At 42.2% G+C, this 250767-nt stretch overlaps 10 protein-coding genes across 27 annotated transcripts; 5 read left to right on the top strand and 5 right to left on the bottom strand.

Moving 5' to 3' along the window:
- Nucleotides 1–81441: 81441 nt before the first annotated feature.
- On the top strand, nucleotides 81442–102126 carry C1QTNF4 (C1q and TNF related 4). 2 transcript variants are annotated; one of them, XM_040067402.2, is made up of 3 exons: nucleotides 81487–81546; nucleotides 95002–95061; nucleotides 100609–102126. In XM_040067402.2, the coding sequence occupies exon 3, from the start codon at nucleotides 100614–100616 to the stop codon at nucleotides 101715–101717; it is 1104 nt and encodes a 367-aa protein (XP_039923336.1). In that variant the 5' UTR covers nucleotides 81487–81546; nucleotides 95002–95061; nucleotides 100609–100613; the 3' UTR covers nucleotides 101718–102126. The 2 variants fall into 2 exon arrangements, with proteins under 2 accessions (XP_039923335.1, XP_039923336.1); XM_040067401.1 differs by lacking the exon at nucleotides 95002–95061 and having other exon boundaries at nucleotides 81442–81546.
- Nucleotides 102127–103819: 1693 nt separating this feature from the next.
- On the bottom strand, nucleotides 103820–107762 carry FAM180B (family with sequence similarity 180 member B). Its single transcript, XM_040066633.2, has 3 exons — nucleotides 107628–107762; nucleotides 105678–105745; nucleotides 103820–105211 (listed from the first exon to the last, which is right to left on the bottom strand). The coding sequence occupies exons 1-3, from the start codon at nucleotides 107692–107694 to the stop codon at nucleotides 104768–104770; spliced, it is 579 nt and encodes a 192-aa protein (XP_039922567.1). The 5' UTR covers nucleotides 107695–107762; the 3' UTR covers nucleotides 103820–104767.
- On the top strand, nucleotides 105477–125150 carry KBTBD4 (kelch repeat and BTB domain containing 4). Of its 3 annotated transcripts, XM_040066630.2 has the most exons (5): nucleotides 105477–105599; nucleotides 110266–110355; nucleotides 119714–120334; nucleotides 122819–122925; nucleotides 123505–125150. In XM_040066630.2, the coding sequence occupies exons 3-5, from the start codon at nucleotides 119743–119745 to the stop codon at nucleotides 124363–124365; spliced, it is 1560 nt and encodes a 519-aa protein (XP_039922564.1). In that variant the 5' UTR covers nucleotides 105477–105599; nucleotides 110266–110355; nucleotides 119714–119742; the 3' UTR covers nucleotides 124366–125150. The 3 variants fall into 3 exon arrangements, with proteins under 3 accessions (XP_039922564.1, XP_039922563.1, XP_039922562.1); XM_040066629.1 differs by lacking the exons at nucleotides 105477–105599; nucleotides 110266–110355 and adding an exon at nucleotides 117165–117256; XM_040066628.1 differs by lacking the exons at nucleotides 105477–105599; nucleotides 110266–110355 and adding an exon at nucleotides 117203–117318.
- NDUFS3 (NADH:ubiquinone oxidoreductase core subunit S3) lies at nucleotides 112852–117143 on the bottom strand. Its single transcript, XM_040066632.2, has 7 exons — nucleotides 117054–117143; nucleotides 116890–116952; nucleotides 116038–116135; nucleotides 115619–115768; nucleotides 114689–114814; nucleotides 114290–114409; nucleotides 112852–113099 (listed from the first exon to the last, which is right to left on the bottom strand). Exons 1-7 carry the CDS (start codon nucleotides 117097–117099, stop codon nucleotides 112932–112934), a joined length of 771 nt encoding a protein of 256 aa, XP_039922566.1. The 5' UTR covers nucleotides 117100–117143; the 3' UTR covers nucleotides 112852–112931.
- Nucleotides 124642–127497, bottom strand: PTPMT1 (protein tyrosine phosphatase mitochondrial 1). The gene is made up of 4 exons (XM_040066634.2): nucleotides 127299–127497; nucleotides 127143–127223; nucleotides 126435–126626; nucleotides 124642–125559 (listed from the first exon to the last, which is right to left on the bottom strand). Exons 1-4 carry the CDS (start codon nucleotides 127467–127469, stop codon nucleotides 125428–125430), a joined length of 576 nt encoding a protein of 191 aa, XP_039922568.1. The 5' UTR covers nucleotides 127470–127497; the 3' UTR covers nucleotides 124642–125427.
- Nucleotides 127498–127718: 221 nt separating this feature from the next.
- CELF1 (CUGBP Elav-like family member 1) lies at nucleotides 127719–189623 on the top strand. Of its 13 annotated transcripts, none has more exons than XM_040066674.2 (15): nucleotides 127719–127789; nucleotides 143840–143880; nucleotides 161247–161434; nucleotides 162199–162281; nucleotides 162677–162725; nucleotides 165834–165965; nucleotides 166174–166253; nucleotides 166631–166792; nucleotides 168129–168198; nucleotides 171148–171276; nucleotides 177602–177712; nucleotides 177894–178079; nucleotides 178940–179083; nucleotides 180722–180890; nucleotides 186609–189623. In XM_040066674.2, the coding sequence occupies exons 3-14, from the start codon at nucleotides 161257–161259 to the stop codon at nucleotides 180847–180849; spliced, it is 1452 nt and encodes a 483-aa protein (XP_039922608.1). In that variant the 5' UTR covers nucleotides 127719–127789; nucleotides 143840–143880; nucleotides 161247–161256; the 3' UTR covers nucleotides 180850–180890; nucleotides 186609–189623. The 13 variants fall into 13 exon arrangements, with proteins under 13 accessions (XP_039922608.1, XP_039922607.1, XP_039922604.1 ...); XM_040066673.2 differs by having other exon boundaries at nucleotides 177599–177712; XM_040066670.2 differs by having other exon boundaries at nucleotides 168117–168198.
- Nucleotides 189624–193904: 4281 nt separating this feature from the next.
- Nucleotides 193905–203388, top strand: RAPSN (receptor associated protein of the synapse). Of its 2 annotated transcripts, none has more exons than XM_040066662.1 (8): nucleotides 193905–194408; nucleotides 196932–197270; nucleotides 198338–198496; nucleotides 198828–198926; nucleotides 199024–199146; nucleotides 201637–201690; nucleotides 202266–202465; nucleotides 203248–203388. In XM_040066662.1, the coding sequence occupies exons 1-8, from the start codon at nucleotides 194193–194195 to the stop codon at nucleotides 203318–203320; spliced, it is 1263 nt and encodes a 420-aa protein (XP_039922596.1). In that variant the 5' UTR covers nucleotides 193905–194192; the 3' UTR covers nucleotides 203321–203388. The 2 variants fall into 2 exon arrangements, with proteins under 2 accessions (XP_039922596.1, XP_039922597.1); XM_040066663.1 differs by lacking the exon at nucleotides 193905–194408 and adding an exon at nucleotides 194578–194716.
- Nucleotides 203389–203758: 370 nt separating this feature from the next.
- On the top strand, nucleotides 203759–210573 carry PSMC3 (proteasome 26S subunit, ATPase 3). Its single transcript, XM_040066661.2, has 12 exons — nucleotides 203759–203864; nucleotides 203942–204022; nucleotides 206716–206841; nucleotides 207559–207663; nucleotides 207757–207819; nucleotides 208287–208424; nucleotides 208566–208709; nucleotides 208933–209081; nucleotides 209588–209684; nucleotides 209838–209983; nucleotides 210151–210232; nucleotides 210354–210573. Exons 1-12 carry the CDS (start codon nucleotides 203838–203840, stop codon nucleotides 210462–210464), a joined length of 1269 nt encoding a protein of 422 aa, XP_039922595.1. The 5' UTR covers nucleotides 203759–203837; the 3' UTR covers nucleotides 210465–210573.
- Nucleotides 210574–212681: 2108 nt separating this feature from the next.
- Nucleotides 212682–224042, bottom strand: LOC120753883 (transmembrane protein 178B-like). Its single transcript, XM_040066659.2, has 4 exons — nucleotides 223653–224042; nucleotides 216781–216894; nucleotides 215481–215618; nucleotides 212682–214347 (listed from the first exon to the last, which is right to left on the bottom strand). The coding sequence occupies exons 1-4, from the start codon at nucleotides 224032–224034 to the stop codon at nucleotides 214103–214105; spliced, it is 879 nt and encodes a 292-aa protein (XP_039922593.1). The 5' UTR covers nucleotides 224035–224042; the 3' UTR covers nucleotides 212682–214102.
- A 2309-nt stretch (nucleotides 224043–226351) lies between these two features.
- On the bottom strand, nucleotides 226352–246748 carry SLC39A13 (solute carrier family 39 member 13). 2 transcript variants are annotated; one of them, XM_040067377.1, is made up of 11 exons: nucleotides 246677–246709; nucleotides 242081–242179; nucleotides 240593–240892; nucleotides 240038–240151; nucleotides 238302–238420; nucleotides 236943–237086; nucleotides 231686–231775; nucleotides 231105–231155; nucleotides 230736–230868; nucleotides 230503–230602; nucleotides 226352–229031 (listed from the first exon to the last, which is right to left on the bottom strand). In XM_040067377.1, the coding sequence occupies exons 3-11, from the start codon at nucleotides 240858–240860 to the stop codon at nucleotides 228956–228958; spliced, it is 1095 nt and encodes a 364-aa protein (XP_039923311.1). In that variant the 5' UTR covers nucleotides 240861–240892; nucleotides 242081–242179; nucleotides 246677–246709; the 3' UTR covers nucleotides 226352–228955. The 2 variants fall into 2 exon arrangements, with proteins under 2 accessions (XP_039923311.1, XP_039923310.1); XM_040067376.2 differs by lacking the exon at nucleotides 242081–242179 and having other exon boundaries at nucleotides 246677–246748.
- Nucleotides 246749–250767: the final 4019 nt, after the last annotated feature.

Genomic DNA, 250767 nt, shown 5'->3' with positions numbered 1-250767 from the left:
TGGACACTTTTTATTTATTTCAGTATAACTGTGCCTTGAAAATACTTCACTTATAAAGACATCCAGTTGTCCAGGTGACACCAGAGCTAAACCACACACTTATCTGAATCCTCCCATATGCTGCTTGGAGCTGGGAATTGGCTTTATTTCATACCAACTATTCTATATTACCTGCTGCAGACCACTGTAAAATGGTAATACTCAAGGATCACTAAAACTAAAATCAGAACAGGAGAGTGTTACAGGTATTTTTTCTCTTTGCTTACTATAAAGAATAATACAGTTTCTAGCATAATTTATCCAAGCTTTGTTTTGTCATGTGAAGTAGGAAGAAGACATGGGTAGGAACAGCTCAAGAACCAGTATATTCAAGAAACAAATGTAGAAATTACATTTGAAAAAAAATGCAACTAGAGTGGAATGGTGTTATGCCTTTGTCCTTCTTACATAAAGAATGTATATACTGAGGAGGATGAGTTGGGAAAAAAGAACCTCAAAAATCTAAATCAGTTCATTTTTCCTCCTTGTAGAAGTTGACATGCTATAGGTACCCAGACACTGCACCAGTCAGGAAACTGCGGAAATGCAACTGTAACATAAGAATTACAGAAAACATGTCACAAGGGTTAAAGAAAATTCAAGACACAATAAGAATGAGATTATAGAAACTGCCAATGTTGCATAAAACTTAAAAAATTCTAAGACTATTACCCATCATTTAATATGAAACCAAATTTCTTAAATTCTAAAAAATATTTTAAAGGATCCGTTTCTGTTGTAGCCCTCAGAATTTTTCCTGCTTTTCCCACTGGTTGGAAATCAGGTCTCATACTTGTTAGGTCTCAAGTTCACATAGAAAAGAATTTCAAATACCTGAAACCCTACCCCCTGCCAAGTTAGTAATGTTGTAAGAAAAGTTTTAAAACATTTTTACTAAGACATTGTTACTAAAACATTTTATTATATCTGTGTCCATTAAAGGATATCAAGAAAATCTGTATTTATTTCTGCTTTTCCAGGAAATGCTAGCAGGTACAGCCAGTCATTCTAAGTGCAGTACAAAGCAATGGTTCCTCCTCTGTGGAAAAAAAAGAAACCAAAACAAACTGAACAAAAAATCTGAATTACTGAGATACATTGCTGTTAAAAGATGTCAGATAGTGCTTCAGCATAACATACAGAAGTACTTGCAGCTGCAGAGCAACTCAAGAAACTTTTCTGTCCCATTAACCAAAACACTTTCAGTTTCCAGCTTGAAGCAGGTGAAACCATAACAAACATTGCCCAAGGACTGTTTAAGTGTACCCAAAGCATTTGAATAAAGTGTTTATATGAATCAGGGCAAATTTATTCTTTCTTGACACTTCCACATTTATAATTCTTCTCTTTGAATTCTAGCAGGACTTGATGTGGCATAGCAGTTTGTTTCTGTCTATTTACTGGTTTTATTGCAAGGAAAGGCCTAAAGGTCAAAAGGAACAAAGGGCAAACACAATTAAAATGTGCTGGGTGGGTTGTGTAATCAAAAAATCATATTGTGGGTGTTCATTAAACATCAAAGATGCCTATGGTTATATGGAAAATACATCTGCACAGTGGGAATACATCTGCACATTCTCTTCTGGGGGAATGTAGCAGGGACAGCTTCACTAGCAGCAGCAGTCGGTACATCTCAGCAAAACAAGCATTATATTGGAAAGACAGTAATGTAAATGCAAAAGCAAAAGGATCTTCTCCCTTTGTACATTCTTTCTTTAAACTGAGCCTCAAGTAGTACAGCTGTGTAAACACAATCATTTGTCCCTGCAGATGAGTAAGTAAAATACAGATTATGTAAAACTTGTGATTTGGATTATCCAAAACTATGCACACTAAAAGCTACTTCAGGATTAGAATCCAACAATGTAACTTGCATTACAAGCTGGATGAGCTGCAATGTAGACACTAACACCTGAAGCTGGCTCAGCACTTCCCACTTTAAGATCTCATTTCACTTGCTGACAGCAAAAATACTTGATTTCATAAACTCAGCCGCTTGGACCAGCATTTTTAAAGCTCCGTCCCTTTTTTCTCAAGTGCCTTAAGTTTTAGAGTGAGAGTTTCAAATTTCTCAGGATTATGCTGGTAAAAAAATGTGCCTTTAGCTTTTCCCTTAAAAATCTATTTGTATTTAGCCAGATTACTCCTATAAGGAACAAGGGAGAGGCCATGGCTTTAAACATCAGATTTTTCACACACACAGAACTCAAGTTTTGCAACTAGATTTTCTTATCAAATTTTCTGAATATCCTAATGGATATGGCCTGCTCTTTTAGTGGGACCTAATCTGAAACTGAGTTTCTGGTCTAGCTGTATAAGGAGACAAAAAGGAAATCCTCCCTCTCATGTTTCACATCATCTCCATGCATTTCTTGTGCCCAAAGGAGCTAGGATATCCTCACAGACACATAAACTCATCACTTTTTCTACTGTAAAATACTAGAAGAGGCAGCATTTCTAGAGCTGAGTAGTAATTACTAACTTCTATACATGTCAATGTGGTATTGCTAAGATGCTAATTGCCACAATATTTCAGGGTTTCCTTGCTCAGATTCATTTTATAAGAACTGAATGCAAGGTATTCAAAAGAGTGCTGGTGTCTACACTATTTTCATAGTACTTTACAGCAGCATTAATTCTCTCTTCTGGACTTCTTTCCATCTATGGAGAAAATGCACTTGTTCATCACCAACACATTTCCTATCTTTACTCAGCTCCTATTTTTGCCACAAGAGGGAAGGGGAAAGTGCTGATTTTTTTTTTTTTTTTTTAATTCTTGACTGTGCAAAAATATTTCTTCAGAGCAGTTTGTGGTTTGTATGCATCCAGAAGGGAATAAATAAATAAAGCTACTAGGTTGCCAGTGTTTTTGTACAACAGGTCAAGCTCTCATGTTTTAAGATCTTAACCCTGGAATTTGCGTTCTTGCTAACTTGCAGTAATTTATTCCAGATTGATGATTTATCTCGGTCCATTGGACTGGACATTAAAATTCCTACTTGCTAATTTGCTTCCTCTTTCAGATCAAGTTCCCAACCCCAACAGATTTGTGTAAATAAATGTATCATTTCTTGTAAGATTTTCAATATTGCAATTTAACAATAGCATTATCAGATAATTTCTAGGTATTCATGGAGAACAAGAACTTATCTGAGATCCTCATCTGTGTGCTCACAGGGTGTGGTGATTCCATTAGCTTTCCGAACAATGGATTTCCTGTGAAGGTAAACTTACACTCAAGAACAGCCCGGTCTGGTTTACAGCCTGAAATAGAAATGTGAAACATTTTATCTGTGGCTTATAGAGAAAATACTATCAGCTTTTCAAATAATAACCCCAGCTGTCCTCTTTCTCAGCATGGCCTTTGCAAGAGGTTTATGCACACGCTTTCAAAGAATGAGCAGCCAATAAAAGATCTGCTGGAGAAGGACAGTCTGCAGCACTGGCCTGGCATGTCACATGGTGCTCTGCTGCATTCTGGACGTAAATACTTCTGTAAACTAAAACCAGGCAATACCAACACATTTTATTCAATTAAGCTTTCATTAGACTCATTATTTTGTTTTCCTTTTGACTAATTTATGTGAATTTATTATTACATCAGTAGATGCAATTGAAATAGTTCTTAAATTTCCCAAGGGCATTTCATTGTTATTGCGTCTATCAGCATTTGGCGCAAATGGAAAAGCAGCTAATAAGCAAGCAAAATCAATTTATCGGTGCAATTTACTTATCAGCCCATTCTCACGTCACATGTCCCACATGTAACTTGAACGACCAGTTTTTCCTTCCATTAGCAAGTAGATTAAGAAAAGGGATCTACCTCCTAGCAAGGGCCAGATAAACCAGATACTGTACCCCACCTGGAAATTTAAGTTATCTGTAGGGCCTTCACTTGAACTGCATCCCTGTTTCTAGCAGCATTGACACAAAGCAAAGATTGTGGCTAACAATTAAGTATAGAACAGGGGTGTGTACCTCATCAAATAAAATAAACTCCCCACAGTCACAGAGAAGAAATAAAGCCTTCACTTCCACCTGCTCTTCTACAATTGAGGCAAAACATCTACTTGCAGCTCTGGAAGTGGATCTTGCTACAGTGGTAGATGTACTCAAGACTTTATTTCTAACTTATTAAACTGCATTATCTAAAAAACAAACAAACAAACAAACAAAAAACCCACCTCCAGATGGTTAAAAACATACCAGGCTCTTTGCTGGGAGTGAAAGGCTGTAGGGAATGAAGGGCTGTTGTGAGCAAGCTACTCTGATACACCCATCTGTGTTGTTTCTTCACCAAATGCCAAGGTTGTTTAAGGTTTTGCTTCTAACCTCCAGCATTCCATCTTGGTGGCATCTCCCTTAGTGTCCCACTGTAATCAGAAAGCTGTCAGCTAGTGGAAAGGAACAAAGCTTTTGTCAGTAATGCTCAGAGGCACCACACTGTTACCTTTAGCTTTAGGCTTTAGCACTGGCTATCTCATTTTGTAATATTCTCTGGACTCTTTTGATAGTCAATTCACTTCTAACCTTAAGGAAGAAAAATTATTCAATATAGTTAGAAAGACCAAATAATTAAGACTTCTCTACTAATTTTTAAAAATGATATATTGCATGATATGAAGAATTGAAACTGTTTTCCTTGCTAACCTTTCACCTTTCTTGAATTAACATTCAAGTGATTACTTCAGAGCATCTCTAACAATCAGCCAGGGAGGGTCAAATTCCAGTAATGTACAGGTACACTTTTTGTAAAGTCTGATAGTCCTTAGATTAAGTATTTAAGCATTGCCTAAGGCAGCCTTCTCTCCTCAATTGTGCCAGATTAAGCTGACCTGCTGCAACGCCTTTTAGCAACACAAAAAGCAGCAGAACAAGGCCCAGGTTAGGACCTGGTTACTACTGAAGGCAGTTACTGATCTGGCCAGTGCTGGAAGAGGGCTAAAAGACCCACTTCTGCTTTCTAGGCAAATACGTGTTTGGCTACCGTAGTGGTGTTTATTTGCAGTAATCATAAGCTATCTACTGTTTGCAAGCTTTTTCTGATTCTGAGGTAAAATTTGGATATGAATATGGTGCATGTGTGAAATTAGAATTTATTTTATCTAAACTGGTAGCACAAAACTTTAATTTGCACAGGGAATCAAGAGAGAAGTGGTTTACTAATTTGAGAGTTATGCCCAAAAGTCTGCAGTAGGTAAGTACGGATTCCTACCTCGTAAGGACTCAAAAAGGATGAGCCTCTTTTTGTGCTCTTCCCTTGCCCTGTATGCTGCAGATAGTAGATAGATTAAGCTAGGAACACATATATAATCTATCTAGTCTTATCTGAGCAAAGGTAAACCAAAATTCTTTCCTAATTCCGCCTAACTGAATTTATCTTTGCAGGGTGGACGCAGAACAACTGATAAGTTGCAGCATTTTACTCCACCCTCTGTGATGGCTATTGCAGCAAAGCAATCTTATAAAGCCAACATGGTCTGCATTTATATTGTGTTCAAATAAGACTTGCTATTTGTCTGAACTCAAAGAGTTGCCTCCAGGGAGGAGCCGAAGAAAGCTTAGCTCCTCTGTCATTGGAGACATCAAGGGTGAAAAGTTTACGTAATCTTTTACAAACATATTTTAATACTAATTATAATTTCCTTTTGATGTTTTATTTCCTCTTGATCCTACAGCCAAGTTCATATTCGATAACAGAAAAAGGAGTGCCATGAGAGAGAACTGGTAAAAACTGACATATGTAGATATAGTTTAAACACTGAGGAGTCAAAAACACATTAACGGCAGCAGAGATCTTGGAGCAGAAAGATTTATATAGCAGGCTTCAGTCATTCCAGGGTTCCTCTACAGCAATGCCATAAAGGATAGTCACAATTCAGAAAGCCTTCAGACCTGTAGTAATTATTATAAGCTTACTTTTTATGGTTTTCTCTTTCATACTTGAGCAACACCAAACTTTACATTGCTAAAATAATACAATTAGAGAATTAAATAATAAATTGTAGTGTTATGAAGTACCTGCACATGTATTTCCAATTACTGCAAGTATGTCAGTCAGTCAAAACCCAAAAAGGATTTGGATGCAGAAGCAACTTAGGAGTACTTTCTAAAGGCAGAGTCCTAGTGGGTGGCCAGCAGCAACTCATGGAGAGAAATGTGTGTGCCCATCTGACTGACATTTTATTTTACATATCCAGGGTGAGCAAAGCGGCTTCTGTTTCCACCTAAACAAATGATGCAGGTCATGTCTCATCTGCCAATGACTTCTCTGAGTTCTGTGTGGCAGTCAGCCATACCTCACACTCATCATCATACAGCTGTAAAAATACGTACAAAACCTTTGACCATTTCCCCTTTTAAAATAACAGTTGTCCTTGTTAACAAGTTTCTAAATATTCTGAATCAGAACATGCGCATGAAAAAGAACATTCTGAATCTCTACTGTAATAGTTTGAAATGTTTCAAAATATCCACTGTCATGAACAAAATAGCTGCTATTGCCAGAAATTATTATTGGTTGCTAGTGGAGAGAAACTTTCATGCTATTCTGTTAATCTGAGTGTGGGTAGTCTCTTTCCAAGCAAGAGAAATATATGAAGTGGCTGAAAGATAAACATGTGAAGTGGCTTTTGCTAGTTTTGATGGATAATCATGCAATTCATGCAATCTGCCTTTCAGTAAGACCAACTGCTCCCTTGGGCAGAAGTAGCTATGAGCTTCACCAGCACTGTAAAACTGATCTGGATTTCCTATCTAATTTTTTTTTTCCCCAATCCACTCTTCTCCAATTTATTCTGTCCAGATTTTAAATTTGGTTTTTGTCTACTTTTGAAATTTTGTGTCAGGTAAATGGTAAAATGGTAAAACTCTACTCCATCGCTCTGATGTACAGGTATGATGATGTACTGGCATGCTGGAGTGCATAGCTGTAGTGTAGCTGTGCTACATTAACCCATTTCTTCAGCAGGGCAGCTGCACAAAACCTGACATATTTTGTATACAATAACCTGACTGGATAAACCCACTGTTAGATATGCCTTGCAAATGTAGACAAATATGGTTACAGTAGATGAACTGGAATGAAGATGTTTCTCCTATCAGCTCTGCTGTTGATTTTTTGTGTGAACTTTGATCACTTTATAACTCTATTCATCATTATCTTTCCTGCTCTCATCTGCAGAACGGTGAGATAACAACTCTCTCAAAGGCAGCGAGGACACACGTGCAGAAGAGATCTGAGATCGCCAGATAGAAGGTGGCTCTCACAGGACAGCAATGGGATGTTTCAAATACCAATACTAAAGTTTCTTTTTAAATAGTATTGGACACTGGATTTTCATCAGAATTTATTGCAAAGTTTTATTTCTCTGTTGGTATGACAAAGATGTTCTTTTATTGGTATCTCGGGGAGGTTAATTGCATTGGAGTGTTTTGTTTTAAAGTTCAAACCTTCAGTGAATGCAGGCGAGCTGCTTTTTTGTCATAAGATTTCATCACACACCCTGTTCCTGGGGGATTTTTTGGCTGTTAACAGTCCTATCGGTTCAAATTTTATTTCAGTAGATTTTATATTCTCTGGTATTGCCACCTCTCTTCAACTCTTGAACTCTCACAGACACCCACTCTGTGAAGGCTCTTAATGTAGGTTTTATTGAATGGGTGAAATATTTACTGAGCCGTAATAAGCCCCATACAGTGCTCAGTAAATGACACATGTATATTGTTTTGGAAAATGCTCTGAGATCCTGCAGGGCGAGCAGTTGAAAATACTCTCTGTTACGTACATGGCTTCGCATAATGGACCTCAGGTACTACAGAGTCAGTTTAGAAGCCGAAAGAGAATATAAGGCCGCACTTCCTAAAATGCTGCTGCATGGACACCAAGGGAACGCTCCATGGCTCCCAGTTTTCTAAAGGAAAATGTCAGAAGTCTGGACACAGGACAATATAAGTATAATCTCTGTGTTCATGTAAGTGTGAATAGCGTCGAGCTCCATGCAGCTTTTTTCCACCTGGCACACTGTGTGCATTTTTAAACAAGGCTTCACAAATTAGACAATCATGTAGCACAGAAGGCAGTTCATTGCAGGAGGCTAACCAGCTTAATTCCAGCTAATGGTATCATTTTGGCAGTAATTTCATAAGGAATTGGTCCTTTTACTTGAGGAAAATATGGCCCAGAGTCCACACTGAGGGGTGTGAGTGACAATTAGTTTGGAAAAGGTTTATATCCTGTGCCATGCATAGTTTAGGGAAACTGGTAGAAACTATTGTTATTTGATAAATCAGCTGATTGTATAAGTAACTAAGAGACAGCAGCATAGGTACTGATGTCCCAAGCTGGCACTATGAAATCGCACAGAAGTAGTGAATTACTCTGGAAGCGTTGGAAAAAATAAAACCTCTTAATAATTTTAGTTAATGGTTTTAATTAATTTCTAAATTAATTGCTTGATTGTTACCAATATATGTGTATTAATTATAAATAGTTTGTTATTCTTAAATTACTCTTAGCCAGCATTTAGCAAAGTTGTCATAAGCAAGCTAGTGTGGGAATAGAGCTTGGGAAAATTAATGAAACTTTAAGTTTTGCTAAGCTCACCTTGATATGCTTCAAAGAACAAGGCCTGAGAGAGAGTGATATATTGTTGAAATTGGATACAAGAAGCACAGAATTTATGGACTACAAGGACATTTTGCAGAAACTAGAAGACAGAGAAAAAGCTAACAAAGACTCAGTATATGTGTGTTGAAAAGTCCCTTCCTGGCAAAAATGATACTAAAAAGACTGAAAATATAAACTAATTAGCATGAGAAGTGAGAAATCAATACGCAATAGAAAACAGAATCCTGATTAATGGAAGACAATGATGTAATTTAGAACCAATGAACATTAATTTCTATGTTTACTAAAAATGTATAAATAAGTGAATGAGTTTTGTATCTGCATTTGTGTAAAGGCCAGAATTTTGTTGGCCACACACATGCCTCCAGGCTAATAATAAAGTAATGCCTTACTCACTGACATTAAAAAGACAGTGTTAGAGAGTCTTATTTATCCTGACAGTTTCGGAGGATTTGGTAGTTGAAATGTCATTCAGCATTCAGGGCTGTGTCTCTACTATGACTTGCTGTGGCCTCTCTGTTCCCTGTGTCTTCTGAAAACACTGCTGAAATTTCCCTGTAAGCTGAGACTGATAGAGCAGTGGCAAAGATCCGCAACTAGCAGTTACCAAATAACCCATCTGTCACAGCAAATGTCTCCATTCACTGTTCAGTAATAAAAGGCATTTAATTAGTTAAGTGTGAGCGTCTATATCCCTGGCCTACTTTTGATTTCATTGCTTTAGCAAAATCATCTGGTTAAAACTGGATGTCTGTATCTCTGAAGGAGTGGCGGCAAATTCTTCAGGCTGTCACTTTCTACCCGAAGTTTACTAGGCCAAAAAGAAGCTAAAATCTATTTTCATAAAGGCATAAAATTTGGCTCAAAAGGCAACAAGGAATGACAGTTGTTTTATATGTTAATGTGAAATACAGTTTGTCATGTGACTACTTTGAATGTAGAAGGCAGTTATCTGACTTCCTGTTAAATGTTATCTTCAGAAATTCAGAAATTGTAAACAAAATCTTTATTGCATTATTGCCTCAGATGACTCCTCAAACTATAGAAAACGTGCGTATGTGTGGATCAAAGTTAATATTTATGTACTGAATTTGTGCAATAGAATTGTGACCAAATCTACAAAGCACAGCCCAGCTATGTGCTCTGTGTGCCAGTTCCTTGGGTGGTGCCTGGACTATTGCGACATTGCAGCGCTCATATTCCCCGAAGCTCTTGCTGGCAGTTTTAAGGCATGATGTAACAAATCTTCTGCGGGTGGAATGCTGCCCAGTTCTGAGGTAGTTTGCTTGGTTTGGTTTTGACTTCTGCATAAACAATTTGCATGTTGATTTTTAACATGGTAATTAAAAAGGCGGACTGTGCCTACACCTTTTCCTGTTTTTCCCACAGACTCCTTGAATAAAGCATTTAGTCGGCTTCACTTTGCTTATTTTATGATCTTCCTTTGTTTCATTAGAGTTCACATTTAATTTGAATGCTACTGAGTATTTCTTCTAAATGTGCACAATTTAAAAGTCTTTTCATGTATAGAGGCTACTTGTCCATGCCATAATCACTGTTGTCAGGTTTGAACTGAAGTATTCACTACTGAAATATGCTGTGTTCTCATACTACCCATGGAATAAATTACATAAGGCACTCCTGTTTCCATAATCCAAATTCTCACCAGAGCAGTAATATCAAGGAAAATTCAATTGGCAGGTAGGATTAAGTTCAAAAAGGAGAAAACACAGCTCTACTTTGTTTTACACACTTCTCTTTATCATTTAATTCTGTACAGAGACTATTTTCAAGATTTAGGTCATTGATTATCTTTAAGGTAGGCTACAAAAGTTGTAAAAATCTTCAAACACCTATTAAATTTACATCATCATCAATAAACAGGAAGTCAAATCCCCAGTGACAGCTTCATTTGGCCTAAACAGATAGGGCTGCTTTGCAAACAGTAAATTTACAGATTTGCACCGTGCCAAAATCAGACATATATGTACACAGAAATATATTGAAGTTAAATATTTCCATGCAATAGAAGTTGTGGAGTCAGCTGTTCTAAAAGCTACCAAACAATTTCTGATATGAAAGGGCAGAATAGTCTAATCTAGCAGTAATGCTGAAAGGCAAAATGAAATATTTCCATTTAGAGCATGATATAAATTAGTCCAGGCTCCCAGGTCTGGAAGAGAAGGATTGGATTGGATTGGATTGGATTGGATTGGATTGGATTGGATTGGATTGGATTGGATTGGATTGGATTGGATTGGATTGGATTGGATCGGATTGGAGGGGAGCCTGGCAGCAGCCAGGTTCAAAGCAAAAAAGAAAGGTAATTTTCCATGTGACAGGTGGCAGACCTGTGTAACATCTTGCCACAGCTGCAGATAGTAAAGCTCACATGGGCAAAAGAGAGATCTTCTAAGGGTTACTTAAGACTGCCAAACAATATCCAGCCCTAGGAAAGACAGCTGGAAACAGCTGGAGTGCAGGAATTTATTAGGAGAAAGGTGTCATTCCTGCCTGCCTTGGGCATCTTTCCTGGGCCTCTCTGTATGGCCAGTGCTGGACATGGGGCGCTGGGCTGGCTGGGCTTCTTGTCGCACCCAGTACGCCCAGCACAGGTTCTTAGATGATACAGGTTCTTGGGTGAAAACATCAGTGATGCATTTCAGAGTAAATGAAGCCTTACCTTGTCGACTCCCTGCAATAGTAAACTTAACCATCTCTGCCTATTCTAGAACAGCACACTACCAAATAAGCTTGGTTTAAAATTTGTTGCTAAATCAGCCCTCATAACCACAGCATGGCAAAATCCAGATATGCTAATTTTTAATCAAATAAATTACTAACAAGTGCCAATTTGAAATACCAGCAAATTCATAGCCTTTTAATCTGACATCCTCACACTCTGGCTAACTGATTTCTGTGTAACCCCGAAGAGTTAATCATACTTTATATGATATACAGAATACATAGTTCTTGGTATTAAAAGGTGTCACCACCTTGAATTTATATTGGTTATGTTTTTCTTGACTGAGTTACACAATTACTCAAACAACGACAAAAAACTTACATGGTGGTGTGATATAAAATCGTCTTCATGTAATAACGGGAAATAGAGTGAAGAGGGGTAAATAATTAGGAAATAGTTTCCTAAATAATTAGGAAAGCTTTGATTCAAATTTGGTTTTCATTCAAATTGCTTTACTTGTAAAGGGAGGTGATACCATCACCACAAGTCCTGCTGCAGAGTGTTCTGAGGAAACCATTAACACACTAGCAGAGACTAATGGGCTGGTCCACAAGGGGTAATCAGTGCACAATAAAGCAAGAGATAAATCCAAAGCATCTCAGCCAGCTTGCAATAACTATTATAGCCAATTTCCACATGCAGGAAAAGAATTAATGTCTCAGTATTTTATACCTGACAACTTAGATTTATACCAAGTTGTAAGTGGCAGATACTGTGAGAAGTATCATGGTCTCTCTACCTGCTAAAAACCTTCTCTCTATTGTCTAAAAATCATCCTTAGTCACCTGAAGTCTTTCCACCTTCACACACAGAAAGCATTGTAGTTGCCCATATGAGGCACGGCACCGAGGTTATTTTAATAAGGAAATTTTACGTATAAAGAAGAAGCATTTTTCTTTGAAATACACATGCAGCTATTAATTGTAAAGTTGGGGGGACGGTGCTGGGTTTGATGTGCTGGGAAGAATGCACAGGTCTTTGAAAGTCATTGAAGCTTGTCTTCCACAGATTGTTCATACACATGTGGCATATCCATGAAGAAGCACAGTGGTTCCTTCATTAATAAACCAGGGGAGAAGAATAACATCTACCAACAGCACTTCACCAAATTCACAGCCTTAGAAATAGGTAGAAAAAAACAGGTCCACAAAGTCAATCTTGGTAGGTGAACTCATCGTTGCAACTCTGGGAGAGTTTTCTGGGGAGCTGCAGACTCAGTATGTGTCTTCTGCCAGCTTTATGAGATGAACAATTTCCATTCATTGTCTATGCTTGGACACATATGCATTCTGAATAAACAGATCACCCACAGACTCTACAGTATCTTTTACAAGCATCATCAAAATCAACTCAAAAGCTCAAAATGGAGATTAATCAAAAAGATGTTGTGATGATACTGCAGCAGGTTCAGTGGTCTGTCTGGTCCACATATAGTGGTCACATGTTCTTGAACAGTCCAGACACAAACAAGAACAAAACGAACTGTGGATTAAATATTTTGCCCATCTTATGGTACAAACTGATAGGGAATTTAATCTTATTTGTATTTATGAAAGAATTCAAGTCATTTCAGTAATGTCACATTTCATTCAGTATATATTTGCAGGTTAGCTAACAAGTAAAATCTGTTTTTCAGAGAAGATTTTGATAAAAGCTTTCATGAAAACCAGCACTATATCTTTACTGTTTAGATGGGCTTGGCTTACTCTTGTTCTTGCTCAGACTGTAAAATAAAGCAGGAGCTTATTGGGATGCAGTGCTTACAAAACTGGGGCATTTATTACATCCTTTTAGCAATTTTTAGTCCTAAATTATGTATAGACATTTCATTTTATTATGGATCTTTGTAGGACCATGGCCCAGAGAACCCTTGTTTTGAAACAAATATGTGGCAGGGAGGTAAGACAAAATACTGGCTTAGATACTGTTAAGTGCCATTGAGTTCACCTCATTTGGCAACATCTTTTTAACAATGCTGGTTACACTGCAGTTTGTAGCAATAGTTATTAATTATTATGTTTCCTACAGTGTCTTATATTATATTAATACAGTAATACATGTGAAGAAAACAAAGAAGGGCTCATTGACAAAAAATAGATGTAGTAAGAGGAGAACTGGTCACAAACTGCTGGGTCACAAACTGGGGAGATGAAATACACTCAAGGCAGAACTCTGCTTGAAGACACAGAGCTGCCTGTAAGAGGAAAACCTACTGTAAGGAATAACATAAAGCCAGACACCCAGACAGCATTACTTCATGGAGTCCAGGAAAAGAGTTTGTATATCAAGTTTTCTTGTATGTACTCCAAAATAAACCCCAAGCAATTTTGTGTAGATAATTTCTGGCTTCCTCTAGCATGCATGTTAATTACTGCAAGTGTTTTTAATTAATCAGAGTTTTAAATATGGGAAACATGCTTTATGCAATAGTAATGGGGTTCTACAGAAGCTTATGCTTTCAACTACTCGAAGTTCAACATAAAAATGTTGTGTTCCATTTTAATTTACTATTCAGGGCTTTGCTATAATTTTGTGCAAACAGGCAATGAGGGACCACTAAAATGCAACTAGTCCTGCTGGCACAGCCCTGCAATGAATTTAACATAAAGGTCTGTTTCTCTAATGCTAATTTAGTGAGGCTATAAGCTGAAAGCAGAAACAGATTTAAATGAGATAATGGCAGAGGTTTACACTGCTTCTATTTTCTGCTACGGAAGATCTGGGGAAAATATTCCACCTAAGAGGTTTCATTTCACTCAGTTTCCTGGATACATTTTATTGAATAAAATCCCATTAATTTGAAAGGAAATGCCAGAAAATTGAAATCAACAACAAACAGAAAACTGAAGAAAAGCAAAATAAATCAAGTGAGGAAAGGTTTGGCATTTAATCCAGGGGCAAGGGAGATTTTGAGAAGACTTCAGAATATAAGGCAACAAGGCAAGTATGCTTCTTAACTGTTTTCACTAAAATGGTCTGTAGAAAAGAATGAACATCATAATATCTGATACAAAATCTATGCTATTGAGATGATATGAATCAATTTACCCTTTTCTTCCAGCAGCAGATTCAGTCTGTCTGCAACATCTGCTGGATTCCATTTGAAATGTCGAGATGTCATATGAAGAAGATGCTCATTGACAAAACATGTAGGCCTAGTTTTATTTTTGTTTAACTATGTTTATATGTACCCATAATTGCTTCTGCTTTCTCCTGCATGTTTCATGCAGTCAATGTTTCTGGTAACTAAAGTAGGCACTTTTTAACTACTTGTCTGCACAGACTCTAGAAAAATACTGACCTGAAGAATCTCTCCACATTTCACTGCAATTACATAACCATTACTATTAGCCTCAACTGCTACCCACTTTCATAAGCTATTTTATCATAGACAGATAATTTCATAGTTCCCTACAAGCAGTGCATAAGAAACAGATTGTGGCTTAACAGCGAATAACTATTCAACCAAAACACTAAAATTTGATGGCAATTACATGAATGGTAGTACATTACAAGGCAGCCAGCTCTTACAAATTTAAAGCATAAACTGCTCTCTGCACAATAGGTTTTGACACATATATTAAATAATATTTTGAGAAGCTTTCTTTTTCTAGCCTGACATAAAGACTAAAATCCAGGTAAAAAAGAAATATTTCAAAACTCTCCACCTATTGGTCAGAACTGAGGTTATTGCCTGTCAAATATGATGTGCTCATTTATGTCATGTTAGTGTAAGAGCTATGGTCTGATCTGATGGTACACAAGCAAGCTGCTATTTCATTGCTCCTATTTACTTGATTTCCTTTTGCTCAATTTAGGTATGAAACTGGGAGCTGAACCTACTGTCACTCAGGAGCTCTTACTGGGTGTGGAAATGAAGCTATCTGTCGTAACACTGCAACTGTAATACTTCAGAGGCTGAAGTACTAAGAAAATTTTCTGCAGAAATTGCTGAGGGCAAAATCAAATTCTCACTTAGTACAGGATCTTAATTTCACTCCTATGCAGGCAGGTGTGTGTGGTCTCTAGGATTTATGAAATACAGTGATTGAAAACTCTGCTGGAGAGATTGCTCTATGTGCTCCTGGACTGAAAATGAGGAGCATCCCTCATAACCAAGCCCACTAGAGAGCATCTATTCTCTGTTGCTTCTCATTATCTATCACTCAATTATGTCACCGAGACGCACAAAGAAATCACATGCAGACAAGAGATTTTCACAGAGGTTCTTCTGATCCAGATCCCAGCTGAAAGAGCAGAGAGAAGAGAGCCCCTTTGTTTATTCTTTTACTTTTTATACATTTGTGGGTCTAGCAGAAGATTGGCTTTTTGGGGTTTCCACCCCTCAGCCTCAGTGGCCAGACCAATTGTCAGTAACAATTGTTTTCAGGTTAGAAATATGCAAACAAAGGACAGAGAATGAAAAACAAAGGATTTGTTTATATTACTTCTGTGGGAAAGGTAGAAAAACTGCTCTAATATTCTACAGTAACTAAAAGATCTGACTCCATTTATGAAAATCAAAAGGCTAATAAAGAAACTCAGAAAAACCAGGGTAACATAATTATAAAAGACTCCTATCCTTGATTTCGTGCATCAGTTATATTTTTATTTCAGGTTGTAAGAAATTCTCTCAGCAAGTATATGATTTAGGATCTTAGCTCTGGAATGCTGAATTTAACTCGTTGTTGTTTCTGGAACAATTCAGATGATATTTTAGGATGAAGGAACAATTTATCCTGCTCTTTTTTTTTTTTCATGTCTTTTCTTCTTGTTGTCTTTTAATACATTTCCATGCCAAGTCTATGCCAATATTCCTCTATTCAGAAGGTCCCAACTTTATTTCTCACTATTTTTTTTAATATTAGTTATTATTGAGAGGTTACTGGGAATAAAATACACAAAATAAGACTTGGATGACCTGAAAGCCTTACAGCCTTCTCATTGCATGAACTATAGTGCAGAATAACTTTACATGTCTCAGAAATAAATCTGCATCGCAACTTGTAAGACAAAGATTTCTTCTGCATGTGACAGAACTGTGAACATTTATATGAAAATTTATCAAGTCTGATAAAAGGGCAGATCAGCTTTCACTGTGGCTATGAATTAATTTACAAGGTTAGAGAAAGGTTCTATATTTTTCCCTTCTCTTTCAGAAAAATCAATGACTTTTTTTTTTTTTTTTTTTTCGAATGCTTCTGCATTTAAAAAACAATTTTCTCCTTACAGAGGCACAGACTATAAAGAAGGTGCTCAGGGATGGTGGCAGTCACCAGCAGCTACAAAACTAAGGAACTGATATTCATGAAGAGAGTCCTCAGACAGAAAATAAGAGAAACAGAAGCATTAAGGGAGAAGACAATGCATGAAGGTGAATTTGGAGACATGAAGAAGAAGTAAAGATGCAGAAAGAATGGGTTCACAAACAGGTCAAACCAGAAACCTGAGCAACTAAAATGTGTATGAGACATTTTGATAAAACCAAGATAAAAGTAGCTAAAAGAAGATATGAAATAAAAAGTAAAACTTCAAAGTTAAGAAACACTGAGTGAAAGAGTGTAAAAAGAGCATTTCCATGAGCAACAGAATTCCTGTTCTCTAATTTCTCAAAAATTTGTTTATGACTTCTCTTTCTTTTGTTGAGGAAAATACAAACTCTGAGCGAAGTTCTTCCTGGTGTTGACTATTAATAATAACTAATAATTGTACATTCATTGGAAGAAGGAGCACATGCTGCAACCTTTCCAGCAGGAAAGGCAAGTGCAAATCTTTTTTCTTCACCAAGTCATCAATCTTCAAGAAAACTGCAGGAAGATGGTATTTTTAAGATCTTCACTCTGTTACTGCTGAGGTTTCAGCTTACCAATGGGTTAAAGAACGGGTCATTAGATTTAGATGTTCACATAAACACACACATAGCTGAATGAAATAAGCCTTAAGAAATAAGACTAATTGGGTGGAACAAATCCCAGTGGAAGAAGAGCTAAGGTTATTGAGTGGAAAGGAGATGAATGAGGCAAGACAAAGAGAAAACTGACTTTGTCATGGCTCCAGGACAAATGGTGAAGGAGGAGGTAAAACATATTGAGACAGTGTTTAATACAAAGAGATCTGAGAAGAAGGCAAAAGAGACTGATTTATTGAAAAACAGGGGAGGAAGGGACAGGATGTGAAAAGGCTGTGTCTGACTGCTTCTGAAGTAGGAAGGGGAAGAGGAAGCTCTGGTCCCTCAGTGATAGGCAATATGGAAAAAGAGACTTAAAGGCAGAACAGAGCTCAGTAAACTGAAGGAGGAGATAATGAGAAGTGAGCATATGCAGCAGTGGAAAATACAGTAGTGCCACCTAACTGAAGAGACAGAAGGCAGTGGGCCCAGGCAGCCAAGGACAGAGACGTGGATATGGGGAAAGGATAGGACGACATAAGGATGAACTGTGTGAAGACAATTGGGTAATGGGCATTAGATCACTTCTGCCTTGCAACTGTGTGCCAGGGCATGAGGATGAAGGCTGGAAAGGGCTGGCAGGCCTGCTCAGCTATTCTGTGTTGTGGACACTGCCAAAGGGGCAGGTGGAGCATAACTGGTAAATGCTTTGCTCATGGGAGAAATATTGAATTATGCCTGGTAATTATACAGCAAGGGAACTAACGATAATGATGTGCCTGTGTATCAGTGTCTCTGGGAATATCAATTAATCATTTTTACCAGGCAAAGATGGTTGTGAACTTTCCAACAAGACATGGCTTCATCAGAGCAGGCCGGTATCAGCATTGGGATGGGATCAGCATCTTTGGTGAATCATGGAGTGGGATTGCAAGGGACTGCCAGGCATCCAGCCCCTACAAGCAAGGGAGCCAACTGGCTTGGGGGCTTAGAAACTCTGAAATTGCTTCCAGAGGGCAGACATATTCCAGTGATCCAGACCAGGGAAGGGAGCAGACAGTGAGCAAAATTAACACACTCATGAAAATCACAGCTGCTGTTCAGGAGGTGGGCAGCACTGAGCCCAGTGGGCACCACACAAATTTCAGCCAGCAGCTGCCAGGGGTCATACTTCATTTCAGAAATCCCATGTGTTGGTATTTGCAGATTATCTTTTCAACAGAAATTCCGTCTTAGGTCTTAGAGGAAATGTCAGAAAATGGTGTCTTTCCCAGTCTAAATAAAATATATCTGTATTTCTAAGATTTGGCCAACTTTGTTTGCCACGTGTATTTGCTACTGGCAGGATCATAGGTTTCTGAGTCATGGTGAATCATTAAAAGGTTTTTCTCTTGGAAATTTGTGCATCATTCTTCAACACACATCACTGATTTGATAATGGACAAAAAATATTTCTGGCATGACTGGTGTCTTCTCAAATGCAGTTCATGCAAGGGAGAAGAGACCCTTTCCTGATGCTGTTCCAGATCAGCAAAGGTGCAGAATAGACAAATACAAATGGAGTCAATAAATTGTAAACATTCATAATTGATATTTTGTGAGGGAATATTGGTTCCTCAACTCAAGAGAAGTTTCAAAAATGTCAACCTATGATTTACTGCACTTGTATTTCACCATCTGTAAATAGGAAACAGGCTTCTATACTCTGAGATGCAATCCCAGTAATTTTAGTGGATACATAGGCCAGAAGATGGCTGTGGGTCTTTTCTTGGGGAGAGCATGGAGGATTTTTTTTTGTTTGTTTGTTTGTTTCAATACGGCTTCACTAAAACCCCAGCCTTCTAAACATGCAAAAGATGACACAAAACTAAAACGAGTTACTTTTCTTTCAAAAGGTTTCTTCAGCTAATTTCTCCTCCCTCTCACTATTTATGGTATCCTCTTTCTTGTCTTTCTCTATCATGTTCTCTGAGGTTGCTGCCATGTCCTGTCCTTCACACAGTCAGAGGTTAGCCACAGTGACGTTACAGCAGCCTGCACAAGGATGATAAAAAACAGATTTGCTTCTCCTTCAGCCACTGCTGAAACACAGAAGTTGGAAACTGTTTAAGATCATAGGGTTTGTTTCTTGCAGTGACAAGCTGGCAGGAGCTACTCTCCTTGTTACTTATCAGAAAGAAGTTAGCTGCCTTTAACATGATCTCTCCTTGCTGCTGTCTTAGCTGTTCTTTTGGTAGCATTCTGACATAGACCAAGTCTAAAATGTCACCTTATCATGTCACATGTTGTAATTTAGAAAGAAATATTTCTATTACAAGAAAAAATAGCCTTCTTTATCTGGTTTTAGGATGTAGGTATAAAATGGAAAATACAGAAAAAATATTTAACCCTCAACTGTGAGTACTATGTAACTGTAAGGTTATCTTTACTAGTACCATTACTGTCTCCCATTTCAAGTATCTGTAAGATAGAATCATCCTTCTAGATATAAACATTTTCCTATATTATTTATGTGTTTAGTGTTATACATAGATGAGCTTTGCGACAAGGTTTTTTAGCAAGTTTCTGGTCTATGACAAAACAAAAATAATGACCAAGCCCTTTCTGAGCAAGAAACTGTAGAATCATGGCCATCTGGAAGAGATCATTTGCTGATATAACCACATTTGTTTTCTCTCATGGGTCTCACAGTCAATTCTAATCTGTAGCTATGGATTTCTTTTATATACATAGGAGAGAAGGGTTTTACATAGGAAAAAAAAAAAAAAATCAGTATGAACCAGTGGTTAGCTCAAGGAAACACACAATGCTAGATGCAGTCTTGACAATCTTGTTCAGTACACAGCCTTAAATGGGGTAACTTTCCAAGGAAGATATACTGGCAGGTCAGTCCAGAATGCTCTGATGGGTATAACTGGACTAATAATAAAGACTTCTCAACTATAATTGGAAAAAGTGTTCCACCTGCCACCAGCTGCTGCTTTCTTCCTGTTCCCAAGCAGTGTAAATCTTGTAATCAATAAATAAATAGGACTGTACGGATCTCTTGTCTGCAAGAAGCACGTTCAGCTGTGTGGGAAATGAAGCTGGAACAATATAAAACTCCCAGCTAAATACGGTTAGAACATTTGAATAAACTGGGTTAAGCTCCCTGAAGAAAATCACAAGTTAACTATTAACGAGTCTGCAAAGCTGAACGGAGGAGACCACACAAGCCAGCAACGACAAAACAGTGACTAATTGTGTGCAGTCGTGACATTCAATAAACAGCAGGTTAGAGGAGGATGCGATGGCTAAATATAATATATTAGTGTCACAGCTGCCACTGTCTATATCGCTTTTCTCCTTGTTTTCAAGATGAGATTAACTGTATTATCTATAAATAGACCAGACTCTGCAAGCCCTTTACCTACAAATAGCACACACAGTTCTGCACAAAGCACCTTGCTCAGGCTGGTCTGAGAAAAAGGAAAGGTGTTGTCGTAATGGTGGAGAAGGTGCTGGTGACAGTGGTTGCTGAGGCCGAAATCTTCCAAGCAGCCACAGACCTGCAACAGCAATGGTACAAACTTCTTCCAGACTTTGCCATTATTGTTATTTTATGTTGAATCCACAAGAGATAACTCTGCAGGTGAAAGATATATCTATAAATCTTGGCATCTTATTTCCTTGGTTACCAAGTGTGACCTTGATACTACTTCTAGTTTCTAGCCAGTAGAAAATACACTGCATAATCATATACCAAGACAAATGTATGCCCTTAAGTAATCAAAACTGCTGGAATAAAATGAAGTTGTTGAGAACACAGTGAGATATTTTCCAGCAGGGATAGAGAGCCACTCCCAGCAGTTGGCAAAAATCATCCAGAAAAAAATAAGTATTTATTTTTAATCTTGCACATATCTTTTCTATCAGCACTTTCTGTGATTTTCTGCTTAGCTGGGTCTCATAGTCCTCTCCACACAAGATCCTGTAATCATTCTCTGATAGCCATTATCGTCAAAAATCAGGAACATCTTTAAAGCTAAGTTTCTTCCAAGCAATTTATTCCCTTTCCCAGAATTATACAAGAGTTTCAGTTTGCATTTCGTGCTTCAGAAATTACTTTCTCCTTCACCAAAACAAAAGTAACATTTGCCTGTTCCCCGAAGTGAAGCAATTCAGAAATCCATCCTCCCTTTCTCCTTTCTACCCTGTTAAATCCCCTTGCTCTCTTTCCCAAGTTACAGAAGGCTGCATTCAGAGTCCAGTGGAACAAGGTAAGCAACCCCTGGCCAGAAGCAGTTGTAGAAGAAAGCCTTTTGTGTCCAACACCATGGTCAGCCAGGTTGCGCTCATTCATAAACAGAAACAATCCCCCTTCCTCCAGACCCCTGCCTTGGGGCCCAGGGAAGCTGGGCAGTACCGTTCAGTCAGACATGTGGCACATTCCTTCTGCCCCAACAGCAGGCAGGATGTCAAAATTCAAGACACCTGGGCTTTGGTCACATGTATCGGACCAAGAAAAGACATTGGAGCTCCATCTCCGTCTGCTTCCTGCAGGAGTGCCGAAAAGAGCTACAAATGCATTTGTACCAGTGTAAAATTCTCCCTAACCTTTGTCTCATTGGCATTATGCTGTGCTAGAAAAATATATTTATTTTACTGTGCAATTCTAAAGGTAGTCAGGAAGAGTTTCCTGAAGAAACACAGATACTCCTTCATTTTGAAAATCTGAAAGAGTAATAAGTTGTTACTCAGCGACATGTTGAAACAAGTACTTTTTCTAGATCAAAGTGCTGTGAATTTATACTAATAGTTTCATTATGATACAAACAGAAGATACTCTGATCTAGAAAACAGATAAAATATCTCAACCATTATGAAGGAGCAAACTCAATTCATTATTTTTGAAATAAACACAGCTCTTTTATCATCAAATATGGCAGTAGTAACATAAAATGTACACTAGTAGTTAAAACTAGCAGGGAACAAATACATTAAAGTAAAAACATCCTACGCTAAATTGAAATACCAAAATTCTGAAATTATTTTGTCCAAAATTAGTTTTCATTTCATTACATTTTCCTGGGGAATATTTACTGAAAATCGGAAGTTCACCAAAAAAAAAAAAAAAATCTTTTGACACATTTAACCTCCAAGCTGTTTTAATTACACTTTCTGGCCAGTGCTATACTTCTGGAATTTTAATTTACAGATCCTTATGTGAATTGTTCCTTTCTGCATGAAAGTGGAGAAATCCTCATTCAGCTTTATAGCTGCAGTGAAATCAGCTGTTCCAGTCTTAGGTCAGGCATGTTGCTACAAGCACAACAGCAATTTTGCCTCCTAAAGGCAAATGCTCAGTAGCAGCCCTGGTCTCATGCCAAGTTCAAATCCAGGTGCTGGGAAGCCTCTACTGCCTACAGATACTACTCTGGAGATGGTGAAGCTCCCAGCCCTTGCTTCTAGAGCAGTTCTGCTCTGTACCATTTGAAGTATCCATTAGCACCCATCCAAGAGGTGGATGACTTGTACTGGAGGTAAACTGAGGCATGAAGTAATTATCCTTAGGTGGTAAACATTACCCTGAAATTACAGAAGTCTAAAACACAAGTGTCCTCTTTGGAAAAGAGTTCTGAACTTGGTATCCTTTGCAGCTGGAATAGAGAGGTTGTCTTCATATCTTCTCTAAAAAGTGCACACAAGCTGACCAAACAGTAAACAGGAGTCTGGATGTCAGAGCACGTGGCAGATGAAATTCAGGAGACCTATTCTTGCCTACTTGTGTTATCTTCCTGCTCCTTAACACCTGGTCAATGTGGGATGTCAGGAAAGCAAAAATGCTCCAGCTGTATCTGGGCTCTGAGGGACTGTCTCCAGCTTGAGACAATTCACATGGGAAGTCTGACTGACCGTCCCTTCAGCAGGACAGCATTTTTATTACAAAACAACATTTGAATTGAAATATTGTCATTTATTTATCCTGAAATAGTTGCCTATAAACATTTTAGGCTGTACAGCAATCAATATCAGTACTCCTGGAGGCCTTCAAGTGGCCTCAGGGGTCCCAGATACACAGGCATGCAAGCAGAAAGCTGTGCCATTGCTTGTCATAGCCTGAAAAGCCTGAAGCCGTGGGTCAGAGTCCCTAGTTTCCCAGCAGTCTCACAGGGAAGACCAGAGATATCCAGTTCTGTGGACTCCTGGTCTATCTGCACATCCATATGAACAAGGAGTAGGGGGGCCCAGTGGCTTTAAGCCTTGGGCTGTTTTCAGGGAAGGTAACCATTCTCACCAGCCTTAGCATCAGCTGAAGAAAACTGGCATCCTTCCCCGTAGAGAGAAGTGTACTGCTGAGAAGGTTTTCAGTACCTCTGTTTCTTCGACTGGATTATGCCTCTGATTTTTTTTTTTCTATGTTTTGAGTAACTGTGCTGGCAAAACTAGTTCATGGTTTAAACCAAAAATCAGTTGAAAGCAAAAATGCACTAAAGAGGTCAAGGAACTCATTCACGCAATAACAGAGTTATCAAAGCCTTTGTGCGGTCCTGCTCTTTTATCATTTTGGGGCAGGTCTTCTTGCCTTCATAAAGATCTCTGCAGCTTCTATTTAATGTAATGACCTTTAGAGAAACAATGGCAAGGTTTCACAGGGGCACAGAGGCACTCAGACCCTTAACTATTTTGGGAGAGTCATGCAAGAGACAAACTCAGAAGTCTGAAAGATAAAAGAGGAAGATGATGCAAAGTTATATTAGCAAAATAGCATTCACCAATTTGTATCCTCAGGATACATGTTAATACATTAAATAGTATTTTCACCAACTCATGGTGGGTATTATCTCCACTATCAGAAAAGGAAATTAGGAAGAGAATCACAAAAAGAGCTGAGAGGATCTTTTCCAAAAGAAGTCTGTGGGAAAAAAAAAAAAAAAAAAAAAGACTGAATGTTCTGAGGTTTTATTCTTAGCTAGTATACCACTAGTTTTGGACTTGATGACATTTAAAATAGAATTGCATCTTGTTCCACTATGATGTCACTTAATGACATCACTCAAGGTGTGAGAGGCTCTGTGTAAATGCAGCAGAATTCAAACACCTCGCTCAAATCTAATAGATTCTCTTTCAGTTAATTTCTCATTCTCTGGGTAATCATATTTTCATGCTATTTCATGTAGGAGAACGTGAAAAACAAAGGCAGAAATTTAAGACAGTCAATTATTCTTTATATATCTCATAATAATTGTACATTGAATCAAGGATCTATTACATTGCTTCCACATCTACATAATTTACTGCTTACCTATTTCAGTCATGAATTACTGACTTTCAGTTCATAACATCTCCATTGCACTTACCAGTGTAAAAAGATGAAAATATTACTGAGACCTAGACAGTTCCTGACACTTTGAGTCTTTGCTGTGGTAGGAACAACAGTAACACAACTCCAGAGTCACTCCAGTTAACCAAATCCAAGGTCTGAGTCATACTTCCTGCTGTCAACAGCGCATTGGTCATCCACGGGGATATGCCCTCACAGGAGTGAGAGCTGGCTTTGTTACCTGACTTCCTGCTGGGACACAGCATTTTCTGAGGAACCAAAAGTCTGCTGAAGAATGCCCTTCTTGATGTCTCTAGCCCTGGCCCCAGTCAGGTCCCAGGCAGTGCAGAACAGGTCTCGGTTCTGTGCCCTGAGAGGCAGGGAGTTAATGCAATTCATGCTACAATCGCTTCCGCTCCTGGGTGAGGCTTTACTGACTCGCCTTCAATTACAGCTTATGTTGACAGGAGCTGACTTAAACAAGGATTAAATATAGCTGTGCTTCAGTGTGACTATTCACACATACAAGGAAGGTGATGAAAAATAAATGAAGAATGTATTACGGTTTTGGTTTGTTTTTTGTTTTTTTATTTTTTTACTTTGTAATATATTTAAAAGCTATCTCCCACTGCTGTTCTCTTTTTCCAAATTTGACTGGAAGCTGGGACCTAATTCTCTGCTGCTTTGCATTTAACAGGGAATAAATACTGCTATCAAAAGTTAAGTTTCTGCAACTCCCAGTTTTTTAATATGTAAATACAAGGATATCACTGAGAATCAGACCTAGACAGCAAGATTTTCAGATGAAGTCAAATGAGCTCTTCTGACTTACCCCAAATTGGTCTTTACTTGAAACTTAATGTGCTTCATGTTTGAACTTCCCAAAGAAATCTGACAGTAACTGACTGACAAGCCCACAGCTGCATAACAAAGCAGCTTTCACTTTTAATTTGAAATCATATTTAATTAAGAAAAGCAAATTCTCCATTCATATGAGCTATCCAACAGAGGCATAGAGAAGATAATACAAAGAAACTCATGGATAGCTTTTGCCACATGTCCATTTAACTGTAACTTGAAGACAGAATCAATTATCACTACAGTGTTTAGTGTTTACTGATTAATGCTAAATATTTTAATTTCAGCCTCCTGGATGATTTTAATAATCTTTGTCAATTGTGATTAATCAGATATTTGCTCCAAAATACTAGATACCAATGAACTCAAGTGCTTCCTGTGCATAAACACCTTTCTTCCCTGTCAACATTCACAAATCCTACTTAAATAAAGCTTCACCACTACACCAGACATAAAGATTCTCAGAAATTATTTGGCTGCATGCAAGAAAGCTCAATAATTTCTCAGATAAACAGCAGGCTTCAGTTAAACCTCACATATACTAACATTTTTCATGGCTTTGGTTGTTCTTGACCCATTTTTTCCTCTAGTTGGGGGTGAGTGCTCTCCTAGAACCTCCCAGTGCCTCACTATGAGTTGCCTGAAAATGCAGGATGACTACAGGACAATGCAGACTTTCTCCAAGGGATTAAAAACCTGCAAATAGCATCTAAAACACTGATATCATTAAAATCCCAGACAGCTCATCTATTTGGCAAAGACAGATTCTGTAAGTGAGGAAGTCACAGAGGTTAGGAATATGAGTGATTTCAAATGAATGTGTCCAGCCAGCCACACTATCCTTTAAAGACAAGAATGGTATATTTAAAAAGCAAGGCTGTTTACAACTTCAGAGCATTTTAGAAAATAAGCTCTAGTGAACAAGCAAATCAAGACAATTTGTTTTGCTGCAAGAGCTAGTAAGAAACAGATTTCAAAATATCTGATTCTAATAAAAGGAAAGAGGCTGGTGAACCCAGCAAGACAATAAAATTCTTAAAAATGAAGGAGACTTGAACAAATGGATGTGCTCATAAATGCTGCATAATGTTTGAGATACAGCCATCTCCCTGATTATAAGAACACTTCACTATGGTGACAGAAGGCTTGCTGATCATCAACTTGTCACAAAGAGGCAATTTTAAAACTTAAACCAAATATGGATTTTTTTTTTTTAATCCAGAGTCTTATTGAATGTAAATGAAAGAGTTTAAAATGCTGCTATTGAGTATTGTGCACAGAAATATTTGAAAAGGTGAAGCAGCACCCAAAAGGCTTTATAAAAGAAGGAGCTCCTTGGTATATATAAATATAATAATATAAAAGAGGATTTCTCCATATGGAATGGCATGCCTAGAATATGAAGAAAAAAACTTTAACATTTTAGTACCAATGGTAAGTGCGTCATAATTTGGAGAAATTATTTTGTGATTCATTTTCAAATGGATCCAAAATATCTACAAAAATCATCTGCCCTATCCTGGAGGGGAAAAAAGTTGAAAAACTAAACAAAAAAAGTCATTGTGTATAAAATACGACATTAATTAGAACCCTGTGTGGTAGTTCAAGCAGGTGAAATTGTCTGGTAAAATTCAGAAACTTCTTGCCCCTCTTTCACCAAAACAAGCAAACAAAGCCAAAAGCACAAAGCATTCTTTCAGAAGAGATTCCAATACCAAAGCATTGGAATAAAGCACAGTTACTGAGAACATGTGTCAAACATGTTGTGTTTGCACAAACATGTGCAGGAGAGCCTTTGAAGGATGGGGCATTAGAAGGCAATGATGACTCAATCATAAAATGGCAAACTAGCTCTCATTATAGCAGATGCAAGATTTTCCTAACAAACTGTAGAGTCAAAAAAAAAAAAAAAAAAAAAAAAAAAAAAAAAAAAAAAAAAAAAGGAACTCAAAAATTTCTCTTAATCAGAAGGAAATTAAAAATCCTTTCATATCTTCATTAAAAGAAACAGTAGCAAATAGATGATTTCATACCAGGAGGAAGGGGGAAAGCTAGGGAAAGAGAAAGGGGACCATTCAATATAAATGTATACTGTTTGCTTATGTTATTTATAATATTTCCAGACAAGAGACAAACTAGGCTAGCTTCATTAGAAAGTATAATGCAAAGGCTGAAGTTTCCATGATCAAGAGTATGTCTAGAATATATGATTCATAGCTGGTTTTAAAAGACAAACTGCATAAAAACTATTAAGTTATTTAGTCTAGACTGTAAATATGAAATAACAGCAGAAAACTGAGATGAGATCATGCACATGATAAATTCTTGCTCCAAAACTAACTGTCAGGCAGGATTCAGTACAATCTAGTTTACAGAATTTGTGTTTCCCTATTGTTATCTCACAAAATATGTAATATTGCCCTAGATGTCTGTATGAGATGCAAAACAGTCTGGGTTTTCCTTCATACATACAATATGGGAATACTAGATGGTAAAAATATTTTGAAAATCCATCTTGAAAGCAATAAAAAATTGTCAGAGACAGAACCTGAACAGGACTTATAGACATGTGTATTGGGATTCAGTCCATTCAGAAGATTTAAGATGGGCATGAGGAAGCTACTCTTGCTGCTGCTCTTTGTAGGCAAAAAAAAAGCAATCTAAAAACCATGGACCCAAGGCACAGCTCCCATTATATATTGCTGGGAAAAAAATGGTTAGTGCAGTATCTAATAATGGAAGAGTTGACATACTCTGTGAGAGTAGTGCCACAAAAATTCTCAAAATTGGACAAAAGGGGTGGCATACTTTGCAAAGAAAAGATGTCAGCAGAAGAACTGAGCTTATGGAGGAGCTTTGATAGTGCAATCTAAAAAGAACAGAAGCAAATCTAAAAGAAGATAGTTCAATCTAAAAAGAAAAGAAGCAGAGAACATCCCACGGGAAAAAAAATAATTGAATTGGGTATTTCTCCTTCTCTAATCTCCAATACTGCCTTTCTTCTAAAGCATTTTCACCTCCTCCATACTAGCAAATATTCAGCTCCACAGTAAAAGCTACTGGAAAAGGTTAACTATTCATAAAATCTAAAAACTGAGGACAGCTACACTCAATATGCAGTTATGTATTCTTAGTCATGTAGAAAGCTGTCTTAATGCCTACCACAGTAACTGCAATGGAAATGTTTTTATTACAAATGGTTAAAAATAAATATTCCTAATTTTGAAAACATTGTTTCAATTTTTTTACAAAAACACTCTTTTCTTGGTTTCTCTGTTTCTTTTTCCTACTCAAGTGCTTTAATTTACAGAAGGCAAATAACTAATCTGCAAAGAGATGTAAAGGAATATGAGTTTAGTGGGACTAAATCAAAACCAACTTCTTTCTTTCAGCATTTCGGCTACTCAGATTACTTTAGGACTGTTACCAGAAGTGCAGAACAGTTCAGAGGCACAACAGCCTTATTTATCCTGATGCTTGAAGGTGAAAATTGCAGGTGCATATACGCATACAAAGCATTAAAGTACAGATCTAGTCAGTCAAAGCTCTTTAATTATTTAAGAAATGGAGATGATAGAGGAAAATAAGGAAGCAAATACAGCCAGGTCAGAAAGCTAGACACATGTCAGGAAAAAGAGGACTTCACTTTCTGTCATTGGAACAAGAGCAAACATGAGCAGAAGCTCTTTGTACCACATCCAGATTTTCTACCTGTAAATCTGCAGAGAGTTGAGGAGGAATTGAAACAGGTGAGGAAGGCACCTTTGTACTGCAGCTCTGGTCCTTACAGTCTATATGCCATGCTATTAGGATTATTGCAAAATTTTGTCATCAGTGAAACGGAATTTAGAGTTTACTCTTCTATACAAGAATGAACTGCACTGGGAATGACACAATTCCAATCAATATTGATGTACCTTTCCAAACATCTCCTGTTTTTACAGTCTACAAATTAAGCATCAATGCCAGCTTTTAGAGGTCTCTTTTCACTCCTAAAGAAAACAAGAAGGAAAAAAGAATAGCGCTACAGTGTGGGACTAGATAAAACATTTACCAATTTCAGACAGGTTTTTTTTGCTTTGAAGTATTTTTTTGTTTCAAAGCAAGGATGAAGAAGTTTTAAAGTAAGACAGAAATTTGTAGTTTGGTCAAATAAACAGTTGAAAATTAAATGGTAAATAGCTTATATTCTCTCTTTTGCAGTTCCATTCTGTACAGACAAGGCTAAATAACCTTGACATTAAGATGCCAAACTACATTTGTGAGGTCGAGTTTCCACTCCCAGCCTCTGCTGAAGAACTGCTGTATCATCTCAAGCCAGGATTTTTCCCTCTTTGTGGCCTCAGTTTCCGTTGGAACACAAGGGGCAGTACGACAATCATACTCAGCTTCATATGATTTATTGCATTTTAAATTGTAAGGCTGACAGTGAATCTTGCTGTTTGTTCATAAAGACACAAAAACAATCCTATTTTTGTCTTGCAGCTATTCAAAGGGTTTTGTTGTTGGCTGTGCCTCTGCATTTGTGCTTGAAGCCTACACTGCAAGTGCCGATATATCAGGATGCAAGGTGATCTCATAGCCTGTATAGAACCAGGTGATATCCAGACATATGAAAATACCCTGCCCCTCTCACACACATACACACTAAGCCACCTGTCTGCACTGGTCTGGCAGTCAAAGGAAGTTCCAAAAAAGCTGCTGAGAAATTCTTGCGGTGCTATCTGAACCATATCTTATGAAATATTCATTTCAATAATTTTATTACAAGTGCAAGGAGTTACGAGTGCATGAACTGCAAGTTGCCTACCCTACAGCCTCTCAAAAACAAAAAAAGGAATTAAGAAGTTTTATGACGTCACTGTTCTGCAGTTGTAGTGCATTCCCCACCTGAGCACAGAACTGATTTACTTCAAACAATGAAAAACCTGCTCATGGAAATTGCATGTCTTCCATGCAAAGGATCCAAACAAGAAAAATGGCTGTGGAAAATTCTGCAAACAGCAAGCCAGCCTCTTTTCCTCATATGTTGTACTACATGGCATAACACTGCAAACTGTGTTGAAGAACAAATCGGCCATGCCAGGCAGACGGTGCCAGCATTTTTCCTGCCCAGCTCTACTATTTTAATGATCAATGACAGAATCTAGTGTCATTTTCACTCCTCCACTGGGTCATCCTCAGCTCTTGGACTAAGGACCATCTATCAGTATCCTTCAAAAAAGCTATCAGTAATGCTCTTGACATACAGAGATGATATGATATACATGTTCTTGATATACATAGATGAACCAAAGTCTAAGAAATACCTAGAATAATCTCTAATATAATTAATTCAGCACTAACTTCCCAGTTATTCTCTGATGCAGAGTTAAGAAGACATTTTCACAGCACTGCTTCGAGACAATTGACAGGAGGCTGTTTACAAGACTGTTATTAGACCTAATATTAAAAATGAAGGCAAAAATATCTTTTGTCCGATAAACAGTCAAAAATAAAGCAGAAAACATTTTATTTTTTTTTTTCCTGCAGTTCCTTTCTGTCCAGAAAAGGGTGAATGACCTTGACAGCAAAGCTTCAGACCATACTTGTGAGATCAGGTTTCCATTCCCAGCCTCTGCTAAAGAATTGTAAGACTTAAGAAGCCTCTGCTGTTGCAAAAACATTGAATTTCATTAACATGAAACAAACAACCCAGGGTTCAGATTGCTGCAAAGTAGATCAAAAGGTTAATTCTTCCTTTGATGGAACAAGAAAGAGCTTCTAATACTTCAGCATGCCCACAATGCTGACAGTAATAGGGGATTGTGAGTTTGTCAGTCTCGGGCTGAAAGGTGATAGCTTTAGTCACTTAGAAGAGATCTGGGCCTGAATCCTGCCGGGTGACAAACATGTGAAAAAGCACTTTCCCTGAGAAACAGTGGAATGCATAAAGCACATGAAGATTTCATTGCCAGAGCACAATATTCTCTAATGGAAACAATAGCCCTCTGAAAGCAGCTTTGCTCTCAGAAAAACAGCCCCACTGGGTTTTGGTTACTATGCTGGTGCTTCATCAGTGTCTACAAGATTTCATCCCATGCAGACAAAACCCAATTGCAAGCCTTCTTTTTCCTTGTACCTCTTTATCTTTTGCCTTTTTTTGGTGGGGACAGGGTGCAGAGTTGCCAGATTTTTTTTTTTCTAAGATCTGCCTATTAGTTCTAGGTATTTTCCTAAGGTGCTTTTGTCCAAGTTGTAGAAACACTTCCTGAATTTGAAAGACCTTCAGTTCATCTCTTACCCACAAGGTATTAATTCCTACTGGAATAAAGGCTGGATAAAGCATTCTTTTCTCTTTGGGTCATTTTCTACAAACGCACTGGGGGTTTGGGGTGTTTTCTTAGGTAACTGGGACTTTCCAAATTGTCAAACTAATGATATTTCTGCTCTTTTTTCCCCTCAAAGATGAATATATTAAATGTTTCAGTGTTCCCAGAGGGAAATCTTAGGTTTGCTCTGTCTCAGCACAATGTTGAACCACAACTCCCTAGACTGGCATATGCTTCATGCCCACACTTGCCCCTGGAGGCTGAGCTTTCCTTCAGCTTACACCTTCTGTGAGGCACAGTGACCTCTCTTCCTGCTCCTTTCTGTAGTGCAGGTACCATCAAGTTTGACAGACAAATCCAGGGACTGAAAATAGATCTCTAAATCCATTTTATTGCTTGAAAAATTGTTCAACCCTTTGATTTTTTTTTCCTCTCTCAATGAAAGCTGTCTGCAAAAAGAAATTTTTAGCAAAACTGTTCAGCTGAAACCTCTTTCTCCATCAGGTGTTTCCTTTCAATTTTGTATTTGAACCCTAGATTTGTTTGTTTGTTTGCTTCTAGTAAAAGATTTTTTTTAATTTCTACCCTATTTTGATATGGGCCTTTACTGCTAAGGTGTCATAACAGCTGGGGAGCAGGACAGGACAGGAGAGAAAGGAAATTCTGCTCTACCAATGCATCAAGCAATTTTCACACAAAATATTTAGATCTCACTTCCTAGTTTGGAAACCAGTTTGTAAGCTTCCACTGGGGTTATGGAAAAAAATGCTTCTGTGCTTAACTCCTGGTACATGTGGCTGCTCCTACTCCACTCTACTCCAAAGATCCTGCACTTGAACATGTGTGTGATATCACAGACTGGGAACTGTAGTCTTTGCACACTGCCCTTCATAAACACAGTCAATGTTGCCATCTGCTTTATTTTTTAAAAGCACTAATTCTTGCAAAGCAAAGTATTAGTGTGCCTGCTGTCCACCAGTCTGGAAAAAGGTAGAGAAGAGGGAAGTTCTAAGATAATAGCTTCCCACCTCATCATCTTTTTGAGTCTTTAAATGACCAGTACTATCATGCAAAGAGAGATGATATCGGCATTCATCTTCAGATACATCTGAATGATCTTCACCTATAAGGTGAGACAAAGATTTCTGTTATTTAAGCTGTTGGCAAAACCAGTTCCAGCATTTACTGTTAAAAAATCCAAGCTTTTTGCAGCTTCCTGATAACACTGTAACAGATGCTTTTTCTGAAAGAACTGTTATCTTCAGGATGATATGCCCATTCATTGCTGAATCTGAGTTGTAGGAGACACTAGCACAACATTTTGAAAACAAATCCAGTCCTTTGTGGAAAAAGGCTTGGTCGATCTCCTTCATCTTTTACCATCAATTTAGAGGGATTTCTTCTTCTCTTTCAGTATAACTTAGTCAGATACTTTATCTCAGCTCTCAGTCCAGATTCAAAGAAAAGAAAACAACAAGGAACTACCTCACTGCGGAAATGCTGTACACCAAAGAATACACTGACTTCTATTGGAAGGAAAGAGATCTGAAAAGAGTCTTGTGGCTTTGTTTCTTTGGTTGCAGATGCCAGTTTTCATTCAACCTGATGTTTTAAAACATATAAAACAACAATCTATCCCCCCTTAAAGTAATTTTAAAAGTTACATCAACCCACTGGGTCCTTTAAATCCCATAGTGGGAAAATGTAATTTAGGAAATAACACAGCTCTAGCTGAGGATACATTTATAGCAAAGTACGGGCAATGAGAGCCTTTGCCATTTTAGCCAAAATATTTACTCTGCAGGTGCTGCTCTGCACAAAATAGGACCTGGATCTGAAATTAAGGACACTGTGTGCATGAGCTTTTACTTTGGCAGGGGAATCAAAGGTAGATAATGCCCTTTCTAGCTTTCAACTCTGGAGTGAGCAGGGGTCAGCTTCTGTTCAAAAAGCTTCAGGGCATTCTGTCCGCAGATTCCTTTCAAACCATTCTTCTAACCTGGGACTGATGGACTGCACTGCGCCCTAGCTCCCCCCACTACTATCTTCAATGTATCCCTCAAGCCAAAGGCAGCAATCAGAAAATAAGTCCATTGTGTTCATTCAAGCAATGACAGCACAAGAACTGGTTGTGAGGCTGGTGTGGAGGGCATTTATCCATGTCACTCCTCCCATTCAAAGGGATCTTGTTGAGGACTGAAAATCTGGTCTTTTATTTTCAGGTGTAATTCACTTCTGAAATACAGTGTTTCCCAGTGGAAAGATTTCTTACCTAGATCAACTTTTCACACTCCTGGCAACAAAAAAACAAGGATCAGCAGAGATTCTTACCATAAGGGCTTAGCTCAAGCACAGCATCTGATCATGCCCCAAACTGTGCCGGACACCTCACAGCTCTGACCCTGTGCCCCAGAGGCTTCAGCTGCTCACCACATCAGGTACAGCAAAGAGGCAGGAAGCAGTGGCGGGGGGGAAATAAAACCAGAAAGAACAGGAATCCAAGAGCAACACATCAGATGGGATGTGGGCACAGCAGGGCTCGTTGTTCCTAATGAGCCACAACAAAGCTCAGGTTGCCTTCTGTTTGTGGAAGATTCTGTTCTTGTGGAGAGATTTGAGCATGACGAGTGACAACGGGAAGGTATTCTTGCCATGCTGGGTATACAGCCATCCCACTGATTACTGTATAGCACAGAGATGTGTCCATGTTTAAAATTAGCTACACTGGATACAGTGTGCAATATTGATCTCACAGAGTGAAGGTCGGAATGTGAACAAAATCCAGCTAAGGAGCTGAAGAAAAGGAGCTTATGCTGGGCTCTGTGCAGCACCGAACCAATGGAAAAATGAGGGAGTTCAAATCTAGCTAGGATGCATCTCTGATCATGCTACTAGTTTGAGGGTAGTCTAGACATATCCTGGCTGAGGTACAGCCAAAGAGACATCTACCTCCTCCCCCTCTCACTCACAGATGCACATGTGATTTGACAAATTTCCATCTTCCTTCCTTAGCTCCTCCTGGGGCAATCTACAGAAGTATGACTAAAAAATTATTTTCTTTCCATAGAGGTGTCTCTGGAACTGTGAAGCCTTGTGTGTTGGTGTTTTTTGGTTTTGGTGTTGCTTTTTTGGTTGTGTTTTTGTTGTTGTTGTTGTGGTTGGTTGGTTGGTTGGTTGGTTGGTTGGTTGGTTGGTTGGTTGGTTTTTGTCTTAGCATATTTTATTAGGTGGAGAATAAACCTATACCTCTTCCAGTTCCAAGGCTAGTAGTTACTATTATCATCTGGGGATTTCTGCCTCACAGTCTGTTGAGGGGTATGTACATACCCTTACAAGCTTATTAAAGGGGATCTCACATAACACCTGGGGTAGTATTATTCTTGGAGAGTTTATTTCTTCGAGAGTCATCATCCAGAGAAGAAACCCTTAATGCCTGGAAGCTCCTAATGCCCTTCAATTCTCCAAGTCAGGGTAGCAGGTTATTTCTCCAACCCTGTATATTTACAATGGCAAATATTCATGTCATCATTTATCTGAGTGGACTGTGGGAAAAATTTTCTTGTGCCAATACCTAGGTACACGATGTCAGACATTAAATCTATTTGAAAGGCTTCTACATAAAAATAGCCACATTTCCGTGAACCAGAATTCTCAAAATTTGAATGCAAGGTGCTAAACATTAGTTTCTGGCTTGAAAAATATTGACCTCAGATTGAAAACTCAGAATCAAAAGCAAGAGTGTAGTATTCACAACTTGCTGATGAAGCATTTACATCTGTGTATTCCCTCCTGGCTACAGCATACACAGAAAAAGTGTTCTCTAAGACTCCCAAGCAATAAGACTACAGGCCCATTAAACCTGTAGGGGTTTGAAGGACAATGTCAAAGAATCATAAAAATTACTAGCCCTATTAATTGACATCCTGCCTATATGTCTGCCAAAGGGATTATTTTCTTTAACTCGTCCAGTTTTAAAATGGATGAGGAGATCCCATTTTATTGCAAAGGAGCTCTAATTAATGTTCATTTACAGCTCCAGGGAGTTAATTCCAATTCTGAGCTGCATATACAGCATTGCAGCCGTCAACCCTAAACCAGCAAAAGATACCTGAGCAAAAGAGCAACTATGTCTCTTTCTGTGATATTCCCCTCTTTTACTCTTTGTCCTTCCTCTCTGACACTATCTATAAGAAAACAGGATTTATTTAGCAGTTCTTCTGCTCCTGCTGCATAATCCTCTGCAGCACACTGCTGGCAGTTGCAGGGATAATTATGTGACCAGGAAGGTTCTGGCAGCAGGTAGCACCCAGTGGCAAGAATGAATGAATTTGAAAAGATTAGCTTATTTCCATGAAGAGTCCTTTGAGAAAGACTGAGGAATGCTGAGAAATCAGTAGGGAGGGATATCTTTCCAATAAAACCACAGAATTTGCAGGCAGTACCCCAAATCTGTCTCCCCAGCACTGTCATGGCACTTTGATCAAGGGTGTCCAGTTTCCATCTCAAGACAGGGCTTGCAAGTTGGGCACTGTTAAAATATTTTCAGATTCATGGAACTAGGTTTAAATGTTATTAAACACAGAAGACAGTCGAATTCCTTAACAGAATGTGCTTTCAACAGGGCTCAGTGTTTTCTTAAAGGGTTTTTGTATGGTAATGTGACATTTCACGGCCTACATGTAGGCAATTATCTTCGAAAGAAAAATGACCAATTTTTTTTTTTTTTTTAGAAGAGCCTTTGATTAAAACACATTTCTTGGGGAGCTGATATGCAAGGACAGAATGCAGATACAAAGCTAATTCAAGATCTGGAGCTGTTACTAAAGATACTAGAATTAAGGGGCTTGAGGAGACCTTAGCAAGGGGCATTCAGGCAGCATCAGCCTCTGGCAACAACTGGAACCAGTGTAGTCTGTTGTGCCTGTAAATTATTTTGCAGTATCTCCCAGGTCTTCCACAACGAGATTACTGTGCTCCAACAAGATTCCAAATTAATGACAGAAAAAAATAATTACAAGGCTTGTTTCACTGCTTAGCATCTCAAAATTGTTTGGACTGTTGTGTAAACAGGACATGCAGAATGAAATATAATATCTGCTTGTATTGGTTTGAGTGAAAATTCACTAATAATTCTTTTTGTCCTCAGAAGGCATTATTCCTTGCTCCTATAGCAATGAAATCAGTAGAGTTTTTACCACAATTATACTGGGAACAGGAAGAGGTCTTATGGATCGAGGCTTAGAAACTGCAGTCTGAAACAGGAATATCATCTCTATCCATATAGCACCTTGGCTGTCTGAGCAGAAATGTGTCTTTTGCTTTTGCTCACAACCAGCACCAAAAGTTCCCCTGGTTACTGTGCATGCAGCATTTCTGTGCACTGTGCCTGGTATCATCAACCTGCTCAGGACACAGGAGAACAGTAGCATTCCCAGCCCATAGACAGCTGAATGAACAAGACTTGAGGATGCTTGGTAATCCTCAAGCCATGAACATGCAGCCTGAATTCTCAACCATTCCTACCATGCCCGTTTGGTTTTCCACCTACATTCTTTCTGTTATAATTTGAAATTCATCTACAGTTCTTACATTCCACAGTTACACCAACAAAAGAATAAATTTAGGTCCCTTCAAACACTTCCTTTAACCACTCCTTCCTTCCATACTCTCTCTCACATATGACAGTCATACGTTTATGAGTATATGGTTGAAAGTGCTCACCACAGAGATAAATAACGAGGCAGGAAGACAGATTGGGCAGCAAACTGAAAAAACACAAATGTAAATGTCTTTAGGATTCAACATTTCAGTGTCTGTGCTGGATGTCAGTACTTTTGAAGTAATGTTTTATCCATCTGCTTCCCTTGGTGTATAGTCCAAGAGATTTGAAAAATAACAGAGGCTTCATTTAACAGCATAAAAAATGACAATGTGGGGTTTAGGCTAGGACTACATAAATGTAAATTGCAACCACCCCTATGTTAGAGGGGACAAAGATAAAGAAAATTTAATTTTTTTTTTAGGAATTATTTTTCATTCAGACTGAAAATTCAACCAGATTTTGGACAGTTTCATTCACAGGCCTTTGCTTGTAAGTAATAAATCAAGCCAATTACAGAAAGTTACTAATTTCTTCTTCTTCTTCTACACTGTATTTCCTGGATTTTGTCTCTCCTAGGCCTGAAGATAAAATATGAGCCAGAGAACAAACAGTGCCCCTCTTCCTCTATCAAAAAAGTAATCTATTCAGCTTTGTTATGGAATCGTTTGCTCCTTCCTGTGTATCTGAAGAGCAACCAGGTTGACAGAACAAGGACTTCAGCAGGGAGCAGTAGGCTGCTTACACAATTTCCCATTACCAGAGACTCTGTCAGAGCAGTGAGGTGTTTATTCTACTGGAAAGCAAGTTGGGTGTGATGTTGCTTAAGCTATCTAGCTGAATCACCTCTAACTTAAGAATGTATTCCCTCAATAGCTTTGGGGTTTTGGTCTGTTTTTTGAAAGAAATGAGTTTATAACTTTATACTGTTACACATCTCTTCAAAAACCTGTTTGAACCAAATTCATCAGAGGGGATAGATTCCTCACTAATGTAATGGAACTAGGCAGACAGGGAGGAAAATGCAGGAATGCTCTTGGTGCGGTATGGGAAGCAAGTAGGCTCTCTTCAAACATCAAAGGATCTACAGGAGAGCCCTACCCCATGACAAAATCCTCTAGGAAACCAGGTTTTATTGGTTCAGCTGCTGATGGAAACATTTATTTGGGTTTTTAACATCAGGTGAGAGAAAAAAAAAAAAGGCTGTTAATGATTCCTGTTATTGCAAGAAACCTATCAAAGCTTTATCTTAAACTGATCACAGCCTATTGTAAAACCACTTGTGTTTCTTCTCCCACAATTTTATTTAAATGGCTGTCCCAGAATGTCACTGCCCTGACTGTCAGAAGTCTGAAAATTAGAAGGAAGTTCAGTATTTCTTGGGTCTACTCTAATGTCAACGTTGCTCTTCAGCTGAAAGACCTCTTCTCCCCCACCTGCCTTCCTCAGACTCCACTGTGAATTTTCAGAATCTCTGCCCATGTACCCTTGGATTACCAAGGCTAAGCCAGCCAAAGTACGTTGTATTAAAAAGTCTCCATTCCCATCATCATCTGTTCTGCTTTAGTTCTCATTTCCTGAACATGCTTACTCAGATGCCTACGAGCAATGTCTTGTATCTTGCTGTTAGTACTTTATTTCTTCTTTCACTTGCTTGAGAAAAGTTCTAAGATTGCACTTTTTTTTTATTATTATTATTATATTGCACTGATATCTCATAGATATGCTGCATCTTTCTTCCCTTTTGTAATTTTCAACTCATGAACTCTGAGTACATCCCAGAATTTCTGGTCATTAATTCTTATGCATGATATTAAAGCTTTGAAATATTAAAAATCAACCTGTCCCTCAGACTCAGACTCTTAAGGTCATTTGGTTCTTTCTGTACTACATCCCAGTTTATCATCTGATGATATCTCCCTACTTTGGGCCAGACGTAATTTCATCAGCATAAATTTGGTTTTGTGTCAATATTTTAAGAAAAAACATAAATTGGATTGGTCTCAGAACAGATCCTCCAGAAGCCTCATCATTGATTTCCCTCTAAGATGGTTCTCTCATCACAGTAACTTTCTATCACAATTTTAATGGAAATACAGTTCAGTTAATCAGTCTCTTAATCTTGCAAATTTTTGCATATTCAAAAATTTGTGTCCTTTTCAGACTTTCTATTTCATTCCATGACAAATTACTCCTATATATTAACATTTGCAATAATTCCAGTCAGTATCTTGGACCTACATCACTTACACTGACCAGTTGAACATTAACAGGACCCAGCACAATCTCCTTGCCAGCCACAGATGATAATAAAAGTTTTTCACCTCCACAGCTACTGATTGTGCAGTACAGGTGAAGTGGACCCTAAGGCTTACATTCAATGGGAGTGATTGCTATTGGGGAGGAGCATTTCCATCTGGCCACTTTTTCTCCATGACTTCATTACTGTCTTATCTAACTTCCAGCCATCTCTTCAGGGCAACTGAAAGCTGTGGGATCATGATGGTTTCAATTAATATTAGGCAGCCTAGAATGTGGGGGCCTCCACAGAACTTTGGGCTTCAGATTCTCACCAACTTTCCTGATGTCCCCATGTATAGTCTGGTAGAGAAGCTGAGCTTTCAGGTTACATGTATGAAAAGAGAGAAAATGTTTACTGGTTAGAAGTTCAGTCAGTAGCACAGCTCTCTTCCTATGGGGTCTGAGAAAGAATGGGCTGTGAACAGAATACAGGCAATGTATCTGACTATTTAAGAAATTAAAAGTGAACTTGAATGTACACAAAGGACTGGAATTATAAACCAAATAAATAAAAGCAGTATTACTTTCAAACTTCTCCAGTATCATTCAGTTTGGAGAGGCCTACTACTGATTGTTGATTCAGCCTCTTAAACACAATAGTAATTATTGAGGTTATGATGCCTTCCATCCATAAGGTCAGTTATCTTGCTGAGGAAGCAGGTGTCCTTCTCAAAATTTCCCCAGACAAGGGATAAGGGGCAGATTTATTTTGATAATATTATCTTTTAACTAAACACAGACAAGCTATTAGACAGCATCCCAAGGAGGGGCACAAGGACAAGGAAGGGCCTGGAGGGGAAGCTGTATGAGGAGTGGCTGAGGTCGCTCGGTCTGTTCAGCCTGGAGGAGACTGAAGAGAAACCTCATTGCAGTCTGCAACTTCCTCGTCAAGGGAAGAGGAGGGGCCAGCACCAATCTCTTCATCTCATGACTAGGGACAAAACTAGAGGAAACAGCATGAAGCTGAGTCAGGGGAAGTTTGGGTTGTATATCAGGAGAAAGATTTTCACTGAGAGGTGGACCACTTATAGGAACATGGTGCGCTTCTTGGGGTTGTCCTGTGCAGGGCCAGGTGTTAGACTTGATGATCCTTGTGGGTCCCTTCCAGCTGAGGATATTCTATGATTCTATGATTCCTCTCTCGTTAGTTGCTTTTCGGAATTCACACAAAAAGTAAATTCATAAAGAACTGTCTTTATTACTTTTGCAGACTGGGATTGCAAGACACCTTTTTCCAAAAGTCAGTATCCACCAATCTCTCCAAAAATGCTCTTAGCATCCAGCCTCTATTTCAAACCACAGAAAGTGGCTACTATCACTAAAAATTGGGAGTTTTACATGCATTCAAGAATTAAAAATGAACATTCCAATAAACTCCCACTTGTACAGGTTTTCAATGATGCGTTCATTTGTGATCACAATTAAAACAGTGTTTTCCGTAATAGAAAAACACAAAAAGATGCTCAGCTGTTGTACCAAACATAATTCTCTAAATAGAAGAAACATTCAAAGATTTTATTATTATCATTTATCACTGTAATCTCTGTATTTTATTGAGTTGCCTACTGCCTCTAAGCTCATTGGCTTTGATTTTTGGCCTAAATAACACTTGTTTGTGACCACTGTGGAAGACAATATATTGATCTGTATTGTCAATTGGTCTGATCAGCTATGACTGGGTTTATATTCTTAGATTTACGCTATTAGACTCAACACTATATTCAGACACAGCAGGCTCTATCCCAGTGGAGCAGGAGTAACACTGATGCTCAAATATCGTAATGTATTACATCAGCAAAAAGCCTCCTTGAGATGAAAGACGGTGGACTAGAAACCACGTTTGGTCATGTTGACAGAGTTACACTGATTGCCTGAGAAATTAACAGACTCACAACTTAAATAAAACCCTCCAACTTATGTTCTGTAGAAAGCCTGTTTAATATTTTATGGTTTATTACCATTCTTTTGGTAAATTATTCAAAGGCGTAGCTCAGCAAAGCACACTGGAAGTCCAGAGTGTCAGGTCAATTAGTTGTTTAAGCATTATGTAGAATTTCAACTGTTTCTTTGCAATTACAGGAAAAAAAATATTTTGATTTGGAAACAAGAAGAAGTGAGGCACATTAGATAGCTCCCTTTTTCAAAAATCCACTTAAATATTTGGGGATTAGTACCCCAAGTGTTACACCTCTCCTTGTCACTACAGTTCTTGTAGCAATGGCAGTTCTGAGGCAAAAACCCGCTTTGTTTTGTGCTAGCTGAGAAATATCAGACATGGAATGGAGAATTTAATTTTTGTATGCCTTTCTCACGATTAAGTGAGCAAACTGACTAGCTACAGAGGCAACCACTCTATTAGGGGTTGTTTAACAATCCCATCCAAAATTTGTCGGCAGTTTGCAATTTCAGAAAGGGAGAAAACAGTCATTAGCTGATGCATTCCACCCTCCTGCTACTGTGAGATTGTTCTCTATTGTACATTTCCAATTGATCCCTCCAGGCCACTAAACCTTTTTAAGTCTGGGATATGAGAAGCCATGTCTCCCTTTGAAGGCTCCTTACAACAGAGCACAGCTCATCAGGAAAGACAGGCAGCCCAAGTATTACTCTTCTTAATTGAGTCTCCTGTATGTCTCTCCCACTCTGGAAATAGTTCTAGTCTTTTGAGCTGTATATACACACCACTCTGGTGTGTAAACACCCTCAACATGCTCTTAATTACTCCATCAGTTTAGCTATAACTCTAGGGTTTCCAATTTAGGGGCATTAAATATTACAGCATTTCATGGGCAAGAAGATCTCAAATTATTCACAGTTTTTCTTAATGACTGTTGTGGTATAAAACTGAGATCCCTCATTTTTCTTCAGTCCTTGATTACAAGACAAAAAGAACAGGAATGCTCTTTTGGTAACCTGTATCTTTTGCCTTTTTTATTTTCAGAGGAGTTTGACAAGCCATGCATCCTTTGGCAGGCTGCTTTTTGTTTAGCACCACAGTGAAAGAAGTACATTAGTACCGGCTCCTATAGTATCAGCTTTACAAACTCTTGGTGAGAGAACTGAAACTCAGCTCTGCCAGACTGTTTCCACCTGCCATTTTGTGCTAAATTTATACAATAAGAGATGGCAGAAATCTCCAGGAAGAAGTCAAATTTCAATCTCTTCTGACTACCCTTGCAGAAAATGATACCCCTGATGGTTCTGATGAGATGGATTGTGGGTTTCCTTTTTAATTTTGCCTGGCTCTGCAGGAAATTTCAACCCTTTCAGATAATTTAATAATAATGCTTAGTACTTTGAAGGATTATCTATTAATCTTTTTGGTACATGTAAGGGAACCAACCTTCCCAACATGACAGTTTATAAGCTTGACTGCTGTTAGACGCCTATCTTTTACATTTCCTATCTTACTGCCTCTGGTACCCATGACAGCTTCTTAACTGAAAGTCTTCTTAAGCCACAGCGGAACATGAAACATCCCACTTGATTGCAGGAGGCAGAGAAACAACAGATACACAGCCAAGACTTTGCCTTTGACATAACAGAGCTACTGCAATGTGCCCCTCTGTGTGGACTGGGCCAGGCTGCAGCACCCTACATTGCTCCAGGAACCATCCTGTGCCAGAAACACAGCAAGCACTGCTGCTTGACATCCTCTGTAGAGGATCATGTCACCTTGACCAGAATTTCCTCTAATTTCCCAAAGAGAAGGACATATCTTCCATGATGTACTTTCTCACATTAACATTCTTAGTTCCTTCTGATTTCTCTACCCTATACAAAAATAGATGTCGTGTTTTTAGGAGACCCATGCATTTTTCTTGACAGTGACTCACTGCAGCTCTACAGGGATACACATTTTTCCCCACAGAGTCAGAGCATATTTCACACATAATTTAAAAGAAAGAGATCTTAAGAGTAAATAGGGACAGCACAAGTAGGCTCATATTCTTGAAAAATAATTTGTTGATTTAATCTTACGCTTTTTAATTCTGCTTAGCTTCGCAAATCTAAAATTATTTTTCTTTGAAAATTGACATCAAAACAATGACTGCATATGAACAGATCTCCCCATGATACCATAGCAAAACATGATGGCAGGGGAAAAGAATGTAAATTAAAGGGACCAAAACCAAACTGTAATTTTAAAATAGTCTACAAAAAATTTTGAGGGCACTGATGCAAGGGAACCCAGCTTCAAATTTTCATATGGCCTTCATTTCACAAAAAAATAAAACCAGTGATGGTTCTGCAAATGCCAAACCCACAATATCCTCTCTAACACAAAGCGTTTCTAGCATTTCTCAATGCCATTAAAGGGAAACTATCATTCTAGCCTCCAGTGAACTTCACGTGGCAAGATCAGAAAATTTCAGCTATTTCACTGGTTTCTCAGTCTCCTTCTCGAACTTTTGACTTTACTGTCATTTCTTCACTAGCTTTAACACAAATTAAAAAGCAATGGCTTTTTTGAGTCATAAAGACAAATAACTGGACAAATCAAAGAGTAAGGATAACTATATTTTTAGTGTTGTCAAATTGGAAGAGGAAATTATTAGTGAGAAAAGGTACTTATTAGTAGCAATCTCTCATTCAGCTGGTTCAGTATTTTAGCATCAAGTGAACACATTCAGATAGAATTGCACAACCAAATGGTCTTGCAGTGGGAAACTGCAGATCACTTTGTTTCTATATGGGAAGGATCACTTTGTCTCCTATTTTTCCAATAGGGGAAAAAAAACAACCAAATGAGCAGGCAGCAGCCCTTCCACTTTCATAGAAGATGTGTATGGGGGGAGATATCCTACACATGACACCTTGGTAGTCTCCCTGCCAGCACACCCCATTAGGATCGGCATCACCAGCATGTCACTGGCAAAGCACTCCACAGATCCTTGCACTCAGGTTTCTTATTCTGAAAATTCCTCCTGGAGTGTTTGCCATCATATTCTCTATATGACCAGAATGCCATATACATCTGTAAAGGACTTTCTCTGACACGCAGCCTAAGCAGTTTGTTTTTATAGCTCCAGGCTACTGCTAGTAGTTCTTCAAAGTTCAGGGACTGTGAGTACCTCATTTGCATCTGTTATTATGCCTTATCCTGTACATGTCACCTTAAGCATACATGACAGTTTAGAAAAAATTAATGCAATCCTTTCTCCAGAGTTACAAAACACACGTGAGACGATCATGCAGGGATAAATTCATACATTAGAAAGGAAGTCAAGGGAGTAGTGGAGCCTTTGCCTTTGGGACAAGATGACAATTTAAGGAACAATTGAAAGGGAGATCACATTTTATATATGCATATGATAATGCATAAATATATAAAATAAAATAATGTGTGTATACAGAGATATTTATCACAGATGTTGGAAGCCTGGAGGTGGAGAGGAATCCCAGCAAAAAGTTCTGTGTGGGAGAGACACAAAAGGAGCAGTTGAGAGACAATATTGGCAAAAACAGCATGTGAATTTGTGGGAAGAAAGTTGTGTGGGCAGAGTTGTTTACAGTCTTGAAAGCAAGGACGGGAAATATGAATTTAATGTGGATTTTTTATAAAATACATTGAGATTTTTCACAATTATTGGTTAGCAATTCTAGACTGGTCTGCTTTCTAATCTAGACTGACTGTTTATTCTCAGAACCTCCTAAATTCTTTCGTTTGTAAAAGTCAGGGCAAGGGACTGATCCAGTTCTGTGATGAGAAGATTAAATGCCCAATATATGGAAAACTCCATCAGCAGAGATTTCCCAAGAATATGTGCCAGTCCATGTGACCTCTGGTTTGCTCAAGTTACTATTTTCGTGCAGAAATGTCTGGATACTTTTGGTTTGAGGCGTGCATCAATCAGGTGTCAGGTGTATGACAGCTAGTTTTCCACCCTTAAGAATCATATTTCATAAAGTTCTGCAAATAATGACACCATTTTTGTCAAAATGGGTAAAAGATATGCTGCTGACACATCATGAGAAACTGTCAGGGAAAGAAATGATCACTGTCCTGTTGCTTGATTCACCTAATGGACAGTAAATATATATGCTGTGTATCTTCAGTGCATTAAATCCCTGCATCAGAAGGATGTCACGGGCAATCTTTTCACTGTACATGCTGCCTTTGAGACACACAGTCTTTGAGACATCAAGTAGGTTCAAAATCTCACAGATAGACTTTTGTCCTAATTGAGAACAAGGGCGATAAATTAATCTGTGTCTCTCAGGTATCATGGTAAGTAAGTATCATGCTTCTCTAAACTTTTCCATCCTGAAACTTGGAATGGATGGAAAGCATTACTCTTACATCTTTGGGATCTGCTGATAGCTGCAGTTTATCTTGGGTGGGACAACAATGATGGTTAGGAAAAGAAACCACAAAAATACTTTCTGTGTAAAAAGTCTCCACAATCAGTATAAGCCTGGCTTGACAAATCTTCTCCAAAACCCTTGACCTAGGTTGGCAGGCCGAATGTGTCCAAGGTGAGAGAAACAGTATTACAGTAACTCCTTGTTCCTACAGGCCTGCAGTGTGGGAGACAGCAGCCCCGAAACAGAGCTTATTTACCTCTGTGGAAGTGTGTGGTTTAATCCCGGCCAGGAACCATTCCACCCAGAGCCACTTGTTCACGCACACCCACCTCATGGGATGGGAGAGAGAATCAGGGTAAAAGTGAGAAAACTGGTAGGTTGAGATAAAGACAGTTCAGTAGGTAAAGCAAGAGCCATGCACACAAGCAAAGTCAAACAAGGAATTCATTCACTGCTTCCCATCCACAGTCAGGTGCTCAGCCATCTCCAGCAAAGCAGGGCTCCATCACACATAACAATTACTCAGGAGGACAAAAGGCCATGACTCCAAACATCCCTGTCTTTCATCCTCTTAACCCATTTTTATGTGCTGAGCATGTTGCCATATGGTGTGGGATATCCCTTTGGCTAGCTGGGCTCAGCTGTCCTGACTGTGTCCTCTTCCACCCGACTTGTGCACCCCTGCCCTCCTCACTGGTGAGGTGGGATGTGGAGCAGAAAAGGCTTTACCTCTGTGTGAGCACTGCTCAGCAGTAACAAAGCCATCCCTGTTATCAACACTGCGTGCAGCACAAATCCAAACACAGCCCCATACCAGCCACTGGGAAGAAAATTAACTCTATTCCAGCCTAAACCAGCACAGAAGGTAAAGTCTTCCCGTGCCCACACAGAGCAAGCTCATTGCAATCAACAATACAGGAATAAAATAATCGAGATTGCAGGCTTCTAGTCACAGCAGGAAGTACCAGGAGGCTAAATTTGCCCCCCTCAGAGAACCTCACCTGTCATTTGACATAAGTACTTTCAGAGGCAAGAAAGCAATTCACTCTCCACAGTGCCTCACAGACCTTGCATTTTTCGAGATAATTCTAAAAATTGGACTAAATTGTCATATGTGTAAGACATGAATGTTCATCAGCGTAGGCTCAAATGAGGTCATAATCTACTTGTTTGTCATCTTTGGAGGGACATTTTGTACCCAAGCAGTGCATTAGTGGAGACACACGAGTTTTTACAGCCAATAGCACAGAAGGGACAGTTTTAGCTACCAGCTTGTCCAGTCACCTTTGATTTCTCCTTCTCCCCCACAAATAACTAAATATGTGCCTGCGGCTCGACTGAAAGGAAAGCTGAAACCCAAAGACAAATGCAGACTTATACTACACAAACAGACACAAGACACCTTAAGTGTTTTGTGTCTTTTTGCTGGAACAGATAGTGAAATTACTAGCCTCTTCCAATGGACATCAATATAAAGCTCCCCCATCTTTGGCTAAAAGCCAACCTTCCCACAGCATGGATGTCTGCAGCACATGGAACACAATCCCGACATAACCCATTCACATGAGCAGCACTCACATCCATGTCCTCAAGTGTTTGTGCCAAGTGGGTGCACATCTCCATAATGTGGGGCAAGAAGCCCTCAGGAAAGGACTATTATAGGTGAAGATGCAAGCAAAGTAAATTGTGCTGACAGGCTGGATCTGTGCTGCAAATCATCAATTGCCTGTTTTTTGCCAATACAGCGCTAAGCATGTTTTTTCTTGTCTGCCCCAATCAGCTGCACAGAGCTGGCAATCAAACATTCAGCTAGGTCAGAAAACCTTTTTTTACCTTTGTGCCATAACACTGCCACATTTCCCTCTCAGTAGGAAAGCAGCAGAAAACAGACAACATTTTTTTTTTTATTATTTTACAGAAACTCATTTAGTAAGAAGTAACTACCTCTCCTAAACTCACATTATTTGGAACTACTCTCTCACTAGGCCTTATTTTATTCACAGATTTGCAATAACCTAATCAAGTCCAAAACCTCTACCCACTCTTGGCCATTCAGACAACTTCTTTCTTTGCACAACTTGTTATAGCACACTTCTATTTTCTTCATAGCTGGGGACAGGTGCCTGCCACACTGAATTAGCAGAGCTCCTTTAATGCTGACCCAGTGCACTCAGCAGCATCCAGGAGAGGGGGACCTGTTTCAGCCAGACACAGCTCACCTGCTACAAGAGCTGCAGGAGCAAGGACACTATTTTGGTCACATTGTCTCAGGGCTAGAAATGAAAAGTAATGTCCTCAAAATTTCTGACGTGAAAATCCTGGTTCCCAGAAGTAACCTGCAAGCCACTCCTCAAAGGTAGGAGTGAGGCCAGGCATGTCTGGTTTCAGGTTTTCCTCAGAGACAGATGCTCCAGGAACATTGCAGAGGGGAGAAACAGCAATGGATTTTTTTCTGCTTTAATTATGTCCACCCCTCTCTTTCTCTGTGATCTTTGCAGAGGAAAGGGTTTCAGATCTGCTGGGAAGGCAGGCTATGTGAGGTAGGGAGCTGCATGGAGGTTCCAGGAGGTGACTTCCCCGCTCCTGCCGCCCCAGCCTCCTGAGAGAAGGGGCACGGTGTGCACACACCAGCTTTCACCAGATGTCTCCATGAGCAAGACAGAGCTCTTACCATTTCTGCAGGGATCTGGCCTTGCTCCAGCCCTGCCCAGCCTCCCTGCTCCCCACATGGCAGAGGAGTATTTCCTGACAAAGTAGTGAGAGAAGGGGAGCAGAAACTGCCGTGTTGGTCAAGGGAGTGCTTCCCTCTCTCTCCCCTGGTAAAAAAGGAGTTGGCTCTTCTCTCTGCCTTTTCATCCATGCTTCGTCCTCACAATACCACACCACCAAGAGGGGGCATCTTCACTGCTCTCCCTCAATCCCACCCCAGCCAGCCCTACAGATGAACCTGAGGGGGGTGAAACTCCACCACAGTGGTGGCAAGTAAGTGGAACAGGGTACACGAGGTGCACCATGGACATTAGGTGGACAATGGTGAGGGGAGAGGCAAAAATGGTTTGAGTTGTCAGCACATTGTGAATCACTGTGCCAAGGGAGACAAAAGAATGTGTGATCATCACAGCATCAACAAATTCAGAGAGCTGGGAGGAATATAAAAGGTCCCCTATGAGGAAGTGCCATAAACAGATTGGCATGGCTTGGTCTCATATGAGTACATGGCAAGGGCTTACACTATGCTAGCTGTGGCGCTCGTCTATGAGTTGCACCCTGCTACCCTCATCTCTCACCATCATGCTCTGGACTGCACTGCTCCAGTGAAAATATAGACAACAGCAACTCTTTATCAGTGTTTGACATTCATTGTTGGAGGTCTTTTAACTATGTATTTTCCAAGCATGGGGAATCCCATTTTCAGGCTGTGAGCAACACAATGGCCTTCATTTGCAAGGGGATTCTCTCTCACAGCCAGGACTAACTGTGTCACGTCAGATGGGTACCCTTTGCAGACTCAGGAATCTCCAAATTACTTGTTTACTTTGTTTTATAGGGTATGCAGGCACCCTTCTCTAACTGCTGATTTTATTGTTGTTTGCAGGCTACAAGTTGGGTGGGAGTGTTGATCAGCTGGAGGACAGAAAGGCTCTGTAGAGTGATGTGGAGAAGCTGGATCATGGGCTGAGACCAGTTGCATGAGGTTCAACAAAGTGAATATCCTGCCCTTGGGATACAACTACCTTGTGCACTGCTACAGGCTGGGGGAAGAGTGGCTGTAAAGCTGCCCAGCAGAAAAGGACCTGGTGGTGCTGGTCAACAGCAGCTGAATGTGATACAGCAGTGAACAAGTCATCAAGAAAAACAGTGGTCAGCAGGGTCAGGGCAGGGACTGTCCCCCTGTACTTTGCACTGGTGAGTTCAGTTTTGGGGGCCTCACTGCAATAAAGACATTGAGGTCCATTCCATGCTGGAGTAGGTCCACAGAAGAGCAATGGAGGTGGTAAAGGTCTGGAGCACAAGTCTGATGAAAAGTGGCTGAGGGAGTAGGGGCTGTTTAGTCTGGGGAAAAGGAGGCTCAGGAGGGACCTCACTGCTCTCTCCAAGCTAAAAGGAGGTTTTCACCAGGCTGGGATTGGTGTCTTGTCTCAGGCAACCAGCAACATGACAAGAGGAAACTTGGCCTCAAATTGTGCCAAGGGAAGTTCAGGTTGGATATTAGGGAAAAGATTCTTCACTGAAAGAGTAGTTAATCATTGGAACAGGCTTCCCAGGGAAGTAGTGTAATCATCATCCCTAGAAGTGTTCAAAAAATGAGTGAATATGGCACTTTGAGACATGGGTTAGTGGGCAAGGTGGTGCTCATTCAAAGATTGGACTTGATGTTTTTGGAGGTTTCCAAGCTCAGTGACTCTATGATTCTAGATATTAACATTTCATGATATATCATTTACAGATTAACCATTCTTTGTAGAACATGGGAATGAAAAGTACCTGCATCACTCAAGCAGCTATCAAAGCAGTTTGCATTCACTACAGGCAACACAGAGTAGGCTTTTCCTCATCTCATGGGGCCTGTCATCTGTATGTCTTTCTGGAAAAGACAAGCAATGATTTACTAACACCTGTGCAATTGCAACATCAAAATCCAGCTCCTGAAAGACGAAGCTTAGCTCTGTGATATATGGCAAGACATCCAAAAGTACATACATCAACACTACAAAATCTGCCTGGGACCAGTCCTTTATCAGCTCAAATATCAGGGTCCTTCATTAATGCAAACTACTGGCTGAAGATTTTAATACCAATGTCTCTCCACTGTACAATGTTAATATGTTAATCAGTTGTGAACTTCTTTATGTTCACTGGTGACACACTTGGTAAATCCTGAATTTTTTTTTCTTTTTTTGAGACGGGAACACAGGAGCAATAGGAAAGGCTTCTTCAGTTAAAAAAACCAAGAAACTGAATCAGCTGTAAAAGATTCACAAGTACAGATCTGTGGGCAGAAGAACTGTAATTTATTAACATGATATTTGACATCCTGAAAATTCATTTAAGTTAAAACAGCCCACAACATAACTGAAAGTAAAGCAACATAAAATCTATTTATTGGAACAAGTTCTTGGTCAGTCTGGCAATGTTATGAAAGGGTGATAAGATGATGCATGCTTCCCACTACAAAAATACCTTAAATTTCTGTAGGAGTAACAGCCAAGACACTAACTGATTCTGTTAAACTCCTTCTTTCCTACTCTGCCTGTTCCTCCGAGCAATACCTGCAGGGACTTGAGATTCATAGTCAACAATTTTCAGTAATGTCCTTGAAGTGAAAAATGATCTTTGGCAAGCATGCAAAAAGACAAACACAAGCCATTGGCACTTATAGCTTTTCATATCGTTACACAGTTATATAGTAAGCATTTTCACTGCTGTTCCTACAGTCTGTTCCAAGAATCTCAGGAATTTGCAGAGTGGGTTGCTGGGTTTTTCCTACAGTCAGGAATCTGAGGAATCAATTCTTATTCCCTGGGTACCGAATAATCCTTGACATTCTCAATTAACAACAGGAACAATAGCTGACATTACAATATTTATGATGATCCAAGATTTTTTTCAACTCCTTCCCTAAGCTGCTTCTTTGCCTTTTAACCCATTTCCCACCAATTATTACATAAGGTGGGACTCAGGTTTGATAGTATCAAAATTTTAAAATATGGTGGAGGTATTAAGGATAATTACCTTTCTATGTGGTTTGTGATCAGCAGGTAAAACCCAAGGGAGAGGCAAGAGAACTCAACTGTTGTACATTCTGCTTCACAGCAAATGGCTCAAAGTCAGCCACTCTCTGAACAGACACAGACCTTGAGGACATCTAGGCCTACTGCTGGGAGAAGAGATAGACAGCACTTAGGGGTACAAATCATACAGATCCACGAGAAATTTGACTTACCCTACTTATTCTGTACCTCTTGGACAAACTCATATGTATATGCCAGATAAGATTTTTGTGTCTTCTTTTTTTTCCATTTTTATGTTCACATTTAGTATTTGGAGGCCTCTTGCAAAGAAAAATCTTCCTTCATCTTGCAGATCTACACAGCAGTAAATCTGAATTTTATACTATCATGTCTAGTTTTCTATCAGTGGCATTTCTCTCAGCTTTCTCATTATTATTAGGTTACCTCAATAAGGAAAGCCTGTGCTCAAACTGGCAGGTTTTACTGCACGTCTAAAAGTCTGCCTGAGAGTTGGTATTTTCTGTCAGTCCTCAGAACTTTCCAGTTTTCCTGCATGGCAAACTTGGATTTTATCCCAGATGTCAGCATTCAGTACCTTTGACAGCTTTGTGACTTTTGAATACAATTTGATTAACCATAGATACTTTTCTCTGTCATATTTTAAAAAAGCTCCTCCTTCCATTCCCCCCCCAAAATTTTCCTTTGATTTGTGCATGTATACATTAGTATAGATCAGTTCTTTGTTTATTTCTTCAGAAGCAATTATGTGTATCATATTGAATTGCCCTGTATCTTACCTAAATGTTCTTTCCAAGTGGAACGAAATACTGCTTATCATTTGGTTACATTTTTCTTTTCCTAGATGGCTAGTTTATATGTCAGCAGATACTTCTTTCTCTGTGCTACTGGAATAATCACTCACTCTTCTATTAGTAAAATGCCCATCTGAATAAATTCTTTCCTAAATTGCTGACACTGTGCTCTAAATCTCTTTTTCCTTTGAACCATCCCTGTACAATTTCAGCCTATGCTAAAACAAAATCCTATGTAAGTTCCAGTGTAAAATTCTGTTAATTTTGAAATTATGAAAGGAGCATGCTTCTCTACATAAGTTTCATACCATCGATATCTCTTTCATGTAGTATTGATCTGTTTATCACCCTACACAAGAAATCCATATTTCCTCCCTTATTTATATGCTACAGAAAATTCTTGTCCCTGTAGCTTTAGGATGAGATGTACAGCTTTAGCTGGTAGTAAACAGAAAAGTTTCTACAATGTGAGCAAATCTGGAACTCTTTCAGGCTTGATAGGTTCACTTCAAACACCCTTACTGGAATCAGTTCTAACTAATTCATTTTTAAATTTGAAGTATTTTCCGCCACAGCAAATGAGATCTCAGGGAATATACAAATGACTGTTTGAGGACACTCAAGTCTGTATTTCTGCCTGTGCTGAAAATTAACCTGTCAGAAGCAGATCCTTTGCATTTGCTGTTTGCCTGTATTAAGTAAATCTTACATTCGATTCTCAGAAGAAACAAAGCTCTTAATACAGTATGCAATGATTCCATTCTACACAAGGAAATGAAGAATTAATTTGTTAAATGTGCTTTCGAAAATATAGTTCATAAGATGGGTCAGGTAAGTCATCTTACCCTTCCAGTAGCCTATGGGAGGGAAAACACATATTCTTTAGCAGGAAAAAAAATGAGAAGGAAGAGTTGTTCAGCACTTCCACCACTGGTTTAAATGCCGTGTGAGATTGCTACTTTTGCTAAGATCACAGAAGGCCCTGTATAGACAAACCTGTTCTAATATTTCTGTTGTGAGGGGATTTTTATTTTCACAAGCAGAAGTTTTTGAGCACCAGGGGGTTTAGTTGCTGACCAACTACACAGACGCTTTTTAAGCTACTTTGTTCCCTGGCTTCCATGGGCACTCGAGTGACTGTCCTTGAATGGAGGTGATTCAAAACAGTTTTCATGGTGGGAAGCAACTCAGTAACAAAGATGTCAAGGCCAGCTGCAGGACAGGCAGGGTAGAAATTGAGCAGATGCACAAAATGAACAAATCAGATGAAAAGATTTCTCTTACCTGCAACGTTCCATTATTTTTCCTTCACAGCAAGAAAAGACCAGCCAGCAGACCTTGGATGATGCTCCAAGCAGCCCCTAATAACAGTCAGCCCTAGATCAAATCTATATCTGTAACACCAGTCTTTGTCCCATCCTTTTCTTAAGATCAGAAACGTATTTCAACATTTAATGAGCCATTTGTAACTGCCCAAAGCACACAGGTGTTATTGCCACTCGGTTTACTTGTCTGGATAAACCCCTACTATACAGCCAAGTTGCCACCCAGGGTTTAACATCTGCAAGCCAGATAAAATATAATTAATACCAGCATGGATTGAGGCAGAGATTATTCTGAATGAGGTACAAGCTTGTACTCCGTAGCATCTAAAGAAACAAAATCTTCTTATGTAGACACTCAATCTCATGATTCAAACACATAGAAGAAATCAAAGAGAATTTTATAATATCTTTCACTTTACCTTTGTTTTCTTTCCTTGCGTACAATAAAAAAATTAGCTACAGGCAGCTGGCTGCACTATTTGGATGATAATTTAAACCTTGATTTTCTGGTAGAACGCCAAGTCTTTGGTTCTGTACAATCCAAAATACATGGAACAGTCTTTGGGAACTAACTCTTACCCTGTAATTCCATGGAGAATCTAATGTGAATATAATTTTCTGCTGTGTTTGCAGCTTATCCAAAGTGGTCTTGTTCTAATGCAAAAAAAAGTCTTAAGCAGAAGTGAAACTTTCTGGCCTGTTTTCAGTATGCATGCCCCAAAATTAGAGATAAACCAAACACTGCTAATGATACGAAAAAAATAATTTGCATTCTAATTTGCATTCTTTCAGTAGTAGATGTTAACTTTAACATTTTATTACGATATTTTATAGAGATGGCATACTCTTAAAATAAAATAATCGTTTAATTAAGGAAGTAAATGTGTCCATAAATATATGCAGAAAAAATTAAATGGCCCCATTTTTCTGTGTGAGCAGGAAGTACAAAGAAAACAATGTACAGGAAGAGGTTGATCTGTACCATTTTGTTAAGTTGCTACATGGTGGAGAAAAAAGAAAGGGAATGGTGTCCATTGTAGTGCATGCATTTATATCAAATTCCTTGGATAAATAATGCTTGTAAAAGAGTTTGTTGGACCAGATCCTTGTAGAGCTGGGGTTTTAGTCCTTGGTGGAAGTAAATAAACTCATTTGATGTGAGATGAGTGTTTGACAAGGATGAAAATAATAATGGGGCTTTTTGAGTAATCAGGGTTTCAGTAATCAGCTTACAGGAAAAAAATGTCAATTTGCTAGAGGTCACTTCACCTTCATACAACAGGCATTCACTGTGGAAGAGTCACAGCCTAAGCTGTGGACAGTGACTGCTGCAAAGGAACCCTAGAGGATTCCCTCCATTAACCAGAACTCCAAGGATAATCCAACTGACAATGCAGAGCTTTGCATCAGAAAGCAAAAAGAGGTGGTTTGCATCTAACTAGGTATCTAAAGGTTTTGTGAGAGATCAGTAAGAACTTGGAATTGAAAAAAAACCAAAAAATGAAAGTAAACCTTCACATCATTATCATAACAGAATAGGCGATGAATTTCTTTATCATAACAGAACTGGTGATGAGTTCTCCAGAAGTCCAGTGTAGAAGTTTTGTTGATGCCCCTCCTCATTTCACCAGATATTGAAAACTCTATTATTTCACGGTCACTGTACCCCAACAGCCTCCAACCACCACAATTGCCACTAGCCCTTCGCTGCTTGTAAACAGGAGGTCTGTAGCATGCCATAACATGGACTTCCCATTTCCTCCAAAGGGCAGAGAAGCACCTGGGCGATTCCTGTCCCACCATGTCAAAACAGCACCTACAAATATTGAAATAAGTACTGCAGTCCTCTGAATGTTCCCTGCCACCTTGGTGTTGAGAAGGCGTCCAATGTCTTGAGTTCCAATGCAAGACAATGGCATAAGGGAATTTTAAGTAAATACCTCCCAGTTCCCTAAAATTATTCTGGATGCTCCTACTTGAATCTCAGATTGGTGCATGTAGTTTCACTGACTATGCCTGCCCAGATCTCCCCCAGATTATTCTCCATGGCCCTTGGGATGGAAAGTCCCCACATCAGTCTTACTCAGCTTTTGCACTGATCTGGAGAGACCACCTGTAGGATTATAAAAGAAGTTTGTTCTCCAAGATCTGTTAAGCTTCTGGCCTCTGTCAGGGGCTGATATATGACTTATTAATACCAACTTTGATGATGAATTTCAATTTAGAATTTGGGCTGTGACTTTTCTAAGTACTGAGGTGTGAACATTTAACAGAAATTTACCAGTCCTTTCTCTCTTGCATTTGTCTGTCAATATGTTTTTTCTGGCCCACTCAGAGAAAGTGAACTGATTTGCCGTAGCCTGTAACTATTGGAGGAAGAGCAGGCAGCATTTTGAAACCTCGAAAAGTTACAGGAACAATTTAAATCATCAACAAGTTCAGTTACACCCTGGCATATGCAGCTGAAAACACAGAAACTTTCTGTGATGTGCCATCATTATCCTCCTCTGATGGTGGTATTAAATTTTGCACAATGGCAAGAAAAGCAAAGAGCCCAAACCAACTGACTGCTGAGATAAGAGAGAAAATCCTGAAGTGAACAGGAGTGCAGTGGGATTGTGACATTTTAATGATAGTTTAGAAATACAAAAATGTCTGAAGTGGAGGTAGTCAGTCTTCTATTCATTCTCTTTCTGTGTGAATAGCTGTCACCTGATGGAAGCATAAGGTAAAATTTATCCTATAGACTTTCAGTTTTGTAGAAAGAGATTTAAGAAATTATTTTAAATCAAATATTTTTGTCTGAAAATAATGTAGTGTGTTTTAGTTTTGCTTCTACAAAGTTCTGGGTATAATCAGTGATACCAATGAATTGCACATGACCCTGCTGTCTTCTTTTTTTCCCCAATGCTCACAGGACCTGAGCCATACTTAATGACTCACAAGCCCCCAAAATTATATCTTCCTAATTTTTAGGATTTTACAGTAGATCTCATGATGTAAGGTTAGAAATGCTGTCAGTCTGACATAAAACTGTTATAATAGGCCATTAAATACAAAATTGTAGCTATCAGGCTAAATTAGTATCTGTTGTTTTGCAACTGAAAGTGATGGAATTATGAGGGTAGATTAAGGTGGGAGAGAGAGAGAGTGCCTGAGAATAGGTGAGGAAGGTTTAGGATGGAGAGAGAGATCACAGCTGTACTAAGGAAGTAAGTTCTGTTAAAAATGTGATGTTTCAGTCAGTGCAGCCTCTAGGCTGCCTTCAGGACTCATTAAAAACATTTTCCATCACTTCCACTAGGGCTTTGGGAAGCTAAGAGCTTTGAAAAGCTTTTTAAAAATATATCTTATATCTAGGCAAAATGTAGTTTTGAGAAAGCAATGGAAGAAGAAAGTGTAGAGCAGGGAATATTTCATAGTGTCAAAGGAAGGAAATTAAATATCTATATATGGGTTTGGGGGAGGATCTGTAGCATAAAAAGGCTTTGTGGAACATCGTATTTGCCTTACATCCAATCACAACACAAGAGTTCTTGGTTTAGTTCAGGAAACAAAGGTTTTGAAATTTCTATTTGCTTGATATAGTTGCATAAAATCATAAAAGTGAGATAACAGTACTCAGTCTGTAATTATTAGAAGGCATCGGACAATTGGCACTAAGCCTGCAAATGGTTAGCATCTGGTCCGGCCAAAGTGGGCTGGCTTATGCCTGTGAGAGGAAATAACCCTTTGGATCACATTCATCCCAGCCCAGGCTGAAGGGCTTACAAACAGCAGTTATACACCAGGCTCTAATGGTCAGGATGAGATGTCCACCTCCAGCATTCCTCATGGAATCATAGAATGGAATGGGTTGGAAGGGCCTTAAAGATCCCTTAGTTCCCACCTTTTTCAGCGTCTCACCACCCTATGAGTAAAGAATTTCTCTCTAATAATCTAATCCAAACCTACCCCCTTTCAGTTTAATACCATTATCTCTTATGCTACCCCTAGGCTCCCTGATCAGCAATCCCTCCCTATCCTTGTAGGCCCACTTTAGGTACTGAAAGGTTTCTGTGCGGCTTTCCTGAAGTCTTCTCTTCTTCAGGATGAACAATCCCAGCTCTCTCAGCTGGTCTTCATAGCAGAGATGCTTCAGCTCTCTGTTCATTTTTGGGACCCCCCCTTTGAACCCATCCCAACAGGTCCATATCCTTGTTATGCTGGGGACCACAGACCTGGGCATAGTATTCAGGCGGCATCTCATGAGAGCAAAGACAAGCGAGAGAATTCTCTTCCTTATCCTGCTGGCCACACTACTTATGGTGCAGCCCAGGACATGATTGGCTTTCTGGACTGCAAGTGCTCACTGCTGGCTCATGTGGAGCTTCTCATCCACCAACTCCCCTGGTTCTTCTCCTCAGGACTGTTCTCAATCCATTCTTTTCTCTGTGGGTAAACTTGTGTTTGTAATTGGGATTGCCCCAAGCCAGGTGCAGGACCTTGCACTTCACCTGTTGAACTTCATGGGATTCACAAAGATCTATCTCTCAAGCCTGCCAAGGTCCCTCTGGATGTCATCCCTTCCCTCCAGAGCGTCAGTCACTGACAAAGGTGTTCAACAGTGCCGGTCCCAATACCAGCCCTTGGTGAACACATCAAACAGCTCTCAATCCAGACTATCTAAATCTTGAAAAATAAACCAAGGCAGTGGCCCCCAAGAAAAAATGCCATTGGATTCACAGTCTGAAGACTTACCTAACAAGTTTGATGTGTGCTTGGACTTTAGTTGTCTGCAGGTGAACAGCCTAGTTGGAGTTCTGAGACTTCACAGTGTCTCAGTTCCACAGGTGCTCCCATCATAATGGCCTCAGTTACACGGTTACTCTTGCAGTAGATCCAATGTGAGCAACAGTGAGGTTTCCATGGAGATGGATCCTATGTTTGAACAGACCACAAGGGAATAGATATATATTTGCTTGACTATGAGGGATAAGCTCTAGAGTTTGAAAATACTATAGCCAGAGAAATGTACAGCTTCATTAGAACAGAGGAGCTGAAGAGCTGAGAGAAGCCCCTTCTAACCAGTGCATGCCTGTACAACTCAGTGTACCAGGCAGGGGCCAGTAGCTTCCTGAGCTGACAAGTCATTCAAAAATTAATCAAAGTTTAATAGAACAGTAAACATGACTGTCACTGATTCCATGTCCCAGAAGAAACATATCGCTATGTACCACAGCCTTTTGAGGCCTGCCTTCAGCTCTGCTCGGCTGTATCATGTTACCAACTCTTCCTCAAACCACACTCTCCTCTTCCAAATTTGCCTACATTCTCTTGATACAGTTAATTCTAAAAATAATACATTGTAGAAGTTATAAATTTATCGAAAGGAAATTAAATAAAAGGCCTCTTTCCACACCCAGTAAGGTTAGAAGAAGAGTAATCATGGCTTCAAATATTAATATTTTGTTGCCCTTTGCCTTGATGAAATATATTACTTCTTTATAGGATATGAATGGGAGCAGGTACCTTCATATGCCAGAGATAGTGTTAATGAATTATACTTCTGCCTTCAGCAGCTGAAAAACAAAATAACTAAAACAATACTGGGATTCTGGTTGGAAAACAGTGCGGTCCAGGGTTTTTCAGTTTATCACGGGGATTTATCATACTCAGCCCAAGATGAGCACTGTTAGCTTCTCAAGCATTTTACTAACACCAATTTGCTCTGGTGCAGTGTTGAAAATATGTCAGCTATTCGATATAACTAACTACACTTTCTGTAAGGGTCTGGGATCATATTTGCATTTCACTGGCTCACCAGAAAAGATCCTTACTTAAGAAGTGGCTCCAGTGACCTGGTGTGAGGGAGCGGAGGAGAGCTGGTCTCCAAGGCAAGGTGAGCTGGGAGCCAAGGGTCACAGCAGGGGCAGGGCAGCAGGGCAATGCCCTCACCAACAAGGGACCCACCTGAGCAGGTCTGGTGACACTACACAGGGTCAGAGGACAATCCAGTGCTTGCCAGACAAGTCTTCAGGGATGTAGCAGATCAAAGGCAACCGAGACACTGAGATCAGGGGATCTGGCTCAGGACCGAACATGGCTAGACTACAAAACAGCAACATAGCTCAGGCAGGACTGTGCATGGGCTTGGGCCTAAGAGGATGCCTCCAGGGAGGCTCTTGGCAGCCCAGTCTCCTTGCACAGTAGCCTCACTCCTGGTTACAGGTGCAGGAATCAGTGCTCACCATGGCACAGGCAGCCAAAGTCCTCACAGCAGGGAAAGTCTGTGCCCAGGGCTCTGACAACTGAAGCTCAGGAGGGTTGATAAGAGAGGATTTGCTTATCTACAAGGATTGCAAGTATGTGTTTAATAGAGGTCAAAATTATTTCATGTGCGTCATTCACATTAAACCAGATGTATCAGTTAAACTTGCATTGACAAATTCTCAGTAACAGTCTATCCCCAAGTGATCCACTTGGATAGGAACATTTTTTTAATCACAGAAAAAAAAGTTGGGGTGGTAGCTCTTCCTTATAGCCAGATGTTTACATGTCATACCTGAGATAACTGATAATCCAGACAGTGATAGCTCAAAATAGTGGAGCTACAGGACTTCCAGATTCAGTTAAAGTAACAATACTTGCCTCGTTCCACATTTGCACAATTAACTCTCTGTTCTCTGATATCTTAAAGCCATATGCTTCATTTCCTCCAGCAACACAGGACAGGCAGCAGTTAGAGACAGGGGTTGAAAGTGCCAACACATGCTCCTATAGGAGACAAGGCATGGCTGCAGCCTCTTTCTTCTCCCGAGGAAATTCAGTCTTAAAGCCCCTGACTTCTGCAAGCACAAGCTGAGGTGTTCAGCTGGTTGGGCAAAGAGCACACACTACCAAACGGCTACTTTTCTCCTCTCAGGAAGCAGAGATGGGCTGGACCATGCTGAATTCAAAGAAGAAATTCTCATAATGCTTGCCTATGTCTGTCTGCTAGGTCCCATTGGATTGTAAGATGTAGTGAGCAACTAGTTCTGACAACAGAATGTTACGTCCCTCATAGTTCTAATTTAGCTCAGCACTTAAAAAAAAGCTATTAAATATTTCATAAGGAATCTTGATTGATAGTCAAAATAAAATATTTTCTTTTTTATTAAATTTGGGAGAAGTCATTTAGGCAGGGGGGGTCATGGCTGCAAGTGAATATTCAAACCTACGCTTGTTTTGATTAATTCTGATATGGGTTTTATTTCCTTTTTTTTTTTTTTTTTTTTAAATGCCTAAAGCATGTTCCTCTTCTGTTTGTAGTACGACTGATGTAGTCAAGTGCAAATAACATGGAAGTAAATATTTCACATGTCACAGAAAGAGAACCTAAAGTGTAATTTAAGTTCAGAAACTTATGAAAGTTGTCAAGTAAATCTCAGAGCTCATTAAAAAACCCTGAAATATCAACACAATTTTGAAAGACTAATCACTTAATAACACAAGTTACATTATAAAGAAATAAACCTTACAACACAAGAAATATTATGTGTATTAATAGTGTCCATAAAAGTAAAAAGGTTGCTCTAAAATTCTTTTAAATTAAACATGAGAATCTAACAAAGAGAAGTCTGATCAACTTAGTTACTTCTAGAAAAATTGCATTGAAATTTTTTAATTGGCTCCTGCCATCTACTGCGTAGTGCAGGAAATGCAGCATAGTAAAGTGGAAACCTTGCAAAGTATATTTGCTGACAGTTCCATGTAACAGATATAGTCCCAATTTTCTAACACTTTCAAAGCTTAAATATCCCGTATGACATATTTTCCTCACCTCTTTGTATTCAGAAAATTGTTTTCCAACATATCCTTCATTCAGTGCATCAGAGTCGCCCTGGTACTCTGATGAGAGATGCAGCTGAGTGAAACCGTGTAAAGGCTGACAAAGGGTAAAAAACTGCCCACAGCCTGTAAGGCTGCACAAGTCTTGGGGAGAGCAGCAGTCACCTTGGATTATGCTCATGGATCAAAGCTTTGCAGACTGATTGCACCTGATCTGCGCCCCACCGTGATTAGCAGTGAAGTCTGGACAAAGATGTCCTGAAGGCAGAACACAGTGAGCCTTTGGTGTAGTGAGGCTGCTTACAGCCACTTCTCTTCTTTTTGGCACTGAAGGCAGAGAGCACACAGGTGGAGTCTGCTTCTTTTGTTCAGCGAGCTGATGAAGTTTAATTTCAGAAATACTGCTCAAAGCAAGTTTCAATGTTGTATGGTATCAGTCTTAGTAATGCGTCAGCTACTAAGGGAAGCACCTGTAAGATCACTTAACGCTGTTTAGTTCAGAAACCATCACTCCATTGAATTTTATTTTTAGTAAAGAAGGCAACATCTGCGTACTATTTAGACTCACACTATTTAAAAAGGAAAAAAAAAAAAGAAATAAAAAGAAAAAAGAAAGGGAAAAAAAAAAAAAAAAGTCTTTGCCCTAGGCATTCTTAGGATTTATTTTAACAACTTTTTGTAATCCAGTTAATGGGGATCCAGCCTAAATATGCTACCCCTCAGGAGATTTTCATAACCTTGTGGGCAGCCTTATATATACATATAGAACTTTAAATGTCCTTATGTGACCGCTGCCCATCTTGAACCAGGCTTATTTGATGGTTATTGGGAAAGTCAGAGGATGGTTTCCAAGGCTGGTAGGCTGACAACCACCCAAACGGGCAGAAAGACGCCAGAACCTCTCTCGCTGGTATGCAAGGTGCAGATGGCAGGACGCTTGTGTCCAGGGAAAGACGCAGCGTGATCCAAGCGTCTCCGGTGTTGAGGAGGCTGTGTCTGTCAGGGCTGGAGCGCTGTAGGGAGTAGCACAATAGCCCTGATGGCTCTGGCCGGCTTCTCCTGGGGCCTGCAGCCCTGCCGGGACCGAGGTCTGCGTTTGAACTCCGCCCTGGCCCGGGCTGTGTCGTGGCCATTTGTCTGTTGTGCGTCCATTGCCGCTTTCCCACAGCTGTGCCTGCGGGCGCTGCGGTGCCAGGCCCAGCTCGGGCGGGTTTCCAGCCCGGCTTTGGGCCCGTCACGTCGGAGCGCTGTCCCGGTGCCCTGGGCTCGCAGCTGGGCCTGCCTCTCTCCCTGGCTGTTCTCCCTGGCTGTTGTCCCTGGCTGTTCTCCCTGGCCCTGCCCAGCTGGCCGTGCCTCGGAGCCTTGTCCCCTGTCCCCCGGCGCCCAAGCAGCGCTGGGCACCCTCTGGGTCATGCGCAAGGGCCCAAACCCCCACTGCCCCTTCCAGACAGGGAATGAGGGAAATCCGCATTTCCCTTTCGAAGTTCAAAGAAAGAAATAAAGGTTGAGGCGCCTTCTAAGCCAAACCATTCTGTGATTGTTCCTTCAATTTACAGCTTGATTTCTTCAAGTCAGAGATCAGAAAATCCTCCCCTGGCCTTTTGTTAAATTACATTGCACTAAATGTGATGGAAATATTCAGTGATGCTTATTGGCATCAGTTGTTCTGCTGCAAGTACCTCCTCTAAAAACTTGCTCTAAGTCTGTGGGTGAAATTTTAATATATTTTGGCTGACTAGATCCCCTAAAGAACCATTTCCGTGAAAAGGTGGCTACAGCTACAGGTGTGGTTCTCCCTGGGTCGAGACCAGACTCTGTTGAAGGCTCCATTTTTTGCCCTGGCTCTGGCAAATTAGATTCCTATGTGCACAGGACACAAAAGGCTTAAGGTCCATCAAGTCTTTGCTATTGCTCATGGCCTTGTCAAGAAATCCTAAGGACAAACTACAGTTCTCTCAAGAGTAAGAAAGACAAAAAAATTTAGAATTTCTTATGTCCCATTTTCCTCTATACTTTGAATTCTCTTCACCGTGAAATGGCATTTCAGAATAAATTTTACATAGTAGGTTAACAGCAGACTTTTGCTAATTAAATGAGTTACTATATGAGAAATTGAATTCTGAATAATTTCTAACATCCAAACTTGCAAGTCCCTTTCCAGGTTAAAGTTTCTTAGATTAAATTCTAGTAATTACAGGCTCCCTTTTCCATACTGTTCTTAAAATGTCAGTATTTCAAGCATTTAATCAGACTATAAATCCTGTAAATTTTGTCATTCCTTAAAACTAACAGTAATTTAAGGAGCATTGTTGAAACTTGCCTTAAGACCTATTGACTAACTTTATTTAATTGGGAAGGAAGTGGTCACTACTAGGAAAATCAATTTAAAACCCACCAGCATGATAAAAATTGTAATATAACTCATAAGTCAGCTGCTGCTTTGTTTTGGTGGATGAAATTGAAACATGAACAATGTTTGTTAATCACTATTTAAACAGTAAATATTTGTTAATGCTGGAATAGAGGGTGTATGTCTGTGCAGATCTGTCTACATGAAAGTGGTGCTGTCCTCTAATGATGGAAACATTTTGAAACAGGTGAAGTCTCATATATTTGCAACTCAAGGAGCTGGAGGACTTAAAAGAAAAAAAAAAAAAAAGTTGCAAGTCAGAGGTAGTCCATGATATTTGTCCTGCAGTTCAAGAGGTAGTCTGGCTGCTTTGGGATTTCTACATGATTTTGGATGTCAGTAAGGGCCATCAATTAAGCACAGAACATACTTTGCAATTCTACTCTCTCCTCTGCAACAAAGAACTCTAAAATGTGAGAGAAGCACCAAGAAAATCCCTTGGCTGGCTCTCTTTTTAGCAAATTGGTTGTTTAATCAGCAGCAGAAATAATGGGACTTAGTGACCTACAGAACTGTGTCCCTAGATTTTCCTCCTTTCTTCCACTGTGTCAGCAGCTCCAGATCGATTGTGCCCCCAGTTTCTACTTGTTTGGGTGCACAAAGACAGCATGGTTTGCTGGGTTACTAGTTTACAATTACGTTCGTGCTCACTTTCAGCTCCGGACCTCCAGGCTCTCTCCCTGGCCAGCTAACACCTCTTAAATGTGTCTCTCCTCACAACCACATGATCTTTTTTGCATAAGAAAGCCAGATTTTAAAACTCAAAGCAGTCACCAAGTTGGAGGCTTCTATTTGAAATTCTCCGCTCTGGGATTTGGCCCTGTTGTGTCAAATCCAGTAACATTACTGGTGCTCTATTTTCTCCCTTTCCAGTAACTTGTAGGGACAACCACCACAGTGTTTTAGATTTGGACTATGTTGGGCATAATTCCAATAATGTAAGACCTCATTTCTGTCCTTCATAACACTCACAATGTGTGATTTGAGAAATGTTATTATGTGTCATTTACATAAGATTTCCCCCTCAAAGGCACCACAATTCTAAAAGAAAAAGGAGTGTGGATCTATCAGACTGATAATTCTCTTGAAAACCTTCCTTTTCTTTTACAGCACACTGTGTGTCATCTGGCCACATAGTTTGAGGAGAAATATTTATTAATATGTGTGAGAAATTGCAAGAATTTTATATGTCTGCACAGAGTAGGAAGAAGGCACAGATTATCAAAGTGTGAGAGAATCTTGGTCTTTCACTTCTAATAGAATATGAAATATTAGCATCTGACATGTTTCTTCAATTTCCTTACATGAAGTAAAGATGGCTTATTTCTACATTAAGGTGTTTCTTGGGTTTTATTCCTAGGAGAGAACCAGTGTGTAGGCACTGGAACAATAAACCATTGTATATCAACTACTCAAGGGTACTTTCTTTGAGAAATTTGAGATGGCTCATCCCAAACCAACTTGTGTATGTTTAGGCAGAGATTTGTAAAAATAGATGATGTGAAATATTTTTTCCTTACCCCGAACTGACTATTAATTTAGTAATTCAGAGCTAACCTACTTGTGTCTGTACAATGATTTCCCCTCAAAAGAGCTCACTTGAGTATGCTTTTTGCTTACAACTTTTCACTTCTTTCTCTTTTTAAATCTTTTCACTATTTTATTAATGTCCCAGAGCTCTATCAGTCTTCAATCACACTCCTACTCTCTATTGTTTCTACAATTGTACGCCTGCATGATGATAACAATTCTCTCACCAAAAGAAGCACTATATAGAGAATATTTCAAGGGACACTACACATTTATTTTGTACAACTGTTCTCCCCTCCTATTTTATTTTATGCTCTTTGATTCTGCCAGTCTTCCCTGATACTCATTTCTTGTACAGGTCTCTGTGTTTTATTAAAAAGAAAATACATCACCATTTTCAGAGAACTTACTGAGGTCCTCTTTACCATCCAGAAGGAAGGAGGAGCAACAAAAGGTAATTACTGACCTGTTTTGTAGATGAAACACCGTAGTTTATAACTTAGCCACAGGGTCTTCTAAGGACTGATGTAGCAGCAAGAATTAAATTTGTATTGCCCAAGATAAGTTTATGTAGATGATTGAATCATATTTTAAGAGGTTAAGGGCTTTGACTCTAAGAGGCTTTTTGTACCAGAAGTATTGCCTTAATCTTTATTTTTACCTTAGTATTCTTTTTCTCTCAAAGCAAAAGAAGTTGCATGTCCCTTGTGCATCCTTCTTACTTTTCTGTGTTTGGTGATGGTAAGCATGAAAGTTTCTTTCTGCAGCTGATGACTCATAAAGTTGTTTCTTTGACTAGTCAGCCTTTGGCTTGAAATGCTCAAGAATCAAGCCAAACAGGAACTTCCTGTTTACACACCAGAAGTTTTTTCCCTTTGTCTCTAATAAGTTGGTATTTCAATTGTCACAAGACTTTTCTCCTAACTGGTTTTATTCTTCCAGAAGTACATAATTCATCCTTCTAGATGTCCACAATTATACTATTTTGCCTCTTGTAAGAAGGAAGTTTTTGCATTCTAATGAGCTACATCAGATGGAGAATGCAATCATTTGTGTGCTTCCAGAATCTAAAATGTGATCTGTTCTACCTGTCACAGTTTCATGACTCGTTGGCCAAAGAATGGCAATTATTAGACACCGCATGTTAGTGATCCTTGACATCTGCTAGAAGGATTCCATTCTTTTGGAGATGTTTCCACTTCTGGATGGAAAAGGCCAACAGCATTGCTTTGCGAGAATGACACAGTGTTTGTCATTGTGCATTACCAAGTAGTCATCAAAAGCAATGATGAACTTAACTCACAGTGTTTTCCCAACAGTTCTAGTCAGCTCATCTTCTATTGTGGCATTGTACATTACCTATCCTAGTTTTCTGAAATCTACACAAGAGAGAAAAAGGAGACTAGCTATACATACCTGGAGGCAGAATACAAAGCTCTGTTTCTCAAAGCATACATGAAATGCAGCTTTGCAATGTCTGAGAAAGAAACTCTCACCAAATAAATCCATTGGTTGAGTTGCCTTCTTTCTTTATAGTTCCTACCCTTCTTTCAGGTTGGGGATTGTTATCACAGTTGGAAACTGTTAGTTTCAGAAAGTAGGACAAAGAGGTAAAGTCCCTTTTCATGTTTTTCCTCTCAAGCTGCTTTTTACTTTCTTGTTTTGTGATGTATGGTGCTGTATCACTGATCAGCTGGACTTTTCTGTTAGATGGAATGAGAAAAACAACCAAGAAAGCAGCAATAAGTAATACTTCATTTTCCAACAAAGAATTACATTTCACTGAATTGGAAATCAAGAACCAGAAATATAACACACTGTACAAACCCTACTATAAGTCCATTTACAACTTTGGTAAAAGATGCCTTTGAACTCTTCCCTAAAGGACTTGTCCCTTACAAAGAGGAATAAAAGGGGAAGATGGCAAAAGAGAAATAGGAGACAATGTGAGGTCTCAGAGTTTCCTCTTTATTAAACTTCGTGTTTAATCCAAACTGAGAACTGGCAAAGCTTCCAGGAAAATTTAGCAGAGAAACAGCTTGCAGTAATCCACCAACCAGAGTTACTATGGCAATCGCAGTACACTGTGAAATTTAGTAGATATAATTTTCCATGATTCACTGTATATTTTTAGCTATTTTTCTTTTTGTTCTCTCAGGCTAATTTCCTTTCCAAAGAAAAAGAAGGACTGAATGGTCAGGTCATGCCCTCAGAAAAGATAGAAAGGTGTCAGTTGATGCTTAAGTGAAGCTCTTGTGTTCTAGCCTCAAATGATCAACTGTCCTAAGGAAATCTTGGGGTGTCAACTCCTACCCCATTCTTCCTATCTTGAATATTTAAGACTACTGTTCCCTGCTTCTTGAAATCTTGCCATCCCTTGTTCACCTTAATTTCCTTCTCTAATGAGTCTTCCTGCTAGTTCACAGTCTGAATCACATGAATAATTTTTCTCCTTTCCTTTTTTTTCAGCTATTATCCAAAACTATTCTTTTCTAGAATACCACCTCTTTTCATTGTTGCATGTTTTCATCTCAGGGTCTCAAAAATCTCCCATGTCCTCACAATACCATTGCACATCACCTGCTGACTGATGCCCAGCCCATCCCTGAGGATCAATCTGCAGGACCCCAGACACCTCCCCTCAGTTTCTATACTGAGTATGACATTCCATGGTGCAGAATCTTCTTTACTGCAGGTCAGCTGCTCTCTCCCAGCTACTTGTGCAGCTCCTTACGGACAGAGCCTGGGAAACCAGAAAGTCCTTGCCTTAGGGTAAGCACTACTCAACAGCAACTAAAACATCAGCGTGTTATCAACATTATTCTCATATGAAATCCAAAACACAGCACTGCACCAGCTACCAGGAAGAAAATTATCTCTACTTCAGCTGAAACCACAACACACCTTAAATGTCAACATCCAAGTACATTTAGGCAAATACTACACAGAACGCCAGGCAATCACCAGACTGTGCCCATGCTATTATTACTTGACTTTCCTTGCTCTTCACCTCTGACCAGTTGTTAGTTGAATTCATTTTTGGATTACCGATAATCCAAATTGTCAAAAGGGCTCTGCAGAATCCCAGAAGACAACATGTATGTCTCAAACACTGATAGCTGGTTGTCCAACCAAGGATCACTGGCAATAACAGACAAGGATTGTTGGCAATAACCGGGGGTTGGAGAAGGTGGCCATGCAGAAGTAGGGTACCAATTTCTGCGACAAAAGTCTTTGTTCTTGTTACTGGACATAAGCACAGAACAATACAGCACAAGCACAGTAACGAGGCTGAGAAGTTGGAATGGACTGTAGGGGGATGTCAACACCACCAAAGATTTTTGAAGCCCTCTGATCCATTTCCAGAAAGGTCTGAAAGAATAATCTGTGCATGATAATTAATTTGAAGACAAAGCAAGAAACCTGTCTTCAGGGTGGGAAAAACTTATCCATAAAATGTAACCTCACCAAGCCTGGGTGCACACCCCAGCATGCTGGACATCCCATCAGCTGGACTGATAGGAATGAGGACTGGTGATTTTTCTTTTTCTTTCTTTCTTTCTTTCTTTCTTTCTTTCTTTCTTTCTTTCTTTCTTTCTTTCTTTCTTTCTTTCTTTCTTTCTTTCTTTCTTTCTTTCTTTTCTTTTCTTTTCTTTTCTTTTCTTTTCTTTTCTTTTCTTTTCTTTTCTTTTCTTTTCTTTTTCTTTCTTTCCTTCTTTCTTTCCTTCTTTCTTTCCTTCTCTCTTCCCTTTCATCTCACTCTTATGCAAAACCCACTGCCATGTGCTTGTATCGTAGGTCAGGGACTAACATTAGGGTTAGGTTAGACACTCTAACTTTTGTTGTTCCTTTTGACCATGAGCACTACAAATCTTGCGTGCTCCCTTACCCCTAAAGGTGGAATATTGCAGCCTCTAAGTGTTTCAAGACTGGGACTGTGTGCCTGCTATTCTGCTGTACAGTATAGCTGATAAACAGCTCTGTGAAGCTTCTATGAATCTTGCAAGGAAGGTATAAATGGGAGTGGCAAAAATGCTGAAACAGAGCAATTCTTTAAGCCAGTCAAGACTGGAGAGGCTTAGAAGGATCTGTGTTGGACTTTAATAAAACACCAGAACCTGGATACCCACCATTCTTAGCTCCTACATAGTATAGTTTTAGCCGCTAGTAACAGCTTACATAAATACAAATAAACACATCAAAGAGAAGAAAACATCACTAAAAATAAAAGTTAAAACCAATCCAAAAATCACTTATTACAGCACAGTATATTTGTATATTCAAACTTCCTGCTGCAAGATGTAGAAAAAGGCAGTGTGTTGGTTGATGTATATTCATGAGCATTTAAAAGGACCACGGTACTTTTTCTCAAGACACAGCTGATCAGTAGCTGGGGCTGTGGTGCAGTGTTATATAATGTAACTTCATGACTTTGTAAGACGTCATTTTCCTTTCCAGTATTTATGGGTTTCCTTTTTTTCTCTGTTTAGAAAGCAGAGTATTTCAAAGAAATGCTTGCTTTGTAGGGGTTTTTACACCATGCAGGACATACTAGATGCAATCCCAGTATAAAATACAGCAGTTCTGATTGTCTTCTGTCACAGAGGATAGTAGACTAAAAATATCCTCATCTGTTCCGCGGCAACAACCCTGTGTTCCCGAAATTATGTATTTCTTTCTCTGAACATCCATTAACCCTCACAATATGGGCGTGAGGAGAAGTCAAAGGAAAAGCTTCTCAGTCCTAAGCAGGTCTTGGGAAATGCTGCATCCTTCAGAATTCAGACAGGTGTTTAATGCAAGGAATGAGCAGTCCTGGGGCTCCCCTATCGTATCAGCAGACCTTCCTGGCGCAGCAGGCTCAGCTCATGCAGTGTCTGCTGTGCTCCAGTGGGGCAAGCGACACCCAGGGTGGGAGCTCTCGTCCAGCCCCCAGCACAGCTTCCCTGCTGCAGGCACTGAGCCTTCTGCTGAGAGCCCAGCACCACCCTTGCAAAAAAATGGAGCCAGGAGTAAATTAAACAGTAACTCATCTGTGTCATTATAGCTGTTCATGATTCTCAACATCTGTTCAGTTTTGGAGAGATTTAGAACAATCACTGTAGAGTACTGCTGATGTAATTTTTGAACAGCCTTTTCCATGCATCCCATTCTGCCAAATTAATGTTTGGCATCTCTTACAGACAAGACATTCAAGACTTCGATTTCCCACCGTGCTATATGTTTTTCTGGCACAATCCTAATTCATATTTTCTTTTTAAGGTAATTTGGACTGCTGCCTGTGGACTGTAAGTTCTTTTTTGGGTTGCATTGTAAAGATGTTCAAATTATTCTACGGCTAAAATAAGTAAGCCTCTTTTTGTAAATGTTACATTTGTAATTAAATACCAATATCCTGTTGCTACAGTTATCACACAGCACTTTCTGCTACATGAAGCCAGGACTTTTTCGGCAGAAACCCCCAGGTTTTACCAGAGGAAAACTTTCCAAAAATAAAAGAAAATGTGAAATGTTCTAAAAAAGAAGGCGTATGAACGGTTCTGCCTATACTGCATGGCTTGCCAAATACAATAATGGCATGTATCATACTTAGTACTGCAGTTTCCAAGCTGCACTTGCAAGCATTCCCTGCACTATCCAGCAGATGATGCTAATGTATTACAAACTGTTTTCTGTTCAATTTTAGTCAAAGATGTCCAGCCACAAGATGTAGTCCTGTCACATGCCAGGCATTAAAAAAAAAAAAAAAAAATTCAACTGTCCTTTTAAATTCTTCTGTTTTCTAAAATGTGTGAGTCTCTGTGTCAGGATGAGTTATTTTTTGAAAAATTTTTCTTGCTAAAGGTTGACCTTTTCAAGTAGCAACCTACCAATCTTTCATAACCCTCTGACATTCCAGTATGTTTGATATATGTTTGACCATTTTCAGAAGTCCCTTGGCTATATTTTTCATCTTTTTACTCATTTTTTGTGACATACAGCATAAGGTTTTCTGCTGTGTCGAGCACTTATTCCTGGTTTCAGACTGCAGTACATAAGTGAAGTCAAATCCTTGCACTAAAGAGACGAAAACTAGAAGGGGAAATATACCATTTGTGTATATAAACGACAGAGGCAGAACTGAGTTTCCATGAATCTTCCAGGATACTCAGCTTTCTAATTGAAAACCATACATTAATTATAGACTATGAAAGGAAGCTTTATAATCACTTCTACTTTGTGATGTATTCTGATTTTCTTACTCAGTGAGACTTGCTCCTAATTTCACAAGAAGCCTTCACAGACACTTTGGAATTACTTGCAGAATGAAAATGCTACTAATCATGTATATGATAGCCCAAGATTTTTCAGTCACAGTGCCTGCATAGCATTTATAGATATTGTTTACATTTTGCTGCTAAAAGGAACACAGGGTATAAGGAAGAGGTTTTCCAAGGTGGTTGCAGGGGGAAAAAAATGAATTTTCTCTGCTTGCTCAGTCTTGACCTCATTCTCTAAAGTGGTGGGATTGTAGCCAGCCCTCTCCAGAAGCTAGAAACTAGTGACTAGCAGACCAGCACCTGTGGTCCTTCCAGCCATCGTATCCTGTTACCTGCCTGCTGTATTGCTGCACTACTAGGAGATGGGCCAAGAGGACCCCATCTCAACGTCTGAGGAGAAAAAAAAAAGCTGGAAAAGAGGAAATTGAGCTGTCTTTCTTTGGCCTTTATTTCTTTTTCCATCTCTTTCTTTTTTTAACTTTGCACCTCTGGGAAAAGTATGGGCCCCTGAGGAGAAGGGAAAAGAACCTTCTTGCTTCCTGCAGTGCAGAGGGCTAATGTCGGTCCTTTCCAGACTGCGAGTCTGAGACTAATTAGACCATTTGGCTTTTCTTATACTTTTTTCCCCCCAGGAGGGCTGAGTTATATGAGAAAGTTGAAGCTTCTCGTGTCACTCTGCAGCAGGCTCAAGGACAGGCAAAACCCATTACTGATAATTGTATTGCAAGAGTTTGGCAGCATAGAGGAGATCTAAGAATAGGCTGCCCAACAATCATCTGGGGCATGAAGTAGACAGGATATGCAAGGTGTAGACCTTAGGGCTCGTGTGTCTTAGGCTAACAACTAGGGGAAAGGTTGTTACAAGTAAATCAGCACAAAACCCTTCATCAGAAGCCTATTTAATCCTGTAAATCATAGGGGCATAATTGTGTGGTTGGGCGCTAAAGCAAAGGAAAACATGAAATCAGTGGGCAGGCAAATGGAACAAAGACCACACAGGAGTCACACGAGCTTTTTCTGTTTCCCTGGCATCAGTCACCAATAAACACAATTTCAGCACCATGTGCAAGGAGGAGGAAGTGAGAGAGGGAAAGAGAAAGAATAACACTTCAGCAAATAACACTTCCTTTTCCCTGAAGAACCATTTGTTTGGCCAGAAACCTGCCTGAAATCTGCTTTTGTAATGTGCGAGTCCTGAACTTCATGCAAGTGTAGCGAAGATACTATATTAATGCTAGAGGTAAATCACTGAAGTACAGAATACGTGTCGAACACTTATCTCTAACCATCTAAGTAAGGTCCTACCACCATGTCCTGTTAGGTAGAGAGCTGGAGGGCTCAACAGAAGTATTTGGGTTCTGCAGTTCAGTGACTGCGTCTGTGAAGCAAGAGAAGTAAAACACATTTTATTGAAATCTGAAAGAAAGGGGAATGAGAAAACACAGAGGGAGGTTGCCTGGGGAGACAAATATTAAAGAACTTGATGTGGTTTCTTTTAATTTGAATTTTGATACACCTACACCCTGGAGCGGGACAGACTTTTTTGTATAACTGACAGGGATTTTAGTGTAGAAGTACAGCTGGATGATGGGAAAGAAGCTGCTGGTTGCTGTAGCTTAGTTTGATAGAATTCATCAAGGGTGACTTTGCTTCCTGTGATGAGTAGGCACAGGAGACGTTTGATTGCTACTGTGGGGACTGTTTTTAATTCACTGAATACATTTGGGTTAAGAGGATGAGCTTTATGGGCCATCATATTAAAGTAATTTGGAAGAATAATTTGAAGTATTACAGGGGAAGCTAGGTTTAGAGTGTGTTGATCATCAGGAAGAAATGTTGTAGTCAGCCTCCATAAAGTTGTGGTCAAAGTAATATGCATAGCTTTGCATGTGCACTGCATTGTATGCATTAAGCTGGGTATTTTTTAGTTTAGTAGAACAATTTTGTCTTAAAATGATTTAGCTTTAGGGTATACAAACATTAATTTTTGGGCTGAATGCCTGGGTCTAGAGAAACCTTCAGGTATAATAAAGATGCATCCAAAAAAGGAAGATAGTGGGAAATGAAATTTCCAGACAATTAGCAGGAGTGCAGATATCCAAGAGGTGTTATCTAGAATGGCCATAATGCGGAAGGATTTTCTTTCAAGATGTTATTTCTTTAAGAGAAACTGAATTTTTACTGAGAAAAATGTTTACAAGTCTTATATTCAATATTAAGTACTCGGCATTCCAAAGGAATACCAGGTTCCTTGTCAGTTTGAAGAGTGCATAATAAAAGAACAAAAACTTTAATTTCTATCACTTACTTTTGTATGCAATCTCTGCATGCCTAAATTACTTAGTAAATTGTACAGCTAGCAATCCAAGACTGCATGATTCACTTGTGAGATTTCAGGGGGATTGGAGCATACTGGGTAAGAAGTTACATATTAGAATGTGAATATTTGGGATCTCAAGAACTGTAAATTTTCTAAACAGCTTATTGCAAGGAAAGAGTATTTACAGATATAGAAACTATCAAATAGTAGAAATCTGATCAAATTTACTTTTCCTATAGAGAAGCAGGGAATAGGGGCAGAGCTGCAAAGAAAGTAGGACATGATGAGAGTCTCTGTCCAGTTATGTATGGTATTTAGAAGAAACTAGAATACAGTTTTGTACATCAGTATTTCTGCTTCAAGGAGTAACAAGAAAAGAAAATTACCTATATATTATAATGAGTTGAATGTGCATTAGATTCAAACTATAATTTCAATTAGAGACATGAATATCAGGAAAATATTTTTATTTAAACAGCAAAGTTCATTGTTTGCAGACAAAGGATCTGGCACAGATGGAAAGACAAAAGTACCTTCTTCTGTCTGTTGAGTTATATATGTATAACTTAATGCAGATGGCAGTTGGGTAGGACATTTTTTGGAAGAAAAATACTTTTTGAGTGATAAAACCAACTTGGAGCCATCTTCCATAGCACCTGTCTCAAGAGTGACAGGGAAGGTGGTTTCCAAATGTAAAAGTTGTTGTCAAAATATAGGTTGTTCTTTTTTTTTTTTTTTTTTTTTTTTTTTTTTTTTTTTTATGAGTTGAGGACACTGCTGCTCTCTGATCACTGATTCTTTTGAGAAGCATACATGTAGTAAATAGCTTGGACTTTGTTATGAAGATCTGGGCTTCAATCAAAGTTGGCTTTAACAGAGAATGAAAATAGGAGACTGCTATTTTCCAGCACTGTTTGAAATAAAAAATAGCTAAGAAATCATCACTCAAGAAATGAGACTTTATGGCTGTGTTCTGTTGAGTGGGCAGGGTAGTGTAGATGGGTGATTTATTGCAGACACTTCTGTTGTGTCATAATTCACTCAAAATAATGTGACTTATCACACACGCAGACTGGTAGCTTATTTCAACAGACACAGTTAAGTGCTAAATTGAGAACCATGGAAGTGAAAAAGGCTATCTTGAAGAGCTGGGGTGTTTATATATGATTATTGGCCTGTGCTCAGATTTAGAGAACGGGGGATTTTACTGACATTTAAGACAGTTGAAGGAAATACCCAAGCACAGCCAGGTTTATAAAGGCCCTGTGAAGAGACCTAACATGGCGTTTGCAGCAGGCTTTGTGTGTGCTTGAGGATGCTGGTTGGCAAACATTTCTTCTACTGCCTTAGGCTGTCCTTGCTCATGTCCAATTTCTGACAGATGCCAGGGCAATAGTTCGTAGAAATGAGCAACGAACAGGACCGGGAACCTCATCCAGATGATTAATTACATTTTCCTTTTTTCTTCAACTATTTTTCAGATATATCCATTTCCTAATGTGGATTACCACATGGCAGTCTATGTACTCATTCAGAAGCATTTAAGAACACAATTGAGGGGCAAGAAAAGCATGCAGAAGGTTAGAGGTTACTGCTCAGACCAGGGCTGCTTACATTAGTTCAGTTATATTCACAGAGTTTCAGAATTTCCAAGCATGTTGTTATTGGTAAAAATACTTTGGCAACGTGTTTGTTCTGTAATTTCAACTACTAAGGAGAGTTCTTAAATCTCAAGGTCCCTAAAGGAGAGCTGACAGTAATAAAAATGTGTCAATTTATAGAATGTGAAAAATGTGAAAACTCAAAAGCACATAGAAATGAGGAGTATGTTGGAATTCTGAGAATATGCACATTTTCAAATTGAAACATTGAATAACTTACTGAAAAGACTGACCAACCCCGTTAAGATTTTTCTCAGCTTCTTTGACACATGTTCTGATTAGTGCCTTGGAATGAGGATGAGGGTTTAATATGCAGATTTTTAGGAACACAGGTCAGAGATGAAAAGTAATTTTAGCTGTTGTGAGTAAATGCCCGCATAATTCAGAATTCAATTCAATGGACATGCAGGAAAGCCAGAGACATATAGATATAGGTACACACTGTGGAAAGGAAGATTTCAAAATGGTTTTATTATGAGCCTAAAATAGAGAATTATACTGTCTTCATTTGGATAGGAAAGATAGTTTTATAAAAAAAATCAGTGAGTTTTAATAGGCAAATTCTATTATCACTAAAAAAACCCTTGAACTTAGCTGTCAGTAGATATAATTTTAGTTAAAATATCTATGCATTAAGGAAATAATTGCTCCTCTGCTTGTGAAGCTGCCACCTACAAATTTTGGGGTTTTATTTGGGATTCTGAATGGATCCAATTACAACAGTATTGTTAAAGTTTCCTGCTTGCATATGCTAACTGATCTTCATCTTTAGAAGCTGATACTGGGTCAATATTATAGAATATAGACATTAAAGTCTTAGCTATGCTATTCAGCTTGTATCCTATTGATATGTGAAAGGAATAAATTTTCCAGAATATTTGTTAGGAAAAAGGACAAAGACTGTAAGAGAAAGGGGAAAGCCTATACCTGAAAAGATGGTTTTCTTCTTTGGTGGTTGGATAGGAACTAACTTGTTTTTAGGCAAACTGTTTTAAAGTGATTGTTGTTTGGGTTTCTTTTTGCCTGTTTGTTTGCTTGCTGGCTCGCTTGTTTCTCCTAACTGGGTGAGATAGATTTGATTGTGGTGTCAGGCGATCTCTTGTTGAGTTTATGCAAGACCTACATATGTGTCTGCAGGTGTCCCAGTGGAATTCAGGGTTGTACATCTCTCTGACATATGTCAACTTCTTCAAATATAAGGGAAAATACTTTGTTTCTTCCAGGAGAATTTTGACATTCTTTTCATGTTTGGTCATTGTGAATTGCTTGTCAGAACTTCAAGTCTCTTGGAATTATACCACACCTTCCTTCCCACACAGGTTATGTGAACCCTCAACATTCTAGTCACAGAATCATTCTGACAGTCCTGTGTTGTCAGCTATATCAAAATTTTCTTTATCACCAACAATTGTATTTTATTATTTTTCTTCTCAGGCTCTAGGAGACAAACAAGTGAACTATTTCTCTAAATTCTTTGACACCTTATTGTGTTCCATACACAGAGTTCAAAATATATTTTTCTACATTCTTCTATTGTCAGTTTTTTGTGTTCCTGGCTGCTTCTCTGGTGGAAAGATCAGTATTTGTGTCTGTGAAGTGCATTACAATTGCAGCATTCTGCCCTGTTATCACTGTGCTGTTGGCTTCACCTGTCCTTTTTTACTCATGGAGTGACCAGGAGCTATTGCTCACCTTCTTGCAAGAACTTCCATCAGATATCTCCTGAAATTTTCTGTTACTTATTGCCAGACAAGTTCCTCAGTAGGTGTCTTGCTGGAAGTCTAATACCTGCTCAATGAGTTGCGTGTTCACCAGACTTTTTTTTTGCCAATCAGTCACAGAGGTTTCAGCCTTTCTACATTTTCCTGGTGCTATTTTCTCTGTGGCCCCTGCCAGTGATTCCCAATGTAGTCTTTCAAGAAATATTAATCTGCTGTCACTGTACACAGAAGTGCACTTCAATCACATGAACATAACTTACGCTGCCTTTCTGCTGGCATGCTCCACGTGCACCCAGCATCTCTCTCAACTGCCAAGAAAAGGAAAGCACATGCAAGAAAAGCACATCCAGCACTGATCATAGTTGTTCCCTCCTCATTCATGCACATGGCACAGAACTACTCCTCCAGAGATGCAATCATGGTTGCCCTCTGATCTACCTTTCTAGATTGAGATACTCCAAATTTCAACACAAAATTTCTCTGCATGCGGTTTTCTGCCATTACAACACACTCCAGACACCTGATATGATCAATGACCCTCAAAGCTCAAGCTTTAAATTCTTCTAAGGGAAGTGGTACACATATCTCTCTTAAGTAGGCTATTCAAAAACATAGAAACCCAGACCATGAAAAGAAACAAACTAAAACAAAGTTCACCAAATCCATTCATTTCCAAGAACAGTATTTGCAGGTGGGGTCTCAAAAAATCATTTTAGTTATTCACCCATGACAGTCATTAATGATGTCCTTGGCTGTTGAGAGACTTCACTGTAAGTCAAGTGATAACATCTGTTAAGAGCTGATCATTCCATGTCCAGGTTTGTAATAAATAAGCAAATAACAGCAGTCTAATGCAGGATTTTTGACACATGGACCACGGAGGTTTATTTCTTTTAGCCTTGCACTGTCCCACTGTGAGTTGGTTTACGTATTGGTGAGTCTATATATTCTTGAGGTATTCTTTTTAATCCTCAAGCTTGCTTGAATCACTACTTACTTTGACATTTTTTACCTTTATAGTGATACAATAAAAATCAAAATATGGCTTAAAAATATGGCATATATTTTTTTAACAAGGGCACAAGCAACAGCAATAAAGCAGGTAATAAGGAATATGCATACATCAAGACCAGAAGGTCTGTGCTCCGACACAGTCACATCAAAGATGGCCCATCCCTTTTCTCTCAACAGGAAGGCAGCAATAAAGATACCCAGAATGAAAAAATAAAAATGATAGGCAGCATCCTTACCTAAGAATTAGGGAGGACAAAAATGCAAAACTGAGGTCATAGTCATGTCATGACATCTTGACTCCCAGGGGTCATAAAACAGCTTGTCAAAATTGTGGTTTGTTGTGCCTCATCAAGACAAACCTAAGAGGCATCCCAAGGACTCAGGAGCTACTGTCCCCTGTCCTCTGCATCACACAAACGCATGCACACACAGAGTCCTGAGCAGAGCACACACACACACACACACATCCATCTTGGTGCTTGTGACTATGAGCAAATGTGTGAAATTGGAGCGAATGAGTGCAAGTGACTGAAATCAGTTTCATTTAAAATAAATATGTGTCCTCTTCCACAGTCTTCAACTTTATGACACTGATTCTTATACTTCCAAGGCTGCCATTTATTAATGAGCTATGCCACGAGAATTTTCAGAATACTAACACAAAAAAAAAAAGCATTCCAATGCACTCATGGGATTTCATGTCCTTGTGGGGAAGACTATCAACTGCAATGAAGGCAACAGTATGAGTTGGGACTAGAAGGTCTTTTTCTGCTGGCCATTTTTGGGAAGTATGTTTCCCCCCACAAAACCTCTACCTTCTCCTGCCTCTTTCCCAGGAACCCATAGATAAGGCAGGTCTGCTCTGTTTTAGCACTTTTCCAAGATGTAGTAAATCCACTAGCTGCTACTGGGTGGAAACACAGTTCTCTTTGCAGCCCTCTGCCTTTCCTCAGCTGGGGCAGAGGAGGCATGTACTAGCATTGCCCCATGGAGAAAGACAAACAGGACAATGCAAAATACACATCTCTTTTATAATACTGTAGTTAGTATCTTAGTACTCAATCACTTTGACCCCAGTAGCAGCATAGATATTTACAAGGATAGTTTATCATACTGTTCATAATTACTCATCACTGCTATCATTGCTAGATGATTAAAAGGAATAGATTTGTCTAGTTTGTGTCCAAGATGAGCATTCTCATATCCTGGGAGTCAGTGGTCCATTCACCCCTCCAGAAGCAGTGAGTGTTGAGTAATCTGTCCTTTGAAATGAGTAAAGAAGCTGTTAAGAGAGCACAAAATATGTTTAGCCAGCAGTACCAGCTGGATGTGAGCCCATCCAGGATACACTCTGCTCAGCTGACAGACCCACATGAGGGTTAGTCTCTAACTCTCTCATGTCTCATTCTGCCTGTCATCGACGCCTTTGTTTCGCTCTGTAGGAGGGAAGGAAAAAGATATAACATAGGGACAATGCAGCACCTGGTGGGTACCGAGCTAGGGAGGATTTGCAGGGTGGCAGGTATTTAATACGATATGCACACCACGTTAGATGGGCTATTGAGCGGTAGGATGTTGTTATGCCATAAATTGCATCCTCGCACCAAAGAGTAAATTACTTTATGGTCATCCCATCTGTCAGTCCTCTTCCTCTCAGAAGAAAACTTCTTTTTTTTTTCCATTTTCTGTCTACTGTAAGAATCACCCTTGTGACTGGTACATGTCTTATGTGAAAACTGATTCAAATGTGTCTGCTGCTGCAATAGGAGAAAGTCCTGGTGTCTGCCACAAGAGGGTAAGTGGAGATGGAGATTGGATAGCAGAGCATGCTCACACAGGGCAAAAACGGCTGGACAATCCACAAGGGCAAGCATTACTAGGCGCCCCATCTGTACTCTGAGAACACGGGCATTTAAATTTCTCCCATAGCAAATGGGTGTTGGAGGGTTAAAGACCTTTACTGTTGGGGAGCCAGAACATTTTTTAAACATCCACATCTTTAAATCTTCTTTTTGGAAGTCAACATTAGATTTTACAGGGTTAACAATAAACATGCTTTACAGAACCCCAAATTTGTTCTTCAACTCAGATCAGGAATGTGAAAAACCTACTATTTTGCTGTCAGCAAAAATCAATGCCAGCCTTCAAAGGAACAACTAGTAGCCTTGTTGTTAGGTGATGATCTAAGGTAAGCCAAGCTTCCTAGAGAGAGATACAAGCTTTTGATAAACCAAATAACTCAGTTAGTCTGTAGACATGCTTTGGGACTCACAAATCTCCAGAGCAGAAGATCAGACACGATCTTGGGTAGCCAAAAGCCTGTCGCTTACCGCAGTCACATCCTTTGGTCTAGCTAAGGCTGTTTGCTCTCCCTCATCGGCCTGACCCAGGACGGCCGGGGCCGGAGCCCCGTCCCGGGTGGCTCAGCCCGGGACCGGAGGGCGCAGCGCTGCCGCCCCAGGCCGCTGCCCTGTGCCGCGGGCGGGGACGGGCGCCGGGAGCTCGCCCGCCTCGCTCAGCCGCCGCTGTGCTGAATGAAGGGCATCATCCCGCGGCACTCGTCCCCAGCGCCGTCTCCTCCCGCGAAGGCAGCGGGGAGCCCGGCCCGGCCGTCCCACAGCGCCGCATCTCTCTGTCACCCCTGTCCTTGCGGGCGCCCCACGCCACCCCGGCCCGCAGCGCCCGCGGGCGCGGCGCCTCCCGGAGGCCGCCCGGGCTGCGGCGGCGACGGGGGCTCCAAGCCCCTCGCCCCGCCGCCCCCTCCCCTTCCCCGCTCCCGCCCGCCCCCGGGCCCTCCTCCCGTCACTGATTCGGCGCCGGAGCCCCGGGTGCCCGAGGCCCCCTCCCAGCCCCGGCCCCCGCCGCCGCGGCTCCCGAGCTGTCAGTGCGCAGGCAGCGCCGCGGCCCCGCTCCGCTCCGCGTTCCGCGCTCCGCGCCGCGCTCGGACCCCGCCGCCGCGGGGCGCAGCAGGTACCGTGCCGGGGGAGCCGCCGGCGGTGGGGCCGGGCCGCACCTGCGGGGCCGGGCGCTGGGATGGGATCCCCCGCTCGGACGGGGGCGATGGGAGCGGGGCCGCGGGCGGGCCTGGCTCCGGCGGCTCCCGAGAGGTGGCCGCCGGTGCGGAGCGGGGGGACCGTCGGGGCTCTGGCCGCGGTCCTGGAGAAGGGGGACTGCGCTCGGGGCACCCTGCGGTGTCCCGGCCCCTGGCCCTCGGGGCGGCGGGCATGGCGTGGGCGGCCGCCCTGGTGGGCTGCGCTCCCTTCGTTCCCATCGAGCGGCTGGACAATAGCGGGAGATGCCCGAGTTACCCCACCCTCACGCCTATCATTCCCAATATTAAATGGCTGTAGAGTTTATGTGGGAAAGGGTGTAAAATTTTGGCCCCACTTGTCATGCAGACGGGGTAGGGAAACCTCCCAGGGACTCTCCGTAGTGAAGAGCATCCTGGCAAATTCCCACAGGGACAGTTTCTCAGGTGGGAAATAGCATTAATGTTGCATGGATCTCTGGTTTCTCGGTGGAACAAAGTCCCGAGGGTTTTTCCAAGAGTAGAATATGCAACTGATTCTGTAATGTACGGTTTTCTGTTAGACAATATGATCTGATCCTCTGTGTACTTGGCCATCCCACTGTCATCTCCTCAACCCACTCTGTAAAAGCTCCCAGAGAAGTAGGTCAGTACCTCCAGATGATGTTTCTATTAGACACTGGTGAGTTTCTGCTCTGCCAGCTGACTAGAAGGCAGCATTGTGACCCTTCCGTTTATGCACATACTGAATGAGCCGAGCTTCAATTATTCATTCTGATGCCATTGCAACCTTCTGCAGTTTCTCTTCTCCAGGGACATGATGTGTAACGAGAGTTTGAAACACTTCGCCAGTGAGGCTGCAATCCTATCTTGGCATATGGCCGCTGTTTGCTTGTCTAGCCATTTTTAAGGGTTAATTTGTAGCACTAGGAGGTATGTCAAGGAAGAATGAGGATTCCCAATAGAGCAGCATTACCCTGTACATTCCTTCTGTTTCCCTCTGAAAAGATATAATTCAAAGTGCTGAATTGTTCGTAGACTAGGCTCTGCAGATGAGTTTTGCATTTTCCACCTGAAAGAAGCAATGCCTTCAGAGGACGTTTGGTTACCATAATGGAGAACCTATGGCTTTGATATAGAATTTGTTTAAATGCGATCATTTCTTGGTGTTATAGACATTTGCTGTTTTGTAGGTGAAGAAACAAATGCAGAAATAAAATACATTGGAACCAGAGATTTGGCGCCAAAACTCAGAACCCTGTTTGTTGTTATTTATGTTTGTGTTGTTGTAAACATCTATCCATTGTGCTGTGCTCTCCATTCATAAACTGTGAGACATTCATATTTTCCAAGTACAGAAGGCTGGGTGGGCCCACAATGGCAGCAGCAGTACTTGTGAAAAAACAGGATAACTCTGCTGTGACCTGTAGTCTTGTAGTGTATGATAACTTTTATAGTCTCCATTTAATAAAAGGTGTATTTCGGAAGCCCAGCAAGGCTGCCTGTTCATCACCAGCTCTTGGAAGAGTTACTCTTGTATGAAATAGTAACCTAGATTAACACAGGCACACAGAGAAAAATGATGTGTCAAAGGTGTAAACAGACATGATCGTTTGAACCTTCTGCGCAGAGCACCCTGTAATACAAAGACCAAAAGAAAAAGAGGCCAGTGATAGCAGAAAATGGACAGGCAGTGAGCCTCTGAGTGATCACTGTCATTGTGACAGAATTTCACCCTTTCTTATGGTTAGTTATAGGCAGAAAGCAATGAAATGAACTGGTACTGGTAGTGGCAGTAGATTTCTGAGGAGGTGAGTACCTCTGAGAATATAATATTTTCAGCTGAGAAATGTCTCCCTCCAAGAGATATTCATCTCTGCATTGACTTTTAGGCAAAAGAATAGAGAAAAAAATTTGGTTTGAAATTGCTATAGTCATAGAGATGCTGAAGTCTAGGGCTTTGTTATCAGTATCTGAGGTCAGATGTTAGGATTTGGTGGGTTTTACCCCTGAACTCTTCCATGCAGCCACCCTTTTAAATCACCAAATTATGAAGCATGAATTCTGCTCCAAGGTGCGCAGTTAAGGAAAATTATCTTTCACTAAATTACAGTTTACTGACTAGTCTGTAGGGGTGAGGGTCTTTGTACTGTCTTGGAATACACATTAAGGATTAGCAATTTGATAGTTCATCTTGCAATATTTGAAATACTGGCTCTTGATTTTCATCCAGTAGAAATTAAAAGCCTCTTACTTCTCATTTGGCACTCAGAAATTTAGTATAGATCCTGTTGACCAACCAATCCAAGCAGAAGTCAAGTCAGGACTTTGTTTTTCCTTTCAGCTTTTCTGTACCTTTTGCTTTCACCCTCTCCTAGATAAGGAAATTGTGTGATGTTCAAATGAGATAAGCCAGCACTACAACTGCTGTGCTGCTGGTGCTCTGTGAATACCAGGTCTACCCCCGAGTTCTTTCTTGTCCCTGTAAAGCTTCTCTCTAGTTGCCTGCTTCCTCCAGACGGGTTAGAGAACAAAGGAGGAATTCCTGCTGCATCTAATCAAAGGTCTGAGGTTTCCAGCAGAGGTAACACTGCAAGAATCCGATGATCACAGAGCAAGCAGTTAGTGACTACTCCAGGGGCTAATAATTGATTACTAGGGCCCCATTGGGAAACAGGGAAAATTTATAATTTCTCTCTCTTTACCCTCCAGCTGGTTAATTTGCACCATGCATGTTTTCTGCTGTGCCAGGGCCTCAGTCACGGTGCCAGGAAAACTGTCCCTGTTGGGTTAAGGAATCTGGGGGCACAGTGGTAATGACTGCTGGAATAAGAGTCAGGGCTAGACGAGAGAGTTCATCCCGTGTTGTCAGGAGGAATAGCAGATCATCTTTATTCCAATGTACACAAAGGCTTACTGTCTGCGATGTGCCTGCTTGTGGCCATCATGGCTGGCGTTTCAGCTCCAGGGAAAAGATCCTGCAGTCATTGGTCAAGAGCAAAGGGAATGTTCAGTCCGTTGAAATCATCCAGCTGCCTTGGTGCTGCCCTTGAAGCCCATGCTGCTGTTGTAACTACAGTGAATACAATAAATTAGGACATTTCTATCATATCCCTAAATCTATGAAGAGAAATGGTCATGTCTTTCCCAATTATTTTGTCAGTATTCCAGCAGGTTCTAACAGAATTGGCTTCTGTTCAGTTTACTTATTAAACGCTATTTTAAAGGTTATTTGTAGAATGAGTGAGAGATTTGATTTGGCTTTTGTTTTTTGGGGTTTTTTTTATTAATGTAAAAGTTGAGATTCTTGACTATGGTTGCACATAATTAGCAAATATTTGTTTTGGTGAGGCGTGGGGCATAGCAGGTGAAGGGGGCTATAAGCTGGGTAAACATGATTATCTGAAGGCAGATCTTCTTTAAATAATATCAGAAGATTCAGAGCTCATAGGCTCATGTGCTTTTAGTGTGTGCCAGTCCTTCAGAGAGGCCACAAGCTGCTTAACACTGACACAGTAGCTGCATTGGGATGTCCTGGATCTGCTTTTATTCAGCGTTTTCTTGGAGAACCTGAATGGTAATATAAGGAGTGAGTATATCACATTTTCCAGGGACATAAAACTGGGACACTTGAAATATGCTGGAGGAAAATACTAGAATTCTAAATTTTTCCAATGAATTGGAAGACCTTCTAGGAAAAGAGCTGAATGAAATTCAGTAGGGATAAATACAAGGTACTACAATAAAGCAGAAATTACCAACCAGATAAGCATAAGCCAGAAGTAAATGACTAGACTGCAACTCCACAGAAAAGAATCTGTTGATAGATCTCAAGGGGAACATGAGTCAATGTCACGCTGTTGCAAATAAAGGCAAACATCTTGCTCGGATATGTAAAAGATGTGGAAGCCTGGAAGACATGAAGCAATCCTTTTGCTCTGAGGCCAAAGCCTCAGCTTGGGGGCTGTGCTACATTTTGGTTGTTGCATTTTGAGACAGGTGCAGTTCAGTCAGAGGGAGTCCAGAGGAGGGCGGCAGGATTCATCAAAGGTCAGAAGAATGTGACCTGCAAGATGATTTGAAATAACTGTAATTTTTAGACCAGAAATTTGACAGGGGAGTATAACAGTCTTCAGATAAAAAATAGAAGAGGGAATGACCTTTTCTTTGGGCTCATGGTGGATGGAGCAGAAAGAAAGAGGCATCAAAAAGGATGATTATTTTAAACTACAAAAATAATTTTCTAGGACCTAGGATAATAAAAACAGTTGAATATTTGATGTAAGGGAGGTTCTGAAGACATTTTAAGAATAGGCTAGACAATTATCTGTGAAGAATCAAATAAGGCTAGTGATCCTATAATGGGAAAGCACCTTGGACTGTTTAATGTCTTAAGTTCTCCTCTAGACCATTCTTCTATCATTTCATGAAGGCGATCTTTTTATGTGAATGAAATAAAAGAAATCTGCTGGCCCTATTCTGATGTTTGGCTGATATCCAGGGGTAGCACAGCACCAAGGCCACAGACCAGCTCTTTCTGAAAAGAGCCTGAAAGAAGAGTAAGAGCTTACTAGATGAGAGTTAGAAGAGGTCTCTCTTTTTGGAAGAAAAGGAAAGGAATGAGACATTCTGATTTCCCGGGAGCAGATGCTTGATTGAGTCTATGAATGCTGAAAACAATGCTATGGAAAAAGAAAAATTAATCCAGATTAGCTGTTAGTAAAATTATCTGAATTGAAAATACAAAGTCTTCTAGTATTTTATTCCTTGAATGAAAGGGTATAGTCCAAAAATTGTTTTTAAAGGTAAAATGAAATATAATAATGGAATTCAGAATAGGAATAAAATCAATCATAGTTCTGTGATTCATATTTTTAGGCATTTATCCAGGGAGACAAAATCTAGGTCCTGTAGTATTCATGGCTTAACATATATTGTTTAATATAAATGGAACAGACAGTCCCCTGTGCATGGTGAAAAATCCTGAATCTCTGTGAGGAGACAGGTAGAAAGAAAAAAGAGAGCAATGATCAACACTTTTGGATGCTGAAGTGGTGGGTGCACATAAGATCCTGAATAGAACACATTCTGAGTCCAACCAAATAATTTTTTAATCCTCTAAAGGGAGAGGGATTTTTCTCTTTCCTCAGGCTTTAGGCTTTTTCACTCAGACAGAAAGAAAAGCTCTTAAAGAAGTTAAAGACACACTGGGGGGAATGGAAGTGTTTTTATACCAAGCAGGCAATAGGGAATTTTTTCTGTGAAAACAGGTACTCTCTAGGACTTAAAGGCTGCTGGAAAGAATCTGTGTTGAGTGAACAAGACAAGGAGAAGATGAAGAGTTCAGCTGCACTTTTTGTAGCCTGTTTTCATGGGGCTATTGCTCAGTGAATAATCTCTTGTCATTTAAACACTCTTACACTTGAATTATCCATAAATTGATGGAAATCCTCATTTTTTATTTACTCTGGGACACATGAGCACAAACTGGGACACTATATAAGCAGTGATGGATTTTCCCCCTCCCTCATCTTCCATTACTGTTGGAATACCTTGAGAAAAATAATTATATGCTTAGAAATCCAGCTACTTGATGCCCCAGATATTTCAAAGTGAATTCACATCCCTTCCACCCAAGGACTGAGCGGTGCCTGACATCTGCTTGTGCTGCTTTGCCTGAGTTTATTTCATCACTCCTCTTCCCATCCTTGCTTTTACTGTCTTTACTTCTCAGATGAGTGTATGAAACAGTCTTTATTTGAGAGACACAAAGGGTATCCAAAAGCAGGCTTACTGTGATCCGTGCTAAAGGAATTTTAGCTTTGGAACAAGGCGGTTCTGGAAGGAGATAAAGCAAATATAGCTAATGTTAAAAAATCCTATTTTTACTATTAGGAGGAGACAACAAGGTGAGGGGGTTATCCTCCAGGAAACTTGTGAGGAAATCTGAGACAGGCTGTGCAGAGAAACACTGAACATGCTGGAGGGGGTTCTGCAGATGGTAAATGTTTCTCCTGGTGGAAAATGTTGGTAATTATCTTGAAAAGTAGAGGTGTTAGACAGAAGTAGCTACAAGGAAGGTAGGGGACTGAAAGAATTTGAATAGAGGAAGCACTGTCTTGAAATATGAACTGAATATGAATGTTTGGGTTTAGGGTGCATGACTGGAATTTCTCAGTGTGGCTGTGAGGAAATTGTGTAGGCTGTTGCAAATGGCCCTTCTTCAAGTATGAGCTGCATATTTAATGCAGAGTAATGCTATCCCAGCCTGCTTTAAATGAAGCATCTCCATAGCAGGGTTCAGAGCAGCCATATCCTTCACGTTCTTTATATTATGTCCAACTGGAGTCTAAAAGTCAGGTGAAACCTGCCAATGCATTGCTGCAGTTGTTATTTCAGTATTTTAACAAAATTCTTTTCCTATAAGCAAAATCAGTGGCATCAGCTTCAAGCTGTCAAAGGCAATTTTGCCTGGGAGGGAACTGGCTGGTCACAGAGATGAGCCGGGAATGTGTGAGCACTTGACAGGCACTGAGAGCTCCTTCTCTGTGAATGAGGAGCTGATGAGTGAACAGCAGTGCCCAGCAGCGCTTTTTGATGGCAATGCCAAAGCCTTTTACCAGCAGCTCCCCAGTGCAGATGGAGTTTTACAGAAATGGGTACACAAGCATTTCTGCTGCCATTATGAGGGGACTTTCATTTTTTAAATACTGGAAGCAATATAATGCTAGAAAGCAGATATTGGAAAAACCCTGTAAAGGTATGTGTGTATTGAGGGCATTGTTCAGGAATGCTTCTCTATGTCCCTCCATCCAGGGCCTTAGATTCTGCCTTGTAGGCGGCAGCACCTCTGTGTCAGATTGTCGCAGAAAAATCCAGGTTCAAAAACTTGTGAAGTGACAACTTGATTTATGCAGGGTGTTGGGGAGGAACTTCACAGTTCCCTGCTGAAAAAGATGACAAGCCGATTAAATCAGTGGACCAAAATATACTCAATGTTTTAAAAGTGGAAGCAGAAACTATGGTTTTCCTGAAGATATCACTTCACAGCCTTGGGTTGCCTCATTTGCAACAGCTATAGCCTTCTGAGAAATAATTGCTAGTAAAAAGGCTAAAAAATTGAAAGAGCTCAGGTTCCAGCTGTGTATAGATCTCTTCCTCAGAGAGGTCTGGTCACAAGGGATTTGGCAGGTAAGACCACTGAAAATGGGGAACTACACACTGCTGGTTGTGAAGTGTCAGTATTAATAAGCGTGACAATTACTAACCTTGCTGATTTACTTTGCTGCTTTTAATTGCATATCTGTAGATATAAAAGAAAGAGTGCTAGTGGGCCAAGTATTAGATAAACCCGATTCATTAAAAACAATTGAGATTGAAGGTCACTATATGTATTGAAGAATTTCAGTGTTCATCAAGAACTTCTGTTCCATACCCGGGGAAATCTATCTCAAGGTATCTCAACTGTCTGGTGACAAAAATGAGGGTAGTCCCAGGCAGTGATTATTCTTGCAATGATTGTTTTATGATCTACCAATTCTCTAGGTACAAAAGCAACAGGATTGTCATGGATAATAGGAAGAAATTCTTTCCTGTGAGGGTGATAAAGCACTAGAACATGTTGCCCAGTGAGGTTGTGAATGTCCATCCTTGGAAGTGCTCAAGGCCAGGCTGGATGGGACTCTGAGCAACCTGGTGTAATGGAAGATGTCCCTGCCCATGGCAGAGGGTTGGAACCAGGTGATCTTTAAGGTTGCTTCAATCCAAATCATTCTATGATTCTATGATTCTGTGATTCTATTATCCAGTTGGACAGTTGGAGAACAGGACCAGAAAAAAGACTCATTAGCATATGTGGACTTTGACTGACACCCCTTTCTCCCCAACACAGAGTTTTCATCCTGGAATAATACTGACCTCTGCTGAGTGCATGATGCTTGTTCTCTGGCTCCAGGTCTGTGTCCTGACCCAGGAGGAGGAGGGGCAGAAATGAAAGTGCCAGAGCAGAGGTGAAAGATACATGGATCTTAATGCCTTTTATCACCTTCTTCACTAAACTAGAGCTCAGTGAATTTCCAAATTGAGATGTTGCTGCATGTTGACAGTGTAGACCAGCACTGCAGTGCAATTCAGTGTTCTGTGTTTCTTTACGGTAATGAAACAGCAGGGCATGAAAAGAAATGAATGTGGGGTTTTGGCTGAGTGTGATGGCAGGTGTTAAAGGACAGCATGTTTTCCTGACTTACCTGTCAAGACACGCTAAAAAACTCGCAAGGAGAGCAGCATTCCTGTAGGAATATGCCCCAGTACATGGGGAGTTTTTTCAGACAGATTTGCAAAGCCTACTGTCAGAAAACAGTGGTCAGTAGCACGTGACCTTTTCTCAAAATACACTGTAGATGGATGAAATGACCAAAGCAATGTTTCCATTGATAAAACATAGCATTAGAAGTTGATTTATCAAGCAAAGTAAAACTAATCTCATCCTTTCTGAAAGTTTTCTGCTAACTGCAGGTAGTCAGGATGGTGACCAGATTTACCCAACTTGGATTGCTAAATCAGCTTATAACAGACAGTGAGTTCAGACATAACAATGAAACAGAAATATTTTTTGTTGCCATGGCATGTAATCCCAGTTGGTACTCAGCTATCCATTAGTTCCCATAGGGGACCACTGCTGGACTCCACAGGTTTATCCTAACTTGAGACTTGATGATTAACCAGAAAGAACCAGCATATTCCCTCTAGCTTTTACTCAGGTGGGTGATGTGGCAGGTCTTAGAGAAATGACTGGAGGGCAGCATTCCAGTCAGTGGGGGAAGGGTTTGAAAACAAATTCTGCAGGCGCAGAGTTCCAGGAAAAAAATTATGATTATTTGCCCACTGAAGTGAGAAAGAAAGAGAAGGTATGTCTATGCAGCTATGAAAGAAAACAGAAAAGAAAAACCTAAAACTTGTTCTTTGTTGGATTAGGACCTTACATTGCAGTTAAATTAAAATCATATATTGTCTGATACAGAGTGCAGGAGCACAGACTCACAGAAGGAAAATTGAGGACATAAAGCCATTACAGAGAGGACAATGAGCAAGTCATGAGAGCACACCACAGGTTCCAGTATCTCTTGTAACATCATCACAATTTCCAGGACAACAGTCTTCAACAGGAAGGTGTAACACAAAAGTTGCATTTCCTGTAGTGTATAGACAGTCAGAATTGCTCTCCTGTTTGCTACATCTTTGTGGGGCTCATTTTCTACAGGTTCCTATTAGTTCCTGGACAAATAAACCTACTATCAATAGTTGTTCTCATTCTTAGTGAGGAATTGAGAGGAAAACATGGAAGAATCACTGCAAGATTTTGCCCAACTGATGGTGCCATAGCGTGCTGCTGGATGACTGGGAATGTGGATGAAAGTGGAAGGCAACAGGGAACAGGAAGGAAAGCCTGTATAGCCTGTGTTTAACTGGAATATTTACTCTTTTCTTGATGACCTTTACTTTAATGTCTCTAAGTATTTATTACAATTAAGGATTAAAAGAAAATTGACAAATACAGCATCAACTCCGAGAATAGCCCAGGAGCCTCATCTTCTGGTGAGCGTGATTGAAGGATGAAAATATTAATTCAGCTGCACTGAAGCAAACTGTTGCTTAGGTCCATAGAGGAAAGTGTGGTTCAAAAGAAGTCAAATATCTGCCTATACTGTAGGTGTATTTACCTATAGTAAACACCTGCTGATGGTCTCTGAAGCGTTGCTGGATTTTCATTTGTTAGCAGAGGGAGTGAAGATCTTCCTGAGCACTAAACTTTACTTCACTGGAAGGAAGTAGTTTAGGAAAACTGCCAGAAAAAGCAGTAATGTGATGTGTAGCAATAAAACAGAAAGAATAAAGGGGTTAGAATTCAAGTTGATTCCCGAGTACTGATTGCAGTGCCATTCTGCCTACCTAGTGTTTCCACTTTGCCACTCACAGCTCAGTTTACCCAACTGAGTTTAAAGCAGAGATTTTTTTTTTTTTTCTGTCCCTAAGGATTTGAACTATCCTGCCACTTCAGGAAAGCCTTAACAAGCTTGTGACCAGTGGGGCTGTCCAAACAGTTTTTCTTTCTGTATGAACACTCTAAAGTCTCCATGCTTCATATGTTATTGGGAAAAATTATTTATCTTTTTCCTGTACAAACTCTTACTAAAAGAGAAAAATTACAGCAGTAGTCTGGGATGCTGAAGCCATCTGCATTTTCCTGAGATTCCCAGTTTTTGTCTCCAACCTAGAAAAGTCTTTTGTAAACACTTCTAAATTTTCTTCCTCATTGCCTCTTAAGAATCTCTCATTTGTACACTCATTGTCTTCCCCTTCACCTTTTCCTTTAACACTGCTGTGGTACTGACTGTGTCTTGCTTGTTCATTCCAGTTTTGTCAGATGATGAAATAAAACCATTTTATTTCATAGAATCATAGAATCATGTAATGGCTTAGGTTGGAAGGGACCTTAGAGATCACTTAGTTCCAACCCCCCACTGCCATGGGCAGGGACACCTTCCACTAGACCAGGTTGCTCCAAGCACCATCCAACCAAGCCTTGAGCACTTCCAGGGATGAGGCATCCACAACTCTCTGGGCAACCTGGTCCAGTGCTTCACCACCCTCACAGGAAAGATCTTTTTCTCAATATCTAATCTAAACCTACACTCTTTCAGTGTGAAGCCGTTCCCCCTTGTCCTATCACTACATGCCCTTGTGACAAGACTGTCTTCTGCTTTCTCGTAGCCCTGTAGATTCTGGAAGGCTGCAGTAAGGTCACCCTGAGGCCTTCTCTTCTTTAAATTGAGCAAATCCAACTCTCTCAGCCAATTTTCATAGAAGAGGTGCTCCAGCCCTCTGGTTATCTTTGTAGCCCTTCTCTGGACTCACACAAACATCTTTAATATCCACATTCATTATATTAAGTTTAAGTATCTTAAGCCAGGTGAGACATTTAAAATAAAAACCCTGTAAATAATTCTTGTTCATTTTTAAAGAATAATTTCACGTTGGAATAGCCTAAATTGCACTGCTTGTACTCAGCATTCTTTCTCACAAAGTGTCTGTCAGCCCAGTAGGTCTGTTGCTGGTACAGTCTCTCTGGCAGTGTCCTTTTGCTTCCTATGGTTTTACCTTTACGGTCAAAAAACCTCAGGACTTCTGTGGGAAAGTCCTCCTGCTACATGGCTTCTAGCCCAGCTACCTAGAATAAAGAAATTGTTCTCTACTCCATCCTCTGAGTTCTCTGAGTCCTCTCTCTCTAGAACATGATTGTAGCGTGCAGTCTGCCTTTGGGGCCTTCCTCTCTCACTCTTAACTGAGATCTTTATGGTATTTGCTGCCAAAGTGTCAGATACTTTCTTTTGCCTATCAAAATACCTCCTGGTATTCCAGGCCAGACTCTTTGTTAATCCTTTATGCCAGTGTGATCTGCCTTCTGGTGCAGCAATACGATTCCTGCTTGGAGAGATGAAATGCTCCAATAAAGCCTTATTCCACAGTCTCAGCATCTCTTGTGCACACCAGGAAAAAGAAATGCACACATAAACTAGGTTAAAAAAAGGAAATTACGTTTGGGGGTGAGAAAAGAGATGGTTTAACTTTGGCATTCCCGTAACTGTAATGGGATCCGTGTGAAAATTCCAACTGTTGAAATGGTCTCAGTGGTTTATGTCTAAAGGCAGCAGTGTTAAATAAACACTGCACAGCAACAGACTTTGCTTTTCTCGAGGTGTGGTTTCCAGTCTCCTCTGGTCTCTGCTTTCACAGAAGCTGTTTGTCACTGAGCTCCTTCCCATCAATGTCTGGTTTTTTTCACTGTTTATTGCTGGTGTAATTTCAATGATCGATAATCAACAGTTGATTTAACTGCACGTGCAAAACAACTTCACAGTATTCATCACATTTTATGAAATACAGTTTAAACTCAAATGTTGTAGCAATGTTTTCTGTTCTTCCACTTCTGGCCAGTGTTAGACTATGCTTCTTTGCTTTGAAGTTTTAGTCCTGTTTTCTTGAGCAGTGTGTATATGGTGGACAGTTGGATTTGTGCAATGTGTTCATTTAGAAAAGGATGTAAAAAATTATTACATCTGAAAGCATTAGTTTGCTGGAATAACTCGTTCTCCCACCTAGGATTTATTCAGCCATCTTCTCTACTAAAACACCATTTTGTCTAAATTAATATACTTTAAAATAGAATAGTAGCCCAAAAGGCAGAGGTGATGTGCTACCCTGGCACTTCAAATGTGTGGGACAAATTTTCTTAAATGATGTTAAAGAAGAAAAATCTTAATGTTTTCATTTTGATCAGTGAATTTACATTAATTCACGTAACATCATTTTAGTTTAAACAGAGTTGTTAGGGCTTTGTTTGAAATACCAGGTTTAATCATATTCTGAAATGCAGGGTAACAGTAGTGGCTTCTGCCAAAAAAGTCTCTCCATTTCCTTTTCCTGAGTATGACTAGAGTTGAGGCACTTGAAAACAATTTTTTCCTTTCCACAGATCTTTAAGTACACAAAAGCTCATTTATTATGTTAAAGGACTCTCCCTTGACTGAGGGCAACATTCAAAATTAAGCACTTTCTGTATTAATGCCGTACATGTCTGTCATTCAAGGCATGACATATAGTTTCCAAAAGGCATCCTGAATGCTTCGGACAATGTTTTACCTCCCAGGATTGTGCTATGGTTAAAAAAAAAAACACGTTCATCAAAAGCAGAGAAAGGCTAGAGCCATAAGGGAATCACTGGTTTTGTTACTCATGTACTCTTATACAGATTTTGCTTTTGAGGATGTGCTACAATTAATTTCTCTTTGATGTTGGAAGAACTGATGCATTTGCATCATTATCTGATGCTCTTAATCTGTATTGGATGAGTGGAACAGACAGAATGTGGTATCTTGGGAAAAGAAATCTTGCTAACTATAGTCCAAGAAGGATGTTCATTACACAGGCTTTCACTGATTCAAATAATTGAAACATTTGCAGCTGTCCTTAAATATTAGGGTGAGAGCTAGGGAGAACAGGGCTTTGCTCTTGCAGCTTACAGGATTTAAAAAACCTTTTAGTAACAGCTGATCCAACTGTACTGCTTGAATTTTGTTTCATATCTCATTCTTCGTGATATTCCTGGCAAAACTCCCACTGAAATTAAAGGACTCTTGCATAAGGTAGGACTAGGGAATCTGGATAATTAATATTTTGGAATAAAAAGAAAACCCTTGTGGGTATCACAAGTAGGTCTGTCCTGCAAGTGTAGAAATGGGGTGACCTTTCTATTGTTGAATGTCCTTTTGTAAATCCATGTGTCTCAATAGAAGAGTAAAACTAATTGTCTTTTCACTGGTGGATTGATTCTGTTCCAGGACAGAAAAATCACCTCCAGCAAACTCAAAGCTATTAAAATTTCCTGGGTCATGCAAATGGTGAGTTCTGACTTTCTTTTCAAGAAAGTTTTGCAGCTCTTATTCTATTATGTGAGTCAGTACCATTTTAGTCCCTTCTTTTCAGGTCACTAATTTAATGCCAGTGTCTTTGAGAATTGTTTAGCTGCATCATGTGTTTTGTGCCTCCTATTCCAAAAATAGTTTCTTGACTTCTCTGTGGGCTGCTGTCCCTGCTGGTACTGCCTGAAGTGAAAGCAGTAGCCTACCTAATTTATCCCTTGGGTCTGCTCAGCTTCATTCCACACTTCTGTGGTGTTGGGACAATAAGGAATGGCAGGGTAGGGCAGAAAGGGCCCTGATTTGTGTGCAAGTGTAATGAGAATAATACAGCTGCCACATGCTGAAGACCCACTTTCCATCTCTAGCCTGGGTCTTCCACCTCACTCTTCAGTTTTAAAACTTTGATCATAGCATGAACTCAAGGCTGATGCACAGTGTCCATGGCCAGCTTCACATCCTCGGCGCTGTCTCTTCCCTGCCAGAAGAAAACTATACCAGTAAAAGAGATTTGGGCACCAGAAACAATTTTGGGGTGAGGAACATGGCATTTTGGCAGCTTTATCTTTCAGAATTACTATGACAATACTGAAGTCCAAAAGCTGTCACGAGTGGCCTCTGTTTATGGCAACGCTGTAGCTGGATGTGTCTTCCTAATGATTGGCAAATTATTCTTAGACTGGTTTAGTGTGAGAGGCAGTTATTAGATACTTTCTAAATTATTTTTAAAAGTACCTAAATCGTGCTGAAAGTGCTGAGTGGGAGCTGTCAAGGAAACAACTTGCTAATGGAAGTGCAGCATCATTAACCGCCTTATTTAAATGACTTGCTTTTGGAAAGACCTGATAAATAAGGGACAGCAGCAGCAGAGGGTCTTTGCAACTGTGCTGAGTGATCCAATGTTTAATAAGTGATCTTATTACACAGGAATTAGCTTTCAAACAGAAACAAGGATAGTGGTAATTTGAAGGATCAGAAGGTCACATTCACTACACACTTTATTAAGCTTTGTTTGCTCTGTCTTTCTGCGCTTTTTGGCCAGCAGTGATGTGCTTTCAGTATCCCCCCTGACTCCTGGATATGCTGGATAACAAGGTCTGGAGCACAGGCAGTGTTTCAGAGAAGCAGGCTTGTTGCTAAAAATGCAAATGCCAAATCCTTTCCTGCCATTTGTTGTCTCAAGAGCATGCAGCCATGTCACAGTCACCCTGGTTCTCCATGCAGCCACACCATGGTGATCACTGGAATAACAATGAATGAGTATGAATCAGGAACATCTAATAGCCCTTATAAGTTTGCCTTTAGGGCTTGATTTTGGAAGCTGGAATGAGCCTGCCATGCTAGATGTAGCACTCTACAAAAATAATACTGCTGAACTAGAAGCTGAGCTCACAAGTGTGACAGTTTGGGATTTAGTTTTTGGCGGGGTATGAGGGTCTATTAGTATTGTTTAAATGGCAGCAGTAGCCAAATGCTGTACAGACAAGGGAAGAATGACAGTCATTGCCCTGAGGAACACATAAATTACAAAGTAAGGAAAAATAAAGACAGCGTGGAAGCAAATGTGTGACACTTGGCTATGGATTAATAGTTTCACTGAAAATGCTTCAATTTGCTGGATGGAAAATAATCTGTCTGTTACACTTGCTGTTAGCTGGTTAATTCCATGTAAGTGCCATGGCTAGGGTTACTAGGGAGTGAATTTTAACAGCGAGAAGGCAGTAGCTAAGGGATTCAGTCACAGAATAAGGAATCATGACTTAGGAAGTCTCTAGTCCAAGTTCCTGCTGACAGCAGGGCCAACACTGTGTGCAGACCAGGTTGCTAACAGCTTAATCAAGTCTTGTTTGTAAACTTCCAAGGATGGAGATCTCACAATCTCTCTGTGCAGACTGTTACATTCTTAGTTGCCTCATCATGGACTTGTTTTGCTTATATCTGGTCCGAGTCTTCCCCTTTGGATTTTGTGACCATTGTCTGTTATTCTTCCACCATTCTCATCAGTGCAGTACCTCGCACTGTCAGGAACCACTAAAGGCACTGCAAGGCACTGCTGCTAGATCCCCCCCAAAGTCTTCTCTTTTCCATGCTAAACAAGCCCCGTTCAGTCAGCCCCTCCTTGTTGGGCAGGTGCACCAGACCTCAGCCATCTTGGCTGCCCTCTTCTGGAGTCACTCAAGTGCCAGCTGGAGAGGAATAATCACAGTCTGTGGTTTTGTTCTGCACCCCAGAGTGCTGTAAGCCTTCAGTACCTGCAGGGCACAGCGCTACCTCAGGTACAAATTACTGTTCTCCTGGATCCCTAGATCCTTTTCAGATCCTTTTCAGATCCTTTTCAGACAGACTCACAGCCAGCCAGTCACCAGTCTGTACCAACACACAGGTTAGTCCATTCAGGTATAGTATTTAGCATTTATTGTCACTGAATTTCTTTTTGGTCCATTCCACCAGTCTGTCTGGGTCCCTCTGAACAGCAGCTGTGCCTCCAAGTATATCGGTCAACCATCTGTTTTGGTGTCATCTGCAGTCTTGATCAGTCTTTCTGCTTCTCTGGACATCGATAAATAATATTGAAGAGGACATCTGAAATTAAACATTAAACACTAGTTCTCAAGCCTCATAATCCGGTCAATTTTTCACTTTTCTAGCAGTCCACTTATCTAACATCACCATTTGGATAGTGGAATGTTCTGGGAGACTGAAGTAAAAGCCTTGCTAAAATGCAGGTGACATCCACTGATCGCTTCCCACAAGAAGGCAATCAGTTTGATTAGTCTATCTCAATTAAATAATGTGTGCTAAATTACGTGTCCAAGAACATTCCATGATTTTCCCAGTGACCAATGGGAGGGGCTAACTGGTCAACCACCCTGTAGTTTCACAGGTAGTGTCACTTGTCCTTTCTGAAGGTGGGCGCCACATTTGCCCTTCTCCAGTCACCAGGGGTCTCCTCTGATCTCCGTGGCCTTTCAAAGGTGATAGAGAGTGGCCTCAAAATGACATCGGCCAGCTCTCTCAGCAGCCTTCACTGCTGCCAGGAGGAGCAGGCTAGGTCAGGAGAAACATTCTTGATTCAGGGCCGTGGAGGAAAATACTGAGAAAATACAGTCACAGGCAGAATGAGAACTTCAGACAAAGTTTATTAGAGAAGCCCTCCCTTCACAAAGAGAAGATACGGAAAGGACTCCCTTACTTTATAAATTCTTTCTGAGAGAGAAGCTGAGGTACAGCTGGATACAATCTTAGCCCCAGACTTAGTCCATGGTTTATCTCTAAAGAGTTGGTGAAACTGAGCTTTTATACAACTTCATCCTGCAGAATTAAGGATGGCAAACCAGATATACTTATTTAAATTTATTGCAATAATGATTGGGGGGGAAATCTTAATCAGAATTATTTACTACACAGTATGGATCACTATTAATACTGATTTAGTGCACTGTTTTTGAATCAATTATATTAAAACAATTATATTCAAGGTAGAATAATTGTTAAACAGAGATTGGTGTCCCACACCAACAACTGGGAAAATCTCTTTCATTCAGCCTCAAGGAATAACCTTTAGGAGTGTCCTCAGTGAAGGGAAGGATCTTCACACACCTTAGGGGGATATGCTAGAAATCTTTGCTGTGCAAAAGTGACACTAGCCTTTTATAGTGTGAATAGTTTATAGTGATTGGCTCTAATATGCATTCAAAATAGGAATTTTTTAGATGATGTGTTCTCAGACTTACTCAGCAAAATATGCTTTCTGCTGAAAAATGTGTTGGCAGCTTTTTAGTTTCTTCTCTTCAACACTTCCGACCCTCACTTCCAAATCAGTACCTGCACATCCTTGCTGTTCCCAGCCTCAGTCAGGGACCCTCAGTCTTGCATGTCCTTGTGGGGAGAGTGAGAGTTTGGTCAAGCTGGTCTCAGCATTCTTCAGCACTAAGAAGAGCAGTGTTATCCTTGCTCAGTGTTATCACTGATAAGCAGCCCGTCCTTGCTCCACTGAACAGCAAACTCTCCTTGCTCAGCCCTTCACCGACAGATTTATAAGCCTGCTTAGGCTGAGAGCCCTGCTACACATGTCTGTGAGAGAAGTGATCTAAGGTAAAACTGGGACATGGATGGATATTTCTTTAGTCTTTGCTGGTGTGGCATTTTCATGTAATTGAGAATCTAATTTATTCTTGGGTTCTTATATATTAAATCCTCAGATTTCAGTTTTATTCTCAAGTGTGAAAGAGCAGGGCTCAAGCTGAATTCCTGCTGGTGGGTGATTCTAGATATTACGTCTTGCCCAAGCAGGTTCCCATTGCCACCTCACAGTCAATGTGCATTCTGTCTGCTTTACTAGGCCTTCTCAGATGATTCAAACATTTACCCCTTTATCCTTTTTAATGCAGGATTTGTCTTCAACCCTTCCCCCCACCAATGAGTTGCATGTTTTGCTTCTGTTCTGCTGGTCTGTGAATTCATTGTTTGCAGGCTGGCAAGGCACCAGTTTTGGGGTGACAGATGGAGCAGACTGCAAACCAGGCAGTTGCCTCCTAGCCTGAATGATATTTTAATAAGCACAGAGAGGTGACAGAAAGAGAAGCTTCTCACTGGAATGACTGGCAGTTTTGTTTCCAGCCTGAAAGCACTAATAGATAATTTTTGGCCTCAGTCCAAAAAAAAAAAAAAATTCACAGAAAATAGAAGCAGAAAATCTTGTTAGCTCCTAACTTTTTTAGGGGTCAAAGAAATTTTTATGTCTGGTCTGTTATCCATTTAGGGAGGTGTTTCCCCATTTTTGGTATTTCAGTTCTCCATCAGGAATCGCACACTTTAGAAGACTTTCCTCTTACTGACCATTTTGTTTTCCTTCTTTTTTTTTTTTTTTAATTATTTCAGTAATTTTCTCAATTGTCTTCCTTCCCTAAACATTCCTTCTTCTTCATATTTCTTTGCACTTTTCACAGATTTGTGTTGGAATAATGGGATCTAACAACTTACTTGGCTTCCAGCTTCCACATCCTGTGAAACAGCTATTGCACTGCGAGGCAATGGCATCTCTAGAGCATGTGTCCTCTTCTCCCTGCCCCTCAGCTGTGTCTCAGTTGTATAATACAGGGTTTGTGTAGGGCTTTGTTTCATCCTTGGTCTTATGGATAAAAAAAGGCACAACAAAAGGGAGCTCTGGCAAAGCCCCAGCGGGCTCTGAGATCCCTCAGATCCCTTGTGAGCAATGCCGTGTTTTGCAGATAAGCTGTAGGATAGTCAGGCTTTCAAAGGAGAAGATTCTTTTTCTTTCCATGAGCGCAGGTTTAAAAAGGTCCAGCTCTCACTACAAAAATATAAAAGTGGTGCTGGGATCTGAACTACAGTGTGGTCCCATACACTGCTCAGAGAACACACTGGAAATTTCTCAATATTTGGACATAGATCTTCATGTTTATTTAGCAGTATTCAGGTCTGGATTTCAACTGGTGTGTGAGCTGTAATTTGTAAATTTGTAAAGTGATGCTATTCCTGCTAAAACATGCTTCTTTTTGCTTCCAGATACAATGATGACACTGAACCTTCAGATCATCTTTGGTCTCCTTTGCTGCATGGTTTTTCTTCCTACAGATGGCTTCCCAGCAGACACCAGTGCTGAATTCCGCTCTGCTTTCTCTGTGGCCAGAACCAGCAGCATGGAAGGGAGCTCTGAGATGGTGATTACCTTTGACAAAGTGTATGTGAATATTGGCAATGATTTTGACCCCAAGACCGGATTGTTCCGCTGCCGGATCCCGGGAGCCTACTACTTCTCCTTCACTGTTGGGAAATACCCAAAGAAAAACTTATCTGTCATGCTGATGAGAAACAAGAATGAGGTGCAGGTAATTGTGTATGACGAACATCACCGCAAGGAACGGAAGGTGGCCAGCCAGAGCGCCATGCTTCAGCTTGACTACGGGGACACAGTTTGGCTGCGTTTACATGGAGATCCCAAGTACGCTCTTTACAGCAATGTGGGCCCCTATACAACTTTCAATGGCTACCTGATCTATCCAGACACTTCTGCTTTCTTCCAGAATGCTCTTAGCTCTCAAGAGCTCGGGCCACACCCTCGCACAATTCAGCAACTTCCCAGAGAACAAAACGAAGCTTCACAGCGACATGTGTTGTCTGACCAACCAAACAGGGTACAAGACCCTCGCTCTGCGTTTTCTGTTGCCCGCTCACAAAGTCTCCTGGGGACGGATGAGAAGCAAACCCAGCACGAGCCAATCACATTTGATACAGAGTTCGTGAATATTGGAAAAGATTTCAATTCCTCCACTGGCATCTTCACGTGCCGCATACCTGGTGCATACTATTTCTCCTTCACCATTGGCAAAATGCCCTTTAAGACCATGTCAGTGAAACTGATGAAGAACCACAATGAGGTGCAGGCCATGATCTATGATGACAACCACTCCAAGAGGCGGGAGATGCAGAGCCAGAGCATCATGCTGCCTCTGCAGTACGGGGACACCGTTTGGCTCTACAGCCATCAGCATGATGGCTATGGTGCCTACAGCAACCACGGCAAGTACATCACCTTCACGGGCTTCCTCATCTATTCAGAGGCTCAGCCAAAGTGGCTGCCAGGTGCCAGCTCACCTCAAGGATCAAAGAATTAAATGCAGATGTGAAAGGAGCATAAGAAGAGCCGAGATGCCATGAACTGGGGTATAGCTTCTCTGACTATCATCCACTACTTTGAGCATGCTGTCATGTGTCCAGTGCTTTCCTTACGCTGCACGCTTGTGCCCTGTCTGCAGGGCCGCTGCTGTGTGTGCCATTCATCCGTAGAGAGCCCTTTTGGGCTGTAGCTGTGCGTCCTGTGTTGGTGTTTGATTTAACATAAAGCATGAGGTAGTTTTGGGGCAGGGGTGGGGCAGTGTAGTGAAATGCAGAGGATCAGAGAACTACTGCAGATCTCCAGCATCCAGAGAGAAAAGGGTGTGGTGGCTTTCCTTGTTTATCCGGGGAGGGAATAAATGTAATGAAAATGAATGTAATAAAAATACAAAAGAAGTGAATGTTCTCAGTTTGGAATTTATGCTACTTTGTGAGACTTGTGTGCTTGTCATTGGCTGAAGTACCAGCTCAGATGAGAGAGAAGCATGGTAAGTGAGCTGAGGGCGTGTTACTGAGCCAATCTGTCTGTGTACAGTCTTTTTAATCGTTTGTGTGTGTGAAGGGTTGGTACCTCTTAAGATTTTATTGCAAGTTTCATAGTGGTTTGTGTTTTTCTTTATGTGATGTAGATGAAGTCAAGAAGCTGTGGTTGAGAATCTCAGCCTCCATTTAAAGAGTACATTTAGAAACTAACAAAAGAGCAGGCTTCTTGTAGTGAAAGATAAAGGCTCAAATCTGTGAATAGACCATGCTCTGAAAGCCCCGAAGCAAGGTAAGCAAGAAGAAAAAGAAATGTATTTTTAAATCTCTAAAGATTTGGATCAGGAGCAGGCACATAACACAAAGTGTGACTGGTACCACGCCATGTTGTGGCACTGCTGACTGCAGGGGCAGAAATGAGCCCCTTGAACGCGAGGGTGCTGCTAACCCACTATGTGCTGCACTGACAGCCTCCTGCAGGCCCGGTCAGAGGAACTGCCAGGTGATGTTTTCAGCGTCCATGTTCCAGGAGTTTCCTACGTGTTCCACCGAGAGTTTGTCCTGTGGAGAGGCTGCTGTGGCTGTAGAGGACACTGCTGTGCTCCTACAGTCCGACAAACAGATGGGCGCCCGGCGGGATCCGCTGAGGAGGTAGCGGGAGCACAGGAGGCTTCATCGTAGCACCCCTGGTGCTGTTTCAGTTCAGCTAAACCCTGGTTTGTATCCCCAAAATACATAAACTGCAAAAGTGCATAATCTTAAGCATGTGCAAAAGCTTCATGACATCAAGTCAGTGAACTTATAATCCGTTCAACAGGCAGCAATGCTCTAAAACTGCTCCTAACAAAATCCTGAGTTGAAAGCAGTGTGTTGGCATCTGAGTCACAAGCCAACCCACTCAGCCTTCTTCCATATATTCATATGGCTCAGGCTGTACGTTCTCCAGCAAGACAGTATTTTCATGCACTAGTGCTATCTCAGCTCAGCTTTTTGATGATACTCTGCTCAAACTGGACTTGAATGCAGCCACACACTGCCTCTGTCACTCCATACATGTCCTAGACATTTAAGACCAGGGGCATATTTGGTAAAAGGGTAAAGATTGGAAGCAAGTAAAAAAACAGCATAAGAATAATAGAACATTAAGTGAGACAAGAAGTTTTACTTCAAATAAAATTCTAACTTCCTATATCCTTTGGAGTGAAAAACAAAGAGACAAACAAAAAGAACCCCAAAGCACAAACCAAAATGAAACAAACACACACACACACAAAAATCCAGCGACAAACAATCCATCTCCTTCTGTCACAACCCTAAGCTGACCTCTAAAACCATTGTCTGTGGCATCTTGCTTCCAGGCTTCTTGTTCTGCCTTACCACTTCTCCTCTCCATCTGTTGGGCTACAGTGGCTTGGAATAAGATTAACTAGGTCAGAAGCTAGCAGTGCCCACTTTGAAGGTCACACATGCTTCTTTTGCTGAACATGGAAAAATTATATTGATAGAAAGAGAAGTATGGACCCCTCATCTAAGCACATGCAATGAATGTTCAAAATTGATGTACCTATAGTGGCAGCAGGAAATCTGGTAGAAACAACAAGAACCAAAATCAAAACCCTCCTGAGGAGATAATTACATTTATTTAGTTCCACGCTGCAGTGTTTATTACAGGCAAACGTTAAAGATGTCTTTCTATAAAATAATTATATTTCTGATTTTGAGGATAGAGATTATGTGTTTATTATGGTTAGGTTGTAAAATGCCATGGCTGTACAAAAGAAAAATTTTATAGAAGAGAGGCAAAATCTGCTGAAGAAATAACTAGGTCAGGATGCTTCAGAATTTAAATGAGATTTCAGGAAGTATATCCCAAAATAATAACTGAAACAAAGCTGTGTATATGTGTAAATATGATATGCAAATACTAGAAAGCTTCACAGAATACATACATTTTCAGGTTGCTTTTTAAAGAAAAAATAATACATGAGATGGGAAGTTGCTGTTGACACATAAAATATGATGCCACATGAGGAGAAAAATGAAATTAAATATGTGACCTATATCATGAAACACTACAAAACCTGCTTAGCTGGCACTGGAGAGGAGAAAAGATCTTGTATTTGTCTGAAACCACAGGGAGAATATAGGGAGAGTGAACTGAATTATCTGAAATTAAGTCAGCTATGACACCAGCATAATATCCTGGAAAAACACTTCCAAGCCATCCCACCTAAGCATCAGTGGTCAAGATAGGTAAGACATCTAAATAGCACTGTTCCCTTCAGCACAATCCACTTAGGGGGAAAAAAAAAAAAAAAGCACAACCCACTTAGGGGGGAAAAAAAAAAAATCAGGAAAGGGAGAAATGCACTTTACAGTTTTGTCCTTTTTTCATTTAAAAATAAAAGCTTGTGCATAAATCCTGAGAGGGTTATCAGCACAGTGCAGAAAGCAGGACAAAAAGGTGTGGAATATGTATACAAAGTCCTGCACACTGTGGAAATCATTGCAAATAACTAAGGATGCAGCTTGAAGCCAGGGGTGTCCTTTCCTACGGTGGGTTCCCTCATTAGGTGTCTCTCTTGGTCCTGGCCAGGTTAGAGTGATAGAAACGTTTCAGGGACGCTAGATGTGAAGGTTTCTCCTTCCAAGGCCAGGAAGCCTGGAGGAGGGTGGTATTTGCTGGGCAGAGCCCCTTGCACAGGTCACGAAAGATTTCATCAGCCAGCTGAGAGAAAAAGCCAATCCAGGGGGTTTTATCCAGACCCTGCACGGAGCGAACCTGATAGGCACTGTAAACACTGGTGAAAAGGAGACGGTCAAACTCCATCGGAGTCAAGGGAGTGTCGGTCAGTGAATAGTATCTCAGATGCTGCTCGATCTCCGCCGGTGTTTTGGGAACCTCCTCCTCTAAAATCTGCAGGAACCGCCGTGCCGGGCGTAGGGAGGCCAGCTCTTCATCCCGCAGCCGGATTGTCCCGTTGGCCTGAATATCCAGCCTTCCCCAGAGCATCTGGAAGAGAGGAGCAAGCGGCACGGTCACGGAAAGCCCGGCACGACTCCATCACCGGCGAACGCGCTGCGAAGCGAAGCCCTCCGCGCCGCTGCCAGACCTCGGGCGGGCCAGAGGCGGCCGCGCCCTCACGGCCGGCCGAGTCCCGCTCCATGCCCCCCTCTGCCAGCCCCACACCGCCTTGCCCCCCGCCCTCCCGTCCCCCGCGGTCCCGCCTGCAGCTCCTCCCCTCGGGCAGCCGCCGAGCCCAGCGGGGATGGGCCCTTGCCCCGCCTCGGCGTGGGGCAGAGCCCCATTGGGGCAGGGGGAGCGCCGATGCCATTAGGCGTGGCCGAGGCGTTCTCCAGGGGCTCCTGAAATCCGTCGGGGATGAGAACAAACAGAACAGGTGAGTTTTTACGTGCAGGCAGGTGGGAGCGTGGGCGCTAACAGTGCCTCGGCCCAGGGCCCCCAGTGCTCAGGAGACCTCTAACATGATGCCAGCGTCCTCTGGGCCACGACGGGCTCTGCTGGTGCCGCTGTGAGGATGCTCATCTGGAAGACATCACACAGAGCGTGGTAGCACAAGACCTTCCTGTTTACTGTTTCTGCCATTTGATTGTCAATAACGTGTTCAACATTCCTGAGCTACCGCTCAGCTTGCCAAATATGACAGATGCTGACCACGGGATTCTGATAAGCAAAAACAAGCTTTTTAAGAGAAGCAGCAGTGGTTGAGGCGAGGTTTTGGATATCGCGGCCCTTAGTCCTGCCAACAGAGCTAAAGCATAGAGCAGCAAAGGCACGGCTTTGACAGGCAGCAGGGAAGCCTCTCACACTGAGAATGGATGGGGTTTGAACAGATGGGGTTTGGTTGGTTTTTTGCTGGAGAAAGTAATGCTGTCCAATGAGAAGAGGGTGCTGGCAGGCTCCTCAAGCTGCTGCTAGAAACATAAACTGATGCTTATCCTGCTTTTCTACTTCTTCCCTAAGTTCTGCTGCTGGAAGAGTGTGAGGATAAAAGAAACCTTATCAGATCCATTATGGCTCATTTGATGTCCAGCTATTTACTGGCTAGGACACATGACATCATGTAATCTGGGAAAAATGGATATGAGGCCAGAGGAAGGGCAGTTTTTGAATATGAAAGTCACATTAATCCTAAGAATTGTTTGATTTTCATTTCCTAATACTTACGGTGCTTTAACGGTCTGCATCTATTTTATTTCCTTTTTTGTGTGTGTGAAAAAGGAGACATAAACAATCTTGGTCCAGGACTATGAGAGAGAGGCTGCATCCCTTCCCTCCTCTGTGTTATCAGTGTCGTGAGGTAGCCAAGACCCTCTTCTACTTCTTACAGACATCCTTCAGGTTAAGAAACATGAAATTGAAAAAGCTCATATAAAATAGTAAGCTCTCTGATACATTTATGGTGGTTGTTTTGGGGGTTTTTTGGTTTTTTTTCATTTTTAAATGGATGAGGGCTTTTTTAAATTAAAGAAAAAAAAAAGAAAAAATGGGAGGATTTACATTGAATACTCAAGTTAAAATCAGCAGGTGCATATAAAAAGTAGAGAAATTATTAAGTACTGTGTGTGTATGATGACTGCGACCAAAAAAACACTTCCAAATCTCCATCTTTGTGACTGGACATTTCCAGGGAGATGTGCGAGCTGCCTGGAGAAGTGCACTGCCAGCCCACAGGCTGCAGGGGTTTGTTTCTCTGCACAGCTGCAGGCTCTGTGATCCAAGCCAGCTGTGGCTTTGGAATGTGAGCAGGGATGTAGCTTCTCTTTCCTACTCCTCCCTAGATGTACCAGCTTTTAGCTCAGGTGAAAGCATTGTATCATCTGGAAATTTCTTTGCTGGTCCTGTCTCTAGTAATTGGTCCTTCAGGTTCACAGATCCCTCTCCTGAGAGATGTCTGACTGCCTGCAAAGTCAGTGCATTTGTTGAATAGGTGCCAAACTGCTGTTCTTAGTAACTGCCTCATAAATACGCACAGTGGTAGATTTTTGAGTAGAGAAAAACTTAACAAAGCGTAACAAATAATGTATTGAAATAATAACATAAATACCCTCTGGGGAAAGGAAAATCCTTACTTATTTTATCACTCAGCAGGATTGGGTGGGGCTTTGCTTCCCAAAAACATGTAAAAAATCCACAAACAGTATCGCAGGAGATTATTTTTTCTATGGAGACCCAAGAAAATCCTCCCCTTGCCACCAAACACAGCAGCAGGTCTTCAGCCTGCAAGTAGGTAGCAGTGCCCCCCACCAGCAAACCCCCCCAGCTGGACTCCAGCTCTCTCCCGTGCCAGTGCAGCTGCCTGAGGCCTCGGGCCACATTTGAAGGAGCGGCAAAGCATGGCACAAATGGCATTGCACAAAGGTTTGCCAAGCCAAGGAGCCGTGTCGCTAACAGATGTGCTCCCTACCTGTCAGCCTCTGGGATGCAGCAAACACACACAGGAGCAGCCAGGAGCTGAGCTGTGCCTGGGCCATGGCAGTGCTGTCGGAGCAGCTGCCACCCGCTCTGTGACAGCGCCACGCCAGGAGCCACAGCAGTGCGCTGGGGCGTCTTCCCCTGCTGCTTCGGATCCCAGCAGCCTCTCTTGGAATGGATCCATCTTTCTGTGTTTCTGGTCACAGCCCTGGGAAGGGCTTGCAGTTCAACTTGCTGACCCTGAAAGATATTTTCCATCATATTTTGGAAACTTGGAAAACTTTGTTGTGATGTTTTTGGCAGAATTGTTTAAGCTTCCTTTTCAAACACTGTCTTTTCGCTGCAATGATTCTAGGAGGCTATTAGTTGCAAGAAATTCCACTACATACGTTTCCCTCTTAGGAAGGAAGGACCCCCTAGTCCCTTCCATCTCTGCACAGTGCCTCTGTCACATACTGCAACACTTCTGCTCACCTCCTTGTCTTCCTTTTCAGTTTTCTCTTTTCCTGGGTTTGAAAATCTGAAAACAATCCTGGAATGTCTCAAACAGATAAAGCTAGCAGACTGCAGATTCATGGAAGGGCAGTAGTAGCCAAAATATACAAGCAGGCAGAAGAAATGTCACTGGTTCAGTTCTGTATCAAACCCCTGGAGGGAGAACTCAGTAGAGTAACCTAACAAACACCAAGTATCAAAGTGGCTCAGACTTCAGCACCTCATTGTCCTCTCCTGTGAGTGAACTTCTGGGTTACAATGAGCACAGTCTGCCTTAGATGTTCTAAATTACATAGGCAAAACTTCATTTGATTCACTTTACAGCAAGTATCTGTTCTCTAGACATCTTTATACATTTATTAGTGCCAAGTCCTCAGTCAAACTGTTCTGTATTTCTACTCTGTATGGCACAGTGTGTGATGCCAGGGTTATACAAATACACAGTAATATGTATAAATAAGGGCTAAAACCATCTCCTTCTGGTTAAAGGAAGAAAGAAGTCTGCCTAGAAAAGAGAAAAGAATTGAAATGCATCCCTTGCTTATCAAGTTACAGGACATCAGGCAGGACATACTGTCACTAGACAGTGTACTAAGGGCTGGAACGATGTCCCAGTTGCTAAGTTGTCTGTGTGCAAAGGACCACATCTTCTGAAATTTTCAGGATCTGTAGCTGTACCTGGCAATACCCGGACTCACACCAGCCAAGAGAAGCAGCACATAATGGAAGAGACACAGAAGGGCCCACAATATCCAGAGCCACTCTTCCCTTCAGTTTGGATTCAAAGCAAGACCTGTGTTTCTGTCATAGCCTTAGGTATCTTCACGCTGCGGTGCTTTCATTTTTCATTATTTTCTGCTGCTTACTCTTCAGTTGCATCCCTTTCTTCTTTTATTAAACCGAATCACAAGCTACCCAAGAGGCAGACACTAATGGCCAATCTGTGCAGTGAGATTGATGTGCCTTCTTCTTTGTGCCAGAGTCCCTTTTAAGCCACAGTGTACACAGGACTTGGTCTAGAAACCACTATGGAAAAACCCCTGTGTTTCATGGGCCATGAGGCAGCCTCTCTTTAACTTGGAGCACATGACATGAAGAGGATTGCCCAACAGGATTTTGGCCAACATCTGTGAGAGCTGTACATGATTTTGTCAACAGGAGAATTTCCTTCTAACAGCTTGCAGCTGAAGTGCCTAGCGGAAGACAGCCACGTTGGTGGGAGGGAGAAGAGAAGAGGCTTGTGCTCAGGTGACTGACATAGTGGCAGATGAGGGACAAGCATCAGTGTGGATGCTGCCTTGAGCTAGGGAAATTTTGTAGAATTACCTCACTATCCCAAAACTAAAGGCAATTTCAGAGTAATAAACATATTCCTTAGCTGTCTGTACAGCAGCAATATTTGCACAGAAACAAGGCTGAGTTTCTGACAGCTGTACAAAGTCCCTGCATGTATGAGTGCAATGTTGGGCAGTGCACCTGCTCCTCCTGAAGGATTCTGTCCTTGCCAGGTACTCCCAGCTGAGCACAGCCCTACCACCTGCACTCCCCTGGCCATACCGTCTGTTGTTGGAGCAGTTTCAAAATGTCACAAGCCAGGTTTATGCAGGGACACCTTGATTGATTTCTTCTTTTTCACCATGACCTCCTGAAGCAGCAACATGGGAAATGAGACGAGAGGAGGGGTCAAAAACTGCAGGAACTGGTTGGATGCTATTGAGGCACAAGGTGTGGCACCAGAAGATCCTCTTCAAGAGGGAAGTTTCTTTGAAGTAGTACTTCAGGGAGATAGCATATTCACAAAAGGGAAATTCTGCTTATAGAATTAAAGAAATCACTGCCTTCGATCATCTCGCCCAGAACCTGGGGAGATTACTCCCCAGCCTGGGGCTGTCTGGCAGATGCTCAGGAAAGGAAGAAGATTGAAGGAAGAGGGGAAGGAAGAAGGACATTTGTGGCTCCCAGAAAAGGTGATGTTTGAGTTACTGGAGTAATTTACTGGAAGAAGTAAGAAAACCTTGAGAGAAGCAGGGGTGAAGCACTGACTAGAACCAGACAGGACCACTGTAATACTGGTATTTTCCAGGTATGGTGCTGCCAGTCCTTACAAGGATGCTTTGCTTGTCTTTTTGTTTCAGTTTTTGAGCAGCATCTACTGCTTGAAGGAGTAATGAGCTGTGTAGAAGTGACAGGGAGAGCCCCATTCCTCTGCACCTACTGCACATGAGGTGAGTAGACACCCTGACACTGTCAATAGCCACATCCTCAGGGAGGACAGTCTGCTTGCCTGGCTGTAGGGGGAAATGCCAGAGTTCTGGAAAGCACCAGCAGAACCTACTCAGCTGGAGAAGCTCAACATGGTGACTGTGAGTCATTGCCTGAAGTCTATCTGTCCCTTCAGTACCAGAAAATCTCTCTTCTGTATAGTGTGTCTATAATATAGTCAGCTACATCTGTCTTAACATTTCATCCCACATCCTTCTGCAGTTGGGGAATCCAACCCAGGCAAACAAACCCCAGAGAAGCTGGCAGAATGCAACAGGCAAGGACAGAGGATTTGGAAGACAGCTTTGTGCTTGGCCAAGTTGACCTCAGCCTTGTCCAGCATGGAGCAAGTGTCCAGCAGCCACGAGGAGCCCAGAGTGAGCAGGCCCCATGAGCAAAATGGCCTCTGGAGCTTAGGAGCAGTGGAGGGAGCAGAGTTCACAAGTACTCTGTGAGGCTGTGCAGTCTCTTGTGCCCTGCCATAATGAGCCTAGGTGTGTAAACTACATCCTTCTGATCTCCCAGGCTTCACTAATGAGAAGAGATTCAGATCCACTTCCAACTATTCCACATATTAAAGCCCTGCTGGAGTCAATGCCTGTTTCCAAAGGGCTGGCTACTTTCCCACTACACATATTCTTGAGCAAACTTTGCATATTGTCTAACTTGACAAGGCATCATGTCTGACATTTCTTGATGTCAATCAAATTCTCCCTCTGCACAAACATTAATTTTAAAAGGCAAATTTCCTAGTGTTCCTGCTACCATCAGTCTGACTTATCGTTCTGGGAAATACATATTTTTTATAACGTATAGACCATAAGTCTTGATGTGGTGTCTCAACCTGGGACGAAGGAGAACATGGAGAGGAAATGTGATTTATGAAGAATTTTCATGGTGATAGAAGGAACTTTTCTGTCTTGCACAATAGGCATCAGCATGCTGTGAGAGCCACTGCAAAGAAAACAACCAGCTGTGGAACATCTTTTAGGAAGAACTAAAGTTCAATTTCCTATTTAATCCTACTTAAATTTCCTATTTAATCTCCTCAGACAGAACTAAAATAGAACTAAAAATTATATAAAACCCCCAAACTTCTGCTGATCTCTGTTCACTTCTCCTTCCCATGTAGAGTTCTGACTTTTAAGGTGAATGGCAAGTGCTATTTATTTTAACCAGAGAACGCTGTTGAGTCACATCCCAAACACAGCTGGCCACAGCAGCTGAAACAAAATTTAAAAATTAATTTAAAAAAAAAATTAACCATCCCATGCTTACAAGGAAACCCAATTTTTAGAATACAGTTCAGTCTTTATTCTTGAAAATAGATCACATTCTGGTCACAGCAAGTAGGTTTTTTCCCTTAATTGAATTTACTGCTGTTGTATACCATTCTCCATCCAATACCCTAACCTCCTCCAAACCCCTATTTTAATTAGTACTTTTATGATTTAAAAGCTTAAGTATCCATTCAGGGAATTTCTACAAATTGCTTGTGAATTATTTTATGAAATCTCTTATACAACCGTTTTCAGATCTTAACAAGGTCAGTCAGCTTTCTGATGCAGAGCATTATGCATTTTCTGGACCAAGGACAAGGGACATTATTAATTGATGACTGCTGTAATGTAATCCCATTCAAACAGGTGGTGGGTGGACTGGAACTACAGCATTCTTCCAGCCTTTTGGAAAGAAGAGAGATTTTCCACAAGAGCAAAGGAGGTGGTAATGCTATTGTATCATAGAGCTCAAAATAACTGGAATACTGACAAAAAGAAACCGACTCTTCTCTGTGAGACAAGGGAGGGGTATATTTTTGGTTGCAGGGAGAAAAAAAAAAAAAAGCACACTCTGAAGATGCTGGAGAAAAATAAAGACTGCTTGATTGTGAAGAAAAAGATTGAGGGAGTGTCACTTCAGAAGTTACCTGCAGCTCCTGTTGGGAGAAAAGGCACTGACCTAATTCCCATGAAAATAGGGATTTCCATAATTGTTTTGGTCTGGACCCACGTACATTTGTGTTGTCCTGACAGGAACTGTATCAGAACCATTTACACAGGCTTTGCCTTTTTGCCATATTATTACCACCTTCCCAACACTCATCCTGGAGCTAAGAAACTGCTGTTCCATTGCTCAAACTCCACAGCTGCTTCAGTGCAGTCTCCTAGGGAGAGCTCAGGTTCTGATTTTTACCTGCAGGGACAGCTGGCAGTAGTAATGTTCAGGAAACACTTAGCCACAGGCAATGCCTGCACTCTGTTCAATTTGCAAATCAAAAAGACAAATTTGCAAACCAAAAACACAACCTCTCTCCATCCCCACCCCCCCACCAGTTTTACAACTCAAACCACCAAATAATCATCTACCAGCTGGATCATAAGGATTGTAAATTAGCATTCCCGGGCCTAGTGCTTTTCATCTAGTTAGAAAACATTATTCACCAGATCACAACAGGCAAGTATCTCATATCGATTTTTATTATTATAAATACTATATTAGAACAGAAAGGATGGTGCTGCACATCCACTTCCTTCTGGTGCTATTTGGCATCTTCTTTCTTGGCTCCTGCTTCTATTTTCAGGGGTTCTGGAGCTGGACGATAGGCAGGAAATGTCTCCCACGGGCTATTCAGATCGAATTTGCGGAATTCCTGAGCTAGCTCCACGGGCTCTGCCACCACCCGTTTGACTTCATCATCATACCGCACCTGGAACAGCACAAAGGCCACAGGCCAGTCATTTTCACCTGTATGTCTGCTGTGCACAATGACCCAGGAATGACCCAGACCACCCTCCATGCAGACAGCTCTACTTATCCATGGAAAAACCACAGGCACACAGGCCTCTACACAGCTTCAGTTCTCATTACTAAACAAGAGCTCTCCAGATGCTACTGAGATCTCTAGAGTGTCCAAGAACACCCTCCTCTTTGATTTGCTACATGCCACTCAAGTGTCATGACTAAGCACCCAGAATTACAAGCACCCACCCTAACTGTCCATATGAAGTTCAAGAACATATTTAATTTGTCATTTGACAAAGGAATTTCTCCTGAGTCATTGAAATAAGATGGGCCTGCATGGCTGAGGACTGTATTCATGAATCTTTATAATATGGCATTTGTGTGGCTTTAGTTGTTCTAATTTTTAGCGTAACACTCAGAACAAGGGGAAAAAAGAAGACAACCAGGATGGAATGCAGATGAGTACCAAACACTTCTGACTGGCTTGCTTTATCCTCACTGTGCCAGTCCAGATCTCTGAAACCCAGCTCAGGAGATGCTGCCTTATCCTTGCTTGCAGGACTTTGTTATTTCTACATTTCTTAAAACAGCCTCTTTTTTTCAGAACTTCACTCCTTCCTTCTGAGACTCAACTCAGCCTTAACACTAGACCTATACTGCAAATACACCTGCTTCTGCAGGGCAGTCATTTGAAACTAGACAGATACTAAACACTCTCATCTGTGGTTGGCATACAGAGGTGAATCATAAACAGCAAGAGTCAGTTTAATCAGAGTTTTATAATCTGGGCCTACAAACACTCAACAAAGTGAAGTTCCAATTGAATCAAGAATGGTTCAGTCCTTTATCCTTCTGGACATCTCAGTTTTGCAGTGGAAACCTTAATCTTCCAGAAAACATGCTGAAAGCAGAAGCACTTTCTCTGCTGGACAGGTATCTCTGGTATGTAGCACGTAACATTTGCTCAATTTCTGCAGCCTTAGGCTGCCTTATTTTGGATGATAATTTTGTGTGATAATTCAAATTTCTATGCAGATTTATACAATTCCTCTGGAATACAGACAAGTGATTGTAAAGCAGGCACATCTTTGTACTGGAACTCAGAAAAGAGCATGGGAGAGATTTGGTAGCTTTAGTCATTACTGTATCTCCTACCTCCACATAACCAGAGAGTGGGAAGTCCTTCCGGAATGGATGGCCCTCAAACCCATAATCTGTGAGGATTCGCCTTAGATCGGGGTGGTTGGCAAAGAAAACACCATACATGTCCCAAACCTAAATGAAAGAGAGCCAAGTTAGTTGAACTGTATTTGAAAAAAACCAAAAACCTGCATGTGTTATGTCCATAAAATTTCAGTTACATGCCTGGCTTTGCTGTACAGTGCCAGCAAAACTGATGCAGGAATTCATTCAAAAGCAAATCAAACACCATTTTATCTCCTACTCTGAAAAGGCAGCCAGGGAAACTGACTTCTCTTCCTGGGGGCATTGGGGAATCACTTTAACTGGAAAAATACAGCCTCTCTCCACAAAGACTCTGTTCCCAGCACTCACCTCTCTTTCATACCAGTTTGCTGCCTTGTGCACAGGCACTGCTGAGTCGACAGGTGTCAGCTCATCGGTGTACGTCTTCACACGGATCCGGCTGTTGAACCGCAGGGACAAGAGGTTGTACACAATCTGAAGCAGAGGAACAGGCAGCATTTATGGATCTCTTTGCAGTAAACACTGCCTAAGCAAAGCCACACAAGGACTATTTCAAATACTCTTTATGAGCGGGATCATATTCAGCACTTCAGAGCTGGCCACTAAAAGACACTCCTACAACTGAGGTTCCAATAGCTTATCACTTTGGTCTTTAGAAGTGTGACAAAAGTTAGGAGAGGCTTAAACATCGTGACTGATGACAAAGTAAAGAGAGATACTAAACCTTAAGAGAGAGGCTGCTGGAGGGATGGAAACACTTGACAATGGTCTGTCTCAAAAAAAAAAAAGGCCATCAATCACTCTTGCAATTACTATCAGTGGGAGAAAGCTAAGAAAAAATACACTTAATTTTCAACGAGTTGGATACCAGGAACATTTCCAGCTTCAATGGTGATGAAGTCTACTACAAAGGCTGTTTATGAGGATTATTATAATCTCTAGGGAGGAAATACATAGTACAAGCAGACTGAAAAGACCCAAAACTTGCAAGGAATTTTAAAGCCTTGTTTGATGCTGCCTTGGTGACTGGAAAACATGAATAAATTAGGGTCTATATTCCTATTATTTCTATGAATCTACTACCTTGAAAAATATTGAATTAAAAAAAATATTCCACTTCTTCAGCAACTGGATGCCTTTGACTTAAAGAATTATACCTACAACTCTCGAAATTTTTTTCTCACTGCCAGAAACCAAAGAAAGGGGTCAGAGCTGCAACAGCACCCACAGCCATCAGCACTTGTAAAGCTCTCCAAGTACCCTCTGAGCAGTCCCTACCTCAAAGCGGTACTGCCGAGATGGGACATCAACAGCAGTCAGGTCAGCCAAGGATTTGAACTGGGCATTGGTGTGATCACGAAGGAAGGTCAGGACAGGAATGATCCCATCTGGATGGATCAGAAGTTCCAGCTCATTGAAACAGGTCACCTGATGAAAACAGAACAGTGGGAAGAGCATGAGTACAAACACCAACAGGACCCAATGTGATGCTGCTTTCAGCAGAACACTCAAACAAAGAGACACAGCAGACACAGAAAGGCTAGGGGCTTTTAATGGGGCTTAAGAACAGCAGTACTTTTCATGGAATTCTGACCCTTTTTCTTCTCCAGAACAACTTCTCTGAACAGGTAACAAAGAAGTGGTGTGTTCACTGGATCATGTCCTGCCACAAGAACAATTTCTTGAACAGCACTTACCTGTACTTGCTGGATATATTTGGGCAGAATCTCAGCCACGTACTCCCCAAAAGCACATAGCTGTTTGTGTTCTACTTCATTTTTTGGTCTGACAGTAGCTAAGGAGAAAAATAAAGTTTCCAAGATTATGACAGGGAATACAGAAAGCTACAGAAGGAAGACAGTAACTCCCTTTAACCAGTCTAACTGAATGTCACAGACTACATTATGGCAACGTACTTGTGTTACACAGAAAGTGGAACTACACACTTGGATAATGAAGAAAACTTGTGTCAGTGCTAAAATTTTGTTGACTCTAATGAGCAGCACGAATTGTCCAATAAAATGATGGAGAAGTAAATAGCCAGATGAAAAAGAGGGCAGCAGAGATGACAGAACAATCTGAACTTAGGAACTGCTCGTGTCATTCAGCTGGGTCTAGAAAGGACCTGTCAGTATCTATGCAAGTCCCTCATAATCAAAACACTCTAGGAACTCATGCTGTTGGGGTGGGTTTTTTCACCTTAACACTAAAAGCCTTTATAAGAGGGCAATGAGGGGCTATGAAGCTGTTGCCCAGGCCCAGCTGCAAAAAAAGCAGGCTTGGCCCTGCATCTAAGAAAGGAAGCAGACAGGAACCCAGAGCAAGCACGGGAACCCAGAGTAAGCACGGTTACGAACACAGCCACTTTTCTCTGCAGTTGGGGTTTTCGGGTGACCGGACCAACCCTTTCCCGACACGCTCACTAAAGCGGTTCCATCGCCCAGGAACGTCCGTGGGGCGGTTCGGTGCCCTCCCGCCGGCTGGCAGCGGCACAACCGAACGCCTCGGGCCCCCTCGGCCCCCCGCCCCCAAACCGGCCCCGCACTTACGGCGAGTGTCGGCGGCGGAGCTCCCCGCCAGCCGGGCCCGTGCCGCCGCCGGTGCCGCGCCAGCTGCGGAGAGAAACGGACACGTCTCACCCATCACCGCCAACCGCCCGGCCCGGCCCGGCCCGGCCCGGCCCCGTACAGCCCCCGAGCCCCCGCGGCCTCACCTCGCAGCGCGGCCCGCGCCAGGCCCCGCGCTGCCGCCGCCCACATCCCGCCGGGACACGGACGGGCAAGGGCACGGGGCGGAAGCGGAAAGCGCCGCCGCCGCCGCGCTTCCCCCGGGGGCGGAAGCGCGCGAAGAGCTTCCCGGGGACGGCTCCGGGTCGGTGGGCGGAATCGGCGAGTGCCCGGCGGCGCCTGGCGCAGGGTGAGGGCTGGGAGCGGCCGCTGGGGCAGCCCGGGGCGGCGGCATGAAGGGAGGCGCCGCAGGTGGGTGCCACGCGGCGCGGCCGGGGGGAGCGGCGCGGCCGCCGGCCCGGGGACGGAGCAGCGAGCGCCGGGAGGTGTGGGCGCGGAGGGCGGCGGACGCCGGCAGCCCCCGGGCTGAGCCAGCGCTGAGCCTTGCACGGCGTCAGCGCGGCCCTGGTGGGAATCTGCGTTTCTCCAGGATCAGCCTCCCTTCCTTCATTCTCCCCGCCTCGGACCGTGGTGTCGCTGTCAGTTGTGCTCAGGGATTCTCCGATCCCGGGCGCCGCCGTGGCATCCGCGACACTGTCAGGAGCAAGGAAAGAAGGAAGCTGGAGCACAGGTGCTATGAGGGGCGGCTGAGGGAGCTGGGTTTGTTTAGCCTAGAGAAAAGAATGCTCAAGATGACCTTATCACCCTCTCCAAGTGCCTGACAGGAGGGTGCAGCCAGGTGGGGGTTGGCCTCTTCTCCCAGGCAACCAGCGACAGGGCGAGAGAACACAGGCTTAAGCTGCAGCAGGGGAGGTTTAGGCTGGACGTTAAGGAAGAATTTCTTCACAGGAAGGGTGACTAGAGACTGGAATGGGCTGCCCAGGAAGGTGGTGGTGGTGGTGCTGGCCCTGGAAGTGTTTCAGGAAAGACTGAAGTGCCATGGTCTAGTTGACATGGTGGTGTTTGGCCATAGATTGGCCTCGATGGCCTCAGAGGGTTTTTCCAACTTAAGTGATTCTGCGATTCTGTTAAGGAGGTGTACCAGGTGTTGGTTAAACTCCTGCCACTGATAGCCTGGCCTGTGGAATGCATGCAGCATATTATTTGGCTTTACGGGGCAGTTAACTGTCTTGCATGCCTCTTTCTTTATAGCAGAGACTCCGTGAGTGTGAAGGGGACCTTTGGGTGTCTGCAAGGAAGACGTGGGATTTGCATAGTCTTTAGCTGCTTCTTGGCAGTTTTTGTGACTTGGCATCAGTCCTCTGGGAGTTGTGCAGGGCAGTGTGGGCAGCTGGTTCTGCTGTGCCAAGGGGGCAGAGTAGTTCATCTGTCCATATCCTGATGCTCAGTGGGGTCTCTTCTGCATTCTGGGCTGAAGCTCCTAAGCACCTTGACTGTAAGGATAAAGAGCTTTAACCAAAGTGAAAGCCCATTTGTAGGGTAGGCTCATACTTTGTAAAGCTGGAAAAATAGTACTGACGGGTTCTATGCTGACTGCAGTTCCTCAGTCTCTTACAGACTAATGGATAGGTACTTTACAGGCAGACCAGAACTACTGTAAAATTGAGATAAGAGTATAATTAAGACAGGCTATCACCAGAGATGTGGTGGACTTGTCCACTCAATTAGGAATGTAGACACTACTTCTCATGGACAGAATTTGAGCAAAGAGCCCTCCTGATCAAGCAGAGTAGAAAATGTGTGTTTGACAAGATAAACTATGGAAGAGTAATTGTGAATCTGTTGGAGAAAAAAAAAATCACATCTTTGTGAAACATTGTACTTGAAATAATGTTCATTGTTAACGGAAGAAATTTCTGATATCAGACATCACGGCTGGTAATTCAGCTATAAAAATGAGTCTAAAGTGAACACAGGTAGGCAACTGTTCTTAATGCTGTCAAGAGCCATGGTAAGGAAGAGCTCCTTGCTGTAGTAGCCCTTCTATGTTTCAGAAGTTTTTCTGACCGACAAACCACCTGGTCGGTGGTGCAAACATCCCTGGTACCTACTGAGAGGTGTTTTCTTTTAAATTTTGTTCCCCTTTCCACTTGGGTGGCAGTGACTAACAACATCTAACATACTGTTTTGCGTGCTGAAGTTGACTGGCACATTAACAAATGGCATAACCATCAGTTATCTCATTTGGTTAGCTTGAAGGACCGGTGGTTATGTCGGGCAGACATCTCATGCATCTTTTTGGTAAAAACAAGTTCACCTTGATACAGATTTGTCATTGAGTTTGGACACTAATTAACACCTCCTGATGATATGAACTGCTGCCTGTGCTCTCTTTTAGTATGATACTTGAATGATTTTCACATCTAGTCCAGCCATGCTGCTGCCACTTTTTTTGGCTTTGCAAGTTTCCTAGGGCGGTTGCTGGACTTTCCACTTGAATAACTTGCTGCATTTCTTTGTGTCAGTGAAATGAGTGGTGAAAAGATATGCATGTCTCCCAGCCCTTCTGGGATGTGATGTTCTCTGTACTGGAAGTTTGGGATATATTATAATTTTAATTATGCCAACTTCTCATTTGCTGTTTGAGATTCTGAAGCTCGAGCACAAGTTTCTGGCTGTGCTATTTATGTTCAGTCTAAAATATGCTGGACTCTCACCAATATGTTTGATTTTTCCCTGTACCCTGAAGTACTGCATAATCTTGTTAGTGGTGAGAGAAAGCGGTATAATTATTGTGATTTTACAGATTGCTGGAGATCTGATTTGTGCAGCACCATGGAGTCATCAGAAGAGACTGGAGGCTCCTCTGCAGAAGAAAACTACTTTGTGAACTACACCTTCACCGACCGCTCCCACTCAGGCCGTGTGGCCCAGGGTATTATGAAATTATGCTTGGAGGATGAGCTCTTTGCTGATGTTACAATATCAGTGGAAGGCAAAGAATTCCAGCTGCACCGTTTGGTTCTCTCAGCTCAGAGCTGCTTTTTTCGTTCCATGTTCACTTCCAACCTTAAGGAGGCCCACAACCGGGTGATTGAGCTGCAGGATGTTAGCGAGAGTGTCTTTCAGCTCCTTGTGGACTATATTTACCATGGAACTGTAAAGCTGAGGGCAGAGGAGTTGCAGGAAACCTATGAAGTGGCAGACATGTACCAGCTGACTGCCCTTTTTGAAGAGTGCTCCCGTTTTCTGGCCCGGACGGTGCAGGTTAGAAACTGTCTGCAGGTCATGTGGTTGGCAGATCAACACAGTGACATGGAGCTCTACACAGCTGCCAAACACTGCGCAAAGTCACATTTGTCTCAGCTGCAGGAGACAGAGGAGTTCCTACACCTGCCTCTCCGCCTGCTGACAGACATCCTTACAGGTAAGGAGTTCTTGAAACTACCTAGGATGTGGATGTAGAAAGAGACTTTCAGAGTCTGGTCGAGTAGTGAATGAAATAGATGGAAAGATACAAGCTTCCATAATCACTGTCTATTCAGAGATTAGCCTTAGCTAAGCAAGGCAGAGCAAAATAGTCTGGATACGTTTATCAGAAAAAGCCCCAAACTACAAATTGTTACTGGACATGAAACATCTAAGCTATAGAAAAGGGCCATACAGGATGCCAGAAATTCACAGCAATTCCTGAGTCAACAGGTTAGAAGTGTTACACCTTTTTATAAACACAACTTACAACAATTTGTTGTATTTTTGTTTGTATTAAAAGTAAAGCAAAGAAGCCTTACCAGAAGTACACATCTGATGAAAGTCTTTTTTATTCCTTTAGCTCTTAATAATTTAACATAGTAATGCAATAACTCAACATCTATAAGAAGGCTTGAGCACATATTTTTAGGCTATTTTATAGTGCTATTTACAATTGTACATAATTGTTAGGATTACTTAGGCACTCAACTGACTGAAATAGAGGCATTGTACCACCTTGAGTAATACAGTAATTGCCCTTCTTGTAAAGGTAATGGGCATCCACAGTAATGGATGCCATGACTCAAAGTTGTGAAGGACATGTCAACACGTAAATAACTTAGTCCAGTTTCCACCAATCCTTAAAGATCTGCTGCCTGAGTAGGTACAGTCAGTACTTGTTATCTCTCCAGGATGCTGCAGTCACAAGTCCATTCTTCTGTATTTGTGCATCATTGCTAGAGGAAGCAAGTACGTAGAAGCAGCTCATGCATCCAAATGTGCCTCTTTCTTGCTTTTAAGTACTCTTTGTAACTGAGTGACTAGACTTTGTGTGTCATGTGTTTTACATGCAGTTGCAAAAATAAACCTATCATGACTGGCTTCTTTGGAACACTGGCAAATCTATCCAAAAGACCTAAACCAGCCTTTAGACTTGATGCTATCCATATGAGAGTCTTTACAGATATTGCATCTAAAGAAATTTACAGTCAAGGACCTATTGAGTATATGTACTGATAGCTCAAAAACGGCAATAAACTTAGAGTAATTTTGAGAACTATCCAGCTAAAGTTTTTAAAGCAAGTTGCAAGTTCATCTAAAAAAAACTCTAAAATCATGAAATAAAACTGTGGAGCTCAATCACCTTTAATTTCCTAAGGATTCCACATAAAAAACCCAGTTTTAGGACTATGGACTTTAGCACTTGTGGTCCTAAATTAAAACAATTGCTCAGTATAACTTTTTTCCATACATCATCTATTTTCATATATAGAATCACATTACTCAGCATTTATGGTATAATTTAGGTCATAAAATGGATTAAAACCTGAAATACTTCCCTACTGCTGGTAGGAAAAATATCCTTTTATTTTGCCTTTCCTGCATCTTTGTTTAGTTAATGGAGAATTAAATACAGGAAACTTTCAGTGGCAAGGATTAAAATTAATTTAATGAAATAGTAATTTATCAAGTTTACCTTCTGTTGCACTCTAGGACCAATTTCAAAAACTTTTTTTTTGCATTTAAGCACCACATATGATGGTTAGATTATGGGAATCCTTTTAAACAGAGTTGCAATACCCTCTTTTGTGCCACTCTCTGCTCCCTTCTACTACAGAGGAAAGCACTGGAATTTGTCTGGTGCCTTCAGCATCATTGAATTCAGAGTTTGTCTTGAGAATAGACTGCAAAATCAGAGTTTTCATAGGGAAGCTTCTCAATGAGCACAGGCATAGTTGCTGGCTTTCAAACTGGAAGGAAATACCTAAAATCTTTTAGGTAACGTACTGATGATGATGATGCAAGACTTTGTGGCTTAACCAAAACTTCCAGTTATGTCTGGAAAGAGATTTAAATCTGATGCAGTCTGTGGAGTGTTTCCTACAGTCACACGGCTAAGAAAAGCTCTAATAGCTCATTGGGGATTTCCAAATGTTAAGAGGATAGCAGCAACACCAGATGTTCAGTCATGAGGGTCAGCTGCCTGACAGCGCTCAGACACATTTTGTAGATGACTTTTGCTAGACAGGTTTCTAGGACCAGCCAGAAAGAAAGGCAGGTGCTGAGATTCTCAATAACAGAGTCTTTTTGCCTAAATGATTAAATAAGAAAGTATTTGTCATTGTCACACAGCATGTGAGTTCTCTTTCCTGTTCTCTTTTTCTTGGACATAGATTCCTGAATAGATTGCTGAATCATCCAAAGTGCTTAAGATCTGACAGTTCTGTCTTAGAGTTACCCAAATTAATTTCCTGTAGTTGGCTGGCTGGCAGTGCTGATCATGCCTGACAAAATCTCTAAACTCCTGTGTCCGTTTTTCCTCTCTAGAAAGTAAGGTTTGTGGTGAGAGTGGGGGGAGGCAGCCACAGGAAAAGGGTGTTCCTGACTCCATACACCTTTGTCTAGATACCGTAACTGCCTTTCTGTCCCCGAACCACAGATGGCGTTCCATGTTCTCAGAATCCAACAGTTGCCATAGAAACCTGGATCAACTTCAACAAGGAGGAGCGAGCAGGCTTTTCAGAGACTCTGCGATCGAGTCTGAAGGTATAAAAAGACCTTATGTTCTGGGGCTGATGTAGCACTTGCTGGTTTCACACTTCTCAGGGCAGGGTATTCTACTCACAACTATGACTTGAAAGTCACAGAACACAAATGTCATTGAAATTCATGGTGCTTATGAGAGAATAGTTTCAGTGTCATAAATAGCAACCCCACTGACAGCTTTTTTTCACTTAACCTGAGGCTGCTTTCACTGGTGATTGGAGCAGTGCCACAAATAACTTCTTTCATCTCAGTTACCAAATAAACTGTTCAGAAATCTATGTTTGGCATTCCCCTCGTAGCAAATGTACTCCATCAGTGATGTAACTGGCCCTTACCTAAACCAAGAACAATTGTGTTCCAGTGATGTTCATGGCTATTTTACTGTGTCAGATATGAATGGTTTCTTGAAAAGGCCTTGAGGCTCTGAATCCTGAACGTTCTAGGGTGGCAGGGCTTGGGAAGGAGGTTATACACCTCAGGCCCACAGCTGGGTCCTAAACTGAAAAATGCAGTCTTGAGCATCACCGATGTTTGTGTGAACAGATCTAATTCTGCTGACACACTTCTACTTTCGCTCAGGTGATTGGAGAAAACGTTCACATCTACCTGATTGGAAAGGAGTCGTCACGTACGCATTCCCTCGCCGTCTCTCTGCACTGTGCTGACGATGACTCCATCAGCGTGAGTGGCCAGAACAGCCTGTGTCACCAGATCACCGCGGCCTGCAAGCACGGTAGCGACCTGTACGTCGTTGGTGGCTCTATTCCACGACGCATGTGGAAATGCAACAATGCGACTATCGATTGGGAATGGTGTGCTCCTCTGCCCCGTGACCGGCTCCAGCACACGCTCGTCTCCGTGCCAAGCAGGGATGCAATATATTCACTGGGGGGGAAGACTCTACAGGACACTCTCTCTAATGCTGTCATATATTACAGAGTACGAGACAACGTCTGGACAGAGACCAGCCAGTTGGAAGTGGCAGTCTCTGGAGCTGCAGGGGTGAACCTTAATGGTGTCATTTACCTGCTGGGTGGCGAGGAAAACGACTTAGACTTTTTCACCAAGCCCTCTCGGCTCATCCAGTGCTATGATACCAACACGGAGAAATGCCACGTGAAGCCATACGTACTGCCTTTCGCAGGGCGCATGCACGCCGCTGTGCACAAGGATGTGGTGTTCATTGTGGCCGAGGGGGATTCGCTGCTCTGCTACAATCCCCTGCTGGATAGCTTCACCCGGCTGTGCCTCCCAGATGCCTGGAGCTCAGTACCGTCCCTCTGGAAAATTGCCAGCTGCAATGGCAGCATCTATGTCTTTCGCGACCGCTATAAAAAGGGCGATGCAAATACTTTTAAACTTAACCCAGCCACCTCTGTTGTAACGGTCACAAGTGGCATCAAAGTGCTGCTCACTAACCTGCAGTTCGTCCTGGCCTAAACAGGCCCAGTGATACAAAACAGCAACAGTGTCTTGCTGTGCAGCTGGAAGACACCTACAACCCTCAGCACCAGTCCCAATTACTACAAGCTCACAACATCCATTAAAGACCCCATCCTCTGTACCTGTGCAGAGGAAGTACAGGCTTTCTGACTGTGGGCCTATTCTTTTACATAGCACTGTCGAAACTGTATTGAACTGTTGTATCTTAGATTTCAGATGGACTGAATACTATTACTTTGATTGCTTGGTGATAAGCTGCTTGCGTTTGAGGCCCAAACAGCAGCAAATGGCTATTTTAGCCTGGAACCAATCCACCACTAAAAAATCCTGTGGCATATGGAGAACATTCTCCTTGGCCCAGACTGCTAATTTTAACTGCCTAGGAGACTGCGTGTTGCTGCTGTGTCAGTCACAGAGTTAGACGTGCACTGTGTCCCCCAGGGATGTCCCCATTTAAACATTTCTGTGTCCTACTGCAGAAGGAGGGCCTGGCAGACAGATTCCAGAACTGACCCCCAGGACCCTTAGGTTACATTCAGCACTTCTCCTAGAGGAGTGGTAACCAACTGAGTATTTGCTTACTGCTCTGTCATCACCTAGTTTAAAGAGGGAGATCATTTTTAGAGCATTGGCTTCCTTTACTGTACAGGAAATCCCCACCTGTAATTATAACATAGTGTTGGTGAAAAGACAGAAATAAGACCACTTCCTCCTACACCTCTCTGTTGGCACTGTAACCCCTTGGGTAAGAATCTGAATAAAGTCTCTACTGAGACAAAGTATTTCGTTTTTTCCTCTTCGCTTCAAATACAAATATTTTTGAACGTCCTGTGGATTGCAGTTCCACTCAGCATTGATATGTGGAAAAGAACTACGGGGCTCCAAGAGATCTAGGATACTAGCCATAAGGAAAGAAAGCTTTAATGAAACAGCCCTATTTCCCCTTTACTGTAAAACCTTTATTTATATGGTCAAGAATGAAAACATTTAAGCTTTTTTTAGATCATAAAAACTTTTTTAATAGCAGCTGAGATGAGGATTTTGATAGTTCTTACTAAGTCATGCAGTCCTTCCATTGATCATGTTCCTGTGAAATTTCTCCAGGACCTGGACTTGCTTGTTTCGAATGAGGATGTGGGGACGAATCTTGGCAATGGCCTCTATTGCTTCCTGAGGGCTCCAGTGATGCAGCTGAAAAGGCAGAAACCCAGCAAGTGAAAATCCATTCCATCTTTGCACCAGTTAATGGAACCCTCCTGGAGGCTATGGGCAATATTAGAGGTGCTAGAAAGCTTGCTGATGGTTTGCCCCTTAGGTTTACTTGATGTTCTTCTCAGAGAGGCCCGCAAGTCACACATTCATGGAATGAGTCCCTCAGTTAAAGAGGAATGGTTGCTGCCTAGGCCCTCCACTTTCCATGTCACTCACTCTTCCTTCATATTGTGAACAGTTTCCTGTCCTAGCTCCACTAGGCCAGAGCAAAAGTGCAGCTTGCTTTTTAAATTTTTTTAAAAAATCTCTATCTCCATAGCATTTCAGCACTTAGTAAGAAAATTTTCTCATCAACACTAATGGAAAATTTTCCAGGGGGCACTTCATAACACCAAGAGAAGAAGCCACAGGTGGGATTTTGTTCTTAGTGCTGGCTTCCCCAGCTGGGTTGGTAGAGGAACTCAGAAAAAAAATTAGTTCTCTTGATCCTGAGTTGTATTTATGGAAAAGCGTAAGAAGGCTCACCACTCCAGTGAACCAAGGAGAAAATACGAACAACAAAAATGGATGTTTATCTGCTCAGCGAACCTACGGTCATGAGTGACTTGTTATCCCCAACTCAATCACAGAAAGAATTAAGCAAAGCAGAATAATTCAAAATTTGCATTTGCATTCAAAACAACAAGGTAAGTTTGAGGTCTCTCTTAAAATGGGCGTCCAGGCTCTGTAGAATCATGGAATGATTCTACCTGTACATGTTCAGGTTTCCAGAGCAAGATTTAACTATAAAGCTTGTCTGCATTTTATTTCCATTATTTAATGAAAATTACCCCAATTTAGCAGAGACTCCTGACCTGTATTAAGTATGCTGCCACCATGGTGGCACTGCGGGAGCGTCCTGCCTTGCAGTGAACATAGACGCTGTTACCACGGGCTCGGTGTCTCAGGATGAACTCCACGCCCTTGTGCAGGTTTTCCAAGGTGGGGACTCCAGTTAGATCCACAGTGCCGACACGTAGTTGCTCCACTCCCATTGCCTCCCATTCCTTTAACAGACATAGCAGATTGGGTCAGTGAACTTCTGGGTTGCTTTTTTCACTGAAAGAAACTCAGAACCTGTTGAGACACTTGAGAAATTCAGAGAGGCTATAAACAGACTTTGAATAGCAACCCTTCAGATCAGATGTATGAAAACTCAGTGCTGGCCATCAGAAGGCGGTAGTTAAAGAGCACTGAAAAAATGTTTCAGCTAAAGGAAGAGGGAGGTTGGGATCTCTTCACAATCCAAAGGCACTTCTGTATAGTGATGTACGTTCCGTGCTCCCTGTCTTTCTGTGCCGCTGCGGCTGCAATTCACTCGCATGTTCACGTTTTACTGGTTTGTCACATAGCGTTTAAAGTTGGCTTAGGTACGAATACTCCCGTCCTTACTGCCACAAGGACTTGGCGGTCCCTGCCGGGATGAACGGCAGGAGGCGGCTAAAGCCTCGCCCGTGCCGGGACAGAGAGCGACGAGAGACCCGTCCAGGGTTGAGGGGGACACCAGCAATGCCGGGGCTCACCTGGGGGGAAAAACAGAGGAACCGGGTCTCGTAGTCCTCGGTGAGGGTGACCACGCCGCGCACGTTCTCCTCCGCCACCAGCTGCGGGCACAGGCACCGTCAGAGACCTCCGTTCGGCCCGGCCCGGCCCGGCCCGCCCCGCTGCGCCCGCCTTACCCTGCGGATGCGTCCCCGCAGCGGCAGCGCCCCGAGCAGCACGACCTCGTCGATGCGGTGGAACCAGGGCCGGCGGGACCCGGGCAGCCGCGCCCGCGCCACCGTGTACAGCAGCGACGGGTAGAAGAGCAGCCGCGCCGCGCCGGCGCCCAGCGCCTCCACCACCCCCATGCGCGCCGGGGCCGCGCCGCGCCGGGTCGGGCCGGGCCCACGGGCGGGAGAGCGCCGCGGACGCGCGCACCGAGCGTCACCAGAGGAAACGCTGGCGGCGGGGTCGGGCCGCGGGCGGGAGGGGCCCGGCGGGGCCGGAGCGGGGCGGGGCCAGGCGGGGCGCGGCGGGGCCGGCGGCGCGGAGGGGGCGGGCGCACCGCCCCGGCCCCCCCACGCCGCGCCCGCCGTGGTCTCTCCCGGAAGCGCCGCCATCTTGCAGAGCCGGCCCGAGGCGGCGCAGGGAGCGGAGCGGAGCGGGGCGCGGGCGGATCCCGGGGCAGGTGAGGGCGGCGCCGCCGGGAGGAGCTTGGGCCGCGCACGGCACGGCGGGGACGGCGCGGCAGGAACGGCGCGGCGCGGGGCCGAGCCGGGCCGAGGCGGCGGGAAGCGCGGTCTGTCTCGCGCAGGTAACGGCTCCTCGCCCCTTCTCCCCCGCTCCCCGGCGCTCCCGCCGCCGGGCCGCTCGTGCCGGGCCGAGGCGGCCGCCCCGCTCCCGCTCCCGCCCGCGAGGGAGCCGCCGCCGCCGCCCCGTGCGCGCCATCCCGGGGCGGTGCCGCCCCGCAGGGAGCCCCTCCGGGGCCGGAGGCTGCCGGGTGTCGTATCTGATCCGAGCGCTGACAGCGCTGCGGGCGGTGGCGGTGGCGGTGGCGCTGCGGGTGCGAGCTCGGCCCGCGGCGGCGGCGCCGCCATTCGGGGCGGGGGGGCTGCGGCGAGGCCGGGCGGACCCCGGGGCGGAGGAGCGGCTGCCCCGGGCTCGGCCGCCGTCAGCCTGCCGGGCCGGGCGCCCCGGGCACTTAGAGGAACCTGGGGTGCGGTTGCTGTTGTCGCTACGGTCGGGGTCTGTCCGTTGGAGCGGTGAAATGTGTGCTGGTGCGCCAGGGGGTGGAGGCGAGTCAGGCACATGAGAAGTACGAGCAGGGAAATTGGAGTTCAGCGCAGCGTGAGGATTTGCAGTCCTCAAGTATGACAAGGCCTGACAGACACTACTGGAATGAAGTAGGAAGAGGACTATGAAAACCAGGAGAGACGGAGCGTAAAATGGGTGATAAATACATGAAGAAGCAATAAAGGTTGATAACAGCATGCTTTTAAAATAGAACTGTTCCGAGAAGGAAGTTGAGAGGCAACCTTAGAATACGCTCCTTTAAATTCCTGAGGAATTGTGGCCCAGACATTTTCACCTTTAAGGCACGGGCATTCTCTTCTGCCAGAAGTTGTCGGGGAACATTTTTCAAGCATTGCAGCTTTCTCCTATGTCCTGCTTGAGTGTGGTCGTTGGGTGTGTTTCACCAGTTTGCTGGATTTAGAAAAGTATTTGGAGGGGATTTATATCGTGAAGCACAATGTCTTCTGGCTTACAAGAGTTTGCTTTTTCTAACTATCTTGAATTTGTATTTTTGTTTTTTGTGTATGTCTGTCCTTTCCGTCTTACTCTTTGTACCAGTGATCACAACATTTGCTCTCTCCTAGTCTCTTTTGTTGTCTCCTCTATTGTTTTTCTCTAGGTTAGTTCATCAGATAGATTTTACTGCACTGACTTGGCATTGCACAGCCATAATAAACCTATCACATTTTTATTTTTTTTTTTCCATTCCCCTTGGCTATGTTCTTGGGATCTCTGCATAAAATGAGATAGTATATCTTCCTGGAATTGTTTCTGGACCTAAGTCTTGGAGAAGCAGCATTGTTGGAAATACTGCTGCTGTGGTAGAGGTTTAAAATTAGTCCATATGTCTTTAGACTGAGCTGGGAAATGTTAGGGTGGGTGCAGCTTGCATCTAGCAGCTTAATATGTTCAGTTGCATTCCTGCTGATGAAGAGCCCCCAGGACAGGAGCATAAATCTTATATCTGCTCAGAGACATGGGTGCAAATGTATATACTACTAATATTCCTTAATAGGAATTTTTAAATATGGTGATATAAAGAATTGGTTTTTTCTTTAGGTGCTTAGTGTTCTCTTTCAGCCTCTGCTCACATTCAGAATTATTGGTGATACTTATTTTGGGAAGGTGTATGCTGTTCTGAGGAGTGTTTTCACCCCTTCCGAAAGATCGTTCTGGCACGGCTGTGCTTTTTCAGGATTTCCTTTCCCTGTCTAAGTTTCTAATGTTACATTGGAGAAAGATCAATGCAGGATCCTAACTGCTGGGTTACATGTTTTCCCTTTTGTATCTTTTTTTTTTTTTTTTTTTTTTAATAGGTAACATAATTGATCCTGGCCTAAGGACGTTCTGTTTACATGTAGAAAAAAGCAGGAACACAAGGTCTGTAGAAAAGCAGATGATTGAGAAGTGACTATTCTAAGGTCATGAACACTAAAACATGAAGATTTACGTGTTAGGTAGTTTTGTTTTGAAAGTGAATGACCTACAAAGTGAGAAGAACGTACCCATCTTTCACTATGGGGTAAAGAAATCCATGGCAGTACTACTGTGTGCTTACTGTATCCATGTTTCTGCTAGGCCTCCAAACCTTTATACACTTGTAGGATTATCTTTGCATGGTAGGGGGAAGGTTCTTTCACTTCTCCTACAAGTAGGGATTCTGAAAACATGCTCCCTGGAACTACTTCTTTAGAGGGGAAAGCAGGAAATGTGTCAGGATCATCAATATACAGCACTTGTCTATCTCATTAATAATAAATCCATACCTTGCCAAGTAACCTGTACATCAGTTGAAGAATCATTGGTTGAAACAAAATATGATGCTTTGAAATAAGGGAAATATTTATAATGTTGTGTAAATTTTCTTCTAAAATCACTAACAGTATCCTGAATTGGTTGAATTTCATAAAAGCTAGATGCTTATGTGATTCTTAAATATTTAGATTGCCTTTGAGTTAGGTAAGATTCTACCTGAAATCCAGTATCTAATTGAACTTACTGGGAAACTTTCTTGTGAGCAGGTTGCTCCTTAACTATTTCTTGCGTATTTTGCTTTAGATGTGTGGCTACTGCTTAGCAGTTACTGAGTCATCTGCCACGAATCTCTTCAGAATGCCCACTCTGATTTTTTTTCTTTAGTGCCTATTTTAGAGTAGGTGGGAAGTGAGACAGATTCTCATAGTTTTTGAGATTTCCTGGTTATTAGTCTTTAGCACTGAGATCCAAGAGCCCATTGTTCTGGCTGTTGAACTGGAGACTCTTCGTAAGCGAGTATGTCCAGTTTTCTAAGCCATAATGTGAGTTTGGTTACTGAGGCAGCTTCAATAGTGAAGTGGACTCAGATCTGTATTTCTGCTTTCTTATTCTTCAGTCTTGCCATGAATGTCTGAAATGTTTTATTTTGATCTGGGCATGGTTAGTATTGCTTGTCCTTCAAGACTATGTGCAGAGTTATTCACTGCTGTGGTAACTGCCTTCAGGGAAGAAGAAGGTATGATTTTTATCCATTGATCAAGTATTTGTCAGGAGAAAAAAGCAGTGTAGAAGAAAAGAAGACTGAAATATTTCAGTATTTATTAGAATGGGAACTGTAAATTGAGAAAAGTTATCTAGGGCCTCTAATGGGTATTTCTCCAAGTATCACAGCACAGGAGCTTGAGTGGTGATCCTGTTACAAGATTTCTTGAGGCAAGAGAGATTATCTTGATTGGAAGAAGTAACCAGTAGTTTTACTGCCCTTCCAGTCATCAGTGATGCTTGTTATACAAATAAATGCAAGAATGTAAGATACCACATTTTCTGCTATCACTCTGCAACCTATTTTACAAAGATGCCAAGGCACTTCATGTTTGGGATATAAGAATGAAAAGGGAGAGCTTTAGCATTCACACTTCAAGAGGAGGTTTCCCAGACATCAACTGAACATCATCTTGTTTGCACCTGATGTGAGACTCAAGCAAGTAGAACTAAAATACATGTTGGGTCGAAGCTGCAGTGCCAGTTAGTCTGCAAGTGCTTTGCTGTAGGGAGGAACAGCTCACGAGTCTGAACGGTGATGGACAGAGCAGGCTTATTTGTGTGACAGCAATACAGTGCAGCACAGCCATCATCCCAAGGAAAGGAAGTCATCTTTGACATCTTGAGTAGCTTCAAACTTCCAGCTGTCTTAGCTCTGTGCTAAAGAAAATGCATCATTGCTAGCTGAATTCAGGATGAGCAATGAGCAACTAGATGGCTGAACAGAAATCTTCAGTAGTTTCCAACTCTTAGTGAAGAATTTCAGTTTAGATGGTGCAGCTTGTGTCACAGGTCTATGTAAGTGAAAGCCTTATGCCAGAAGAGGACTCCTTGTCCACAAGCTGTCTTGTCTGTCCCAAGTATGCATGTTACCCGTGTCTCTTCAGTATACTTAGTAGCATGGTCTGTCTTTTTGTTTTGTTTTTAGAAAAGGTGTGCTGGCTTACAGGCTGCTCTGTTAGAGGCAGAGTATTAGTGGCAAACTAACAAACTGCAAGTTTTGGTCATGAGTCATCACCAATTTAGAGTAGATTTATAATTGATTAAGGGCTTGGCTTCCAGTGGTAAACTCCCAGGTATATTTAAGATTATGTAAACTGGGCTTAAAACCATATTGCTCTGGGATTTTTACATTGGTTTGACTAAATTGCTTGTAATATAGCATGGAATAACTAGCTTGAGTATTGCTGAAATCCATGCAAATGAGCAGGCAGTTTGGATTCTTTGTCCTTTTGAGCAGCACACCTCAAGGAGATTTTGAATGAGCATGTGGATGAGAGGATGGGTTTGTTGAATATCTGGTGTCATGCTGCTGTGATATCTGGCAGGCCTTCCTTTGCAGAGCATTTTTTTTTTTTACTACTTGTATGCTCTGTATTCTCTCAGAACTGAATGCTCTCCCAATTCAGCCAGGTGACTGTCTTACACTGTTTTTACTTTAAATTAATTCGAGTTTTTCAGGACCTTGGCTTGTTTTTTATGCCACTGTCAAAACTGTTCTTTCAAGTAGCTTTCACTTCTGTCTGTGGGCTGTTTTGTACTGTACCTTTCATAAAAATAATGTCGTCGTTATCCACTAGATTTCAGTATTTCACATGTCAGAGTAAAACTGTTGTCCTTCAAACTTCTTATCACTTAGAATTCAGGCTTTCACTGAACCCTTGCATATTCTTCACTATTTTTGTCCCAAACTATGTCGTTCAAAAGATATTCCAATATAGGCATGCAATCCAGACATTTTTTTAGACTCTGTTGGAAAGGGAATATTCATGTCTGCTTTTTCCAATGCAGAGGAGTTTGTAATTCAAGTCAGGCACTTAGCAGACAATGTCCAAGTCTACATACAAAAACGATAGCATCTTTCTTAATATATGTAGAGATTTGCAGGATGGACACCAGGCATCTTATTATCTCTACAAAATCTTAAAAGATAGAGTTTTGATAACCGTTTCTTCAGAGGCAATGAAATATTGATCTTTCAGGAAGAGAGAATGTATTTTGAACATCACATCTAGTTTTGTGTAGGCACAATACAGTGTAGAAGTAATTCTCTAATTCTTTGGTTTGTATTCCAAAGCAGAGCACCATCTGAAAATATTTTTTGCTTACTTACCTGTATTTCTTTGTTATTTGTCTTCAAAATTTTTCTGTTCTCCATTTAAAATTCTGAACTAAAAAGTACTTGGATGACAGGTCAACTTAGTGATGAGTTGTATTTCTTTGTTGGTTGTTTTTTCTTGCACATGATTGTTCAATGACTGTGCAGTTTGTAGCACAATTGAGCACAAGTTGAAATAGTAAAAATTCCTTGTGCAGTCCTAAGTGACATTAGAAGTTATACCTTTGAAAATTTCAATGTGCAAGATCTTTTGGGGGAAGAAAAAGGATTGTATATTTACTTTTCTCAAGAGGTTTTTACTGCTGAGAAATTAATGATTATATGCATTGAAGACTTAGGAGAAGTTAAGTGAGAATATTCTAGTATTTATGGGCTAAAACCACCCATGTTACACTCTGGATTATGCATTCAGTGCCAGAATTTGATCACTATCAGAGATGGGCTGTAGGTGGTACTGTCTGTATTTCACAGTGTGGAAACTGCTATGACACTAGTTTTCTGATGCAGAATTTGCTTTTTAATTTCTTTGGGTTTAAAACTATTTTTTTCATTTAATTCAAGATAAAGTTTAATAGGTATTTCCTGGGGAGCAAGATAGGATACACATTCTTGATCCTTTTTTGTAGGGAATATAATTCAGGCTGTACGTAGGTGTGGGGCTAATTCTGTGTATGCTGTTGTCTTCCTGAATTTGCAGGGAGCCTAAACCATTACTAAGTAGTGAGAAACTTGAAAAAATATCAGGATTGTTGGTTTGAATGCCAGCACTTTTGTATCTACCTGCACATGACATTAACAAAGCTGCCTGACTAGTGTGCTTTTCTGAGTTCTGAATTGGCTGCTGCATTCCTGATACAGCTGGAAGTTGCAGTTTCCACTTACTTGTGTGAAAGAATTTTTCTGGTAGCTCCTGTAAGGTAGTTTGGTATCACCACATAAATGTGGGATACATCAAGGCGAAGCAATAGACAGCAGCACGCAGTAATAAATCTCTCATTTTAAAATGATGCTTTTTTATATGAATGAAGCTGCTTTTGAGTTTGCAAACTGTTTTACTTTTGTAGTAAAAAAGAAATAGGCTGTGCCAGGTGTTTAAAGTTTGGGAGTGTTTTATATGAAGACCTAGAGATTTGAATTTCAATTACACTTCCTCTGCTCTTTCCACTCTAGAATGTGAAAGGGGTGGGCTGGGTGGAGAGAGAAGAGGGTGCTGCATAGAAGTGCATCTCTTCTGGTTTTAAGAATGCATAGGAAAAGGTTAATGTTTAAGCACTGGCAAAAAGGACTACAGGGAAAGCAGACAAGAAACAACAGGTCACCATAGTAATTAGTATCAACCAATGAGAAAGGTCATGCTTCCTGGTCTAGGACAATACTTGAAAAGGGAGAAGGGTTTAAAAAGATTCCTGTAATTCAATTTGGGCTGGAAGGGGGAGAAGGTCAGACCAGGAACTTTATACATAGATGTGTGTGTCCAAGAGCAACAAGGAAGACTTTACTAGTTCAGTAGTTCTTGAAATGCTGGTGGATGTGGGGATTTCCTGGGAGGAAGATTTTTGTCTCATTTCTGAGTTGCTGCCCAGATTTTGTTGGTGAACTGTGTTAGATGTTTGTGCACTATAAGGTGGACACAAGCAAAGTGGAGTTGGATTTCATTTTGAAACAGTGACTCCTTTAGAGTTTGTGCACTTTAATCCTTTTCTTTCGGTGCATGGTGTGACAGTGAATAAGGGTGTGCGTGTGTAAAGGAACTTGTCTTAGCAATGGTCTCTTTCAGAGACCATGTATGGGTAAAGCAGTTCGGCTGGTTCAGCTCCTGCTCCTCCCTCTCGGGGAGCTGAGCAGAATCTCTTCTGCTGAAAGGGTTGTTCCACTTTCTGCTTTCTGTATTTGTCCAGCAGAGCACACTGGCTCACCGGGCAGTGTGGCTGGTCTGGTGGGCATTCACTGAGCAGAATTGAAAGCCAGGGCTTGCAGTCTCTATTACCTGTCTGTCTGCCTGCCTCTGGGGATGACCGGTGTTCCAAGTGAAAGGTGATCTGTTGTGCATGTTGTCTTTTTTGTAAAATGCAGTTCATCCAAATTTGGGAGTCTAGGGACTGGAAATGGAGGAGTTGTCTTGCAGGGACAGTTTGTAGTGGGTGGCAGTGGCATCAGAAAGACACAGATTTAACCTCCAAAAGAGCTTCTGTCTTCTGGGATGAAGATTTTAATCTCCCTTCCTGCTTTGGGGAGTGATTAGCCAAGGCCTGTATCCTTCCATAAAAGGTCTGTTGTCACTGTCTGCCTTGAAGATTAATGAAAGCTAGATCCTGTCCTGGGAGATCTGAGTGCTGTCTTTGCTTGTTATGGGCAATTGGGATTAATGAGGAGCTAGACCCTGGCGTGCCTAGTTTGGAATCAGGGGTTGGTGTTCAGGGATGGGGCTTGTAGGAAATACCTTGTTAGGAACGGCTGGAAACTTGCAGCTAAGACTTCCCTGACTGTGTGCTTGCGTAAACTCTGTATTAAGGCCCTGCACATATTGGGATGACTATTCACAATTGCTTTTTTAAAATACTAGATCAGATGAACAAACAGTGCAGAAAGTCTGTTAGCTGCTACACTGTAGTAAACTGTTGATACAATCTTATTTGTGTAGCAGGAAGGTGCTCAAAATAGTGGCAGCAGTTGAATTCGCCATTAACTGTGGCAATAATTTTTTGAGAGGGAGAAAGAGGGCAATTGTTTTTAGGGTAGCTCTTCTGAATTTTAAGAAATACTGTCTCCTTAAAAATTCTGCTGTTTTTGAATATCTATACAAATAGGCATCAGCCTTTTGTTTCTGAATTTGAGAGATGAAAACATTGTTTCAGTTGTGGAATTGATTTTATCCGGAGTCTGCCTTTTTTTCTTGAGGACCATGTTCCATAAACTCTGTCTGAATTATTTTTCTTTCCTGCCACTGCAGTGTTCTCAGTGTATTTCCTCCTGAGAAAGCTGTATATCTCTTGCATTTGGAAAGGTGTTTTGGAGGCAAATTGGTGGATCTCAGCTGCCTGGCAAAATCTGGGTTGTACTGATGTCTGCAGGCAGGGACCTGTGATTGATGTGTGACAGAGGGTGTCATCTTCTTGACCTGGTTGAACTCAAGGAACTTAGTTGTGTGGCTGTTTTCTGATCATTCTGATTAATGGGGACACACTGCAGTAGTTTCTTCCATCTTTGTGTGGAAAACCTATGGAATTTGTTGTAAATATGCAGCCTGTGGAATGTTAAGCTTGTTACTTGAAGTGTCTTGGTATTTTGCCTAATTCTGGGATCCTCTGCTAGAATTAAGCCCTCTGCCCGTCTGTCTTCCCACTTTTCCACTTGCCGACTCCTTAGCTGACAACCTTTCATTTATATTAGTTACCAATTAAAAGCAAATCTTGGTACTGTTTGAAGCCAGTGATTGGAGTTTTATAATTCCTCAGCTATCAAGTGCTTTCTTGTAGCATACTCAGCTTTTCCTCCAAGTAGTCTTGGAGCAGGAATATGATTACGCAGTTTCAAAGGCCTCTTGCATGTTTAAAATTCTGTGTGTCTTTTCTGTGAAAAATGCCATGATAAATGGATAGAACTCTGAATTAATAATAAATATATGTGCACCAAGGGCATTTGAGTAGTAGAATGGCACTGGGGAATTTCAGTCATACCATTTTGTTAGACTCTTCCTAAAGGCAATATATGAGAAAGTGACATTGTTCAGAGCTAAGCCAAGCTGTCAAGACAGGAAATCTTGTTTGCTGTGTATGCTTTTGTGTTTAAGGGAGAATACCAAATAATCCATTCTATCTTGACTGTCTTGCCCTGTCTGCGGAAAAGGTTTAGTCAGGGTGGGAGACAAATTAACTTTTGTCTGATGTCCTTTGAAGGTACTGAAATTCCACAGGGAGGTGTAATTTGAATTAAGTCCAGGGTGCATTTCAAATTGATGAAACTTAAAACTGCTATTGTAAAGTTATTACAGGTATTAAACTCCAGGAAGAATAAACGAAAGTTAGAAAACATTTACTCGTGATGTTAAGAAGTTAAATCATACTGTTTAATCAAGAATACGGAGTGACATGTCTCTAATATCTGAGGTGGTCCACTGACAAAGAAATGGAATGGTGAAGATGATTATATGGAAGGACATGTACATAGTTCTTACAAGCGTAGGGTTTTCTTAACAGAAGTGGTGGAAGCCTTATTTATCACTCAAAGCCTTTAAAAAGGATCAATCAGGAGTGATTTAACTGTGTGAAATTCAGTACCTAAATCTGATGATCTAGTTCCATGAGTAATTTAAATGAACGTCTGCCAGTACTGCTCTGAAAGAGGTGTGTGCCATTTTTCATGCATTTTCCCTTTCTCTTGTGCTACCAGGAACATGTGCGGTTGTGCAGTGAATTATATCTAGGAGCATGTCTGGGTTTAAACTATTATTTTCCTGTTGGTGGTGGTGGATAAGATCACGCCTTGACCCTTTCCTTTCCCAGGCTTGTTACACAGAAGTGGGGATGGGCAGCTGGTGGGAAGAGTTGTGCACTATTCTTTTGGCAAGAGCACCAGCTTAAACAGGATCTGTAGCAGGAGTATCTCAATCTATTCCTTTGTATTTTTTCCCTATTTCTGTTGAATGTTTATGGAGAGCTCATATCCAGTCTTCTCAGTTTTATAACCTGAAAATATTAGTGAGAATTGTTTGCCTGTGTTGCCTGCTGGGGCACATAAGAGTTTGGTTCTAGACAGGGAAGTCCTAAATGTTGTCTTAACGTACTTCTTAATGAATGCAGTATTTGGTACGTGCTGTGTTTGATGCTACTCTACGGAAAGTCTGCTGTTCATTTGGGAAGAAATTGATGAGCTTTTCAGATATGAGGACAGAGAGAAAATTATGTGCCACACAGACTGTAAGGTTTTGGAAGTATAAGGTGCCCCCAGAATCTAGGCATGAGGTATAGAGAATCCAGAGAGATACTTATTTTATGTCCGTTCTGCATGGTTATGCAGCCAAAGTTCTTATAGCACTTGTTTTTGCCATAAAGTTCATGGAGTCTCTTTCTGCTAGCCCTGGAAAACTCCTAGCAGTGTCACGGTGTGCCTTCAGTAAAAGTGAATGGAAATGAATCGATGGATTAAGTGTGTGAGTGAAGAACATCTGAAAATACACACATAAGTCTTCAAGCAAGTACTGACCCTCTAGCTCTTGGCAAAGTACCTTGACACTTTTGATCCTTCTCCACACATCCAGCATTACGTTTGTGATTGGTAGTCACACAAAAATGATGCTTCATGGCATGTGTTCATGTATTCATGTGTTTTCAGTAGATCATAAATTAATGCAGATTTTTTTTAATACAGGTTTTCTGTATTTTTTACAGTTGTGTGTTTCAGATACCATATAAAGATACCAAAGAGGGGAGTAAATGTTGCAAAAAAAGAAATCAAAGTATATACAAATTATGACAAATGAAAAAGCTTCAGAGATCTGGACTAGAAGCTTAGGAAGAACCGCTTTGCAGTGAAGTGGTTACATTTTATTAAATTTGTGTTTTAGAGCAAAGGTGAGACATTCCTAAGTTAATATTTTCACAGCAATGCCAGCACTTGCCTCTGATGGAGAAAAAAATACTGTGAAATATATTTTAAGGCTTCAGCTCTATACACCCAATATTAAATCTCCTCAAGTATTAATGAAAATTATTTGCTGTTAAAAGTGATTTGAATCAATATTCATTGCTCATAATAGAGCAGTAACTCCAGTTCTTTGCAGATGTAAATGGGTGTAATTTGAATCCATTTACTTCTGCAAAGGATTTACCGTGTGCCTGTTACAAAATGAAGATAAAAATAATTGAGCATATTTTTACTCTTTGGTTTGCAGGCGTGGCAATGGCAGATTCTGCACGGTAGAGTTCATGGCAAGTATTTGTCTAATATAAGCCAAGCAAGACACATACAAGCTTCAGGTAAATCAGTCTTTCTTAGCTGTGCTTCTTTGAAATAAAATAAAGACGTTTATACGTCAATATTTTGCAAATACAGAATTTCAGACTTGCTCAGAATTTTGTATAGAGTTCAATTCTGATCTTTCAAAATTGGAACACCTCAAAATTATTTTCCTCCTGAAGCTAGCAGTAGATGCTGGAAACAGCCATGTACACTGTGTCCTCCTTTGACATTTTAGGTGTGGTAATACAGAATAGTGATTGCATTTCAAGATCTTTGTGAGGGACCTGCAGATCATCCTTATTCTCTGTTTGGTTTTGAATCTATTCCCTTTTATAGAGTCAGAAAAAAGGTGTGTAAGTATCTTGAATTTTTAACACAGCCATGCAAGCTGTGTCTGTCTAAACATTGTGCAGGGCTGGTTTCCCCATTGAGATATTTTTATCTTGCCTTTAAAGATAGGTAAGTCGAAAGGGTTCATGTTTGGATCTTGTGGCTGAGATGGATGAGATTGTTAAAGTTCAGTTGCTTCCAGGAGTAAGCTTAGTGGTGGTTAGACTGAGAATATTGTTTGTGTTCACTAAGACTCAATCTTTTACCCAAAAGAAGACCAAACTCTGCTGTATGTGACAGGTCTTCCTGTGGCATGTAAAGTCTTCATAAAGCAAAACATGAATGCAGGCTTTCTGACCTGTATTCAAAAAGCAAATGAAATCTTGCTTTAGTTTCTACCTTCTCTATTTGCAACTCCTTGTATATTTTGAGAGTCCCTTAACACCAAAATCTGGAGAGAGGTAGCAAGCTAAAATCTTTTGTTGGTTAGATACTTTGGATTTTATAAACAGACAGATGTTTTGTGGATTTTTTTTTTTTTTTTTTTTTTTTTGTGAAGTTGTTTACGAGGTTTTCAACTGAGATGCAGCTATAACAATGTGATGACACTCCTGACTCTGATTAAATACGTTCTGTTACTAGTTTTCAAAATACCTTTTCACAAAGAACTAAGATTATTATTACTTTTTTCTTGGTACATATTTGTCTATATTGTACAAATGGAAACTCTTAGGACTGAAAGGTTACTATTCAGCCACATAGTTAATAATAGAAGTCATGTTTTCTAAGCCCCAGTCCCACGTTTTCAACAGTAGATCATAGGATTGGTTTGTATTGTTCAAGTGTGTCTTTGACACTTTCACTTAGAATTGTAAGACTTAATGATCAATCTTGGAAGTGTTTGGCCTGTAAATGCTGACTGCACATGGAACAAACATTACAAATATGATCATCATCCCAAATCTTAAGTATTTTATGATTTCCTGGTTAGAGTAACTTGAAGCATAGCATTTTAATTGTTTTCCTGTCTTTTTGTCTTTACCTGCAGTGGTCCCAAAATGTGCTTCTCTTCTATTCCTCATTCTGTTCTTCCTATTACATCTGTAGTTGAAAAAACTTACATTCTTATAGTAGAACATACTGTCATGAGCAATTCAACTTACGAACTGTATAGTTTGTCTGCTACCCTGTATACCCCCTAGTATTTGTGCTGGCAGCACTGAGAAAAACAGTATTTGACATTTGTCTGCCAAAATAAATTGAGCAGGCGCAGTGACTGAGCTGTGGCCTCACATTGAACAAGTAGCTTCTGGTGCTGAGAGGTTTGGGTGGTGTAAAGATTGCAGTAGAAGGGCACTTCTCTGATAAAAAAAGTACATCTCCTTCTCTGGTAAGGTTTTTATACCATAAGAGTTTCCCCTTGCTAACTCTGTTGTGTTGTTGCCTCATTAGTAAGGGGTGCTGCAAAGGGACGCTTTCTGTGGGTTGTGGCCTGAGCTGTGCAGGGATTGAAACTTCCTCTGGTTTGTGTAGGATTCTCGGTTTGGTTCGTAATCTGTGTAGTGCACTTCCTCCATCACTCTTTGATGCATCATTATCTCCCTCCTGTACTTCTTCCAAAGAATGAGTTCTTTCTATATTTTCAAATTTTCATTATTGGTCAAATGGGTTCCTGAAAGTATGTAAACCTGTAGTGAGTCCAGGCTGAATACTGATTTATGTGAGAGACTATTGACGCCAGGATGTATCTGAGGTTGAGCTATGTGGTCTGTTTGATCTGTTGGCCTCTTTAATTGCCAGTGGTAACCTTGACATCCCATAAATATTAGTTCCTGGAAAGTGTAATGAGAAATCAGAACTAGCTGGTCTAGACAAAGTGCTGACTGTGACAGTAATTTCATTGATCAGAATCCATTAAATGATCTGATATTCTCTTAGATGGTCCGGGCTGCTGGTGAGACAGAAGTTTTACCACTTAGTAGAAAAGCTGTATTACTAGATTTATTGGGCTCATATCCTTTGTACTTAGTGGATAGAGCCACTTGTTTTCATTACCAACTGCAGTTCTATTTATATTATATTGCATATCAAAAGTTGCAACTGTTCATCAGTGAGAGAATATTTTGTCACCTTTAGATCTGGCAGGGCCGTTAAATCTAAGCGTTAAACCTTTGTTTTTCTACATGGAGTACTCAGATAGTCAGTAGTTCTTCCCAGCTTTGTGCAGTAGTTGAAAGTGACAACTGCACTTGGCTGCAACCTTAGTCAAGGGACAACTTCAGGAAAATTTTTATAAAAGGTGTGATGAGAGGTCTGAATTTACCCAATTAATTGTTTTGCTGACCGCACTAGGAGCATTCATGCAGCTATGAAAACAGTTGGCTATCAGCATCAAATGCTGGCTGGGGAGAACCTGCTTTGCACAAGAGCTTACTGCCCCATCAGTCAATTACAGAGGTGATTATGCTGTGCACATGGCTACCAGCACTCTGCTGGTATGTATGTGTAAACCTTAGTCTGAGGGATCCAAGACCCAGTGTTTCCTGAGAAGAAACACAGCTGTCAGATTCTTTGGCCTTTGGGCCAGGTTTGTCTGATGTAGAAACTTGGATAAATTATTCAGTGTATTTATGTTCTGCATGCAATTAAGTAAACCATGCTAAAACGATTTGTGATTTAAGAGCACTCTCCCAGGCTTTCTACAGGTGATTGTCAGATTTGCTGCTTGTTTTTTGAAGTTCTTATTGTCCTGGATTTTGCCTTTGATTCAGTGAAGTGTATATTTTTTCCCAAAGGTATCCAAGAATTATGGGTTCCTCTGGCTATGTTAGTTGCACGTTTGGTTTCTTTGAAGTTTTTTTTGATTAATTCAGTTACATGTGTGAAGATTTTCTTTTTAACATCAAAAAGTTGTTTATATAGATATTCTTAAGTAACCACAAGATCAAGTACCTGTGTATTTAATTTTTTTTTTCTGAAAGCTGATTATCAAACAGTGTAACTTAACATATAAGCAAAAAAATTATGTTTATGTTTTGAAGACATTAGAAGTTAGGCATGAAGAAGGTCTGTTAGCAGGAATCTGAGGCCATTTTTTTGGCCATAAACAAATATTTTGTGATTAAACTTCAGAAAAGCAGAGGAATCTGGCTGAGGTGGAAGAAGTGTCTCAAAGTAACATTTGCCTCAATCATTACTTGGAGCTTCATAATCTAGAATGTTGTTGTGGAACAGAACAAAAATAAAGATGTAAAGTGTTCCCTAAACAATAATCAGTTTTGAGTAATATTCTAGGAAAGAAAAATTCATAATTTTGAAAATGCATGTTTCATACAACTGTGTTATGCTTGTCAGGATTCACAGATTGGGTTTTGTTGTCAATGAATATTATAAGAAAATTAATTTTGTTCTTGTGTTTAGGATTTTTTTTTCCTTTAGAGGCTTTAGTAAATAAAAATTGAACAAATAGGAAGAATTTAGAATTGAAAATTCTCAAGAGATCTCCCTTTGAAAAACAGGGCATGTGATAGATAACCAAGTATATTACATGGCAAGTTAGAAGAGGATGTGGCTTGCCTATTCTCACATACTAAAAAAAATACAGAACAAAGGTTAAGTAGGGGCCTGCAAAACAGTCAAAATGTGGGAGCTCAGACAGCCTTGTGTAATTCTTCTCCTTGTTGGTGGATGCAGTTTTTAGTTTGGTAACTATAGATAAGTGAATAGATTTGGATTTTCTGTAAAATACTGCTAGACTGATATGAGTGTAGTTCTTTAAAATGACCCAGGAGGAGGCAGAGAAGAAATTATTTGAGGGGGAAAAAAAGTCAAGAAACCTAGCAAATAAAAAAGTCCAAGTTTGTTTTTAAATATGGACTAGCTTGTGTTGAGAGTCTGTTACTGAGTTTGCAATGAGAGAACTCTGAATGATGAAGTAGAATTCCCTATTTATGAGGTGCTAGTACAGAAAATCTGTATGGTTCCTGGCTGACGATTTGTTTATGATGTAGAAATAGCATTTTTTCCTTGTGTTGTTCAATCCTATGTTCCCTATTTCAGTGCTTTTTGATACATTTCCATTTATGCAGTCACACATTAGAGTACCCCTCTGCAGGTTCATGGTCATCTCTTAGTGCTGCAGCTGTCAAAATAATGTCAAATAGGGGTTTAGGATTGTGGCTACTGCTGTTGGTAGCTGCTTCTGTTGTGACAGCCAAAAAGCCAGATAGGTGGCATAAATCCACTGGACATTGCTAGGAAGCTCTAAGACTCCTGTTTTCAGCCATGTTGTGTTTGCAGTCCATTTTCATGCACCCTTTCATTTACCCTGATTATTTGAAATATGCAACTTCAGTTTTGACTCTTGTTTAGGGTTCTACCACCTCATGATGACTTCTGTTATTAGAAATATGCTTCGCTTTTCCAGTCCTCAGTGCTTTAGCAGGTAGAGTTCATGTAATGATTGTTATTTTCTGATGTTAACTCTGGGGTCCTCAATGTGTGTTTTTCCTTATCTTTTAGAGTGAAGACTGGAACGGCTGGAGGGAGGTGCGTAGCTGCAGGTATGAACCAACTAAAGCTTGTATCCCTCAGTTGTGTAGTAGAGCTTCCTTTCAAAGGTTTAGAGAGATGTTGTTTTTACATTCAGTGATGAAAGCAGTCATTTTCCAGTGCAGTGAGCAGTGCTCCCTGAACCTTAAACTCTGCAGTTTCCTGCCTTTGTACTGCCAGAGGGGGTTGGGAGTGTTAACAGTTCAGGACTGTGAATACTGAGTCAGTAGACCTCTTTAACTCCATCTATAATTTAATAATTTTAGAAACATAACTGCAAAGTAGAAATGCATGTCTTCTCACAGTCATTTCCTGACCAGAACAAATCTGCAGTATTCTGTAGTACATTAAACCCTAAAGGTGAGTATTAGTGGAACAATCCCTTCTGGGCTGAGACAGATTTGGTTATGTGCAGCAGAGCAGGAACATAGTCTAGCATGAAAATGCATGGAGTCAAATGTGAGAATCTTTTGGTGCAGTTTTCTTAGTGCTAGAAGTCCAGTAAGGGTGTAGTTTCATGGGATAGCAGAGAGAACTGCCCCTTCTCAGTTTCCAGCTGAGAGTTTAGTGCTGTGTGCATTAGTTATGTTTGGTTCTCATGGTAGCTTGCGTTATAGACGGAGTCTGCTTGTCAACCCAGTGAAAAGCTCTTCTGTGATCTAGTTGTTTCTCTGGTTTAGGAAGTTGGAATGATTTACTGTGTGGCCAGAGGAGTACAAAAGAACATATCAGGCTGTTTGTACTGTGCAACTCAAGAGTTTCTTCACTTCTGAGACAATTGACCTTAACTGCTGTGTTAAGTAACATTACCAGTATCACCACAACCAAAGTTTGGTAATTTTTGTTCTTCCAATGAATTACCTCTGCTAGGGCAGAAATATTAAAGGTGTGCTTTGGTCTGCAGACAGCGAGGGAGAATTGAGTTTTTATATTGTCTTGAGGAAAGATTTGTTTTCTGCTATGAACAGACATTTGCTACAGTTTACATAAATACATTGGGAGGGATTTAGTTGTGTCTATATCAGAAAGAAAAACAAATTTGTCTTTAAAGTGCAGGATATCCTGTTTCTCCATATGTTACTCATCAGAATAAAAAGATCTAAAGTTGGTTTAAGAAATCCAGGAACACCTTCATTTTCAAGTGTTTTTTTTTAGAGAATTGGTGATTGACCTCTGTGTCTGGAAGTATCAGTTTAAGGGCATTTGTCTCCATGCATTGTGTGGGTTGCAACACTCAACCTCTTTTCTAATGACTGGAGCTCTGTACTTTGTGCTTCCTGCTCCTTTCCTGTCCATTAGGACCATACAGAAGATTGGAAAGAGAGAGTACTGATCATTATGTTTGTGGCCTTTTTTTTTTCCTGAAGAATTTGCATCTTTTGAGATAGACTATACTGATTAGGTCTAGTTTTTCAAACTCATGGGATTCTGCAATTGCAAAACCCAGGTCCAGAATTAGTATTTAAATAACAAAACAATCAGATTATTTAAATAGCGAGATAATCACCAAGTTTCTGGTTGATGGAAAATAAGTCCTTTGATTTGGTGCAAGATCTGTGGCTTCTCATCTTAAGAGCAAAATAAAGTGGAATTCATCTGCCTAAATGTGAATAAGAACGGTGCCCAAATGGAAGAGGATGGAGTCTCTTCTTGTACATCTACTAATGGTAGATAAAATTGTTTGTATATGTCCCAGTATGAAATGGCTCATCATTATTAACTCTACAGAGATATATCAGAGTAAAAATGACGGCATTCTGCTTCTGGTCTGGTACAGAGAATAAAAATGAGGAGTCAGCTTTATTTTGAGATAGGGAGTCAATCCTACTTCTGGATTGACTCTTGTCATATACTTATTTACCATGCTGAAACATGTCTGTGTTCAAATAAAACTACTACAGATACAAGCCCCTTCCAAAATGGAAGTCTTTGGTACTTCCATGGAGATAAAAATGGGCATTAAAAGAATGTAGATTGTCCGATGATAATCATGGAATCTTTAAGGTTGGAGAAGACTCTTAAGATCACAGAGTTCAACCATTAACTTAACACTGCCAAGTCTGTCACTGAACCTGTCTCTAAGCACCACATCTGCACATTTTTCAAGTACCTCCAGGGATAGAGATTTTAACACTTCCCTGGGCAGCCTGTTCCAATGCTTAACAACCCTTTCAGTGAAGAAATTATTCCTAACATCCAATCTAAACTTCTGGTGTGACTTGAGGCTATTTTGTCTGGTCTTGTTACTTGGGAGAAGAGACTGACCCCCACCTCAGTACAACCTCCTTTTACGTAGTTGTAAAGATACAAAGATCTCCCTTCACCCTTCTTTTCTCCAGGCTAAACAACCCTAGCTCATTCAAGTTCTTCCCATAAGACTCATGCTCCAGACTCTTCACCAGCTCCACTGCCCTTCTCTGGACATGCTCCAGCCCTTCAGTGTCCTTCTTGTACTGAGGAGCCTAAACCTGGACACAGCCCTTGAGGCGTGGCCTCACCAGTGCCAAGTACAGAGGGGCAATCACTGCCCTGCTCCTGCTGGCCACATTATTGTTGATCCAGGTCTTCTTGGCCACCTGGGCACTGCTGGCTCATGTTCAGCTGCTGTCAACCACCTTCCTGGCTCCTACTCTGCTGTGCAGCTTTCCAGCCCCACTTCCATCAGCCTGTAGTGCTGCCTGGGGTTGTTGTGACCCAAGTGCAGGACCTGGCACTGAGCCTTGTTGAGACGCACACGGTTGGCCTCAGTCCATCGATCCAGCCCACCCTGATCCTTCTGCAGAGCCTTTCTATCCTCTGGCAGGTCAACACTCCAACACAACTTGGTGTTACCTGCACACTTGCTGAGGATGCACTTGATCCCTTTATTCAGACCATTGATAAAGAGATTAAACGGGACTGGCCTTGGGACTGAGACCTGGGGATCGCCAGTGATGACCAGCCATCAGCTGGATGTAGCTCCAGTCACCACCACTCTCTAGACTCAGCAATCCAGACAGATTTTACCCAGCAAAGAGTACACCCATTCACTTCATGGGAAGTCACTTTGTCCAGGAGGCTGCTGTGGGAAACAGTGTCAAAGGCTTTATTGAAGGTCATGTAGACAACATCAAAAGCCTTTCCCTCATCCACTCAGCAGGTCACCTTGACATAGGGAGATCATGTTGGTAGAGCAGGACCTGCCTTTCAGAAACCCCTGCTTGTTCTGTGTGTGTTGTGTGAAAGCACTCAGGATGATCTGTTCTGACCCCGTCCCAGAGGTCAGGCTCACGGGGGGGCTGGATACCTTGAAAAATACTAGACTTGTTATCAAAGGCTAAGGCAAAAAAGGCTCTAAGTACCTCTGCCTTTTCGTCGTCCTTTTTCACTGTTTCCCTCTGCATCCAGATGGAGATTTTCCCTAGCCCTCTCTTTGTTGCTAATGCGTTTTGAAAAACATTTCTGAAAAACATTTCTTGTTGTCTTTTATGGCAGTAGCCAAATTAAGTTTTAGTTGGGCTTTGGCCCTCCTAATTTTCTTCCTGCATAACATCAGGATGTCTTTGTATCTCCTTCCAAGTTGCCTGCCCCTGTTCCAAAGGTGATGCACTCTTTCTTTCCCCAGCTTAGTTCCAACCAAAGCTCTCTGTTCAGCCAGCCTGGTCGTCTTCCTTGCTGGCTCATCTTTCAGCACGTAGACCTGCTCCTGAGCCTTTAGGATTTCCTTCTTAAAGCACGTCCAGCCCCCCTGGACTTCTTTGCCCCTCAGGACTGCCTCCCAAGGGATTCCATCAACTAGTCTCCTCCTCAGGCCAAAGTCTACCCTCCAGATATCCAGGATGGCCGTTCTGCTGGCATTACCTCCTTACTTCTCCAAGAATCAAAAACTATCAATTTGTGATTGTGATGCCCAACACAGCTTCCAGCATCACCCACTAGACCTTCCCTATTCGTAAACAGCCGGTCCGTGGGATGCCTTCCCTACTGGCTCCCTCATTATCTGTGTCAGGAGGCTACCATCCACACACTCCAAGAATTTCCTGGACTGTTTCCTCTCTGCTGTGTTGTATTTCCAGCAAACATCTGGTGAGTTGAAGTCCTCCACAAGAACAAAGGCTGGTGTTAAGGAGACTTCTCCCAGCTGTGTGCGTTGGTGTAGATGCACTTCAGTTGGGCTATCAATCCTGCTGCCTTTTCAGGTAGAGAAGCTGTAATTCCTGCATGAAACTTAGAAAGCATTTTGGTTCTTCTGCTGTAAAAAGTTAATTCTTCCTCAATACTTCTAAAGCCATTTATAGTTTAGGGAAGTAGATATAAATTTATTTGATGATAGAATTATTTGTTTGTTAGAAGGCATTGGTCAGAGTAGTATTCTTCATTCTTTCTGGGCTTAGCTCTTCCTGAAGTTGAAACCTACTACGGTATCTAATGGTTATTTAGAGCTTATTAAAGAGTAAATGTTTAAATTGACATAGCTGTATTTTCTTAGTTGATTAGAAAAATTGAGATACATATATCATACTGATTGTCTTGACTCTAGAGGTACTTTTTCAGAAATATACTCTCTGGCACTTAGACTGTGGTCCTGAGTGGCTTAAAAGCTAGTGAAGTTTTGCAGATGGCTGCTTATCCAAAATAGGCAGCAGAAGTCCCAGTTTTGATTAAGAGACAAAATACAACTAAATCAATCTCATTTCTTCTGTACCAGGAGTGATCCTGGAACTTCTCTTGTTGCTTCTGTTTTTACCTTGCAATGTATGTGGTAGGCTGAATTGTTTGTCTTTTCAGGGACACCACATCCCACTTCCATTCCACTCTCCTCATGGACAGTGCTGGAGCTCCACCTGCATAGCCTCATGGCAAGGGGAAATGATGTCTTAGTGTGTTCTAAGTTAGTGCTCAGTCAACATAAAAATTATTATTGCAGCAATTACTATTTAAAGTGTGTAATGTGCTCTCCTGGAAAGCCCCTGTCTAGGCTACATTTGAGCTTTCTTCAGGTAACATGCAACAAAAAGCTTTTCTTTGGATAAAATGAAATGAGAGAGAAATAGTGACGTTTTGTAGTGTAATATTATGTTTGTTTCTGGTATTGTTTCTATCTGGTACTATTCATGAAAACAATTCGAGATTAAAGAACTCCTCAGAATGGCTTGTGCAGCTGTTCTGCTGGCTGCAAAGGACAATGAAACTTGAGACTTGTTGCTTTTAGTCCGAAAGGCCTTTTGAAACTTAGAAGAAAATAAAAGACTATCTGAAAAAAATTTAAACGTGTCTAACTGCTATTCTAAGATATTTCAGTAAGGAGTATAATAATTTGTGGTTTGTTCCTTTGAGTTAAGATAACATTCTACATTTCTTAAGTAAAAAACACTGACTCTGGCCAGGTCTTACTTTAAGGTTTTAGTTTACACGTACACAAGATGTGTTGCTTGCCATAAACTTAAAGGCAGTTTTGATTCAGAGGTTCTTCTCCTGCAGGTTAATATAAATAATATAAAAATATGAAAATATTTGTACATGGTATTGTCCTGGAATTGTATAGGTGGTTCTCTTGTTCCCCTTGGGTCACAAGGGGAACACATTTACACAGCCTTCTCTGTTTAAATGTAGTTGCTTGGCCTGCTGTAATGCTTTTTGGCATGTTTGGCTTGAGGACAAGCAGACTGTTGAGAGCTTTCCAAGAATGACTGGATTTCCAGGTCTTTGCTAGAGGAATAATTTCTGGCTCTGTTTCAGTGTCAGAAGACTGTCCTAAAATGTGTGGATGAGTCCTTAAAAATCTGGCAAATATGGTAGAGATTGCAAAACATTTTTTCCAGTGTATCTTTTTGACTAAGTACAGAGCTGCAGATTCACGTTATACAGGAAAGGACAAGAAAATACAAAAAGGACAGAAAAATATCTGAAACCAGATTTATAGGTACTGTGTTTGTATTGACAAGGTAAAAAAGTTGAAACATATTTAAAGTTTTCTGTTCCACAGAATTGCTTGCAGGATTGTTTCTTGCACAGAAAGATGGGCAGAAGTTTACATTCAGCTATTTCTATCTTTAAAAAACAAGCAAAACAAACCAAACTCAGAGGCAACATTTCAGGAAAAGAAAGAGGGCAAAGATACACTTAAGGTGGGATCTGTGCTTTGCCTTCAGCACAAGATTGCTTGCAAGCCCTATATTCTTATTCTCTTGCAGTAAAGATTTGAGCATTGTAGTGCGTGATTTGTCCCCTGTATTTCAGTGTCTCAGGGTCTGAATTCAGTCAATTAAAAGAAAGGGTGCAAGGGGAAAACTCAAACCTTGCCACTGCCTTAAATGTTCCATCCTGTCCCCTGTCCTTCCACAGGGTAAAAATGTGTGTCCTCTCTTCTTATACTCATTTCCTGCTTTGTCTCCTGTGTAATACAGCTGCCTTAATTTCCTCTTTACTATTGTTGTGACCAAGCCACTTTTCCTACTTTCTCAAGAAGTTTTTTCTGTCTGCAATGTCAAAGTGTCTACAAGTCTTTCCGATCTCTCTTAGGTACTTAAGGCTTCCATAGTTTTTTTGTCTCTTGCAAAGTGAAAGCATTTTTATGTTCTAGCATTGTGATTATAAAGATTCAAAATGCTTCTCGAAATCAAACTACTGGAATGTTGCCATATGTTAAAAAAATACAGTTTAAAATTCTATTTTCTTTTATGTAATTTTACATAATTTTATGTAAAATTTCTTTTAAATACCTTACTGTAGGGTTTAAGCAGTATCTGAAATAGACATTTCATATCTATTTACAAAACAACCCAAAACAAAACAAACCAGAACCTAGAGGTAAGGATAAAGAGCTTTAATTGTTTTCTTTCTGTTATTGTTGTCTTTAGTATACTAGAACAAGGGGAAGAAACCTGTACATGTCTGCTTTAAAAGCAGTTGCCCTGGGATACATCAATGCTTTTTCCTATATTAATATCAATTATTAATTGTAAAATGTCTTGCAAAGAGGGTTAAGCATGTGATGTTTACTCCTTCTCTGTGATTTGACAAAATTAATTTTTCTAGGAAACCTGCATTAAGGCTTGTTATCTTTTCTACAGGTACTGGTGCTCTAAGGGCTTGTCCTGCATTAATTGCTTCAAATTCATTATTTGGTCTTTTAGCAGTTTGTTTGCTTATATGCTTTGTGTCTGGTACCTTTAATACAGTGTCTTCTCAGCCAGACATCTGTTGTCTTCTTTGCATCGCAGTAAGTTTTCCTGTGTCCTGTGCCTTAGTGTTAAATTCACAACTACGATTTCTCTCCCTCTGCATTCCCATAGTCTGAAAAAGATGTGGAAATCTGCAAAATAAACAAAATGTATCAGGGAAAGACAGAAATGTAACATAAATTTCAGATGACTATTCTGAAGGCAACAACTGAAAACTTTAGTTACAAAATTAAACATAGCAAAACAAAATATATTACAATATAAGGAAAAGAAAACAATTCAGGTTCCTCTTCTTATATTTCTATGAATATTAATGTAGGCATGTAATAGAACATTGGGGAATGGGTATATATGAAGGAGATAATTAAACACCAAAGAGAAGATGAAGTTTCTAGGAAACTGTCTTAATTTGAGGGTTTTACTTACATATAGGCATCTTTTTTCCTTATTTCACTGGGCTAATGCAGTAGTCTATTGTCCTAGTGCTGGACAAGTACTCTTCTTGAAAACAGGGTGAGTACATGCTTTGTGCTTTTGGAAAAATCCACATATACTAACTGAAGTTGTCTATCACTCTGTACTTAACACTATAGCAGACTAATATTTGAAAGTCTTTGGAGGTTTTTTATGTAAAGGAAATAATTAAATAAGTACAGATTCTGGAAAGACAAGTTGTGATATACCTCACAGCAATGCTGTGAAGGCTATCAGCTTTCGTATTCCCCACTGACAAGATGGTAATGAGAAATTTTATGGTCAGAGATGGGTGTTTTCGGTCCCTGTCAGGAGGTAGTCTCATGGCCTGGCTATTCCATTTTTCTCTCTTTGGTAAGGCCTGTGCAAGCCTTTGTAGCATCATCACTGAAGCAGCAGACACAGCTGCAGCGGGTCAAGCACTGGGTTGGCAGCCTCATGGTGCTGTGTTAGCTGACAGCTGTGCACTAAGAAATTAAACTCAGGGTAGCATCATGCAGCTGCTCTGTCCTAGAGAAGCAGATCCTTGTCTGCAGAGCTGTGCTCTGCTCACATCGCAGAATTCCAATACCCACAGCCCCGTCAGGATATTTACAGCACGATCCTGGGTCCCCTCTCAGGCAAGCAGATGAAGAGGCAATGTATCAGAAGGTGAGAGGAAAACTGATCAGGTTTGTAGGCCACTGCCTTAAACTTTGTGGGCTTCATTCTTGTGTTATAAGAGGGTCCTATGAGTGGTAATTCAGCATCCAAGCTCTAGTTAGACGTGCTGTCAGTAGCAGCTACTGGCAGAGCAGGACCTAATTGCACTTTGGGGTGGGGTTTTTTTTTGGCTTCTCAGATTTGAACAGATTTTGTAACCTGTTTCCTGGTAGATAAGCTCTCTTATTGCAGAGCTACTGTCTGCATTTGGTTGTCCTCGGGAGTGAGCCAGATATTGAGTGTATCACAGATTGAATTTGTTCATCAGTTGTGTGGTGGTATAGTGGAAGCAATTGCAAGGCATTTTAAAAAGAAGGGAGAGTGTGTATACTGGTTTCTGTCTGTGCTTTCACATTTCCTGAAGTCCAGAGGTGTGGAGGTTGGGGTTTTTTGTTGTGTAGTTTGTGGTGTTGGGGGAGCTATTGGGGAGGGTTTAGTGTTACTTACTAAAGCAATTGAATATAGTGCAGATATTTTTAATGAGCACTTACATCATATGTGTATTGTTCAGTTCTTGAGTAGCTTCAACATTACAGCTCTTCTCTGGTTTGTGGTTTTTTTTTTTTTTTACACAGTGTGGTTTGTTTGGTCCTAACACAAATGCGTAGGCAAATTCCTGCTTTTTGGCATGTTCTAGACATATCATTGCCATTCACAGGGGCAGTGATAACCTGTAGCGTTTGTTATCACCACAGAACTGACTCAGTGGTCTCTCAGCCTCTCTGTTATAAGCTCAGAACCTCACCTGTTGTGGTTTTTCTGGTAGCCTCTGGTGGGTCTCTTCCAAGTATTTGTCTAATCTCTTCTTCCACTCACATAAGTGTGTTGCATCTGCACTATCCTGCTAAGGAGTTCCAAAAAGATACTAACCTGTGTGTGAAATACATCTTTCTCAGAGGGGGAATGCTGTAGTATCAGTCATTAGGATTTTGCTTTCTTGGCTGTCATTTGAAAAGTTGGTTTGGAGATACAACCCGCCTGAGGCAATAGCCACGTGTGCCCTCTGACAGTTTATGCAGTCGTGTGCACTCACTTCACTGCTTGTTGTTTGAAGTAAGAGGGACACCTAGACTGTTCAGACCAATAAATGTATGGCAGTCAAAGCAGAACTTTTTGGCATTACCAGTTCCCTGAGGGAGCCTGCAAGAAAGGTGGGAGACAGTTTACAAGGGCGTGTAGCAACAGAATGAGCGGGAATGGCTTCAAACTGAGAGTAGGTTTAGATTGGATGTTAGGAAAAAATTCTTTACTATGAGAGCGGGAGGTACTGGAACAGGTTGCCAAGAGAATTTGTGGATGCTCCATCCTTGGGGATGTTTAAGCCCAGGTTGGATCAGGCTCTGAGCAACCTGGTATAGTGAAAAGTGTTCCAGTCCATGGTAAGGGGTGTTGGAAATAACAGCTTTAAGGTCCATCCCAACCCAAGCACATCTATGATTCTGTAATTGTACAATTCCTTCTTGAAAACACTTGAATCCACTGTTCATATTCAAATTAATTTGTCAGACCAAGAAATGTCTCAAGGCATTAAGTTCCTAATAATTTAGCATTAAGTAAAGGGGAAGTGAAAACAGAACATACAGCTCTTGCTCTTTTCCCATCAATGTGAACTGGTCTGGCTGTTGGCTGTGGTCTACACATATATAAACAGGGAAAAGTCACTGAAGGATCTTGAGATATATGAGATTTAGTCTAAGAAGGTATGACATATCCATAGGAAGAACTTTATTTTATTTTAGATTCCGCTTTTGGCATGTATTGGCATATTTGTGTTAAGGACCACCTCTCTAGTGTGGGGGTTTATTGTATAGCAAACAATATTCTCAGATCTCAGTCCTCCAGAAAAGCATCACTTGCCTCCTGGTTTGTCCATCTGGAAATTGGATAGCTAAGGGAAGTTGCTTGGATTTTTGCATTGAGTTGGTACAAAACTGGGAACAAAGCCTTCTCTTCTACCACAGCTTTCAATACCTTGATTTCTCTCTGAAGTACCATTTTCAAGCAATAAGTCTTTCCTGACCATCTTAACTCAGAACCTCTTTATCTAACAGGCTTTCAGAGGTATAGGACTTTATATACTGCTTTGCTGCCTCATAGTTGTGATATCAGTGGCTACAGAGAAGCAGTAATTTTATGTGGTTAATTCAAACATTGTCTTCCATATCGGTTTTCATATCAAGAATTCGTGCTGCATTTGTTGATTTGGAAAGGTAAAAAGTTGTGACTAGGGACACTGAGAACTGCCAGACTGGACATATTCTGGTCTTTGATTTCTTTCTGGTAATGCCTAGGACTATGTGCATTAGACAAATGGGTCCAAAATCTTTATTGATTAGGTGGTGTTTAAAGATGAAGCTACTTAGTTGTTCCTTCCTAATGTTAAGTAGAAGGGTTAATTCTTATATGCAGTATTTTGAGGCAGATAACACATGGGTTATCTGTTTTAAAAAAAACAGTTGAGATTTTTATATATGTGCAGTAAATAAAAGTGGGAAAAACATCCCTGCATACATCCAATTATGTTCAAGATTGTCAAGCTTTGACAGGGTTACAAAAGTCACCACCACTAAATATTGTCTATGAATTTAGTAAGAAGTGTTCGCTCTTAACAGTTTCAATTTGCCTTTGCTAGACTCCTGTTTTACTCCCGTGAACATAGGAAACTCCAACTGCTTTGTGAATTGTGGGGAAGGAGATTCTGTGTGAAGTGAATACTGCATAGCAGGAAGAACAGATAAGCATATGTATTTGAGGAGACCCATAAACAAATTGAGAGAAAAATCTACCTGGATGGATTTCCTGTCTATCTTTTTATAACCTTCACTGTTTAGAATTAATTAGAATAACAAGTTTGTTCACTTTAGTACAAAGTTTCATCTACTTTTTCAAGAAAAATAATTCCCTAACTTTTCAAAATAAATTTTATATAATTTACTGCTATAATTTGTCTTTACTATCAAAAAAAAGTATATTTAGCTGCTGTTGCATTTTTCTTTTTTTAGAGTACTTAGGCAGAGAAAGACTCGTCCTACAAGCCTGAAGGCTTGGGTGACTTGTTTCATCTGCTGGTAGGGAGCTGGGAGTCCTGGGCATTCTTCAGTCAGACAAAAGTTCATAATTCATTCCTTTTGAGCTTTCACAGAATTAATTGAAGTAGAAGCTACAGGACTTCATTCACAAGCCAGAGAAGTCGATCAAGAATTTATTGATATACTTCAAATAATTTTCCCCAGGAATATTTTGAGGAACGGGAGGGGGGAAAAAGCTTATAGTAGGATCGACTTTTAGAATTAAATTTACTTCCCTAATTTGTAAAAATTCATTTGCGTCTAGATCTCATTTATCTGCTCTCAGATAAATGCATAAGAGGGAGCACTGCAAAACTTTGGTATTTTCAAGGTAAAGGCAGTAGTCTTCCGCTCCTATCCCTTTTCTCTACCTGGGAACTTCTACAAAAGTTCCTATAAATAAAATGTTTTTCAGTTAAATTAATCTGAATTGTAGGCAGCCCAAAAATTTAATGTATTTTGATGATAAATTCAATATTCGCAATGTGTCGGATTTGTGTACCCACACAGTGCATAACGGTCAAAGAGATTGGCAGAGGAAGAAACTGCAGTTTTGGCAACTAGGTAAGAGGCTTTTTGTACCCAATGAGGCATGGGGAGACAGTTTGGATTTCAACACAGGCAGAAAACATTCTGACCACATGCTTACACGACCAACAGTGAAACAACAAAATATTGACAAGCAGCTACTGTATTTTGATGCGTGTAACCTAGGGGTTATCAGTTTAAAAACAAAACTGCAATTCAGCAGCACTGTAAGAATCTGGATATGCACAGATAATACCAGGGGAAGTTTATTCTAGGACCTGTCTCCTTCAGAGCTTCACAGTGTCTGATTTCCCCATAGCCTGCATCCTTTCCCATAGCTTGCTCTCACCATACCATAAGTCCTTCAGCTTTAGATTTGTGTATGCTGTCTGAGTACAGAATGTATAAAATAAAAGATGGTATTATCTTCAGCTTTCAGACTTAATTACTCATTAGAAATAGGCTTTCTTAGGAAAGAAAATATGATACAGGATTTTTGGTTTTGTGGTAAATTTTTGGTGTTTTTTTGCCCTAGGATGTGATGTAATTCTATAAACTTCAAAGCAAAAAACTTTCAGCGTTTGTACGCTGCAGTCTCTGAGGAGCAAATAAAATGACACATTCTACAGCATCATCTAAGACTTCAGAAGTAAAAATAGAGATCTAACGTGTAGTATGTGGAAGTTTTTTTAATGTTCATATTGTCAGATGACCACCACATTTAAATGTGTAGCTACAGTCCATGGGGCTTGGAATTTCAGACATTGTTTCTGTTATCCTTTCAATAGAAACAGTCAAAGAATGGATCTGGAAGCCAGCAGGAATTTGACATCTGAGCAAAAAATAAGTGTGTTTGGTTCCCTTACTATTCTTTCTTTGTGAGAAATGGTTAGGATGACTTCTGCTTTTTTCTGATTTTAAAGAAACACTTTTTCCTCATTTAGTAATTATTTCTCTGCAGTAATGAAATGCTACTTTTTTAATACTGCATCCTTTTCCACTCTTTTTAATATTTTCACAAGTGAAGTCTGTAAGTCTTTTAATTTCACTAGCTTGAAGCCTTTGGCTAAATAACTCTAAAGCAAACCCATTTGTACACTGTTTTGTCACTGAAGTTGCCATCATTACTTCAGAAGTATGGCACCCAGAGGCACTGATTGGCTAACATATCTTCAGGTATTTATTCACCATTCTGGTATTGATTCTTCCTTTCCGACAAATTGTGCCTATAATGTTGCAGTTTTGTCTTAATGGAACAAGAAGATGGGACTTTGATTTTGAGGAGCGGAGAGATGGGGGAAAGGGTGGGCATAGGATCAAATCATAACGGTATAATGATTTTGTTCAGTAAACTAATCAATCTCAGTAACATTTTAAAAACCCATTTTCTAGACTATGTGTTGCCAGCATTGTCTTTCATCAAACCTACAGTGAACATGGCAAGTGAGGCATTTTACTGGCTGCTGGAAAGAGCTAAAGATGAGTAAAAGACCAGAAGGAATGAGTTCTGGTCTTCCTGGATAGGGCCAGAATTTACAGTGTTGATCATCTAGGAATCACATGCTATAATCTGTTCTAATCATATAAATCTGAAAAGTTTTTCTCTGCAGTCTCCTTTTAGACAAATGCATGAAATGGGCTCTAGAATCAATTTAACATTTGAATATGATGAATATAACAGGCTTTACTCAACATGGCATTTCTCGAGTGGAAAGCCTGAAATATATGTCTAAAGGTAGATAGAACAATTTAATTTACTGAAAGCTGAAAAATTGACCTATGCTCCCTAATGGCTGTTTGCATGTTCTTAGCAATGGTGCTTAGCAGATAGCTTACACCTTTTTCTTTAAAGAGAAGGCTTTCTTGCATTTATCACATAGTAGGAGCATGCATGAAGTAGTTACTGTTGAATATGTGATGTGTGAGAAATTCATGTCCTCTCTTATTTTGCAGTGTATGCATATCTCTTTGTATTGCAAAGCCTAGCTCCTTTTAATTAACCTCACTGCTGGCAAAAGATAAGAAATGTTCTCTTTTTAATTTTTTTTCCAGCCATTGGAAACGTTATTTATGGGGAAAAAAAAAAAAAAAAAAAAAAAAAAAAAAAAAAAAAAAAAAAAAAAAAAAAAAAGATTGACATACTGTAACTGTGCAAGCTTAAATAAAGCTTTGTATACTGGCCAGTCAGAATAACTGCAAGTACACATTGCAGTCATTGATAGAGGAGAAAGATGTGATCACAGCTGCTCCAGCATGCAGTCCTTGATGCTCTGAGAGGTTATTTTGTGGTTATATCGACCATATATAAGGGTTTCTGGTCTCATCTTGGATTCCAATTAACCATTCCTCCTGGAGTGCTCCAACACACCCAGCTGCCTCTGCAGCACTCACTCCCCGCAATCAAATATTTCTGCATTTCACAGTTTTATCCAGATTATCTCCCCATTAGTTTGGGTTTTGGAGATTAACAAGCAGCCTGTAGTGCTTATATAAATGCATCTCATAGTTCCTTGATCAACATTCCATGTCTGTTTTAATGATGAAGCAGCTGAGGTGTTCTGATCAGTGTTCTCAAAGATTATAAAATGGTTTTCAGTAAATCACTGGGTTTTTTTCCCTTTCTTGGCTATTTATAGACTCTGTATATCGGGGTTTTTAGACAAAGTAGTGTTTCCAGAACAGTGTATATTTGGCTTCTATAAAAGGAATCGGTTTTGATGTTCTGTGGTTGTTGAGGAATTTTTGAATAATCAGATCTTCCTGGCTTTCGTTTTTTGGCAAGTTTGGAGAAGAACTGTAGTTGGCTATTTTGACACAGAAGTTGAGAGTGTCAATAGTAGAGCACAAGGAGAAGAGAGTGAAATCAGCTATTAAAAATATATATGGTGAAGGAATCTCTTGACTTCACACCTTAGTATTGCTGATTTGGAAAGTGCTTGTCTGAACTTCAAGGCCTTGGTCTGCCATTTTGGGAGACAAGGAGTTAGTTGGGGGTGGAAAGACTGGAGTTTGTATTCTTTCTGCTCTGTTGCCCATTGCTATCTTCATGGATCTGACACTCTGTTTATCTGACAGTGCACTCAGTACTGCTTCGCCAGGGAAAATTGCACAAAACAAGCCTAGTGCATCAGCATTTTCATTGTGTATTAAGCTGAGCCTCCCTTCACATGGTCACATCCCCTTTTTAATCTGGGATTCCATGTCCCTTTCCCAGTCCAGCCTGTTTCTGTGGTGTCTATTGCTGGTCTCCCTGAGCTTCTGTTTCTGTGGTTTGAGTGTTTTTTGTGTGGCTGAGTGTTAAGACCTGCAGGACTTTTGGAAGTGGTGTTGTTGGGGGTTAGGCAGTACATTGATTTAGTGTTAGTAGTTTGTCATAGACTGAGGGGATGGCTGCGTTCAAGTTGGATTTCCTCCCAGAGATGATGGTGGACCATTGCTCCTTGAATGCAAGCCCTGTGTAAGTATTTTCATGTCTAAGTTATAACTGAAATGCTAGGTGGAATTGCTGTCTCAAGCCCCTGCTGTCTGTTGGGGCAGAGAGGGACAGGAAGGGGACACAGGAGAGCCTGCAGTTTGGTTTCTTGAAGAAATCCTAGTGGTCAGGGAAGATTGATTTGGTTTCTGGATTGGGGGGGAAATGGTCTGATAATTGTGGTGATAAGGACTAAGGAGGAATAAAGCTGTTTGATGATATTGTTTATAGTATGCTACAGGTGCTGATATTATAAAATGGATTATTGAAATCACTTGTGGGGAGAACAGTTTCTGTTCTTCCCTATTATTGACTCCAGACTGAACCTTTTAGTTAGGAGTAAAATATTCTTTGAATACTGTTGAGGTCATATTAAGAGTTGCCCAGTTAACAGGAGCCATGTTGTGCTCTTGAAGCTACCCACGGAAGGTAGGGCTGAAAATTATTGTTGGAGAGGATAAACAATTTCCAATTGTTCTTAAATGAAACTAGAAGAGCTAGTTTACATCTTTGTAAAAGATGGTGTTTCCCTTGGCTATTTGGAGAGGTGCTGGCCCTTTCTGAGTGGAAAGGTGGAGAGGAGTGAAAGGATTTATGATGATTCTCTTCCCTCCTAGGAAGAAGCTTTGTTGTTTTTGAGCTCTGTTCATACAGCTATAAAATTATGAGCTTTCCCTAACATCAGTTTTTCCTTAGGCTCTGAACAGCAGTGTATTGATGGGAAAAAGTGCTAAACAGTACTGGGCTTGGATTTTTTTAATTCTTTTCGGGGGGAATACAATTTCAGATGGACTGTGAGAGGAATACTGTTTACTATCATGTGCAGTTAATAAGCCATTCAAACTATCTTCAGAAGAACAAAGCAGAGATGAAGAGAACTGGCTACTCTGGAAGAAGACCACCTGTATTCTTCAACAAAGAGTTTGGGGGTGGGGGGAATCATTGTATGGCTGCTGTTCCACTCCCCATGTCCTTTCTAGATTATGCTGGGATTGGTCAGCTATTTTAACCAACTAATCACTACAGGTACAATAGGATGTCAGTACAGTCAGACTTCTGCAGGGAGAGGTGCTCTGGTGTACCAGGCTAAGAGTACTGATAACAGACATCACTCTGCACCTAACAAATAATGAGGAGTCAATACACTGAGCAGTGCAGGACATGTCAACTGGCTGAGCAGAGCATAACACAGCCTTTATTAATAGGGTGTAAACTGCTCTTTTGGCTAAACAGAATGCCTTGGAACCTATTGAGAATTCCCATACTCAAAACTTTGGTGTTGTAGTCTAAGAAGCGATTTTTTTTTCTGTGTTAGGATCCTGACATTATTGAACCTGATTCAGTCTGTGACTAACTGCATTGTCCAATCCCAGCCTTTTCATGTACAGTCTAAGCCTGGGGTTTTGCCAGTTATTGTTGAAAGCTCCCTAGTTTCACACAGAAGTATTGCCTTGTAAATCTTTAAAGAAACTTACCATTGGATCAGTTGATTCTCTGTTTGCAGATGGCTCTTCACTTTGGGAAGCAGTTACAATTAGTCCCATTTAAAACCATAATAACATTCTCTCATTTTCAGAGATTACTGATAGCTTTGGTAGTTTGTAGGTAAACTGAGTTTAGGTTCCTTACGGTTCTGGTTTCTTCTTCTGTAAAATTTTACATGGTTGCACTAGTGATATTTTTCAGTTATCTCAGCAGATTATATCTTGAATCCCAGATATTGACTGCATTATGGGAACAGAGTTTCAGAAAGCTGTGTAGACTGTGTTTGGTTTCCAAGTATACAGCTTGCCAATGAATGTGAATGTACTCTGGTATACATACTGGGAATGTGTAAGAGTTTCTCTTTACAGGTATATTTTCATCATACACATTTATATATGTGTAGAAAATTCTTTTTTCTTTAATTATGCTGTAAGCATGCTTTTGTATCAAGATATAAACCAGAAATTCCTTCTTGTTTTTCGTAGCTCAAAGAAAATGAACGGCACACTGGATCACCCAGACCAACCTGATCTAGATGCTATCAAAATGTTTGTGGGTCAAGTCCCACGGAGCTGGTGTGAGAAGGATTTAAGAGAACTTTTTGAACAGTATGGTGCTGTCTATGAAATCAATGTCTTGCGGGACAGGAGCCAAAACCCTCCTCAAAGCAAAGGTGAGAACTTCTGAACCTCTTTTTTGATACTCGGGGTTTCAGCCACTTTCACATAGTTGCAGTCTTAGCTTTGTGTTTATTCAAACAACCCTGTAGGAGCTCTGTGTGACCAGGTGTGCATGCAAGCCCAGACTTTATAAAGTATTTAAGTACGTTTGTCTAATTATACTTGAACTGTGATCCAGTCATTAGCTGAGCTCAGAAAAATCATAATTTCTTTTAGAGCTCAGTACTGATGGAGATGCTTGAGGAGTATAGATTATAATTGCAAAGCAGAGCATCCAGTAATACTGTGCTGCTCCAGAGCATCACTGTGATGCTGTGATATGATAAAAATGTTGCTGGATGGGACGCAGTTTCGGATAAAAATGAAATTGGGGTTTTAGTTGTTCGTGTTCACCAAATACTTGTAAACGTTAAATCCTTACTAGATTTTGTGCCTGGATTTGCATTTCAGTTATAGGTAATATTTCCTGAGAGGGTAGGTAGGGTTTTGGTACTAGGAAGTAACTGTGTTTGAAAATGAAGTAGCCAACAGATGTATCTAAGTGTTTGTTTTAATGGTGTAGAGATGTTGGGTGAGTTCTGAACGTATTCTATTTTATTACACTTGGAAATCTTTTTTAAACTGTCACAAACAGTAGCACCTATCTGTTTCAATGCCTAACCTCTTCTACTTATCAAACATTTTACATTGGAAGGATGGAAGTGGGGCTTGCAATTTGTGTACAGCACTCCTGGCTAATATTTTGTTTCAATTGCAGGGTGCTGTTTTGTTACATTTTATACCCGTAAAGCTGCACTAGAAGCACAGAATGCTCTTCACAATATGAAGATCCTCCCAGGGGTAAGAGCAGAACCCTGCTTTCTTCACAGCTCTGTCTTGTTTCTCTGAGCTCCAGCACCACTGAAGCACAAACACATTATGTTGCCCTAAAATAATGTTGTAAAAAACTATTCAAAAGATCAGTGTTATGTAATAGCAGATATTATGGGAATTTTGGAGTATTAAAAAAAAATGATACGACAGTGAAGTGGGTGGGCATGGCTTTTATAATACTCTGAGGAGGAATGATGGTATATAATTAGGAAAGCCTTTCTTGGAATTTTTGTAGTGTTGCATATATACCTCTCTAGAGGCAATTTAGGCTATGATTTCTTTCTTTCACAATTCTTACTGGATGTATTTCATATAGAATGAAGTGAATGTATCTGGGATTAAATAATCTTTTTACATTTTAGATGCACCATCCTATCCAGATGAAGCCAGCTGACAGTGAAAAGAGTAATGGTAAGCTTTACTAAAGTCCCAGTTTGGTGTCATCATTTGTGCTAGTCAGGAAGCTTGAGGATTTCCCTTTTGCTTAACAGCTTTTGATGAAGTCTTGAATTGGAGGTCTGTTTTTTTTAAAAGAAAAAAAGTGAAAACAGAAAGGTGTGTTTTCAACAATAGGTAGTGTGAGTGATATCTCTCAAATTCCATGACTCAGAGTATCTCCCTACTGCTGCTTGTGGTAGAACCATGTTGTCAGTTAGGGAAACATCCAGTGAGTTCTTCTTTGTACTAAGGTGGTTTAAATCTTTGTTGGGGACATGGTCAGTGGGATTGAGTGCATCCTCAGCAAGCTTATGAGTGATGTCAAGCTGAGTGCTGTGATTGGTACCCAAGAGGGAAAGGAAGCCATCCAGAGGAGCTTTAACAGGCTGGAGAAGTGGCCTGTGCCAACCTCATGAAGTTCAGTAATGCCATGGTCATGCAAACATGGATACAGGCTGAGGATTGAGAGCAGCCCTGAGAAGGAGTTGGTGGCTGAAAAAATGAATATAAACAGGCAGTGTGCACTTGCAGCCCAGAAAGCCAGTAGTATCCTGGGCTGCATCTAAAGGAGGGAATAACAGATTCAGGGGGTGTTTGTCCCTCTCTGCTGTCATGAGACCCCATCTGTTGTACTGCATCCAGCTCTGGGGCCCCCAGCTTAGGACATGGACCTGCTCAAGCATCTTCAGGGAAGGGCCATCAAGATAATCAGAGGGATGGACACCTCCCCTATGAGGACAGGCTGAGAGAGTTGGGGTGTTCTGCCTGGAGAAGAGAAGGCTCCAAGGAGACCTTCTAGCAGCCTTCCAGTACCTGAAGGGGGCCTACAAGAGGATGTGGAGGGATTGCTGATTTGGATAGTGATAGCATAAGGGGTAATAGTATTAAACTGAAAAGATCTAGATTAGATTTTATGAAGAAATTCTTTACTGTGAAGATGGTGAGACACAGGGACCCATTACACAGAGGAACTGCCCCATCCTTGGAAGAGTTCAAGACCTGTCTGGATGGTGCTTTAAGCAGCCTGGTCTAGTGAAAGGAACTAGGTGATCTTCAGTCCTTTCCAAACCAAACTATTCTATGATTTTATGAAATCTAGAAATGCTTTTTCAAGTGTTTGTCCAATGTGAAGCAAGGCCTGTTGCAGCTAAGGTGAAAGTCAAAAATACTTATTGTATCATACAAGAGAGGTTGAGAATTAACAGCAGTTCAGTAGAGAAGAAAAACTGAATATTTCTGCACTTTTGCCATTTCAGTTGGAATAAGAATTTAGCATCTCCCACTGGGTAAATGATTATTTATCCATGCGTTTCCTTGTGAGTTTATATACACACATACATACATTCATGTTCAAACATGTATGTATCTCTATTGTTGCAACTTAAGCAAAGAAAGTATTCAGCAATCTGTAGCTTCAGCCTATCTAGGCTCCGCCAATTTTTTTTTTTTTCATTTGCAGTAGTTTTTGTTGCATCATGGAGAAGATAGTCCTGGTTTGAGAAAGCTTACCTCTTAATATAATTATAAACATGTATGGGTATCAAACAGTAGGAGTAATTCCATCTGCAGATTCCTCCGTGGGTATACAGGACATGTTCCTGTGTAAATATATTGAGAAAGGAGTCATTCTTTTGAAGTAGTTTTGGGAGGAGAACAGAATAGGATCTCTAAACTAAAACTAACCTTGCATGACAAACAAACACACATACAAATATCCTGGGAAAATAATGGAAAGTGAAAAAAGTATTCAGTGGAATTTTAGGATGGTAACTCTGAGGCTATTATTTAACTCTGAGGGTTAATAAAAAGTGAAGGTGACAATAATAAATAAGAAAGCATTAGTTACGAAAATATTTGAACTTGCCACCAAGACAAGGGATCTCTTGAACTAAAATGCACTGCTAAAATTATTTGAAAGCAGCTTTCTGCTCTAAGACTAGAAAATTAATTGGGTACAACATTAAGATTTAATGGCCAGTTAAAGTCATGCCTGCTGGAATAGTTTGGTGTCTTGGAAGACTCAACATATAAGTTGATTTCCCCTCACTGTAGCACTGAATAGGAAAATACTTTATTGAAGCTTCAAAATGTGGTAGAGCCTTCATCATACTACATTTTATATTGTGATGAATGTTGTATATCTAAACTGTTTTATATTTTCAAGTGATATTCTGAATAATTAACTTCATCCTCTAAAATAAAGTGTTTCAGAGGTGATTAGCATCCTTAAATAAGTAAATTGAAAATATAAAATTCTGCTCTGAATTCAAATTTACCCCACTCACTCAAGTGACCTTTAGCTGACATTAGTAGCAGCTAACTGAAAAGTTAAGAGAAAAGTCTTTCTGAACCATTTATTTTAAAACAGTGAAAGGTATTCTTCAACTCTAATGTATCCAATAGCATTAGCATTTAGAGCCAGGAAATGGTACCACACAGTTCATGGTTTGATTTGAGGTGTTATTTTTGTGCTTTTGGTGCAGATCAGAATGGGTGTATCACTAACAGAAGTAAAAGTGTTCTGTTTTAGCAACTGCTGTTGCTTCCACTGTTGAGAGAGGAGCATGAGGAAGTGGGCATATCTAAAATTGGGTGATTGGCATGAGGCTAAAAAAAGCTTTCTGCACTTCACTTGCTTGTTTATAGGCAGTTAGGTATATGTTGGTAGTCTAAAAATAGAAAAAGCAGAGGAAAGACAGTGAAAATGGTCCAATGAACCATATTCAAGCCTTCTCTCACCTAGAACTGAAGAGATACAGGGAAGTGCTGAATCTGACATACTTTTTTTCTTTTTTTTCTTTTTTTTTTTTTGATATATTCCTGTTGTTCAGGGACTTCACAAGCTAAAAGGAGTCAGGAAATCATAAACATAAAATCATGAAACAGAGATCTGTCAGGTTCATTGAAGTGCCTCATATGTATCCTCTTAAATTGAAGACAACAGTACATTACTGGGAATCTGGTTTTGATAAGCCCATATCCTAAACACAAGGGAAATAACTGCAGCTAATGGAGAAGACCTAAGATCTAGTAAGCACATATTTGCTGGTAATACTCTTTTATCTTTTGATTCCTTAGCAGTAGAAGATAGGAAGTTGTTTATTGGGATGATATCCAAGAAGTGCAATGAAAATGATATTCGAGTGATGTTCTCCCCCTTTGGGCAGATTGAAGAATGCAGGATATTACGGGGCCCGGATGGCCTGAGCCGAGGTAAGCAAAGCAAGAAGCCTTTTTGGCAGTTTGAGGATGCTGGATGCTGCCTTTTGCATCTCAGCCTCAAAAAAGCTCAAGCATTTGAGCTTTTTCTGTGATTCCAGCCTACACCCCCTCCCTGCCCAATAAGCATTTTCATTCCTGTATTCATCCCAATAATTGTGGAGGTAGTGAAAAACTTGGTTCCTTTTTGTTCTTTCCCCAGGTTGTGCATTTGTGACTTTTACAACAAGAGCCATGGCACAAACAGCAATCAAAGCAATGCACCAAGCACAAACCATGGAGGTAAAACAAGCTAGTGGGTGTCAGGGGCAGATGTAATTTGTCAGGCAGTCACTGTGGAGTTTCAGGGACTAGAGAACAGAGAGAAGTACAAGTGCAGTTGTGTGTGTCTTCACAAAAACTGCTTCTGGACCTTTGTGTTTGTTTTGCTCTATTTTTAGAATTTGAGATAGAAACTTCATGTGCAGAGAAAATACTAAAATACAAAATAGAATTAAAAGCAAACAAGCCGTGATGAAATGTGCTGTTGGAATATATATATATGTCTGTATGTATGCATAGAGGAGGAGGGGAATGCTTCCAGTGACTGGGTCTTAATTCAGTATTTTTGTGACTGCTGGGGATAGCAAGTATGTAATTGTTTGAATTGCTGTTTGCAGGGTTGCTCTTCTCCCATTGTTGTAAAATTTGCAGACACGCAGAAGGACAAAGAGCAGAAACGAATTGCTCAGCAACTTCAGCAACAAATGCAACAGATCAGTGCTGCCTCAATATGGGGGAACCTGGCTGGTCTCAACACACTTGGACCCCAGTACTTAGCAGTGAGTTTCTGATTCGGGTTCTTTTTGTGTCTTCAGGGATTGGAGTGTCTGACTGTCTTGCAGTGTTTAATATATTCATTTTTAGAAGGCTTCTGGTAGATAGTAGGTGAATTCTTAATCCCCATTTTGTGGATGAGAAGGCTGAAATTGTATTATGTGCTCTCATCTAGCTGGAGTATTTTTATGGGAGGATTTCAGCCCCAGTCACGGTAGCCCTAATTACTGAAATCTTGAGTTTTTCTCCTGCATTCTGTAGAATGTGCTTTTTCTTTATATAGTACTGCCTCAACATTTACCATGTAAATGCCATTTTCATGTCTATCTGATGACATAGTTCTTGTATTACTTTATCACTTTCCTTTATTTCTGTCATCCCCTTCCAGTGAAACCTGGAACAGTACTTGGTACTGTCCAAATAGAAAAGGTGATCAGTTTGGAAGCAGAGTAAATAAACCCAAACAACAACCAACTGAATGAAAGCAAACCGTACAGAAAATAGAGAGAAGCTACTCTCTTTAGCAAAAATGATGTAACAGAGGGTAGACTGCAGTTTCATTACAGTTGATTTTGCTAAAGGATGAACTTTTCAAAAACTGATGTGCTGTGACTCATGAGGGCGGCCAGAGTAGTTCTGACAACTGTATTCATGCAATATAAAGTCTGAGGAACAGAAAAGGAAAATTTTATCTCATTCATGGTATGATGAAACAGGGCAGTTCTCTTACTACTTTTTTAGTTTTGATAGATTGGGATTTTTTTTATAACAGCTAGTTAATGGAAAAAGGAATTGGAAATCTCTAAAAACTGTCTGAACTGAAGCTTAAAATGTCTCTTATGTCAACTGTGCATAAGGAGAGTAGTGGAGGTTCCCTCTCCTGGTGGCTCTTTGGTTTTGGTATGGCATTGCCATTTGTCCCATGCTGGCAGTGTCAGCTCTAAGGTCTGTTTTGAGGTAGCATATCCTTAGGGGTGGCAGACCTGCCTTAGGTGCTTTGAATAGGAATTCTCTCTCACTGCTGATTCTGCTGGTTTTGTCTTGGCATATTGGCTATAATTTTCCCTCAGCATTGCTGATGTTGAGTGTGGAAAGCAGTGTTCTGTAGCTTTGGCTGCCATGTGCTGCATGGGCTGTGTGGAGCTTCACTGTGGTGCTGCTCTGGCTGTGTTATTCAGGGAATTCTCTTTACGCTTTGCTGTGATGTGGTGCATGGGCTGCAGGAATTCATTTGTGACGGCGCTCTGGCTGTGGTGTGATGCAGTTTCTCCCAGAAGCAGAGCCAGCCCTCACTCTCACTCTTGTTTTGTTTTTTGGTGTAATGTCTAGCTTTATTTGCAGCTCCTTCAGCAGACAGCAGCTGCTTCATCTGGGAACCTGAACACACTGAGCAGCCTCCATCCAATGGGAGGTGAGTTTTCTTCCACCAGAAGACAAAGTCAGTGCCAATCAAAAGAGAACAAGGGTAAACAAAGTACCCAAAAAGCATTTTAATCTCATTTGAATAAGTAGTCCTGAGTTTGCCTAGTTCTTTGAAACGACAGGAATTCTCTGCTACAAGTGTGGATATTCCTTCTTAATCTTAGTTAACTATTGTCCCCAAGGTAAGTGGTGGTATCTCCCCAGCCTCTGGCATTTAAAATTATCTTCCCTTATGGGTAGCAAAAAGAATGCTCTCTGTATTTGTTTTCATCCAAACAGGTGCATATGTGAAGAACTTTGTTTTGAAATAGGTGCTCACTAATGCACGTTTTCAGTGATTCTAGATTCTTAGTTTTCCCATTTTCAATGCATTTAAGAACAAAGCATTTAAGTTGCAAATACACTGTTGTTAGGAATGTGAGCTAGTGCTTTGTTCAGATTCTTTTATTCATTAATTTGAATTACAGTTAATTATGCTATTACTGTTAGAGACAATCAGCTTCATAGATATGAGCCAAATTCCTTGCTGTGGACTGCTAGTCAGAATATTCAGTGAGCATAGCAGGCCTGGGGCTGTATATGGGTTGTCCCTTTTGTCTTCACACAATTGGGAATAATAAAACACATGTTAGCACCTCCATTCACCACATTCTCTAAATTCTTCTGCTGGCAGAAAAATCTATAGTTTTGATTTTAATATTGAAGACTTTTAACTTTTCAAATTGTCTCCTGGAGTTTTATTGTAGTTGCAAATATCACATGCCCTTTCTGTGCAGAAGTTCATCCAGAAATGTCTTTGTAGATCTGACTTGTGTTGGCTGGTGCACCCATCAGTAACAATTACAAGCATTTGCAAAGTGTTATATCTTCATTAGCAAAAATTTGGATTTATACAGAAGTTGATTCTAAATTCAGCTTCCTACATTGACTTCTTTCATGTTAGACCTCTTCAGAGATCATAGATGTAAAGCAATTTTTTTACAAAAAACATTGCAGTAATATCCTGTGTGGGGGTGATCTGTAATGAATTTTGTTATGCACATGATCCTGCCTTTTCCCCCCTCTTGTGACTGCTTAAAAACAAGATGTAATAAAGAAGAAAATAAAACAATAAGGACTGGGGCAGAGGGAAGAGGGTACCTAGCTGAGATTGAGAAGTTTCCGGGGTAATTCTGTCTTCACTATTAAAAACAAACAAACAAACAAAAAACTTTAAAAAATAGAAACCAGACATATAAATATTATGTTGCGTGGTTGTTCTGAATCTGTGATTCTCTACCAAAAAATTGTAGTTTTAAGGTCTTGATAACATCTCAGCTGATCTCCTTTCTTGAAATTCATAGAAAGAAAAATTAAGTAGGTAATTAGATCTGAAATTATATCAGACTTTGTAGACAAAATTTAATCTCGACGCTGTTTGAAAGCAGATGGGAAAACAGTGTGATGACAAGAGGACAGGTGCAGTGTGCACATGACAAACTGCTTCAGTAAGGAACAAGCTGCCCTGTTCTTCATTAGCTCCAACACTTGCACTTTTAACCCTCTGTAGCACAATAAAAGCAAAATAGAAAACTTTTTGATTTTAACTTCATGCTTTTATGTTACAATGAAATCTTGAGAATCTCAATAAAGGCAGAATCCACTTGTTTTGGGAACTAAATTTGCCAAAGGAAACAGATCCTGCCACAAACAAAAAACAATTGAAAAAGAGTTTAAAAAACAAACAAACTATACTAAAGGTATTAGAAGTACTTCAGAAAATAATTAGCTTATACTGCATTGTCACATTCTTATGTTGTCTATTTACATGCTTAAAATACAATACTGAGGTTTTAATTATTTGAGATGTGTGCTTTGTTCCCAAGGTCTTAATAAGTATCCAAAAGATGATGTACCACCTCTGCTTAGTTGTGATGTTGATAAATAAAAGGTGATTAGTTTTGTCTTTAATTACGGTGGGATAAATGTTAAGGATTGTCTGAAGTCGGATGAAGAGAGGAGGAATTGTTAAAATAATCAAAGGTAGAGACAAAAAATGGAAAATAAGGGAAAAGTGAAGGGAGGCAGAATTGGAAGAACAGAGCTCATCTACCAGAGGATGGTTACAGTATAGAATTCAGCAGAAGACCCATTTTAATGGATTCTCTGGCAGAAAAAGAGTGCAAAATACAGTCAGTACTGACCAAATGGTTTCATTCAAAAATGGTTGCTGGAAATGAAGGTGAGTCAGATGAATAAATTGACCAGTAAAATTCATAAACGCAGGGGTCCCTTCCTGCCCCTGCAGTATTCCTTGGTCCCCATGCACAACATGCCTGAGATTTCCTGATTTCCTTGCCAGTGTGTTTGCCAGCCTAAACATACGTTGGCTCATCCTGTGGTCATGAGTTGCCACTTAACAATTGTCTCACTGCTGCTTCTTGGCTGCCAGGGGAACCAAACAAAACACGCTGATGGTCAGCTGATGGTGGGTTGTAGCCATGACTTTGTGGCCTCTGTGGTGTGAGGTCTTTGTGAAAGAATTTTGCAGTTACTGCTGTCCCCATACAGAGAGCGTGGAGGGACCTGAGAGTGAGAGAAGGTATTGGCTTGGTGTCTAGGCAAGTTCTTTAGCTTGCACATGAGCTCTCAGACCCTGCCTTAACTCCTACACTTTTGTTGACTGGAGAGAACACTGCTTGAAGATTTCTGTACTTTGGAGTCTTCATCTGGTATAATGGCTACCTGGCCTTTTCCTGAATCACATCTATCTGGGCAAAGAAAAAGATCTTCAATTGTAGCAAGGAATTGCAACGTAGAACACATCAGTAACTAGTATTAAGCCTGTTGCTTTTAAGCTCCTTCCCGTTGGTCCCTGGTGATGAGCTTGCTGGATGTGTTACCCTTGGATGATGGTGGCTCTGACAGGAGAAACTCGGCATTGTTCCCTGTGTTGCAGGACTGAATGCGATGCAGTTACAGAACCTGGCCGCGTTGGCAGCTGCGGCCAGTGCAGCTCAGAACACGCCCAGTGGCACCGCTGCGCTCACCTCCTCCAGCAGCCCCCTGAGTGTGCTCACCAGCTCAGGTAAGACACTGCCCGTGCTGAAGCCTGACATCCATTGCCCTGGAAGTCCTTTCAGGATAGATGTCACTTGGTTTGTCTATCCCTTTTTGTCACTTTCGTGTTGATCTGTAATGGAGAAACGGTTTACTAGTAGATTCACTGGCTTCTGTTTAGGGTAGATATCTTTGCCACCAGCAAAGGCTTTTTTTACCTGCTGCGTCTCTTCCTCCAAATGGTCTGATTAATTTAGAGTACAAAGAATTTTTGAGGTCATCATGAAGCAGAAAGGTAGGTGACCTCCTTCCAGTCATGTTATTACAATCTCATCACATATTTGGTTTATCTGTGATTTTAGGCCGATACTGGTGTAAATACACCGTTCCTCTCAATATGGAAACAGAAAATGCCTTTAGCATGAGGTAATGCATTCTGTGCACTAGAACAGTACAGTTTGCATTCCATTAATGAAGACAAGGATATTATAACTTCCTCATAAAAGCAGAATGAACAGACAACTAGCATTTTTACTAGAAAGTAGTCGTCTAGAATTTAGTGTATTAGTTGCACATAAAAATTAGTATCCTCCTTTTGCCTGGCTTTTTTGTGTCTCGTTTGTTTGGGTTTTTTTACCTTTAGGTTATGTACATTAACCAGAGATACTAGAATGTTCAAGCAGTGTTCTTTTGCTTCCTTCTTGTTTATGATCATTAAATGCAACAAGCAAAAAACTAAAAGTAAATTCATTTGTGCTTATGGCAGACATCCTAAGTTTTTATCACAAACGAGGATCAGTATACTACTCAGTTATTTCTATCCTATTTTGAGTTATTACTAAACCCTGGTATAAGAAGGGAGACCCTGTATTTTCAGGGTATCAGTTTTCCAGCATCTGTCCTACGGAGCTGACATCCTCACTTATGATTGTGAGAACCCAAAGAGGATTGGAGGGAGGGGGTTTTAAATTTCCACAGGTAGATTTTGAATTGCGTAGGAGGACCAAAGAGCCAAGATTATAAAGAGATTACAAAGAAAAGCTGTTTAGAAAACCTTCTGTCACATGACTGGGAGTTAAACCATGGGTGTTTTGCACAGGTTTCTACTTAAAGAAATTCCCAAGAAAGAATTAGTCCAAAGAGTGTTCTCTTGCAGGACATTTTTTACATAAAAACTTTGTGGTCTGCAGTCCTTAAAAGATTGAATTTTAAAATTTATCTTGACTCACAGCTGTGTCCTATTCTATAATTAAGAAACAAAAGAATACAAACAAACAAACCATGAAGAGTTCAGACTACAGCAGAGCTTCATTTATAACCCACTAATGCTTCTTCATCATAAAGGAAGCATGAAGGTGAATATATCTGACAGTTTCTCCTCTATTTCTTCATGCTTTGTCAGGTTACAGTTTGTTGTGACTGGCATTTAGAACTACGATTTGCCTGTTGCCTGTCTTGTCTGATGACTGCAGCAAGTTTGTCCTCTTTTGTTGAGGTGGAGAAGGGCTGGCAGGTTGTGAAGTTCAAATGTTAGATGTGCTAGAAAAAGCAAAGACAGCCCCTTCTCAGAAATGTGCAGTGAAAGGACAAGAGCAATGGACACAAGTTGCAGCTGAGAAAATTCTGATTAGGTAGAAAAATAAAATGAATGGCAAGAGTGATCAAGTTCAGGAATAAGGTGCCAGAGAGACTGTGAAATCTACCATCATTTCAGAGACTGAGAATGCAATTGGAAAGGTCCCTTTTCAAAATCAGAGGTTAGATCAGCTCTGAGCAGACTTTTAGACAGGATGATCCACAGAGGTCCGTTTCAAATGAAGTTGTGCTACTATTGAGTGATTCTTTGGAACTGGCTTCCACGCTGTGAATTTTGGCTGTTCCACAGAACTATGCAGGTTCCTTTTTCCTTGATGAGAGGCATATTTCAGGACTCTGTTCCATTTTTTATCATGCATGTGGAGAGGGGAGGGGGTGGGAAGCAGCCCATTTTCCAGTACTTTCAGTGTTGAATTCAGATAACCTTCTGATCATCAGTAAAATAAATAAATGGTTGTATGTCAACAATTCAGTTGTCATGATGGATTATTTGTATTAATATCCTATACAGATTTATCAGTTAACTCTGCACAGGCTTGTAACATGCAGCAGGCACTATTGTATTGCTCTTTAAACCTAATTTCAAGTATAATTTTAAAGTGTAAAGATTAGCCTTGTTCAAAAGAAATAAGAAGTTTTGGAGGGCATGTTGTCTATAAGTACTCACTGGCATCAAATTCTGTAACAGTTCTAGTGCTTTTTGTTAGAGGTATAAATATGCTTCACCTTTTAAAACTACACTCAAACTGGGATCAGGAGAAGCCTCAATGTGTACAGACACATTCAATCCCATGATACTTCCTGAATTTACACAGCTTTTTAACTCTTTAGTCTTCAAGCAAACCTGAAATTCTGTTGTGATTAACATTCAGGTGTGCACTCACTCTCTATTCACACGAAAGGCTGTTGGGCTCCACACAGAAGACATCTATCTCTCCTGAACCACATCCAGACCTTGAAGAAACTCAGTATACAGCAGTTCAGTATCATGTGTTAGTGAGTGCCTGTCTTGTCTGAGGGACATATGGCAACATCTACTGGGATAACCTCTTAAACCTAACTACAGATGAGATGACTAACTCCTTGAATTCTCTCCATCTGTCATCCAAATGTTCACCTGATGCTTATTTGGACATCTCTCCTCAAATTGCATAATCCAGACAGTCCTTCTGCATAGTTGCCTTCTTGATTTTCTTTCATCTGCACTGATATCATTTATGTCTGGGGAACTTGGAAGTCTATAAAGTGCAGTCTGTGGACTATGGATGGGTTACATGTCAGAATGGTGGAACTCAGAGGGGTGATGTGTTGTTGTTGTGCTGCCTTCCTACCCATTTCAGACAATTTTTAGATAGTTCCAAGCACATTTGTGTATTTTGATGTAGAATGGGGTGAAGTAAAACTTTCAGCCTTGCCAAAGGTCAGCTCTTGGAACTGAACAGTCTGCTGCTGTTACATAGTCATTGTTGCAGAGACCATGACCATAAACTCAAACTGCTAGCTTGTGAAAGGGGCATCCAAGAAAATACTAAAGAAGTGTCTCAGGATAGGAGTGTCTTGTCTGCCATCTTTTTGACTTGAGCACCAATAAGAATTATCTCCTTCAGAGCAAAACAGAATGGATGCAAACACTGAGATATGTTTCCATTTCTCTTCCTTCTAAAGGCAACCTCAAAGGTCCAGCAAAGCTTAGATGATTTCCCTGGCCTTGATGTGTCTCCAGCAAAATTATTTTCAGAGATGGCAGGGTATTTCTGGTTTTAATGGAACTAGTTCAGGTACAGTTCAGTCAGATTCATTGCCGGCATTAAACTTTTCTTCAGGCCATTGCTTGGATGCTATGTAGCTGGATTAAGACAGACTTACTGTTCTCTCAGTTTACCTATCTCCACAAGTGGTTACTTGATGTCCTCATCCAAGTTTCGTTATCTTTCTAATAATATATCTTTCAGTATCTTTTTACAAAGCTGTTATTACATACTCAAATTTTCTGAAAACTTTCTTAAGTATTTTCAGCTACTTCTGTTAAAGTTAGCCTTTTTGACTAGACATAACTCAATAGATAGATCTAAGAAAATATAACCTTACTAGCAAGAAAAAAACCCAACAAACCACCAAAAACTGCACAGAAACAATGTTAAGAATTGGGAATGGACTAAAGAACATGCATAAAAATATATTCATTTTCCATGCTCATTGCTTTGTTCTCTTTTCTGATCTAAAATATAACACAAGAAAAACAGAAGAACAGAAATGATGACTAGAACAGTGGAACTCCTTCTCTATTGGAAATAGTCTGAAAAATAGAAGACTGACGTGAGAGAAGGATATGATTACAGCTTACAAATAAATTAGTGTTGTGATGAAGATGAATACGGTAAAAACAGTTATTAGGTATTTCAAGAACAGAATTGCAGGATATCAGGTCAACTTGTCATCTGATAATTTAAAAATAAAAACCAGATTTTTCTTAGCATAGTGCATGAATAAAATGCATTACAACATAATAAGAGTCCAACAATTTGATTTTCACATTGTGCTGAAAGTAATGAATGAAAATTGTAACTTTATTACAAAGATATTGCCTTTGGCTGAAAAAAATCCTAGGTTCACAGATGGCTCTGTTGGTATATAGGCTATACACAGGAAGCATTCCTTTGTAATTGCCCTGTATTTTGCTCTACTGTTACCTATCTGCCTTTTGTCATCATCAAAAATGGGATGCTGTCTTCATTTCCTACGTACATAAGATAAAGAAAATGCAGACAAGTCTTCAGTTTTCTTGGCATTTTCAGTACTAAGGCATTTCTTGCTTTACCTAAAGAAATTTCTGATAAGGGCAGCTAAACTAAAATAACTGTGTGATCAGCTTTTTATAGTGGTCTAACTTTCTTTAAAAGCACAGCCTTTTAAAGTAGAGAAGGTATCTGCTTTCTCTCTCACTTTGTTCTCTAGATTTTGTTTTTCCTTAGCTGCTGCTATTTTATTTGGGATAGGTTTGGAAGGGTTTTTAAATGGTGCTCTCATCTGTCAAATATAGTGTCCTTTTGAAATATAAAAATCAGCAATGAAATGTTGCAGAAACCAGTGATATTCTAAAATCAAGGTAATTGTATGATTTCTGAACTCTGGCTTTTATTTAGCCAGCTGTGCTTATTTTTCTACCAGCTTCAGGGTTATATTGTAACTTGTTCTCTGTGTTTTCCCAGCATTTATTATGCTACTGATAGTAAGACAGAAAGTGTCTTCTTGTCATCAGAGTAAGCATCTTAAAATAGTTTGGGACATTGTCTTTCAGTTTTCAATTTATTAGGAGAGTTTGTCTTTATATGTACTAGAGGAGGTTTGTCGTTCCATCTGTTATTGCAAAAAGCGGTATGAAGTGCAGCTCTCTGGTTCTCATGCAGCTTTGGTTAGGTAACAGCTACTTTTGGTAGGGGGCTGTAAGGCTGTATTCCATTTAAATAATTCCAGTATCCAACCCCAGCAGAGACTTTGTGCCACAAACATGAAGTGGTAAATACGTAGTGCACGTGAAACTGCATGAAAGATGCTAACAATTCTTTTTAAAGTTTTAATGGGTGTATGCAGCATAATTGAGAATCACAAAAACATGAGGAAAACTGAAAATGCCTCAAATTCACTTCTTCTTTTACCTCCTTGGTCAAACCGATAAAGTCCTCTTGCAAGCAGACTACAAGATGTCTTTACAGCATCAGTCTTCAGTGTCTTAATTTTTAGCAGCCATAAATATTTTCTAGTGCATCTTGTGCAGTAAATATAAACTTGCTTTGTAGCAATACACATAGCTTTTCTTCTGCAGTGGTGCACAAACCTGTTAGAAAAAAACACTGCTATATAATCATAAAAATACTATGGTTTTCTTATTTTATCATGTCCATAAATCTGTGTAGATGACCTCAATGTGAACTTCTTTTTCTTTTGACACACCAGCTTGGAAAAGTCATTTTTCTCATGATTTTGATGTTGACTTCTGTAGAACTAACTCTACCTGGTGTAGCATTTGGTGGGCCACGTAAGCTGTTACTGTCCTAGGTCACTATATTGGTAGACTTCTCTTACCGAGTCAATGTAGTTGAAGATGTTGCTGGAATAGAGGACAGACTGTTTATTTTTAGATGTACATTTCAAGACTTTTCTCAGTCCTAGCCCCAGCTGCAGCAGCAGGATGTTTAATAGAAAACTATTTAATGCATCAAAATAATCCGGGCATGTGGTGTTCCTGTTTTGGAAGTATGGGAAAACCGTATGTTCAGCCTTCTTTAATGTCCCTAGTATCTGTGTTGCAGGTCTTTTTCACCTTGAGTGATGTTTCAAGGATACATGTTTATACATAGCAAGTGACTCTTACTTTAGGCAGCAGGAAGCAGGGCATCACTGCTGGTTACCTTATGTTAAGATACACAGTTTAGCCAAAATTTGTATAACGTCTCAATCTTACATGTCTTACACTTACTGACATTATTATTGCTGCAAACAGTAGATGTTATGATGAAGTACAAATTTTAAAGAAATGTAGGAAGGGCTTATAACATATAAGCAATATGATCAATCAAGTTGTGTGGGTTTGGGGTTTTTTTGGTTTTTTGGGTTTTTTTTTAACATAAAGTATCCTGTGTTGCCTGAATCTGTTCCTTACTAGGGTTTTTTTTCTGCTGGAATAACTTAATGAAGAAATTGAATTATCAGGACTAATAAATACTAGTTGAAGTTTAATTGTTTTATTTTAATAGCAGGTTCCTCACCTAGTTCCAGTAGCAGCTCCTCTGTTAATCCAATGGCTTCTCTTGGAGCATTGCAGACGCTGGCAGGTGCTACAGCAGGCCTCAACGTTAGCTCTTTAGCAGGTAAGTTTTGTGAAGTGGTGGCTTGGGGCAATAGCTGATTACCATTCCTCAGCCTCTGATAGGTCTCTGGGGTGATTTTTTTCTGCTCCCTGCTTTTTGTAATCATGCAGAGCATTTGAAAGGTTATTGATCTGTCTCAGTGGAAGCACTCAGTCATCTTTCTTTCCTCTCTCTTATACAGGAATGGCAGCCTTAAACGGAGGACTTGGCAGTGGTGGGCTCTCAAATGGGACAGGCAGCACAATGGAAGCCCTCACACAGGCTTATTCTGGAATCCAGCAATATGCTGCTGCTGCACTGCCCACACTCTATAACCAGAGTCTCTTAACACAGCAGAGTATTGGTGCAGCAGGAAGTCAAAAAGAAGGTAGGCAGAAAGTTTTAGAAACTATTTGAGAGGGGTATTCAAAAGGGCAAGCTTAGCCCTTGCACCTACCTTAGCTGCAGATTTTTTATTTGGTGTCATTTTTTAGAATCCAGGAGTTACTAAAGATAAAAAAGGTCTGTGAGCTTTCTACTAAGGGCTGCCCAAAGTAGTTTTGATACAGGATGTTTCACACGAGGTTTGTCTAGTCTTAAGTGCTTCCTTAATGATACTCCTGCATGTTCTCAGAGGGAAGGAGAATATGAGTTTACAGCCTGATACATCCCACTGTCAGAGGATCAGATGTGGTTTTGTTAATGTTGTTTTCTGGGTCCTTCGCCTCTTCCAACGGCTACTTATGCCAGTCTTTCCACTCTTCAGATTCAGGTTAAATTTAATATGTAGTGTAAAGTAATGTAGAATGTAGGAGTAAGTTTTCAGCAGAATATAACATGTTTAGAAGAGAATCTGTCAGATTACAAGCAGTGTGATTATTTGTATTCTGTTTGGAAGTTTACTTAGTTGCTATGAAACCACAAGTTTTGCATAGCCAATTTTTGTTCAGTCAACATCTAGCACTCAAACTTGAGCTGTCATTACAGCAAATATCTGTGAACCAGTTTTGGCACAGTGTATAAAGTATAAGCAAAAATGGTCAGAAAGAGCTAGAATTATTTGAGTCATCAATCCCAGCAAAGGGTCATGCTCATTTATTCTGGAATCAAGTGCTCTGCAGTACTGTAAATAGCACTTTCATTTTTTTATCTAGAAAATTTGTCTTGACTGGCTCTTCCACTTTTTTTTGTGCAGTGGGTATGTCGTATCCATGCTCTTTCTGAATTTTTTTTCCTACTTGTTTGAAGGTCCAGAGGGAGCCAATCTATTTATCTACCATCTTCCCCAGGAGTTTGGGGATCAGGATCTGCTGCAGATGTTCATGCCATTTGGAAATGTCGTCTCCGCCAAGGTTTTCATTGACAAGCAGACCAATCTAAGCAAGTGTTTTGGTATGTTGGATCTACAGCTTCCTTACTAGGGGAAGCAGTGGGGCAGATATTGATCTCTCTGGTGACCCATGATAGGACCCAAGATAAAGGCCTGAAGTCAGGGGAGGTTTAGGCTGGATATTAGGAAAAAGTTTTTCACCCTGAGGGTGCATGGGCATTGGAGGAGGCTCCCCAGGGAAGTGGTCACAGCACCAGCCTGACAGAGTTCCAGAAGTGTTTGGAAAGTGCTCTCGGACAAGCAGTGTGATTCTCAGGGTGTCCGGTGCAGGGACTTCAGTGATCTTTGTGGATCCATTCCTACTTGGGATATTGTGTCATTCTCTAAATTATTATCTGCAAAAAGGTGGCTTTTATAGTAATCTCTTTTTCAGTATATTGTCTAGTCTAGCTATTAAGTAAGTAGGGTATCTCTGTATATTCCTAAAAAATAAATAAACCAAACACTTCCAGCGATACATTGTATTTTCCCGTTTTTCAGTGTGACTTTTTGCTTTTCACAATTTCATACTATTGTGCCCTACTACAGTTCTGGACAGTTTTCCCTGAGATTAGCTCAGTTGGTTAGAGCACGGTGCTAATAATGCCAAGGTTGTGGGCTCAATCCCCTTATGAGCCATTCACTGAGGAATTGGATTCCTTGATCCTTGTGGATCCCTTCTAACTCAGAATGTTCTGTGATTATTATTTGTGTTTGCAGACTGTAATCCTGAGATAGTTCTTCCTCTTGCCTCTTCCTGTCTTTTCAATAATTTCAATAATCATTTGTATATATATTAATTAGTACATTACAATTATGAATTATTTCTGTTAATATCTTTATAAATAACTATTGTGGATACCATATTACATTTTTGTAGTGCCATAAGCTCTCGTGACTGTTTTGATAGATGGAGATTTCTTGTGATGGAATAGGAGGGGAGGAGCCTTTCTCTATGGTTTTGATAGCTTTGTATGTACATAAAATCCTGATTTTTTTTTTTTCCTGTTTGAGCCAAGAGATGTGGACAATCTGATGCTTTGTGAGAACACAGAAATATGCAGATCATTCAGCTGTAACACCTGTGTGTTACAGACACATAGCCATTGACTGGAGTGGGAGTTATTCTCACTCCAGACATTGAATGGAGTTATTTAAAATAGGCTCCTTCAACTGGAGAAGTTTATTTTCAGGATAATCTTTTCCAGGAATGATATGCAACCTAAACACAAAAGTGGTACCAGTGCTACCCTTCCTCCCTTCCCTTCCCACTCCAAACAAATCTGCTCCCATAATGTCGTAGGGTGATTTCAGTCTTGTATCTTTAATGAGCTTTTGCATCTGGATGAACATTTTCCAGGTTTGGTTTTCTCCCAGGTATGAGTTCTTATAAACAGCAGTACTTATTTTGTTGATAGTCTAGAAAGTATTCATTTCCTGGGATGTGTACATCTTCTGGCCAAAGTTCTATATGTCAGAAAGCAGTGCTTTGTTTGAGAGCCTTTAGAAGTTATTACGAGGAGTCTAAAACAGCTGTGAGCTTCTGAAAATGGCACTTGATGCAAGCCTTCTCTGACCCTGGGCGTGCCTGCATTTGCAGCTGTGAGCAGCCATCGCGGGCAGCTCCTGCACGGGGTAATTGTGTGTTTTCCTCTCCTCAGGTTTTGTAAGTTACGACAATCCTGTCTCTGCGCAGGCGGCCATTCAGTCAATGAACGGCTTCCAGATCGGCATGAAGCGCCTGAAAGTACAGCTCAAGCGCTCCAAGAACGACAGCAAGCCATACTGAGCACCCCTCCCCTCCGGGACTGGAGTGAGAAGGATCTTCTGGTAAGTTGGAGAGGAGCGCACTTAGTGATTCGAAGCCCTAAGGCTGTGTTTTTACAGTCCTGGAAGCTGATCCATGCCTTCTATCTGGCACATCTTCCCTTGAAGACTCTGCTGCAGCCTCTGCTGAGAATCCCGCTTCGGATGGAGGACAAGTTTGTGCTTTTGTTTCCAGTGTTTTACTTTGGAGTTTAGGTGCCATATCGCTGAGGTTTTTTTTGTTTAGTTTTGTTTTTTTTTTTTTTTTTTCCTCTCCCTTATTTGAAGTTTGCTGTGTTTGTAACCAGTGTGTGTTGAGAAGGACCAATGCCAGCTCCTAGGGGGTGGGGAGAGAAGGTTAAAGGGAGCAGCAGAAACTGACACCACACTGCCTTGGGGTAGAGAGAAGGGAAAGCAGAAATAACACAGAACAGCTGACGAAAACAAAGATGGGCAAGGAGAACAGAGAACTGGGTGAGAAAGAACCGACTCCATGTAGCCTTTGTCATGCCCCATCCGCTCTTTGAAATTTCCTTAACTGTATCCTACGGTGGGATTTATTAAATCATCTCTGGAGCAGGAGATGGGCTAAAAGGGTGAACACATTAACAAGCCAAAGGAAAACTGCAGTGATTTTTTTCTTTCTTTGCTGTATATAAACTAGTGTTTATATAGCAGTGTGAATGTACACAGCACTTTATAAAACTATTAGATAATGTCTCTGCCCAGAAAATTTCACTCTCTGTCTACAGTGGAATATTAACGAAATGCAGTGAATTTATCCATGTATAAGAAAACTTAACCTATGTAATTCATCTAGGTTTTGTGGAAAGGTAGAGGCAGCTTAGTCTGGATGAATACATCTGGGTCTGGAAACAAGAAACTTTAGACCCCTGGTAACCTGCAGAAATTTTTGACAATTTTTCTTCTTAACAGTAGATTACATTCCCCACTTCTGTGGAATAATGTCCTTTTTTTGCAAGAGATTGCTATGAATTCCTTTTCATAAGCATACTGTAAGTGCTGATTGTTTATTGAAATGATAACTTCCTGTTTTGTTGGGGTTTTTTGTTGGTTTTTTTTTTAATGAACAAAACTCGTGCAGTGACTTGGTCTAGTAATTAGGTGTATCTCTCTACTGCAGTTTTCCTTTAAGGGGTTGTGTACCAGTGCAAAAGAGGCTAAACGAGGAGCTGCAGACCCAGAGCATTGAGCCATTCAGTCTTTTCCTGCCTTTTGGTACAAGCTGTTACCTTTTATATTGAAGGAAAATTGAACACACCCCTTAACTGAACACAGGCTTTTCCTACACACCAGTGAAATTGCTAGTGCATTGCTAAGGGCCTTTGATATTCACTGGTTTAAGGGGGCTCAAAGGACTTTTGACACTCTGGCCTGAGCTGTTTCAAGAAATCAGTGTAGAGTTCCATTTTATAACCACCGAAATCCACCTCTGTCACAAGAGGAAGTTTACAATTTCTGTGTCTTTAACAGAAGTTCGATTTACCTCATAATATCTCCTTTTCCTTGTTTTCTTTGTATTCCTGGGTTGTAAGGCTGTTTCCCGGGGCTCCAGCTAACACTGCAGTCTGGGAGCCAGCTGCTAAATGATGTGTGTGGGTCAGCCGTGGGGCCGGGACTTTGTGTTCTGCTCCAGCAGGAGGAGCACTAAACCCATCAAACCCGAGATCTCAGTCCGAATCCCCACTTGTGTGCGGCAATCTGTTGGGAATGTTGGGCATTTCCAGGGACTGGGCCCCCTGGGATCTCAAACCTCAGAATTACAAGGCCTGATACGTAACATCCACGGGGAGCCCTTTCCAGATCTTAGATTGAAAATCAAACAGTTGATGTCCGTCTGTCCATATTGATGGCAGACAGGTAAATCTGTCAGTATTATTTAAATAATTTTGTGGTGGCAAAGTTTCAAAGGCCAGATTGCCAAATTTCCCAGTTATGCTGGCATGTGGTACCCTTCTATGTTAATTATTTGAATCTCTCTAGAAACGTAAACATACACTGAAGTGAACCATGTACACTTGAATTCTGCATCATAGGAAAGATGTGTCCTGGTTTTCTGAGAAAAGAGTGTTGGAGTGTGAAGGCCTCCAGGGTGATTATGGGATTTTTTTATATATATATATAAATTATATACTTTTCAAAAAAAGGAAAAAAGAAAAAAAAACATTAAAAAACCGTAGTTGGGAGCAACTGCTCCTAGTGCAACCTGCTGTAACCAAGAATGTTGTTTCTATTTTTATAGAAGTTTTATACCGCTCCAGGGTGGAGAATATTTATTATCTAAATTATTTCACTGGAAAAAAAAAAGGCCAGGGTTTTGTAGAATCCTGAATGTGATTGTTTTACACACATAATGATGTGCATGATTGAAACTACTGATTTTCAGTGGCCTGTTTGCAGCCCAACAACTGCTAAACGAGGAAGATGAATGCTGTGAACCAGTGGAGGAGAGCACTGCGCTCTGGGGTCTCTACAGTCACTCTTACCTTCTTTGCACCCTACCCCACTGTACTATCCAAGACCTTTGTCCTGTTTTTCTTTTAACCTGATGCTCTGGCCTCTTTACTAGTCATTTCAGTTGCCCAAAATTAGAGATTTTAGCTTCTTCATCCTATAGCGTGTCCTCAATACTGTAACTTACGGATCAAGCTTGGCATTGTTGCAAATAGGTGGGACTCCTATTAACTTTAGGAGATTCACCAGTTTACACTGTGGCTTAGTTTGATCGTGACTCCTCCCAGACATAATCACCTTAAGACACCGAACTTGGGCTAGTTCTTGTGCCTTACTGGCGTAACTATAAGTATTGCCAAAAAGAAAAAGAAAATAAATCTATGCAGGTTAAATTTTAAAAGATGTGATCCTCAGATGGTTTGAATCAAATGTAGTTCAGCTCTCTGCATGCAGTAGAGCTGCATCAGTTTTCACCAGCTGAAGATGTTGCCCTGTTTGTGTTATTCGTTTCAGATTTCCCTTTCTTGGTGTATCAATGTATGTGTTGCCAAAGTTAATAAATGTATCAAGTTTGTGACTTGGGCAGATTTTTTTTTTTTGATAACAAAACGGATCAGATAAAGTCAACATTTCTGTGTCTGCTTGGTGGCTGCCGCTGATTGTGGGGATTTAAGCTGCTCTTGCCTTTCAGTCTTAAGCCAGTTTTCTTCATCAGTTATTGGCAGGAAAGTCTGGGATTCTGGGGACTTGGGGCTTTTAAATTTTTAGTTCATATCATGCTCTCATTCAAGTGCAAATCAAATCAAATCAGTGTCAAATGCTCTATTTCCTGGATAGTAAGGTAAGAGTTGGGCGAGTTCAAATGAACTGCAGAAGGCTGGCTGAGGCAGCCACACGGACCAAGCGTGCTGTATGCTTAAAACCAAAGAACCGGGTTTTCTACAAGAAAAGCTAAAGGAACTTCTGATGAAATAGAATTCCTTGTTATATGTGCCACCAGGAAATACTTAAAATACTTTTCATTTACAAGGTGGAAATGGTCTGCTTCATAGATTTATTCATTTTCTCGGGAGATGTTTGATTTTACCACTGTAATAGGGTGAAAGAATTATGAACTTAGTCTGATACTGCTTAGTGTCAGTACTATAGTAAATGAAATCATGGTTTCTTCATCCCCTAGATAATCAACAGTCCAAAATACGGTAGCTCTTTGTATTTTTTTTTTTTAATACAAAGCTGACATTATTTAAAAATTCAAGCTCAGAAAAATCTCACTGGAAAATGCATCTATCAGGAAAAAGCTTTTCACCTGAATATTGAAAGTCACATATGATGATAATTCTGTCATGCAAGCTGAATCTCACTGAACTGGCAATGGCTGTGTATTAGGAAAGAACAGCAAAGCAGCATGAAGTTGTTCCTATTTTATTTGGAAATACCTAAAAACAACTTGGATAAAGCAAATTACAAATGAAGGGTGCAACTACAAACAGGTAAAAAACTTTGAAGGCTTCTTGTTGCAGACATTTAAACCTATGGATGATTGATATTCCTAGCATACCTGCCACAAAATATAAAACACGGAAGGCAGAATTATCACTGTTGTGAGAATAAAAGAAGGACAAACTGGAATAACTTCCTCCAAGTCATTAAGATGTTGTCCAGTATCTCTTGGTTCTGATTTTATAGGCCAGTCTTTCCATAGGGCTTTGATAAAACTCAGTCTTTGCCCTCAACATAGCTGAGTGAAATATTTGAAAAATCCATATCAAGAAAATCCCCAGACCACAGAGGATCTCAGGGGTGCCTGCTAAGATGTCACTTGATTTCATGCTTCTTGTTGTTTCTCATGCCTCAGTTCATGATGAATTTGCTTTTCTGGTTTAAGAGTGAGTTCTTGCACCTATCTGCAAATTATCTAGAGTATTTCTTGAAATATGAAAATAGGTGCAAGAGTTGCATTGTGCTCTGTTTGCTGGAGTTGGTTTAAACTCTGTACTGAAGTCCTTTCCCTATATTGGAAAGCATGAAAAGCAAATTAATCTCAGCAGTTCTAATAAGAGGAGTGTTGCTGATTTAGTAGACAATGTGTTTCTCGTTGCTTTGGAACAAGAATGCAACACTTGCTGTTCTCAAATTTTGTTAGATATAAGGCAAATCTCACCTTGTTCTAGTCTGTAACCAGAAGCTTTGAGATGTGCTGAAGATTAAGGCCACAAACAGGAGCTAAAGGGGAGTTGGGGACGTGGGGAGGCAGAATAAGAAAACAAACCTCTTCCTCTCTCTTCTGCCTCCCACTCTTATCCCAAAATGTTCCTTGTCTCTTGCAGCTCACAAGCTGAGGAGAGGGAACAGAGGTATTTATGTCGCTTAATACAAGAATTATTTTTTTATAAACTCTTCAAGAAAATTTCAGGAAACACATTTTTTCTGCTCATCGAACTGGCAACAGTGACTGTAGAGCTTCTCAGAGCCCAGAATCTCCTCCTCAAGAAGCCAGGGAGCTGAGGGCTGTTACGTAAAAGGTTGGGAATGGAAAATCCCTGTGCAGGTCTAATGGTATGACAAATGCTCAGCTAGGACAAGTCTTAACTTGCAGTCAAGTCTTAAGGAATTCTTCTCTGATGTGTGGGCTTTTTGTCTTGTATAATCTTTTTTTTTCACCCTTTTCCAAATCACCCACCCCCAGTTACATGGGCTCCTAGGGAATGAGAAGAGACTGTAGCTAAAGGAAAGAATGTGGATTTGCTGGGCTACTACTGCCTAAGAACTTCCCATGTTAGAGTGCAAGAAAAGTCTCAAACGTCAAACCACCTGTGAATCCTTGTGTCCTCTGTCTTGTCTCTCATGGTCTCAGTCTCTGTGGGCAAATATTTGCCCTGGAGTCATATTTTTTGGAATCGGTCTCCTGGGGAGGGAGTTTACTCCAAACAGAGGTAGTAGACACTCTGGGCACGGGCCAAGGTGAATGCATGCTAACCAGTGTGTCACTAGGCCGTGGAATGCTCCACAGACAGGGTGCTGAGAGGGAAATCCAGGCCTCTGCTTCCATTTGGTTTCTGGCAGTTTGATGTTTACTTGGTGTCCTTCATGTACCTTGACTTTTACTTGTCCATCGTTGGCATGTGCTGCCCTTCCCTGTCAACTCCCTTCCCCAGGAGATCTCATTGTACAGTGCCCATTCTTGTTCTCTCTCTCCGTGTTTGGATGTACTGCTCTGTGTAACTCAGTGGGTCTCCCTCTTTCTGGTTTGTTTTTTTTTTCTAGATTCCTGCCGTTTGTTCATCGTTGTGCCTAAAGCATGTCGATGTGGCGTTCAAGTACATCGTCCAAATCCTTGTCTCTTCAGCTTCTCTGATGCTTGAACTCTCACCTTTGACCTTGTGTTGACCTTTGATGCTTTTGTGTTTTTTTTTTTTTTTTGTTTCTTTTCTTTTATTTTTCTTTTTTTTTTTCTTTTTTTTTTTTTCTTTTTTTTTTTTTTTTTTTGTGCTGCCAAATTGGTTTTGCTAGAAAGACTGCTGAAGGGGAATATTTAAACTTGCATTTGAATATAAAAGAATTTCTATTTTTCTAGACCTTCGTAAGATAACCACTTGATTTTGTGAATCTGATTCTTTGTAATTTGTCTTCAGAGCAGCCTTGCTAGCATACCTTGTGGAGTATTTGTATTTCCGTGAACATACAGCAAATCACTTTCTAGGCTTAGTTTTTTCTGTGTGCTTAGTTTTAAAAACACAGTTCGAAGAAAAAGTCAATTATATGGTGTGACTCAATCTTTCAGAAGACTTCCTAGTCACATTTTGCTGATCTGGTTTCTGTGCTTGAGGAGACAGCCTGTGTTTTTATGAGTTCAAACTTGTGACTTGAAGTGGCATCAACAGAAAACACTTGAACTACATTTTCCTCCCGATTGTAGCTACATTTTTGCCCTGGCATTTACTGATTTTTTTTTTAATTATTATTATTTTTATTTTTTTCCCTGCTTCCGTGTGATTATCAGTCTGCAGTGAAAATTTGATCAAAGTTGATGTTGTATTTTGTTAAGCTCTGGCATGCTTGGTTTTTTTGTAACTACAATCTCCTCAGCAAAATGTGATGGTTTTGTTTTAATCTTTCAAACTAAGATAGTGCCCAGAAATGTTGTGCATGTTTCCTGCTGTTTTCTTCACACCCTCGTATATATCACCTTCACCTCTCTGTTTTCTATAGTTTGTGCAAAAACTGAGCAATTTAATGGGTTTCAAAGTATCCTTTGAATTGGTGGTTTCGGTATGACAAATATCTGATCAGAAGCCACCTGAGGGCATCTACCTGTGCACTTAGACTGTCTGCCTGACAGAGCACCTGGACCTTGCTCCATCTCCAGTGCTGTCAGAAGCTCTGAGGGTGCTTGGTTACACTGTTCCCCTAGTGGAAGTTCTGGTGGAAGGGGATAGCTGGGAGCAGGAAGGTGGGGGAACTCACAGTATTTCTGTTTCCAAAGCTATCTGAAGCTAGGGCTCATTTCAAACACTGAGCATTTTGTACAACTCAGGGCACGTTTCTGTCAAGTCCAGCCCCAATCTAGCACCATCAGTCAGAGTTTGGTGGCAGGATTCTGGAAGGATCTAGGTTAGCTCATGAAATAAAGTGTTTTAAATATCCCAGAGAAAGCATTTGTAACCCTGGTCCTACAACTGCTGGCTCTTTTCCCAAATGACAAGCACAATACAACAGCCTCTGAAGCTGTTACCTGAACAGGGTACAATCCCCAGCTCTCTTTTCGAGGGCCTTAGCTGGGGAATCTCTGCGGAGATTTTTTAGTTTTTGTTTAGTTTTTAATTGGGTAATGAGCTGAGCGGTTTTTCTGGCTTGCAGGATGAACTAGAACAGGTTACTGCTCTCTGGGTAGCAGGCTTCCCCTGCCCTACGTACCATCTGCACAGGTAGAAACTGGGAAGTAGCTTCTAGATGAAGGCGCCTGAAGAGTGTGTGCAGTGATGAAGTTTCAGTCAGAAGCAGCAGCAAGCTAGTGTAGGTATCTTAACAGTTGAAATAATGTGAAGTGGAATTCCAGGAGAAGGGGTTTTGCTGAGAAAACAAGTAGAGTTTGATTGGATAAAAATCTTAATTTTGTCCAGTGTTTGGGATAATGTAAAGATGCAAAGATTGTTTTCTGTCCCACTCCTGAGTTGGTTGAGGATGCTGTATTCTCACTAGGTATTGACCAGACTTGTGTAGACAGTCCTTAATCTGCTTACAAAAGAGAACAATTCGAATACGGGTCATGTACCTGGGAGTGAATCGTGAGGATGAATTAAAAAGGGTAGGGACTCATTTGTTTGGGAGGTAGGGTTGGGGCTGGCTGCTGTTAGTCCCACAGTCTGAATGCACAGGGCTGTGTGCTGGGGGGCACTGATACCCTGCAGCGTATGGAGGAACTGCCAGTACGTTTCTGTACGTGTGCATTTGGTTCCGTAAGGAACTCCGGGGGAAACCTGTGGAAAAAAATATCTGATGAAAACCAAAATGCCAAATGTTGGGTGTTTCTTTCCTTTCTTCTTTCCTTTTCTTCCTTTGGTTGTTTTAATTGTTCTGTGGTGGTTTTAATGGATTTGAGACAGTGGAGCAGCAGCTGCCTTTCTGATTTTTGGCTGCTTTTTGTGAATAATTTAAAAAGAAAATTTACATTTTGGAGACAAACCTGTGGGCTTTTTTATTGGTACAAACATTGTATTTAACACTAGGGGTTTTGTACAGTTTTTTGCCTTTTCTACTAGAAAACAATGTAAAGTGATTCACAATGTGATGAGAAAACAAATTGCCACTATGACCAAATGTAGAGTCTGTTCTGCAGTTAACGGGATTTAATCAACTCGAAGTCGTGGTTCAGTCATAGAAATGCTTTTCTTTACCTTGTTTGAGCTGTTCCTTTTTTTCTTGTTTTGATTTGCAAAACAAAATGTCTTTTTGTGTGAAATTGTGTTGTACTCTGTAGAGAATTACAGATTTTACTTTAATGGTTTAAAAAGCAGAGGAGCGCGTGTTGCTTTTCTGATCTGATCACAGAGTTTGTGTAGTGGATTTAAAAATGAAAAGATTTGTTACAAGTTTGGAACAAGCAAGTATGTGTTAAAGGAATTTTCTTCCTTTTGTGTGTGTGTGTTTTTTTTTTCTTTTTGTCCCAAAGGGCAACTTAAAGCTGTTTTAATTGCACAGACACACCGACAACAAGTCATTTTGTATATGCCAAGTGTGGTACCTTCCTTTGTTTATTTGCTATTAAACTGTTTGAGAAGAGTCCTTGCGTCTTGTATTTGTGTCTTAAACTTGAGATTCTTTTTGGGGTCCAAGTGCAAGAAGATGAAGAGATGAGGGAACTATTTTACAGTTTCTTAGCTGCGAGACACAAAAATATTCATGGCCCAATACCACTTGTTCTGCATGTACAGTATCAGCCTGGATTTTTACTTCTGTGTAAATGAGCTGCTTTGAGTAGAAATGGAAAAGGTTCTCTAGTTGAGACACCTCCATTTTGGGTCATTTGACAGCCAAATCCCCTTTAGATACGGAGAAGCTGAGAATCTTGGATAATGCAAATATGTGCAACGCTCGGAAGTGAGGAGTAGGCATGCCCAGCCTCACAGAACTGGTGCCATGCAGCCACTTGCCTGTCCGTGCATTTGTGCTTCGGGGTGTTTCAGGGGCTCAATACCTTGGGCAGAGCAGCAGCCCCCAGCTCTGCAGGAGCAGCACGAGTGCGTGGTGCTGTGTGGGATTAGGGAGGCACCAGCTGATGCCACTCTCACAAGCCTCACACTTGCCACCGCCTCCTTCCCCTTCCAGGAACACAGCCAAGCTTGCTGAATCTATCCTGGTTCTGCAGCATCAAGGTACCTGCAGCCCCCAGTGCACCTGCTCCTGGAAATACTACACGGGGAAACTGCAAATGGATTTGGATTACTTATTAGTGATAAGAAAAGCCTACCTGTTTTGCTCTTAGAACTAAGATATCTTTTATGATACCTCATTTCAAATTAATAAAAAGTATTTGGCATTGCCAAAGCATAATTCATTTAGAAACCTGCCACAAGATTGACACGAATATTGCCTCTTTCAGAAGGAAAGTACTACAATGGTCATAATTTTGCTGCAATTCTGAAGGCTCCTAAAACTCCCTGCTGTTATTCCTTCCTTCTGCTGTCTTGCATCTTGGAGACTTGCAAGCCTTTTTAGGACAGCTATGTTTCTCCTCCGTGTCCTTTTCCTGTGTTATCTGGCATGCTCTGTTTCACCCCATCACTTCCTACATGATTGTAAATCTGAGAGCACTCGCAAAGCATCAGGATTCAGTGCTGCATTCCTTGCCCTGAGCTCACCAATTGCGGCACGAGGCACAGAGCCACCTGTTCCAGACTGTGCTGGTGGGATCCCTGCAGTTAATTTGCAGCTGTTGTGAAGAGAGGCTGGAGGGATTTCAGTTTAGATACAACTTGAGGCCAAGGATGGAGAGAAACAATTGAATCAGAAAAAGGGGTTTATTTAGGCAGAATGGAAGATTCCAGTTTGTGCAGAAGGTTCACTCATCTTGTCGTACACAATCAAAGCTTTGTCAGCTACATCTTACAGAACTGACACCAGATCCCTCTTGGATCAGTTGCTTTTTTATTTTTGAAGGATTTTTCTTCAATTTAAAAGGCCACCACCAATCAGTACAAAATCAAACTACACCTAAGAGCCAGTGTATCAACCTCTGAAAATAATCAGCATTTTCACATGAGTTGTTATATTTATCAACATTTGTGGGAAATACACGAAGTTGCAGATGAAATCCTGATGCTGAATGTTTTAGGAGAAACCTTTTTCCTCTCACATCCACCTCCACCTTTCACTATTTGTTTTGACTCCAGTCTTCCTGACTTTACCCACCGCATTCTGCTCTCTTCATACGGCCAGGAGTCACCGGGGACATTATGAAGAGCAGTGGGGAGGAGGAGAAGCAGGTCAGTGTGGTCACTCTGAAGAAGTGACTGCATGATGAGCCACACTGCATGTATGACAGGTAAGATTCCCTAATCTGATGTTGCCAAGCACCTTTCAGACTAATTTATTTGCACTTCCTGAGGAGAAGCTGTGGTTTGTCTGTACAAGCCGTACCTGAATCTTGTATGAATTACAGCTGTCTTCAGCCACAGATGCCATTGCTTTTTTTGAAGTAGCACAGGCAGTCAGTTCTGAGCTTTTATCCCTCTTTATTTAGGCAGCTGCAGATGGTCTCAGAGTGGTATGTTCCAGATCAGCATGTTCCTGTTCTGTTTTTTTTTTTTAATTACCAGTTTGAACTTGATGAATTTAGTCCTTATTTTACTAAGGTGTTTTTATCTCAACAGGTGGGAGTTGCAAATTGATTCCTAAGAAACTAAGCGCTGTTTCATAGTGCTCAAAAGCAAGGAGGTAAAATGAGGTTAACAAAATGCAGGGCAGATCACCTGTTAGATGGGTTTTAAAAAGAACCCTCTTTTTTGGCTATGCTGTGTGGGGAAGGGAGCATCTTTTGCTGACGTGGTCCAAAAGAATCTCAGGATGAGTTTGAGTTACAGGCAGCTCACTTGTGGACAGTTAATTTTCAAAGTAGTCTGATCTAGCAAGAATGATACAATTTTTGTTTTCCCCATTCCTGAGTCCTGGCTTGATTCTGTTACATAGCAGGCTCCTTTCCTGGCTGCTTTCAAAGTGGCTGCTTTCCTGGCATCTTAACTTCTCCAAGTCTAGAAATCTGAATGGCCTCACCATTATCAATGCTTTCCATGGGGACTCATCTTCTGCATCTTGTTTCCATCCTACCACCTACGTCCAGAGAGACATATAAGAATTACTGCAAGGAGAGATTTTTTTTTTTTTTTTTTTAATTCTGAGTCAGATTTTATGCAAGTCCTAAAATCTATAAAGTACCTAGCTAATAATTTTAACAGTGCCGCTGAAGTGATTTTCGCGTATTAACCAGCCGTGCCTCACCCTTTGTTTTCTTCAGCTTCTGTAGATTTTTCCATAGTTTCTACTTCCTGAGTTTGAGACTACATATAGTCTATGCTGAAATACCATCTAGAACATTACGTCTCTGAAAAACAAAGCTAAGTTAAATAACTCAAATATCATCGTGTCTATGACTCCCAAGAGAGAATCAGTCTTATTGCAGCAAAACCCTTCTACAATTTAAAATGATTTTCTTTTTGAAATATTTTTCTGAGAGAATTTTGGATAAAGGGTGGATGTAATATCTTAAGATCATGCCTGCTATGATGTAAAGCCTCTAGGTAGACTGTCGTTCCTTATTTTGTGTCCTGCTTTCCTTAAGGATATTACCTCAGGAAGGCTCCCTTGGGTTTTTGTTGACAGACTAGGATAGTGTGATTGGTAACCTTTGAGGTGATTCTGTAGGTATTTACAGAATGCCTACAGAAGAACTGCCACCAAATTCACCAAGAAGCAGAGAGGCAGTTGAAGACATGACTGCTTTTGCAGGCAGATCTGTTTAAACTTCCAATTGCTTCTCTTTGCCCAGTAAAAGAATCACAAAACCGCAACTGAAAGGAACTTCTGCAAATGAGCAATGTTTCTAAAAAATATTAGATATCTCCGTAGCATTCTCCACCTGCCCCACTCCCCCCAGGTTTGGTGTATCTTCTTGAGAAGGACTGAATAAATCTCTAGACCACCAAGGCTGCAGCACATTGGTGAGAGTATTAAATGTGACTCCTAGAGGAACCGGTCTGATTTTTTCCATGGAGTGTGGGAGACGTAAAGCTATCTTTTAATGGGGCTAACACTCCTCTCCTGCAACCAAAACGTATAGATATCTGTTGTTCTGTGTCTTATTGTTATTCATCATAAAAAATTGTCAAGTTCTGGATGCAGAACTTAATCAGTGCCATTGACAACTTCTGTTGGAAACTTTTGGAGGACTGCCACCCTCATCTGATGGCAGGGAGCAACGTTCAGTCAAGAACAAAGGTTTTCAGGATGGTTAGCTCCTTGTCCCTAAACTTAGGAAGTTGGAGGTGTATTTGCAGCAAATCTGTAACAGAGCTGACCTATGTCCATAAAAACAGCCCATGATGCCGGCTGAGGTCCTCAAAAGGGAGGCTGAATTTTGAGCCTAGCTGAGTATCAAGTACGTTGTTGCAAGTGTAACACTGCAGGTGCATACAGACTGAAGTTGCCTTGTTCACACCTGCCCTTTAAGGCATGTTTTTTTCCTAAAGCTACTGTTCCACCTGAGTCTGCTCCCTCCCAAGCTAGCCCACCAGCAGTGCTTGTCTAAGGGATGGGCAGAGAGGAAAGAGACAGCCGAGGCATCCTGAGGCTGTGACTGCAGCCAATTGTCTCTCCCTGGGGTATTTATAAGCTGCATACTGGCGGGCAGGGGTGGGCAGTTGGCACCGTGACCTTGGGAGCTGGGGAGCCTGACTAGAATTCCTGGGAGCCACGTGAGCTGGACTGGCAGGAGCAGCTGCAGCCAATGGGGAGGAGACCAGCACTGGCTGTTCAGATTGAGTTTCACTCCTGTGGCTTGAGATTTTTCTCTTTCTCTCCCTGTCGTGCTTTTCCTCTTTGTTTACGGGATTGGACAGACGAATGCACTGAGGGAGCCCTAGCAAGCAAGATGTTTGCCTAGTGGATTTGGGATTCTGCCTTCAGTGCTGAGCAACCACTTCTTGCCATTGCCTACCACAGCTCCAGCCCCCCGACATGGCTGGGCTTTTACGGCTCCGGGCCCTCTGAGCACACAACCCGCCCTCTTCTAGCGGGGCATTTTACGTTGTGTTCTCCTGTAAGCACGTCCTTTTTGCTCTCCTTAGAGGTTAGTGTATGAGGCTTTTTAATCCATGGGAGATGGGTCAGGACCAGACAAAGCAACAGATAGAGAAAGGACTCCATCTTTACCAGTCTAATCAGACCGAAAAAGCCCTGCGAGTCTGGATGAGGGTTTTGGAGAAGTCTGCGGATCCTGCTGGCAGGTTTCGGGTTTTGGGTTGCCTCATCACTGCTCATGCAGAGATGGGCAGATACAAAGACATGCTGAAGGTAAGGTGAACTGGAGATGAATGCATGCCATTGTGTCGCACCCACGATGGAACGTGGCCGGAGATCAGAACCTGAAGGGGGGTGGTATTTTGTGTGTACCAGAAAATACCAGCTCTTGAGCGCATGTTCTGGGCTGCTGTAATCACTGTGCTCACCAAGAGCTCCAGCCCACAAGATTCACAGAAAATGATTTTTCACTGGGTCTGGTTCCTCAAGATTCCTGAGTTAAGTTCTCCAGTTATTCATGAGAACCTTTCCTGATTATTTCCTACATGCAGGCACACCATGTTATCAGGCTTCAGGAAAAGGTATGAGAACAGGGCCTTTGTCCACTGCAAGCTGTTTACAGTGTGTATGTCAGCATAAAAGGAGAAATCCAAGTGGACTCTGTAGAATGAGTATTGATCTTGTGGAGACATGTCTGTTACCTCTCTCAGCTTCTGGTTGATATCTAATATAGACCTTATATTGGGGTTTTTTTAATTGCAATTATTTGTTTGCCAGGGGGCTGATTAAGAGGGAAAAGAAGATGCTGTTTTGGTGAGGTAATTGAGACATCCCAGATGTCTCACAGTTGAGGTCAGAGAGCGGCTTCCTGTTGTGAGGACAGTATAGAAGAAAGAAGGAAAAGAAGGAAGGATATGGGGCTTGGTGGAAGAGTAGTAAAAAGCAGCTGAAGTTACATTTCAAGCACATCAGGACAAACAGTTTAATTAAATGAACAAAAAGAAGCTGGTGTGTGGATCTGAGAAGTAAAAGGATGTGTACAGAGAACAGCAGGCAGCATGTGGGAGGGTGACTCAAGAATCTGTAAGGCAAGAGAGCGCTGTAATATTCTTAAGAAACTATCCCAGCCTGAAATAGGGTCTTACTAAAGGGCTTTCATATTCTTGTCCTGATGTTTTGGGTTGCCTCTTACTAGACTAGAATGATTGCCTCTTGCTAGGCTATCATTCAGCATTTAAAACAAAACATGAAAGGGCTGTCTGCATCTCAGTGAAAAGTTTTTGGTAGCTCTGTTTGGAATTGGAGGGGAGAGAGGGGAACATTTTTTTGGTAAACCCAGGCACGTGTCAAAGCCCTATATTGAAACCAAATACTTAGGATGAAGAAGAAAGGAGAGGTATTGATACACTTGGAAAATATTTGAAGACAAACAATTCTGGTAAGTGGTGTGAAATAATGCTGGCAAAAGCAACAGACTGACTGGGGAAGAAAGAATTAAAAAGGGTAAGATGTAGCTGCTTGAAGGAAATACTGAAGACTTCATGGAAAAAAAAAAGGCAAAGGAGTGAGCTTAGTATACTCAAATATAATTCCTCACCTGAGAACAGAAAGTAGGATCAGAGCAGGTGAATTTTAGTTTTTCACAGTATTAGGAATGAAAAATGGCTTCAGTCAAACTAAAGATTTTACACAGCAACTGGTCAAAGGATAGGGAAAGGAGAACTTTAGCAATAAGCCATTGAGAGAGGAGCTATCAGGAGAAAAAGGGTCAGAAGTAAAGGCATGAAATAAAAAGTGATTTAAGAAGAGTTGTGATGCTCAACCTCTTTTGGAAGGGAAGATTACCAAGAAAAGAAGGTGTGGCAATCAGGAAATACTGAAGAACTTGTGCAAAGGGAATGTGGGGAAGCATGAGCTAGTGCACATCACTGAGTCCACATAGCAGCTTTCCTAAACTGTAATGGAAACTGAGAAGATGCTTACAAACCCCACATACACAATTTATGGTTGGTGATGGTTGGTGATGTTTGAGGGGTTTGGGTTTGTTTGTTTGTTTGTTTGTTTCCAAAGAATGTCAAATGTTCTAGTAGCCTAAATTATTATGTATAGCCACTATACAAAAAGGAAGTAATCGATTCCCTTGGGATTTGCCATCCATAATCCTGACTGATAATGTCGAATGAGAATCGCTATTTACCTTTGCTACTGATACCAATTCAAGCCAGCAGTGTGCTTATTTCATCACAAAACATGAGTTACTGCTTAGAAGAGTCTGCAGCCTGAAAGGGACTTCATTTACGAGAACAGTATGCAGCAAATCCTGGAGGTTATAGAACTAAAGCTGTCAGGATCAAGACTGCAATTTAGTAGTGAAAAATTCATTAAAGAAGTAGTGTGCTTTCTTCTATTAATATAGTACTTTAAGCTTAGGAATTCCAGAGAAGGTGGGATACATTACACTGAGTGAAAGAAAACAGAACTGCATTGTGTCAGATGTTTCCTGCTTTACCAGGTTCTCCTTAGGGCCATTTAAGAGCTGTTTTCCCCTTGCTGCCAGCCTAGCTCGCCTTCCCTGCCCAGAGACTGTGTGAAGAGAGGGAGAGGTTTCTTCACAGGCCTTTTAAACCACCAGATAACTGCTCAGTGCATGCAGATGCTTCTCCATGTGCTGATGGTCTTGTCTGCCCTGCTCAGAGATGAGCCTCTTCTCCAGTACAGGGAGCTACGCTGTGGGTTGCTTGAGCTGTATTTAAATAAACGACACGCTTTTATAAACACTATCTTCTCTGCTTAAAGTTTGCAGTGGTGCAGATTGACACAGCGCGGGAGCTGGAAGACCCAGATTTCCTTACAGAGAGCTACCTAAACCTGGCTCGCAGCAATGAGAAACTCTGTGAATTCCAGAAGACGATCTCGTACTGTAAGACGTGCCTGAACATGCAGGGTACCACTGTGAGCCTGCAGCTGAACGGCCAGGTGAGCCTCAGCATGGGCAACGCCTTCCTGGGCCTCAGCATTTTCCAGAAGGCTCTGGAGTGCTTTGAGAAAGCCCTACGCTACGCACACAACAACGACGACAAGATGCTGGAATGTCGAGTCTGCTGCAGCCTCGGGAACTTCTACACCCAGATAAAGGTACAGGAAGCCAAGGGACAGAAGGGTGGTTGTCCCACAGATTCAGGGAAGCATTGGAAATCACGTGAATTTCAGCCTTTGTCTTTCCTTTGGGAAGCGAAGTAGTGAGAGAGCACTGTAAGCTAAAATCCCTTCGTAAAATCCAAATGGAGTACTCTCCTCCACAGCAAGGATGGGAGGATTAGTGTCATGTTTACACAGCACAGCAGAAGCAGCTGTGAATATGTGTGTTGAAAAGATCAAACTTAGCTTCAAAGAGGATCACATCAGAGGCACAGGGCTGGCAGCCAAAACTCAGGGATTCTCTGTTTCTACCACTATTGTAGGCAAATACTGGGAGCAAGCAGCTGTAGGTAAAACACAGGGGTGATTTCCCAGTTCTAACTTCTGGTACAAACAGCAAAAAACAGGTTTTTCTCACAAAGTCTTGATTTCTTCACTCATAGAAGACTCATCACATGAAGTGTGGTGACTAAAAATAAAGAAAATAACAAAATAACATTCAATAACGTGAAATAAGAAGGGAGAAAGGAAATTTGAGAAGTTATGGTTCCCTTTGTGGTGAAAAAAATGAGGACTTTTTCACTTCAGCAATCTCATATAAATTACTTGAGAATGGGTTTTGATATTTAGATCGGTTTTACATAATTGTTGTAAAATAAGATTTATTTCCAACACGCTTTTAATGCCAAAAAAAAAAAAAGTTTTAAAATAAAAATGTATTATTATTTATTGTGAATTTGAGGAGGACATGAGCCTTAGTTCCTCTTTCCTGCAATGATGGATAATGAGCTTCTTGGAGATCCCAAGTCACCCTATGGAGAAAATGAAGGCTTCATGTTGATGTTACAAGAAGAGATGATGTAAGAGCAGAGAAAGTTTTCAGCCTCTGCTTATAGAAGAGGGTAAATGGTTCCTGCAGAATAAACTTAACGGCATTAACTAAGTTAACGAGTTTTAAGATGTACAGAAATCCGGCAGGCGTTGCAGTGTTAGTAAATAAAAAATAGCTGGGCCTTTTTCTTCTCTCCTTTTGACGGCTGTCGGTGTGCTTGTCTGCCTTACAGGACTACGAGAAAGCCCTGTTTTTCCCCTGCAAAGCTGCTGAACTGGTGAATGATTACGGGAAGGGCTGGAGCCTGAAGTACCGCGCCATGAGCCAGTACCACATGGCCGTGGCCTATCGGAAGCTGGGGCGCCTGGCGGACGCCATGGATTGCTGCGAGGTATGGGGGGCGGGAGCCACAGAGCTCTGGGGCGCTCTGCCAGGGGATCCTGCCACAGGGCTGGAGCCAGGGAGATAGCCTGGCATTCACACTGGACTGTAGATCTTCCTGCTGCCTTCCAATCTCAGAGCTGTGGTTTCTGTAGCCCAGGGGGCTTCAGAATTTGAGTCTGTAAATGGCCCTTGGTTAGGAACACGTGAAAAAGATTTTCCTTGCCTTGAAAGATGGTGCCCCTTCTTTGGAGCTGATCATTTGGAGGCCAGAGCGCAGAGTCCTAGCATTGCTGCTTTGGACCAGGAACAAGCTCTTCTACTGACCTTCTTTCTTTCAGGAGTCCATGAAGATTGCCCTGCAGCATGGTGACCGGCCGCTGCAAGCACTGTGTCTGCTCTGCTTTGCAGATATCCATCGCAGTCGCAGAGACGTGCAGGTACAGCTCTTTCCTGCCAGGAAGGATAGAGGGAATAGCAAGAGGGCATGAAAAGCAGTTCAGAGCAAAACGTGTGTTTTCCTCCCTGCTTCTGCAGACAGCCTTCCCTCGGTATGATTCTTCCATGAGCATCATGACAGAGATTGGAAACCGCCTGGGCCTGATCCAGGTGCTGCTAGGAGTGACTAAGTGCTGGATGATTCAAAAGGAGCTGGACAAGGTCAGTTACAAACTTGTTTCTACAGAAGTTTGTAGGACAAGATTAGAGCACAGTCTTGTACTGCACTTTGGTGAGGGTACAGTTCAGAAGCGACCTGTACCCCCTTGGTTCTACCAACAGGGTCTGTTGCTTGTGGAGTTACATTTCTCTGAACGGTCTCTCTCAGCCAGGAATTTGTTACTAATGGTAGGAACATCCATTCTGAGTCAGGCTGCTGAGTTACAGAATTGCCTCATTAGTCAATCCTGATGACTTTTAAGCTCTGTGCTGAGAAACCAGCACTGGAGGAAGGAAGCCTTATGCTCTGAAATAGATTCCTCTGCCTACTTTTTAGTTATATGACTGAGCCCATTGATGTGCTAATGATGTTTAGACAGCTCTACAGCTCCACCATGTGCTTTGCCGGCAAACGTGGCATAAAATTCCTGGAGAAAATTTGACGGTCTATAAAGATGTGAAACAAAGGAATGAGAGGAGGAATTTGTTTGGGGATAGACAAGCAGTCAATATAGAACAAGGGGGTGAAGTTACTTATTTTGAAAATATTTAGGCAGTGTATATGTGTGTTAAAGTCCAAACTGCACTAGATGCAGCACATTGCACGGCAGGAACATTACTTGGCCACAGAATGAAATGCTCAAAGGTTTGCCCTGGACTAGCTCTGAACAACCTCGAGTACCTGCACGGTGCCATGTCAAAATGCTGGTTGGGTCTAAATATGATGAAGACTCACTCTTATCACTCATATTGAGACACCAAGAATTTTAGCTGAAATGAAGCATCCCAGACATCAGTACGTCCAGTATATGTAATAGACAAGTTCAGGGCACTGTCAGCATCTGAGTGCTTCCATCAGGGAATCACTTGGGTGAGACACACCGTGCAATCTCAGTAACCATGTTTGTTAGCAATGGAAGAAGAAACCGTGGACTTGAAAAGTTTGCTCAGTGTCAAAAGTATGGGACAGGACACAGCAGGTAGGCCTCTGCAGGAGAGAATATTCAGAGCACTCATCAAACCCTTACATTCACTGATTCTGTCTCAAGACACTGTCAGCCTCTGATATCAAGCAGCTCTCACTTGTGAGAACACGAGGGCTTTGCACAGAATTCTAATCTCACCAAATCCCACAGAGAAGAAAATGGAGGAATCTTGTATTCTGTCCCTGCCATTAGGGGGAAGTCTGCCCTTCTGGGTCAGGGACATTATGTCTGTTGACCAAATGTGACCTCCTTAGATGTCACATCCCTGAATATTCACCCAAGCCTGTTCTTCAACTTGACAGGCTCAGTTTCCATTTCTCATGCTGCTCATCCATATATCAGTTACTTAATAAAGTAATTTGCTAACTTTCCACTTGCAGATTCCCTGGTTTTGTCCAAGCTTCCTCCATCTTCCCAGTCTCCTTGGCTAGTTAGTCCATTTCATTAGCGTGTCATGTAATCAATGCTGTTCCAGATCCTTCCAGGCTGCTCACAGCTTGCTTGCCCTCATTCTTGTGCAGTCTCATATTCCTGTCCAAGACAAACTCTCCCCTAGACTTGTCAACATCTTTTCCCCTAGCCCACACGTTTCACTTTGATTCTTAGTCACAGTCATTAATTTTAGGAGTTTCCAGTAGATTCAGTCATCCTAAGCACAGTTCTCAGTTATGTTCTCCCTGCTGGCCTTCAGTTCCCGCTTCCCTCTCCTACCATTTCCTTACCCTAGTCTGCTGCTGCCACCACAAGTCTGATGCCATCTCCTCTGTATTCACAGTGCATTTTTGCATCTCATCTGGTCCTCTCCTCCTACAGTAGCAGTAATGCCAAATTATAGGGTAGAAATTTTATAACATGCATCACAAGGGAGACCTCGTCTTCCCCTTGGACAAATAGGAAGCAGATCTCAATAGTTCTGGAAAAGAGAGACTAATTATCAGAACAGGAAGGAACACTGTGACATCTAGGGGAAAGTAGGGACACATTTGGTATGACAGCTGCTATGCTAAATATTTCCTTCAGATTTAAAAAAATGGATAGCAGAACACTCCTACATCACACCATGTAGGCAAGGTGGATATATGAACAGTAGGGAAAAAATAGATGAGTGTGGTGTATTGGTGCTGGTGTTCCCTTTCCCCACCTTTGGTACAAGTGAAATTGGAGTTGCCCAACAATTATTGAGCCTGCAAGGTAGGATGGGGACAAGGCTTGCTTTGCTTGTGCTCCATCCCAGCCCCAATGAGCGTGTGGCGCTGAGTTTAAATAAGTCTGTATTCTCTCTGCTTGGGGACCAGCCTCTGCCAACACTGAGTGTCTACAACAGAAATGTAGCTCTTGCATTACTTGTGGTCTTTCAGAAACCAACCTTTTCTCGTGGATTAATCCAAATTATACTCTGTACTTCTTTACCTATTTTTTTTTTTTAATAATTCTCATAGGACATACATACAAGCCTGTTTTTTATATATTTGACTGAGAAATAATAACCAGTGCTCTCAATTCACAGGCTCTGGAAAGCATTGAAAAGGCACAGGAGCTGGCAGAGGGACTAGGGAACAAGGTAGGATCCTACAGCTTCTTTCCAGCACTCTTCAAAGTCTTGTGTCAGGCAGTATCAGATGTCAAACACTGAAGTATCCGGGCTTGTGTTGCTCATTAGCATTCCTATTAACCAGCGAGTGCCTGGGATTTGCTTTGTCATGAAGTGTTTGGGTGTGTGCATTGCACAGATAATCATCGGCGTGCAAGTCTGAAAAGCGAGTGAGGAGTCACAATGGCATAGGCAAAGGGGAATGGGAAGCAGTGAAAATAGGGTGTAAAACAAGCAGAGAACTTAGAGGTCTCTTCCTGAAAAAAACATTTTTGCCCTGAACAGCTGCTGAACTGTGTGCTGGAGGCAAAGGAAAGTGAAATACACTGTCACGGGTAGCTCAGGGAAACCACGAGTGGAAGAGCTGCCGAGTGTCTCAAACATGGTGTTCCCTTTTGTGACTCAAAGAAGAAGAGTTAATGGCAGGAAGTGTTGAGACCGGCTGATGTTTCTCCAGCTGGCTGACGGGGCTGTGGCGCTCCCACTCCTGTTTCTGGTCTGTGTTCACCCCGTTGTTCACTTATGTTTCTGTCCTTCACGTGCAGCTCGGCCTGCTGAAGCTCCACTGCCTGTGTGAAAGGATCTATCGCACAAAGGAGCAGCAGCGAGAGCTGCGTGACCATGTAGTGAAGTTCCATGAATGTGTGGAGGAGATGGAGCTGTACTGTGGCATGTGTGGAGAGTCCATTGGGGAGAAGAACAACCAACTCCAGGCACTACCCTGCTCCCACTTCTTCCACTTGAAGTAATTAGCTGGAAGTACTAAATATTATTGTCATGACGTCAGTCATAGGAAAGAGCTGCTTAAGCCCAGAGTAGTCCTATGCATGCTGTTCCCCAGGTCTTTGTCTTGATTACCTGCTCACCTTTGTCTTGATCCTGCCTTGCAGGATCCCATTGCAGTGCTAAGAGTCTCACAGCCTTGGAGGGTGAGATTTAGCCATGGTATCTATCACATCCCACTTCTCCTCTAAATGATTATTCACTGTTGTCCTCACTTTGTAGGTGGTCAGCCCAGTTCATAGATTCTTATTTGATTCCTCCTGGGGAATCAGTTCTTTGCTCCCAGCAGCAGTTTGGATTTTTCCCAAGTCCCCTCACTTTCTCCCTTGGCTAGTGACACAGGGAGGTGAAGAAGTCGGTCAGCCTGTTATCATGCTACTGCCATGAAAGAAGTTAGCTGTATCATCATTTTATTGTAGAAGAAACACGAGTGTTGCAAAACCATTGATCTGAAAACTAAGAATTTAATAGCCAAGTCTCACACCGACACCAGAATTAGGATCAAACTACCGGGCAGTGAGCTACGCCCGATGAGCTCCACGGACACGTCTCCAGCAGTACAGGAACAAACTTGTAGAACTATTTGCCGAAGTGCCTCCCTGCAAGGGATGGGAAAGACATCCAGTCTCTGCCGGTGGCGGGGGGGCCGGGGGAACAGCTCTGTGTACAGCGGCCGTGGAGCCGCCCCGGGGGAGCCTCCGGCCGCGCCAGAGCACCCCCCGACCCGACCTCCTCCCGTTGCAGGTGCCTCCAGACCAACGGGACCCGCGGCTGCCCCAACTGCCGCCGCTCGTCGGTGAAGCCCGGATACGTCTGACGGCCCGCGGGGCCCGGCCGGGGACTGACGGAGCCGCTCCCGGGCCCCCTCGGGCTGTGCCTGGCGGGGGCGTGCTCGGCCTCTCTGCGCGGGGCCGGCTCGGGCTCGCGGCCCGGCCCCGCCGCCTTTCCCCCCCTGCTGCTGTGTACGGGCACCGACCGTAATAAAGCGTTTCTCCGGGAGACCGCCCCGTCTGCCTCCAGCGCCGGCTCCGCGCCCCGCCCGCGCCCCGCCCCGCGGTGGCGGCGCCGCCATCGCTGGGCGGCCGTGTGGGCGGCACGTCACCCGCCGGCCGCTCCCCGCCCCGCCGGCAGATTCGGCACGGCCGCGATCGGGGCGGCCGGGGTCGCGATCGGGGCGGCGGCGGCAGCGCCGGCGGAGGGGAGGGTGCGCGGAACCCCCGGGCCGCGCGTCCCGGCCGTGGCGCCGCCCCGGCCCTGCGCCGCCGGGAAGCCGCAGTGCGGAATCTGCCGCCCCGAACCCGCCGCGCCGTGCGCGCCCGCGGGCCGGCGGAAAGATGGCGTCGGTGTGGGATGAGTCGGAGGTGAGGGGCCGGGGGCGGCGGGGCCGGGGCGAGGCGCGGGCCGGGCCGAGGGTGACGCTGCCGTTGTGCCCCCGCAGGACGGCGTCGGCGAGGAGGTGCTGAAGATGTCCACGGAGGAGATCGTACAGCGCACTCGCCTCCTCGACAGCGAGATCAAGGTAGCGGCGGGGGCCGCGCCGGGCCGGGGAGCGGAGCCGGGCCGGGGAGCGGAGCCGGGCCGGGGAGCGGAGCCGGGCCGGGCCGCCCTCCCGGGAGCTTTGTGCTGCTGTTTTCCGGGGCGGGCGGGCGGACTAGCACAGCCACGGGGACGGCAAAAAAATTAAACACGATTAGTTGGATCGACAACGGCAGATTGAGGAATACTGAACCGCGAAGGTTGGGAAGAATCACTGGAAGAGCATGGACCCGAGGAAGCTGAGGGGATGGTGGTTCGACGCAGCCATGGATGTTTTAGCTAAAGTTACACAGGCCCTCCCTGACTCGTAGGCACAGGGGAGGGGGAAGTCTGTTCTGTGGCCTGAGTCAGGTGGGATGACTGGGTAATTCAGGTTGGAAAGACTTGAGCAGACCCCCAGGCCAAACTCCTCAAAGCAAGGTCAGCCATAACCCAGGCTATGTAGGGCTTTATCCAGTTGGATCTTGAAAGCCTTTAAAGACAGATAATTGCGCCACTTCGCAGGGTGTTCAGTGCTACTGCTTGGCAGACCTCTCGAGGATAAAGATTTGCTTTGCCTACAGTCTGAGCCGCACCTGTTTCAGTCTTTTCGTTATTTCATCTGCTCTTGTGTGAAGTGCCTAGTTCAGTCTCTTTGATACCTCCTTCCCAAGCAGTTCTGTTCTCCAGCTGAACAAACCCACCTCCCTCACGGGGCCCATGCTCTAGCTCCCAGCCATCTTGGTGGCCCTATGCTGAACTCAGTCCAGGTTATCAATGTCTTTGCTGTATGAGGGGACACCAAAACTGGACTAAGTGGTAGTACAGCTCAGGATGCAATTTACCACCGTTGCTCTCAGGGCACATTGCTGCCTCCTGTTCAGCTTATTGGCTTATGGAGACCCCCAGGTCCATTCCTCAGCCAGAAAGTCACCAGCATGTGTCACTGCAAGGTGCACTTCCCTCCCTGGTGCGAGGCTTTGCGTGTGTCCTCGTATTTTATAAGGGTTCTGTGTGGCTGCTCTGGCCTTGAACGCAGAGACTATGCCCCCCAGTTTGGTGTCGTCTGCAAACATGATGAGAAAACATTCCATCCTCTTGCTTGTTCATTCATGAAGATGTTAGGTAGATAGACCTGTCTCAAGACAGACACATTTTGCATAGAAGAACACTTACAAATTTAGAATGTTTGTTGCCTAGTGTTAGCAGTACTGAGATAAAATATTTCATAAATTCTACAGACTAACTTCATCCTATACTGCTTCAGGCTCCACAAGTAATTTTGACTTACTAATGTACTTTATTACTCTTTAAATACAGTAAAGGTAAATATGTCTTATTTTTAAATTGCAGACTACAGTAAGGAGTAGAAGTAGCCTTCTTCATTTTATAGTAAGAGCATTATAATTGCAAAATGTTTGTCAGAACCCTCCCTTCAGGCAGTTTTCCTTGAATCATTTCTAGGCTATTCTATGAAATCATATTTATTAAGTTTTTATTCCAGTTTTTTTATTTAACAGATTCTGTATTGGCTCCTGTAAGAGTTCTGTCCTGTGAATGTGTTACAGCACAGTATTATGCTTAGGCATAAAGACTTTTAGTGAAGAGTGGATTTCCCCATTGAACAGAATCACATGCACTAGTTCAGGTGTGACCAGTTCTCCTGAGATCTCTCAGTGCTCCAGTCACTTCAGTAGGGATCACAAAGTGTGTATTTGCACACTGCGTGACTAACCAGGAAGGGGAGGAAAAGGCCTGTCAGGGTCAGCCAGACAGCACTGCAGACATCTGTGCTGGGTATGTTAGTGTTGGGTGTAAATGTCCTCACTGTTGGATGGGGAGTACAGAACTTTTTTGCTTAGAGATTTTTTTTCCTTACAGTTAGTAGGATCATAGAATCATAAAATAGTTTCGGTTGGAAGAGACCTTTAAAGGCCAACTCCTGCAGTGAGCAGGGGCATCTTTAACTGGACCAGGTTGCTCAGAGCTCTGTTAAACCTGGTCTTGAATGTTTCCAGGGATGGGGCATCCACCATGTTTCTGGGCAACCTCTTGCAGTGTTTTACTGTCCTTACTGTAAAAAACCCCTTATATCTAGTGTAAATTTGCCCTCTCAAAATTTAAAACCCTTACCCCCTTGTCCTGTTGCAGCAGGTCTTACTAAAAAGTCTGTCCCCATCTTTTTTACAAGACAGCTTTAAATGCAGAATGGCCACCATGAGGTCTTCCTGGAGCCCTCTCTTGCCCTTGCTGGGTCATAGAATGTTTTGGGTTGCAAAGGACCTTAAAGATCATCTAGTTCCAACCACCTTGCAGAACATAAATAGATGTGCATATATAGTTACTTGTGTATCTGTATATATTAAAAAAGTCATGACCAAACCACAGTTGCTCTATCTGGGCCATATTATTATGTAGGCAGCCTGTAAGCTGTTGCACTGATCAGACTGAAGCTACCAAGTGACACTGGGAAGAAATTATTTGGGGTTATTGATGAGCTAGAGACCAGAATGGACTGTGTAGCCTTGATTCCTAATAAATTCTGGCTAATTTGCTGGCTTAGCTTTTTTTAATATTACATTTCCCTTTATTTCTCAGATTTCCGCCACTGTTTTCTTTTGGAATAATCTATTAATTTTATCTTGGCTCAGTCTTGTGACACTATTCCTTTTTCTCTCTCCTGTGTATTGATTGCAGATCATGAAGAGTGAGGTACTGAGAGTGACACACGAGCTCCAGGCCATGAAAGACAAGATCAAAGAGAACAGTGAGAAGATCAAAGTGAACAAAACCCTGCCCTACCTTGTCTCCAATGTTATTGAGGTGAGGGTGGTGGGCTCTTACATAGTGACATGGAAAGTGTGTGCAATTTACAGTGGCAGGGAGAAAGGCAGGGAACTCATCAGGATTCAAGTATTCTCAGACTGCCGATGCTGCCAGAGCCAGGACTGTCAGGTTTTTCTGTTGGTTTTACTTGTGACCTGGAAGTGCATGTCTCTTGCCCACTTGTTATCTGGGTTGTTCCTTAGGCTTTGGGTACTGTTCTTCTGTACCTGACAACCGTCAGAGGGTGATACAGCCCTTCTGAGCCTAAACTTCAGCATCTGAAATTGGACGTGTGCTCTCTGAAACTTGTGAAACAGTGAATGAAAGGCCGTGCCTCTGTTTCTCCATCACATTAGTTTTGTAATTCAGTCATTTTGATGATAGGAAAAAGAATGCTGATAGAGTGCTATTAAGAATGGGATTGGTTTGTACTACTGTTTTAAAACTTAATGAGCTTAAGCCTTGATGTCAGCTGCTGTATGGGAGAAGGAATCATTTTGTTCTGAATTTTGTAACATCTTTCTATGCATTATTGCATGTTCTGTTGCAAGAAATCAATTTTTACGGGAGGGATTTAATGCTTTCAGGATTCTACTGCTGATGGATGATGGAAAGTTTTTTTTCTTCCAATGCCTGTATGTTAGAAGCATTAATCTTGGGGCCATCCTGCTAGCCTGGTTATATTGTCATGAACTCTTTCACCCTGGTTTTCAGCTGCTGGATGTTGACCCAAATGACCAGGAGGAGGATGGAGCAAACATTGACTTGGATTCCCAGAGAAAGGGCAAGTGTGCTGTGATCAAGACCTCTACACGTCAGGTAAGACGCCTGTGCCCAACCAGGTGTGAGGAGTGATAGAAAGGATCTTCCTCTGGTACATTGGTTTTGTTCAATTTGATTTCTTTTTTACAGACGTATTTCCTGCCTGTTATTGGGTTGGTTGATGCTGAGAAGTTGAAGCCTGGAGATTTGGTGGTGAGTGATTCTGTTGTGATAGTTAGATATGATGGTGGTCAGAATGTCTTGCCTTTGAGAAAGAAGACAAATCTGTCCAGATTTCCCCAAGACCATTTCTCTACTAAAATTTTTATAGAAAGGTATTATGGGTTCAATTAGATTTGCAGTAAAGAAAAGCAGTTTGGGGTGCGTTTATACATACAATTTTATGTGTGTTTATACATACAATTAGGTGCTGAAAGTTTAGAGACCACTTAGTAAGTTTTTTAAACCCTGTCTTTTTTAAATAAACTGGACCACTCATTTAAAATGTGGAAGGTTGACTGTGGCATTGTCTACTCTGCCAAGCTGGGGTGATTTGATGAATGCCAGTGTCAAAGCTGGTTATTCCTGCGTTCTTGAGGTCTAGTAAATCAGCTTTGATTGCATGTTTTATTAAGTGCTCTCTGAGGGACCTGTTAAAAGCAAAGGACTTATGTTTACAGGGGGTGAACAAAGACTCTTACTTGATCCTGGAGACTCTGCCTACTGAGTATGATTCACGGGTGAAAGCCATGGAGGTGGATGAGAGGCCCACAGAGCAGTACAGTGACATCGGGGGGCTGGATAAACAAATCCAAGAGGTGATACTTGTATATGTGTATTTATGTATAGTTTCTGGTGTGACTAGAGGACAACAGTCTTTGAACTTCAACTCAAAAGCAGACAGCCTGGATCTGTGGAGAAGAACGAGTTTGTGTATTAATATTTTTCTTTTGTTGTAGCTCGTGGAGGCCATTGTCCTGCCAATGAATCACAAGGAGAAGTTTGAAAATTTGGGCATACAGCCACCCAAGGGAGTTCTTATGTATGGGCCTCCAGGAACAGGGAAGACACTTTTAGCTCGAGCGTGTGCTGCCCAGACCAAGGTAAAAGGAACCCTGTGAAAGTGTGTGCTGCTGTAGAATAGTACCTGACAAAGAACACCTCCAGGGGAAGAAGGTCATACACACAAATTGGTGTTACAAAGGGTGGGACTTCCCTGTCTATCTGCTTGCTTGCTTGCTTGTTTTAATTAAGGGCTTCTTGCAGTACTCAGAAGTGACCCTATTGTGAAATGAGGACTAGGATTAATTCTCTTTCACTTCCCAGGCCACGTTCCTGAAGCTGGCAGGTCCACAGCTCGTGCAGATGTTCATTGGTGATGGAGCGAAGCTGGTACGCGATGCTTTTGCTCTCGCGAAGGAAAAAGCTCCTTCCATCATCTTTATTGACGAACTGGATGCCATTGGCACTAAAAGGTGAGCGGTAGTCCATGTTGTAAAGTTCTTGGGAGCTGCCCAGCAGCCTCCTTTGCCTTCCTTTGCCTGTGTATGTAAGCAGAGCCTTTTAAAGCATGGCTTACTCAGGAGAGTGTGAACACAGTCACAGATGGAGAGCCATTGACACAATCTTTGGGCTCAGGAGCAAAGTTTGTCAGGCTTGGGATCTGTCTGATGGCCTCCTGTTGTATAAAGCTCTTTTCTGATCACTGCAGCAGGCACCTGGAGAGGTTCGCCCTCATTTACTACTTGGGTCTGTACAACATAAGCCCCATTCAGCCGTAATGACTAAATAAGTCTTAGGTGCTGCTGACAGTTACTCTAGTTGCAGTCCTCATCATGGTAGGAGTGTAGTTTCAAGGGAAAATTTGGAACACCTCAGCCAAGGAGCATGAACTGCTACCATTCTGTGTTTTGATGTGGTTAAGAACATAGGGGCAGGGTGGACAGTTCATACTGACACTTTTACCCTTGTTTTCCCTCAGGTTTGATAGTGAGAAGGCTGGTGACCGGGAGGTGCAGAGGACCATGCTGGAGCTGCTTAATCAACTTGATGGTTTCCAGCCCAACACACAAGTCAAGGTTGGGAGCTAGCAGGGAGTGCTGCTGAGGTCCAGGGCAGTCTAGCAGGGGATGGAAAACAATGTTGAGGGAAGAAGCTGGTGAATCTTTGCAGAGAAGAGGCCTGTCTTCCAGTTGATGATCCTTCACACTGATGATCCTGCTTCTACTTAGGTAATTGCTGCAACCAACCGGGTTGATATCTTGGACCCAGCTTTGCTCCGCTCTGGACGATTAGATCGAAAGATTGAGTTCCCAATGCCTAATGAAGAGGCCAGAGCCAGAATTATGCAGATCCATTCACGCAAAATGAATGTCAGGTATGGCCTCCTCGGGCTTTTTTTGTCACTCACGATGGTACGTCAGGGCTGAGAAGTGGTTGGCAGTCACTTGTTGGGAGCTCGCTGTGGGGCTGAGGAAACTCCCTACGTTGCTTTTTCTATTTGGTACATGCTCTCAGACTTTTTTTCCCATTTGCTCATATCAGCCCTGATGTGAACTATGAGGAACTGGCTCGGTGCACAGATGATTTCAATGGAGCCCAGTGCAAGGCTGTGTGTGTCGAAGCGGTAAGTATTCCTCCATAGGAGTAGCACTGATGGGAGGAAAATGTGAAAGCTAGCATGGAGTAATTATTTGGAACTGGTGTGGTGCTTGCATTCCCTCTATAAATACTGTCTCATTGGGCAGGGGATGATTGCTCTGCGCCGTGGAGCTACAGAGCTCACCCACGAGGACTACATGGAAGGAATCCTGGAGGTTCAAGCAAAGAAAAAAGCCAATCTGCAGTACTATGCCTGATCCCTGCCCAGTCAGGGTTGTGGCCTTGGCAGAGGACAGGAGTAGACTGGACTTTATCACTTACTTTCTGTCTGGAAAAAATAAAGCATTTTTTCCCTTTAAAAACAAATCTGTGATGTGTTGGGGCTGTCGCCCTTGCTCGGTGGTTCTACACCTGTGTAAGGGACGCTAAAAGCCTCCTGTCCACAGCACCCATCAGGCTGCCTTTGGACCGTCCTCCAGCTAGAACTGGATTAAACCCTACTCTGACATTGTAGTAGGTTAGCCGAGACTCCATTTTCTTCATGCGGGAAAAGCCAATTCTTCATTCACACCACTTATTTTATACAGTTTTTTTGCACACCTCGTGTGCAGCACCTATTGGCTGGTAGTTTTCTTACTACTTCATTTTTTGGTCAGAAGGTGATTCGTGTGTACGGGCTAAGATTCAGAGCAGGGGGACGAGAAAGGAAACTCCGGCCCTGCCACTTTGCAGGTGCTGCGGGGAGAGGAAACAGCGAACGCCGCCGTGCAGCGCTCACAGCCGCAGGCGCTGGATTCGTGGCTCTGCAGTGCCCGGGCAGCGCTGGCGGTGGGAGCCCGGCGCGGCCCTCTCGGGGCTGCTGCATCCCCGTCTGCCCCAAACACCCGCGGAGGGGGAAAAGCAACACGAAAAACCATCTGAAACCCGCATGTAGCGAAAGGGGGAAACACCGAAAACAAACACAGAAAAGGTTAAAAAGGCACACAGCGCTTGCGGCTCCCACCTCCGGCCCGGAGCCCGCGGAGCGAGGCCGCCGGTGCAGGGCCGGGCCGGCAGAGCCGCCGGGGCTGTCGGAAATCCCGCGCAGAGCCCGGCAGGGAATGAGGGAATGGCACTGGAACATCAGCTCCGGGCGGAGCCGGGAGCAGGGAATGTGCTCCGGTCCCTGCCGTCTGCAGAGCTCCCGCGTTCCGTACGGAGCTGCGAGCCGAGCGGGGCCCGGGGGGTTCTGGAGGATAAAACCCACCCGCGGGAGCTGCTGCGGCCACCGCGGCTTCCCGGGGAGCGGGAGCCGCCACCCCGCGCCGCCCGGGGACCCCGTGTCCCGGTGTCCCTGTATCCCCGTTTTCCTGTGTCCCGGTGTCCCGCCGGAACCATTTTACAGAGGCGCCTGCACACACACCCCGCCTCCTGGCTGTTTGTGCGGCCGGCGTCTTCACGTGGCTTAGATTGAAAGCAGTTTCAAAGCGGATATAACATTTTTAAGTCTTTTCAACATGAATAATGGAATTAAAAGGTATCTTTTCCATCGTTCGCGGGTAGAGGGAACAGAAACAGACCTGCAGACACAGGAGATACTGACCGAGAGGTCTCTGGAGCGCCCGGGGGGCAGTTGCGGCAGCAGCTGCGGTCCCTTCAGCAGACTGTAATTTTCTAAACGAATTTCTAATAAAATACCATGTAGGTAACGAATTTGTGGCTACCATATGGCCTACCCTATGGCCGCTGCTCGGGTCCCGCTCCGGCGGCTGGTTCTTGTCTTTGTGTGTTTAGTTCCGTCCCGTGGCTGGCTGTAGCTGGAGCTGTGGCTGTAGCCGGAGCCGGAGCTTTTCGCTGCTTTGTGTATTCGCTGCTTGAATTCCGTCCCGCTGAGGGCTGTTCGTTCTCGGCTTTGTGTATTCCGTCTCTCGAGTCCCGGGTCCTTTTTCGCGTCGTCGCCTCCCGCGGTCGCGTCGGGCCATCAGATATTGTAGTAAATTAATCGATACTCCATTTTCTTCATGCGGGAAAAGCCAATTCTTTCTTGAACCTTTCATACCAAGATTGTTTTCGCGTGGAAACTTGCGAATTGTTTAAATACACTTAGAAGAGATGACAGGCTAGCTATTAATTTAATAGAGCAGGCCTGATTTTATGAGGCCTTTCTTTTATAATTCTTCTGCCTGTCACAAAACTTTGATACTTCCTCATGAGGACCAAGAGGCTGTACTGCAGTAAGTGTACTGTGACACTGATGAGCTGCAGCTCAGACAGCATCCCCGGTTCTTACCTGCACTGCCAGTGAACAGCCTACAGCCTTGTCAGAGTTTGAAACTTTAGAACACTCATTTTGCAAGGCTGAACACAATTCACACATGAATGATGTTTTAACTTTGTCACTTAACTCTTGAAGCTTTAACACTGTTGCTGGTATGTGTATGTGAGCTCTCTGGGGAATCAGTTGGGTCATAAGTCATAAAGAATTCAAGGTTTCATCCACTGAGCAAGTCTTTCAGTACTTTTAATGCCAGTTGAGAATTACAACTTCCATTTAAAAATTACACTTTTCATAAATACACTGACTTTAGCATTAAGTATCTTACATGCCACTGTATTGTATTTTAAATACAATGTAAACATCTCCAAATGCTGGCCATCTCATCTTTACCTGTGCAGTTTTTGGACACTTGGGAGAGGGGCGGGGATGTGAGAAGGAAAAAAAAGAATAGATGGATGAAAGAAAAATGCACTCCAGAGTACTTTGGCTGATGTTCCTGAGTTAGCCCTAGTACTTGTGCTGGTACCAAGGTCCTTAGTGCTCATTTTGGAGAGGGATCTTGTTCCAGCAGAACACGTGTGTCCTTGACACACTGTGCTCAGGGCATTTTGACACTGGAAGGGGTGAGTGGAGAACTGAGCAGAAGCCACACGTTCCTGAGGAAAATACACTGTGGTTCCTTTGGACACTAATATTAGAGGGGGCTGTACATCTCCTATTTTAGCAGTACTGTCATTTGAGTTCAGGGAGAATTACTCATCTCCTTTCACAGAACAGGAGTTGTACCCACAAGTTGGTTCAGAAGTGAAAGTTTATCCTGGCAGCTCAAACTATGATATATTTTGAAAAATGTACCTCTAGTGGAAATAGCTGAAAGCTGCATGTTGCATTACATCTCCCCATTAAAACAAATGGGTATGTTAGCCAAATGAGTAACCCTCACTGTGTAAGAAGCTGAGAAAAACTTTCCTCTGCTTTCCCAGAGTCTGTAAGTTTTCTTGGAGTCTTGCTGTTCAGTTACAGCTAGCTCCTTTTGGAAACAGTTTGAGTAGTGAGTAAATAGCTGAATCCACAGCATGGAATAGCACAGGTTTTTGATTTAAATAAATTAATACTAAGAATGGGCTAATTCTTTGGCCTAAACCTCGGCTTAGATCAAGGTTGTTTTGGGAAAGGATGGCCTGAGCCAACACTAGACATGCCTGTTGCAAAAGTGTTCAAGCCAACTTCACTTAGTTCCTTGCCCTAAATTGGGTCTGAGTTACACAGACCTGCAGCAATAGAGTTGGTGCGTAAACATCCCTTACAACTGGACAACAACAGGACCATGGAGGTACAGTTCAAAAAACGGCACAAAAAAAGACACAACCTTGGACTTAATCCCTTGTAAACAGAAGAAAAACAAATTGAAAGAACTGTCCCCCTTAAACCATCAATGATCAAGTTGCCAATAATTCAAACCTGGAGTTACTTGCAATGTCCGTGTCCGCGACTGGAGGCTGCAGCAGCGTCCCACGGGCTGGCATTCGACAGCTCGGGCACTGCTCTCCACACGCTGACATGCCACCTCTTCCCGGTGTTAACCCACAGCTCTGCCCAGGCTGCGCTTTCCAGAGTCTCTCCTCACTCCCTCTGGGGTCACACGGCCCCATTTTCTTGTCTGGGTTTTTGTACGGCTGCCCGGGAGGTGTTGAGTGACGGGGCCAGTGTGCAGAGGAACCCAGCCAGCAGGGTGAGGCCCAAGCCCCCCCAGGCACAGAACATGGACCAGCCATAGCCATGACTGATGTCCTCTGGCAGCCCATAGACGTAGCGAGGATAGCGGGACAGCTCAAAATTGATCCCAGCTACGCATGTGCAGAGCGAGATGATACAGCAAGTACCTGCAGGAGAAAAGCAAGAGGGTTCTACACTGTCCTCAAACAGGTTAATTATGCTGTTTTTTCCCTCAGTAATTTCAAAGGCATGATTTCTTGAAATCAAGAATTACCCTTGGGTTGTTTTTTTTTCTGCAGCCCTACCAGCCACTCTCCTTATAAGGTGGAGAAAAAAAAAAAAAAGAAGAGAAAATATGTAGGACTACAGGATACCTCGCTTCACAAATAACCTTAGCACCTTTCATTGCAATTTTGAACATAGTCATAGTTTATCATGCTTTGATTCTCCTGAGACTATTTCCAGTGTCTAATGTCATCAGGTTCCAGAGAGTACTTGGGCAGTTTCTCCTATGAAAGGTAATTAGCTCACTAATTACCTTTCATACAGGGCTGCAAAGTGCAGCACCTTTTGGTTTCCACTAGGAACACCCACACTTCCACCAGCTGTACCCTAGGCCCACAAAGTGTACCCAGGTTTTTGTCATCTGCTACACATTCACTGAACACATATATAGATAGAGGAGAAAAAAGCCTAAGAAGACACAAGGCACTCTAGTATGTCTAATATACACTAGTACACTGGACTCCAGGTCTATACTGCCCATTTTCAAGTTGAAAAATCAAAGTTTGGAAAAACCTTTGGTCATACAGAAAGTCTGCTACCACCCAGGACAGATGTAACACCCTTGGCAAGCACTGAGCTCACGTCCTGATCACCAAGCCAGTGTCCTCCCAGGACTGGCTGGTTTGGATTTCATCATTACATGAAGATCTCTGCATCTCTGAATACCAGAAAGGTGCTCTACATTAACTTATGACTCCTAGGGAAAACTGGGCTGAGCTGTGACAGGAGCCAAAGGCTGCACACTTGGAGCCAGCTGTGCTCATGGTACACGTGGTCCCTGTGGCTACACACCAGCTCTCTAGAGCAGAAGGCTCATACACACACTTTGGGGTCTACTGAGAAACATGCAATACCCATGCAAGCACAAGTCCTGCCCAGGGCTGGGAGTGGTAACTGCACTGTGCTGACAGTTTGCTGCACTCAGTAGCTGCTTCATGTGCTTGCTGTGGGCTTTTACTTTTACAAAGCAGCAATACTGAATGTGACTTGAGTAGTAAAAGCAAATGGCTCTCACCTCCCATTAGGAAGAGCAGCCCAGCCACGTACTGCATGAGCTCCTGCTGTTTGCAGCAGCCCAGCACACCAATGATCCACCCAAACAGGATGATGGAGACCGCCATGCCAATGAAACCAGCTGTCATCCTCCGCAGATCTGAAGGAAAAGGAGAAAAGCAAGACAAAAGACATGAAGATGGCGGTACCTAGAGAGAACAGCCAGGGCAGAGTCTAGACAGATGTGGATTTACTGGTTCTAAAGTTTATACTTCAGCCATGGATTTCTCCTCCTATGGCTTCTCTGAGGTAGATAGTTTGCCCACACTGCAACTAAGGGAATCCATCTAAAATGGCTCAGTTGTGCTGGGCACTGTGCAACTGGAGAGCATTTCTGTCCTGATCCAGAGGAGTACCGGCCAAATACTCCCCAGCACAGGACAATAGTACTGCAAGGGCTCGAATTTGTTGGGGAAGAAAATTTTCTGCTGAAAATAGAAACAAAAGAAGCAAGAGGGGACAGTGGACAGGACTAAAGGATTAGTGCATGGGAGGTACATAGTATGAACTGAAAAGAGGAATAGTGGGAGGACAGAAACACACAATACGGTATTATGGGAACAACTCCAGTAACAAGCTCTAAAAAAAAGCTTAGGTACCAGTGACATGAACAGCACTTTGTTATCCATAGTAAAACTGCTGCTCTTGTCTCCTCCTAGTTCAGTCTGAAACTAGGATTTCCTTGGCACTGATTCTCACATGACAGGGGCTATGTTGAATTATGTGAGCAATAGGAAAAAAAACAGAGAGAAGCGGGAGCAGAAAAAAAATAATTATTAAATCATTCTCAGTGACAGGCTACAGGTCAGTTATCTGTGTGGGAAGGACTTGGGCAAGAGGTAGCCTGTGGGCCATGTGCAGGTGCCAGGACAAACTGAGATGATCCCTAAAAGAACTGGTCACCAGAGGGTTGCATTAGGTCACTGGTGTGCACACAGAAAACTGCAGCAGGATCTATACAACGATGCAGCACCTTTGCGGTAAGCCAGCTCGGAACTGTCTGTGCCCAGATCCAGAATACGATTACACCCTGCAATTCACTACACGTCTGTATTCCTGAATTCCCAGCTTTAAGCCCCTCCAAATCTCATGTCCCCTTCCAGTCATACAGTTGGCTGCTTGCGCTTCCTCACTAATCAATCTGTATGACTGCTTGGAGCCCAGTGCCACGCTTAGCTGAGGTGATTCCGAGCCCTCAGCTGGCATTGCATTAAGGCATTTAGTGATCCAAACATTCCTCTGCCCTGCTCTGGGCTACTTACGGAGCGCGTGCCACTCATCCTGCCGGATGGTGTTGGTGATGTTGATGGGTAAGTTGCGAGGCAGAGAGCTGGAGGTGTAGTGGTACTTCACAGCAGTGCAGCGCTGAATAACTCCTGTCAAGAGACATCAGTGTGAAACAGCATGAAACCCCTGTGCCTTGCACTCGCTGCTGAGTTGGCTGGCCCGGCAGAGCTCGCACAGGGGAAGCCTGAGTTCAGTAACAGAGCAAATGTAACCAAAAAGGAACCGTTTACTTCAAAGGCTTTGGGATTAGGAGGGGAGAGAGCCTACAAAGAAACACCGACAAAGCAGGAGCCAGGTGCTCTCTCCAAGAAGCAACAGCTGAAGTTAAACAGTAATGACAGTCAGGAAAGACCTCTCTAAAAGCTTTCTAGAGAAACTGCTGTGATCTTTTTGGGATGTCTAAGGAGACAAGAATGTGGCCAAGTACCAACAGGACCACTTCATCTCTAAGAAGACAGAATTGAAACACTTTGAAAATTTTGAATGAATGCTGGAAAGTGAACTGTATAGGAGAATCTTTTGAATTCATTCCAATAGTCATTGGCTCTTTGCTTTACTTTCAATGAACAGTAGTACCCAGGCAGGCTTGTTTCAATTATAGCTTAAAGAAAGGTATACCCCAGATGTAATTGTGAACTTTCAAGCATGCTCTTCTTGAAAGGGATTTTTTAGTTTAGAAAAAGGAGGAGAATAAATATGGATGGTGGAGCAGAAGAGAGCAACTAGAAAGGTGAAAGAGCTATACAGTACGAAAAGTTCCACTTAAACAATGGCTACAGGGTCATTACAGCTATTTGAATGTTGGAACAAAAGAACCATTCAAAAACAATCAACTAGACAGTGAGCTAATTAAGCTGGTGAACAATCACTAGCAGGGAGCTGCAGATTCAGTGATCAGCTTTGCAAAAGACACTAGAAAACCCAGAAGAACTGAGCTTTGTGCGGCTCCCACAGCAAGGAGAAGCCTGATTTTGTTCTCTAACAATGTTCACTGGGACTGTACTGACCTGGTTTCCACAAGGACCTGCAAGAGGAAGCCCCCATTTCACAAGTTCAGAAGCTACATACAAGAGGCCCAGGCAATTACAGCCACCAGGCCAGGGAGGGAAAGGTGATCTGAATTCTGTCCCATTTCAAGCGGGCTCCCATTCTCAGCTGTGCTTCCCACCACCCCTTCCCTTGCTGTGGCTCCTAGCTGCTTCCCCAGCAGCACAGAGCACTTCCAGCTGCATGCCACACACAGAGGCGCTGCCCTGCACCTGCAGCCAGCAACCCTCTCCTGCTGAGCAGCGCTCCTCCTTGGACTGACCTCAGGACAAGGCTGTGGAGCCACCAGAGCCGAGGATCAGCAAGACAACCCAGTGTCAGAGGGTGCCAGGTCATTTGCAAAGGCTGCAGACATCTGAGTTAAGAACTTAGGCCATATACCACACATCACAGTATCTAATCAAATTTCACCTGTAACTGCTGACTGAACTCAATATGGACACTGTTTGCATGTGTTGTTGAGAAATACGTATATAGGACAAACTAATGACATCAGAGTTCAGATTATAATGCACTGCATTCATTAAAAGTGTGATCTGCACTTACATTTCCTGATCATAAGAGTAGTACACATGAAGCAGCATTTTAAACAAGAGCGAGGATTACTATTTTTATAGCTCATTAAAGAAAAAGCAAAGACTAGAGGTGTACATCCCTTATGATCAAAGCTATGGACTTCTCAGCTCAGAAAAATATTTGCTCTTTATTATTCCAAGAGTTTAACTTGTAAACTAAAACTGAAACCTCTCTACCTTCTCATACAAAACTGGTTATTTAGAAATTCTTGGATATCAACCTCTGGTTTAAAAACTGTACTCCTAATCCTTTCTTCCCCAGAATTCAAAGAGCTGATTTTCTATAGGTAGCACATACAATAATATTAAAACTGCAACTTTGCAAAAAAAAAAAAAAAAAAAAAAAAGGTCAGGAATGCACAGATTTCAGGGCTTTTGCTCAGTGCTGACCTCTAATCCACAGGATTGGTAACAGCCTTTGGTTACACCAGCACAAGCCATTTTTCCATCAATATTCCATTTTCCTGAGAGCACAGGCTGGAGCCACACTCTGATGTGAGCCAGTATAGGCAAAACAAGGGAGGCCTCTGTAGATCTGCTAGAAAAGCAGAAATAGGCAGGCAAGAGAGTCAGGGAACTGGGGAAGCAGTGAGATTGATCTCTCGGCTGAATACCTAAGCCACTTTCTCCCAGGAAATTTTAACACACACCCAGGCAACCTTCAGTACCTCGATTTTGCATTTGCCATCACTAGTCTGTGTTGCCCATTTTTTGAGTGAATCTCTAGGTCTCACTTGCAGAGATGCTGTGCACTCAAATATGGCCGGGTACTCCACAGGACTGCATTTAAAGTCATGTAACACCTTGTTCTCTAGGTCCTCAAGAAAAAAAAAGTAAAACTCAAAATCAGGTTTGCAGTCCCAAAGTTATCATTAAGTAAAAGGTGTTTCAAAGGTATTCCAATAAGTCCTTGGACCTGAGGCTTACATATCTGAAATGGCAGTCTATAAAATAGGGACAGCATCCTGCCCTCCATTTCAGAAACCCGCTAACAAAGTGATTTCCCTTTTGTTTACAACACACTCAGACAAACACCATAAGAAAGCCTGCCAAAATTGAAACCTTTGCCTTCAGGCAAGGGCTTGAATGGAACAGAGTCATGTGGTGAACAAGTGAGTGTTGTCTGTTTTGGCACATGAGTACATTGGGAATACAGGACAGAAGGAGGCAGGTGCACAGCTTACCATAAAGCACACATCCAAGAGAAAGGTTTAAATGGGTCCCTGATCCCAGCATTTCAAAGGCTTTAACAGAACACTGTGAGAGTCACACTGCATGTACAATTTCCTTGATTAAAAAATAAACATGAACTGCAATGAACTGCATCCAGCAGTGTCACACTGACACTTTCATGGCCCAGCTACATTCCTGTGCCTTCTCACAGCCAACATTGTTTCTAACACCTTGTCCTCAACATGTTTTTTTTACCCATCAGGATTGCAGCTGCAGACAGGTTCCCCTTGGAACTCACACAGCCCTTGGAAGTGTACATGTGAGTATCTCTGGACGAGTCCTTTCTCCTGACTGAACACAAAGGATGGGAAAGGTCAGAGGATGCTTGCTAGACTAGCCAGATATCCAGGCAGAGCACAGGCCCCTTGTTCCTCAGCTGCCAGAAATATGGAAACATCAACCCTGCTGTGATACATTCAGTCTGTAATCCTGGGCTTAGCACACACTGACTTTGAGTTTAGTTTTTGTCTCCAGCTACGAGACATATGGGTTTTCTTTACACCACGTGCCAGAGGTTTATGAAGAAATGGAGGGGTTCATCTTCAATTCTGCTGCGTGGCCCAGTATCAGAGAGTTTGACTCTCACACAGCTGGGAGAGATCCCCTCCTACCCATGAGCAGCCACAGCCAGTTAACAACTAAATACCATGTGAGGCCTGGCCTTCCCCTCCCTCATGCCCCAGGACCAAGTGGCCATTGAAGCTTCCTGGCATTTTCCTTCCATTTCTGCCCAGGATTGTGAGAAGCATCACAGCCATGCACTCACTCTGTCCACCAGATCAAATAAATCAACCTTCCTTCAAAATACCACAAGAACTCTTAGAGATCACACCGAGAGATCATACTTACCAAGGGTCATGACCAAAGAGGTCAAGTTCATTAAACATGCCACTATATTAGATCCTCTACAGACCTCACAGGCAACCCTGTAACTCTTCCAACTTATCATCAGTCAGAAAGAACGGGCAGTACAGACAGCAGGACTGAGCAGTTTTCTCTCAAGGGCCTCACTGCAGCCCCAAACTGTTGTGTTCCTCTGCTCATGCATCCAGTGGTTCTCCTCACTTTCTCAGCTACATTGTGGTACCAAGAAGTCTTTTCAGTATACATGAGATGTACCAGTCCCACCCCAGGGACTTTTCAGAGCAAGCCTGAAAAGCAATAAAATCCCTGGTTTATCCACAGTGATGAACCTTTTATTTTTTATTTCCTTCAGTTTAGGGATGTTAAAGCACATGTTGTTCAGCGAGCCCACCGAGTTATCCAAAGCAGCCGGTTAGAATGGATCTTTCCCTATTCGTCATTTTCTATGGTCACCATTATGTGAGCAATACCTTTTACACTACTAATAGGTAGAGAAGACCCCTAAACAAGATATAACAAATCCCTGCAGGACCTTGCTACTTAAGAACAGTCCATGCAGATGGATTTTGTTGTAGCATCAGTTATTGAATGTGGAATCCACGAAGCACAGGCTCTACAAGATGATGTGTAGTGCTCATGTTCCCACACTCAGAGAACCTCTCATATATGCACAGAGATCCTCTCAGTTTCCCCACCAAATGGCTCAGTTCTTTGGCTTGTATCTCTTACTGATTGCTAATCTCCATTTTCCCCATGTGGTTTTTACATTATTTCTTCTTTTGCCTTTTAATTGTATTTTTTTAAATGAAACTCTCTATTTTTTCACAGTTCTAAAATAGTGATTTTGCATTTTAAGAAAAATCTCACATATCATTCCCATCTTACATTTAAATATTTCCCACCTCTCAGTTTTGCAATACATTTTCTATTTTTTTTTTCCTTTTAAATACATTAAGTGAATAAATTTTGCTTTTTAAAATATCCTAGATATATAAATGGATGCTTGTGGATGCACCGGTAGCTACAGTGCTCAAGTATGCAAGTTTCCATGAAACTGCTTTGTAATAACAGCAGTAGATAGATACAGGACTAGAAACTCATGGAATTAATTATCTATATAAGTGTAAGTGTATTTATGGATTTAAGTAATTTATTCAGAATTCAGGAGAGATGCAGAAAGCAAAGAAATCTTACTCCAGAGAGACTAGAAAAAATGGAGACTATAAACCTGAACCAAAATTACCATAGAACTGTGAGAAAAAATAAAATTTACTCCTCTGTCACTAAAAGACCATAAAAATATCTAGATTAAGGAATACTAGGAATAAAGAAAGGCATCATACGTCACCAAAGAGCCAGCTGAAAACGTAAGGCAAATTGAGGAGGAAGTAGGACTTTCAGCAGTGCACAGTAGTGGTCTTCAGGTCACACCAATACCTGCTTTTCCTTTTCAGAAGCCTCAGACCTGCTACTGTGCTTGAGAGAACAGCTCAGATGCAGCCACACCTGACCATCAGTCAGAAAAGGCTGCTTAATCACAGTTGTCGGAGAAAAGACAGACACAGTGGGAATGAGGAAAGGCTGCTAGTAAAGCAGGTCAGGAGAAGGGATGAGAGAGTCGTATCTATTTAAAGATCTGATTCTACAAGAACTATTATTAATAATTTCCCTCTATAAGATGACACATAACTCTTTACAGTAGCAACTGCAGACCTAATAAGCAAAGAATATAAGGGGAGCAAGGCTTTTTGTAGGAAAGGCAAGGCCTTTTATTAGAACAGGTGGGGAAAAAGACGAAATAAAGTAGACAGAGAGCATTTTGGATGTAGAGTCCTTGCTGTTTTACACATCAAACACTGAGGAAGACCATTCACCACCTGTAATGCCCTGCATGTAGAATGCAGACTCTAGCTTCTCTATGTGACTTGTTGTAGTATTGGGAAAATACCTCAGAGAAAGAGAAGTATGGAGGACCAAACTAATATTCTTCCCACCCCTTCCCCCCATCTTAGCTAATCTCAGTGGGAGCTGAAAGCATTTGGCTTGATGTGAAGCAAAAAGACAGATAAATATTTCACATGAGAGCCACAATTAATAGAAAGAAATTAATGAGTTCCCTTTTAGTGAAAGGAGTTCAGCATGGAAAAAAAAATGAAATCGCATAAAATGTATCCTAGGAGAATAAACAGAGGAAGAAGCTAAGCACACAGCACTAGAGTTTTGAGAAGTAAGAGTCACTGCTGTGCATTGGAAAGAAGGGACAAAGACGAGCTGAGATTCACAGTGCCAGTCTATCCAGCCTCTGCTGTGCAGGACTGGCGTCACAGTTGGAAGCCAAGCTGAAGAACTGCTCTCGCTTTCTTAAGATAGCATTTCCATTTTGTGCCTCAATGGAAGCACTTTTCCCAACTCCTACTCTCTCTCTGTGCTAATATGTACCTGCTGGAACACTAAGTCCAGTTATTTATCATTAACCATACATAACCCATTGACTTCATGGATCAGCCCACTACGTTATTTGTACCATCAAATGCAGGACTTTTATTTATACTTCATGGCCCGCTTGCCTTTGTACCATGTGCCACAATAGCAGAAGATCCACAGCTTTCTCTCCTGTCACCCCGGGGGCCCTGACTGACATCTGCCACCATGAAAGCCCGGCAATCTACCGCAGCAATGAGAATTCCCTTCATGCCAGAATGGGAACAACAGGTCTCTTTCACCTTGCTGCAAAAATCACAGCGCTATTAACAACACTGCACCTTTCTCAGCGCTCAATTAGAAGAAAGTGTCGGGGTTAGGAGGACGCCCACCGGGAGTCAGGCCCTGCGCTGGGCCCCCGAAGGGGCTCTCTGAGGACGTGGTCCCACCCAGCGCTGCAGCATTTTTAGCGGGGAGGGAGGCGCGCAAGACCCCGGCATGGGGTCAGGGCCGCGCTCGCCGCTTCCCGCCCGCCAGGGACAGCGGGAGCCACGGGTCCGCCGGCCTCCGTCCGCGCCCGCCCGCCCGCCGGTCTCGCCCCGGCAGCGGCAGCCGCCGCCCCACCCGCAGCCCCGGCGGGGCCGCGCCGGCACCGCGCTCAGCACCACGGACAGCGGCGGGGCCGCCGCCGCCCCCCGCCCCCTCACCTTTCCGGATGAGCTCCTCGCTGTCCGGCTCGTAGCCCGCGCGGTGGCAGCGCCTCCAGAGCCCCGAGACGGTGGAGTTGAAGCGGCGGCCGCAGTGCGAGTCCAGCGCGGCGGAAGCGGCGGCGGCCGGGGCGGGGGCCGGGGGGCGCCCGGGCAGGAGCGCCCGCGGGGGTCGGGCGCGGAGCGGCAGGTGCGAGCTGGGCGCCGACATGGAGCCGGGCGGGTCGCTGCGCTTGTGGCCGAAGCCGCGGCAGCGCTCGCGGTGCCGCCGCGCGTCCGTCTCGTACCAGGAGTCGGTGCCGATGGCCACGGCCAGGAGGGCGAGGGCGGCGGCGGCCAGGAGCAGCCCGGTGCCGCTCAGCGCCTGAGCCGCGGCCGCCATCTTACCGCGCCGGGGGCGGCAGGGGCGGGCGCTTCGCTGCGGCCCGGCTGGGGCCGCCGCCCGCGGCACCGCCCCCGGAAGGGACACGCGGCCCGCGCCCCCCGCGCCGCGGCATCATCCCCCGGGCACGGCCTCACGGGGCTCCCGGAACGGCGCCCGGCCCCTGCTCCGCGGACAGAGGGCTCGCCCTCCGCGGAGCCCGTGCCCAAGGCGGTGCGGGGGTGGCCGCGGGCAGCTACCGGGGGATGGAGGACCGGAGGAAGCGGTGAGCGGACCCTCCGAGCCTTTCCGCGGCCTCCTCGGGCCTGGCGGTCGCCCGTCCCGCTGGCTTGCCCAGGGCAGAAGGGCAGAGACCAGCCCTGCTCAGGGCTCAAATGTACGTGAAATACAAACGCCACCCGCAACATCATTTGTTGGCATTTGGATTATGACTTCTCCTCCACCCTTCATTATCACTTAATGGAAAATAAGGCCTGAAAAAGCTGAAAAATGTCCATCTATTTTATGCAACGAGATTAAATCGAAGCCATTAGTTAAATGCAGCATTTATAGGGGCTCAAAATCCCTTCTGATCCCGCTTGTTGTATAGGACTTGTTCCTCCAGCTGCAGCACTATCGGTCAGCCCCCAAAGCCAGTTGTTAGGGCATCATCTCATCAATTCTGGCCTCCAGATAAAACAATCCAGTGATATGCCTAAACTACTAATTGAATGTCCAATTTTGAAATCCTTCGTTTTGGGGGTTTTTGTTAAAAGTAGTTTAAATTGTTTCCCAGGAGCAAATGCTCAACTGTAGATTTCGATCCTTACCCCCCTTGTCACTTCTTGGTCTCTCGGCCACACTGAGCACAACTTAAACACCCTCCCCAGCACTTCTCCCAGCAACGCTGCCCAGAACAGAGTACTGCTTATCTCCCCTGAGCACTCTGCCTGGTGGAAAGATGCAGCAGCCTCAGCTAAAGCTTGTTCTAACCACGTTTCTGCGTGATCCTCTTCCGCAGTTTGCGCTGGACAGATGGGATTACCATCCATGCAGCTGCACACTAGTGCCTTCGAGGCAGACAAATTCAAAGGGCTGCTGTCAAAAGAATTTTCTTACACATACCAGCTAAATAAAGTCTTCCACAGGAAGAATGAAAAATAATTTTGAAATAACAATCACTGCTCTAGCTAACATGGAAAAATCCTTCAATCCTTCAAGAGTAACAGCTCTTTCCTGGAAAGATCCAAATATTCACATTTCCCAGGTCTGCAATCCTATTATGTCACCCTACTCTCCATGTGAGTTCTTCGGGCTACAGTTTCAGAAGACAGGGGCTTCAGCAACACCCTCATCTTATAAAGTTCCCATAAATAAAACTCTAGTTGTTCTCCTTTCTGTGCTACTGCAATTGTGTCAGAGCCATTCTTCCCAGAGCCTGTGAAACAGATAGCTGATTAATTCATGATAATTTTGATTACTTTTGAGAAGAAAAAAGGGTTAAGGGAGAGAGGCTCATAGCACAGCCCTAAGGGCAGGAGTACCAGCCCAAGAGTGCATCGTGGTAAATCCAGGGATAGAGATTCCAAAATGTAGATTACTGGCAAAATCCACAGGCTGTGACATCATGCCCTTGATCACCTACCTGCCTTCATCTTCTTCCAGCTCTTAGGTCATGGTTTTCCTTCTTTTTACAGAAGACTTTGGGTAAGAAGATATATAAATGCACCATTTATAGCTGAAAATCTTCCAAATGAAGGGTGGGATAAGACATTTTCTGAACCCATGTTTTTGAAGGGTAGAGAATTTCCTTTTAGTCCCTTCTGGGCAACTAGAACACACAACCTTTTATGACTGCACCTTTGTCCTACATGGCAGGTATCCAGTTTAGTGTTAACTGAAACCAGACAGGTCTTGAGATTTTTGGATTTAAAAATATAACTGATTACAGTCAAGTATGACTACAAAACTCTCTGAACAGTAAAGTTACCATGCAAGCTTTCCTCTGAAAGAGGAGAAACTTACTTGGTGATGCTTTTCAATGAACCCAGCGCAGCAGACAAGAATTATGACTCTACCACACTGCTCCTGGACAACAGTTCCATGGCAGCAGAAAGAAGAAACTGGGATATAACTTTTTCTTTCAACTGTGAAAGTCTGGGGAAAGTCTGCCAGCAACCCAGAGTCCAGACTGCTCTAGACTAACCCAGAGATATGTCTCCGTAATTCAAATGAAATTTGAATTGAATTTTTAAATCAAAGAAAGTAGGAACGTCAAAAAAAAAAAAAAAAAAAAAAAGCCCAAACCAACCAAACAAAATAACCCAACAACACAAACCAACATGGAAAACCATTTATTCCATCTCTATTGTGTCCATGCAGAGCAGACCAATACAGATGAAGGGGGAAAATGCCTAAGAGCAGCTGAAAAAATAGAGCTAGAAAATAAATTCTCTCTGCATTTCCAAAAGTGACAAATATGGTGGAGTGATGCTCCATTTCCTCCCAAGGCTCTCAATCCTCAGCCCCAGGGCTGACGCAGTAGAAATCTATCGAACCTCTCCCTCCCACAAGCCCCCTGCTACCTCCTACCAGGGTATCTTCCCAAGAACCACAGACTATCCATGCCTGTGAAAGCAGCCAAGAAAAACAGCTCAGAAATTCTTTCTTCAGTGTCATCCACTTCACATTCCTGAACGCTGAGTATAAAATCCTGACTGTGGTTTTCAGTCTTGGCAAGGCTCAGTGCTGATGCAACAACGCCAACTCATGGGCACTCACCTGGCAATGCCTCAACTTAAATGCCAGCCTTATTTTGGGAAAGACATCTTGAGAAACAGCAGGCACAACTTTCTGTGCAAGCCTGCTTCCTCCAGAGCCCTGTTATAGGGTCTGCTTAGCCGCAGTCTCTGGGCAGGAGGAACCCCCAAAGCTAAAATCAGAGGGTTGGCATCCTTCCACCGTCCCTGCAGGCCAACTGGATTAATCATCTTTCCAGGAAAGCAGGAAGTGGATGCTACCTTCAGACCTTACAACAATTGAATGATGGAGAGAGTAGTTGGCACAGGAAGGCAACTTTGTAAAGAGGAATAAACAGCTGCACTAAGCCTCCCTCCTTGTTGCAGTGGAACTCATGTAAGTCCAGGGAAAGGAAAGCTAAATAAATTTCAGACAGCAGTTCCTGGGCAGGCAGAACTGCAAGCATGAGCTCTCCAGCACTCCCTGAAAAGTAGGACAGGAGCTGTCATAAAAAATAACTGTGTCAACAGTTCAGGAATCTCTTAGGGAAGTAATGCCTCTGCTGTGGGCAGCATACCTGCTTTGCTGCTCTGACCCCAATCGCCCTCTCAAGGCACGAGCCCTCTTGGTAAGGCCCTGGGCAGACTGGAGAGCCATACTGCTTCACAGAAGATGTTAAAAGACTGAGCTAAGTTGATGTAAATCACACTGTGGCACCTGTTTTGTGTTCAGTGACTCTGCTAGTTCAATTAGACCTGTTTTTAAACAAATTTAAGCAAAGTTCTACAGAAGGGATGATCTAGCAATTGTGCACATCTCTGTGGCAGGAAAACATCCCCATGGAATTATGGCCTGGTCAGCCCTATGAGCTGGGATGGAGGAAAGCACTGGACATTTTATTTATTTGTCTCAAAATGCCAAAAATTTTATCCCAAGCATCACATAACAGAAAACTCCTCTTAAAGCCTGCTTATTGTCACCCTTTCATATCCCTTTCTCACCTTACTTAAAAATATTTTCCCCACCAGTTTCAACCTTCCCATCTTAAAGCTGTCAGTATTATTTCTTATTCATTCATCCTCAGCAGATGAACTCCACTGTGAGGTAAGAACCCCAGAAATAGGCTACCATCTACAGTATGCTCTTAAATGGTCTGCACTGAACAGAAGAAAAGCTAACCCGGAGTCACCAGTTGTTGACCAGGCTTTAGTGTTCAAGCACCTCTGCCATGGCAGTCTAGGGGTGCTTAGCACGCTGGGCAGGTCTGACACGCTGCACCTCAAGAAAGCTCTGAAACACGGTGTGGGCAGATGGTGCATGAATTAGGTCTCATGAGCAGGCTCAGAGGTGTTTTCAACTAATGGTTATGAGGAGAGGGAGCTCAGTCACAACAGCTACATGGCTTTCCCTCCAGATGTAAGCCAGCTGGTAGCTGGCAATTCAAGAAACGTTTACTGATCATTTACCAGATAAACAGTTGGGCTGTGCTGGCTATTGGAGTGGTTAGGGCTGAGGCAAGTAACCTCCAAGCTGAGTAATTTAATTGTACTGACCTACCCTAAAGGGCCTCAAGCTTTTGGCTCAATTTCAATGTAAACAAAATAGACCAAAAGAGCTGGACTGCTGAGGCCAATACTACCCTTAGGAAGAAGCAGTGTCAATGAACAGCTGGAGTTCAAGCTGGAAAGGGTCTCTTCCCCTCTATCGCATAGCACCATCAACTTCTCATGAGGAGGGGGTTCCGCCTAAAACTGTTTATTGTTGCTTTGTCATGCCTGTTCTGCCTCCAGCCCTTAAAGTGGTGGGAAAAATCCTTTATCTTCATCAGCTACAGGAATCACCTCTGTTGTTTTCATACAAGAGCTCGGGAGGTGCAGTTCCATCAGAATGAACCGAATGAAACATCATTCACTCATAGTGGAGCAGTTGTTCAGTTCATTTCTGCCCAGTGTATCTTTTGCTCCATAAAAACCAACCAAACAAAAAAAGAACAGAAGCCCTCATGTGTGGATTTTAGCAGAACAGGGATAGGAGAGCCAGGGAATGAAGTCTTGCACAGCCAGACCTCTCTCTCGCCTGCTTCTCACACTAGCAGCCAGATCTGCACACACACGTAGGAAGTAACATTAGTGTTCCTTATTGCTTTGTAAAGCTCAGAGTCACTGTGGTGGCTCTGGGAGGCATCATGAGGTCTGCGCAGAGGTCACTCGGTTGTGAGCGCGAGTAGCACCATGACTGTAATGCCCGTACACAGGAGCAGAATTTGCTGCAGGGAATTCCTGGGAAAGAAACAGCAAAATTAGGAGGAGCCATAGACCAATCCCCAGAGGCAGCTGCACAGAGCTCTCCAGTCATTTGTCCTTTGCCCTTCCAAATCTACCACATGGAGAACACAACAGCTGTATGAAGTCACTAACACAGATGAGAAGACCTTCCCAGCACCGCAAGCAAAGCGGTTCTCGATAAACTGGCATGGACTTGTTCCACTCAGCTGCAAGGCCCAGCTCCGGGCTTCCAAATCAATTCAAGCTGATTCAGTCATGCAGCTACTGAGATACATATTCATGTCCTTCCCCTCACAAGGAAACCAGCACTTATGCAGCATGTGCACAGACACTTTAGGGACCTCATCCAGCTAACAACTACAGTTACAGGGAAAAAAAACCCAACCAAACAATAAATTTGGGCATTCTTTTAGCACTATCTCAGGTTTATGCTGGATTGAAGTGACTCTGTGCCTCCCACTTCTGCATATTCTGCCAACAACCTCTGCCAACACAAGAGGTCACCAACCCAAATTGACATTTCTCCACAGAAAGTTCTTACCTCCTCAGATAGAACTGTGGAGCTGTTTTTTGAGCACTGTTTCAATCAAAATTAACTAGGTGAACCAAGGCATCTTATTTAAACTGCTGGAGTTACTTGTCTTTTTACAACTAAAATAGGAGGGAACACTCAGGGGCAGCTCTGCCAGCAGATCTGAGAGGGCCTTTACTGTGGAACAGCTGGATTTGTACCTGCTACAGCCTTAATTAGACTGCAAGAAGCTAAAATAATACATGAGGGAAACCCAAATATATTGGAATATATATACCAGAGCAGAAGAGAGATGTCTGTGGTGGAATACAATGACGGACTATGAAATGCTGAGTGATAAAGAGAAGAAAACTCTTATTTTTCTACAGCAACAGAGTGATACCTAATAAACAAATCAATAAGCAAGAGCACAAAAACCAAATAATAAGAAGCATCACTTAACACAGTACAGTCAAACTCTGCAAACTGCTGCCAAAGGGAGGTTGCAGAGGCCCGAATTAATGGATAGGGTCAGAAAGGGATGAGAGAAGCATGGAAGGATAGATTCACATGTGGTTATCAGACATACACACCTCTGTAGGGCCCTGGTTCAGACAGTCCCTACACCAGTTATGTGCTGGAAGCTGAAAACACAGACTGGGCAGTGGTGTCCTTACTGGACATGTTTCCCAGGAACTTGCTCTTGCTGGCCCTGCTGCACACTGTGCCAGCACAATCCTGGGACTCACCCAGGTGAAAGCTCTCATGTTACAGAGGGTCTTTGTAGTCCCACAAATGCAATAGATAGCACAGATGCCTATTTTGATTCCAGCCTTGTCCACAGGATTTGGAAAGCTGGCATTCACACACTTCCAGAAGAGGCACAGGGAAGGGTTATATCCCTGCCCCCCTGGCAGCACAAATTGCTGCAGAGGAACAGGAGGGAGCACTCACCAAGGATTCTTTTCCTCCAGGAGATCAGGCACAACATTCACCAAGGCAATGTACAGAAACCCTCCAGAAGTGAAAGGGAGGATCCAGGCTACTGTTTCTCCTGCACAAATATGAAAAGCTTTAGTTATTACTGAGACAGAGCCATGAGAGACAACACAGAAGGGAAAGAAGATACACAAGGATGACAAGCACTGCCTCCCCCCCATTTCCACAGAGGTCCCAGGGAACCTTACCTGCTCCTTTTGGTGACTGAGCACATATTGCAAAGCAAGCTCCTAGAATTCCCCCCAGAGCTGTGGAAAGCTGCATCTTGGCTGCACTCCAGCGGTCAAAGCCAGCCCGAAGTAGGATTGCAAAGTCTCCAACCTAAGAAAACCAAGGGCTGACAGTTAATAAACTTGAATACTAAACTCTCAATCACAAAGGCCATTCACAACAAGGCCAGTGCTTCAAGACTCTTCCTGGTTTTCAGTGTTGTCAGTCTCCCCAGAAGGAGCAGCTTTCAAGAAGACAAGAAAATGTTAACCAGACCCAGACCTCCTCTCAGTAGGTGAAGCACATTGTAATCCCCCTCACGATGGCAGGATACAAAGCCCTCTCACCTCGTGTGGGATTTCATGCAGGAGAATGGCCATTGTGGTTAGGAACCCAACCTGCAGCAGAGAGAAAGCGATTAGGAAACAGTATAGAATCCCAGTATTCTTGGATGAATCCCATCACATCCCATACACTTACAGGGGTCCAGCTGGAGCAGCAGATCCCACATGAGTGCAGGGTTGACTGGGAGTTTATCATTCTCACAGTCATGGTGCTCCAGCTGAGGGCAATGGGGACCCCAGCCCATCATCAGCGTTGCAGACCAAAGCAAAAATGCAATAAACATCTTTGCCTTGTCTGTGTCACAGTTTCTGAGGTGACCATCCTCATCATGTTATTTCTGGACTGCCTTTTGAGCAGATGAGCTAATCCAATCCCCTAATGCCAGTACAAATGACTAACATGTCCCAAATTCAAAGAAGCTATCCATCAGAGGATCAGGATAGGGTTGGGTTTTACTGTAGCCTGCATTTTCTCAGAAAATTCCAGCAAATAGGAAGGAACTCCTTGCATTTTTTGGCATGTTGTATCAGATTTGAGACAAGGCCTCTCCATTTCAGTACACAGCTGGGGACAGAAACCTTACCTTTCTGCTAACCAAGAAGCTGGCTGCTACTGCCAGGCCATGTGTGAAGTTATCAATGGTGTTGGCCAGCAGATTGAGGTATCCACTGATCTGCAAAGAGAAGGAAGAGACATAAGAAGAAAAAGGAAAGCATACGGCTTAGACATGGGTTATGCAGTCACAATCAGATGGGAAAGGACAGAGTACAATGCTTCTGCTGAAAATCTTAAGCCACGTCAGTGCTTGAGTACACATGAAATGTCATTTCTGGTTTTAGAGTAAACTAAGTTTTAGGGTAGGCAAGTATTGTCTGAGATTAGACTCATTAGTGTATGCAAATGATGAAGAGCTCTTGAAACAGAAAAAGAAAGGAAAAAGAAGAAAACCAAAATGCAAGAATATATTTAATTCTAAGTCGAACCAATTTTAGGTAACACTGACTAATTTACACAGGCGACTGGCTTCAAATGTGACTTGATCTTGTTTTCAAGTCATGTACTTTAATATCCAACTGTTAAATATCTCCACTTCAAAAGCTGGCAAGAACAATGCAACAGAACAAATGCTGTTGGAATTGCTTTCTATAACTAAATAAACCTTCAAACATTGTACCAAAAAAGTTCATGCTTGTGGGTTTGCTTTCCTTTAACAAAGCATCAAAAGAGAAGATAGTGATGACAGTCACCAAAAAAACACCTACTAGAAGGCTGGATAGCATGTATCAGTATTTGCATATAAACACATTTCTTAAAATTACAAGCATAAAGCAGCTGCCTTCCTCAGAAGTCAATCTCCATGTTAAAATTCCCTATCATTCTAACTAGGCAATCTCCTGACAAAATCTGAGTATTTGACCTAAAGTAATTTTACGAGAGTACCATCCCAGCTCTTTAGCTCACAGGTTTTTTGGGGGCTTTTTCCATCATATTTAACAAAAACTACTGGATGTTGGTCCTGAGACACTGCAGTTCACTGTATGGCACTTCAGTTTAAATTATTATCAAACCAGGTGTTCGCCCATATATCAGGCTGTCTCTGGACTGCAAGAACTCCAGATGCAGGGCAGTATCCAGTGAGTGGAGAGTCTGGAAACTGTGAAGCATTAACCTCTTGCTTCACCACAGCATTAGGTGCCAAAGTCCAGCTAAACAACTACAAGTGCTGATGGACTTCATTAGATCTTTTTGGTCTTGTGCTCTTCCCTGTTTCTATCAACTCTGCTTGGAGCATCTTTCTGTCATTTGTATGCCACAGCTCAGGGGCCTCCTGTCGAATCTCTCTCTCTTCAAAGCACCACCTTTCTGCAGGACACTTTTGCAGCACTATCTTCTGGCACCTTTGTAGCCTCTAAATTTTTTTAAGTGCATTGATGATTAAACATGAAAATTAAGTATTCAGCAGAGCCTAGCCTACTTTTAAGTAATAATCTAAATAACATCTCCACAATGAATGCAAAAGAAGATCCCTGCATGTTTTTATAGGAAGGGAAACACAAACAGCTGCATGCAGTCAGACCCAAGAATGCAGCAGTTTTACTTCTCATTCTTCATACTCTCATTCCTAGACAGTCAAATATGACTAAAATTCTCCTTTTTGCGTTGTTTTTTTACATGATGGTGTTTTACCCACAGGATAGTAATAATTATTCACAGAAATTTTACACAAAAATGCTTTCCCGTACCATTGTATAGGGAAAAAATAGACTTCATGATTAAAACATTATGACTTTTTGTTGTCAGTGGCTTGGGCAAAAGCTGTCACTGAAAGAAGCAAAGCTTTGGAGCGCTCAGAAATAAACTGGGTTGATTTGACAGTTATAAGCCTCTGACATTTACATTCTGCGAATCCCTAATAGGATGTTCTCGTTGCTCATAAAGAGCACAGCCAGACGAAGTGTTTATGTTCATGCCTCAGAATTAATGTCACTGTGCAATAAAACATACTTCCACAAATCAACCAGGACCCCATGTGCCACAGGGAGAAAGAAAGAATAAGCAAGGCAAAAGTACTGTACACAATGTTTTTACTTGTTGAGGGAAAGGCTGCAATGAGGGACAGAACTGATCTATGTTTGTGTGCAAAGGAAACCTCCCACCTGCTGTTTTCAAGCTAGGACAAATTCTAGCAGCAGCTAAAAAGCAGAAGTTCTAATATATATGTGGACAACAGTCAACTCACTACAATTTACTAATCATTAAGTCCTGAAGGGTGACTTTGCTCATTTAGATAGTACCCTTCCCTTTTGGTTTGCTGAAAAAATAAGGATTTCTGAGTGAATAGAAGAATCAAAAAAATCTGCCACGCTCTGGATTTTACCCTTTCCTTCTCGAGTACCTACCCTGTTCACTCCCAGCAACACCAGTTCCCCGCACGTGCCCTGCCCAGCACACATGGTGTGACAGCCCCGTCCCCAGCAGGCCGGGCCAGCGAGACCCCGCTGCCCAGCTGCAGCCAGGCACATCTGCACGGGGCACCCAAGTTCCAACGGCGCCTTCCAAGGCGTCCCTTCGCATTCCCCCTCTGCTGTCACGCTGATTTGCACCGAACTTGCAGAACGCCCATCGCCCTCAACGCTCCTAGCCTCTCTTGAACTTGAGGAAAATTAATTATGGGTTCAAAAGTTATTGAAAATGAAGGGCAGAACAGATGGACAGACAGATGGAATGACTGCTTATGTTGTTGCCCAAGGAAACAGGCTAACAACGCAGGAGTATCTTGGTAGGTTTGATAATTTCCACCCTACCAGGAAGACTATTAAAATATTCAGATTATAAGATCAGAAGGTAGAAAGTTAAAACCACACCCATTTAGTTTGAAATTCACGCATATCAACAACCGTCTGTAAAACTGAACAGATGTGTTGGTATTTTAGAGCTAGAAGGGCTCTCCATGGTTTTCGAAACCTTCCACGTAACACAACTGAAAGAACTTAATTTGTGCACAAAGCTCATTGTTTCTTAAGCTATCACGTACTCCGTAGAGAGCAGCTTAAACCACAGCTTGCAGCTCAAAAGTAACAAAAAAAATCTGCTATCTCTAAGGCAAGTTGGTCCATTGGCAAGTTACCCTCAGAGAGTTGTTTTTAAGTTCTAGTCTGCTACTGTTTGCTATAGCTGTAACTATTCAAATTTAGTAATTCCTCTAACATGGGTATTTGTATACTCTAAGTCACCCTAGATCTGTCATGACTACAAGAGCTAAACTAAAGAAAGCCACTGATCATGTACTGCAAACTTAAAGTATCATTTCATCTCTTTTCTGGCTCCTTTACAAATTATCAGTAGTATTTTGGATATGTGGAATAGCACTACTGGAAAGAGTCAAATAGCTGTTTTCACTACTGCTGCACAGAAAGAGGAACTCTCACCTGTCCTCCTAGATATTATTTCCTACTCACCCATCGTCCTGGCTGTAGCACCATGAGAGAAGAATGTGTCCTGACAATTTCCTACTGCAATCCTCATAGGTTTTCCAAGGCATTGACTAGCTAGAAACTATCCCTGTCTTGTAAATACGATCTGCGGTCCTTCTTAATCTATTCCTTATAATTGCATGTATCAAAACCTGTGAAAAACTCAGCACTTTTGATGAAGTTACTCGGTTTAGCTGCTATCACTGACTTCATGCAGTCACAATGTGCCATTTATGTAACGCAGTACCTGCAAATGTGAAGATATACTGTTTTTATAAATAATGACTTAGAAAAACCATAACCCACCAGTGAACAGATTTGAGGGGGGCTGCATTAAAACATTCCCTTTTGATAACATAAAATAACAGATTTTTAATACAGCTAATATTAGCATAGTTGATTAGAATGGGGGAGAAAGTTATGTTTTATATACATTTGTTATAAACTCTATTAAACAATTTTATGCCTGAATAAGAGGCAGGAAAAATGTCTGGTTGGTAAGAATTTATCTTACATAAAATCATATCAATTAGCATTAATTACTTTTTTTTTAATTAGGACCATACCTTGAGCAATTGTATCACGTCTCAGTGTTTCATTTCTACTTGAAATCAGCAGTCTGTAGTTCCTTATATAAACCCTTCCAAAATTAGGGCACAATGTTTCATAACCCATTAATATTGGTGTCTTCACTACTACCACCTCTAGAAACATCCACATGGAACCCTGCAGTTTGGGCAGTGTTACGTACAAATTACATGAATGTGACAGGTGTCAAAAATACTCAATGACCTCAGCATAACTTTCACGTTCTGTAGGAAGAGCTATAAAGTTACAGCAAAACATTTAAAATAGAAAGACTGAAGAGCCTCTGCCTGACCACATATCCAGCTTTGGGCTAGGTCATCCAAGCACACTTTCTGTCCATAGTTACTCTCATACAATCTTGCACATTTTTATGGGCTTTCAAACTCAAATTGCAGGTCCTCCTTCACCAAAGTGGTTGTTTACTCTCTCACTTGTCATGTTCACCCAGAAAAGGGTTTTCCACAGTACAAAGATAGAAACATTGAACAGAAAGCAAAGCCAGTGTAAAGATTATCCACTTCCCAATGGTGCAGGACTCTTCCTCCTCCAGTCCTATGAGCCTGCTGCTCTCCCTTATCCCAGCACTACTGGCTGCCTGTCTGCATGCCAAGCTGATTCCAGAAGTTAAGTTAGGAGAGAAATAGTCTGGGGGGTGGGAGGTGGGTGTGTGGGTGTAGACAAGCAAATTCTTTCCCCGTTTAGCTCCCTGAATAGGCTCTGAGGTCAGATGAGATCCAGTGCAAAGGAGGCAACGGAAAATACAGGTTTGGAGACAGAAGTGGACAAGAAGCCCTTTTTGGCAGCAGGTAAACTGATAATCTGAGAAACTGAGCTTTTAAATTCTACACTGGGTAGCTTCAACACACTTCCTAAAGGTGTCAAAACACTTCCAAAAGGTGCCTTAAAAGGAAAAGTGCAGCTCAGAATCAGTACAACGCAGGCAGTAGAGAACAGAGAAATCATGGTGCAAAAAATTAAGCAAATAAAGGCATATTGACTATAAAATATAGAGTAACAAAACATGAAATTCTGTATTTTAGGATCAGAATCCAGCCAAAACACATATCATCAGACTTAAGCCTTTATAATATTGACTTTGCCTCTTCCACATAAGCAGCAGTGTAGATTTTCTCCAAGTCAGCTATTACCTCCCTGCTATGACCAGGACACACTTTGATAGACCAAAATTAAGCACAACTCAAATGCTAAGTTCCCCACTCAAGCACAGTCTTTCCACAGACAATTCCTGACTAAAAAGTGAGTTTGTGGGTCTCTTACCTTGATTCTGTTGTTTTTTGGACCAGACTGGAGGGAGGAGCCATTACACTGAGCTTGTGCTCTTTGGGACTGAGAGGACCCCTTTGGCAGGGGGCAGCCACTTCCATTGGGAATCTTCCCAGATGGTGCTTTGGAATCACACTCCTAAATTAGGGGAAACAAACTTGTCACTAATTTTTTTTCAGTGATGAATGAACATGAATCAGGATCAGAAATCCAACCTTCACCCGTTATCCTTTTGTCCTTACAATGTGACTCAGCAGCTTCGACACCCCAATCTAATGACTGTCAGAAATGAGACAGATTCAGAGAGCATTGTGACATCTGCCCTGAAAGACAACAAGAGCTAAGACCTCCCAATCCTCAAGAGAAATAGAGGAGGAATTGGAGTCATAGCCCCTGGGCATGAGTCGGGTTCCACTAGAAAGATAAGGGACTGAGCCTGCCCCTCTTGTTAGCAGCTGCTGCCCAGAGAAATACAACTCCATCTGGGTAGGAGATGGGGTAAAAGAGTCCTGCTCTCCCCAGTACATCAGAATAACTAAGTCTACAGAATTATTCTATATCTGGGATCATCATCTTTCAAACAATAAGACATTTCTCTAGGATTTCAGCCTCTCTCTAAATGAGAGGATGAAGTTCCTTTCAGGCACTGAAGTCTCATATTGAGTCAAAGTTAACACCTAATTGCTCTTATGTAGTGCCTGACCTGCAGTTTCACCTCTCAAAAGTCATGGCACAGCAAGGACTGAACAGTCTAAAGGAGCTGCAGCTAGGAGTTGTGCAGGTGTCTGAAGACTAGGTGCTCTCCTCTGCCTTGGAATCACCTTCTGCAACCTCATCTACAGCTCGGTGACTCCTTTGAATTTAGGATTACCTGGCCAATCATAAACCCCTTCTACCACACAAACAAACATCTGGTCCAGGACATAAACAAGAAGAAACATCTTCAAGAAGGCTGGCCTTTGTCCTGACTGAGGACCCAGTTATCAGTGAGTCACAATGGGTCAGTGGAACATGCATCAGCAAACTGTCACCCCTCAAAGCTTACTTGAGCAAAAGTTTCATTTGCAGAGTGCTCCAGCTCCCAGTCCCCATAAAAGAGGAATTCTCTTTTACACTTACCACATAAAGAACAAAACCAAACCAGAAGTGAGAAATCTCAGTTAAAACCACAAAACAAAAGCTTGAAGATGAAACCTTCTCCTACAGACCAGTGGCAAAAAACTCCCAAAGGGCAATGACAAGGTACTTACAGCTACAGAATAATTTCCTGACGCTGTCAGATAGGGCAGATAAGGTATTTAGTACAGAGCTGCAAATATAAGAGCACTCCCTTCCCTCAGGCTGCTAACTTACCACACCAGAGTACTCCTCCTCTTTCTCTAGGAAGATCTTCTCTAGCACCAGGAAGGTCAGGAAACCAATGATCACCCAGAGACCAAGAAGCTTCTGCTGCTGAAAGCTTTGCCCTTCTCCTGAAGGATAAAAGAGAAATCTTTGTGTCTCTATTAAGTACATAGTTTTTCATGTAGTTCCAAGACAAAAAAATAAATGACAGTGGAAAAACTCCCTGCAAGGTAGGAGGAGCAAACACGTCTCAAAACAGATTAGTTTAACTTGCTCGTTCTTGATATAACAGATATCATCATCTCGAGACACTCAAGAGTGAGAGCTACCATCCCTCATTCCACATCAGCTCAACTCAGAAAATTTCCTGACAACACTGGGAATTTCCCTGAGCTCCAGAGGCAAGTGAATATTACATCAACAAAAATCCAGCAGCAAGTCTTGACATGAAATCTGCCATTAGTGGAGTTACAAACTCACCTTCCCATTTCTGCCACACCTCGGCAAGTTATTAAGCCCAAAGCTATAAATTTTCTTTTCAATTACAGCCAAGCTTGTGAGATAATAATCCATTCAGCCTCACTGCAGAAATGGAAATTGCACTGCAATGGAAGAACAGAATGACTCTAACAGGACTTACATGGGTCAAGGAAACCTTTACGCTTCAGGACAGTCTGGCAGAAGCAAATGAGCTTGAGCAGGAAGACGGAGTAATTTGGGAACCACTGTAGAAATGGTGAAAAAAAGTACAGCAGGTTCTGCTGACAGTCCTAGAGCTGTGAGGAAGAAGAGGACTAAAGGCCTGGCAGATTTGAAACCCCAGGACACAGGTGCAAGAAAATCTGGGAAACCCAGGGCATCACCTTCCCTCTCTCACATTTTCAGCAAGAAAATGACTTCTTGGTTTCTCAACAGGTGGGATGCAGCAACACTTGCCTTTTATATCAGTTTGCTGAAGCAGAGGGATACAAACACTATTAAGTTTCAGTAACCCTGGCTATTTGAGGGATGGAGGAGCTACACTGATACCACAAGGTCTATACCAACTCAGTGTTTAGTTTGCCAGCAAACACAAGTTTCTGTCGGCCCCATTTCCTTTTTCTTCCCCTGCCCCACCCTCCAATCTTAACTGTGGGTCTATAGACAATGTTCCATGATTTCCCATGGAGCAAAGACTGCAACACATGAGCTTTCATAAATCAAAGCATCCAACAGAGGAGCCCTAGTTAATGCCAAGAAAGAGGTTCTAGGAGTAATGCTTTTACAGGGACAGATTTGCAAAAAAGGTGCATCTGATCCCCAACTAAGATGGTGAACATGTTCATGTACCAGACCACATACACATTCACAACCTCCCAACAAGTTAAAGAAGCATTCCCTTTCCTTACAGAAGTGACAATGGAAAATCAACAGATTTACAGGAGTCTAAGGCATGATGGGAAAAGTTGTAGACAAGAAAACCATTCCAATTTACTAAACATAAAGAAACCATGGCCAACTGAGGAAGCCTCTAATTTCAAAGTCTTTGGAGCACTGCTGAGTACAAAGATGAAGTATTAAGTGTGTGGCTTTTTATTCTCACGTCCTTCCCTAGGCATTTGCTTTCATATATTACTTCAAAAAGAATACCTAGCCTAGACCAGTTTTTGGGCTGACCCAGACTGGCTGGTATTGGGCTTTCAAGGCGGAACAGACTCAAAACAGGCACCGCACAAGCTGCTTCCAGGCACATAAGGCTCTCATACCTGTTGCTGCACTGCATGTGTAGGCCCAGGCTTCCGGAAGCAGGTGGAGAAACACATTTCCCAGTAGTCCACCAATTGCAAAACTCAAGAACTGCTTCAAACGGTGTGATCCAGCTAAAAAAAAAACCAAAAAAAAACATCCAAGAAGCAAAAAAACTGATCACTATTCAGCCAGGAACCAAAACGTCTCCAGCTGAGATTTTCCTTAAAGAAACCCGAACTGGAAGCATCTGCAAAGCAAGCTTTAGAAGGAGAGGGCACAAACCAAATAGAGTGCAAGAAAAACCCCTCACACCACTTGGCTGGGACAGCACTGTGTGGGAGGGTCCTGAACTAAGCAGGGTGACAAACAGTACTCTTTGTACGAGCTCCATCCGGGGCTTACATTTGTCAGAGGACTCCCCTTCAAATTCACAGGTATAGATTAAAGCACTGAAAACAGACTTTCTGTTTCAGAGAACAGCATTTCTGTGACAAGGTCCTGTTCACCACTGTGCTGCAGTCACATCCCAGGACATTTGGCTTCAGAAAGGCCCGTGCAGTTGGCAGGTTTACCTTCTGACCGCAGCGCAGCTCCCGTCTCAAGGGGGATCACCAGCAAGGGGAAGACCCCACTCAGCCCCACCACAAAGGAACCGATGAGGGAACAGATCCAAGCATCCAGCCGCTCGCTGCTGAACAGGTGTCCCCAAGACTCTGCCTCCGTGTCACACAGAGAACCGGAGCTAGCAGCAACATGACTCCTTGGGAGCTGCTGAGCTTCACAGGCCGCGATCAGAAACATGGAGAGCGTCCCATCGAGCAGGAGTTTTTGTTTTGTCATTGCTAAGTGGTCTCAGCCGGGCTGGCCAATCTCTGAAAAGAGAAGGGGAAAGCAGTCCTGAAAATATGTTCAACCCTCTGTTCCACCATCCCAGAGGAAAAGGCTTGGCCACACCAAGCCTACCCTTCAGTGCCTTAACACAGGCATGAATACCCATGAGAAACACCTGAAACTCTTCTTGATTTCAACACAGCACTAAAGGACACAGAGGCTGTTTATAATGGGTGTATGAAAACGAGACATCTTGGGAAAGCATCAAGCTTTCACTATTTCCCTTTAGATGGGCTGGACAAGGATTCCAAGTACCCTTGTTCTTGCCCTTCAGTGTCCCAAGGCTTCAGCAAAAGCTATTGACCAGAGATGCTACCAGGTAAAGTCTTCTCTTTGCCATGGAACAGCACCCCTGTAACAAAATAGGATGCAAGACAGGCAACATAACAGAGGTCTGTAAACTCATGAGTGGTGAAAAGATGGGGAACAGGGTAGATTATTCACCATCTCGTCAGACGCAAGTGCTGACACCCATCCACATGGAGCCAAGGAGGGTCAGCTTCAAAACAAATATGACCCTTCATCAGCAGGTAACTTGTGTGGTAGCACTTCTCCAAAAATGATGAAAAATTTTAAACGCACTCATCCAAAGACAGGACAAGTACTAGAAAGACAAGTCTTTTAATTGTTAATGGTTAAACAGCTCACATTAGACTCAGGAAATTCCCTGATATGAGAGGAGCTGGAGAATGGAAGTGTACTTGAAAAACACCGTATCTACTTGTCCTGTTTTTATCCTTTTGTAGAAGGATACTTGATTAGACGGTCTCTTAGTCAAAGTCAGCACAGCTGTCAGTAAGAGCTCGGCAGTCACAAGAAAACTGGAGAAGAGGGCATGTTAGAAGAGAAAAAGATAATTACACTCATTGACAAAGAGGGAAGGAAAGCAAATGATGTAAAGGCTGAAGTACAAATGTTCCTTCAATCTCCAGAAGAAAAAGTGAAATGCAACAAGCAAAATTATTTTGGAAATGGGAGAAAAGGGTGGGTTAGAAAAAGATAGACCTAACAAATGTTCACAAAACTTCTCTTGAGAAGTAATAACAGCATTCACCTGAAAGCACGTAAGAAACCAGCCTAATCTCTGAAGCATCAGTGACCATCTTTGAAAATTTACAGGAGTATGGGAAGGGCACAAGAAGGCTGGAGAAGCATCATGCCTCACCTACCTTTATAAAGGGAAAAAAAAACTTGGGAGAAGTTACACACCAGTAACTTCAATCCTCTGAAGGACTCTTGATCAAACTAAATGATCAGTTTGTAGTTACCTATAAGATAAGAAATTGATAAAGATATCAAAGCATTAAGTAACAGCCAGATAAAAAGGGACCTAAGGCTGTGGATGAAAACGGTGGTGTTGCCCCTTGTCCCCCCACCTCCTTTATGAAGCATCACCTCTCCATGCTCACACCAGACTCTACCAGTGAGTGACATCAGAACAAATGAGCAGGAAAACCAACTTTTTTAACTCATGGCCCTTTGCCAATTTCAGTCCCCGAACAAAAACACTGCAGGAGGAAGGCCAAGCTGCAATCAAAAGCAATCAAAAAGAAATTAAGGGACAGGGTCCCATGGCTTCTCTGAAGGAGAACATCAGTCTCCAGGCACAATGACCACGGACATCAGGAGCAGGGATGCTAGAAGGAATCAGTGAAGACACTGGCTTGGTTAGTTGAGCAAGGACCACTAATGCTATCACTTTTTTCTTACAACAACAACAAAAAATCCCTCAACACAGCAAGTTCAAGCTCAGGATTTTGGGGTGTCCTACTGCAGTGTTTTCATCTGGCTGCAGGAACACCACACCTACCCATAACCTACTGTCAAACCAATCTCAGTAAAGGCCAGTAGAAAACAGTACACTAAGTGCAGGGGAGGCAGGTGTGGAATTAAATGGAAATGACAGAACAGTAATTCCAACATGCCACAGAGGAAAAAAGCACACACTGATTGAGAAATTAATTCCAAACCAGCAGGCCTATGTTGCTACAAAAAGGGTAAATGTCATCCCGGGACATAGTAATAGTGCCACTGCAGGTCTCACACAGGTGAGACTTTAGCCAACAAACCACATCCAGCCCACATATTCTTCCTCATAAAACATGCAAAAATCTGAGACACTGCAGTGGAAAGAAACAAAAAAATAGAGTGTAGAGAGCATGACCTGGAAAAATGACCAAAGGACCTGGGCGTGTTTAGTCTTAAAAAGATAACACCAAAGGAACAGAACAGCCTCCATACAATCACAAGAAAGGGGGAAAGTGCTCAACTCTTCTTCTATATTAGTTCAAATACTCTTCTTCTATATTAGTTCTAATAGTAAACAAGATTTAGCCTGAATATGAAGAAACAAATATATATAGTGCTAAAGTGGGGATATACTGAAACAGTTTATCTAGGATGCAGACTCTCCAGCACTATTTTTTGTTGGGGTTTCTTTGGTTTGGCTGGTTTTGGGGTTTTTTTGGTGTGTTGTTTGTTTGTTTTTAATTTTGAGAAAAAGAAATATCTGATGCAGATATCATTTCACTGCAAAGATTAGATCCCTCCTTTGAAGTCCTTCAGGCCTACAGCCCTTCCAACCCTGGAGTGGGCCTGATGGATGTCCTCATCCTTTATGATAGGATCGGACCTATAAAATGACTGAGAACTTTGTGAGGACCACACCAAAAATAAATCAAAATTTACAAAACTATACATGCCTATGAAGAAGCAACAAACACACACAGCTCAGCAACGATGGGACACAGCACGAATCTCGTCTGTAACATTGTCACAGCTTTTGAGAATCAATCTGGGAAAGTAAACACTGCAATTGATTCAACAGGTCGATTACTTGCATTTCATTCTCCACACTCACAACCCACAACAGCCCCAAGGGACACCTGAAAGGGTCTTAGAGACTGAGATGCAGTAGCACACAGGACAAAGGGCATGTCCAGGACTGAAAAAGGTTTGCACACTTGGCTTAATTTCCCTCTTCCAGGCACAAATGGATCGGGTTCCTCAAAAAGGGGATGATGGTAGAAAACAAATGGTACAGAGGTGTAGAAAACTGATTCCCCTAACTCACATTAGTGTTGGCCCACAGGTCTTTATTCTGCTGTTACTCACATGAGGAGAAAGCAGCACATTTCTTTACTCCTGTGCAGCCAGACCATCACCACATGATGCCTCAGGAACAACCCCATATCTCATGCAATAAATTCCTCATGTTTATAAAACATCTCTGAGAAACTTGGTGTATTGTCCAGGACACACCTGAACTGCTCTTTGTGTCCAGCTAATTGTTTAGAGCATATTCCCAGCATTTCCTTATTCCTAACACATCGTAACCACTTGCTCAAAAAAACCCCAAAAAGGTACTTTTTATCTCTACAGCCCCTTTGTTACTCCATCTCATTAGTACATTAGCAAAGTCTCTAAACTCAAACATTCAAACTGGTTGCTCCTATGACAAATATTTAAGAGGAAGAAAAGAAGCAGTGAAGCCATAGTCATAGGAAAAAACTGCTCAAGAGGAAAATAATACCCCATCAAAACAGTTGCAAAGGGTGGAGGAAGGCTCTGCCTACCCTAACTTTTAGACAACAGCATCTGTTTTAGGAGCCCAGTCAGATAATGTCCTGAAAATTTTCTACAGAAAGCACGGCATGTTCTCAGAGACATCTGTGGTCATGAGGCAGAGGCATAACCAGGTTTACAGATGTGTTTTCCCAAGAAAGGTTTATCACATACTTAAGAGCATGCAACTCTGGGAGCAAAATAGCCAGCGGTTCGTTTACTTATCAGTTTTGACAATTCTCCCTCTGGGATCACAGCTCCCAGCTGTGCTTGATGCACAGCCTGGTGACCACGACCACTGGCAGCACCCTCCAGAGCACCGCATGTCCGAGCATTCACGACTCGAGTCTGCTCAGCTCCTCCTGCAATGGCCTCAGGACTGGAATAACCATTAGGTTTTCCCAGCCCAGAAAGAACAACTCAATGAGAATTTGCCAGTTACACGCTCCTGAGCAGGGGCAGAGGAAGCTGCACTCCAAGCCAGGAGATCCATGAGGCTTCCAGTGCCTCCCCTACCTCACAGTGCTCACTGAGCACCTCTGTAGCAGGCAGGGACTGAGAAAACATGGACAAAATTCAAATGCCAAGGCAAAAACCTACTGGAAAAGAGAAGATTAAATATGGACATGATGACCATGCTTCTATCGATTACTCTCTTCCGAGACATTCTGCCTTCTCAGACCACAGAATTTCTTCTCTCGGTGAATTTGCTCATTGCAATTGCTCGTAATAACATCTTAGATGTTGTTGAAAGGGGAAAAAATAAAACAGAAGGCTTTTTTTTAACAAGTGTTTTCCCTGGAAGCCAGCTGCCTGGTCTTATGGTTGAAAAAAGAGTACTGCATGGAATGGAAAAAAGTTATTTTCCAGGGAGGAAGCATAATTTTCAGCCAAAAAAACTCTACATGAGCCACCTCCCTCCATTAGCCCTGTGGAGAGTTTTGAATTCCTCCTGGAAACCCTGACCTCGGCAAAAGCACAAAAGGTCTCCAGAACTCCCTGAGCACGCCCTTCTCTCTGAATCACTGCCCATCTCTAAGGAATGCACTGCTCTGGCGGGACCCTTCCCTCTCATAAAAACCCACTCTGCACAGACTCACATTTCTGCAAACGACAGCGTGCGGCAGCTAAAAGCTGGGGACGCACAGGGTTACAAACAATGGGGTCGCAGATCAGAAGAGATTACAGACCCGGGGAAAACCTACGAGCTGGCAAGGAAGGCATTTGAATCACTAGCGGAGTTTGGGAGACTGCGACTCCCTCCCCATCCCGCATCCTTTCATCCGTAGGATGAGAGGGAAGTTTGAGGACCAGGCAATGGCGTTCATTCCCTCTGGGCTAGGTTGGATTTCTCTCCTCCCAGCCCACGGCACAGGCCGGGCAGACCGCCCCGCTCCCGCTGTCCTCGCCCGGCCCGGGCCGGTCTCCGGACCCGCTCTCGCCGCAGGCGATTAACGCGGCGGGCCCGTCCGTGTCATTGCCCCTCGCAGCGCGGCGGATGGGACGGACGGCGGCGCGGCTTTTCCATTCCCCTAATTTCCATTAGGGGAACGCTGAGCGGTGCAGAGCGAGGCATATTTGCCGCGGGGCGAATTAGTAACGAGCGGCGCTCAGGCACCTTTCTGGGGCCGCACACGGGTCGCCGCCCGGGGTGCCCGTGCCGCGGTGGCCGCGCAGAGCCGGCCGCCCCTCGCCGCGCGTCCCGCGGGGCAGCCCCTGCGCCGAGACCTTCTCGCGGCGTCGCCTGCCGGAGGAGGCACTTCCAAAACTTTCTCGGCCGCGTCCCGCGGGGACTGCGCTCGCAGCCCCGGGCACGCCCACAGCGGCGGCCGCCCGGCACCGCTCCCCCGGCGAGCTGCGAGGGGGGACGCGGCCTCGGGAGCCCAGGGGCAGCCGCGGCCCCGGAGCGAGGGCGGCGCGCAGCCCAGGGTCCCGCCGGGCCGGGGCACGGCTGCCGGCAGCGGCGGCCCCGCCAGGCGCTCCCCGCCGCGTCTTTCCTAAAGTTGTCCCTCGCTCGGCCGGGCCGGACGCCCCCAGAGCCGGACCCGGCTCCGCTGCGCGTGGCGCTGCCCGTCCCCGCTCACCCCGTCCCGCCGCCCGCGGCCGAGCCGCGCTGCCGCGCCCGGCCCCGCCGCCCCCCTCGCACCGCGGCCCGGCGACCCCCGCCCCCGGCTGCGCCCCGGGCCGCCGGCCGCAGTTACCGTGCGCCACCGCCGCCGTGCCCGGGGCCGCCGCTGCCATCCAGCCGCGGCTCGGCGCGGGCCTGCCCCGCCCGGCGGCCCCTCGGCTCCGCCTCCCCCGGCCGGCCACGTCGGTCCCGGCCTCCCTCGGCTCCAGCGCCGCCGCCCCGCCGGGCACCCGCCGCCACCGCCGCGCCGCGCTTCCGGCCGCCGCCGCTGCGTCCGGCCGGGCCGGCGGGGCGGGAGCGGGGCTGCCCACGGGCACGGCCACGCGGCGAAACGAAGTCCTGGGAAACAGCCCTTCGTAGGCGGTGCGGTGTCTGTACACAGCCCCGACGTGGGCTGCTGTGCGAAACCAGGACTTCTGGAACGTGCTTGCTGAGATTTATTTTTTTTTCCCCCTTATTTTTTAATCTCCCTACATGGATTATAAATTCTTTGGGCTACAAATGGGTAGAGACGAGCACAGTGTGAACCCGGGGTTTGAGCAGAATTTCTGGAAGTTGTTAGAGCAGAAGAATGTGTGGCTGAGGACTGAGCCTCGAAATGCTTTTGAAAGATACAATTCCTTTTAAACAAACTTGCTTCCTCCTCACATGTTCATTGCAATCTTCATAATAGCTTGTGAAACACCAGAGCTCCTTAGCGCTGGTGTCCTGTTAGTGGTGAAGGTTACCCACGGTTCTTGCAGAGATTTGCAGAAACTGCGTGTGCTTAGTAAATTAGGTCAGAAGACAATAAAGATTTACCTTGATACAAGCCAAGCTAGGACATATATTGTTTCCGACGCAGACGCTTTCCGAAAGGTACTGATGTACCTCTAAGTTCCGTCTGTTACCATTTTCCCTGAGACACTGAACTTGATTGTCGTTGCAGTTCTCGGAATGAATCCTGTTTCCCAAGAAGGCAGTGCTGATGTTGGTGCTTCTCGCTACGGTTTCACCCGAGTCTCATTACATCATACCAATGTCATGCCCTGGAGCAGGAGTTAGGAATTAAGTCGGCCGCAGTCGCCTGCAATGGTTTAGCTGCTCTTTCTGCATTCACGTAACAAGAGCTCAGTCCTACAGGCTACTACACTGCGAATGCAGTTAAAGTTGTATCTTTCTTACTTCCAAGCAGAACGTTTATATAGGAAGCCGAATTCTGAAAGCAAATTTTTAAGAGAAAGTATTTTGCATTTTGCTCTCAAATTGTACAATTTATGGGGTTTGTGTTCCACAGCTGCCTTCCTACTGCTTGAATAACTATCCTCAGCCTTCCTGAGCCGTGCTCCAGTGACACAGTTCCCTGTGCTGATGGATCATAGCTGTGATTATCACAGTCACAACAGGCGACCCCTCAGGTAAACCAAACCACACCGAGAATTTCAACTATTGCAATCAGTAGGGTATCATGGTCTCAGTGAAATGAGTGGGAGTTTGCTTTTGACTCCAGTGATGCAGGAATTCACTCCAAGGCTCTCAGTTTTTATGACATCCTGCTGTAAATCAGCACAGGAAGAATTCTGGATTAAATATTTGCTCTGTACCTCATGTCATCAGGTGTCAGATGCTGAGCATCAAATGGAGCTTTTACACAGTTGGTGGCTGTGCAGTGAAATTTTCAGTGATAATCTAGAGATCCATATGAAAAAATCAGGGATCTGGGGCCTCCTCCTGCCTCCCCCAAGCAACAGAATCACTTCAATATGATTTATCTGAAAATGACTTTTAGGTTTCTGTATTCTTCACTGAATTATTTCCCCAGCGGAGGGTAGAAAAACAGATCACTTTTAAAGATACACTAGCAAACTAGTCACTATATATTCAGTTCTCTTTGACTTGTAACTGATGCTCTTGCCTCCCTAATGTCCTTACCTGAGTGTCTCCGATGCTTACCCTTATTTACAACATTTATGGTCTTGTATTGTTCTCGCAGGAGCAGAACAATAATAGAATTGAGGGAGCTTTCCAGAAGAGAGTTAAAAACAAAAAAAGTAAACCCATTATAGTTCAGTGGCACCCACGAAGGCAGAGACATGGGGTACACCTTATGCACAGCCCCCAAGGTCTGACGTGCTGTGCATCCACAAAATCTGAGAGATAGCAGTGGAACACGGGACGTACATTGGTTACTGAAAAATTATGTCACTCAAAAGTATTAGTCAGTTAATGACAAATGGTACATAAATATTACTATTACTACTATTATTATTATCATTATTGCTATTATTATTATTATGTCTTTTAAAGTCCTACTTTAATTGATGAAGGAGTTTGTGAAAAATCCGTTTACAGTATGTCGGCTGGGAAAAAAAAATTAAAATTAATAAATACGAAAGGAAACGCGTAGAAGTCAGTTTTTCTCCCAGTCCCGGCCGGTTCCCGGGGGTGCGGGAGCGCGCCGAGCCCCGGGGCTGCAGTGGCGCGGGGGCCCCGCGCGGCGGCGCTGCCCTCCCGCCGAACGGCGCCGCCGGCGGCCGCGGGCCGGGCCCGGGGTGCGCCCGGGGGGGAGCGGGGAATCCCGCCCGCGGGAAGCGGGTGTGGCCTGGTGGGTGCGAGCCCGTCTGGCTCGGGCGGTGACACCTGTGTGAGTGTGAGGCACCTGAACGCCGGGCTGGCGCCGCAGTTGGCAGCCGGGCGCGGGACCGGCCCCTGCAGCGCCCAGCCGGGCGCGGGGAGCGAGGCCGTGGCGCTGGTGGCCTGTCCCCACGAACGCGCCGTGTTGTGCCGGCAGGACGCGAACAACCCGAGCTCAGGGATGGCGTCGCTTTCCCCCAGTCACTCCGGCGCCATGGGCGGCTTTCCTTTAGCCAGGCACGGCCTCGAGTGTCTCCGAAAGCCTGGCAGGCTTCTGCTCTGGCTGAAGGACGGGGGCCCCGCGGAGGAGCCTGGCTCCCTGGCCACCGCAGGGGAGTGGTCTTCCTCAGAAAGACGTTTTGATAGCTGAATTTCCACCACAAAACTTGCTAATAAAGAGCTTAGAGTGGTTTAGTAAATTCATGCTTCCCCGCACCTAATAGTGCTCCCTGTACTCTGTTCCCAGGACTTTCTAAAACATGCTTTTTCTTGTGCTACAGTAAGTAGCTGGCTTTTGTAAAAGGGTGGGGCATGAGCTGTGCCGTGAAACTGCACTTGCTGCAGAGAAAGGGCACCAGAGTCCCAGCAAAATCCCTGGAGAGATCGCATCGAAACATCTCTGGAAGGCCTGCATGTGGAGGACTCGATGCGAAGCACTGACAGAGGGCACGGGCAAGCTGAGAAACGGGGGCAGACCACGAATGTGGACAGGGAAGAAAGGTTTTTTAATTTCCCAATAAAGGTAGTCAGGCACTGGAAGAGATGTCCAAGGTTTCTGTGGGATCTCTTGGAGATTTTCAGCAGTTCAGCTGGCCCCGATCTTGAGCAACTTGATCTACTTGTGAAGCTTCGAGCAGGAGACTGCACAGAACGACCCCCCAGCGGTCCTTGTCAACCCAAGGTTTTTTATGATCCTCTGATTCAGAAAAAAGCAGTATCAAGGGGTACGTGAATCAGAGGGAGCCCTCAAAGTATGTGAAAGGAGCTGTGAGGCCCCAGCAGAGGCATTTTTGCCCACTGTTTGGTGGGGCCAAAGGCAGTAACACTGTTGCCTGGAAGTCCTCCTCTGACTCATCCCAGGAGACATTTCTGCAAGGCACGGCAGAAAAGGAGAAGTGACTGCTGAGCCCTGAAGGGGGGTGGGGAGGGGAGCTGGCCCCATGGAAGCTCAGAACAGGGAATTTTAGTCTTACTCATCATATTATTTTTGTATTTGGGTTTTCAGATGTAAAGCTCAGTATTTCTGTCAGCATATTAACTCTGTGTGAACCTCAGGTTTGTCCACTAGCCCCAGTGACTCCTTTTACGCCTGACTCCATGCACAGACACACCACCTCCAGCTGGAGAGCTCAGTCTCACTAGCACTTTACTAGTGTTTGTAAGGAGTAATTGAACTGCCTGGTCAGTGCTGTTTAATCTGGGCAGAATTCAGCGTCATGCTGGAGGAAGAAGGAAAAAGATGGGCCTGGTCTGGGAAAGAGAAAGCCAGAGAGCTGGCTGGGGCCAATGAGTGAAATGTGGCAGATGAGAAAAAATGTGGCAGATGAACAA

Source organism: Hirundo rustica, chromosome 6 (assembly GCF_015227805.2).
Source record: "Hirundo rustica isolate bHirRus1 chromosome 6, bHirRus1.pri.v3, whole genome shotgun sequence".
NCBI classification, from domain to species: Eukaryota; Metazoa; Chordata; class Aves; order Passeriformes; family Hirundinidae; genus Hirundo; species Hirundo rustica.
The sequence above is the reverse complement of the archived record's forward strand: the minus strand, read 5'-3'. Positions and strand labels throughout refer to the sequence as shown.

Coding starts and splice junctions, on each gene's coding strand:
- NDUFS3 (XM_040066632.2), bottom strand. CDS start 117,099: ATGTGGGCGGCGGCAGCGCGGGGCCTGGCGCGGGCCGCGCTGCGAG. Junction 115,769..116,037: donor AATATATCCAGCAAGTACAG/GTAAGTGCTGTT, acceptor TGTTTTCATCAG/GTGACCTGTTTCAATGAGCT. Junction 114,815..115,618: donor CTCGGCAGTACCGCTTTGAG/GTAGGGACTGCT, acceptor CCTCTGCTTCAG/ATTGTGTACAACCTCTTGTC.
- PTPMT1 (XM_040066634.2), bottom strand. CDS start 127,469: ATGGGGGTGGTGGAGGCGCTGGGCGCCGGCGCGGCGCGGCTGCTCTTC. Junction 126,627..127,142: donor TCCTCTGTTTTTCCCCCCAG/GTGAGCCCCGGC, acceptor TGTCTGTTAAAG/GAATGGGAGGCAATGGGAGT. Junction 125,560..126,434: donor TGGCAGCATACTTAATACAG/GTCAGGAGTCTC, acceptor CTGCCTTTTCAG/CTGCATCACTGGAGCCCTCA.
- FAM180B (XM_040066633.2), bottom strand. CDS start 107,694: ATGGCCCAGGCACAGCTCAGCTCCTGGCTGCTCCTGTGTGTGTTTGCT. Junction 105,746..107,627: donor TGCATCCCAGAGGCTGACAG/GTAGGGAGCACA, acceptor GATGTCTTCCAG/ATGAGCATCCTCACAGCGGC. Junction 105,212..105,677: donor ACGCTGGCATCATGTTAGAG/GTCTCCTGAGCA, acceptor CCTCTCTTCCAG/ATGCTCTGGGGAAGGCTGGA.
- C1QTNF4 (XM_040067401.1), top strand. CDS start 100,614: ATGATGACACTGAACCTTCAGATCATCTTTGGTCTCCTTTGCTGCATG.
- LOC120753883 (XM_040066659.2), bottom strand. CDS start 224,034: ATGGCGGCCGCGGCTCAGGCGCTGAGCGGCACCGGGCTGCTCCTGGCC. Junction 216,895..223,652: donor CGAGGAGCTCATCCGGAAAG/GTGAGGGGGCGG, acceptor GTCTCTTGACAG/GAGTTATTCAGCGCTGCACT. Junction 215,619..216,780: donor GGATGAGTGGCACGCGCTCC/GTAAGTAGCCCA, acceptor CTTTTCCTTCAG/ATCTGCGGAGGATGACAGCT.
- CELF1 (XM_040066664.2), top strand. CDS start 161,257: ATGAACGGCACACTGGATCACCCAGACCAACCTGATCTAGATGCTATC. Junction 165,966..166,173: donor CCCGGATGGCCTGAGCCGAG/GTAAGCAAAGCA, acceptor TTCTTTCCCCAG/GTTGTGCATTTGTGACTTTT. Junction 166,254..166,630: donor ACCAAGCACAAACCATGGAG/GTAAAACAAGCT, acceptor TGCTGTTTGCAG/GGTTGCTCTTCTCCCATTGT.
- PSMC3 (XM_040066661.2), top strand. CDS start 203,838: ATGGCGTCGGTGTGGGATGAGTCGGAG. Junction 203,865..203,941: donor CGGTGTGGGATGAGTCGGAG/GTGAGGGGCCGG, acceptor GTGCCCCCGCAG/GACGGCGTCGGCGAGGAGGT. Junction 208,710..208,932: donor CGTGTGCTGCCCAGACCAAG/GTAAAAGGAACC, acceptor TTCACTTCCCAG/GCCACGTTCCTGAAGCTGGC.
- RAPSN (XM_040066662.1), top strand. CDS start 194,193: ATGAGGCTTTTTAATCCATGGGAGATGGGTCAGGACCAGACAAAGCAA. Junction 197,271..198,337: donor ACTTCTACACCCAGATAAAG/GTACAGGAAGCC, acceptor TCTGCCTTACAG/GACTACGAGAAAGCCCTGTT. Junction 202,466..203,247: donor TCCCACTTCTTCCACTTGAA/GTAATTAGCTGG, acceptor CTCCCGTTGCAG/GTGCCTCCAGACCAACGGGA.
- SLC39A13 (XM_040067376.2), bottom strand. CDS start 240,860: ATGACAAAACAAAAACTCCTGCTCGATGGGACGCTCTCCATGTTTCTG. Junction 238,421..240,037: donor CACATGCAGTGCAGCAACAG/GTATGAGAGCCT, acceptor TTTATCCTTCAG/GAGAAGGGCAAAGCTTTCAG. Junction 230,603..230,735: donor TCAGTCACCAAAAGGAGCAG/GTAAGGTTCCCT, acceptor ATATTTGTGCAG/GAGAAACAGTAGCCTGGATC.
- KBTBD4 (XM_040066628.1), top strand. Junction 120,335..122,818: donor GCTGACAGACATCCTTACAG/GTAAGGAGTTCT, acceptor CCCGAACCACAG/ATGGCGTTCCATGTTCTCAG. Junction 122,926..123,504: donor CTCTGCGATCGAGTCTGAAG/GTATAAAAAGAC, acceptor ACTTTCGCTCAG/GTGATTGGAGAAAACGTTCA.